At 32.5% G+C, this 288,358-nt stretch overlaps 1 protein-coding gene and 2 pseudogenes across 1 annotated transcript; 2 read left to right on the top strand and 1 right to left on the bottom strand.

The window, feature by feature from the left end:
• Positions 1–65,957: 65,957 nt before the first annotated feature.
• LOC118197102 (mediator of RNA polymerase II transcription subunit 13-like) lies at positions 65,958–255,786 on the bottom strand. Its single transcript, XM_085813454.1, has 27 exons — positions 255,602–255,786; positions 250,602–250,863; positions 245,700–245,784; positions 237,511–237,588; positions 237,274–237,419; positions 232,214–232,387; positions 216,857–217,259; positions 208,405–208,915; positions 203,212–203,465; positions 202,875–203,091; positions 181,270–181,512; positions 171,038–171,098; positions 170,398–170,549; positions 167,771–167,964; positions 163,979–164,754; positions 155,497–155,661; positions 151,581–151,678; positions 150,568–150,877; positions 148,240–148,389; positions 122,860–123,083; positions 118,676–118,861; positions 105,577–105,806; positions 99,848–100,271; positions 99,503–99,742; positions 99,258–99,416; positions 78,894–79,015; positions 65,958–77,274 (listed from the first exon to the last, which is right to left on the bottom strand). The coding sequence occupies exons 1-27, from the start codon at positions 255,668–255,670 to the stop codon at positions 77,142–77,144; spliced, it is 6,066 nt and encodes a 2,021-aa protein (XP_085669580.1). The 5' UTR covers positions 255,671–255,786; the 3' UTR covers positions 65,958–77,141.
• Positions 111,063–111,695, top strand: LOC146998128 (uncharacterized; annotated as a pseudogene).
• LOC146998127 (uncharacterized) lies at positions 192,575–193,265 on the top strand (annotated as a pseudogene).
• Positions 255,787–288,358: the final 32,572 nt, after the last annotated feature.

Genomic DNA, 288,358 nt, shown 5'->3' with positions numbered 1-288,358 from the left:
ACTTTAATCGTCGAGCTATACCTAAAGAATTCAAAGTAGGAGACAAAGTTTATTTGCTTATTCCCGATTCGTCCAATAAACTTTATGCAAGATGGACTGGTCCAGGGAAGATTATAAAATACTGTCCACCTCATTCATATAAAGTCAAACTTTCAGGTGGGAAAGTAAAACATGTTCACGTGAATAAAATCAGAAAGTATATAGCTAAAGTAAATGCTGTGGGGGTTATTTTCGAAAACGAAGAAGAATTTGGAGAGATTCATCCAACTCCGCAAGCTTCTTCTCAAGATATGGAAGTTGTTCTCCAAAAATTGCAACTTGAACATTTAACGGGTGACCAACAGCAACAAATTAAGCAACTCATAAGAAAGCACGAATCGGTATTTACAGGTAAAGTGAAAATTGCAAAGGTGGGTTTTCACAAAATAAAATTAGAAACCTATCAAGAAAGGAAAAAGCCACATATCTACCGGATTCCTGAAAATTTAAAATCCAAAGTTGATGAACAAATTGAAGAGCTGTTAGAACTTGATTTAATAGAAGAAAGCAGTGCAGAAATTGCATATCCTATAGTTTGTGTGAACAAGAAAGACGGTGGAATTCGACTATGTGTTGATTATCGTGCATTGAATTCTGTGACAATTACTGATGATTTTACTATGCAAAATGCTTCAGAACTTATACATTCAATAGGACAAGCTAATATAATATCAACACTGGATTTACTAATAGGTTATTGGGCTATTCCTATGGATCCTGAAAGTCGTGATTATACTTCGTTTAAAACCCATCGACAACAGTACAGATTTAAAGTTATGAGTTTTGGTCTGAAAAACGCTGCAGCAACATTTCAAAGGGAAATCAATAAAGCACTCCATGAATACAAAGACTTTGCCAGAGCATATATTGATGACATCGCAATATTTTCAAAGGACTGGAAATCTCATATGGTTCATTTGGATATGATACTCACTAAGTTGGAAGAGCTTCGCTTTACAGTCAATATCAGCAAATGTGATTTTGCTAAACCGCAAATCAAATATTTGGGTCATGTAATCGGATCTGGAAAACATCAAGCCGATCCTGAGAAGATAGAAGCAATTTCCAGATTATCAAAACCGAAGACCAAGAAGCAACTCAGAAGTTTATTAGGTCTATGTAATTATTATAGGGACTATATTCCAAAATATTCTGAATTAGTATATCCACTTACTGAACTTACAAAGAAGAAGATACCTGAAGAAATACCATGGAAAGAAGAGCACGACATTGCTTTCGAAGAACTCAAAAATGCTCTGATTAAAGCTCCATCATTATATACACCAGTTTTGGGGCAATCATTCATTATACATTGTGATGCCTCACAAATAGGAGTTGCAGCATGTTTGTCACAAAATTTCAATGAACGCAATTATCCCATAGCCTATGCAAGTCAGAAGTTAACTCGAGCTCAGCAATCGTGGTCTACTATAGAAAGAGAAGCATATGCTATTGTGTTTAGTTTGAAAAAAATTGAAACCTGGATTTTTGGATCCAAAGTTGAACTTTACACCGACCATAATCCTTTACCTTACCTGACAAAATGTGCACCGCAATCATCTAGATTACAACGTTGGGCTTTTGCTTTACAAAAATACGAAATAGACATGAAGCATCTACCAGGAGTAAAAAGGGGTAATGCAGATGCTTTATCCAGACTGATAGAAGGATGAATATCCTTTTCTTTATTTATGTCTTTTTATGGACCAAAAACATTTATGGACAATTCATAAAGACTTTAATTTTGGTCTTTAGATTAATTTTTAATTTCCTTATTTTCTTTAAAACTTATTATAAGATATATCTTTACTAAGTAATATTTGTAAAGTTATTGAAATTAGTTACTTACAGCAATGAGATGATTTAAGTGTAGCATTCTCAACCATTTAGAAGCGTTTCTTTAAAATGTATACTTGTAAGAGTTAACTCTTTTGTTATGCAAATGTTGTAATATTTTATATTTTAGTTGATTAGTATTTATAATGTTGAATTGTGAGCACCAGGCTTTGTTATCAGAATGTGTTTGGACATCCTGCCCAACCACAATCTTAGGGGGAAGGTGTAGTTCCTGGTCCTCCGAAACTGTAACCCTGAAAATAGGTAGCGCCCTCTAGGCGGGAAAACGGTAAGTTGGAGACTGGCTTTCGGTGAGAGAGGCCGATTGCTCAGTATGCTCAGTGTGGTAACTTTATAAATTTAACAATCCTACCTTTTTATATATTTCTATTTGTACAAAGTGTATATAGTTTACGTTGATGGTGTGAATAAATTAAAAGATGAATCTGAGTCTATTAATTACGCCACCGGACACGGCTGGATCTTACAATATTCTTCAGTAACCTGAAGTAACAATTACGGGTACTTTACCGTTTTGCCGGCGCAAACGATAAAGTCACCAATAATGGTACAACTGATGCCGAACGGAATATCTTCGCTGGTAACCTTTTACGCTTCATTTTCAAAACAAGTCGCACCCATTTCTTATCAGATTGATTGTTTCAATACTGGCATACAATTAGATAGAATTTTTACAAGAAGATAGTTAAATGTTATGCCCTAAGACCATTCGCGGTAATTAAGTCAATTAGAATGCAATCACACCTCTCACCGGAAGGCGAAAATATAGAAAAGGCAAAATCAAGGGTTAAATTCATACATTCTAATGAGAATGCACTAGCGAAGTAAAGCACTGCGGTTTTAGATAATTTCTGAGTGAGCTATTGGTACGAATTGAAATAGTTCTTGCATTTAAACTTGTATTCCAAATTAAGATTTAACTTGAAATTAATGCAGATAATTACTGAGAGAATTAGATTTTTGTAGCCTAGTTTACGTGAGATGAGATCACTTGGGGTCACGTGATAAGAACCGGCGATATAGGATGTTGAACCATGAAAGCATAATAAATTCTTAAATTAATGTCTTTTTACAAATTTATTGTCTTTATTTACTGGCTGTTTACAAAATTTTAAACCATATTAAAATGTTTATGCCTTCAAAATAAAAAATTCTTAAAACTAACATTTGTTAACATTTTTTATGTGTATACTGTATGCTGTCGCCAACAAAGTCTGCTCGGCGAGATTTGCGCCGGCGAAACGCAAAAGTACCCAATTTTGTCCATGTAGTATTACCCTGATAAGAATTTAACTTACATTTTAGCCTAGTTATAATTGTTTGATTAACTAGTTAACTTTATTATTAGTTTGAGGGCTGTTAGCAGTAGTTAAGGCTGGCCCTTGCCACACTTGCGTTTCTGAAGTTGCCTAGGTCCACAAACTCTTGACAAAATGTCTGCTGGATTCTGGTCAGTTGAAATATGGAACCAATCTTCCGAAATTGTCAATTTTCTAATTTCACTTATTCTGTTTGTAAGGAATACCGACCACTGTTCTCGACGAGTTATCCACACAAGAACTGTGGAAGAATCTGTCCAAAAGTAAGTCTTGATGTTGGGAAGTTTTAGAGCTTGTTTCACAGAATTAAACAGCCTAGCACCTATGGTAGCAGCCATTAATTCAAGACGTGGTATAGTAATAGTCTTCGTTGGAGTTATTCGTGATTTGGCTTGAAGTAACTGAACAGTCTTTGAACCCATACTGGATTCACTTCTTAAGAAAATGCATGCCGCATAAGCTGTCTTGCTGGCATCGACAAAAGTATGGATACTTAAATTGGATTCCTTCATCACACCTAACCATCTTGGAATTTTTATATTTTTGAGGTATTTCAGTTGTTTTCCCCATTTTAAAAAATTCTTCTTTATTTCATCATTCACTTCATCATCCCATGATTCTTTGCTCTTCCAAGCGGCCTGCAGCAAAATCTTAGGCTGAATCATAACAGGTGCAAGGAAACCTATGGGATCAAATTCTCGACTAACTAGTGAAAGTATTTTCCTTTTAGTTACCTTTTCTCTTTCATCAAATTTCAAAAATTCGGTGTCTATTTCTAAGGTATCTAAATCTTTGTCCCAAACCAGTCTTAATACCGGTGATGTTTTACTTTCTGAAAATGCAGGAATGCCAGAACTTTCCCATTCTCTGAGATCAAACATTCCTTCTTTCATTACATTAGTTGCAGATTCGATAAATATTTCTAGTTCGGCATTATTTTGTACACTAGTTACGCAATTATCGACATAAAAACTATCTTGTAATTTTTTAAGAAATTCTTCAGAATATTTTTTTCCACATTTCTTTGGATAAATGATGGCCAATAACCGCCATCAGCAAAAATGGACTACAAGTAATGCCAAATATCACACGGGTGTGACGAAATGTCTTCACTCTACCATCATCACCATACCAAAGAAAGCGTAAAAAATCTCGATCTCTTTCATTTAGAGATATCTGTAAAAAAGCTCTTCTGATGTCTGAAATCACACCAATTTCCTGTAAGCGAAATCGTATTAGAATAGAAGGAATAGTTTCAATCAAATTAATTCCAGTCTCTAAGCAATCATTTAGAGATGGCTGATTAGGAAGCTTTTCCGAAGCATCAAAAACGAGTCTAATTTTCATGGAAGATAGTGAGGACGTTTCCTTAATGACCGGACGATGTGAGAGGTAATAAACAACGGGTAAAGACAATTCCTTTTGGGGAACTTCTTCAATCACTCCTTCCTGCAGCCATTCATTAAAGACTTCATGATACTTTTCACGATATCCGATTTTTTCCAACTTCTTCGTAGTATACTCGAGTCTTTTCAAAGATAGGTCATAATTTCAGGTAAGACTGCATGCTCCATCTTCCAAGGCATATCAACCTCGTATCTACCATTTTCTAATTGACGAACTGTTTCTTGGAAATGAACCATAACAGCTCTTCTCGACTCTTCTTTAGTTTTTTGTTCAACAGGATCTCGGATACCCAATAATTCTAAGTCCCACAACGATGAAATAGGCAGGTCTTCTTGAGATAACATAGAAACTATAGTCATATTTACATTGTGCTGATGTTCGGATTGAGGTACTTTACCCATCAAAGTCCAACCCAATTTTGTTTCTATAGCCACTAAACCTTAGTTCTTCTCGTTTACCAGTAAATAACTTCCTTGCAACGTCTGCCCCTAACAGTACTTCAATAGGGCCTGGATTCCCTTGGGTATCAATTAAACGTATTCCTTTATTTCCTAATTTGCCATACTGCGAAAGGTGGTTCTAATTCTAACAATCGGAAGTTCCATTTTAGTAGATACATCTTTAGTTATGAAAGATCTCATTGAGCCATTATCAAAAAGAATTCTGACATTTTCAGATTTATCATTATTTCGGATCAATGCAGAAGCCGTTTGTAATAATATTTTATTAGATCTATTTTCATCGGAATTATATGACGTAACAGCGGAAATAACGCTCGAATCCGACGTTTTCTTTTCAGGTTTTTCATTATCTTTTTTCTGATGGAATGAATAACAAATGGCTTTCGAGTGTTTATTAAAGCAGAAGGCACAGTTTATTTTTTGTTTACAATTTTGAATCCGGTGAAACCGACCCAAACATAAAAAACACCGCGATTCACATTTTAAGATCTCTTTTTTCTTTTCTACACTTAAAATTTCGCAATCCGCAGATTTATGATTTGTGTTCCCGCAGAACAGACACTGCGGTTCGGATGACGCCGCTAATAACTCAACTGTAGACGGCTTGCTCGTTATGGCTGGAGAATGTTTATGTTTGAAGGGCAAATGATTTTCCAATCGCGAATATTTTTCTCTAGAATTATAATTAACAGAAGCCGCGCGTTCTCTACTGAATACTTCGTTCCTCAAAAAGGCTAACAAACCTTTTAAATCCCAATTTTCGTCTTTAATTTTTCGGCTATAATCAAGAACGAATTCATTAGGAAGTAATTTCAAAATTAAAGGCGTTAAGAGATTTCCGTAGGTATCAGAGTCTATTTTTAATGCTTCAAGATTTCTTATCTGTACTTCGGCGTGATCTAAAAGTTTTCTTAATCCGTTTATATCATTAGGATTTCTAACAGGGGAAGTACTTAAGAGTTGTCCTAAATGCGAAATAATTAAGATGTTCTTTTGACCAAATCTGGAACGTAACAGTTCAAGAGCAGCTTCGTAATTATTTTCGATGAGAGCGAAACCAGAAATAGCTTTGGCGGCTTAGCCACCAAGAAAGCTTTTTAAGTAAATTAATTTTTCTATTTTTGATAAATTCGGATTTTTATCAATCGCATTTTCGAACTGACCTATGAATTCTAACCAATCCGAAGAATCACCATAAAATTTAGAGATCGTTAATTTTGGAAGACGAGTGAATTTGTTACTTTCGTTTTGGGATTCTGTAACGGTTTCATTAGAAATGTCTCTATTTGCATTGTCCGAATTTTCTAACTTATTCAACTCTTTCAACTTTTTCTTTCCTCTAAACTGCCACACTTGAATTTTCTCTTCATATTCCAAAGCGGATGAGATTTCAAGTTCAAATTCGTCTTCTTCGACTTTTAATTCTCGTTCTATTTCAGCGTCTAAATTGCTCAAGGATTTTGATTTTTCGTTTAACTGGTCTAAAATTTCTTCTAATACATTTACATTTATACTACTATCATCTTTATTCAGTTCGGTTTCAATTTTCTTTAATATCTTGGACACTCCGGTCCTCAATACCTTTCGTTTCGATTTCAGTTTAGCAATGATCTTCCATATTATATAAAAATAGAAAATACAGGCTTACCTTGGCTGTCTTCGCACAAAATGATATCCAAAATTAAAAAACACAAACTTCTAAATTGGCCAAAGGTTCCCGGCCGATGCACCATATTGCGAAAGGTGGTTCTAATTCTAAATGAAGTGAAATACTTCAACAATCTACAAAAATAATCATTTTATTTACAAAGCAACTTGGATTGCATCGAAGGTTCACTGCTAACTGACTACGTCGCAAACTAAAAACTAACATTCTTTTTCAGAAGCGAAGCGCCCTCTAACGGCGATACATAAATCATTTGGGGGATTTTTCCACAACAGTACTTCAATAGGGCCTGGATTCCCTTGGGTATCAGTTAAACGTATTCCTTTATTTCCTAATTTGCGAATCCAAGAACCGTATCTTATGCTTGAAATATCATTACAAATAACATCATGGTCTACAGCATCTAATTTACACGAATAATTACCATCAACGCTACTCAAATAAATCTTGTAACATTTATGCTTATAAATTTCCGTTTTCGTTCCACCAAATAAAGAGTGACTAAATTCTTCCTCTCATTGCAAGTCAAAACCTATTTCTTCTGCGGTAGACTTTAAAACATAACTTTTTGAACTTCCCGTATCAATCATTAATCTAACTTTATGTCTTTTATTCTTACCCTCTATGTTTACAACCAAGGTCTGAAGGAAAACTTCATTCGTAGCACGCGAATGCAAAGAATCGATTGTTTTCTTTTTTTTCTCATCATTTTCCTGGTTATGCATTTCACTAGACTTATTACATTCAAGACTAGGACAAAAAAAAAAAAATTAAAATGTCTTTTTGAACAGATCTGACACTTAACATTTGATCGACATTGGTTACTGAGGTGACCTTTAACCAAGCATATTCTGCATAAACCTTTCTTTTTTACCACAGACATTTTTTCATCTAACGGAATATAAAACGCCTTTTTACAATTACGCGTTTCATGATCTTTTAAACAAAACGAACAAGAAGTTATTTCTTCACGATTCATCAAATCCGACGCGGAAGGAATATTTTGGCTAGTTACCAAGTGCTTACGATCAGACTTAGAAAAAATATCCGCTCTGCTTAATTTTATTTTTTCTTCTGACTGAACTTCGCTTTTCAGAAATTCAATTATTGCATCAAGACTCGAAATGTTTCGTTCAGATTCAGTAATTTTTCGTTGTCTTTCAAATGATCGCAATACATGAACAGGAATAGCACTTTCTACAAGAGGGTATTAAAATTGTTCCACACTGATCAGTTGTCACACCGAGATTGCTCAGGGCTCTAAGTTGTGTTGAAAGTTTGTTATACAAACTACTCAAAGAATCCTGCTTCTTTTTCGCTGCGTTATCCAAAACAAGTTTTATTAACTCTCGAACATAAAAATCAATTAAAAGTTCTTTACGGCCATATCTCTCAGTAAGGCCTTCTATAGCCAAAGGATAATTTTCGTTCGTCACCGGAAAAGATTCTACAATATCTCTAGCTTCTGATTTAATTTTTGTTGACTGTATCAAATAATGGAATTTGTCTGCATTCGTTAAGTTATTATTTTCATGTATGTTTTTAAACTGATTCCAAAACGTAAGCCAATTTTTTAAATCACCTGCAAACTTATAAAGTTCTATTTTCGGTAGGCGTTGGCACAGTTTTACATGTATTTTCATCAGTAACTAATTTCTGACTACTCTCTGACGATGTATTTTGGATTTCGTTTAATTTACTCTTAATATTGTCGAGAAATCGTTCCGATTTTAACTGTATCCTAACAGCCTTTTCTCGATAGTCCTCTGTTATTTCAAATTCTGTTTCGAATTCTTTATCATCAGTTAGAGTATCTAAATAAGCGCTGTGCGTCAATTCTAATGTTTCTGCCTTTTTCTTGAACAAATAAAAATACATTTCTGCTTCTTCATAATCAACATTATCATCATCTAAAAGATCATCTAGTCTTTTATATGCTTTAGTAAAAGCTGAACGTTGAGCAATTTTGTTTCTTTTCATCACTTCCATTTTGTCTTAAGTTTAAAATATTCAGATAAAAATTAGGCAAGAATAGTATTTTAAACTTCAGTAAAACAATAATCAATAGCTTCAAAATGGAAGTATAAGGTAATCAACTTACCCTATCTATTCTTTCATCCGACATGTTTCCAACAAACACGCCCACCCGGGGGCGCCAGAAATGTCGTGAACATTGTGAGTTTAAGAGAAAATAATGAGCGGTTTGTTAAAGTTTAGATCACATGAAAGATCCTTTAATATATAGCATTTTAATACTTAGCACAGTGTAATAGGTTCATTTTACAATACGCAACATCCACAAAAATGATCTTTACAACGCAGTTCGATCATCGATCTTTAGAACAACAATCTCTCTCGTTGCCATTCCGTAACAGAGAAACTTACCTCTCATGCAGTTTGATCGTGGCACGACAAGCACTCTTCACAATGACTTAAAAATTAAACCCACGGATTCTGAAATTCTAAAAGCTTCTCATAACTTTTTTATGAAATGTGACAATCATCCTAAGAATATCATCAAAAAACTAGGAAATTATGATTTCACAATTGAAAAACGCCACAAGAAGCCCCGCACTATTCACCAGAATAGTCGGTGGTAATATATATGTAAGATAAAAATATATGAATCAGAATTATAATATAACTATAAACATTAATTCTTCCTCTCTATTCTAAAACCGTAATAACTTATCTGCATTGCGTCATTCAAATTAATCATGCGATCTTACGCAACCGTTAATACCAGATGCCTCTTGACGACCAATCACTGAATTGTAAACCAAAACTTTTCTCTTCTCGTGCTTCCATCTTTCATAACTACGTACTTCAGTTTTTGCTCTCTACTTTGCTAAGATGTAATTTTCGCTGGCTTGCTTTCTATCCCAACAATATCAAAAATGTAAATCTTCTGTGGAAAGGCACGACTAGAGTGCCAAGTGATTGTGGCCACAAATATCAGTTGCAAATAAAAATGGAATTAAAATCGCTTCTACTGCCAAGTTTTATTTACGAAGTCAACACATTAGCTTACGACGCAATCAGATTACTTCCTCTTCAATATAGGATAATTACGCATCTACAGTGTTCCGTCTTTTTCCTGTGCTTTTATTATAACAATTAGCCGGTAAGGATAGTTTCCTGCAGCCTGAAACCTCAATGGAAAATTTAATTCAGCTCTTTAAATCATCGTTTTGTGATAAATCCAAGATAATGTGAAAGAAGTTAAATCATCAAGTTTGTTTTTTCAGTGTTTGAAAAAGAACAGGTTATTCTTTGTTTTTTCAGTGTTTAAAAAATAACAGATTATTCTTCTGCTGTGGTGTTTTGAAAGTGCTTCAAAAGAATAATCACGCGTAGTGTTTACAGATTGAAAGTAATCTCTCGATAAATTGAGAAGTTCGAATGCCTAGTGAAAAGGAAATCATCAGTGAATTACCGTTTAGGAATTAAGCATTACAGCGGGTTCAAGATCGATCTGAGTTAGGGTTTGCAAGTATGTGCGACAGAAAATTATTTGCACTTCTGCTTTTTCAACAGCTCAAAAATTATTACATTCGTATGAACCTAGCTCAGGAACTAAATTATTTAATGTGCTGCGAATTCTATAGTTTTCATTTCAACATTGGTTAAAATTTCTGCAATTTGTTTTGAGAAAATCTGAAATTCTTGTTCATTAATTTTTCTAATTTTTCATAATTATGTGTGAGCAAATTAAGTAATTAATTTTAAGCTATTTAAATTATTCATAGGGAAGGATATTAAGATAAGTTTTTATGTTTTTGAAATTTTGTTGAGAATTTTGAATACGAATTTTATAATTATTCTAAAAATGAAGTAGGTGTAAAAAATAAATGAAATTAGTACAGATAATTAATATGAAATTATGGTAAATGCATGTTAAAATTTATGGGTTATTGTGTGTTAAGTATAGTATGATGAGGGTGTACTGGTTCCTTCAACAGAGGCCTGTAATTACCTCTGTACAGTTGTTCCTTTTACCCTCTTCATGCAAGATAATGTTGGAGGTTCTCATTTTATAAATGCATGTAAATTTTTTATATTATTATTATTATTATTATTATTATTATTATTATTATTATTATATTTTTTTATTATGGAATGTATTAGTGCAGTTCTCAAAGGCCAGTTACCTTAATGCAAGGAACGGAGGCCTTTTCAAGTAACTGTCTAGGCACCCTGGGCCACTAGTGCAGAGAACACACTGGTTAGCTCAAGAGGACAGCCCTATTGATGGATATGTTTGTTTAGTATTCCGAGGCTTCCAGTTTGGTAAAATCAGGAATTGTAAATGAAAGATGATAACGGTGAAACCATAAATTCTGAAAATCTTAATCTTATTATTTATGATGTTAAATTATAATTTATCAGTATGGAAATAAGTATCATAAATATTTATGTGCATTACATTTAATTATAAGAAATGATTATGTAAAAGTTTTTGTGATATTCTGTAATAACAAGAACCTTCCCTGATGAATTATGATTATGTGAACTCTCAAACAAAAAGACTTTTGGACTGAAATGTTGAAAAATTCAATAGGACTCTAAAAATTAAGAATCTATTTAAAAAAAAATTGATATTTATAAATAATACTTTACAGGATCAAAATTTTATTATTTATTTATATTTTTTAAATTTGCTAGTGCTTTAACTCTCTCTCTTTAAAAAGGCTTCTCTGTCGCTACGCCTTTTTCTTTTTGAAGGGGGGAATATGTAAGATAAAAATATATGAATCAGAATTATAACTATAAACATTAATTCTTCCTCTCTATTCTAAAACCGTAATAACTTATCTGCATTGCGTCATTCAAATTAATCATGCGATCTTACGTAACCGTTAATACCAGATGCCTCTTGACGACCAATCACTGAATTGTAAACCAAAACTTTTCTCTTCGCGTGCTTCCATCTTTCATAACTACGCACTTCAGCTTTTGCTCTCTACTTTGCTAAGATGTAATTTTCGCTGGCTTGCTTTCTATCCCAACAATATCAAAAATGTAAATCTTCTGTGGAAAGGCACGACTAGAGTGCCAAGTGATTGTGGCCACAAATATCAATTGGAAATAAAAATGGAATTAAAACTGCCTCGACTGCCAAGTTCTTTAAATACTACGCAATCAAAATTCGTCTTCAATATGGATCTAATCACGCATCTACAGTGTTCTGCTCCTGTCTTTTCCTTTCCTTGTGCTTTTAATATTACATATATATATATATTCGTTTTCTTCTTATTTAGCCAAGATTTTACTTCATTTTCTTTACTTATAGATTTACTTATCAAATTACAAAGCGTTATGGACTTGTTATGGTTCTTGCCAAAGCAGGTAGGCTTTGTGTGTAAATAGTTTTTACGCTTGTGAAACGTTTCAATGTACTGCAAATTGTGTTTTTCATCATTTTACTTACCAAGTATTGCTTATCAGAAGAATAATTTTTATGAAATTTTAAAAATGCCTTTCAATACATCCTGCAAAAGATGGCGCAACCAGAGCTCCAGTCAACTAAAATGCTTTTGATCCCTACTAATAGATGGAGAATTGTTCAAAGTTTACTTATTCTACGGACGGCGGCACAGGAGCCTCCGTCGCTAGTAATCTCTGAGTTCTAGCACAACATGTGTACAAGTACTTCCATATTATTGGATACAACTTACTCGACTCTTCAAGCATTTAAATGTCAAGTATCACATATTGGTAAAGGCCGTTAATGGTCGATTGCCTCTTACTAAGTGATAAGACATAGACATAGACATCCACCGCAAGCACGAAGTACGAACGTTTATGTTCAGAGTTTTGACGAATAAATAAAGGGTTTATTTGACCTTTATTCTGTGCTTGTATTACTCATGCCTGTGCAAGAACAAGCCAGGTTTCCTCATTCCTCATAAGATCACATTAACTTAAGCTAGCAAGGAAAGACACAATAACACGCCAAACAAATACTAATTTAGAAGTCAAACAACAAAAATCAGCGTTATATTTTCGAAATTTTCACAGGACTAGTTTCGATGGTTTTACCGAACCACCATCCTCAGACCATCGAAACTAGTCTTGTGAAAATTTCGAAAATATAACCCTGACTTTTGTTGTTTGATATCTGAACTAGCAAAAAAAGTTGGATTTCACAAATTTCAAGTGAAAAATCTCCAGAAAGAGATTTTTTAAACCAATTCTGAAATATGCGCTCTGTTAAGCAATCAACACCATAAACTTAACACATGTTTTTGTGAGCTTCAGTCGGTTTATTGCCTTGATGAAAATAAAAAAGTAAACTATGTCGGTCGAAAATAATTTCTATAGCAACCTAAAAGTGTCATCTGCCAAATCTCAAAAGAAAAAAAATTATATGATTGAAAGAAGAAGAATAACACGAACATAACGCTATCTATTTGTGCAAACCGAAATTACTTTCCCGCCAACCCAATACATTCTTTAAACTATAAACCCAATTTGTTACACGCTCAGTGAGATGTTTATTTATTATTATTATTTATTTATTTATTCTTATATGTTGGTAAATTTTCGATTTTATTCTTTAAAAGTGATTGCATTAGGTTTTTTTTATATTCCAGTGAAGGATTTATGAATTTATTTAATCTGCATGGAATGATTGCAGAATTATCAACAATTTAAAAGCTGCTTATGTACGACTAAGATTATCAAAGCAGCCATATTTGTTTACATTTGAGACTTAGCAGAATAGTGAATTCAATTCTTTCCAGTGAAGGATTTATGAATTTATTTAATCTGCATGGAATGATTGCAGAATTATCAACAATTTAAAAGCTGCTTATGTACGACTAAGATTATCAAAGCAGCCATATTTGTTTACATTTGAGACTTAGCAGAATAGTGAATTCAATTCTTGCACTTTCAGTGTTTTTTTGCCAAGTAGGGCGAAAAGTAAACTTTCCGTTTTGTGCACCGAAAAATGTGCCTTCTTTCCCGCTGGCAGGATTGCTCGTTTTTGCGTAGAAACTCCAATTTTAACTGTAAAAAAAATTTTAACTGTATTTGATGTTTTATGTTTTTCTATAATTTCCAATTTTTAATGAAGAAGTTTTGAGTTTTTAGGTACTTTTGCCTTGCCACGAAGTGAGAACTGATTTGATTGAATAAGAAATATACCTCTAACTAAGAACGTATAGTGAATTTGAGTTTCAGAAAATAGTGAATAAACATATAGTGAATGTAATATAATATGAAAACATATATTGAACTTGAGTTTCAGAAAGCAGCGCCTCCTTTTACTCTGTATCACGTAAAGAACGTCGGTAAAACAAAAAGATGAAAGTAAAAGTCAGGTGGCCGCCATCAGTCGACGAAAATGGTGAGTTTCTGGTCGAAGGTCCAAATCAGTGAACTGGAGAACGTAAAAAATGTTAAGGATGGACAATGTCAGATGGATATTTGTGCTTTTCTCTGAGAAATGGAGAACATCTAGAGAGTTGGTGCAGTTGTTAGGTTGAGTTAGAACAGAATAGAAGACATTTCTAGCAAGTTTTTGAATATAATCTTGAATTGTATCTACTTTGAGATCACGGTGGATATAACAAATTTTGAATGAACCATGACGCGTTGATAATCTCTCAGAGTGCTTTGTTTTGAAGAACTTGGATGTGTTGAAGGTGAGTTTTGGCAGCGTGGCCCCAGACAGGACTAGCATAAAGTAATGTTGGTCGAAGTATAGATTTATATAAGAGGAGTTTATTAGAAGTGGGTGTATGACTTCTGCCATGAAATGGGCGCATAGTTGCAAGCGTGATATTAATATTTTTCAGTTTCCCTGAGATGTTTCTGAAAAGTCCATTTTTTTTTAAATCAAGAATGACTCCTAGATACTTAACTTCGTCAGTCCAGTCAATTTCTTCATCAAACAAAAGAGGTCTAGGTGGAGGGAAATTTGTTTGGCCTTTGTGAAAAATTTTTTCTTTTGATTATTCGGTATCAACTGCAATCTTCCAAAGAATAAAATATACCTCTAATGAAATTCGAGGAAATAAGCTTAAATGAAATGCAGCAAAAAGTGTATGTAATTTAATTGGCCGTACAAAGAAGGCATATGGCGTCCACATCAGATTTTTAAGAAAGTAATGTGGCTTACAAGATTCCAAGGTAATTTCTTTTCAATTAAGATTTCATAGATATGTGCTTTTTCTGCTTGCATGCATAATTTCTCTGAACTGGCTTAATAAAATTTCAATAAATTTAGTTTTATTTTGTTAACTTTGTACCTTTACAAAATTTTCAATTATTGTGCATTTGCCATAACTTTTAGAATTGCGATTAAATTTGAAATTGAATTAAAATTCCGACTACTCCTTTTTATGTTGCGATTAAAATTTCGAAGATTATGTATGCAGTTGTATTGTTTAAATATATGATTATTCGTACTTAACTTAAAACTATACGTATTTAACTTATATTTATAGGTTATTTTTGTATTTCTGCATTAGTATAAAGAAATTATTTGCATTTATAGTGTCTGAAAGTAATTAATTATATATTTAGATTAAAGTTTTTCAGAACTATAATTTTCTTCCTTGTGCGTCTGATTTCTCTGAAACTACTGATCAGAATTTCTAGAAATTTTAACAAATTGTATAAATTCTATGTGAGTCTCAGATCATAAACTACTTTATTTTTTTGCATAAACATTTTGCAAACTACTTTTAATTTTATGTTTACAAATTATCTATTTGGAGACCTTCAAAAACGAAAAATATTATTTTTAGGAAAATATAACTGACTGAGAGTCACAGAATTTTAAATACACTGTAGGGTTTCCCTTAGTTCAGTTAACCAATTATTCAAGTTTTTGTTATCTTTTCTGAACTCTTCAACTTCCCCCTCGCATTTCCTTGCCAGGATGCAAATTTAAAGTTCAATGAAGTGAATATTTGAACGGGTGAATCTTGGAGTTTATTCAGAGCGTTTTTCGCAAGCCAGCGTACGTTACGTGTCTACTCTTGCTGTCACGCGGAATTGCTGATACTCCGTTTTTGGCCATTTAAATAATTATCACGTCAGGTAGGTTGTCGAGTCAACCTAGTTAGCCTTAATTTTAGCACTACTCTTTAGCTTTGAAATGATTATGTAACAATTCTTAAGTTCCACCGCAAGTTGCCGGCGTTATTGTAAGCACAAAGTACTTGCCTTTCCTGTACAGACTTTGATGAATAAAGGGTTATTTTTACCCTTCTTCTGTGCTTGTATTCTTTACGCCTGTGCCAGGTTCCTTAATAGTATCTAGTAGAGTTTATGTTAAAGAGGACAATCCTCCAATACCTAGTCCTTTACCCGAACATGTGCACCCCGAACCCCGAACCTTGAATTTCTAATTTGTTTTTATTTCAGACTTTGTACAAATTTAATGGATTTTTGGTTAACAAACTCAACTATTTAAAAGTGAGCGGTGGAAACAGTACTCGAAATAAAATATGTTCATCTCTGGATTCCTAGACTTGCCATTCCGTAAAATGTCAGACAGTTATATTTCATTTTTAATAAACAAATTCGCTACTTAAAAGCAGCGTGTTGCCACTGCCTAAAATAAAATATTTTTATCTTCCAAACGACAGCGTATTGCCATTCGAAGATGCGTAAGATATTTTACTTTTAAATTTAATCCGTCTGCTACTGATTAACAAACCAAGCGATTTAGAAGCAATAAAAGCAATTCTTAATAATATTGCTCCATGCGTACAGTATCACGAAGTATAATCAGTCTTTAAACTTCAAACAACTAAGAACGTTAAACACAACGCAATGCAAAGCACATCTGAAGAGAAAGCTAACCCGGAAATATCGCCGATCGCACGCTGAACTAACAACTCGCAACTACGAGTATAACAACAATAATACTGAGAACAGATGTTTTCTCAGGCCTTATATAGTTTTCAACCGGTCGCCGAGATATTTCTAGTGCTTTCTGTTTCTCGAAATTACTAGAAAATAATATGAGGGTCGAATTACGGTTGCAGCAGATCAGTTACATTTATTCAATTACAACTATTACGGTGGTACAGGTACCGGACCCAAATGTCGTCAAATGATCGGTAAGTTTGGTGACACTATCGCCAAATTTTGCGACAAAATAAGTCGCTAAAACCGTTTTCAGCTTGGCGAGATATCGCCAAATACCGTGTTGCCCCTGTATTCTTACTTTTTCGGCATAGCTTGTCTATTTTTGATTTTTCTCATGTTACATTATGCAGAAAAATACAGCAATTTCACATATAATTACACTAAAATCATTTATCTATGTACAAAATTCGTAACAATGTTTTTTTTTTCGAAGTTTTAATTTAGTTTAATTCATGAGATGCTTAATTAAAAGTCTATAAAATCATATTTTTTTTGTCTTTTATAATTATTGTTTTAGACTGCTCAAGCGGCTAGGTAGATTACAAAATTTTTTGATCTATTCCGTGATTCTAGAATTGTATCATTAAAATGTGGTTGAAAGCAGTAGCATAAAATATCTGAAATTACGTTATAACGATTAGCGTTATAAACAGCGAACACTGCATAGTACATTGTTCAGTTTTCAGACTGAAGTAACTGTACTTAAAAATGTGTTAAATTAAAAAAAAATAATAAAATAATAAAGAAAATCTGAAAGGTTTCAGATTTTAAATTACATCCAAAGGGGCGTTTTTTTTAACATTTTGTGTGTTACCTTTATTTATTAAATATCATGTTCTTAGCACTTAAACCATAAAATTCAGTTCAAGAGCAATATCGCAAAATAATTTTAAAATGAGCATATCTTTAGAATTTCCGATACATAGTTTCAGGCGTTGGAGATAAAAATGTTTTTTCTGTACAGCGCTGCCATTGCTCGCTTAGAAATCCTTGAATTTTTTAATCATAAATTCGTTAAAGTTTTACAAAGTACATCATAAAACGAATTCCAAATTTCAAATTTAGGCTTCTTAGATGCCCATATTCGCAGTAGGAATACGTCATTCAAAATTGGATGGCCGTAGGTACCGTTGTTTTATCCCAATGCGAGAAACATACATACATTTATGCAGATTCTTCATTATTTAATTCTTCAAATATAATAAAGGGTGATAATATTTGGTGGCAACAGTTTAAAAAGTGATAGAGTCTTTTAAAGATTTCGATGCAAAGTACCAAAACGAAAACAATCAAGAACAAAACCCCTTTGGACTAATAAAAACTACTTAAATGAATTTTAAACATATTTAATTAAAGAGCATTTGTTTTAATGTGAACAATTTCACTTCAGATGAAATCTTTCCCAAAAATGTAAATGTCAGTAATGGACATTTCTACTTACTAAGTTACAGGTTTGAATGTTATTAAACATCAGATAAACACACAACTCATCATCTTGAAATATAATTTGAATTTATAGTAAATAATTTGTATTCTGAAGAAATATTTACTATACAAATGGCAAAATTTACCGTTCCCAATAATGATTTCTCTCGTTGGAGATAATAAAAATTTACATTTTACACGCCAAAGCAGTTCAAACAGTAGGTAATGTCGAACTTTCCGAGTAATCTTAAACTGTAGACAAACATGACCATACGGAATTATTCTGCTTATTCTCAGAAGGTTCAACTGATACTATTTTTACAACCATTACACAGAATTCACTCCAGAGCGTATTGTTTCAGCAATCAGCAAACGGCAAAAACATTAGATTCGGAATTTGTTGAAACAAAGTTGAAAAATTATTTTTGAAGTTCAGCGGATCATAGATATTATTTGTTGTGTGATGAATTCTAGAATCTCTATTAAAGTATTGTACATTTGGTAAATCAATCAAATCATTCTAATCGATTATTAAATGATGAAGAATTTGTATGTATATATGTACGTATATTTCTCGCGTTGTGGGGAAATAGTGGAGTATCACCTAGAAACACCAAATTCTTCCTCCCCAGGAACATGTGCACCTTGAAGACTGAATTTTGAATTTCGAATTTGCTAATTATTAGCCCAAAAGGGATGTTAGTCCCGAATGGGATATTAGTCTCGAAAAGGCATTTTGCGTTGAATCACTATAAACGACGTATAGCTTATCAAATAGTTGCCATCTAATATTATCATCCTGTATTATAGTTAAAGAAATTTTAAAATGAAGAATTTGCATAAATATATGCATGTTTCCTGCATTGTGAAAAGCAGCGGTACTTGAGCCATCAAATTTTAAATAACGTAGTCCTCCGCCCCGAAAATGATCACCTGCAAGCCAGAGATTTGAAGTTGTTTTATTAGCTATTTCATATTTTGTAAAACTTTAACGAATTTTTTATGAACAAACTGAACGATTTCAAAGCGAGCAGTGGCAACATTGCGCTGAAAAAATCATTTTTTTTTATCTCTAACGCGCAAGACTGTCTATCGGAAATTCTACAGATATGCTTTTTTTAAATATTTTGTGATTTTGTTGTTGAATCGAATCTTATATGGCGTAACCCCAAGAACGTGATATTTAATAAATAAAGTAAACACCCAAAACGTTAACAATAAAAGACAAAAAAAAAAAAAAAATTATAAATCCATCTTACTAAGTAGTTGAACATTGATTAGATGAACTGAGAAAAGCCTGGGAAAAAAAATAAAATAAAAAAATAAAAATAAAAACAGAAAAATGTTATGCCCACATTTTAACGCCGCATTGGGAATTCTAAACGTATACTGTTATACTGCTTCAAAAATATTTGCAATTTTGCTGTTGAATTGTATATGGTGTAAGTGCGAAGAAAATGATGTTTAATAATAAAGCTAAAAAAAAAAAAAAAAAAAGTTACTAGGAATGAGTGTGTGTGTAACAGAAGACTAGTAGACTGCGATCTCAGCGAAAGCGTTAAAAGAGTTAACAAACCATTTTGGGCGACCGTTAAATCTGGTATTCTTTCCTATCTTTTTATTTTTACTTTTTATTTTATTTTTATTTATTTATTGTTTTGTGACAGTTTAATAAAATTTTGGTTAACAAACACAGCGATTAGAAAGTAGTATGTTACTACTCGGCAAAGACTAATATATTGATGTTTCAAATTTAATCAGAAAACTGCGAATTAAAAGAAATACATTAAAAACAATGTTGCCGCTTCCCGAAGCAAAATGTCTTTATATTTCGTATGCATTGCCTTTGACAAACCCTAAGATATTTTATTCTTTTTTCAAATTTAATTTGTTGGTTATTGATTAACAAAGATATGAGGCAATTCTCCCGCCTTCTTAGCGAGCCTTCGTGGTGTGATGGTCTGCACGCTGGGTGCGTATTCCAGAGTTCCGTGGTTCGATTCCCGGCAAAGGCGTTGCTAATTTTTCACTGTCTCCTGCTTCCAAATAACCTAATGTCTCTACAAAGTAAGCAATTTAAAAGTACAAAAACGCAGCTTTTTAACTATATTAACATAAATTATTAGCTGCACCTCTGAAAATTCCTTTAGCTAGACTTATTAAAATCTTACGTAATTATTATTTATGTAATCATATTGTAGGCATTTTCAAAATAAAAATATAGTGTGCTCTCGATTATCCCGTCTCATACTGGAGAATCAGGTCACGGATAAACCAAATTATCAATTTTCGTGCATAATGTATGTGTTTATTTCTTAAAAAATCAGTAAATATACATTACAGAACGTTTAAATTTTTGCCGAATTTCATTGCGCGTTTTTCGAAGTACGATTTTATCATTGTATTCGAACTGACTTTAGTCGACGAAGTCCTGTGGTGTTTCCACAGAAGTTATTGATATATCGAAACTAGTCTAACTGTCAGTATATTCGTCTCTGTGTTTTTAGTATTAGTTTCTGTTTCTTCATTTTTTGGACATTTGAAACGATATCCACATCACCCAAACATTGATGTTAAAACTATTTTTTTGCGCTTGTGTTTAATACTTGTACTTGTAGATACTTAATACTTAGTGTTCTTTAATTATATTTTACTTCTCTAAAATTTTAAATTAGTTTATAAAGTATATCTCCCGCCTTTTTAGCATAACTTCCTAATGTAGTGGTAAGCAGGCTCAACGCGTATTCGAGAGGTCCGTGGTTTGATTCCCGGAGAAGGCATTGCTCATTTTTCATGTGTCTTGCTTCGAAATATCCTAATGTCTCTACAGTGGCGCCTGAACTAAAAGTGTAGTGGATGATGATTCTCCACCCCCAGGATTTAGCGATTGGGTCCCCAGTCGCCGCTTAAAAGGGGGAGTATATGAGGTACTTCTTCCGCCTTCTTAGCATGCCTTCGCAGTGTAGTGGTCAACACGCTCGGTGCGTATTCGAGAGGTCCGTGGTTCGAGTCCCGGCGAAGGCGTTGCTCATTTTTCTTCTCTCCTGCTTCCGAAATAACCTAATGTCTGTACAAGTTTTTAAATGAAGAAAATGTGCACAAAAATACGTGCGAAAAAAATTCCCGATGATCAACCAGAACAATGCCCTCTACTATGCTCGGACTTGCGCGTGTCTGCGTATTACACATTCTCGAGCATAGCGTTCAGTATGGCTGCATGGGCTCCACAGCTCACCGATAATATACAGTACATATATGTATGTGTGTGTGTGAGGTACATGTAAAATATAAATTATGAAACAAAATTATTAAACCTAATTGGAAACAGTGGGCAATAATTAGACATCCCCGCTTTAAGGGTATGCTTTGCACCATTCCGCTTCAGTCTGCCACATGGTACGTCACTCTTTCCTTGCAGTCTCTCTGCAGTGCGACATCTTTAATATAGTGGCTGCTCTCAGGATTAATACAATGAATTTCCGACTGTAAATACAACCCCAGTCAATATGATGGACTAGAAGCACTACCTATATCTTCAGCCCAGTCGCTGCTCTCAGGATTAACACAATGACTTTCCAACTATAAATACAACCCCGGTCAGTATGATGGACTAGGACCATAGTCTTACTATACTATTTACATAATGTACGCTATGGACTATTGCGTATCCGTATTATGGACCACCTACAATGCACAGTAAGGGGCTAACCTGTCGTAATGAATAACTTTAGGCTTAGAATTTCATGACTTACTAAAACGATCCGAACTAGCGTCGTCTAGCCTATTTAGAACTGTTCTAGGATGACTATAGAAGAAAGTTCTCTCTTCGAACCAGATTCCATAATCACACTTTGTCACCTTCTTTGAAACGATGTCCTATAACACTCGTGTGGTATCGGGTTTACATCTTCTCCGTAGCCAAGTTAACTCGCTCTTGAGCAAAATGGCGCATCACTTCAAACTGAGCCTGGAAGATCTTGAATGTGCTCCTCAGGCGATGATGGTGCATCCAGAGGACTACTAAACGACAAATCGCAAGGCAGACGAAAGTCCCGACAGAAGAGTATCTCGGATGGGGAATAGCCGCTAGTCTTGTAGACAAGTAAAAAAGTAAGGCTAGTAAGAACAGATATAACTTCTGATCCTAGTCATGTTGCTTTCTGGGAACCGTCAGCGAGAGGTTATTAAGGACGTTTCGATTAAACCTGTTTACCACACCGTCTGACTACGGATGTAAGGGTGTCATATGGATTTTCTCTACGGCAAGTACTTTAGAGAGTTTAGTTACAGCTGATATAAAATTTCTTCCCTCATCGGAATGTAACTGGACTAACTAATCCAAGCCTGGAAATCCAATGCTATATGATCCCCTCTGCTACCGTGATAAGGAACAGAATACACTTCAGAGCAGTTTGTAAAGTAATCAATGATGTATTTGTTGCCATCAGCAGTTCGTGGCAGAGGTTCCAGGATTTCGAACGGGATGCGTTCAAAAGGCGCTGCTGCATTATAACGTTGCAGATTCCCTCGGCTGCGTTTCTCCTGTCTTTTCCGCCCCACACAAGTATCGCAAGATTGGCACCACATCTGAACGTCATCCTTTACATTACTCCAGTATAATAGCTCTCGAATTCTATACAAAGTCTTTACTATTCTGAAGTGGTCTCCTGTTGGACTGCTATGTGGTTCTTTAAGGATGTCTGTGATCCGGGATCTTTGAAGCATCAGCTACCATCGGAATGCCTTTCCATCATTCGATTTGAACTTCTGGTAAAAAATTTCATTTCGAATATGGAGTGAGTACGAGAGAGCCTAATATTATTTTCTTGTAGGATTATAGATCAAAATATTCTGCCAGGTAATTTCCTGTTTGAAGACTTCATTAATTCAATTATGGATTTAATGTCGACGTCTTCCAGCTTGTCTTTACTGACTTCAGATGATGTTGAATTTGAAACTTGATTTGTGCGATCGAATTAACCAGCTCTTATTTCGCTTCAACCGGAGAATATTATCGGCATCTTTCTGAGCTGGGTTGTTCAACCAGCGAATAGTAAACGTAAAATCTAGCTGAGCCATCTTTCTTTCTGACCAGGATGATAGGAGAGGCCCAAAGACTTGCTAAAGGCTGGATAACGTTTACAATAGTAAACTGTAAAATAAATCATTACCTAGATCTAATGTGTGCATTCTGGGGCAATCCCTGAGTTTGTTGTCTCTCTCGATACTCAAGCAAATAATTATAAAAAGTCAAAATGACGTATAAGGAAATAAAATAAAAATCTGTGTTTATTTTTTAAGTCGAGCATTTTAAAATTATACTATTATTTTTCTTTCGCAAAACCATCGATGACGTCGTCTACTTGATTGCTGCAATTTTATGATATATAGACTGTAAGGTATTTATTTATTTAAATCAACCAGTTATTTTAAGTTCAAAATCTATACTGTCACTCCTCCCTTTCCGTCTTGCTGCCAGAATACAATTATTTTCTCACGCATATTTAAATGAGGTGGAAAGATATAGTATTTAAAGGGAGGTTTTAGATTGATTTGTCAGAACGTATTTCGCTAGCTGAAGGCCACGTTGCTAGTTGAAATTCTACGATAGCCCGTCTGCGTTGTTTTAATCTTGCCAATAGCCGGTATAGGTTGGAGCCAAATCGCGTGGTAATTTCTGGGTAATCTTTGACTAACTAAGATTTATCAAAACCGTAAAAAACAACCTTATATTTAGCGTAGGTATAATGAAACACTCAATCGATTTCGAGGGCAGCTAAAGGTCCCTCCTCATCAGGAGAAAGAAATACATAGAAAGAAGAAAATAGGAATCACAGAAACACGTGGTGCTTATCAGCACTGCACGTGGTTATAACTAGATTTTTAATCAGAGTTGCACTGGCCGCCTACTTTTACTGAGACAGGCTGTCTGATCAAGCATAAAGAAATATTAGCGAAGTTAAAATAGGGAGCGAGGGGCAAATGCACATTACGCTCAAAATCTGAACTTCAAATAATGGAAAGCAACCACTGAACGGATTTTTATACCCTCTGGTAGTACCAAGTGCGAGGAGGTAACGCCATCTATCGGCAAAAATAATTGAATTAAGACAGTAGAATTTTAAAGGCATTAGGAAGGACTGGATTGGACTTCAAATCATTAACTAAACTTTCTAAATCTTTGTGAATGTGAAAAGCCTCAAGAAAATCCAATTCGCCTATGGAAGAAGCCTTTTGGATGATTTTTGCAGACCCAAAATCAAAATTATGGTTAAAAGTCCAGCTATGATACGCTATTGAAGACTTGTTAATTTCCCCTTTTTTGACATAAGATTCATGTTCCTTGATACGAAACTTCAACGCTCTTTTTGTTTGGCCAATATATCTTAAACCACACTGACATGATATACTATAAATTCCCCAAGAATTCAAGACAGAAACGCAATCTTTTAGAATCGAAGGGTGAATTTTATTAATAGGGGAGAAACCGACTTGAAAATTGAATTTCTGGAGAATCCGTGCAATTTTATAGCTAACAGAAGGATAAAATGGAAGCACGACAAGGTCATTGATATTATTTCTAACAGTGGAATGTCTTCTTTGATGGGAATCTGAAAATTTTTTGACGGCTTTATCAATAATCACGGGAGAAAATCCACGGTCAATCGCAACTGCTCTCAAATAATTAAGTTCATTGGTAAGCAAAGATTCAGAGGAACAAACTTTTAGCGCGCGGAAAACATAATAGTTAAAAACGCTAAAAGTTTGTTCCTCTGAATCTTTGCTTACCAATGAACTTAATTATTTGAGAGCAGTTGCGATTGACCGTGGATTTTCTCCCGTGATTATTGATAAAGCCGTCAAAAAATTTTCAGATTCCCATCAAAGAAGACATTCCACTGTTAGAAATAATATCAATGACCTTGTCGTGCTTCCATTTTATCCTTCTGTTAGCTATAAAATTGCACGGATTCTCCAGAAATTCAATTTTCTAGTCGGTTTCTCCCCTATTAATAAAATTCACCCTTCGATTCTAAAAGATTGCGTTTCTGTCTTGAATTGGGGAATTTATAGTATATCATGTCAGTGTGGTTTAAGATATATTGGCCAAACAAAAAGAGCGTTGAAGTTTCGTATCAAGGAACATGAATCTTATGTCAAAAAAGGGGAAATTAACAAGTCTTCAATAGCGTATCATAGCTGGACTTTTAACCATAATTTTGATTTTGGGTCTGCAAAAATCGTCCAAAAGGCTTCTTCCATAGGCGAATTGGATTTTCTTGAGGCTTTTCACATTCACAAAGATTTAGAAAGTTTAGTTAATGATTTGAAGTCCAATCCAGTCCTTCCTAATGCCTTTAAAATTCTACTGTCTTAATTCAATTATTTTTGCCGATAGATGGCGTTACCTCCTCGCACTTGGTACTACCAGAGGGTATAAAAATCCGTTCAGTGGTTGCTTTCCATTATTTGAAGTTCAGATTTTGAGCGTAATGTGCATTTGCCCCTCGCTCCCTATTTTAACTTCGCTAATATTTCTTTATGCTTGATCAGACAGCCTGTCTCAGTAAAAGTAGGCGGCCAGTGCAACTCTGATTAAAAATCTAGTTATAACCACGTGCAGTGCTGATAAGCACCACGTGTTTCTGTGATTCCTATTTTCTTCTTTCTATGTATTTCTTTCTCCTGATGAGGAGGGACCTTTAGCTGCCCTCGAAATCGATTTAGTGTTTCATTATACCTACGCTAAATATAAGGTTGTTTTTTACGGTTTTGATTGTCACATTAGCGTGTTTCTCTTCTAGTCTAACTAAGATTTAGTTTAAATTTCAATACTTACATTTGAGTTTACGCCATAAATGCTGGCTGGTTTTGAAAGCACCGAGAGTTCAGTTATTTGAATTCTAAATAAAAGCGTATTTTACATTCTTCTGACATTTTTGTTTGTATTATAAACATAGCGATAATTCGCTTAGTTCTAAGTGAATTCTTAGTGTACGTTACTAAAAAAGTGAGACTCTAAAAGACAATATAGAAAGATTTCTTAAATTAAAAATATACATTTGTAGCTATTAGATTCTTCTTCAATTACTTTTTTTTGTAGCTAATTACGTAACTGCTAGCTGTTCTCACAACTAGCAGTTTTTTTACAGCAAGGATTGTCAACCTTTTTCGTTTTTCATCGCCCCTTTCTCTTTATAGGACCCTTTACATTATTCTAGGTAATACACAGTTTCTTACATTTTTCGCTATAATATACAGTATACAACATGATTATAAGAAAAATTATTGCATGCAAATAACTTTAATTTAACAATTCGATTAAGAAAATGAATAAGAGTTTTGAGGAAAATAATTTTCTGAATTTGCGTTTAATTATCCTTTGCATTGTTATCATTTTTATAACAAGCACATAGTTTGTAACATTATTATATGTTTGATTATTATAAGAAAGTTTTCAGAAACAAAATCACAGATTCTAATTGTACAAAAAATTCGATTTTAAATAATGTGATGGCTGCGCTTGATGCATGGATGCATTTTTTTAAATATCAGCCACATTGAGCTAAGAATTAAATTGCTTAATTTAATTTTTAAGTCACCTCATTCAAAAATACTCAACCTGTTTCTGGTATTCCATTCTAGTTTTGCGTTGTTCGTATTTATCTGATTATTTTTTTACGTTTTACTTTTTTATATTGCCCTTATACCTTAAAAAATTCATATATTTAAGAAAAAAATTATTGATTTGTGAAGTATATTAAATAATTTTTGGATAGTTTCCCTTTATATTTATTTTATGATTTATTCCTTACTACATAATACAGCTTTATATCAAAAAATATTAATTATCAATTTTGTAATCACTGAGATCTTAATTATGCCGATCAATAGCCGGTGCTTATTTGGCTATCGACTCCCACCCCCCAGTTGACCTCATGATAATCATTGACGCTTTTTAAGATTTCATCAATCCCGTTGGGAACTTTTAAGTTATGGCAGCTTCGGGAAACGTTTTCTGTAATATTACAATATTTAAGACTTTATGCTTGAGACTGTAATTTAGAACAAACTGCAAAAGCTCAAAAAGACCGCTTTTCCACATCCCTGTTTCATTTCTGTAGCCGTAACGTAAATAAAACTCTGAAATATCTTTGTCTTAATGAGGAATTACCATATTTGCCGGCATATAAGACGCACTTTTTTTCTTTGAAAATAGGTCTGAAAACGGGGTGCGTCTTATACACCGATACTCAGTTTTGCATTACATTTATTTTTGGAAACTTCCTCTATTCGGAGTTTTCCTTGTGGAGTGTGGGAATATTACAGTTACGTAGATTTCAATGAATGCGCATGCGCTGTCATAGACTATCACTGCTGAGTTCGTTTAAACTTTCCAATTTTTATGAACGACTTTTAAGTGTGTGAAATTTCTACTGTTCAATTTTCTTAAATTTGTTGGCAAGTAATGGCTTAGAAACAACGTCGGCATTGCTATAACATAGCATACAAGCTAAGCGTGATTGCTAAAAAACAGGGAAACAGGGCTGCAGAGAGGCATTTCGGCCACCCCCAACTGAGAAAATAAAAAGAACTTTGTGGCATCAGAAAGAGGATCTAAAAAAAAATCATAGGTTGGGTATTTGCAGAAAGTATTACTTTGTATTTGCATTACTTTATATTTAAAATACTGTAAATTCATTATAATGATCAGTAATAAAATTTTATCCTTCAAAAATGTTTATAAAAAAGGGGATGCGTCTTATACGCCGGCAAATACGGTAATCCTTATTAATGTCACTGTGGTCATAATTTATATGCTACTCTTATTTTACTTTCAAAAACTTCGACGGAGTAAAAACAGTATAATAGGAGTATCTATCTGTTGAAATCTCGTATACTGATTTCTTTGAATGCTATATAAACTAAAACTAAACTAAGGGCGCATACAGCCCTTAGAGAGCCATGGCCAGCAGTGCCCTGATAACTGCTTTCTAGACCGTGGGCTCCGGGGTGCTTGTGAATCTTAGCCTGGACAAGTGGTCAGCTTACCGCAGGCCCCCTGGTGTTTAGTCCCCAAGCGAACTTTGAATGCTATATGTAATATAATTGTTTTTCTTCAATTTAACTCCACATGGCAATTTAAAGTCTCATTATTCTTCTCATGTGTTGACGATCCACATGACTAAACCCAATAAAATAATGTTTTCATATGGAAAATACAGCCTGCCCTCTAGCTACGCCATTGTTCCGGACATATAGTTAAATTTATTATTTTTTTAAATATTTCTCGGGTTATTTTTTTCTATCTGTCAAAACCTATAAAATATTTTCCTGTTCATTTAAAGATAAAGATCAATGTATAAACGGAATCATAGGACTTAACCTTGCATTCGCCAAGAATCAATGGAATTAAAGTAATACGGAATACAGAAATATTTAGAAGTAAAATAATATTGACAAAGTTTCGATATCTCGAATTCGAAGATCGAAAAGTAATCAAAAGATAAATTCATAAAATGTGCAGTTTAGGCTATTAAAATTTAATGATTTGTATTTTTAAAATTTCATATTATGTACCGATCTTCCTTTTATAAAATTTAAATTATGAGTTTTTCAGTTCCCTCTTTCCATTTGGAGCTTATTTACGGTGTAACCCAAATCATAAACTCTCAAAATACACGAACCTGAGACACCCCTATTATATACTGCGGGAAGTAATTGATACAAAGCCACACACAGTGAGGAGCAGCTAAAGAGCTTTAAATGCTAGTTTCCCAAAGAATTCGAATCACGTTTTTGCTAAATACCCTGCTGAAAACTTGAGAAAGAATTTCCACCTGTAGGAAGAACACCTGCCATTTTTTAGGAGATTCTAAAAACTGGAATATGGTTAAAAAGATTTGAGTCACAGGGAAGATATTTGGGCTGCTCTTTAACTCACTTTTCCCATTGTCCTGCCACACACGATGTTTTGCTACATTCGCATTTCGCTTTATTTCAAAGGTATTTTTAATCTCATTTTCATATCCCGGAAGGGCGTATTTACGTAATATGGCGTCTGTGATAAGAATTAAAATTGCGCTCCTTTTAAAAATATTTAAAACTACGTTTTTCTTTTTTTGATTTGGTTTCAGAGACGTAGTTTTTTTTTTTAATACCCACTAATATACATATGTCATATGTCAAAATACATATGTCAAAAATTAATAATTAATATACATATGTCAAAATTAATAGAAAATTTTCAACTCTGAAATTTTATTAAATGAACCAAATCAATCAAACAATGCAAACTAGAAAACCGCTATGTAAAGAATTATAGAATATAAGATTCTAAATTAAATATGCGCCTGTATGTTAAAAATTACATTACCGTTAGGGAAATGACACAGTTAAAAAATAAGTTATCAGTACATATTTATATTTAAATATTACATATTTAAAAACTTTTTGTAATTACAGTAACAGTATTTTCAGATGATTATTAGAACGGTACCTTCCTCATTGAGAGAATTCATCAATAATAAAATTAGTATTTTCAGTTTCTTCTCTTTCAACATACAGTAGAATTAAGACCGCATAATCGATCTTGACACATGGAGGCTTTCAAATAATTCAAGATTGATTTCAATTTACTAAAAGTTCTCTCAAACCTGGCAATGGCAAGCGCGATAGTTAACATTATTCCGCTTGCAAAACGAAGATTAGGAAAAACTCTCTCAACTCCATATTGCACAATAAATTGAAGAGCTTCTTCAGATCTTGGCACACTCTGCTCCCCCACCCCTGCCTAAAAAAACAGTTCTATATTTTCGGTTCTACGGGAGCGATTGATGAAATTTAATTTGCATTTTTCATGTCTCGAAAGCACGACTTTAAATATATATTGGTTTTATATATAGCAGTACTCTAACATAGGTATTTTGACAAAACATTTGACATTTCTGAAATGACATACCGATTACTTTTTTTCTAAATTTCGATTCTATGACTCAAATTATGGGCAAATATAAAATTTTGTAAATTTTGGTGAGAAACAGACCGAGAAATTTAAAAATTTATTTTGGTGAATTTTTTTCAGTTTGCGCCAATCATTGACAGGTGTAGTTTTCACAACTCCTGTAATCAAGCGAAGAGCTTAGTTTTGCATCACTTCACATTTATTTACCACCGATTGTATGGCTGTGATGAGAGCTTCACAACAATATGTCATTAAAGGCAGGATATAAATATTAAATGTAATGTTAAGAGTGGACCGAACGCACCCCCAAATACATCCTACTAAGTTGCCAGTGTTGGTAATCAATGTATCTTGGTACATTAACTCTGGGAGAAAAATTTCATGGGTTAAAGAAAAAGACTGTGAAAAAGACTATCTTTTCCGAATTTACAGTCATATTATGTTCTTCACACCAATTCGAAAGCATCTACAGGGCCTTATTTAATCGGCTTTCAATAAGGTTTTTTGCACCATGTTCTAGAGCCTCAGTTCAAATTACCAAATCATGAGCAAATAGTAGATAATTAATACCAGATGTTGATTTAAGAGAAGAAACTTGATCGTTGAATATATAAATTATACAAGGTGCAGCTAATAGCTATGCCTTACAAACAAACAATTTACAAACTATACTCCCTGAGGGAGCATAGTTTGTAAATTAAAACATTTGGAAAAGGAATCTTCAGACTTTATTTTGCATGTTCTCTGGCCTGTCAAAAACCTAATCCAATTAAATAATTTTGATGAAATACCAATACTCAGGAGCTTCTGGTAGAGCTTTTTCCTCCAGCCAGAATCATAAGCCCCCTTACAGTCAACATAAACAGCTGTCAAAATGTTTTTGTCATCCAGAGCATCCTTAATAAACTGGTTGAATTTTGTCACCTGGTCACACGTTGACCTATTACTTTGGAAACCAGCCTGTTCTACAGCTAAAATACTATCTTCTTCAAGATACCAGTTCAAAAGGTTTACCGCAAGTTTTTCCATAGTTTTCGCGAGAATACTCGTAAGCGAAATGAGCTTACATCTATTCAGCTGGCTGGGCTTCTTATTTTTCTTTAGGACTGAAATAATAATAGATCTTCTCCAATGTGCCTGAATCTTACCTGACTCCCATATTTGATTAAATACTGCTTTTCTTGCTTCAATACTGCTTTTCTTGCTTCACTGTCCGAATAGGAAAAAAAAGTCTGTATGGATATAATTTACACAGAGTTTCTTTTTCATTTTTCTTGCAATATCTAAGAACATATTTGACAATTCACAAAGTTTAATGGCCAGCAATGCAATACCATTTCATAAGATTGCGATAAATGCTATTCAACATTTTATCGCAATCTAAAATTTGAATCATAAAAGTAAGTTCTATTTTGAAACTTACATATCTATTAGTTATTCCTGGGAAATTGTTCACTTTCTTTCATATTTTTATTAATGATGTAGCACTCCAGCATCATGAATGACATTTTGTAATTTTCTAATATAAATCAGTGTGGCCACATTATTAACAAAACTTCATTTCTTGCATATAAACGTTTTTTCATTATTATGAACTATGAACTTGCAGCGTCATTCAATATAATGTTAAAAAAATTGAAGAAGAAAAAAGAGAAATAAAATTAATGCAGCAGTTTAAACAGCAGTAAAAAGCAGTTTTTAAGTTAAGGTATTTCTCCCGCCTTCGTAGTGCGGTGGTCTGCATGCTGGGCGCGTAGACCAGAGGTCAGTGGTTCGATTCCCGGCGAAGGCGTTGCTTATTTTTCATCTCTCCTGCTATTAAAAAATCTGGTGTGTGCACCACATGACTTCCTTGTACGGAATATTAAATTATACGCATTTTTTCTTGCATTTCATTTAAACTTATTGGATTGAATTAAATATACTTCGTCGATAACGCATAAACCACAATTGAATAAATGCACTCTTTAAAATTCACTATATTTGTTTACCATAGTGACACTCTAGCCCTAGGTTCACTTAACAGCGCTACATTTCAATCATTTTTTAACTCAGAATGCACAAAATTTATATCATCTTAATTATCTAATCGTTGCCACATGTTCTATTCAAATACTATAATAAATCTAAAACGATGTATAAAAGAAATTAAGCAAAGAACAACAACGACAAAAGAAACAGTTTTTCATAGACGATTCGGTATTTCTCATTCAATTAATTCAGTTCTCACTTCGCGACAAGGCAAAAATACATAAAAACTCAAAATGTCTGTATTGAAAATTATGAACTAAATCTTAAACACTTATTTCCTCGAATAAATTCCAGAATGGATTAAGCATGATTTAATTCGCAATAATAAAAGAAGGCGTTATCTTTGTAATTGCGAAGCTTGCTCTCTCTAGATTGACAACAAATCTACTCTTCTGTTGTTTCAAATGTAAACAAGCAATGGCCGACATGGCAAAAATTATTAGGCTTAGCGGCATTTAAACAACTTTTAAATTGTTGATAATTCTAAAAATATTGCATACAGATTTACTAAAGACATAAAAATGTTAATCGGAAGACAAGAACAGCATAATTCAATCATTTTTAAAGCAAAAAATACACAATTTACAAACATATAAGAATAAAGAAACTGAGATCACTGAGCCGAGTAACAGAGTGGATATAGGTATACATATATTTATATACTTTTGGTGCGGCCGATTATAAACAAAATACGAGGTGCACATCTACATGTTATAGCAGTCCTATATACAAAATTTCAACGTTGTGATGCTACTCGTTTTTGAATTATGCGAGATACTCGTACATACGTATGTACGTACGTACGCACAGACGCCACGAAAAATTCTCTTCAGAATTTATTTTAAATTATTTTTACAACTTTTGTGGGGGAAAAGAGTCCTTTATTCTGTCCTTACGTACAGATGTTAAGCAAAAACATCGTTAAATTGCATTCGATAGCGGGGAAAATGGATATTTGCGTTGAAATATGATGCCTGAAACTTTTCGTATTACAATACTTCGTTTTTACTTCGTACAAGGAAGTAAAATTACCTAATGTTTCTACAAATCAAAAGTAACTCGAGAAATGGAATACAGAAATTAAACGCTAAAACATTTAAAAAATCTGAGAGATTTGAAAGACTTTCGCCCAAAAGGGCGTTTTTAAAACTTATATGGTTTATCCGTAGATATTTTCGAGAGAGGTGGCTGTAATAACGAAACCTTACATAGGATTCTATATTAATATACATTTAGACTAACATGGGAACGTTATGTAACTTGTGTATATTTGAAAAGTGAAAAAATATATAACGTCATTCTATAAACGTATTTAATGTTTTCAGTTAGCTAATCGTGAATCAAATGCATTTTTATTTAATTGAATTACATTCAAAAGTAAAATAATAATAATAATAAATTTGAAAAGTTTCAGATTTTAACGGTAACCCAAAAGGTTTTGTTAACGTTTTCTACGCTCTCTCTGAGCTCGCAGTCTACCAGATTCCTGTTGCATTCACTATTACTAACCCTTCCTCCACATTTTTTGGGGGTATTTTTAGCTTCATTATTAAGTACAATTTTCTTTCCACTTAACATCATATACAATTCGACAGAAAAATTTAAAAATTTTTTGAAGCAACTATAATGTTCCTCAGTACTTTGCCTATGTTAAAATGTAGTGAACTAAGTAGCGACTTATCGCTGAGTTCGAGTATTTAATAACAGAGTAGAAAGGTTAAAATACCCTTTTATTCACCCAATAATAATAGATGGCTCCTTCTCGGGCTTACAGGAAAGCCTCCACTCGAGCTTTTAATTCAAGATAAGAAAATAAAAAACTAATCTAATACTAAACTAAATAGACTTAGCGGAAGCTAGACACAAATACCTTATGTAGTTGGCCTTTAATTTAACTTGCCTCTCTCGAAGCAAGTTAAACCTCCCTTATATACTCCTTCTAACTTATTTGCACGAAACACGACACTAAAACCACATTCTGGTAGGGAATAAATAGTAGATGGGAAACGAGAACGGACAGTAAAGCATGTTTAAACTTAAAATAACCTTTACACAATATAGCAGTATACGTTTAGAATTCCTGATGCAGCGTCAAGTATTGGCATACATTTTCCCCTTTGTTTCAGTCTTTTCTCAGTTCATCGTATCAATGTTGAGTTTTCTTACTAAGATGGCTTTGCAAAACTTTTTGTTCTTCTTTTATTATTCACGTTTTAGTGTGTTTACTTTATTTATTAAATATCACGTTTTTGACGCTAACGCCACATAAAATTCCATTCAACAAGAAAATCAAAAAATATTTAAAACCAGCATATCTCCAAAATTTTCGGATAGACGGTCTCGATCACTGGATTTTAGTGATTCAACACAAAATGCCGTGTTAGCATTTAATAAGTTCCTTTATTAAAAACACATTCCGTCAAACATTAATTGTTAAATACTTGCTTTATTCAGAAACATTACCGTCAACATTACTGCTCAAAAACTTACAGTTCAAAAAATATTATCGTTCTGTAAAAAACTGTAGTTGGCAATCGGGAAAATACATTTTAAATAAAATTAATACGTTGCGTTTACATTCGGGCATCCTGACTTAGTTACGACCTCGGAACATTAAGAACTTATATTTAAAAAATTAAATCTGTAATATTAATGTTTATAGTTCGAAAGTCTTTAGCTGTCATATAGATTCACCGTCGTTTTCTATTCTTTTTCCGTGTCCTAGTTTTAGTAATATGCGGCGTGTTGTTATCGTTATCCTCAGTAACACTAATGTCATCACCATCATCATCGTCTTCTTCTGATTCAGCTTGACACTGCCATGACTTTAATTGGCTCACATGAGCTGTCGTACTAAAGAAATGTCCTTTCACCTTCTCTTCTAATTGAGTCACTCTATAGGTATCACTTGGTAAAATTTCTGTAACTACCAAAGGTCCTCGATACTTTTGTTGTGTTTTGGTTGATTCTCCAGTTGATTTAGGTACTCTTCTCATAACTACAATTTCTCCTCGTTCGAATGTTAAAGAATTACTTTTCTTCTTGTCATAATTTGCTTTCATTTTCATCTGCATATCTTCAATTCTCTTTCTAGCTTCATTCTGTAAGATTACTGGATTCTCCCATTCATCTGCGTCTTCATCTGTAATCATCCTCATCAATCCGTCGTTAAATTTTGGTGAATAACCGTGAAGCATTTCGAAAGGAGTTTTATTTGTAGTCTTATTTATCATATTGTTTAAATTTCTTTCGCATTCCTTAATCTTTTTGTCCCAGTCTCTCTGATTCGGATTTTCCATACTCGTTTTAATCGTAGCCAAAATTGTTCGATTTGCTCTTTCCACCATTCCATTACCACTTGGATGTTGAGTTGAATTGAGTGTATGACTGATTCCATTATTTTGACAGTACTCTCGAAATTCCTTCGCTGTGAAACATGTTTCTCTATCGCTGATAATTTTTTCTGGTAACCCAAAATCATCTACAAAACTCTTCAGTGCAACTAACACATACTTAGTTGCAGTACTTTTCATAGGATATAAGCGTGTAAATCTCGTAAAATTATCAATTATTACAAATAATTCTGTATTTCCTCTTGAACTTTTTACGAATGGTCCTAAATGATCTATATGTATAATTGCAAAAGGTCTTCTACCAGGTCTAATTGGATGCAGTACTCCTTGTTTCTTACCACTAGGCATTTTATTTACTAGGCATTCGAAACACATCGAAATGTGACGCATAACATATCGTTTCATTCCTTTAAACCAGTACGATTCCTTGATTTTGGCAACAGTTCTGTCTGCTGAAAAATGTCCCAAAAGATCGTGAAATTTTACTACAATACCTTTTCTCATCGATTTAGGTATGACATATTAACAATTTCTCCTTTTCCTGATCTTTCACTTTACGAAACAATCGATTATTCTTCAAGACGTAATTTTCAGTTACATATTTCTCTGCATTCGTTCTATCATTTATCTTTTTCTTTAAAATGTCTATTAATTTGCGTAATTCTGTATCTGAATGCTGAATGATAAGAATTTGTACATCTATCGTTAGCGTTAAACAAACTTCCAAGTTGCTTTCAATTATAGAGTCTAAAGTTTCTTCTGGCTGATCAACTGGCGATCTGCTCAATGCATCTATGTGACTCATTTTTTTACCTTGTCTGTGCTTTATTTCAAGATTGTATTCCTGGATCAGATTACTCCACCTTTCTATCTGAGGATTTGAAGTTTTCTTCGCGTTTAAATATACTAAAGCTTGGCAGTCTGTAATTACCGTAAATCGGATTCCAATTAAAAATTGTCGAAGTCGTGTCAAAGTCCAAACTATAGCCATTAATTCTAATTTGCTTGAATGATAATTCTTTTCTGTTGTCCCTTTACTTACACAATAAACTAAATGCCACTTTCTATCTTCACCTTTTTGCAACAGCATTCCTGCCAGTCCTTTGTTGCTCGCGTCTGTGTGCACTTCAGTCTCTGTTTCGGGATTATATAATGCTAGTATTGGTTCATTAGTTAAATGATCCTTTAAAGTACTGAATGCTTCTTTCTGATCTTCGTTCCAACGAAATGTTTCATCCTTCCTCGTCAGTCTCGTTAGCGGCTCAGCTTTCTCTGCGTATTTCGGTACAAACCTTCTAAAGAAACTTGTAAGACCTAAAAATTGTTTAACTTCATGTTCATTGGTTGGTTTAGGAAAGTTTAATGTGGCTCGTACTTTTCTTGGTCCAGGTTGCATACCATTTGATGTTATTAGAAATCCCAAATACTCAACTTCATCTTTTCCAAATTCGCATTTTGTCAGTTTCAATGTCAGCATTGCTTCTCTCAATCTATCAAACATTTTCCTAAGTTTTTCCATCATTTCTTCCCAAGATTTAGCCGGAATTAATATGTCGTCCAAATAGCACAATACTCCTTTATTAAGCAATGGACCTAAAACTTGATTCATAAGTCTCTGAAATTCTGCAGGTGCATTAGCTAACCCAAAGATCATACGTTCAAATTGACCAGTATCATCTGGAGTGATGAAAGCTGTTTTCAGTTTCGCTTCTTCAGTTAAAGGAATCTGAAAATATCCATGAGCTAAGTCCAATGTAGTGAAAACTTTACACTCACTAAGACATTCAAGAAGATCATCTATCCTAGGGAGTGAAAATTTATCTTTAACAGTTTGCGAATTCAACTTTATCTATCACTAATCGTCTATCTATAATCTATCACTAATCGTAATTCACCTGTATTTCTTTACGAGTAAAACTGGACTAGCATACGGAGATCTTGTTTCAGTAACAATTCCATATTTCTTCCATTCATTTATTATCTTCTTTATAGAAGCACGCTCTTCGGCATTGGTTTTATACGACTTCATGCAAATAGGCTTACTCCCTTCAATTTCTTTAATATCCATTTTTGTTAAGTTTGTACACCCTAATTCCTCCATATTTAATGCAAAACAATCTCGATACTCATTTATCAAATGTAAAACTTCCTGTTTTCTTTCTGGCGTAGTATTATTATTAACTTTAATTTCTTCTAAAGTAATCGGTCTCCTAAACTTCTTAATTTCATTTATTATCAGTATTTCCTTTTGACTTGAATTTTCAGTTTTCTGATCTGAACTTGGTTCAACTAATTCTGCTACTTCCGCTCTACCGATACATTGATTCTCTTTCAAAATTAGTTTTCGATCGCTGTAGTTAGTGACTGGTATCACTGTTTCTCCCTGTATTACTTCCAATAATGAGCCCAACTCATCTTCCGATCCACTTATTAAAACATAACCGTTATTTATTTCATCAGTTTTAACTTTCACGAAATTAACCGTATTACTTTCGATTTGAGTTTCTTGGGAAGCCTTCAGTTTAATTCGCGGAGTGTTGCTATCATTTTGCAACTGTGAAAATGGGCAGTCATTAGCATAGCGTATGTGCAAGGTATTACCTATCTTGGCGTATGCAATATGCGGTAAATCAATCCATGTTCGACCAACTAATAAGTCGCATGGTTGCGTTTCATCTCCTACAATTAGAACTGTAATGTCCTTTCCTTCCACATTATCAATCTCTAAGTTAACAGTTACTTTTCCCAATGTTCTAGCGGCTGGTTTATTCTGGTTCCCAAAGCCAAACAATTCCTCCACATCAGGTTTTACAATAAGATTCAGTCTCTTAGCCGCAGACTGTTTCAATAAACACGAACTAGAACCCGTATCTATGATTGCAGTAATTTCTTCTCCATTATTGATGCGAGCATACTTTAAATATACAGCTGGTGAAACACCTGAATTCTGGTCCACGGATAAATAATTTTTAACATTTGTCAAGTCTGGATTCTTAGACGTACACTTTTTAAAAATATGACCCTTTTCATTACATTTCCTGCAAATAATTTCTTTTTTTGGCTGAGGACAATCCGTCGCTATATGTCCATACTCATTACAATTGAAGCATTTCGGCTCACCCTTTTCATTGCGGATGCCAGGATTATATTCCCTTTTCCTTTCGTCTGTTTTATAAAATTTATCTCTCAGATTGTATTTATTATCAAAACTGTTTTTAAAATCCACTTTGAAATTACCATCTGTCTGCATGGAATCTTTAACATTTCTTTGTCTTGAATACTGATTATAGGATCCTTCATAAAATTTAGAACCAGATTTGGGCTTAGAATTATGCCTAAAAGTTTTATTTTCTACTTGAAGTACTTTTATCCCTGCCCGAATATTTTCATATTCATCTAGTTTTTCAGCCAACTCTTCAGGATTAATGAATTTAGACCAATCATCAATGAAATGGTCTCGGATAGCAGCGGGGACCCTCTTCTTTAATTGATCAGTAATAATAAGTTGTTTTAAAGAGTCAAAATCTTTTACATTTAATCCAGCAAACCACTCTTCAAAATAATTTTTTAATTCAAACGTGAAGTCCTTCCACGTATTACGCAACGTTTTAATATGATCAACGAACTTTTGCCGAAAGTGTTCAGGGCTTAACTTAAATTTTCTCAGTAGCAGTTGTTTAACGTGCTTATAGTCGTTAGCTTTCTCTTCTGATTCACGGGCAATTAATTGAGTTATTTCATAAGGCAATAGACCCAACAGCTGAGAAACCCAGTTTTGTTCTTTTAACCCAATACGTCGTGCCTGTCTCTCAAATAAAACTAAATAAAAACTTATATCACCTTCATTCAAATCATACTTATGCATTAATTTACTCATATCACAAATATTACTTCTACTAACATTAGAAGAAGCAGAATCATTTGCATTACTACTTCTGATTTCCGCTTCTATTTTCAATTTTTCAAGTTCAAAAGTTCTTTGCTTATCTCTTTCTATAATTTCCATTTCAAATGCTCTTTGCTTATCTTTTTCTAAAATTTCTAACTTTTCCCTGTCTAAACGATCATTTATAATTCTATCTAGCATTTGTTTAGTAAAGTCTTCGTTATAATTCTTACTATTCAAAATCATATCTCTTAAGCCTACAATTTTAATATCAGAAGGGACATCTACATCAAGTTCCAAAGCAAGTTCTTTTAACTCACATTTTTTGCCTCTTGCCAAATAAGCCATCTTAGACTTCAATTTTCAAATACTAATACAATAATTATACTTAAGTTCTTTCCGTTTAATACTTAGACATAACATAAACAGTTTATAAATTCACGTACCTTTCTACTTTCAGTTTTGGCGAGTTTCCACATTCAGTTTAGGCTTAGCGTACGTTAAGGCAATACGTTGTTAAATTTAGATAATAATTCTAGTTTATCCCACTTCTGAAATGTTAGCATTTAATTAGTTCCTTTATTAAAAACACATTCCGTCAAACATTAATTGTTAAATACTTGCTTTATTCAGAAACATTACCGTCAACATTACTGCTCAAAAACTTACAGTTCAAAAAATATTATCGTTCTGTAAAAAACTGTTGTTGCCAATCGGGAAAATACATTTTAAATAAAATTAATACGTTGCGCTTACAGCCGTTTCAAAACTAATCTCCAATTCGAGACTAACGTACCTTTTAGGCTAATAATAATGTTCTTAAGAATTGCATCTGTTACTTTTAAATTGCTTAGTTTGTTCATCAATAGGAGATAGATTAATTCTTACATTTTTCCGCATGGCGACAGACTTAAATGAAAGGTGACAAAGCAAAATCGAGTTTCGAAACTAATAGGAGTGGCAGGCAACACTCACGCAATTTAATAAAATTTATTACTAAAATGCTAATTTTATAATAATAATAATTATTATTATTAACAGAACTTCTGAGAAGCCTTTTAGTAATGTTTACTCTTTAATCCCTCAACTAAGCATGTGATATTTGCACTGCAAAACTAAGAAAAACTTTAAACCCGTTTGTCTCAAGAATTAAGTTTTTGAGTTGCGCCAGTATTGCATTCCATGAACAATATAATACCATAAGCGATAGATCTTTTTATTTAATAATAATTATCGCATTTTTAGGCGGCTGGCTGCACAAACAGCTAGTCTTCCAAATAAAGTGTATATAACATTAATGTATTATTTTCAGCCCACCAGCGGACGAGCGGTAAAATCATTGAACAATGGTATTTCGGTCCGAGTTTCGAAGCATGCGAATGGGCTGTCTGCTTGGGTATTTTCGTGGTTTTCCCCCATGCGTAACGTGTATACGAGCCAGTTTAACTTGAAAAGTCTGTCGAGACATAAGGTAATTTGCAAGCAGGAAAGATGAAAAATGAGCCACCGCCTTCGCTGGGAATCGAACCACGGACCTCTGGAATACGCACCCAGCGTGCAGACAACTACACCACGAAGGCATGCCAAGAAGACGGGAGAAATACCTATGTACCCCCTTTTAAAGGGCGATTGTAGTTTTTAGGAGACCCAATCGCCAAATCCTGGGTGAAGAGAATCGTCTTCTAACACCCTTTTAGTTCGGGCGCCACTGTAGAGATATTAGGATTTTTTGGAAGCAGAAAAGATGAAAAATGAGCAACCGCCTTCGCCGGGAATCGAAGCACGGTCCTCTGGAATGCGCGCCCAGCGTGCAGACCATCGCATCACGAAGGCATAAGAAATACCTTATAAGTCTTCCACGAAGACATCCCTCCCCTTAGACAGATACCCTTCAAGGCTTTGTCGTAATTAAAATAAACAAAACCAATGTATTATTTTCAATGATTTTTTTAACCTTTTCTTTTCTCAAGATGGCAAAGAATCTCCTCCTCCCTCCTCCTCTCGGAAAAAAAAAGAAGAAAACGACAGTTTTATGGTTCTCTAAAACGATAAAATTTGAAGAGTAGTCTTTTGAAAGGTATGAGGTAATTTAAATGTTTAAAGAATAGAAATGCATTTCAATGTTCTGAAATAAATATCAGTCTCTTTCGCACATGAAAATATATATAGGAGTTCAGAAAATTCTTTTTGTCTGCTAAAGCCATTTATTTCTTTCACCCCCTCCCGTTTATTTAACGGATTTCCTTCCTCTCAAGAATTCCCGAGTTGCGACAAAAACGCTGAGGAGGACCCGATTACAAGTCTTCGAAGATACTGTTGGCTGGATGACGAGCGACATCGAAGAGGGATAAAACTTTACGAGTTGCTGCTATGTTCCCGGCATTAAAAGGGAAACAAAACCAATTTCCGGCACATGCGGTCATCGCTTCCGGCTGCCGACCACTATGAAAATTCCCGGGATTTCTGGAGGAAGCAGCTGACGATGTTTCCTCCAATCATCGACCCTGGTAACCGATATGTATCTGTAATACATGTCGCGACACGAAGCGTTGCCGCATTTTTGTTTTCGAATATTGTTTACTTCGGTATCAAAGGGAAAACAATTTACGAAGACTTTCTTCCCCCCCCAATCCACAGAGGATCTATTGATATGCTTGCAGGTGTTGTTTTAATGTAAAAAGAAAACACTGAGACGTTTTCAGGTCTACAGGAACAGTAGACAAATCTGTTATGGGGTCCATCTCTTTCAACAAGTCTGAAATAATCGTTATTGAACTTTAACTGGTATTTCTATATCTTTATTATTAAATAATGAAGAATATGTATGTATGTATATTCATTCTTCGCACTGCAGAAAAAAAAAAAAAAAAGGCAGCACATAAAGCCACTGAACTTTGAACGCACATAGTCTTTCATCCGAACATGTGCATTAACAAATCCGAATTTTAAATTTCTAATTTTTTTAAAAATGTATATCGTCTACTGTGCGAATTTAAAGAAATTTTGTTTAAAAACTCCGCGATATAAAAGCCTTGTGTTTGCGTCTCCACAAAACGCCATATACTTATCTTAAATAGCTCATCAAATAAATCCTCAACTAAGCATGTTATCAATATATATATATATTATCATAAATATAATCAGAAATATAATCAGAAAGCAGAATATAATCAGAAAGCTCCACTGTTCGAAAGAAATGTGTTGCCACTGCCCGAATTAAAATATTTTTATCTTCCACACGGCAGTGCTTTGTCGTTCAGCACACCTTGAGGTAGTTAATTTTTCTTTCAGATATATTCTGTTATTAATTAACCAACTAAGCTATTTATAAGTGCAAATTCATTTCAATTATTAATTACTTATTACTCAAATTTTAAGAATTTAAAAAGCAAACTCAATATAAAAAATCATCTCCCTTGCACCAGTATAGGAAAAGTTGCGTAAGTTTAAACTTTTGCGTAAGTCCAAATGGCTTCCCCATTTACACACAAATACACGTTTCGAGAATATTTGGGCTATTGCCTCTTTGGGCTAAAAATATTTACAAACAATATATTTTTAGAATTTCTGAGACAGTCTCGCTTGCTGAAGATAAAAATGATTTTTTTTCCATACAGTGTTGCCGTTGCTCACTTTGAAATCGTTGAGTTTATTAATCAAACATTCGTTTTGTTAATCAAACAAGTTTTACGAAATGTGAAATAGACAATAATGCAAATTCTAGATTCCAAAGTCGGGTTTCCGGATGCCCAGATTCGGGAGGAGCACTATCTAATTCAAAATATGATGGCTCTAGGTATCGCTGTTTTCTCACAATGCAAGAAATATACGTAAATTCATGCAGATTCTTCATTATTTATTTTCTTTAAACAGGGCGTTATTATATTTGGTGGCAACAATTTGAAAAGTGAAACGGACATTTATAGTGAACCGACGCAAAATGCCGTTTCGAGACTAATAGCCCTTTTGGGCTAATAATAACAGATTAAGCACAAGCAGAAATGGAATATAATATGGAAATATAAATGACTGCATGCAGTAATTAATGATATATTAAAAAATTATAAATTCAAGAATATTACGGAAAATAAAGTATCTTAAAAACTTATTACTAAGCATAAAAAGATAAATTTAGAAACGTAAACAATTGCAAATATTTACAACAGAAAAAGAAAATAAAAATAATAATAAAAATTTTCCACATAAAAACTCCAGTTTAAAGGTTAGGTTAATTTATTTCAATATGGCGAAGTACACGAGGGCTATCTGCCTAAAAGAAGGGATGCCTTCGTGGAAGATGTTTCAAGAAAACTAGTTCCTATTCACGTTATACAAGGAAAAAATCACAAAAACTTTAGCCAAACCAATCCAGTTCTTTGTATTTTAAACTGGACCGAACTGACCAGTATTCAACGATTTTATTAATTATTTTAGACTTTTTAAAACATAAAGGCCTAGCCCATGGCTAGCCGGAAAAGACTAAGGTTTTTATCATTGGAAAAGGAAAGCTTGAAAGAAACACTGTCTATATGTCACAACTCCTCCCTTTTCGGGATCCATGGCTCAAGTACCATGGATCAAAATGAAAAATTTATGTTGATACCAGTGTAAAAAAGAAAAGAAGTCTGAAAGCTTTCAGATTTTAAATTACGTCCAAAGGGGCATTTTTTTAACGTTTTGTGTCTTACCTTCATTTATTAAATATCATGTTCTACGTACTTAAACCATAAAATTCAGTTCAACAGCAGTATCGCAAAATAATTTTAAAATGAGCATATCTTTAGAATTTTCGATACACTGTCTCGTGCGTTGGAGATAAAATTTTTTTTTCTGTACAAAAAATCTGCATAAATGTATGTATTGCTCGCTTTGAAATCCTTGAGTTTGTTAATCAAAAATTCGTTCAAGTTTTACAAAATATGAAATCGATCATAAAACAAATTCCCAAATTTCAAATTTGGGCTTCCACATGCCCATATTCTTTGGAAGATTACGTTATTCAAATTTTGATGGCTCTATAGATACCGTTGTTTTATCACAATGCGAGAAACATACATACATTTATGCAGATTCTTCATTATTTAATTTCTTTAACCATAATGCAGGGAGATAATACTTGGGGGTAACAATTTGAAAAGTGATTCACCGTTTATAGTTTTCAACGAAAAATCACAAAACGAAATTAATAGTCCTTCAGGGCAAAAAAAGTAATTATAACACGAAACTTTTAGCAGTTAACAAACATAGCATTTTTAGCCAATTTAGCAATTTTAACAAGCCAAACCAATTAGCAAATTAGTAACTCGAAGTGTCTAGCTACTAATTTGCTAATTTGTTCTCTCTGCATTTAAACCCACTGCACTCTCTCTGCACGCACGGTATGTTAGAATAGATTATTTTCTATTTATTAGCTCAAAAGGAATGTTAATCCCGAAAGGGCGTTTTCTGTTGAATCGCTAAAAACGGCGTATCACTTTTCAAATTGTTGCCACCAAATATTATTGCCCTGTATTATTTTTCGAATTGTGAAAAAAGATCGGAACATAGAGCCATCCAATTTTGAATAACGTAGTCCTCCACCCGAAAGTGGGCACCTGGAAGCCAGAATTTTGAATTTCGAATTTGTTTTATCATCTATGTCATATTTTGTAACACTTGAATTTTTGATTAACACACTCGACGATTTTAATTTTTTTTTTTCCGTGCGAGCAATGGCAGCACTGTACGGGAAAAAAAAAAAAAAAAAAAAAAAAAAAAAAAAAAAAAAAAACTTTTTATTTCCAGCCCGCGAGACTGTGTATTCTAAAGATATGCTCATTTTAAAACTATTTTGGGATATTGCTGTTGAATTGAATTTTATGGTGTAAGTGCAAGAAATATATTTACTAAATAAAGGTAACACACAAAACCTTAAAAACGTCTCTTTGGGCGTAATTGTAAAATCTGAAAGCTTTCAGTTTTTTTTTTTTTTTTTTGTTTGTTTTGTTGTTGTTGTTGTTTTGCTTTTTAGATAAATTATTTCACATACCAAAAAAATGTAAAATTACGCTGTATTATTCTTAAACATGAAAACTCCGAAATGATGTCATAAAAAATATTTCCTTTACCCCCAGTGGAATGCCATGTTTTGCGTTGAAGGTAATTCATGCTGGTCTACCAACTGCCCTTCAAAATGAGCTGCGCTAAGATACAGATACAAGTAATCCCAAAGAAAGTAGCTTTCTCTAATTATTTACCTCTAGTCAAGCCGCACTTCAACCGAGCGTCCATGACAAGCTTTGCGAGAAAAGGCAATTAGATCTGTCAAAAATATTGGCTCCCTATTTGGTCCTCTCATAATCCGATGGCTGTTCTGTACGCGTCATGGACATAAGACCACATCTTCTGGAAAGGTTACTTCTCTTATGTTGTTTCAGCCTTTGCAGTAATTATTTAGAAGAAAAATATTATTCTTAAAACAAATTCTTAAAAATGCGAACTGAATATGATGTAAATGTGTTTTCGTTGTAGTTAATACTGAATTAACCAGGAATTAATTTCGAAGACTCAGAGATATATATACCGGTGGGGAAAAAAGTGCGGACTTACGTTTAAATTAACGGTTTTAAATGTTATAGTAAAGTAATTCTTAGTTTGATTTAAATTTGCGGAATTAAAAAGTACCGTTTGCCTTTTGAAATGACCTGTCTTTGACGGCAGTGATAAAAGCCTTTTTCTTTATCAATAATTGATATATAATGTTAATTTATTGGTAATCTATCTATCTATATCTATATATATATATATAAGCAAAATACCACTGACTCATCACGAGATCTCCGAAACTATACACCCGATTGACTTGAAATTTTGCATAGTTACTCATTCCACGATGTAGACGCGCACTAAGAACGGATTTTACGTAAATCATGTCCAAATTAGATTTTTTGTTGTACAATAGGAGTTTCTCATACATTTGATTTTCAAATCCAAGTTCAGAATTTTCTTTTATTGTTGCCAAAACTAGATATGAAATACAATGTTGCTAATGAATGCATTTTCCTCTAAAATTATTAAATTGGGAAATAACTTGGATCTAGCCAATGAATACAAACAACGTTTAAATGATAAAGTTAATAATAGCATTTATATTTAACTGTCATAAGATTCATGAAAATAAATGTTATTATTAAGAGAAATAAATTATTGTGATGAAAAATAAAAATGTTGTTGTTATTTATAAAAACTGTCATACATAAAAGGGTGCTACTTTGGTAGATGGTTGCACGGATTTTGGCGAGTTTTTGGCAATTTTTCTTTTGGCGAGTAATACGACTTATGGTAAACCCATTGCTGGATAAGTTATTTATGGTAACCGATACTTTGTTGACATTTTATTTAAAAAATAATGCGTTTTATTATGCATAAATTCCGTGTTTTAAATATTATTTATGGCTTCTAAATATTAAAAATCAATTTAATTTTGCATTTTTATTTAAAATAAAAATTTTATTCTTTATCATATTTTATGAAATTTTATGCTGTGGATGATGTAATCAGTGACGTCACCTTACATTAAAAGTAATTGGTTTTAATATCTATAAATTTAATCTAATGTTTTAAACATTATTTATGGCTGTTAAATATTAAAATACAATTTAATTTTGCATTTCTTTTTAAAATGATTTTATTATGTATGATTATTTAAATAATTTTAATTCTAGGCGTGATGTAATCAGCTCTCTGATTGGTTATAGAATATTTGTGCATTAATGAGCTGTAATCAGCTCCCTGATAGGTTGCTGAAAATTTGTGCATTACCGCGCCATTTTAAAATTTAATTCATATCTTCGAATTCCTTCAAAAATGTCTCCTTCAAAGATGAATGTTGTTTTTGATAAGTACCAAGAATTTTTGGTTTCGGAATCAAAAAATTGTCCTTTGAGACCTTATTTTCGCCAGCCTGGCTTTCCTAATCAAAGATTTATTTATAAATTCTTACAAGGGTCAGAGGAAATTTATTTTAAATTTTTGGAGGAAACGTCGCTAATTGTTTCTTCAATGAAGTGCGAAAATGTAGATCACAGATGAAGACCGTTAGAAGAGCCGATTCTGAGACGGCCGTATATGATATTGTGGTCATGTTGGAAGAAATAACCGCTGTAACGGTAAGAAAATTATTAGACATTCCTCCTTTTTTACCGACAATAAACTAATTGCTGTCATTTTAGCTCTAGTGTACGAAGCGTTCTTATTTACTTATTTTAAAGTATTTAATTTAAGTAATATTTTAATTCTTTTAAACGTTGGTATGATGGTTTTTAATTCGATATTCAATTTACGTAATATTTTAATCCAATTAAACGTTGGCGCAATGTTTTTATAGTGGTATTTTTATTCTATTTCTATGCCATATGAAAGTAATAATTTAACCTTTCTTTAGTATTTTATACTCGTAGTAAATGTATTTATTCTATATAATATATATATATATTATATTCTATATAACGTATTTTAAAGTATTTAAATTTAATAATATTCAATTCTTTTAAATGTTGGATGATGTTTTTTATTTCGATATTCAATTTCAGTAATATTTTAATCTAATTAAACGTTGGCACAATGTTTTTATAGCGGTGTTTTTGTTCTCTTCTTTGCTATATGAAAGTAATAATAACCTTACTTTAGTATTTTATACTCATAGTAAATGTATTTATTTACACTTGCCTGCCATCTTAGAAAACGACATTTTCAACAAAAAATTTATCCATTATTTCTAACGATATTTTTTTTTTTTAAGTTTCGAATACTTTACTATGCGTAAAAACAGCGTTTTTCAAGATGGCTGACGTTTGTAGAAATCGCGCCAACAATTGCGCCAACGTAAATCGCCAAAAATCCGTGCAACCGTCTACCAAAGTAGCACCCATAAAAGATCAAGGGCAAATAATTATAATTGATTAAAAAATTTGATAACAAACATAATTAGTGCTACTTTGGTAGACGGTTGCACGGATTTTTGGCGATTTACGTTGTCCGAATTGTTGGCGCGATTTTTACAAACGTCAGCCATCTTGAAAAACGCTGTTTTTACGCATAGTAAAGTATTCGAAACTTAAAAAAAAAATAAATAAATAAATATCGTTAAAAGTAATGGATTAATTTTTTGTTGAAAATGTCGTTTTTTAAGATGGCAGGCAAGTGTAAATAAATACATTTACTATGAGTATAAAATACTAAAGTAAGGTTATTATTACTTTCATATAGCAAAGAAGAGAATAAAAACACCGCTATAAAAACATTGGGCCAACGTTTAATTAGATTAAAATATTACTGAAATTGAATATCGAATTAAAATCCATCATACCAACATTTAAAAGAATTAGAATATTATTAAATTCAAATACTTTAAAATACGTTATATTGAATATAATTAACATTAAAACATATGGACAATAATTATCTCAGCAATTTCTGAAAATAGTGTATTAATTTTTTTAACAAAAATTGAAGTATACAATTATAAAATAAAAGAAAAATATGTACTTACATTTTTTTGAGTGTTTAACCTGTTGTTTACTGATAAGTACCACAATAAAAAATCAGAATCATAATTTAGATAACATCTTTGAAGACATCTTTGAAGGAATTCGAAGATATAAATTAAATTTTAAAACGGCGCGGAAATGCACAAATTGTCAGTAACCAATCAGGGAGCTGATTACAGCTCGTTAATGCACAAATATTCTATAACCAATCAGAGAGCTTATTACATCACGGCTAGAATTAAAATTATTTAAAAATTCATACATAATAAAATCATTATCTAAAAAAATGCAAAATTAAATTGTATTTTAATATTTAAGAGCCATAAATAATGTTTAAAACATTAGATTAAATTTATACATATTAAAACGAATTACTTTTAAAGTAAGGTGACGTCATTGATTACATCATCCACAACATAAAATTTCATAAAATATGATAAACAATAAAATTTTTATTTCAAATAAAAATGCAAAATTAAATTGATTTTTAATATTTAAAAGCCATAAATAATATTTTAAACACGGAATTTATGCACAATAAAACGCATTATTTTTTAAATAAAATGACAACAAAGTATCGGTTACCATAAATAACTTATCCAGCAATGGGTTTACCATAAGTTGTATTACTCGCCAAAGGAAATATCGCCAAAAAATCGCCAAAATCCGTGCAACCGTCTACCAAAGTAGCACCATATTAATTTTCCTGAAACTTATAAAACAGTTATATATATATAATCCTTAGTTTTTATGTTAGCAATTTTTCGTGGTGTAGGCCTACTGGGAATCTCCCCACTTTAAATAACGGGGACGCATTCCAATATACAGTACCTCATGGGTGATGTGGAAATCTGTGTATGACAGATTCACTGACTGGCATTATATTTCCCGACTTTAAATTTAAAAAAAAATACGTTAATTATCAATTCGAAATTAGACATTTCGTCCATATAAAAGTCTAGCCTCACATTCAAGTAAATAGTGTGCCCAGCAAAGCGTGCGGTACCAGCTAGTTTCTGTATAAAACAGAGATCATTTAATGTTCTTGGAACGCACTTAGCTTATGATCAAATTCGCACGCTGTTTTTCGTTACATGTAAGCTCACCGGTGGACGATCGGTTAAAGCGCTGAACACTGTTAGTCGCCCTTGGGATACGAAACCTGGTGAACGGGCTGGCTGCACAGCAGAGACGTAGTTAAGGTTTTCAGCGCCCGGGGACAACTGAAGAATTTCAGACCCTTTCTGTGTGCCAAGAACGGAAAACATTTCATTTTAAAATTTCGTAACATCAATTTTGTGCTCCTTGGATGCTGCCCCCGGGGGATAGATGTACCCCCTTGCCCCACCGTAGCTACGCCACTGTTGCACAGGCGTTTTGGTGCCTTTCCCAATGTGTAACGTGTGTACGAATCAGTTCCCCTCAGAAAGGCCTTCACGAAGGCATTTTGCCCTTCAGGCAGATAGCACTCGAGTGCTTTGCCACAATGAAATAAACCAAACTTTCTTTGCACACAAGATTTTCGAAAGAAATCTTATTGTTTAAATTCTTTAAATTTCAACTGATATGGATACCTCGAAAAGGAATTAATTGTTTTTTCAGCAAGTCAATTTTGTGTCATGCAAAATAAAAGTATTGCCACTCAAACGAAATATTCGTTCCAAACCTTGCGCGAGAGCTATTCAATAAAATAAATGCACAGCTGCGTCTTGAACAATTCTTCCTTTCTTTATCAGATAAATACACGTCTCCACGGGGAGTTAATATGCGATGAAATAATAACTTAGCAATTTTTCCCCCTATCATTTGGGTTCGACTTTTGAACAGCTCGTTTTAAATAAAAGATTTTATGTTCTGTAGCTTTAATTTCTTTGGAGGAGAGATTCTTTAACTAGTAGACTTGTCGTAATTGCTTAGTTAAAAAGTGCTTCAGGTATTAAACTGTAATCTACATACCAAAATCAGATCGCAGTTTGCTTACAATCTTATGATTTTTATATTTTTAATTTTGTAAATAAATGTTTAACATTTCGAAATTTTAATATAAAAGTTGGTAATTATGTACTTTCCCGTTAGCGATAAAAATTGGTGGCGATCTCGCCCCAAGTATTCGACGGAAGTTTGGAGGAAAAACTCGCTTTTTTTTTTCAGTTTGGTTATAAGATATTTCTCCCGCCTTTCTAGCACGTCTTCGTGATGTGGTGGTCTGCACCCTGGGCGCGTATTCCAGAGGTCCGTGGTTCGATTTTCGGCGAAGGCGTTGCTAATTTTTTCGTCTTCTGCTTCCAAAAAATACCTAACGTCTCTACAAGGTAAGAAACACATCCGAATATAGCATAATACGAAAAAACATAAATTATTGTGAGCTAAATTGGGTCTGTCAGTCTGGTACAAGTTTGTATCAAGCATATCGCTTTTTATTTTTCTAAATAATCAACACTTGAATTAGCTTATTCAAGATTAAGATAGGTTATATAAAACTGTGGCGAAGTTCTTGTTCTTGTTTTGTGACGTCACACTTATCCGCTATATCACACTATTTGGAGACAAATTTTGTTTTTCGAAAATGGTGGGCGAAAAATATGTAAGTACCTTAAATTTTTCAGGGGGGGGGTGTTACACTGCAGTTTAAACTTTCCCAGATTTTTCCCTTCTTTGTTTGCTTGATGGTTACCATGTATATCTTTATTATTTTCAAAGAAAATGTTGAAAATATTTCTTTTTCTTACAATAAAATTATTCATCGCTATTATGAATAACTAATTGATTACCCATTTGAAAAGTTCTCTCAAAAAACATACTGAGATACTTTCCGATCCTCAGAGATCCCATGACTTATTTATAGCTAAAGCAAACAAACAAGGTAGCTGACTTCAGACATCACTTGACTTATATATAGCTAATGAAATAAACAAGGGCATTCTTCTTTTGCGGAAAGTATCTCATTACATTTTTCTGATCCTTAAAATCCAATTATGTTAGTGATGCAAAATTTGTATCATATTGTTATGAATTTCGTACATAGATGGATGATTTTAAAGCAACTATATGTGAAACTGTTGTATTTTTCTGTGTAATGTAACGTGAAAAAATCTAAAGAGAGAAGCTATGCCGGAAAAGTAAGAGTACAGAGCAAGTCCACTTAACATTGAGTAAATGGTTATCTAGGTAATTTGGCGAAATATCGTGTAGCTTCAACGGTTATAGCCACTTATTTTGTCGCCAAATTTGACGATAAATCAACAAAAATTGCCAGATTTGCGACCACTTGTAAACAAAGTTAAGTTGGTCACATAGAAAAAATAAGTTTCACTAGGAAACAAAATTAAATTAAGTTTCCTATATCACCGTAATATGTATGTTGAAATTATTTCTTTTTCTCTCCGATAGAGTCAACTTTTCTTTTACGAGGTCACGACCGAGTCGACTAGGTCACGTGACCGGCGGCAGAGAACGAATGTAATAACTCTTTTAGTTTACTTTTGAGTATGACGCTTGAAATGATCTGTTCTTGGCCGCATAGCGGTAATCAACAATTATAATAATTTTTCTTGATAAAACTAATCTTGGCCCTATGATGGAGAAATTTATATTATACGTAAATTTCGTGTTTTGAATAATGTACATAGGCTCTTCATTAAATATTTCTTTGTTTCAACTGGAAGTTCTCATTTTCGAGTTGAGTCTTTACATGAAAATGATATATTGACTCTTGATATACTCGTATATTCTCGATTAAATTGATTCTCTCCCAACTCGTGAATAAATGAGAATCGTGAACATAACGTTCAAGTTTATATAATGCATTAAAAGTGAATAAATGTAATTGACCACAATGTTAGCTGTAACCGTTATTCGACCCTCATATTGCTTTCCAATATTTCGAAAAGTAGAAAGTACTAGAAATATCTCGACAAACCATTTATTCTTAACACGGATGCAAACAATGAGAGCGTCGGTGCTGTTCTGTACCAAGATATAAAAGAAATATATATAGAAACAAACGAACAAGAACGTGTCACGGCCTGCTGGAACAAGTACCTATCTAAAACAGAAAGGAATTACTACGTTACCAGGAAGGAGTTGATCACCATAATTAAAGCCATAGAACAGTAAATAGAAAAGAAAAAGAAATTTCTATAGAATAGAAATTTCTGTAATTATCTGTACGGCAGAAAACTCCTACTCCGTACAGATGACTTGGCTCTTAAATTTCAAGAATCCCAAAAGTCAAATAGCCAGATGGATACAGAGACTCAAGGAATATGAGATAACTATCCGTCAAAGAAGAAATCATCACTCGAAACGCCGACGCCCTCTCTAGAAAACCCTGTGCAGAAAGCTGCCTATTGTTCGAAGTGAAATACCAGCTGCTTAATCCGATTGTAGGTCAAGTTACAAATTCAACATCGTCTAACCCGGACCTATAAAATGACGAAGTCACGAAAGACCAGTTGGAAGACAGAGAAATTAAATCCATAATTGAACTAATGGAGTCTTCAAAGAGAAAACCTACCTGGCAGGACATTTCCATCTTAGTCCTATGACAAAACAATATTTAGCTCTCCGGGACTCGCTGCATATTAGAAACGGCTTCTTGTACCGGAAGTTCAAATCGGATGATGGAAAGGCATTCCGATGGTAGCTGATACTTCCAAGATCCCGCACGTCCTTAAAGAACTAAATAGCAGCCCTACAAGGGACCATTTCGGAATAACGAAGACTGCACAGAGAACGCTTCTACTGGAATAATGCAAGGGCTGACGTACTGAAGTGGTGCCAATCATACCATCCTTGTGAGCGTCGAAAAGACCGACGAAGCGCAACTGAGGGAAGCTACAACGTTACAATGTAGGAGCTCTTTTTGAGCATATCGCCTTTGACATCCTGGGACCTCTGCCACGAACTGCTGATGGCAACATATACATCCTCGTTGTCCTTGATTACTTCACCAAGGGGCCTGAAGCATATCCTATTTCTATTAGAGGTTGTCACGGAAGCAGAGGTAATGATATAGTATTGCGTTTCCATGTTCGGGCGTACTTCTTTAGTTACATTCCGATCAAGGAAGAAATTTTATCTCAGCTGAAAGAAAGAACTTGGCAAGCTACTCAGTATCGACAAAACTCAAAATACACCTTTACATTCCCAGTCAGACGGCATGGTAGAAAGGTTTAATCGAACCATCCTTAGTAACCTCTCGCTGGTAGTTTCCAGAAACCAAAAGGACTGGGACAAGAAGTTACCACTGCTCTTACTGGCCTATCGCAGTGCTGTCCACGAGACTACCGGTTATTCAATATTGCAGATGTTCTTCGGTCCTGATCTTCGTCTGCTTTGAGTTCTCTTATTTGGTCGCCTTCCGAATGCGTCTTCTTCATCGCCTGAGGCCTGAGGAGTACATCCAAGATATCCAGGTACGGTTGAAAGTGTTGCACAAGAGGCGAGTCAGCTTGAGGACTGAGAAGATGAAGGCTTGCTACGAAACGACTGCTACGAGACATCGATTCAATGAAAATGACAATGTGTAGTTGTGGAATTCGATTTGACGGAAATTACTCTCTCCTAAACTACAGTCACATTGGAATGATTCTTACACAGTCCTGAACGACGTCGTAGTTCGTATCTGTAAGTTAAACCGAAGCCTAAAGTCGTTCTTTACGACAGGCTAGCCCCTTACTGTGGCCATATTGCATAGTGCCCATACTGTATATAATGTAAATAGTATACTAAGACCATGGTCCTGTTTGTATATGAATTTGTAAATTTAAGCATTGGTTTAGCATTTGATTTGTTTTATGTCATTTACTGAATTATTGTTTTGCATTCATTTGCGTTAGTTGTAAGTATGGCTTCCTGTCCAGAGATTGTATTGCCCGGGATGTGCAGTCTTTGGGAGGGGGACAATGTTACGAATTTTGTACATAGAAATAGATGATTTTAGAGCAATTACATGTGCGACTGTTGTATCTTTCTGTGTAATGTAACATGAAAATCTAAAGAGACGAGGTATGCTGGAAAAGTAAGAATATAAAGGCAATTCTATTTAATATTCAGTAAATGGGTATCTCGATAAGTTGGCGATATATCGCCAAGCTGGCAACGGTTTTGGCGATATTTTAGTGCTGCCCTGAAATTACCATAATATGTATTCTAATTGAATACATATGATTGACCACTATATTAGCTGTAACCGTACCTTCCGTAATTTCGAGAAGCAGAAAGTGCTAGAAATATCTTGGCGGCCGGGTGAAAACTATGTAAGGCCGGAGAGAGAATCTGTTGTCAGTTGTTACCTCAGCGTGAGTTCCGAGAACTATCTCCGGTTTAGCTTCGCTCTGCACTGCGTTGTGTTTTATGTTCTTAGTAGTTTGAAGGGTCACTACTGATTTTACTCTGTGAAGATTTTAAGGAGTATTTTTGTGGAAAGTTCCAGAACTCTGAAATGTTTCTTTAATAAAATAAATTTTTATCAACTTATCATTGGACCTGAAAATTCATATTATAAATCACAACTCCTCAATAACTCGAAAACACTTATAAAGTTTAGGACTGTAGCTTTATTTCACATCTCTGTAATTACTTTCGTCACAAAGGCGGGATCACTCACTTCTCCAAAGCGAGAACACACTCTCTGGGTTTTCCCCTTTTTGCACAGCCCTCTGGAGGCATTTTCTACATTTTGCAGTTCATATATCAGGAGGTAAGACTGAACATCCTCCCACCTATTGAAATTGCGAATTTCAATATGAGAATATCAAAGCAAATTATGCAACTTGAATAACAATAATATATAATAACAACTTAAATAAAAACACAACGTAAATGAAAATAATTATAACATAATGAATACAACACAATAGCAATAATACCATATAGTCTAACTATTGGTTTGGCAAAATACATATGTGACGACTACTTCTTTTAAGAAATTTTCCATCTGGTAACCGTAAATTGAAAACTCTTACCTTTCCGTCCTTACCTGGAAATATCTCAGCAATTCTAGCAACCAACCATTTGGTTGGAAGATTCTCATCTTTTGTAAGTACAACAGTTCCAACTTTAACATTATTTTTATCAAACTGCCACTTTGATCTTTGATGTAAATTACTACGATAATCTTGACGCGACAAATTTTTTTAACATAATTAGTTACTTTTTGTCACTTGGAAAGTCTGTTTTCAGTGATATCTGTTAAATTAGGCTCCGGTATAGAAATGATTTCTCTGCCGATCAAAAAGTGTCCGGGGGACAAAACTCTATAATCATTAGGATCGGAAGACACAGGAGAAAGACGGCGTGAATTCAAAAACTCTTCGATTTGTATTACAATTGTTAATAACTCCTCTATAGTTGAAGTTCATCAGGAGAATTCACCATACTAAACAATCTCTTTAAATACTCATCCTCTGTGACACTAAGTTCTGAAGAATCGTGAATAATTTCTTTTAAGAAGGAAGGTCCAGTCCACCAAGTTGAATTATTTAGAAGAGAATCACTACTTGCACCACGAGTAAGTAAACTGGCTGGATTAGCCTTGCCTGGACAATGATGCCACGTAGCCTCAGTTGTCAAGCTTTGTATCTCTTTCACACAGTTTGATACAAATTGTTTCCACTTTTTACTTGGACTTTGAATAAAGTATAAGGAGACCTACAAATAAATCCAAAAAAACTTTTTGATATTCGTTTTTTTGTCAATAATTGGTTTCAGTTTACTAGCTAATCATCCAAGTAAAGCACCCATAAGCTCAAATCTTGGCAATGACTGTATATATGTAACTGTAACTGTATCTATTATTATCTTTAATCATAACTGTAATATAGAATAGTAGATGAGTAATGTAGAATAAACGATGTTTGTGTACATCTTGTAATCATCACTGAGCACGTACCCAACACATATAAAATACAACACATGGCGCAGCCCGTCGTTGATTAAAAAAGAAAATCTTTTTTGAAGAACCATGCAGCGTCGATAAAGATATTCTAAACAAAAACATGATGGGAAGTTGTTTACTGTGAAATCGAAACTTATATCTCTGGTAAGTGCGTTGTTTATTTTTATTGGAAGTGGCTAAAAATAGGTATATATAAACTATTTAAAGTCCTAAATTAAATATGGATGGATTAAAGCCACCAAGTAATCTAAATTTCGAAGGAAATTTAAGCAAAAATTGGAAGAAATGGAAAAAAAATTCCATATTTATATGTTAGCGTCTGGTGGTATTACTAAATCACCTGAAATTAAAGTAGCTATTTTATTGCATATTATTGGTGAAGAAGCACTTGAAAAGTTTAATACTTTTAATTTAAGTGAAGAAGATAAGAAGGATGTTGACAAAGTAATTGAAGCTTTCGAAAATTTTTGCATACCGAAAGCAAATGAAAGTGTTGATAGACATATATTTTCTGTCGAACACAACATGTAAGTGAATCGTTTGATGATTTTTTAACCGATTTAAAGAAATTAAGTAGCAACTGTGGATTTGCAGAATTAAAATATAGTTTAATAAGGGATAGAATAGTAAGTGGAATTCTAAATAAAAATCTCAAAGATAGATTATTAAGGGAAGATCAGTTAACATTGGAGAAATGTATTAAAATGTGTAAAGCTTCTGAATTAGCAGAACTTCAGCTGAAAACTTTAAGTGAAGAAAATAAAATAGAAACTATCAAACGTAATAAATTTCGACCTTCAGAGGAAAAAAGTCAGCCTTGTAAGAAAGACTATCATGTAAAACAAAAGCAACAAAGTACTAAATCTTCTTCAAACTATCAAGGAAATAAGTACAATAATCCAAAACCATGTAGAAAATGTGGAACTTTTCATAAGTTATACAACTGTCCTGCTTATAATAAAATTTGCTTGTACTGTAAAAAGAAAAATCACTTTTCTAAAATGTGCACTTATAAAAATGTTAATGTTGTACAGAATAATTTAGAGCATGAGTTACATAATAATGGTAATGAATATATTTTAGGGTCAGTAGAAGATACAAATCCATTTTCTAAAAATAAAACTGAATGGTTTGAAAAACTAAAAGTAAACATATCTAAATACTTATTTGTTAAGTTGGATACTGGAGCTCAGTGTAATGTGTTACCATTGTCTAAATTTAAACAATTAAATTTAAGAGATAAATGTTTGGCTAAATCAAAAGTCACTTTAAATAATTACAATGGTACTACAATTGATGTAGTTGGAAAATGTAAATTATTATGTGAAACATCGAAAGAGCACAAGGATGAAGTAGAATTTCAAGTCGTAGCATGTGATAAAACTGTTCCAGCTATTTTAGGTTTACCTACATTGCAAAAATTAAACCTAATACAAAGGATCTGAACAGTAAATCCTGATTCCAATGAAAAGTTACCAGAATCTTTAAAAGGATATCAAGATTTGTTTAAAGGAACTGGGAATTTAACTGGATATACATATCATATTAAATTAAAACCAGGAGCTGTCGGTAAAATAGAACCCTGTAGGAAAATTCCACTTAGCTTATTAAATCCATTAAAAAAGGAATTAGCAAGAATGGAAAAAGATGGTATTATAAAGAAAGTTAACCAACCAACAGAATTCGTGAATTTATTAGTGGTAGTAAGGAAAAAGATTGGTAATTTAAGAGTGTGTTTAGATCCTCAGCACCTTAACCAAAATATACTGAGAGAACATTATCACATACCAACCTTTGAAGAAATTTCTTCTCAAATGACAAATGCAAAGGTCTTTAGTATTTTAGATGCAAACAAAGCATTTTGGCAAATTAAACTGTCAGATTCAAGTTGTGAATTTACTACATTTAACACTCCATTTGGTAGATATTGTTTTTTGAGGTTGCCATATGGACTGAGTTCATCACCAGAAGTTTTCCACAGAAGTTTTTCTGAAATTTTTAGTGATTTAGAAGGAGTTCAAATATATATAGATGACTTATTAGTTTGGGGTAAAGATAAAAAAGAACATGATTCAAGATTAAAGAAGTTGTTGGACAGGGCCAGAGAAAAGAATGTTTAATTTAATTTAAATAAATGTAAATTTGGGCTGAATGAAGTGAAATATATGGGACATATAGTTTCTAAAGATGGTATAAAACCAGATGAAGACAAAACTAAGGCTATTCTAGGTATAAAACCACCAAAAAATGTAAAAATTAGAAACTTTCTTAGGAATGATTACATATGTTTCTAGATTTATACCTAATGTATCAGAATTGAGATCATGTTTAAGAGATTTGTTGAAAAAACAAGTTATCTGGAACTGGAATGCAACACATGAAAAAGCATTTAGAAGACTAAAAGATGTCTTAGTAAATAAACCAGTTTTACAGTACAGTCAAAAGTCTTTAATCCGGACTCGTCGGGACTTCGGTGATTCCGAATTATCGATTTTTCCGGATTATAGATCATCAGTTTAAATCTGGTAAGATGGCATGCAGAAATTATAAAATTAAAAATATGAAACCGTAATTTATAAAATAATGAGCAATTATGATCTATAGGGTATCAAAATTTACAAAAAAAAAAAAAAAAAAAAAAAGCTTAATATTTATTTGTTTACTTTATTAAACATTTCTTTCAACGCGCGCATGCGTAAAGTATACATTATGCATAGCCGAAATTAGAAAATTGCAACCAGAAAACCATTTGATTTGTATTCGTGATATTTATAATGACAAGGAATATGATTTAAATCATATCAAAGACGAAGTACATTGAGATGAAATACTACATTTAATAAGGAATTATAAGCCGAATAAAATAAAAACATCTGCCCTGAAGATAACGATAGTGTTGACAGATCAACTTCCAGTTCATTGCGCGCCGCCAAGTTCCCCTTCCCCCCCGCGCGCGTGAAATTGATAAACAGATTTCCGAACGGTTAGATAAACAAAGGATATGCCTTTATCCATTTTTTGGAGCAATTCCACTTTTTGTTTGATGGACATCGAAACATACTTTCGTTTTCGTAGATCCTTTGGGAGCTCCAGCATCGGAAATTCTATTTGACATAATCGAAAGTTCAAGTTTACTTTTATAAAATTGCTCTTACAATCAGCAAAAAATAATAAGCCGGATCCAATTCGAAGATTAAAAGGAACAACGCAATCATCAACATTAACTGAAATAGACAATTAGATAATTTTAGCTTATACCGTCCATTATACATTAAACGCGCAGCGAAAACGTATTTTGCGCTTGTGCACACGCAAATGCGCAGTCGTGAAGGTCTTACGCGCACGCTTAAACGCCTGTGCGCATGCGTCAACGCGGCGCATGCGCAGAAAGTTTTTAGCTTTGAGGTCCGGATTATGGGTGTCCGAATTAACGACTTTTGACTGTATTCCAAATTTGAGTTAAAATAACACACAGGATAATGATTGTTGGCGGAGTTACAGCAACAAGAATCATCAAAACGTTCATAAATTTGATTTAGAAAATTTTAAATGTAGTACTTTCTTCTTCAGGTGCAGAAGTTTCCAGAAAAAAAAGAAAAAATAATAATAATAATAATGATTATAATAATAATAATAATAATATGATATAAAGATGCCAGTAGTTTTATCTGTAGATGCATCTCAAGAAGGACTAGAAGCAGTCTTACTGCAGAATAATTCACCAGTGGCATATGCATCTAAAGCATTAACAGATACACACAAAAAAAAATGCTCAAATTGAAAAGGAAACTTTAGCTATTGTATTTGCGTGTGAGAAATTTCACCAGTATATATTTGGAAAAAATATTACTGTGGAAAGTGATCATAAGCCACTGGAATCAATTTTCAAAAAGCCATTAAATAAATGCCTTGTAAGACTACAAAGAATGCGTTATAAGATTACAGCCATATCAGTTTGAGATAAAATATAAACCAGGAAAAGTTTTTATAGCGGATGCATTATCAAGATCATTCACTGATGAAGGATCTGATTTCTTTGAAGGAGATATAGAAGCTCATGTTGGATTGGTTGTAGAATGTATACCAATGTCTAATGGTCAAAATGGAAGTTTTTCAACTGGAAACAGAAAAAGATGAAGAACTACAAGTTTTAAGAAAATTGATTAAAACTGGATGGCCAGATGAAAAATGTATAGTTCCAGAACTGGAAAAACCATATTTTAACTTTAGAGAAGAACTATCAGAAGCAAATGGATTAATATTTAAAAATTCCTGTGTTGTTGTACCAAGAAGTTTACGAAAAGATATGTTAAGCAGAATTCATTATGGTTATTTAGGAGTAGTAAAATGCAAGATCAAAGCAAGAGAAATATTATATTGGCTAGGAATGTCGAAAGAAATTGAAGATTTGGTACTGAATTGTCAAACATGTTTAAGTTTACAAAAAGCTAATACTAAAGAACCAATGATATCTAAAGAAATACCTAATGGTCCATGGGAAATATTGGGAACAGATCTCTTTTACTTTCAAGGAAGGGATTATCTAATAGTAATAGATTATTTTAGCAAATATGTTGAAATTGGACATTTGGAAGATTTGTCAAGTGTGGCAGTGATAAAGCAATTGAAATCAATTTTTGCAAGACATGGTATTCCGAAAATAGTATATTCAGATAATGGTCCACAATATAATTGCAGGAAATATAACGATTTTGCAAGAAGATGGAATTTTGAAACCAGAACTTCAAGTCCAAAATACCCACAGTCTAATGGAATGGTTGAAAGACATATTCAAACTGTCAAGCGAATGTTAGAAAAAGCTGTAGTTGACAACAAGGATCCATATTTAGTTTTACTGGAATATCGTAACTCTCCTATTTCAGATGAAGCTAAGTCACCTTCAGAATTGATGTTTGGAAGAAAAGTAAATGGATTGATGCCTATAAAAGAGAATTTTGTCCAAGCTAAACGATATGAAGACCATAAACAACATTTACTGAAGAGACAAACCTTACAAAAAAGTTATTATGATAGCAATGCAAGACCATTAAAACCACTGAAAACAGGAGATCATGTTTACATAAAAGAGAAAGGGAGAAAACTAAATGAAAGAGCGAAAATTATAGAAGAAGCAGAAAGACCACGTTCATATAGGATTATAAGAACAGATGGAAGAATTGTAGAAAGGAGCAGAAGAGACCTTCTTAAAGGAGCTAATCAGGAAGAGTTTGCAATACAAAACAACTATGAGAATGAAGTTATAGATGAACCCGAGATACATGAAAATAGTAGGAGCACTACAAATTTAAATGTGCCTTAAGTCCTTCAAAATCTAACAGAAGTGTTGTGTCACCAAATAGCGAAAGAGGTATAGTATCATAAGATTTTTCAAATGGACGTAACTACGTCATTCGATCTGGTAGGACTGTTAAGAAACCTTATTATTTAAAAAGAATATGTTTAATTTTACTACTATTATTATTTTTTTATAAAAAAGATGTTATATATGTAACTGTATCTATTATTATCTTTAATCATAACTGTAATATAGAATAGTAGATGAGTAATGTAGAATAAACGATGTTTGTATACATCTTGTAATCATCACTGAGCACGTACCCAACACAATGACAGCTTCTTTAATGGAGCCACTCTGGGTTTTGAAGCTACAAGATTAATTAAGATTTTATTCTCAACCTTATCAGGAGGTAAAGCTTCATCCCAAGAAAGTTTTCTTTGCCAGATCTTCTGGATCAGGCACTTGAAACGGATAGTAAAAGGAGTCCCAAGACCCAATGGGTCGAAGATTCTTCCAGCAGGCATTATTATAAACCGCTTGGTGTTCCTTTCCTGTTGGAGAAATTCTAGCAAACTATTAATTTCTAAGGATAGGTAATCACTACATGGATCCCATAAGAGACCAAGAACTCTGTGTAATTTATCCTTTAAATCTTCTGGGCGTAACTGCTTAAATCCTACAGCTTTCCACTCCTTTATTAACCTTTCAGAATTTCAAATCCACTTCCTTAAGGGCATCCCAGCATCTCTCATTAATTTTTCGGCACCTTTAGAAATTTCAAAGGCAGATGGAATGTCATTACCTGTAATAAGGTCATCTACATGAAAACAGGTATCAAGTGTTTGTACTGTAGCAGGAGCGAAAATTATAGAAGAAGTCCTTTCTGTATGGTTTTTAATAGTTACTGCCAATAAAAAGGGACTAGCATTTACTCAAAAATTATCCTTTTGAATTTATATACACATACATTATTCATATGGTCAATGAAAAGAAATCTCACTGCGTCTCTGACTCTTTCACGTAAAGAAATTTGCAAGAAAGCCTTCTCTATATCTGCCAAGAAGGCGATCTTGTTCAAGCAAAAAATGTCTATAAATGAAATATATTTGGGTTTAAATTAACTCCTTGATATAAACAATAATTTAGAGATAATTGTCCTGGTTCATGCAAACTTCCATCAAAAACAATCCTTACTTTAGTAGTTAAGCTTGTTTTACAACTGCATGGTGGAGTATGTAATATAGATGTTTATTCACTTCCTTAAACTGGGCTCAGCACTTTCTCAATAATTCCCTCACTCAAATAATTATTCAAGATATCACAGTACTCTAAATACAGGGAATTATCACGTTTTATTCTCTTAACAAGGTTTGCAAGTCGATTTTTTGCAATATCATAATTGTCTTTATGTTCCTCCCAATTTCTCTTCCAAGGTAACCCAAGCTCATATCGTCAGTCTTTAAAACATACTTGCTTTAGTGAACATCTTTAGGGCCTTACCTTCCTCATTTCTCAATTCGGTACCTTTTATACCAAGAGATTCTAACTCCCAGAAGTTCGCTAACTGATTATCTAAATCTTCGAAATTGTTTACTAATCCGCAATGATAACTCTTCTGTTTACTTAAATTCATAGACCCACTTACTACCCAACCAAACACTGTCTCTTGCAATACGATAGATTCCTCTTGTAATTTTATTTGATTTGGTTTGAGGCAGCAGATAAAATATATCTCCTCCCAGAAGAGCATCAATCATCGTTGGTCTATAAAAATTTGGGTCAGCATAACAAATATTTATTGGAAAACAAATTTTCTTAACATCCAATTGTTTCGAAAGAGTAAGATCAGTAATATTACCTACAATTAAAAATTCAACATTTCTTTTAAAGTCTCCATTCGAAATTTTCCACCGATGTTACTAGCTTCTTTTAACAGTTAGAATCGAATTATTCAGGCCAGATATAGGAGCATTTATTGCTTGTTTTTTTATTGTAACATATCCGCAATTTCCTTTCGAATTAGGCTGATTTTGACTGCCTGCGTCAAGAATTGCTAAAATGTTTATTATTTCTTCGTTTCCCATTCGAAACTAAATCACAGCAGTAGACAAAAACACGTAAGTTTTCCGACCTTGGGGAAGGAAACCTTGCTCTGGCGCCGAGAAGGATTTATGTTCACATTCATAACTGGTTCTGACAAATGACTGTTTTATGGAGGGAGTCGCATTTTTGGTTTTGAAACTAATCGCGTTCGGATTTAATTCGCTTGAATTATTTATTTCACTAACATTATTTGGGGCGAAAGATGCTTTTTGAGAATGTGCACCATGGGATGAATTCTTTCTGTCTTTTCTCAAAGTGAATCGGGGTGTTATGTTTTTTTTACCGCACTTAAGCACACGAAAATTTTGAAGAACATTGCTTTACTCTATGGTTTAAAAAGCAGTTAAAACACAATTCTTGATTTTTTAGAAATTCAACCCTATCATTCACTGATATATCTTGAAATTTAGGACATTTATGTATAATATGATTATTCAAACAGAAACTACACTTAGATGATTTAACATTAGTTAACAATACAATACCTTTAGAAGAATGCTTTTGGTTCGTTAATTAGAAACTCTAGACGCTTCTAAGGTTCTTGCATGATTTTTTAAAATTCAATTAAGTCATTCAATTTGGGAACATTATTTTTCTTACCAAAATTCGCGTTCAAACCATAATTTTGTTGAAGCGTCTAATTTTTGTAACAAAACATACACAAACATTGTATCAGCAAACCCATCAATTTTGTGTTCTAAAATTGCTAACGCTCTAGTACATTCAAAGGTAATATCAACTAAATTTAGTAATGCACTAGCAGATTCATTGTGTATAGAAGAAATTGACATAAATCGCTTAATTTGGATCTTCAAATTTTATTACTTGAGAATCATAAAAAATCACTAAACTAGAAATATTTCTCATTTTTAATTTAAGCAAATAATGTTATGAGTTGGCTATGTGACAATACTGAAGATTGCTAGTGTTTTCTGAAACACAAAATAAGATTCTGTGAATATATGCATTTTGAAAAAAAATATTGGATCAATTCTTTTATGACAATCTGCATAAAAAAGCTAATCAGAAACCTTTTCTAAACTGACATTTCATTACTTTAAGTAAAATGTACACATGTAAATGTTCACAGCCCCTGAATATAATCTCCAACTTTAAAATGAAATAGTTTGATTGGGGGGGATGGGAATCGCATCTTTTTGCCTTTTAAATTTTACAGTCCATACAAAATTTTTTTAAATATTACTACAGAATAGAGGAAGCATATAAAAGTTACATAATTTTTATAAAATATTTTAAAATACCAAAACATGGAAATTTGCATATTTTTGTAAATGGAAAAACAAGGCCGGTTACCGACTTTTTGTGGGCATGGTGTGTACAAAGTTTTGTACTGTGCTTTAAAAAATGCCAGTTAGTTTGACTATAAGCCAATTATATAAAAATTATATTACATTTTTTTCTGGAGCTTATTTTAATGCAAAACTCATCACTAATCCTAGAAAAAATAAGGAATAACTAATAATATATATGGTACTTTGGTAATATTAATGATAGAGGCCTCAAAATTATTTTACTGAATGTGTGAATGTTGTGCATTTTATCACATAAAAATAAAAATAACAAAATACTATTATAATATATACGAACTGAGGAAATAACAAAAACAAATTTTATAGTCCCCCACCATAAGAGTTTAAAAACTAATTTATGAAAAGCTGTGGCCATTCCTTTTAAAATGATATCACATCAACATTAAGAAGATAATTTCTTTTCTTTTAACTTTTTGATTCTGTAAGCTTTTGTTTGTCTCCTAAGTTAGTTGATAAAATTAATAAATATGACACATTTCTCAATTACAACAATCACATAATCAGATAATAATTTTTAATGTCACTAGTCATAGTAATTATCATTTAACACAATTACATTGATAAAAATTTACAAAGGTATTAATATACATTTTAAACTTAATAACTTTTTATACATTATATACATATTCAAAATACTGGACACACAGTGTTACAATACCTTAAACTCTCCTAAATTCTCTCAAAATGTCTTCAAATAAAGTTGTGCCCTCAGATATAACTAGAACACACTGATGCACTTTTTTTAGAAACAACTGTTATATAATATGAAAATATTTACAAAAATAAAATAAATAACATTAAAAAAAAAAAAGACTAATTTATTTACTTGGCATACATATACCCCATAGATGTTACTTTGAGCATAATTGTGGAATTAACATTAACTGTAATTTTTATAGTCATAAAAACAGTTAACTCATAATATTGGTTCCAATACTCATCTTCAACAGATCTGTACATACAAGAATAATAGAAAGCATACATATTCTAGTAACCAGAGAGCTGATGTAGAAACTACTTTCTGAAAAAGTTTAATTCACTACAAATAACATTCTTTATTATTGACTTTTTTTCATACAATATGAATTTCTATAATATATATTCTTTTCCTTACATTTCAGACAGATTCAAAATTCACATAAAATATAACTCATATAATAGTTAAAATAACTTTTTATAATCTATAAATGTCAAAAGACAAATCAAAATAAATTTAAGGGAAATTATTATATAAACTTTAAATTAAATTACCTTGTTTATGCTTTGTTAAGATACTTAGAGGAAGAAACAGCAGAACAAAAATGAATATCTTAACAATCATAGAATGACAAATTTCTTACATTTAAAAATTTTGGACTTTAAAATTAGATGTTTAAAAACAAATAGGAAATCAATGTAAATAATTTATGAAAATGCCGTTAAAGAGTTCTAAAAATTAAAGAATGAGTATTTTCTTAAGCATAAGAAGCCTATCTTACAGTTATCACTTTATGATAAATCCTTAAATTTTCTGATTATTATGCCAATGCAGCTGAAATAAACGCAGGAGGTGAGATGGGTTGCCATAATTTTACTTGGTTTTCCCATGGAGCTAGGAAGTAAGATGTAGTGGTCCTAACCGGTTTTCCCCATACACTGCTTTGAAGAACTGGCAATCCCTTTGTGGTGACCAAAACACTAGGTCGTTTTTCCATTAAGTTCAATGGGTTTTGATACGATCGGATGTAAATATTTTGTAATTATGTCACAAATATACATATAAATGCATATTATCTTTTTCTACAATATTTCAGAGTCCTAAGTATATGAAAAGAATACATTTTTAAACAACATCTCAATCTGAATGGAATTAAATGCTATACTTTTCACAGAACAGTTTGCTCAGAATGGTTTAATTTGAATGAAATATTTTCACAAGTTTTCCTTAATTAAACTAGAAAAAAATGTTAAAGTATTAGAATGGTTTAATTTGAATGAAATATTTTCACAAGTTTTCCTTAATTAAATTAGAAAAAAAATTTAAGGTAATTCGATTTTATTTGGTTAAAGATTAGATTACAACAATTGAGATCAAAGTTTATTGTATTATTAATATTAAAATTATGCATTATTTCCTTTCTATTTATAGAGCTTCTTCCTAAAATACTTTCTCAAATATGACATGATTTTTTAGCTTCTGAGGCATCTTTTAAATAAAAAAATTTAAGTCAATTTATAATTAATGCTCTAATTGGTCCATTTCAAATTACAGCACCTTTTATTTTAATAGCGAAATGCGTTAAATAGTATTTAACTTTCTCTGAACATTTCTGAATGGAAAGAAAAAATAATTTTTAAAAAATATTATTTAGAACTTGTAACTGAGTTCTTATAAAATGTATGGGGAATAATTCTTTTAATTATACTTATCAGATTTTTTTTACCCTTAATTTCAACAATATATATTCTAGAACTCTTCTTTATTACTTTCTTAAGTACGCATCTCATAGAATTCCCTTTACAATATCTTTTAACAGATTGCTTTCCAGTATGAACAATTCTTGCTTAAATAGTTTTATAACATATTTATCAACACGATTTCAATTTATGTTTTAATTCAATGTTAAAGTTACAGGATACACAAATATTTTCACCTCCGTCCAATTACCCTATTTTCAAATTTTTAATATGCTGTCTTGATGATGTGGCATGTTCACATCATCTTGACTGCACATTGTACTTCCGCCGAATTCACAAATGTATCCGTCTTCTGTTTCATATATTTGTGTAAAACTTCACATAATTTTACACAAATGGGTGGTTATAAATTAAAAAAAAGCTTACTTATTGGCATATCTGCATGTATATTTATTAATTTTGATGAGGATTGTGGCATTTGGTGGTAATTTTATTTTTTAATTAATGCAAATAAGTAAAACATGTAAATCCAAAGTGATTATCTTTAAGTTATATAAAAATAAAATGATAAGTTTAAAATGAGCAACTATAAAGCCTCTCTCCTCTACAAATTTTTAAAAAGTACGTCACAATATTATGTGGATGACAAAAAATTATTTTATTTAAAACATTTTGGCATTTGGAAAACTAAAAGTAACGAATACTTTATAAAGGGTATCGAAAGACGTATACAATTTTAAAGGTTCCATAAAGTATTTTTCATTCTTTAAGCATAAGATTTTTGCTAAAATCTATATTTCTGTAGTTCAACAGCTTAGAATTTTATAAAACAAATTAATAATCAAAATTGTTGCTGTTAGTTCTCAAAAAATAACCAAGATGTAATTTTTGTGTAACTGTCACCAAACGTAAATTGCTATTATCTATCACACAATAAATGTTTCTTTCATGCGGAAATGTCCATTTTTCGATTTGTATGGAACTATAGTGTGTCGAAATACTATCAAAGCACTGTCAAGTAAGCTTCTGAATGTAAATAAAAAACACCCCATCTAGAGACTGAAGCTTCGAAGCAGTGCTTCACTCTTACTGCCGAGCTGGCCACTCCTTCCTTTCTTATCTCCATGGGTTTTCCAAAAAACTAGATAATCAGACAAGCAAAGAAACTGCCTTCATACACTAATACCAGAAGCTTATAAATGTCGATACAAGTCACAAACATGTGACCAATGCCTAGCTTAGATGTGGCAACAACACAAAATTTACTTTTGCTTGTCAAGTTTTTTAACTAAGGTTGCATGAATAAAGGCCCTAAAAAGATTCAGTAATTAATCCAGGAACTAAGCATTACTAAAAAGTTCAAGTACTATGGAAAAAAAATTAATCTAAAAATAGAAAGACTGATACAGAAATTAACACGAAAATTTAAATGGATTAAAATTAATATGCTGACTACATGGATATTTTATTGAAAAAAAGGAATATAAAAACTATAATCAAGTAATAACTGATGTAATAATATTTAACTTATGTAAATAATTAAATAATAACCACTACCTGCCTTGAACACTCAACCATGATTCATAAAATAGACTTAAAATTTCAAATGATTTCTTTCTTTAATGTTATTATAAAGTGGAAAAAATTTAAGAATTATTATCAATTTGTACATGCATAAGATATTTAAAACTGAACTACTCAACTAATCAAATTTTAAATTAAAAAATGCATTTTTAAATTAAATTGATTTAACTCAAGACAGCTGATTAAGCTTGCAGAATAACATTCAGATATACAAATTAAAATGTTCATTATGATATATCTGAAGATTGTGACGAAAAGGTTAAAATTAACAGATACCTTAAACTAGATGTCAAATGCCTTCAATCTAAAAACGATTATGTGTCACCAGTTTATCTTACTATTCAGGTTTACATCTGGAAAGCTTCATTTGGGTGAGGCTAAATTCTTATATCTATGTAATTACATCAATTAATTTAAAGGGTGAATTTAGAAAATATCTCAAAACTTCGTTATTGTTATTGTAATGCAGTTCTTTTCAAATGGCATCATATTATTTTTAAACCAGAAATGATAGCAAAGATTAAATAGAATAAGCTTATAGCACTTTCATAGTAATATCCACACATAAACTTTCTCTTTCATGAGTTATTTATCTAAAGGTAAAATACAGTTGAATGGTAAACATTACAGCCTTGCTATAGCTCTTAGTAGGGCAATGCCTTTTATTTTCACTAAAGATACTGCTTTAAAGAAATTTTTGAAATATTAGAAGCCTCTTTTTTCCCCGAAAACCTACATTTAATGATATTTCATTCAGTTGAAAAGGCATAAAAATGAAGATTGTAAAATAAATAAATGGGAAAAAATTGATAAGGCTATTTAAGAAATGTTAAACGTGAATTAATTTTACAATTTTTGGAATGACATTCAACAATCATGTTATCATAACAAGTACGTTACACTAAAATTATATAAAATCTGCAGGTAAGTTTCTCTGAAAAGTATAACAGGTAATGCTCTTTTAAAACAAGCTAACATTAAAAAGATAACACTGAAGAAATTGTATCACTTACAAACTAGAAAATTATTTCCCACAATTATACTTACAAAACAAAACAATATGGGATTTTAATATTTAATAGAAAAATTCACAGAAAAAATAATCTAGATAAAAACAATTACTTTATCAAAACTGCAATAATCTCGAAACAATATAATGCAACATACAGTGTCATGTCTAAAGCAAATCTTGATAGTGAATACTTATATAAGACTAATTGAGTACAATCAGTACAGAAACTTACATATAGATAAACTGAGCAAAGAATACAAGTACTACTAGCTGAAACCAACTGCAGAAATTCAGAAATTATTCCTATCATAGACATAATTCAGTGGGAAAAAGATCCTATTTTAGTTCAAAAATTCGTTTGAATAATCCCATAAAATCTAAAATAATTCCATACTAAACAGTATTTACTTTATCACTTAAAACTAACAATGGAAATTTTTTAGTTAATTATTCGGAACTTTAAGATTTTGAAGATATTTAATTTATTTGCATATGGTATAAGACTTCAGTGTTATACAACAATTCACATTTCAAAATGTTGAATGCAACATAAAAATTTTTAATTAATAAAAGCTACATAATTTATTTACAATATAAATATTGTGAGGGTAAAATATTTTCACTTTCATTCTTCAGTGAAACCAACATCATGTAAAAATTTAGGCAAAATGCAAAAAAAAATTTAGTAAGAATTTCAGAAAATAATACAGCTACATGTGTTAGATACTATAAATTATATTTAAAATTGTATAATTTAAAAACTGAAGAGGAACTTCTGAAGCATAAGTGTACTTTAAATTAAACTGTAGTATTAAAAATTTACTATCAGAGTGGTAACTATATTCATCAGAAACTATGCTTTCTAAATTAAATCATATTAATAAAATGTTGCAAAATTTAAAACTACTAATTGATACAGTTGCTAATTACACAACAATGTTAAAATATAAATTTTTCATATAATTTGTTCCAAATCTTTTATGGCTAATCAAGTAAAGTTATATATAAATCATCTTAGGCGCATTCTTCTTCAACATAACAGAAAGGAGTTAATTGTAAAGATATTTTTTATAATGAATTATTGGCATCATATATACCTATTGACTGCTTTAATTATGCAATAGTTATAGGCATCATAATGCTGCTAGATATAATGACACTGGTAATTACTGTACATAATTTTCACAAATGAAACATGCACATTTAAACATCTATATACAGTGGGAACAAAGATCCTAAACAATTCTGTTCATGGGGGAAAACCTCAGATGACGAACACTGACTTGCGTTCAAAACCAAAAGTTAGAAACTAACAATTTTCAAATGCATTTTGAGATAACTTGTGCCACAGAATTAACCCTTGGTAGGTCTGGAAACATTTTAATAATTTCTGTCGCTTCACAAAGCCTAACAGCAAGTGACTAACAGGACCATGAATTCGCCTGCAGGAAATTATGCTAAACTCTGTTGCAAACAGAGATATTGAGGGCTTGGAGGATGTTTTATTTTCTTATCTATAGCTATGGCATGCCTAAGCAACCTATGAGCTTACAAGTTGATAATGAAGATGTAGAGGAATTATTAGAGGACCATATAAATGAGCTCAGTAAGAAAGAATCATGGCAACTTCAGAAACAATAACAAACAGAAGGCAGTCATGGAGGTAAGACCTTCAAAGAAAGAAGGAAGGGAAAATGAATCTATTTCTTTGATCCACAAATTTTTTATAAAAGCGGAAAAGGTTCAAAGTTTCACGTAATGATAGCAGCAAGCTACAGCACAAGAATTTTTTATGATAATGCCATATCTTACCTAAATATTTTTAAACATAAACAACAACAAATCATGTTGTCCAAATTTTCACAGAAATGGGGGTTAAGCACAGTTAAATTATGCTAAGCGACAAAGAAAGGATAAAAGATGAAGCCTCAGAAAGACATGTACCTAATTGTTTTTATGCTATCCTTTCTTCTTTGTACAGATACAGTCAAATTAAAGTAAAAATCAAAGTAAGTACAAGTCAAATTAAAGTAAGTGCTAAATAATAAAATAATATTTGTTTAGCACTGAATTTGTCTTTCTCAACTTAGATTTAATGATTTATATTCATTTTATGTTATGACCTTGTGCACAAAGTACTGTTGAAAATTCTGAATAAGCAGGTCTAGGAACAGATTAACTCATTTTATAGTAATTCCTATGGAAACATAGTTCTGATTTACAAACACTTTGGATCACAGAGAGCCTTCAGGAACAATTTAAATTTATGAACAAAGTTTAATTGAATAAATAATTAATTAAATTTAATAATAATTAATGATTTTTTATCATCATTTTAAACCATATATTTTTATATAATGATAAAACAATTTATAACTATATATATTACACTCAGTCATAAGTTATATGTTCCAGACCAGTGGTATATAAACTATGGGTCATGACTATGTTTGGGGTTGCAAGATGGATAAAAATCTGAGTTTTATATATATATATATATATATATATATATATATATATAATAAAAATCCTAAAAATCTGAGTTATTTATATATATATATATATAACAAGCAATAAGTTGTAGAATATAAGTAATGGTCAATGCTCTGATAGCAGTCGCAAAATCGTTTTTGACTGTTTGCATTTTTGTGGGTGTCACACTGCCATAATGTTTGAATACCACTGATCTTGATTATTACAATTATTTTTACCTTTAATAAGATGCCATAGTTTTCTCTTCTCATCTTTCAGACGCAGCTAAAATATTAATCTTAACCTGCTTATCGAAGCAAAGCACTGCTCATGTTTTTTAATTTCTTAAAAAGAAATTCTTAATAAAATATGTTAAGTTAATAAACTAATCATAGATGCTTTAATAACAGATTCTACAGATGTGCATATAATGAAAACAATTCAACGGATAACCTTTTGTGCTAATGGAAAATTTATAACATGAGCAAGAAGTTATATGAAATATATCAAGATGATAATGTAAATATCAGCAAACAGATTTTGCAGTGAAGCTGCATAATAGTTACATAACTGCAGTTAAGTACAGAAAAGAAATGCTACAATAGAAATAGTAGTAATTAATATTTTAAGAATTACCATGAGAAAAGAAAAATACCCACATACAAGTACACATACACAGATATAAAATTTAAAGAGACAATGTTTTAAAACTCTCATATTTTAAAATGTATTTCATTAAAAAGCTAATATGTTTTCTCTAAATAAATTTTATAACAGATACTGCTGAATCACAATTATCAACTAATAAATCTTCAGTCGTAAGCATCCAAATGTGACTCAAGCTTATTAACACACTAGCAAATTTAAATATGCTTGGATTATATGAACACAATCTAAAAACTGACCTTTGCTTTTCATAATAGTCCATAAGAATGTACATACAATATAGTATATCAGTAATTATATTTTTATTTCTTTTCATTAATTTTTATACATTTTCATATCATATAAATTTCAAATTAATGTTTTTACACAACAATGAATTAAAAGTGCAAGATGAAAACTATAAGATTTTAATATTTAAAAAAAGGGGGGGAATAAAATATCAAATGAAGCTTGCACTCCACTTCATTCCTTACATCCAAATTTCTAAGACACTGGTCTTCTACCCAACGTCAAACAAAATAATTATATATATATATATATATATATATATAACAAACATTAAAATGAATAGAAATATTAATGATTGTAATATTAGGCATATAGAATCTTCATTTTGGATGTCTAAGGTAACTCAAAATTATTAACAATAAATAATTGCATGTCACTCAGAAAACATAAAACAATGTACTATCCAGCTATCTAATTGTACTTACTGACAGAGATAGAGTGTGACAACATAATTATTAAAGTTGAAAACAAGCACCTAATCAGCTGAAAAGGAATTATACATATAATTAATAAAACAGATGGTTACGGTATACTTAAATTACTCCCGACTATCATGTTTAATGTCACTGTTACAATGTTACTAACAACATAATTACATGTATCTTTTCTTTAATATTACGGAGATTATTACAACTTTTATTACAGCATTATACAACCATTATATCACAATAAAGCTTGACTACATTACTCATGTTCATCCATTAAAACAGACATGCAGAGATTCTGCATAACTTATTTACCATATGAACAATCCAAAATGACCCTATTTCGTAAAATAATGATACTTCCACACAGTTTTTTCATTTTGTCCACAAAATTGGAAACAGATATATATTGTTCTAGCAGACATCATGCATTACGTGAGTAACGACAAGCTTCTCAATAACATTTTTTTAGTTATATCAAATAGTTTTATTAATTTCAAATTCCATAAGTAGAAAGTTTTGGCACTTGGAATTTGTTCATTAAAAATGTAATATCCAAAATCTCAGTTTTATTTCTAAATCTAAAATATTATTTTGTTTGGGATACTTGGAAAAAAATATTAATAAAAGTCCCATGATTTTAAAATGATAGGGTTTATAATTTTAAAAATATTTATCTAAAAAAAAAAAAAAAAAAAAAGTGAGGGTAAAAATACAATGCTTAAGAGATTCTCAGCATCAACAACTTCAGCTGCGAGATCCACCCAATGTGTTTAGTCATCTAATTGAAATGAGACTAATAAAATAATAAACCTAATACACACTTAAGAAAAATTTTCTTTTTAAAACTTGAGGAATTTGTCTTAGCCCATTTTCAGAATACATTTAATGAAACTTTTGAACTTTTCTTTTCTATTCTGTAACATTATGTTCTAAATCTAAAACCATGAAAATTATAATTTTACAAACTTTGTATATTTATGTTAGGAAAAAACTTTACACATAAAATAATACTACAGAAAGGATACTTTTTTCAGTTATTTGTTCTCTGTGTTCATCAAGAGACAAATGGGATGACAGTTAATTTCTTTTTGCCCATTTCTCTAGAAGTATTTATTTCAGTTCATTTCATCATTATATAGAAATTGAATATATATTATTGACTTAAAACTTTCTTTTTTCCCCCTTAATTGCTAATGACAGAATTAACATAGCCAACCTTAGTTATTTAATGATCTTTCATTACAATCTATTTCTTAATTTCCCAACTGATCCATATCACATTCCCATTCCTGTTGATTCTTTACCTTATATATATATGAAGTACCTAATAATTGAAAACTTAAACAGAAATAATAATATAAAAAGAAATACTATACAATTTTTACAATTATACAAATACTATATTCTTTAGTATTGAAAACTACCTTTATATGTAAAGGTGGTCTTCAATATTATTTTTGTTAAATAATTTTTGAATTTTATAAAATACTTAAATCACTAGAATATTTTAATACATGCATTTAATATAATCAAATCTTTTGAATTTAAACATTACATGTTGTTGACTTAACATAAAAATTATAAAAAAGTAGTAAACAGAATTAATACCATATACTTAAATATGACAATCCGTAAGGCAGAACCTTTATTGCTAAGGACAGTGCAGCTTCCAATAAAAGAAGTTTAATTTTCTGTCTACACCATCACGGGAATCAAAGATGATATTTTTAAAAGTGATGAGTCTGCTGAATACAATACAAACTAAAGTATTAAAAATTGTCAACAATTTTCATATCTTTACATTATTTTCTACTTATTCAGCAAACTAATAAACAATATGATAAAGATAGATATGTAGGAAATTATTATACTTCTGACTCAATGAGATTCAATTAATTTCATTTGAAATTGGTCTTATTATTTTTTAATTAAATTCAAAATTAAGCTAATGCAACTTAAGTTTATGGATAAATTAAATATATTGCTTTCAGTGCTCACTGCTAAAGATTAATTTTCTAAGACTTCATACATAAAATGATTTTCTTCTATTTAATAATTAAGGTTGGCTGTATTTTTAAAATATATATTTACACTTTATTAACATAATATACAGAAATATATATTAACTTAATATTAAACATTTTAACAATTACATAATTTATCATTTAATAAAGGTAAAGAAGAAAATTATTTGATTCAGTTTTATTACTATTCACTGGCACATTTTTGTCATTTGTAACAACCTTAAATTATTTCAAATACACAGTTTCTTTCAATGAGAAATATAAAATAAAATCGAGTTAATGGCAAAAGCTAACTAACAAAATAACAATACATTTAACAGCAAAACAAATCAATACAGATAACAATAAATCAGCAACAAGTTTTACAAATAAATGTTTGAAAATATAACTTCAGTTATATACATTTTATTTAACATTCGAAAAATATATTTTCTAAACTCTAATAGCAACTCTGAGTAATTTATGGTAATTTTATTAAGAATTGAATATCATATACCTATAAGCAGCAACATATTTCTCAAACCAATTTTTGAAATGGATATACCCTGAGAGTAATAATCAATTTTACCTCACTGACTTAGCATCTACACTTTTAAAAAGTTATTTAAAAGCAATTTAAACAGCCAAATAAATAATAATTTTTTAAAAATAGATTATATAATTTTCAAATATATTACATAATATCAGCCATAAATATACAGCATATCTGTTTCATAAAAACATCTCTTTTTAAAATATTTGCCACTAAAAAACTTGAGAAACCGCTGTACACATTTCAAAATACCATATTACAGAACCTACTGATTAATATCACAAAATTGCTTCCACAATGTTATACAGCTGCATTAAAATTTGTATATGAAGAGGTAAACATGAACGTCTATCATGATATTTAGGATCCGGAACAAGCCAAGATAATGCATTGTATCCTTCTAATACAAACCTAAAATAAATAATGAGAATTAAGCATATGGAAAAATTTAAATAATTAGAAAATATAAAATATTTTCAGAAAACATCTGTCAAAAATTCATAAAAATTCCTTGTTTTATATAACTGAAATTAAATAAATATTTAATACTTTTAATGCATTACATGAAGAAAAAAAAATTAATTAATGATTTTGCATTTGTTATTTCTTTATTTCAAGGAGGAAAACTTTTTTATATTAAAGTATGAAAAAATTATCTTTAGATTTTCAGTTTAGTTGTTTAAACTATATATACTATACATCAGTTAAAACTATATATGCAACATCAGTTAAAAATTTTAGGACAATGTATTTTCCAAGAAATGGAAACATATACACTAAAAAACTTTCTTGGTACTATATTAGCAACATCAGTGTGATTTTTAACAGCTGGTCAAGAACTTTTCATGCAACTTATAATGTTACTCATTATCAAAAATTTGACACACAGTGAAAAAAAAACTGTGTAGATTATGGTAACAGATTTTCCACCATTCTTTTTTAAATACCTAAGATGTTATGTACAAAGAATTTGTGCATAATTATTGTATATTTGATATATGTTGTCTATTTTAACAATATAACAGAAGAATCTATAGAATATTATAAAATATTTTGTGACATTTATTCCACACATTCCATGCTACTTCCATACTGTTTCACATGAATGGTATGGAAAATTCATATCATATGTGTGAAATCTGCAATAATCGAATTTGGCTGTTAGAAGGCATAACTGTACCTTCTATAGAAGAAATGTATGTAGCATGATTTTAGACAATATAGTTTATGCAGAACTGAAGCATGTTTCCATTAATCAGTACACTATCCCATTTTGAAACGTGGCCACTTGACAAAGAGAGGAGTTTTTAGATTAGTTTCTCATATTATTCCTATATTTCTGACCCGACTGTTCTGTCTAAATAAGATGACACTATCCAACATTATAAAGCCCACTTGTTTATATAACAACTATATAATAATAACAGCTAGAAAATCATGTGAATGTTCCCCAAGAAGCAAAGGAACAAATGTGTCGGTTCCATAGATGTTACTTCGAAGATGATTACGTAAAGATTGTTTATATTACAATAAAAAATGTCCTAATTTGTTTTCAGAAAACTGTGAAGATATGAGTAGAATCAAATAACTTACAATTCTAGTTTTATGACAATTTATATTTTAATTGATTAGTAAAACATTTAAAAGCTACCTGCCTGACAGAAGGAATGCCTTCACAGAGGACTTTCTAGAGAACACACATACTATATAATTAAAATGATAAATCATACTCCATACGGAAATTAAAATTATAAAACAATTTACACATGGGTTAAAACAGGAACACCTAGACAGACCATTTGCTGAGAATTAAACAGTTAGCATTTTGTGTCTTCAGTCATTCGGCTTCTCAAAAGTCCAGTTTATTTAAAAAAATACATTTTTGTATAATAGATTATTAGTAAAAAAAGCTTTGAAAATACATAACCAATAATGAAAAAAAAAAAAAAAATCAAGAACTTATGAAAAGCAAATCTAGACTAAATAAAATTTCCTAGCAAAATTGTCAAAAGTTAAATTTAAAAATATACCTTAAAACATCACTAGTATAGTTTGAGTCCAGAGGATGACATGTTGATTGCTGCTGGGAATTATGATGAAGTAAATCATCAGAATTTTGTTGAACAAATGGCAAATGGATGAGCAATGCAGACTAAAATGTAAAGTTCAATATTATTCATTAATATCAGTAATTATGGAAATAAATAACAAAATAATCAGTTACATAATGCAAGTGTTTGCAAACTTGGAAAATAATCTTAAATAGTTCAAATACAATATATAATCAGAACATCAAGTTGCAACTACTGACATCATTACAATAATGAAATTAAAGCAAAGCTGCCATGATCTACTCTTAAAACAATTACTAATTTAACTACTTTTGATTCACAGTTTATTACACTTTTTTTGCTAACATAGTAAAATTAAAATTTTTATTGCTTTAGATATACCACATGAAATGAAAATTTAATATTCCAACAATTAAAAAATTAATCATTATATTTACACCATTAAAATCACTAAAAAGTTTAATTTTAAAAGTAATTTAAAATTATGATTATTCCCTTCACATTAGTAACATTCTACCATAAGAATTTAAAAGTTATGAAACAAGTTTAAATCCAGTTCCCCCCAGGTCTGCTACCCATTTTAAATTTATCATAAAAATAAAATTAAAACATCTTTTGAAAGAGGAAAGTCTTACTAGCATGATGCAATAAGAAATTAAATAGAATATCCTAAAGAAACTATATTTTATGTCATCCTGATATATGGATATTATACCATGTTTTAATATAGTTATATGCTTCATATTTTTATTCCATAACAAACTATGTTTTGCCTGCATCCTAAACATGAGAAAAATGTTTTAAATAATAAATTTTTAAATAAACATGTATCAAAATGACTATTCAGATTAAATAAATGTTCTTGAATTATAAATTTCAATGTTACATTTATTAACCTTTTGAGGCCGGAGCTTTAGTAGCAGTAAAAGCTACCAAAGGAAGGGGAATCTTTAACCAAATGCTTTCCCCCCCCTTTAAAAAATCACCTCCTATTTGCAACAAAGATTCTTGTGTGTAGTTTAATGGATTCTCAGAGGAGTGCATCTATGTCGCAAAAGGAAGACCTTTGAAAGAGATAAGTGGTTAAAACCCTAGGGACGTCAAATTTGACATTTTTCCCAACTTTTCAGCCTGGAAAATGGGAGGAAAAGACATGGCCACTAAAGTGGACAACCCCGTCTTTTCAAAGAGAGGCCACTATAATGGCCATCCCGTCTTCAAAAAGTTAAAAAATATGGAAGAAGCGGTGCAGGTAAGAAATATAATCTATTTTAAAAGTAACACAAGACATGCTCAAGCATAATTTATGCTGAAATTTATACTAGTTATACTTTTTTTTTCAAACTTATTTAATTTTGTACAATTTATTTGAGTTTGTTACACAAACATAATACTGAAAGCATTTCTAGAGGGATGGCTGATAGGATAAATGATGAAACATCATTAGACAGAGATAGAGAAGTATGTTTAGAGCAATTAATTGCAAGGACAAAATGATCATATAAAATTTAATGCTATTAGATAAGTTTATAAAATTTTTTTAAATAAAACTGGTATCAAAATGAGGGAAAATTACCTTTCTTAAAATATTACATATTTATTTTTCAGTATAGTCATTATTTATTGCTGCACATTTTTCAAAGCCTGAAATTCATTTTTCTCATTTTCTTTCTTAGCTGTTAACACTTTACTATTTCAAATTTAAGCTTCACATAACAAAAAAAGTTCACTTTTCAACATTTTTTTTAATGTTGGGAACAACCAAAAATTGGATGGTTATGCTTAACACAAAATTCAAAGATAGTATTCAAAACAAAAAATAGAGGTTTAACAGAAAAAAGAAACTATATTCATTTGCATATGACAGTTGAAGCTGCTAAAAGCAGGTGCAGGCCATCTCCTACATGAATCACTAGCAATAACATATGAAAAGATACCTTACTTGGCAATCAACTTATACATTTTATTATAACTTATTCAAATTTTATTCATAAATACCAACAATTTTCAAAGAAAATTTATTATATATAGCATATAAATACATATAAACCTATAGATGTACTTATTTCTATATTTGTATATTTAAAATTTCTATTTTAATTTCTATATTTAAAAATTTCCGATGGTAAAATTCCATTAAAGAATAGTGCATACATCTTACGAAAATACTTCAAAGAGTATTTTCACAATTTGTATATTTGCCAATTTGTTATTGCAATGTTGACTAAATTCTCATTATTAATTAATTCAACAATCTTATCAAACCAACTTTTTTCAGCAGGAATTAAGAACAAATAACAACCCAGTTTATAATAAAAGTATAGCATTTTTTAAATGAACACATGAACTGATGTACTAAAATCTAAGATTTCAAATGAATTTTGTGACATACATACTGATCGCATATGATTATAATGATCATACTGATCACATATGATTATAATGATCATACTGATCACATATGATTATAATGATCATACTGATCACATATGATTATAATAATAAAACGACACTTATTAACAAGTGTGAAATAGGATTGTTTGAACTCCTTTTTACAAGGTTCATGCACATTTCTGTACATGAAAATTAAGTATTTTTAAGGACTATTAATAAAAAAAAATCATGAACTTATCAGACAATGGAAATTGAATAAATTAAAGCAATTTATTTATATAATCAACTTCACTTTTGTAATTTCATTAAAAGAATAAAATAAAAGTGTATGTAGCATATTTTTTATTATTAAAAAGAATCAAATATTTAACATAAAACTAGTTTGAGAATGAAACCAACTCTGTAAAAGTACCAAGTAACTAACACTAAATCATAAAATTTTTATAAATATTTACATTTTAAACTTACAATAGCCACACACATATTTTAAAAGACTTAAATTTTCATTATTAAAAATTCTTATTTAAAAATTCATTAAAAAGTATTCTATTAAAATTACAATCTGAAATTTTACAATTTAATAGATAAGGAAAAATATACATTATAAAACTACAAAGCATATATAATACCAAAAAATAATTTTTTTTTTAACTTGAAGTTTTTCTGGCCACTTAAGATTTATACCCATTTCTTCTTCTTTAATTTTTTTCTAAGTTTATTTCCTTTAATAAACAAATCATTATTTCTATTAGTCTTTGCTTCATGAGCTAAACAATACATATGAAATCATATAATCAATTTTTTCCTCAGGAAGTTTCCTCTTCATATCTGAATGTTCAGTTTAGTTAAACATTTTTGATGTTCTAAAAAATTTGCATGTATTTAAGAGATGTACCCCCCCCAAAAAAAAACCGATTTTATTTCTTTAATAATATCAATACCGAAACTAACTTTGCATGTATTTAAGATGTACCCCCCAAAAAAGAGCCAATTTTATTTCTTTAATAATATCAATACCGAAACTAACTCCATGAATCTTTATGAAATGATATGTGGAGTACAAAGATACATAGGTACATATGATGAATCCTTCAAACTGCTATTTTCCAGTATCTCAATTAACAGACATATTTCTTTTTACAGCCTACGTGGCAAGATTAGAATCATTTTTGAAGTTTTATGTGTTTGTAAACAGTAACAAAAACAAGCACACACACAAAACCTGTTGATTAGAACAAACTTGAAAGGCCTGATGTAGGCACAGTTGGCAAGTGTTGAAAGTTAGTCAGGTTCTGTTTGATGCAGTTAGTGTCGTAGCTTCGAGTACAGTTCCAGGGGTTGTAACCCAGTTAACATACTTTAAGGTTCCAATAAGCCATTAAAGCACTAGAGGTGATAAAGTTGTTTTGCTTTAAGTCTCAGTAGATACAAAGAGTAAGTTTTACTTGAATTTTTACATTTTTATATTTTATCTTGTGACCACAGTGAGTATTAATGAAAGGCAATAACTCACTTTAATATGTAGAGATAATTTTTAAGGGTAGGCAGCTAGTTATAAATAATTAAATTAGGTAGTTTGATAACCTTAGTCATAATGGATTTACATGATCATTATTAAATTTCATTTTTTAACAATATTTGCTAATAAAGCCCTATTAAAATCAAAATCTAATAAAATTTCACAGTTTAAAATACATGTAATTTATGACACAGATTCTTAAACGATATTATAATTATTACACATTAAAAGCTATAAAACATTTATGTTTTGTAGCTTTTAATATATATCTAAAATATTTATTCGTCACTTTAATTTGTAGCCTTTCCAGACACTTTGGCTAGTTTATATCAATTTCTTTCTCTTTAAGCATCTTTTCTAAAAGTTAGAGATTTGTCTCAATATGGAAATCAATGCACTCGCTAGTTTCTGCATGCTTTATCTCCTAATTTCTCAACCTCTCCAGAAATGTACCTATGAGGGTTTACAGGGTTCATAGCCACATTTTAGTTAAAAAAATAAGCACCTATAAGCACTTTTCAAGCACATTTTAAGAAAAAAAAATAAGCACCTGTCTATTTACATCACACACAACTGCATAACCTTAAAAATTAGACTTGTAATTTAAAATATGAGAAATGAAGTACTTATTAAGAGAGAATAAGCATTACCTGAACCATGGAAAATAATAATTATTATTTTTTAAATTTTAAATAATAGTTCAATTTACAGAAATAGTTTACAATGAGAGGGGGGAAAAAAAACTCTGAAGAAATAAACTATATTACAAGATTTAATGATGAAATTTCAGTTCAAAATAGAGAAAATAAATAATAATAAGGCATATTTATTGTAGTCGCTTGGAACCTAATAATAAATACAATTTATTTTTCTACTAACATTGATATTTAAATAATTTAAATCTAAATTCTGAACATTTTCTAAATTTTCATTGTATATCAGTTTTCTCTTAACAGATATTGCAAGCAAAGTAATTTAAGTAAAAAAGAGGAACATTTCTGAAATCAGAAGACAGAAATTTGCTTCATGCAGTCATCTTTAACAGTAAAAGCTTAACTAACCCGCATACTTGGAAACTGGCGAATATTCGGACAGTCGAGCGTAACTTGAAGGAGCGGAGGTGGGGGTAGACTGTAGCCGCTCTTTAGATTTTTCCGCTAAATAAATGCTTTTGACATTTTAATATGTGCATCATATAAAAATAAACCAACGGAACTAAAAAATATTCTGCTTAGCAAGCACAGTAAAACTCTTTTAAGTGTTCATAAACAAATCTCGGACTGAAGATCAAAATTAATTATCTCTGCAAAATATCGCAAACGTTATTGCGCAATACACGCACCGTAATTCTTCCCTACGTGATATTACGCAAGCGGAATCAACAACTGCCGGTATTGGGAGAATACAGAACTAAATAACTGGTGTTTTTCATTCTAATTTTCAACAGACGGCGTTAAATTTCCGGAATAGAATCATTCTTCGCTTGGGTTGGTAGACTGCAGAACTTTTAGTCCTATTCAATCCAGATTGGAAAGTGACCCCCCCCCCCAAAAAAGGGGGTCCATTGCTTGTTTTGCAGCAAACTGTAACAGTTTCAATATTCAAGATTTTGCGGAGAAAGGGAGACCTCCCAACCTTCATACTGTATATTGTATTGGCCAAAAAAATGAAATTAATTCCTACCTCCATGAGTATTTGGGTGGGAGGAAAAGAATGTCGAATGTAGCGGAAATTTTCTACTGCTTTCGGAATTCTTTGACCAATAGAACGACAGGCAACTGTCTGTACTCTTCGTGCACACCAAAGGTTATGTTAATGCAGAGAAAGGGGGAAAAGCTATTTCCGGGAGTATGACTCACCACCTGACATTCCATATTAGGAAGAAAAGTTGTTTACTTAGTTTCGGCTTTGGTACGGGGAAAAAAGTGCGTTCATTAAAAATAATAATAATAATAATAATAATAATAATAATAAATAAATAAAAAAAATCTGAAATGTTTCAGATTTTAAATTACATCCAAAGGGGCGTTTTTTAACATTTTGTGTGTTACCTTTCTTTATTAAATATCATGTTCCTCGCACTTAAACCATAAGATCCAGTGCAACAGCAATATCGCAAAATAGTTTTAAAATGAGCATATCTTTAGAATTTCCGATACAGAGACTCACGTGCTGGAGATAAAAATGTTTTTTCTGCACAAAGTTGCCATTGCTCGCTTTGAAATCCTTGAGTTTGTTAATCAAAAATTCGTCAAAGTTTTAAAAAATAGGAAATCGATCATAAAACAAATTTCAAATTTGGTCTTCCACATGCTCATATTCGTTGGAGGATTACGTTATTCAAAATTCAATGACTCTATGTACCGTTATTTTATGACAACGTGAGAAATATACATACATTTACACAGATTTTCATTATTTAATTTCTTCAAATATAATGCAGGACTCTAACATTTTATGGCAACAGTTTGAAAAGTGAACCGACATTTATCCGTCCGATGCAAAATGCCAAAACGAAAGTAATAGTCCTTCGGGACTCAAGTCCCTGTGGACTAATAATAATAAATAAGGGCTTTAAAGCAAAAGTAAGCACCTATAAGGGCCTTTATATTTTATTTTCAAATATAAGGACTTATAAGCACTTATAAGGAGCACTAGGAACCCTGGTTTAATTGATCTGGTAAAAGGTAAATAGTCCCAAACAGACAAAGGTTTAAATAAGCCTCTTATTTAAACCTTCGTAATAAGCCTTTTCTTTAAAAAGAAATTAGAACATAAAGGCATGTTCTGATGCTAACAAAATCAATTACAGCTCACGGTGACGTAATTAAACAAGAACAGTCAAATTCAAACTAATAATGTGGACTAGTGGTCAAAGATTATACAGTTTAATTTTAATTTAATCTGGCTCAATAACTATCATATGAGGTAATATAAACGGGAAATTATAGTAAAAGCTGAAATCATAAACAATTGGGTAATTTACATAATAATAACTGAACGTATCTTTGAAGAATAATTTTCTTTACGCATTCAGTTTCATTCTTCAACACATTTCCTTTTCATTTTAGAATTTTTGGATTTAATTAAGGATTTCTGTTATTCTAAACAACACTAACTGCATTTAGAATGCACAGAAAAAGCAGCTAATTTTATTTCTTTAGTAATATGGAACATTCAGAAGAAACATGAAATACCCACAGTTTATGAATCTGTTCTAAATCACAGGCCATACTGACTCTTTAACGAAACTTCGAGGGCCAAACTACAGTTAATTCATCATACCACGCCAATACAATTATCATGAACAGCATACATGTTTTTAAAAGAGGCAATAAGATTTCTGTAACTGGATCTTTTAGCTATGATCTTAAACTGTTGTTTTTTAAACTCTCATGCAGCTTCACCTAAATTTCTAAAGCTGTTTTTAAACATTTGCAGAAATATACTTTTATTCCAGAATACTGGAGATTTCTTCAGTTTAGTATGTACTTTACTTTTCAGTGGATTTACCTCTACGTTGTCACACCATATTGGTGCATTTTGTTTACATTTTGATTAGGTGCAAACTTTCGCTCACATGTATTTAATATTTAGGCAAGTTTTGCGTGAAAAACCACACCTCAAAATTAAAATAAATTACAACATATACAGAACAGTATAGTAAAGGCTGGTTACAGAGCTGATGTGGCAGAATTTATAGAATTCAGTGACACACCGAACAACAAAATCTAGAAATGGCAAAACTTTTAGAATTTAGAGCAAGCATTGGAAGCAGAATTTAGAAAGGCACTAGGCAGCAGAATTTAGGATCCACAGAGATTGCATCAGGTGCGAAAATGCCTAGTGCAGCTATGTGCATTAAGAAATATTAGATGAATCTTTTAAATTGTAGGTTTTCAATTTCTTTATTAATAAAAAATCCCTTTCTATAATGCCTGCCCATGTGATGAGATTAGAAGCATTTTTGATATTTTCCGTGTTTGTGTCTAGTAAAAAGTAGAGAAAATAAAAGGAAGATAAACATGTTAAGATTCTAGTATCAGAAGTAAAACATTAAAATATTATGTTTTCATTTTTCTTCCAGACGTTCTCCAAAAAGTAAGAAATTCATTGCAAACTTTCTGTAAAATACATCCATTATGTGTTGATACCATGTAGACATTTTTCATTTTGTCACATATTTCTCGAATCTTCTAGAATCGTGAGTCTATAAATCTTGCCTTCAAATCCTTCTAAACCTTCCAAGTTGCAATGTCTAAAATCCTAATGAGAAATTATCCCTACCAATTCTGTAACGGCAAAAAGCCAGAAATATTTTGGAAAAAAAAAACGAGGCAAAAAGTGTAAAATTGATTTTATAGAGAAAATTGATACATATTCTGAGAATTTTGAATATTCTAAGACAATTACATGGGAAAAACTCTTAATGAGTTAAATGACTTAATCATTGATGACAGTGGAACAATCGTAATGTTACCCTCATCTTACATAGGAAGTCTGAGATGCATGTCCGAGTACACTCAAGATGCCTTGACCTACATAAGAAAATATGGACAACTTGACCTTTTCATAACATTCACATGCAACTCATTATAGCCAGAAATCAAAGAACAAACTAAGGTATGGACAAGCACCCGTGGATCGACGACATAATAGCCCAAGTTTTCCGACAAAAACAAATGAGATTTATTAAAATCAACACAAAATACCACATCTTTGGAACTGTTAGATGCTCGATGTACACAATCGAATGGCAAAAATGAGGACTGCCTCACTTACACAATCTCATATGGCTACAAGACAGAATTCATCCCACAGGATATCGACAAAATCATCCAAGCTGAATTTCCCAATCCAGCAAAAGATCCTGAACTGTACAACACAGTTGTGAAAAAATATGATTCACAGACCATGCGGGTTATTAAACCCAAAATTTGCCATGTTTGAGTAATGGAAAATGTACAAATACATACCCAAAACAATACTTGGATGACACACAACCCGAAAATGATGGTTATCGCAAATACAAACCCAACAGCGGTGGCTTCATAGCAAAAATACAAATATGAGTCAGAGACGAACATGGAATAGATAATCAATGGATAGTACCATACAACACACTATTTTCCAAAACGTTTCAAGCACACGTAAATGTCGAATACTGCATGTCATGCACATACTCGGTAAGGGGAAGCTATCGACACAGCCCTGCCAAAAGAATGATTAAGCTAATGACCTCTATCTGAAAGTAGAGAGGGGAAAACTAGTAACAGAGAGGAAAAAAGCGTGGTTGATGGGAGAAGGACGGCACGCTCGTGTGAAAGAACTTTGGCTTCTTTTCTTTTTTTTTTTTTTTTATAACTGGAAGGTAAAATGTATTAGTTGTGCATTCAATGTAATTTTAAAAGAAATACTTAGTGAAGAGATAATTTGTATTTTAAGAATGAAAATATAGCTTATTTTGTTATTGTTAAACATGCATGAGTGTACCATTTTTATCTCTCTGTGACATTCATATGTGGATGGAAACAAACCGACAAAGTAGAATTGATCAAGACTTAGGAATGATTGAAAGGTCTAGGATCATGACACTGCAGTTCAGTGAAATCCATTAAATATGTCTTAAGTATGTGAACAAAGGCAGTGACATGTCAGTATTTCAAATAGCCAAAGTGCCAAACGAATCCATTCACGAAAGCATTACTGTATGTTGACGTCTCTACCCATTATACATGGAACACAACAAGAAAAATCTTTCAATGATGAAAAAAATGAATTTCAGTAGAGAATCATCTAAGAATCATGAAAATTAACATGCGAGGCCGAGTATACACCGTACATCCGAACAATGCCGAAAGTTTCTACCTCTGGATGTTGCTACACGAAATACGGGGACCAACAAGTTTCACTGAAATCGAGACTATAAGTTACCTATGCCAGATGTACAAAGAAGCATGCCAACACTTATGACTACTGGGAAACTACAACCACTGGAAATAAACATTACAGGAAGCCTCACTCACAGCTTCATCTGAACCAACCAGAGACTTATTTGCCATAATTCTAAAAGCATGTAACCCATCAAACCCAAAACACCTACAGGACTCCTTCAAAAAGAGTATGAGGTGATGACATACTGTACCAAATCAGACAAGCTTATCCAGAACTGGCCATCGAATTCAACGACGACCTCTTAAATGAAACACTCATTTGCCTAGAAGATAAATGTTTAGCAATAAAAAATCAGTCCTTAGTACAACTTGGGATGCCAGCATCACAAGATGCTTTCAGTGTGCTAAACTTCGCAATTACAAAGGGAAAAAGTACAACATCAACGAACTACTTCAATACATTGCTCACAACAAACCACTCCTCAATGACAATCAAAAACAATTTACACCGTTATTTTGGGCCGGATCTACAACAACACTGGTGGAATCATTTACTTGGCATCAGACAGCATGGGAAAACATTTCTAATAAATCTATTGCTGGCAAAAATACATGCTAAACAACACATCGCACTTTCACTAGCATTCCGGCATTGCCATAACACTTATGGAAAGGAGGACGAACTGCCCATTCTGCCCTACAACTAGCATTGAATATAGCTAAAGAACAATTCCCAGTATGTAAAATCTCAAGAGCATCTGAATGGGGTTAACTTCTAAAACAAGCTAAAATTATCTTCTGGGACAAATGCACGATGACACATAAAAAATCACTTGAAGCCATGGACAGAACATTATAAGACTTGCGAGGAAACTCTGAAATGATGGGAGAAGCTCTACTCACACTCTCAGGAGATTTTTTATCCGTAAGTCAACATCAGCAGATGAAATCAATATATGCTTAAAAAAGTAACATCTCTGGCCAGACATACAAATACCGTGACTAACAAAAAATGTGAGAGTTGAACTATCGAAAGATGAAATAACAGCACATTTTGCTCAAAAACTTTTACAAACAGGCGAAGGCACATATCCTACTGACAGGACGACCGGCCTCATTGAACACATCAGTGATTTCTGCAACATAGCCACTACTGAAAACGAACTCATCGATCAAATTTATCCAAACATTGTTCACAACTATACCAATCTGGAGTGGCTATTTCAAAGAGAGTGGCAACTAAAAATAATATTGTCATCGACATCAACTTTAATATTCAAAAGAAAATTTCCGGTAAAGAGAGAATATCAAAATTGATTGACATGATGGTTAAACATTGAAAAAATGTTTAACTTCCCTACAGAATTTTTAAACTCTTTGCAAGTACCAGTAATGCTATTACACTGCCTTCGATTGAAAATTGGATCTCCCATACTACTCAGATATGTCAACTCACAAAACTATGTAATGTAAAACGAAGATGGTCGTCAAACAGCTATCAAATAACGTCATGGAAGCCAAAATAATGATTGGAAAGGACACACACTATTTATCTCCAGAACACCACTGATATATATACTGAACTGCCATTCCAATTCGGAAGATTGCAATTTCCAATCAAATTAGCCTATAGTTTTACAATTAACAAAGCACAAAGACAAACTTTAAAACATTGTGGCATCAACTTCAAAGACTCCTGCTTTTCTCCCAATCAGCTATACGTAGCTTGCTTTTGAGTAGGAAATTTGAAAACTTTGTACACATACAGTTAAAAGTCGTTAATCCAGACTCATTGGGACTTCGGCCATTCCGGATTATCGATTTTTCCGGATTATAGATCATCAGTTTAAATCTGGTAAGATGGCATGCAGAAATTATAAAATTAAAAATATGAAACCATAATTTATGAAATAAAAAACAATTATGATCTAAAGGGTATCAATATTTACAAAAAGAAAAAGCTTAATATTTATTTGTTTACTTTATTAAACATTTCTTTCAATGTAAGTTGTTTAAGTTGCTTCGTTTCACGTGATAATATTTTCTCTTTAATTCTATTAAACAGACATAATTTCTTGTTCAGTTACAAAGTTCTGCTGTTCAAGTCCTATAATTGCTGTGTTGAGAATACCGACTAATTTGTCAATCGAAATTTTTTTGTTTTCAATAACCTCTCTGTCACTTTCTTCACTATCGGAAGCGAATTATAATGACGAGGAACTTGATTTAAAACATATCAAAGACGGAGTACATCGAGATGAAATACTACATTTAGTAAGAAATTATATGGCAAATAAAATAAAAACATCTGCCCTGAAGATAAGGATAGTGCTGACAGATCAACTTCCAATTCATTGCGCGCCGCGTCGTTTCCCTCCCCCTGCAGAGCAGCGTGAAATTGATAAACACATTTCGGAATGATTAGATAATCAAAGGATATGAATTTATCCATTTTTTGCAGCAATTCCACTTTCTGTTTAATGGACTTCGAAACATACTTTCACTTTGTAGATCCTTTACATGTTAGTAAATAAATATCGGAAATTCTATTTTACATAATCGAAAGTTCAAGCTTACTTTTATAAAATTGCTCTAACAGTCTGCAAAAAATAATAAGCCGGATCCAATTCAAAGATTAAGGAACAACGCAATCTGCAACATTAACTGAATTAGATAATTTTAGCTTAGCTTAATTAAACGCGCATGCATAAACATATTATGCGCATATGCATATTTGCAGCCATAAAGGTCTTACGCGCACGCGTAAATGCCAATGCACATGCGTCAACGCGACGCATGCGCAGAAAGTTTGTAGCTTTGAGGTCCGGATTATAGATCATTCCGGATTACAGGTGTCTGAATTAACAACTTTTGACTGTATATCCCAGATAACAAAATGAAAAATGTTGTTTATAACCAAGTATTGTAAATAGTGAGAATTTCTTTTCAATAAGAAAATTTTACCTCTTATATTTTAAAGTACTGTACTGATAAATACTGTGTGTACTTTTATTCCAACTACCACACAATCTCATATCAACTCCCTAAGCGAAGCCAGGTACCCCAGCTAGTTATTAATAAAAGCAGAATTATTATTAAAGGTATTAAAAGAAAGCTTTTCAAGATTAAAAGAAGTAAAATAATTTAGATTCAGCGCTTCTTTAAAAAAAATCTCCAAAAATAAGAGGAATTCATCACAATCTTTTTGTAAAACAAGTATACGTTCATAAACATTTACACACTATTAATTTTGTTACATAATTTTAGCTATTAATCACAGATGTCTAAATCTTGCTAGAGCATTTCATGATATTCAGTCTAAAATCTGATAGCAAAACAGACAGATAACCCTTTGTCATACTTGCCAACTTTGGAAAAGTCAGAAAACTTAAATATAAATAAATACATAAAAATAAACACAACAAAAAAAAGCATATATTTTATGGAAAAAAGTAATGTGCAAATGAATATTTTGAAAAATGTACATGAGGAAAAATTATTACCATAAAAATGTATAAAAGTACACATATGTTACACAGGAAAATTTAATATTACCATGTATCCTTCCGTGGGTAATTATTTCACAAGACACATTCTTTTACTCTACATGCTACTTTATTATATCTACAAAATATATCATCACTCGCATACACACTCATATCTACAGCTACTCGCATTCCAGTCATTTTCTTATTACTGCGCGTGCTTTGATGCCTGGCGCTGCGCCATCTTTTAAGTCCGATTATGATATACCACATCCCTCCCCCTTTATGATAACTGCAGTCTATCTGGGGGACGTGAACTTTACTGGAACGGCACAAAGGTTGTGGCACTGCTGGTTTCTTTGGTAACCTGGTTGTATCAGCAGCAGGTCCGGTGGATAGAACATCTCGTACAACATTGGGCTCGGAGGACGACACAGATTCATCTGCCTGGTGGCTATTATCTTTGGATGGTTCTGGAATTCCACTCGTATCATGCTCTTTGGAAATCACGAGAGCTGGAGGTGGACGTATGAACCATTCAACTGTTACAGTTACTTCATCACACATATGATCGACACATCGTCGCCATAGCTGACCATCTACATTTATGGCGTAATGAAGCTGCCCATCCTTGGATTGGGCGGTTCCAAATCTTCATCGTCTATCACCTTGGTGATAATTTCTTACTGCCACTCTATCTCCTACTCTAAATCGTCGGTCTGCAAACTCGTCGGTTCCTTTTCGAATTCTGTCTTCCACCCTCCTTTTGAGATCTGGTCTCAATAAATCTATTCTTGTTCGAATTTCCCTTTTCAGCATTAGCATTGCAGGGCTCTGCAAAGTAGTTAAATTCAGAGCTTTCCTATATTGCATCAAAAATGTACTGAGTTTTTGTCTTAAAGTTCCTGGATAAATACCGTTCAGCCTGCCCATTACTAGATGGTTTAAATGGTGTAGTTTTGTGTTTGATTCCGTTACTCTGCAGAAATATCTTAAATCATGTGAAGTGAACTGTGGCCTGTTATCACTCACTAACAATATTGGTAATCTGAATCATGCAAAAAAATTCCATAAACATTTTATCGTTTTGAAAGTCGAGCGTGACTTCATTGGATAGGCTTCTAGCCATTTTGAGTAAGCATCAACGATTATCAAAAACATATGCTTAAAAATATGTCCTTCATAATCAACGTGAATACATTCCATTGGAGCGCTCGGGCACTTCCAATGATGAACTTTTACCTTAGGATCTATTTTATGTTTTGCATATTCAGAACAGTTTTGGGAAGTATTTTCAATATCTTTATCTATACCATTCCAAAATACGTAAGATCTAGCAATTGCTTTCATCTTTACAGTCCCTAAGTGTCCATGGTGCAACTCTTTCAAAACATTATCACATTATCATTTTGGAATATAAATGTGTTGGCCATACATTATACAGCCATTTTGGAGACTGTACTCCATCTCCCTTCTTTTCAATTCACCGTTGCTTTGAAGTATTTGTAGCAGAGGAACGAGTTCAGCATCTATTTCAGTTTCTTTAGCTAAATCGTTGGCAGTGATTGGAAGAGTTTCAATCTGTTGTAATTGAAAAATAGTTACATCATCCTGAACAAACAGTTGCTCTGAGTTTGTCAGCAATCGCGACAGAAAGTCAGCATTACCATGCTCGTTTGTTTTACGGTAAATAATTTCGAATTGGAATGACTGTAAAGCCAAAGTGTAATATAAGGGTCTTGTTGCTGCCAAAATTGGCATGTCTTTCTTTGAGCTGAAAATTGCAACAAGAGGTTTATGATCTGTAATTAATGTAAATTTCCTGCCTTTTAAGTATAGAATTTTTTTCTTTTTTAATTTCCCAAATGATTGACAAAGCTTCTTTATCGATTTGATAATAATTTTTCTCCATTTCAGTCAGTGTTCATGAAGCATATGCAATTGGCCTTTCTGTTCCATCAGGAAGTTTGTGAGAAAATACCGCACCCACTGGTGATGCATCAGTTGCCAATGTTAAGGGCAATTCTGGATCATAATGCATCAAAACTTTTTGTGAACACAATTCTTTTTTAATGTTTAGAAAAGCCTCCTGACAATCATTCGTCCAAACCCATTTTGAGTTTTTCTTAGTTAATTGATATAAGGCATTTGCGATTGTCGCTAATTTAGGGCAAAATTTTCGATAAAAATTAACTTATCCCAAAAAGCTTTGAATTTCCTGGACATTTCTGGGTCTTGGGGCTTTTGCAATTGCTGATATTTTTTCATCAGTTTTATGTCTACCATTAGCATTAATTTGATGACCTAAAAATTTTATCTCATTCTGAAAAAATTTACTTTTCTCTAAAATTTAATTTCAGTCCATGAGTTTTACATTTCTCAAAGAAATTTTTTAAAGTACTTAAATGTACCTCATCATCCTCCCCTGTTATTCACGCATCATCCATGAAGACTTTACACCCTTCCATTCCGTGGAATAGTCTACGTAACATTGGTAGATTGCCGGCACTGCATTTAGCCCGAACACTATTCTCTTATATAATCCCTTCTGTGTGTTTATTGTTAGCAATTTGTGAGTCAAAGGGTGTACTTTCATTTGTAAATAAGCATGTTTAAAATCAATTTTTGAAAAATGCTTCCCCCACTCAAACATGAAAATATTTAGTCAGTGGTCGGCAAAGGGTGTTGAAGTGTAACAATATTTGGGTTTACTGTCACCGAGTAGTCAGTCGTATAGAACCATCCAGCTTAATTGCTGGTACTACCAGGTTGCCCATTCCGACGTTTCAACCTTTTCGATTATACCCTCTTTTCCAAGCGATCAATTTCTTCATCTATCCGGCCTTTTAACGTAAATGCTACTTGCCCAGCTCTACAAAATTTTGGTGAAACATTTGGCTTCAATTCAAATTGAACCTCATAATTTTTTATCTCTCCTAATTTTCCGTCAAAAATTTTTCCAATAATTTATTTAAACTACTCTTTTGTGAAACAGAAATTGACTTCATTGAGGACCAATCTAAATTTATCTTTGAAAACCTTCTCAACCAAATATTGTATCAAGGTTTTCTTTAACAATGTAAAGATTTAAGTTTTTATTCTACCTTAACTGTAGTAAATCCTATAGGTATCAGTTTTTCTCCATTATATGTTTTAAATACCAGACTTGTATTTTTAATTTTCGTTTTTGAAATTTGCCAGAAATTTTTTTAACTCATTACCGATACTGCACCCCCCTGTATCCAGTTCCACAGCTACCGGTTTTCCTTTTATGTTCACTTGGACCATTATGGGCGGTTTCCTATTTTTCACCTCATTGGAACGTATGCTGTTTATAGGAACTGTGTTTTCATTTCCTATATTTAATTGTTTTTGTTTCGCTTTCATTTTTTTAGCGTTGTAGCATGCTCTTTCAATGCGCCCTATTTTCTTACAAAAATTTAAATTTACAAGAATTTCTATCAGTCCCTGTACATCCCGAACACAATTAGCCTTTAGCACTCTTACTGCAAAGTTTTGTTTTTCAAACTTTTGTTTTGGAGTGACTGAGATTTACTTTTATTCCTGGCACTAAATTCTTTAATTTCCACTGGATTCCCAATTATTTCATTTGCACCTTTTAATGCTTTTTCCATCGCCAAAGCTATTTTTAAAGTGTGATTTAAGCTGATATTATCCAGCTCAAAAATTCTATCCAGAATAGCTCTATCTCTAAGTCCACTAACAAATACATTCCGCAACATTATATTTAACATATTCTGATCATAAGCAAACAGTATGGCAAGTTACCTTAACTCTGCTATATACATACTAATTGTTTCCCCCTCATGCTGCTTTCGATTTAAAAATACATATCTGCCAGGAATTATAAGTGGCTTAGGATTTAAATTATTTCTCAATGTTGTTTTTAACACATCATAACCTTTATCGAAAAGACTATCAGGAGCCAGCAAGTTTTTTAAGAGACTATATATTTTTCTGGACAAACTGGAAATCAATACTTTCCCATGCTTATCCTGTGAAACATTTTGTATATCTAAATAACTTTCGAATCTCTCTAGAAATGAACCAAACTATTCTTTATGTTCATTATATTTTTTAAACTGAACCAAAAGTTTCGAATTGTTCATTTATGGAGTAATGACTGAAGTAAGTCTCTCCTAAGAGCTCTATTCTTCGCTATTAACTCAGTTACACGCTGCTCCATGATCTTCTGAAAGAAAAATGATTATAAAAGCTTTACCTCGAGCAGTCTTTGGGGAATCCAATAATCCTTGTTGAGATTGCATTAGGCACATTTTTTTTAAATCATACATTCATCATCGCCAGCTATTATGGATCATTCACATACACACTTATATCTACAGCTACTCGCATTCCAGTCATTTTCTTACTGTGCGCGCTTCAATGCCTGGCACTGTGCCAGCTTTAAGTCCAATTATGATATAACACATCAATAGTTCTCAATATACCACATATAATAGCATTAAACTGGTAAATATTTAAGTCTAACTGACAAGTGCAGACAATTTAAAAATCAAAACCTCGGGACTGGTAATTATTATTAAAAATTCCCAGTGTTACGTTGCAAAATTAAACATACGGAAAAATTTGGCTGTGACGAGATTTCTTTGGATAGAATAGAGATCAAAAGTCTCACTTTTGAAGGCAATTTTGCCTTCACTTACACAAGTCAAAAACTTTGCCACCATATCCTCACCAGATGCAGCATGGATGGCTGCAAGAAATCCTCAATTTCAATTAGTCAAAATCGCACAAAATCAACACAACCTGATGCTATCTTTACAAAACTCCACAGACATCTTAGTAAAATGCTCCAAACTTACTACTGGTTTATTTAGAAAGTTAAAATCTACTCTAACCAACCATTTATTATTTTAAGCCCCCTAAACCAACTAGAGCCCAGCAACAATTTGTCAAAAATTCCGGAAAAAGAATATCCCAAAGAAAAACATCTTTTGTTTGGTTAGCCCTGAACCTTTTCTCTGCTTCACAGAAGAGGGAGGAAAAGCCAACTTCCCACTTTTTAACCAACTGGGGGGAAGACCCTCTTCAAGATTTACAGTTCAGCCAAGTTCCATATGACTGCCTCTTTGCAAAAGTCACACCTTGCATCAGCTTTTTTTTCTTCGTTAAAGCAAGCTATTCTAAACTTTGGATTAAAAAAAAATAGAAGATTTTAATGAATTCATTTCAGATTTATATTCTTTAATAATTACTACACATTAATTACATTTTTTTTTCAATTACAATTCGTACATGACACAAAGCTATCGTAGTTTAAAAAAAAAAAAAAAAAAAAAAAAAAAAACTACGGTAGCTTTTTCACTTTTGCTAAAAAATAATTTGAAAACTGTGCTTTATAACATTTATTATCTTGTTTATTTTTCAGAATCAAAACACTGATAAATTGCCCAAGATGAAAGGAGAAAATTAAAATAGCAATATTTTTTTAAAGTTACATTAAAATAAACATTATCATTATTTTAATGGTATCTTATCAAAGTTATTATGTAAAAAAAAGATTATAAAATTTGTGAACTCCCTAATACAAAAACTTTTTAGGCAAATTAAATCTTAAAATCCCTAAAAATAATATTTTGCTATGCATGTAATTATTTTGTTATGCATCACCAAATTTAGTAATGCATAACAAAATTTTCATATTACAGAAAGGGGAAAGTTATTTCTCAAGTGTTAGAAAAGAATAAATTTAAATGATACCTGAATGTCTACCAAGAGTATGCAAATCAAACACATACTTGGCAGTAAACTGCCAAACTGGCAGTTTTCGATACCTTTACAAAAACTAAAAACTTACTTTTACCTTCATGATTGTAAAACTGGAAGAGTTTTCATAAATTCATAAAAATTAGTACATATGAATTTTATTTAGTCACCCTATAGCTAAGGTAGTTAAAATTCTCCATGTAAATATGTGACCCTTGCCATATTTAGATTTTCCTAATACTGACAAATGTTAAAATATCATCCTCCTTTTTAAATCTTTTGTTACACCTTTGAAAAAGTTTAAATATACTGATAACAGTAAGTAAAAATTAGATCTTTATGAAGTTCACATTTTAACCTTCATGAAGGTCATGCTTTTGTCACAGTATGACCTTCAATAATATCAAATTTTTCATCAGATCATGCTTCTAAGCATGGCCGTATGGTCAAGATTGAAATAAAAAAAAAAAAAAAAAAAGTATTTTCAGTGCAGACAGTTACCATGTTTAGAATATCTGTTTTGAAAACATCAGATGAATAACCAATCAGGCATCCAGAAACTTTCATTCTAGGATAGCCGACGCTTCTTTGTCATTTACAACATTAATTTGCGATACTTCTGTTATGAGCTGTGCAAGTGATTCAGTATTTATCCAAAATGTTAACGTATACTCAGAACAATAGTCATTTAAAAAAGGGGAGTGAGTTAGATGAGCAAAATTAAGGACTTTCTGCTAATTTTGGCTGAAATTAAGGATATTTAAAGAACAAAATCATTTTTGAAAAAACCTAAGGACTCTTTCAAGGACTGCATAAAGCTCGTTTCTATTGCAGTCAGAATGCAATGATGCCCATTGAGAGATTTGATAGTTATGATGTATAAATATTTCAACCAATATTCTAATTGATGTCAGAAATTCCTCACTAGAAGATCATCTTCTGAGAAGCAGGTCACTTGTTGCAAGAATGTCTTTCAAATAATACTATTAAATTTAATACTAATAAAATAAACTTCCATAGCAGCTTATACACATAATTCTATTTTATGTAAACTTATTCTCTGTTAACCTATAAGGTATTTTCTCTCTCCTTTCTACATGCCTTCATGGTGTAACTGGAAGCATACCCAACGTGCATTTGAGAGGGCCAGGGTCCAAGTCCCGGCAAGGGCACTGCACATTTTTCATGTCTCCTCCTTCAAAATAACATAATGTGTCTAAAACAAAGGGGGAAAATTATTTTTTAAACGAACTGTTTACAATGAAATGTATATCTATACCTTCAGAAAGACAGGTGATTTATCCTCTAAATGAGGACAAGATGACCAGAACCATTTGGGTAAGAGTCCAGTCTTTGCAGTTGAAACAAAATAGCCCAAAGCCAGAGGCTGCTGTAGGAGTTGCAATGGTTCATCTGTATTTTCAGACATACTATCACACTAAAAATAAATTTTATATTAGGTTTGAAAGCTAATTTAGGCATTTCAGAATAGAATATCAATAAAGTATTTTTATAATAGCATACCCTATTTGGACCACCATGATTAGATGAACTTAACCTGAATGAAGTATTAGGACTAGCTGGTTGAGAATTGCTATCTCGATGTGGTGAACCCTCTGGACTTTGAGGACTCTCTGTCCACTTAAAAATATCATTTATGTCAGGCCCAGTTATGTCATTATCATTTAAGCCCTCAAAAAGACCTTCATCCAGTCCTCCAGGTAAAGGATCAATATCTTCTGATGGAAAAGTTGCTTGAGATGACTAAAAAGTATAATGATGTTATTAAAATTAGGTAAAGTGACCTGATCGTACTGAAAATGCATAACTGCATAAAAAATCATAAACAAACAAATATATACTACGCACCTGTGTAGTTGCAGATGTTGGAAATACAAGAATATGAGTGTATGTTGAATTATCCGGGCTGGTTCGACTGTACATCTGCTGTCGGATATTATTAAAATGATCATCTAATGTAAACTGGTCAGACATTAATCTAAGGCTAGAATCTGGTTCAAGCGATACGAGACAAACAGAAAGGATAGATGGAGTATCCCCAATACCAGAAATTGCACATTCACCACACAGTTCTTTTAGATGCCTTGCATATGATTGTAAAGATTTTCTGCTCAGAAGTGACGCCCAAGCTTTCAGTTCTCCATGACCAAGTCTTCCAAAACGAGCAATGATTAAACGCCAGGGATGTGAAGAGGCAGATATTACTTCTAGGATGAAATCTAGTAATTTGCGAAGACCAAACTTTCGTACAGATGTTTGTTTTCTCTTATTTCTAAAAATAAAAATCACACTTACACATAATTGATCATATGACACTCAGTTCATAATTTCTATAGTATAATCTAATTTATATTTTAGAGTCTCATAATAACATAATTATTACAGCACTTTTATAAAACATTTTAAAAACTAAATAAAAATGCTTTAAATGAATGCCATTAAAAAATTCTTCACATTAAAAACATTTTTAATATTTAAAAAATTCACAATAATTTACTCATTAACTTCATAACAAATTATAAACTAAAATGAATTTGTAATATACAGTTTTATTGTGACAGAAAATTTTACACTAATTAAATCATTTATAGACCTAAAATTACCTCTTAAGGAGTATGAATTGAAATTTTAAACCCCGCTCACTTGAAAACATAAATAAAAAAAATTCTGATGTGGTTAACCCATGAACTTGTACCAGCATATGTATTATTATATTATTATGTAAATATGTAATATTATTCATACAGGAAAATAAAATGTAAAAAAAGACTGTTTAGTAAAAACAATTAAATTTAGGCTAATAATTTTTAAAATATTAAACAATATATTTCAGAAACCCATTTTAACATTTAAACACCTAGCAAATTAAATATTTTTGGCAAAACATTTTAAGTATCGCCCTCCTTTCAGCATGCCTTTGTGGTGTAATGGTAGTACACTCAGTATGTATTCGAGAGGTTCGAGTTCGAGTCCTGGCAAAGGCATTGCAATTTTTCAAATCTTCCGCTTTCAAAAAAAAAAAAAAAAAAAAAAAAGACTGTTTAAAGTTAATATCAAATAAAAGAGTAACATGTGACAAATACCACATTTTGGGAATCTTTCCACACAAAATAATGTTACTCTCTAAGCTTTTTTAAAAAAATCGTGATTATTGTTATTACATAAATGCCAGCCTTGAAATATAAAAAAAGAGCAGTTTCCAGGCTGCCTGGCAGCATCATTTCAAAAGAAAAAGACTTAAATTCATCAGATTATTCAATTAATTATAATGTTCTGATGAAAACTTTATTGAAATTTAATTAGATATTCAAAATTTTATAGTCTTTGGCTAATTTCATAGTGTAATTTTCTTACCTTTTTATGCTGAGAAAACCCAAAATATTAATTTATCAAGACTTTTAAAGATGAGCAAAATAAACTTAATAATTAATGTATGGAAAGTTAAAAAAAGTTGGAGGAGACAGTTGGCAAAATTCAGCTTGAAATTTTCATGTCTCAAAAAGCAGCTTATAATACATATTAGATTTATATATAGCAGTGATCGCCAAAGTGTTGATCACTAGCTATTAGCAGATCACAGGGACATTTTCGGTAGATTGTGTTAAAGCTCTGGTTAGTTAACCTTGATTCCTCCACTGAGCTCACATCAGGGGCACTGACAACAAATGTTTGTTCTCCCACACAAATGCCACCGACAGTCTCTTCTCATAGTTGATTGTATACACACGAGGTTATGCACATTATGTTTTTCATGTACATATTAGACATTTGCTTAACTTGGATAGTTTGATTTATGCAATGGTACTAAGTTAGGTCTATTCTAATGATGGCTTATTCAAGCAAAAAGCTTATCACTTTCATTCTTGGAATGGAAAACCTATTACTTCTTTAGCCAGGTAAAGGACAAATGTTTGTGTTTACTGTACTATGCAAGTGTATTAGTTGGGAAGAAAGGGATTGAATGTCACTTCGAAATTGCTCACACAGGGAATGTAAAGGATTTCCCACTGAAGTCTGCTTGCTCTAAGGAAAGAAAAGGTAAGGCAGCTAAAATCTAAACTTAATGTTAAACAATAAACTTTTTTAAAACCATTAAACAAGAGCAAAGCAGCAATTAGGTGTCATTCTGAGATTCAAATATTAATGCACAGAATAAGAAACCATACAAAGACTGTGAAATAATCAAAACTGCATTTTTAGAAGCTGCACACGCATTATTTGGTAGTTTCAAAATAAAACTGAGATAATGACTGCTATTAAATCTGCACAGCTTTCTGCAAATACAGTAAGGATAAGGGTTATGAGTTTAGATGTTACCTCACAAACTTAAAACTGACTTTGTTCACTGCATCTATTTCTACCTGCAACTTGATGAATCAACTGATATAGTTAACACGTCCCCTGCCGCGTGGGGCGTATGCACCCCACGCTAAACTTTCCGTTCAAGCCATTTGGTATTATCATTGTAAAATGAAGAATTTTTAAAAAATTCATTATGCAGTCAATTATGGGCATCTTAATACTACTGCTGATGACCTCATTTAAAACTGATATACGTTCGATAAAAAAAAATTATATGTGAGGATGCAACTTGCTTGGCATAGTAATGTTCAGCCAGGTATTTGTTAAACTAATTCCTAGAAAAATAAATTTATTGGTTTGTTATGTTATGCATGTAAACTATACAACCTTTCCTTGATAATTACGATTTTTGTGCTATTTTAATTATTGTATGGCATACGCCAGAAACAAAATAATACAAATGTAAAGCGTGGAGAGCGCGTCCCACATGGCCTGAACGGGAAGTCTTCAAAAAACGGTCTGGCAGGGAACGTGATAATACAGCTCAGTTGGCTGTTTTCGATAATTTTGAAATAAGAAGCTGGTAAAGATTATATCATTAATGGGACAGGACATATTTTTAGCAGTTAAAAATCTTATCAACTCTAAAAAAATTCTTTATGGTTGATTCGCCCTCCCCTTAAATGTCATTCACTGATATTGTTTTGTGATTTATTTACTAAGACTTTAATTTATAATTTTGTTATATTTATAGTATGCCAAAAGAATATTCACCTCATAATTTATTAATTTTCAAAATATAAAATTACACTATCAATATTCTGATGACCATTTATTACTTTCAAATCACAATCCAATAATCATACAAAAAAGTATTAAACTACAAATTTCTCTCATCTTTAATGATTGTAAATAATATTTTGAGTTGGCTGTGTGAAAATATTGAAGCCTGTCAGTTAATCAATACTTTTCACTATAACCTGTAAAAAATGTTAGCCACTTCTCTTAACACAAAAAACCTTTTTCTAAACCGATACATTATTTTTAGTTATGTTACACATGCAAATATGTTGCTCTTTGTGTATGGCCCTTAAATAGAAACTTTGATACCAAATATCTTGGTCAAATAATACCATACAAGAGTTTTATATATATATATATATATATATATTTTCTTTTCAACAAATACAATATTTTCGTAAATATAAGTGTAAGGACCAAAGGAATATATAAAAAAAATTAGACTCCATAATTTTTACAAAATTGATTTCTTTAAATTTTAAAATACTAAAGCATGAACATCTGTCTCATTTAAAATATTTTTGTAACTTGAAATTTAAGACCAAGAGTTTCAAAAATAAAAGCAAGGTAAGGATTTTGTGAACACAGAGGCAAACATATATTTTTGAAATCCCACAACATCCTACTATTCAATTAGCCCTTTTTATTGATGACAGTTATTCTGACACAGGCCAAAACACGTGAAAAATATTCAGTTAATTTCAGCATTATCTTGATTTCATAAGGATCAGTTACTCAATTTACTATCTACTCCTACGTTATCTGAAGTGTGACACTGGAAACAAGAATTCAGACCCCTAGATATGATGCTTGACAATAAACTTGGTTTTAGACTTCATTTTGACAAACTGAGATATAAATTTAACATTTCCATAGCTAACTTAAGACCTCTAAGAAAATATAGCAGTCTTCATAATAAAATCTTATATAAAACAATAATTCATCTAGAATTACTCTATGCCTTCTCCATACGGGAGAATACTGCCAAAACAAATCTCTACAGAATTCAAATTCTGCAAAGTAAGGCCTTTACAGAAATAGCCTGTGCTCTTTGGTTTGTAAGGAATAGCACAATATATACCAATTTAAAAATCAAGACAATCAAAACATACATTTCCTAAACTGCTCACAGTTTTTACTACAGTATTAAACATCATCACAGCTCTACAATTTCAATTCAAAACAATGAACTATAACCACTGTAACCACAAGAAAAGCATCTGTAAGCAACTAATATTCTTTTCATAACTATTAGCATCACTTTCAGGTGGCGTCATGGCATCTCCACAGAAAGAAAATTATAAATGTTTTCGCCAAACATCTCACTGCTAATTATTACACCTTACTCTTGTTATCTGCAATGGAAGATACTTCAACATACTATATATTCTTGTTTGAGATGTCAAATCTATAAGAACCTTGTATTCCATTGAATTTAAGTTGAATATTTTTTTTGTTTTCCCTGAACACATTCAGTACTCTCCCCTCCTTTTTTTAGCTATCAAAGAAATAAAGTTCAAACAAGTGATTCAAAGCTTTGTTATGCACCTGAATGTTTTTATTGAATCTTGATCTTAGCTTCTTTTTACAATCGAGGAAGAAATAATCATCATTTTTTTTCACACTCTTCAATCAATGCATTTAATGTTTTCATTAACCTTTTAACTGCCATGCCCGAAATAACCTCGGGCACAGCACTGGTATTCCAAAATGTCAAGCCCGAACATTACTTGGGGTAAATTCTTTTGAGTGTATCATATTGTTATACCCAAATATATATCGTTCGAAGTTTATCTCGGCTTCAATTCAACAGATGGCAGTACTTTACTGAAGGTTTCAAAGGATAAAGTTCAAAGTGCACAGTTTTTTTACTATTATTATTTTTATTTATTATTTATTTTTTTATTGTGAGGCAAACTTTCCTTTTTGGAATAAAAAAAATTGACAATTTATGCACCCAAATCATCAAAATAACTTAACAGTTAAAAGGTTAAAAACTGTAGTATTTTCTTCTATCGGTAATAAACTCGCTTCAGGATTAAAAAATATAAAAGTTTATTGTAACAAATTAAGACTGTAAAATCATATGCGAAGCATATCTAAATGTAGAAAATACTAAAAATATATACCACATGATGTTAAATAAAAAAGAATGAAAAAGCTCATGCCAATTTTTGCATTTTCTCATTCTTTTTTTTTTAATTAGTAGCATTAATTGTTACATTTCATAAATGAGCCTATCCTACCTAGTGTCTGATCTTGTAAACAAAAATATGTACTGACACAGCACTGAGTATTAAACATTATAAACAAATTATGAATCAGCACAAAGGATTTGGGTGCTTAAATGTTAATATAAAACTCAATATTTTAACAGCATTGAAATTTGTATTTTATTTAAAATATCAGTTGCTAATAAAAATATTTTAAGGCATAATAAACCTCCTAAACAGTAAGGAGAGGAGTTCACCTACCTGTTTGGAATATTAACATTAATAACATTAGTTTCTGTAAATTCTCCTTTATCATTGGTGCAACATGCTAATATGAATCTCTTGTCTTTTGTTAAACAATATGAACAATACAGTACACCCGAATTTTCCCGTCTGTCACCAAACATTTCTCCCAATTCAGCTTGTTTATCTTTAACAGATGCTAGGATAAATGGCCGATTATACATTTTCATTGGCTGCTCCATTTTGTCCTGAAGATAAAAGGGGGAAAACAATTATTTTAAAATGCATATATAAGACTTGCACATCAATAGCTATATATACATATATATGTAAGATATAATAAAATACCATGGCTATGCTAAGAAATAATTGGCAACCTCAAAACTGACTATTCTAAATTTTAGGTTTTTCCCCTAACTTCATTTTTTCTCCCAAATTCGAGATCTTTCCAAAACCATATGACACTTACATAACACTGCTTGTAAAGAGATCACAGCTTATCTGTACATAAGCACCGGCCTAGTATAAATACTGCTTCGCGAGCAATTACATCACATTTTCTTATTTTCTCCTGCCTTGCAAAACATCTCTGCACTTTTTAAAATTTTATTTTACTGCAAAATGACAAATAAGGCATTCAAGAAAGAAGAATAGATTAAAAGATTTTATCTATACAAGAACGGGAGAAATTTACTTTCGTTCAACATGCCCTGCACATGCGCATGTGAATCTCTGGATTCTCAAGGTTATTGAAAGCCAAAGATGCTGGAAGCTTGCTTTGTCTTTCTAAAAGACAATCTGACTGGCGCTGCAAAAATTGGTTCTACACCAATTGCCCAAATGACACTCACGCGATATGTTGTTCTTCACCAAGAAAGTGATCGCTTCCACTTTCTTGGTGAAAGGTTATTGGTGCGATAATTGCTTTTTGGAGGATCACCATATGAAATTCCCTGACTTTTCCAGATTTTGACTAAATTTAAATCCCCTGACTTTTCCTGGTTTTATGGGTTTTCCAGGAAGCGTGGCAAACCTGTTTATAACATATTTTGACTGAAGAATTTATTTTATTAAGCTAGTTATTTAGTTTTTTTTTTTTTTTTTTTTTTTTTTTTTTAAGTTGTTGCAGAAGAATCCATATTTTGAAGTACCTATTCTGTTTCTTTTTAATATTAATTTTAAAGTCATTAACATGTGTCAAAAATTTATTTGCCCACAAATTTCCAGATATTTCATTCCGAATTACATGCACCTTGTAACTGATTGGCGTATTCTGTATAAGAAACAGGCAAGTTTACTTCAGCAACAAATAGAGATAGATTCTTAAAAAAAGCAAAGTTTTTTTTTTTTTTTTTGACATTAAAAAATATGAAAATGAAAAGAAAAAGAAAAAAGATATAATGAGAAACAGACTTAAAAACTTCTTTAACTTTTTTATAAAGAGAAAGGGACTTGAGAACAGAAACATTTTCTTTTACTGAATTTGAAGTAATCACCTTTTATGATTTTCAAATTTAATAAAAAAAATACACTAAAATAATGTTTCAGCATTATTTTAGCGTCATTAATTCACCTGTACATGCAAAGAACATTAAGGCAGAATTAGTGTAGGGATTCAGTTTAAGGGAAACCTTACTACTGGAGTTTTTGTAAACATATTATTTTATTTATTTACTTTTCACATTTAAAAAATTACTTCAAAAGTAATTACTGAGATACAATTTTTTCCAGAAAATTTTTTTAATAATAAAATATAATTCAACTGAAAATAGTTGCTTTATTTTCCCTAAAATTCCCTTATTTTATTTCCCCATTGCGTTTTTCTCTTAAACTTATCATAATTTTCTTTATATATAATTATATTAAAAAATACTATAGACTCATATTCAATAATCTTCATTAAATGATTCTTAAGTGCTATTTTTAGCTGGTTATTTAAACGCAAACTATCCAAATTTATTGCATAAATTTGAAAGGGGAAATGTAAATGACACCTAGAAGGACATGACCTATTAATTATGAAATTCAATTATTATTGAAGTGGTACTGAGATAAGTGAATTTTATTGTACGCAGAAAAATTTAAAAACAAAGAAATCTGATACGAGTTCTCTTCAGATTAAACATATTAAATTTTCTGTATCTCGGAATAATTGCATAATTTTGAAAGATTCTTCAATCAGTTTTAAACTTTACTAGGTAAACAATACACATTACTAATTATGAGACAGGATTTTAATATTTTTTATGCACCCAAATCATACAAGTTTAAAGCTCAACATGGCCTGAGCTAAATAATTTTTAATCCCCTAATTATCTCATTAATTAAATCGCACTAAAAGGCTTTCTGTATGCATAAAAATACAGTTAAAGCATAACTATCTGGAAGGCTTAGAAAGTGCTGGATAAGTGAAAATGTTCAATAGATGAATGCATAAAAAATACAAGTATAAATGGTAAAAATGCCAAAAAAAGGTAACAAGAAACTAAATTTCTGGTCTAAAATTATAAAAAAGGGAATCACATTTGTTATCAACTTCAATACCAAAAACCTATGTTAAACATTTTATATACAATTACAAAATTCTATTGACGATTAAATCTGGCAGAGATCCCGCAAAACTACACCAATTATACTGGTAGAAATTTAAAAGAACTGATCACTCTTAATTTAGTTAGATAAACAAGAGATACAAGTTAAGGATATATGTTACATCCATAATGTACATGTAACATATATAAAACTTAAATCCACTTGTCATAATTTTACACACTCCATTTGCCACTGTTTATCCATTTTTCAAATAAAGTCACATATTACGCCCATTAAAACATATATATTTTTTTTTTATCCTGTAATTTTGAAAATACCTAGCACTGTAAGCCCCAAATTTTATTCATTTATTTACTTTTAAATACAGAGAGAAAAGAGATGAATAATAGTTGACTTACATCCTTTATCACAGAAACCAAACTACTAATATCAAGATATAATTTGGTTTATATAAAGTGAACATGAAAAATCTTATGGTTATACTGATGTCATGCTTATCTGTCATTGGTGCTAAATCACACTGTTTGGCAACTTCCCCCCCCCGTCTCGAGTCATAGTTTAATACATGTTCTATGATGGTATTTCAAATATGTTCTATGATGTACATGTTCTATGATGGTATTTATACATATATATGTTCTATGATGGTATTTCTATGATGGTATTTCAAATACAGAGAGAAAAGAGATGAATAATAGTTGACTTACATCCTTTACCACAGAAACCAAACTACTAATATCAAGATATAATTTGGTTTATATAAAGTGAACATGAAAAATCTTATGGTTATACTGATGTCATGCTTATCTGTCATTGGTGCTAAATCACACTGTTTGGCAACTTCCCCCCCCGTCTCAAGTCATAGTTTAATACATGTTCTATGATGGTATTTCAAGTCTCATTTGTTGTTTAATATTTCGTTTACAAAAATTCCAAAATTAAAAAAACATTTTAGTATTTGAGCTTTCTAATTAAATGAATGCTGGATATTCAGGCTTTTACTGTAAAAAAAAAAGGGGAGGGGGCACACTATATAAATAGTTTAGTTATACTTTCACATAAGGATAATCTTTTTCTTAAATATGAATTTGACATTTGGGCTGAATATCAAAATTTACCAAACAATTCTTTATTTTGCCAAATTAATTGTTTTCTAGACAGCATTTACAATTTAAAATTTGCATACAGCATGCATTTTCTATCCCTTATATAGCAAAATATGATATCTTCCACATATTTATAAAAATTCTGTAAAAGTTTCAGCAAACTCTGATAACTGCAATAATTTTTGATTATTCAATACAAACAATACTTCAAGAATACATACTTACATAATACAAAAGTATTATAAAATGAATAAATAAACAAATATTAGCATTAACACTTATTATTTTAATGAGACTTATTAATGAATAATCATAATGAAAAAAACGGTATACTAATATCAGAATTGTATAAACTGGCCGATTTTAGAATAAACTGATTGGTAATTCAAAATCCCTGTCTCAGAATTCTCACTTATACTTTGAACAATGTAACATAAAACTCATTATATTGCATACTTCCTGCTTATAGAAGAATGACATTGCTTAAAACACAAATGCAATAAAAATTCAATGTTAGAAACTTAGCCATCTGCATATGACTCCTACTAATTTAGGTCTAACAGAAAAAAGCATAACAGTTATAAAAAATCCAGAAAATAATTTTACATTTTTACTTAACTTGATTAATGTTAAGACACAATAACACGCCGAATAAATACTAATTCAGAAGTCAAACAACAAAAATCAGCGTTAATTTACAAAATTTTCACAGGACTAGTTTCGATGGTTTTACCGAACCATCATCTTCAGCTGCAAAACCGCAAATGAACAAGATACTGTCTGTCTACGGTAAGAAAACCTCCCGCCACGGTGTCTGGCGGATGGCGGTCGCTATAGCAACAGGGCTAGTATATTTCAAATAGGGACGAACCAAGGGTTGCTTTATTGTTATTTTATTTTTGGCGACTGTTGGCTGAAGGGAAAAGAGTTTATCATTCGTCTTCTTGGTTTCATTCCAGCTGCACGCATCTTTTCTTAAGCCTTATATTATTATTATTAGCTATTTTTATTTTCGTTGTTATATCTTTTGTACTGGTATTTGTTCAAATTTGCTTCTATTTAGCTTGATTTTCATAGTGCTTTGTTAATCGCCAAATTTTTTAAAATGCCCTTCCAGTTTAAGAAAGGTCAACCTTTAAAGTCTCAGGCACGTCAAATCGTGTACAATGTCGCAGAATTTTGTGCTTCTGAAGCTTCGGCGAACTCTTTAGTAGTTCCTCTTCCTCAAGTTTTGAAGAGAACGTCGCAAGCTACTGGAGTATCGGAGTATACAATTAAAAAATTAAGCGCGAAGTATCAACAATGGGGGAAGATCAACTTCTAAATACGCCTGGAAAGAAACGTAAAAGCCCTGCTAATCATAAGTGCGAAATTGACGATTTTGACAAATGCGTTATACGGCAGACTATACAAGACTTTTACATCAAAGAAAAGAAAGTGCCATCTGTGCGGAAATTATTGCCTGTCTTGAGGCAAAAAATAGACTTCCCGTGGCAAAAAGACTCATTGTGCAAAGTTTTGCGTTCGATGAATTTTCGCTGGAAGAAATGTGTTAACAAAAGAAAAATTCTTATCGAAAGACCTCACATTGTATTTTGGAGGAACAATTATTTACGCGAAATGAGGAAACTCAGAGCAAGTGGACGCCACATCGTTTACATCGATGAAACATGGATTGACAGCAATTTAACTTTTAAGAAATGTTGGCAGGTTTTGGGCGCACAGATAAATGTCAGTTCCAAAAATAGACTGATTGTTGTCCATGCTGGCTCTTCCGCAGGATTTATTCCAGGTGCCCAACTTATTTATAAAGCATCAGCTCAAAGCGGGGATTACCATGGGCAAATGAACTATGGAAATTTTGAAAAATGGGTGTTGGAAAAGCTTCTTCCAAATTTACGACCTCAAAGTGTGGTATGCATGGATAATGCCCCGTATCACACAAAAATTGAAGATCCGACACCCACGAAATATGCTACAAAGCAAACAATGGTAAATTGGCTGATGAAGAAGACGATATGCTGCGATCCCAAAATGTGAAAAGCGGAACTGTTCAGCTTAATAGAATGCAATCGTCCTAAAAAAGTAATATATAAAATTGACAACATCATAAAGGAAAATGGGCATCATGTTGTGCGTCTCCCTCCTTACCACTGTGATCTAAACGCAATTGAATACGTTTGGTCATCAGTTAAAAGACTGATCAGGGAAAGGAATGTGACTGGGGACTTAAGCTTGGAAAATTTGAAAAATTTAACACAAAAAGCTTTCGATGAAGTCACTTCTCAAGAATGGCAGGCGCACTGCAACCACGTAGAAAAACTTGAAAATTATTATTGGGACAAGGATGAACTTTTAGAAGAGATAGTGGATGGATTAATAATTCAAACTGGCAGCAGCGATTCTGATTCTGATTCAGAAGAAACGGAATCTTGCGACAGTGACTCGGATGACTTTTCAGATTTTATACCTCTATAAAAGTCCTCCACGAAGGCATCCCTCTTCTTCATCTGATAGCTTTGTCAAGTTGTGAGGATATTTCTAGGTTCAATATTTTCTTTGCCACTATGTAAATGAAAGATTACCAAAAGTGGGCAACAATGAGCCTTCGGCAGAGGCGAAACCCCCCCCCTGTGGATAATAAAGAACACTGAATGGTTGCTTCATTTCCCATTACTGTGTTCTTGGGGACCCACAAGCCATGGTATAATTTGCTTAAAAAATAATTTTTAATCTTTAATTGAAATTAAATAAGTTTTGTTTTATTATGAAAATATTAATACAAAATTATATTAATGCAACAATGCTCACTGCAGTTATAAAAGCCAAATTTTGTATAATTATATAAATTTCGTATAATTTTAAATATAAAATAGGTAACTGAATAATTTAAGAAACCTAATATAATTTTGTTCTGATTTTAACATATAATTTTGTTCTGATTTTAACATTTTATTATGTTACAAGCTATTACAGTGTCTATAAAAAGCAGCATGATGCATAAATGGGCGCTGGTAATTAAGAGGCCCAGCAGCGGCCGATCGGTAAAGTCACTGAACACTTGTAGTTCGGTCTCAGGTTTGAATCCCGTGAACGGGCTGGCTGCATGGGTGTTTTCCCCATGTGTAACGTGTATACGAGGCAGTTTTCCTTAGCAAGCCCTCCACGAAGGCATCCCTCCTCTTAGGCATTTAACCCTGGAGGCTTTCTGTAATCATATAAACCAACCCAAACCACTGGTAATTAAGTAAAAAACAGTTTTGATTTTAATTTACCTTCGCTTCCTTTCGTCATTAAATTGACCACCTTTTGGTTTAGTTCGAAGGTATGGGAAAAGAAGAAATGTTCGCAAAAAGTATTTATTGAGAGCATTTTTCTTCAAAAATAAGCACGGATTTTTAAATGCATTTCCCTACAAGTTATTTTGATATATTTTTACTCATTGTACATCTAGAAGGATGGCAAATTCAGCGACTTGTACCTCACACGGCAAAATCAAAGACCGTTCCTTAACTGCAAAAACTTTATTTACGCCATCAATTTTCATTTTCGGAAATTGAATGTCGGGGTCGACGCAAAGGGTCAACGAGCATTTTACTTGAAACTAAAACAAAATGTGAATATCGCCAAATCATCTTTAAATATGACAAGGTGGCAAACTGAGAAATAAATCTTCAAGACACCCCTACGAAAAATGGGTCACGGCTCGTTTCTACGGCAACAGACAGCCGCAGACAAACTGGCGAGAGCTGTTCTTACTGTAGACAGACAGTAGGAAATAATGTTTAGATAAGATAAGAAAGCCTGGACAAGAATAAGCAAATGGCGCCATCTGTTGGCGAAACCAAAACTAAAACATAATTTCTCTAAAAGCCGAAGGCAAATTTGGATTGGAATTAGGATCGTTAACTAGAACAGAAAGATTTTTATGAATGTGAAATGCCTCTAGAAAATCCAGTTCTCCAATGGAAGATGTTTTTTGAATAATTTTGGCAGCAGAAAAATTGAAAGTGTGATTTTCGGACCAACAATGTTGAGCGACAGAAGACTTCTGTGTTTCCTTTTTTCTAACATATGCCTCATGTTCTTTGACGCGAAATTTTAAGGCTCTCTGAGTTTGGCCAATGTAAATTAAACCGCACTGGCAAGGAATCCTATAAATACCCCAGGAATTCATATCCGGAATGGGGTCCTTGAGTATAGAAGTTGGAATTTTATCGATGGGAGAGTAAACAACCCGAAAGTTAAATTTCTGCAAAATATGTGCAACTTTATAGCTAATTGATGGAAAGAAGGGAATGACAACAGAATTTTTATAATCTCCTAAAATAAGAGTGTGGCTTTTAGTGTGTTGAGATGAGAATTTTTTAACTGCTTGATTAATAATGTTGGGTGAAAAGCCCCTGTCAATAGCTATTGCTTTTAAATAATTTAGTTCTTCATCAAGGGCTAGTTTGGAGGAGCAAACTTGAAGAGCACGGAAAACATAGGAATAAAATGAAGCTAACTTTTGTTTAGTCGGATGACATGATTTAAAGTGTGGTGGAAGGCAAACCGATGAAGGTTTACGGTAAACTGTAGTACTGAAGTTGGATGTGTTACGTGTGACCAGAATGTCGAGAAACGGAAGAGAATTGCAAGTGTCAAGTTCAAAAGTGAACTGAATAGCAGGATCAATAGAATTCATTGTTGAAAGAACTCTATTTAAATCATCTTTATTACCTTCAAACAGGGTAAAAGTATCGTCTACGTAGCGGAACCATGCCGGGAAGTTTAAAGTTTCAAACAATTTTGATTCATAATAATGCATGTAGATATCAGCCAGGATGGGACTGAGGGGGCTTCCCATGGCTAATCCCTCAGTTTGCTTGTAATATTTATTTTGGAAAACAAAATGTGTTTGTTTCAAACAGAGTTGAGTGAGAGAAATTAGCTCATCAATTTCGATGCAAGAGAAATGAAACTCGCGAAGTCTGGTTTCTAGACATCTTAATGCACCCTCCACTGGGACATTGGTGAATAATGATTTTACATCAAAAGAAACCATGAGTAAATTACGAGGAGAAATGTTTTTAACCTTTTTTACAAACTCTATTGAATTTTTTATGGTGTAAATGTTATTGTCTAATAGAGTGGAAAATCTAGAAACTAAATATTTAGCTAATGGATACGAGGCAGTACCTAAATTTGATACAATAGGGCGGAAAGGAATACCACTTTTATGAATTTTGGGAAGAGCATATAATCTGGCACAATTTGCAACAGATGGGATAAGCGAATGTTTTAAGTTGCTTGAAATGATTTGCGAAGATTTGATCGCAGTTTTTATTTTGGATAAGTCCGAAGGTGAAGGATCTTTAGGGATCGGATTATATGGTCCTTCGTTTAAGAGTTTAGTGACACCATCGATGTAAGTGTTCTTATCCATGACGACTATCTGGCCACCTTTGTCGGCCTTTGAAATGACAATATCCGGGTTAGAATGAATCTCACGCATTGTAGCTCTTTCTCTCGCAGTTAGATTTGGTTTCAAAGGTTTATTATTGAATTTCACATTATGAGCGATAAGATGCCTAATCATTTCTTTCTGTGAATCTGAAACTTTACTGAACTTGAAAGCTTTTTCGATAGGAGCCAAAATCTTTGGAATCGAGGGTTTACAGGTTTGTAAGAAGTTAAAATTATATTTTAGAATTCTCTCTTGCTCTTCTGAAAGACTAACATTAGAAATATTAACTATTAGCTTGATGTTTACAATGGGAAGATTTTTTGAACTACTTGAACTGGAAGACTGTAAAAGAAGTTTTTCGAATTTAACTGCAAGGGTGTTTTTATGACGGTTAACTGCATTCTCCGTTCTAGACCAAGACTTTTGTTCAAGGGCAGTGAATTTTGGATATGTTTTAGCGAGTTCCAGATGAAGCTTATAGAGTTCATGTTCAATTTTGGACAATTGTTGACGTGTATCCCTTATCACGGACCGAAGTAAGGCAAGTTTGCAATTTAACAGAATTCTTGAAACGCGACTCGAAGGTTTTTGATTAGATTTGATTTGAATAAAATTGGGGATCAATTTTTTACATTTACATTTAAGTAAAAAGTCAAGATGATTCAGGAATTTTTGCCGTTTCAGGCGTAATTTAGTGAAACGATTAACGGATGCAGGCATGATAAACAATGCAGAAAATCAAACTAAATTAACTGAGCAATAATAAAGTACACATGAAATAGCAGAAAAATCCCTCACTGAAATGAATAGAAAACAAAATGTTTGTAAGCAAAATGCATGAAATCAGACAAGCAAAGCACAATATCCAAATGTACAAAACAAACATAACTTGAAAATTGCAAAAATGTACTCACCGAAACTCCTACAATCACAAAATGGTGGCCACACCACGTGCAAAAAATTTACATTTACTTTCTTTTTTCTTTCTTGCAAATACATTTTGCTTTCTTTATGGCACGTGGTGTGGCCGCCATTTTGTGATCGTAGGAGTTTCGGTGAGTACATTTTTGCAATTTTTAAGTTATGTTTATGTTTTGTACATTTGGATATTGTGCTTTGCTTGTCTGATTTCATGCATTTTGCTTACAAACATTTTGTTTTCTATTCATTTCAGTGAGGGATTTTTCTGCTATTTCGTGTGTACTTTATTATTGCTCAGTTAATTTAGTTTGATTTTCTGCATTGTTTATCATGCCTTCATCCGTTAATCGTTTCACTAAATTACGCCTGAAACGGCAAAAATTCCTGAATCATCTTGACTTTTTACTTAAATGTAAATGTAAAAAATTGATCCCCAATTTTATTCAAATCAAATCTAATCAAAAACCTTCGAGTCGCGTTTCAAGAATTCTGTTAAATTGCAAACTTGCCTTACTTCGGTCCGTGATAAGGGATACACGTCAACAATTGTCCAAAATTGAACATGAACTCTATAAGCTTCATCTGGAACTCGCTAAAACATATCCAAAATTCACTGCCCTTGAACAAAAGTCTTGGTCTAGAACGGAGAATGCAGTTAACCGTCATAAAAACACCCTTGCAGTTAAATTCGAAAAACTTCTTTTACAGTCTTCCAGTTCAAGTAGTTCAAAAAATCTTCCCATTGTAAACATCAAGCTAATAGTTAATATTTCTAATGTTAGTCTTTCAGAAGAACAAGAGAGAATCCTAAAATATAATTTTAACTTCTTACAAACCTGTAAACCCTCGATTCCAAAGATTTTGGCTCCTATCGAAAAAGCTTTCAAGTTCAGTAAAGTTTCAGATTCACAGAAAGAAATGATTAGGCATCTTATCGCTCATAATGTGAAATTCAATAATAAACCTTTGAAACCAAATCTAACTGCGAGAGAAAGAGCTACAATGCGTGAGATTCATTCTAACCCGGATATTGTCATTTCAAAGGCCGACAAAGGTGGCCAGATAGTCGTCATGGATAAGAACACTTACATCGATGGTGTCACTAAACTCTTAAACGAAGGACCATATAATCCGATCCCTAAAGATCCTTCACCTTCGGACTTATCCAAAATAAAAACTGCGATCAAATCTTCGCAAATCATTTCAAGCAACTTAAAACATTCGCTTATCCCATCTGTTGCAAATTGTGCCAGATTATATGCTCTTCCCAAAATTCATAAAAGTGGTATTCCTTTCCGCCCTATTGTATCAAATTTAGGTACTGCCTCGTATCCATTAGCTAAATATTTAGTTTCTAGATTTTCCACTCTATTAGACAATAACATTTACACCATAAAAAATTCAATAGAGTTTGTAAAAAAGGTTAAAAACATTTCTCCTCGTAATTTACTCATGGTTTCTTTTGATGTAAAATCATTATTCACCAATGTCCCAGTGGAGGGTGCATTAAGATGTCTAGAAACCAGACTTCGCGAGTTTCATTTCTCTTGCATCGAAATTGATGAGCTAATTTCTCTCACTCAACTCTGTTTGAAACAAACACATTTTGTTTTCCAAAATAAATATTACAAGCAAACTGAGGGATTAGCCATGGGAATCTCCCTCAGTCCCATCCTGGCTGATATCTACATGCATTATTATGAATCAAAATTGTTTGAAACTTTAAACTTCCCGGCATGGTTCCGCTACGTAGACGATACTTTTACCCTGTTTGAAGGTAATAAAGATGATTTAAATAGAGTTCTTTCAACAATGAATTCTATTGATCCTGCTATTCAGTTCACTTTTGAACTTGACACTTGCAATTCTCTTCCGTTTCTCGACATTCTGGTCACACGTAACACATCCAACTTCAGTACTACAGTTTACCGTAAACCTTCATCGGTTTGCCTTCCACCACACTTTAAATCATGTCATCCGACTAAACAAAAGTTAGCTTCATTTTATTCCTATGTTTTCCGTGCTCTTCAAGTTTGCTCCTCCAAACTAGCCCTTGATGAAGAATTAAATTATTTAAAAGCAATAGCTATTGACAGGGGCTTTTCACCCAACATTATTAATCAAGCAGTTAAAAAATTCTCATCTCAACACACTAAAAGCCACACTCTTATTTTAGGAGATTATAAAAATTCTGTTGTCATTCCCTTCTTTCCATCAATTAGCTATAAAGTTGCACATATTTTGCAGAAATTTAACTTTCGGGTTGTTTACTCTCCCATCGATAAAATTCCAACTTCTATACTCAAGGACCCCATTCCGGATATGAATTCCTGGGGTATTTATAGGATTCCTTGCCAGTGCGGTTTAATTTACATTGGCCAAACTCAGAGAGCCTTAAAATTTCGCGTCAAAGAACATGAGGCATATGTTAGAAAAAAGGAAACACAGAAGTCTTCTGTCGCTCAACATTGTTGGTCCGAAAATCACACTTTCAATTTTTCTGCTGCCAAAATTATTCAAAAAACATCTTCCATTGGAGAACTGGATTTTCTAGAGGCATTTCACATTCATAAAAATCTTTCTGTTCTAGTTAACGATCCTAATTCCAATCCAAATTTGCCTTCGGCTTTTAGAGAAATTATGTTTTAGTTTTGGTTTCACCAACAGATGGCACCACTTGCTTATTCTTGTCCAGGCTTTCTTATCTTATCTAAACATTATTTCCTATCTTGTTCATTTGCGGTTTTGCAGCTGAAGATGATGGTTCGGTAAAACCATCGAAACTAGTCCTGTGAAAATTTTGTAAATTAACGCTGATTTTTGTTGTTTGACTTCTGAATTTGATTAATACTATTCAACGTTAAAATATAAGAAAAAAAATCACTATGTAACTATTGTTCACATCCTCAACCATTATATTTGGAAAGAAAAGATACGTTGGAAACATTACTAAAGGGAAAAAAACTTTAAAAAACTAGAAAGCAAAATGTTTATTGGAATGTTAACAAATTTTAATGCATAAGTTTATTTCTTTAATCACAGTTTTAAATGAAACAAAAATTTCTAAAGAAATAAAGCAAAGACTTACTTTTTTACTATTTATAAAAGCCTTTTCAGCTGCTGCAGGACCAAAACCTGTCAAAGATTTCACAGATGACTGATGTGTAACTAAATGATGCGACTGTGAAAAAACTGATAATGCCAAAGTTTTGATTTCATCTTTACGTTGTCCAGAAGAGCTTCCAAAGCACATTATGGCATCAAGGCTTAAAAGCTTAAAAATATAAATATATAAAATAAAATACAAATAAAATACAAATAAGAAATATAAATAAAAATTTCAAATATTTTTGGTTGACGGTAAAATACCAATAAGGAAATTATCTTCAGTAACAACTGACAGGGTGCAAGCCATAACAGGGAAGAATATTGGATTCACTGCTTTATATCAACAAGAATCTTTTTATCCAAAATTTATTGCCTATCACCAGCAATCACTGTGTACAAAAATCATTAAATTCCAAAATGTAATTGCTGTTATTACAAAAATAATCAATTCAATAATGAAGACAAATGATATGCAACATAGACTACTTAAAGTGGTTTTGGAAAAAGATCAAGATACATAATTTACCGATCTTTTGCACATTGAGGTTTGTTGGCTGAGCAAAGGAAACACTCTTTAGCAATTTATCAATTTATTATTACAAATGAAAGAGTTTTTAACATTCTGAGAAAAAACTACAAACAGCTGGAAGACAAAAACTGGTTAACAAATTTGGCTTTTTTGATAGATTTAAACATTGCACTTAATAAGCTAAATTTGAAATAACAGAGCAGGAATAATCACATTACTGATATGATCAGTGCTATCAATAGCTTCAAGTCAATGTTAGAATTATACAGGTCTCAGCTCTTAAGAAAATCGTTAATGCATTTTCTCCAACACTGGGGGGGAAAAAAAAAAAAAAAAAAAAAAGCTGAAAGGTTTCAGATTTTAAATAATGTCCAAAGGGGCTTTTTTTTTAATGTTTTGTGTGTTACCTTTATTTATTAAATATCATGTTCTTTGCATTTAAACCATAAAATTCAATTCAACAGGAATATCGCAAAATAATTTTAAAATGAGCATATCTTTAGAATTTCCGATACACAGTTCCGTGGGCTGGACATAAAAAGGTCTCTCCCCCCCTCCCGGTAGAGTGTTGCCATTGCTCGCTTTTAAATTGTTGAGTTTTTTAATAAAAATTCGTTAAGTTTTTCAAAATACAAAACAGATAATAAAACAAATTTCAAATTGGGGCTTCCAGATGCCCATATTCAGGTGGAAATATATATTATTCAAAACTGGATGGCTCTAGGCACTGTTGTTTTATCACAATGCGAGAAACATACATACATTTATGCAGATTCTTCATTATTTAATTTCTTTAAATAAAACAATAATATGTGGTTACAGCAATCTGAAAAGTGAATCACACATTTATAGTGAACCAGCGCAAAATGTCAAAACAAAACAACAACAACAAGAAAAAAAGAAAAAAAAAAAAAAATAGTCAAGGCAAATTGCCCCTCCGGACTAAAAAAAAATGCGGCAGAAAGTCTGAAACAGCATATTAATAGACTCATATCTGCAAATCATGCTTGAATTTCAAACTAAATTTGATTCTAGATTTGTTGACTTCGCGAATTTAGAGCCTATTTTAAAATCCTTCCCTTTAATATTATTGATGGAGAAAATACAGCTACAGCAACCTTTCTCTATTTTCATCTAAACAATGTTGAAAATTTAGAAATAGTAAACTTGCAAAATGATGATGTTTTAAAGTCTTATGAAACTAATAATATATTTTGTACCTTAGTAAAGAGAACGAGTATCCTATTTTAAAGTCACGTTCGGTAAAGATTAATTCTAATTGCTCAAGTACCTACAATTGTGAAACATTTTCGAATATGACTTATTTCAAGTTAAAGTATTGTTCAAAACACTGGCATAAAAAAAAAAAAAAAATAAATAAATAAATAAATAAATATTTGAAGAGTATAAATTAAAAATTTTTGTTATTTAGTTCAGTAAATGTATACCTTTTAAACAACACTTGTTTACAATGAGAGAATTGATTATGAAATTTGAATGGGTGGTGTCCACTAAGAATTTAAAATTTTTTTTGTGCCCTTGATGGCCAAAAGGTTCCCCACCCCTGATGCCAATATGCAAGGATCTTGATGTCTACCACCATGGCACAACCAGGCTCGAGTACAACCACAATGGTTTCATAGGCAGAATTGAGATTCATCTGAAGAGGCACCTGTGATCTACCATAAACATGTATACAAGATGCCTTTCCTCTCATTTGATGGTGATAAAGCTGGTACAATTGTCCCCGACAGTCAGTCTATCTCTCCTACAGCCACAGTGGTTTCATAGGCAGAATTGAGATTCATATGAAGAGACACCTGTGATCCACCATTAACCCCTTCGTGCCAACTGTCACGTATACGTGCCAGCAACGAACGCATTTATCTACCGGCCGACACACAGGCGTGCCAGAGCATTGTTGTGTTTTCTACCGAATGTCACGTATTTGTGCCAGTACCTTGGAACGTTTTTCAAACTATAATTTCTGCCACAAGATGGCACTGTATGCCCATATGGTTTCAGATACATGTACATTAGACTTTCTACTCGAAATGAGAGAAGCATGACTCACATACACGTGTTTTTGATTATATAAACAAACGGGGAACTAAATGTTTCCGAATGGCGTGATTTATGACATCTCTTTAAATTGCACTTTATTCGCACGTGGTAGTTGTTTATTGTAAGTAGAAGTTTTATATGCACTAAAGCGTTGAGTATTTCAGTTTACAGTTCAGTTTTTAGAAAATAATTAGATCTTGTTAGACGTGAATTCTTTCTGTTTTTACCGTTTCAATGTCGAAGCGTCAAAAATGTTTAACAGAGCATGAAATAGCAGAAATGATGCAAATATTTCAGATATTGATTCTGAAATTCTGATATTGATTCTGAAAGATTAACTGAAAGACATTTTCCAAAACTTTGTTCAGAAGAGACTGATAAGAAAATGAGACGACGATGCTTCGTTTGTTCACATTCCCGGAAAAATCCTCCAAAACGGCAAATGAGTTATTACGAGTTCAAGGAATGTAACGTAGGACTGTATGTAGATCCCTGTTTTAAAATTTTTCATACGAAAAGAGAATTTTAAGTAATATATTTAGTTTTCAGATGTATAATGTTAAAAGTCATAAAATGGTGAGTAACTAAAATAAAATGTGTAAAATATGCATTTAGACAAGAAATAAGGTAATTAAAGTATATATATAAAAAAATATCTATAAAGCACAAGCAGTTTAAATAATCTATAGAGCATTATTAAACAATGCGTTGATACTTCGGAAGTTTCATGGATTTAGGCTTAGTAGCAAAAAAGCCCCTGGCCCTGGAGAGACGCTCGCGGAAGACACTGCCGGCCTCCGCGACAAGCGCGCTTTTTCACTACCCGGCTCGAAGGGGTTAACATATATACAAGATGCCTTTCCTCTCATTTGATGGTTATAAAGCTGTCACAATTATTCCCAATAGTCAGTCTATCTCTCCTACACACACCAATTCTATATTTGCATCACTGTGGCTTGATTTTGTCTCATACAAATCAGTTTCTCAAAAGGATAATTCACAATTTCTATAGAGCACAGTTCTTCTTTCAAACTCAGAAACTTGCTCAAATGAATGACACTTCTTTTGATGCAAAATAAAGCTTCCCATTCAAAGGGAATATACACAATTCCTGAACTTAAAACAGCTTAATCTTCTTTTTTACAGTGCTTCTGTAGACGTCATGACAAGTACACACAGGTTGTATGTGTACTGCAATGCTTATTATTTGCACGTGCCTTTGAGATCTGTCTGAGCATGGTGCAAATTTTAAGCCTACTGAAGATCTTCTTCATGGTATTACATTTTGGATGGCCAGTAACTAAGATTGAGTACTCACTGAATCAATTTTAACTACAATTGCTGATACAAGCAAGGAAACATTACATTCCCTGTACTTCAGAGCAGCAATCATATACATCTACATAACATAATTTAATAGTTAAAAAATTAAATACTTCTTAATTTTTATACTATTTACTTTAAATATTTAAATCTTTAGTTTACAAAATTACTGAAATGGAGAAAATTGACTTCCAATTTATGTATGCATTGCAATAACAAGTATATTTAATGCATTATGAATACTATACCTGCAAATGCATGGAGTTTCTAGTTGCCTCAGGTAAATCAGGAAGCATGTCAGCATAAGAATGTAAAAGACCCAATGTCACTAAACGATACAAGTTTGAGTCATATTGTGCAAATGTAAAAGGTTCTACTATGTAAATAACCAATGCTGGTAAATGCCTGTAATCATCATCTGCAGAATCTTGAAAACGAGTAGAGCTTTCAACATGTAATTCACCATTTGTGTCTAAAAATAAAATATACAAAATTGACGTAAAATATATCCGTAAATTTCATAATTTATTCATATAATAAAAATAAGCAGTTAATAGTTTTTCGACTAAACAAATAATTTTGACAGGAATATTTAATGTTGAGATATTCTTGCAAAAGATACAGTGAAATATGACAGAGCATATAAATAAGCATGGAAAAGGTTACATTTTATAGAACTAAATTCTCTGAAATTGAGGTGCAAGAGTTTTTTAATACAGTACAAAGTCCAAAATCCGGGTGTCCATTATCCAGAATAATCTAAAATCTGGACCTCAAAACCACAAAGTTTTATTTTCTTTTTGTATGCTTTACACATGCGTATTTGATTTTTCTTTCCATAATAAAACATGTGGAGATTTTCACTTAAAAATTCCGATTCTTAATTTCACTTAGGCACTAAATAAAACACCTCGTTATGAAAAAACAATCATGTAAGCATAAATTTGTGAGATTAATAATTTGGCTCCATAGCTGAGTTATCTGCTTGACATACATCTGAAACCAAAACATTCACCTATTTTATATCCCTGACGCCGACCTGGCAAGTCATTATTGATTATACCTTGCTTTCATCACCGCATGTTTATCAATACATGACAGCTTCAATAATAACTCATGCAGTGATGTCTAAACTTTTTTTTTTTAATATTAGCAACTGAATAACAAGAGTATGGCAACCCTTTATGCTAATATTATGCTTGGCGATGATTACAGATTTTAAATGCTCTTAAGAAATGTTGAAGAGGATAAATTCAATAAAAATTTCTTTTCATGCGCTAAAAATAGATTTTGTTAATGAATCTCATAGGCCAAAAGATTACATTTAGTGTTATTTTAATTAAGAATAACTGATATGTTATTCCCCACAAACCCAGAAGAATATGGCCGCAACCGGACGGCAGAATTTAGGGAAGACAAAATTTTTGGTATTTGAGGAAGCATCGAGGGACAAAATTAAGGAATGAGAAGTTTTTTATAATTTAGGGAAAGCACTGGGAAAGTTTAGGCGCAGTGAAAATTTAGGAAGGCGCTTTGTAGCAGAATTTAGGACCCACAGAAACTGCACCGGGCGGTATCTAGTGCCGGCCCTACATAAGGCCTTAAGTATATGTGGAAGTTTATTTATTCATGACTCAGATTAGTTTTAAGCATGCATGCTCAAGAAATAAACATAGGTATAGTAAATAACTAATACAATTCGGGCTTAATTCAGTACGCAACAGGAGCAAGATAAAATTCAGCTGAACAACTTGGCTTTCATCACCAATCTTGCAATATACAGGCAATAATGTGTAACGAACGCTATTAAGTCATGGCTTTTGGATAAGTTAGGCTAAAATTTACTGATTCTAAAGCATTTCACTTAATACAGCAAACTGCGCTGCTCCTTAATCTTCTAATTTGATCCAGCTTATTATTTTTTGCAGACTGTTATTATTAGAGCAATTTTATGAAAATTAAGGTTGATTATGTTGAAAATAGTTTCCAATTCTGGAGCTGCCAAAGGATCTACAAAGCGAAAGCATGTTTCGATGTCCACTAAACAAAAAGTGGAATTGCTGCAAAAAAATAGATAAAGGCATATCCGTCTCAAAATTATGCAAGGAGTATGGCCCTGAAAGTCAACTTTAATGAGATAAGAAAAAAGAAAAATGAACTTTTTGAATTTTTTGTGGATTCCGACACTTCACTCGCAATGAATAACAGAAAAAGTGTTCGTCGCAGCGAAAGCACGCCATTGACAGGTCCAATGCTAATGGCTCAAGCCAAAATATTTCATGAAGAAATGAACTTAAACACTGAGTGCACATATTCATTCGACAGCTTGGTTAACCAAATTTAAAAATCGTCATGGTATAAGACAATTAAAAATTTCAGGTGAAAAGCTTCAGGTGTTACTAAAGCTGCTGAACAATTTGCAGATGAATTCATTGAACTCATTACTAGTGAACAATTATCTCTACAACAAATTTAAAACGCTGATGAAATTGGTCTTTTCTGGCAATATGTATCGCGAAATGCCTTGGCAACCTCTACAGAAAAGGCTCCAACTGGTGTCAAAGATTCCAAAGCGAGACTATCAATTTTAGTGTGTGCAAGTGTTGCAAGAACGCACAAGTGCAAGCTTTTCGTAATCGGAAAACAAGCACAACCTCGAGCATTTAAAGGAGTAACGATTTTCCCCGTTATATATTTCACAAATAAAAGAGCATGGATGACACATTAATAAAAGAATGGTTTGAAAATCATTTTATACCCGAGGCTTGGCAACATTTGAATTCAGTTGGTTTACCTGATGACTCAAAAATACAGAGGCTGTTCACACATTTTTTAGACGATTTTGGTAAGTGGTAATAAAAAATTGTTTGCTGCAAAAGAAGTAATTGCAATTGTACTATGTTTTTAAAAGTCAAAATTATCGTCTGTGGCTTGAAAGTTATTGTTTTGTTTTTATTCAAAATGGCGAATTTAACACAGCAGCGGTTCAAAGGCTACATTTACTCTCTTTCTGAAGAGAAATATGCATATTCCGTTATCCAAAAACGATGTGAGAGTCATGGTTTTGTGATATCTAAAGCGTCGATAGGTAATATCATCAACAAGATAGGAAAAAACGTCAAATTGGAGCCTCAAGTGGGACAAAAATTCCAAACAAGTATCCAAGGAAAAAACGAACATCTTCGACTATTGCAAAGGTACGTTGTTTAAAGTTAAAAGAAAATCGACCTAGTCAAAGGACAGTTGCAAAATCATTAAAATGCTCGGTGTCTACTGTAAACAAAAAGATAAATGTTGATTTAAATCTTAAGAAAGCGAAAAAACGCAATGTGCAACGTCTTCTTCCAAAGCATATCGCTCAACGCAGGACACGCTGCAGAATTCTATATGAGAAACACTTATTCAAAGAAAAATAGAAAACAATTGTCACAATAGATGAATTTATGGGTCTATTTAAATGATTGTAACAAAAAAAAAAGAGCCATTTATTATGATAAAAGGGGAGAAAAAAAAATTAAGTAAATGGTTCAAAGAATCGAAAGAAAGTTTTTCTAAGAGATTCATGATTGTTGCTGGTTTTTCTTATAATGGCAAGTTAAAAATAAAGAGAGTGCAAAAAAAATGTCAAGATTAACTCCAAATACTATCAGGAACATATTTTATCACCAATTTTTTTTAATGAAATACCATCGCTTTACCCACAGTGCCATCCATCTGTGAGACTCCATCAGGACAAAGCTAGCAGTCACACATCAAAATCCACTGTAAATTTCCTAAAAGAAATGGAACAAAAAACTGGTATCAAAGCCATACCCTTCACTGATATCCCTACTAAATCTCCCAATGTGTCACCTATGGATTTTTGTGCTTTTGGACTTTTAAAAACTGCATTATCCAGACGTTGCCCCCAAACCCTAACAGGATTCTGGAAAGCTGTTCGGGAGGAATGGGATAGAATACCTCTTCTGCCACTTCAAAAGGCTATCCTGGAAATTGCGGTGTCGAAAGATAGTTCAGAATAAGGGATGTCAAATAGAACATTTAAAACACAAGAATTTTATGTAATTTAGTTTTGTGAATGCAATATACATCGTCTAAAAAATGTGTGAACAGCCTCTGTAGTCCTCATTGTAGACAACTGTTCGGCTTATACTTCACTTAAAAGTTTTAGCAAAAGATAATGTATCCATATTATTCTTCCCTGCAAATTGTACGTCTGTCATTCAGCCTATAGATATCGGAATAGCGCGTGCACTGAAACGCAAATATAAAGTAGCATTTTCAAAATCTATGTTAAATTTCTTGAACAATAGTGAGACCATTCAAGAATTTTTTAAATATTTCAACATAAAATCTGCTGTGTGGAGCATCGCAAGATCGTGGGAGGATGTCTCTCCAGATATGTTAAAAAATGCTTGGCATAGTTTACGGCCAGCTACCTTATTTCATGGTGAGGACGATGAAGATGATAGCCACAAATTTGAAGGTTATCGGACATCAAAAACTAAAGATGAAATTTTCCAGTTATTGGATTTTGTAAAGAAATGTGGAGAAGCGGCAATAAATGAAGATGATATAACAGAAGTTTTTCATTGCGATGACAATGCCCCAAACATCAATCAATCAACGGACGGCAAAATCTGTAGTATGGTTCTAGATCCAGAAAATACCGCTACTGATAGTGAAGAAAGTGACAGAGAGGTTACTGAAAACGAAAAGTTTCAATTGATAAGTTAGTCGGTATTCTCGACACAACAATTACAGGACTTGAACAATGAAATAAAGTACTGATTTCAGACTTTGTACTGTATATAGTATACTTTTTCTTTTTGTTATTTTGAGAAACTTATGAACAATAAGTGGCCCTAATGTAGCTGGAGGAGATATGCTATCTATGAGCATGTTATATAGAGTATAAATTTCTAAAATCAGCTAAGAGATATTTTTCAGATAGTTTTCCCTTTAACTCTGTATCTCCTTCAAAGAATTATTTGGAGGATTTCTGCTTTTACATCTAACAGTTGAATAGTAAGGTAAGTTTGACTGAGTCCATTATGACAAGAATCTACTTCTATGAAATGCCAGTAGTTGATTTAAAGGATGATATTAGTGAGTAGCAGGGGAGGGAAAGGATTAAAAACTTATATTTAAGATTTAAAGTTGAATTAGAAATAATCCAAATTCAAGGCAGATTGAAAATTGAAAATCCAACAGAAAGCACGATTAGTCTAAAGAATCCTAAATAGTATATACTTTTTCTTGTTAATGTATCAAAATAATAAGCATGGATAAAGTTTGCAGTTATTATTTACTTCAACACACAAAAAAAAATTGCAAGGCGAAAAAGGCTTCTCAACATTACTGTTTACATAATAAATAATAAACCAAATGATTAAGAAAAATTTAAAGAACCTCTACTTGGGAAAGCACACTACATAAAGGAATCTTATGTGCAGTTTGCTTCCAGATTAATTATCAATTTCAGATATTAAGAAAAATGTCAGATTATGAAATTTTAGAACCACTTACAGTATGAAACAAACTATTTCAACTATTATGTAAAGTTACTTATGTCAGGTGTCAAAAGATTTAAACAAGCTTTTGTGTTGTTTAATTTGCTGAAGAAATTATTATACTTTTTATACCTCCTGAAAAATCTTTCACGGAAAACGGTAACAATTCGAAAAATACTGAGGAAGTCTTAAAACTACATACACAAAGAATGCTTCAAAAGCATCTCTGTTTGATGTAAATTTTTTTTTAAATTTATTTTGTGTAAAATTGAAACTCAGCTTTATACACATATTTTACTTGTAATTCAAAATTATCTTGCACTGATTGTAGAGATATTATTAAACCTGCTTTGCTCTGTGTTCCGTACTCATAGTGACAATTCAAACAGAATTATTTCTGTATCAGAGTAATGGACGGCAAATTTTTAAAAAAGTAAAATGGGGGGGGGAAGAAACAGAAAGGGGATGAAAAAGAAAAAGGGGGTAATTCACCATACTCAACAAAACAGAGAATTACCTATGTAACCCATTTGACAGTTTCTGGTTGTTTTGGCCTCCTCGGTGATTGCGGTGATTTGTGCCCAGAGGGCGCACCGCACAAAAGGTTAGTTGCGTTACAGAACGTAAGGGAAGCGGACACGCCAAAATGTCGGGCGTATTACCGCTAATTGAGGTAATTGCATCGTATCTGTCAGGTGGCAGAAAACTAGTATGATGTATCAATTCACATGCCAGGTGGCAGAATATGTCTATCATGTACATGCCAGGAGGCATAACGCTTGTAAATATGGCAGGTGGCATACGACTTGTAAATAAATTGTAAATAAATGTACAGTAAAATATCTTGGTGCAATAGATCAAGGAACACGCATCAACAACCTTCTGATCATTTGGATACGTACATTTTTTTCTGGTGACACCGGACTTGATTTGTGGAGATGAAGAATGGACGAAGAAAATTAGTGAGTTCATGACTGAAAAGCCAGGATTTAACGCGAAGAAATTTGAGGTAGGCCCTTTTTCATTTTTCCAGTTTTGAATAGAATTGTTGAATAAAAGTCTTAATGATTATTATAGTTGATAGAATCTAATGGTAAAATGGAGGCTATGAATAAGGCAAAGAAGTTGCGTACGGTGACACGTAACTTAACTACCAAGTTGATGAGTAAAATAGATTCTGCATTGTTAGAAGAGGGTGAAACCGCGGATGAGAAATTAAAAGAATTACTCGAAATGTTACTTGAAAAATCGCAGTTGTTGAAACAATACGATTCTGAGATTGAAAAACTTATAATTACGGAACAGGAGTTGGAAACAGAAGTAATTTCCGCGCAGGAATATCAGGAAAGAATTATAAGTTTTAAATGTAAAATTCAGGAAAAATTAAGAAAAAACGCGTGTAAAGTTGAATCTAGAAATTCCAGTGAGGAAACTATATCTCCGAAGTTGAAAACTTGTGAAGTTAATACTTTAAAATTGCCAAAATTAACGATTACAAAATATTACGGTGATCCTTGTTCTTGGCTTGAATTCTGGAATCAGTTTAGTAATTCCATTCACGAAAACGAAAGTCTCAGTTCGGTTGACAAGTTTTGTTATTTAAAATCACTTTTGGGAGGTTTAGCTTTAAATGCTATTAGTGGATTAACATTTACTAGTGAAAACTATACGGTGATTGTTGATATACTAAAAAAACCGTTTCGGCAGAGATGACCTGCTAATTAATGCGCATATGAATAAATTGTTGAGTTTAGAACCTGTAAAATATTCCGGAAATACGGCTTCTTTGAGGAAGCTTTATGACGATATAGAAATACAAATAAGGAATTTAAATTCTTTAAATGTTACTAGTGGTTCTTATGGACATTTATTATCCCCTATTTTGTTAAAGTTAATACCCGAGAATTTAATTCTAGAATTCACTAGGAAAAGAAGTGATAAACAAAATTTCGATGTTAATGAACTACTAACGTTCTTGAAAACTGAAGTGGAATGTAGGGAAACATCAATGATGTTAGCGCGTTCTAAGAATTTTGATGTAAATGAAACATCAATACGAAACAAAAGTTCCCATCAAGGTTATCAAAATAAATCTATCATGCATTCTAAAAGAAATGATTACAGTACGAATAAGCAAGGTGCTTCGATATTAACTAGTCAAAGCAAAACTCCCTCTAAATACTTTCAAAAATCACATTTTAATCCAAATCGAAAGTTCTCTACCCCGCCTAAGAAAGAGAATCAAAATGTCTGCATATTTTGTTTATCTGCTTGTCATATGAATCATGATTGCGCACTTGATTTAAAGGCTCGCCGAAAGGCATTAATGGATCGAGGTTTATGTTTTATTTGCTTTTCGAAAGGGCATCCAAGGCGTTTCTGTGCTCATAAAGATGAAAAATGCAGACTGTGTAATGTCCAAGGTTTACATAATTCGTTAATATGTGACGCCGCATCGAAAGATTTAGAGACGGATACTTCCAATCAGACAAAACAAACGCCAATCCTTGAACCTTCTCTTTCGCTCTTATGTAATGAAAATAATAACAAAATTAAACCACCGACTTCCGTTCTTTTACAGACGTTTTCGGCAGCAGTTAGGTGTAAAGGGGGGAACGAAAAGGTATTACGTTATATGCTAGATAAAGTCATTCATCTTACGAGAAGTGGTTGATTCACTGGGGTTGAAAATTATTAATAAAGAAGCGCTTATTATTTTCACATTTGGATGCAAAGATGCAAAAGAGCGCTTGTATGATATCGTAGAAATCATATTGCAAAATGTAAGCCATCCCAGTAAAAAGATAAAAATTAACGCAATAGTCATTGATTCTATAACACTAGGGCAAGTAAAAGTTCCTTCTCGGTGGATACGAAAAATAGCATTTGAGAAGGGAATAGAATTAGCAGATGCTGGTACGAGTGACGAAATTCAAGTATTAACAGGTTCGGATTATATTTGGGAAATTTTAGGAGAATGAAACGTGAAGATTTGCAAAAAATTAGTCGCAACAGAAAGCACTTTCGGTTTTGTGATTCAAGGCAAGGACGAAGGATCAAAGTGTAAGGACACAAGAGTTAATCATATAACCGTTGTAAATGAGGACTTAGATTATGAAAGAGTTAAAAAATTATGGGAATTAGAAGCAATTGGGATAAGTTCGGATAAAGAAATATCTCTATCAGATAAAGAAATTTTAGAGTCATTTGAACGAAATACAACTTACAAGAATAAAAGGTATGAAACTTGATTATTGTGGAAAGAGGGTGTTGAAGGTTTAAATAACAATTATGAAATCGCGAAACAGCGTTTACAATTTTTAAATAATAAGTTTCAAAAAAATAGCGAGCTATATTTAAAACATAATGAGATAATTAATGAACACTTGAGAGATGGTATAGTGGAACGGGTAGATACGTATTTAAATAGTAGTTTGAAAACGGGGTATTACATGCTTCATCACGCGGTAGTGCATGAGCAGAAGGATTCTACAAAGGTTCGAATAGTTTTTGACGCTTCTTCTAAAAGTAAGGGAAATTTATCACTTAATGATTGTTTGGAAAGCGGACCTAATTTAAATCCTGATTTGCTAAAGATTATCATTAAATTCAGGGTACATTCAATCGCGTTTTGTGCCGACATTCAGTGTGCATTTTTAGAGGTAGGCTTAGCTAAAGAAGATAGGGATTTTTTAAAGTTTTTGTGGATAAATGAAGAAGGGTCAAATCTCGATCACAGTAATTCCAACTTACAAGTTCTTCAACACAATCGAGTTCCTTTCGGGGTCAAGTGCTCACCTTATTTATTAACAGCTAGAGTAAGACTGCATTTAAAAAAGGATGAAGATGCCTACGAAGAGGTATGCAGTATGTCAAAAGAGCTTTACGTAGATGATTTAATTTCTGGGACAGTTAATGTAGCAAAGGCCTTACATTTAAGCAAGGACATGATTTTCATTCTTAGCGAGGCCAGTATGAATTTACGTAGATGGGTTTCAAACTCACCTGAGCTGAATGAACTATGGAAACTTAATGGAATTGACTCTCGTAAAACATCTGAAGACTCTTTGGTACCGTTGGTACCGTTGAAAGTTTTAGGTCTTATCTGGGACAATGTCAATGATAATTTGAAAATAGATGTATCTCAGTTTGAGAAGTTACAAAATCTCAAAGTAACTAAACGCATCATTTTAGCAGCATGTGTTATGCTGTTTGATCCCTTAGGAATTAATCCATTTACTGTTCGAATTAAACTCTTAATGCAAACTATGTGGGAAAAGGGTATTCAATGGGACGAAAGTGTTCCCCTTGATACAGAATTCATATTTCAGAAATGGTTAAAAGAAGTTGAAAAAAGAAAGTTTTTCGAAATTTCCAGACAGTACTTCAGTGATATGTGTTGGAAGTTTATAGAAGTTCACATATTTTCTGATGCCAGTCCCAAGTGTTATGGTGCCGTAGCATATTTTAGATTTAAGAAGAAAAATAAATGTAAAACAAGTTTCATAATGTCGAAATCCCGTTTAGCTCCATTAAAAAGAGTAACACTCCCTAGGCTTGAACTTTTGGGAACATTAATTTCTGCAAGATTAGGTTCGTATTTGCAATCGATATTTCCGCAGTTGGATAAGGGAAATATATTTTACTGGACTGATTCCCAAATTTGCATTCACTGGATCAAGGGATCTGCCAACGAGTGGAAACAATTTGTTAGAAATCGTGTGGTAGAAATCAAGGAGAAAACAATTTTAAACAACTGCTACTTTTGCAGTGGGAAGACAAACCCTGCTGATAAACTTACGAGGGGGATGGATGCTGAAGCTCTAATTAATGATAGTGATTGGTTTTCTGGGCCACCCTGGCTTTCAGAAGTAGATATTCGACATCACATAAGCGAAATGAGTACCGAAGATGACTTGCAAAACGTTAGTGAAGAACGTAAATGTGTTACTTTGAAAACACTTGTGGAATCTACAGAACCGTTACTAAATCTTGAACTGTACGGAAATTTAACCAAAGTACTGGGAATAATGGCTTATGTTCTGTGCTTCGTGAACAACTGTAAATCCGCTCGTGAAAAGCAATCTGGTGTGCTTACCGCCTATGAGTTACGGAAGGCTTCAGAATTTATTATAAGAAATGTTCAACTTAATGAATTTTCAGAAGAAATTAAGGCTTTAAAGACAGAACAACCGATTAAAACTAAAAGCAAAATCATTTCACTTAATCCATTTCTAGATGAAAACGAAATTTTAAGAGTAGGAGGTAGATTAAGAAACGCAGAAATTACCAGAGAAAGTAAACATCCCATTATATTGCCAAATAATAATCACTTCACAAAATTAATGATACAGCATTATCACGAAAAACATTTAATGTTATCCGCAATAAGACAGAAATACTGGATAATAAGTGCAAAGAATGAAATTAAAAAATGCATTTGGAAATGCATAAAATGTTGCAGAGTACGAGCAGTAACATCTATTCAATTAATGGGAGAACTACCTGCAAGTAGAGTGATCCCAAGTAGAACCTTTTCAAAGGTTGGCGTTGATTATGCCGGCCCATTTTCTTTGAAAATGAAAAGGGGAAGAGGTATAAGACCAATTAAATGTTATATCTGTATTTTTGTTTGTTTAGCTACAAAGGCTATCCATTTAGAGATTGCTAGCGACTTATCAAGTGAAGCATTCCTAGCTGCTCTAAAACGATTTGCTTCGAGGAGAGGAAAACCTCAAGAAATAAGAAGTGATTGTGGGACTAATTTTATAGGTTCAAATAAAATCCTCAAGGAAACAGTTTCATCTGTCCAGTCAACCTCAGAATTTCAAAGGTGGTTAGCAAATGAAAACATAAGGTGGATATTCAACCCGCCAGCTGCTCCACATCATGGTGGTATATGGGAGGCAGCTGTTAGATCTATGAAGCTGCATCTAAAGAAATGTTTTGGAACTCAAATTTTGACTTATGAAGAGTTTTTAACTCTAATTCCACAAATTGAAGCATACTTAAATTCGAGGCCAATAACACCAGTCTCCAGTGATCCCAATGATTTGACAGCTTTGACTCCTGGACACTTTATTATAGGGACTTCTTTAACAGCTGTTACGGAACAAGATTTAACCGAAGTACGAGTGTCTCCATTGCAAAGATGGCAACTAACACAGCAGATGTTCCAAGGGTTTTGGAAGCGGTGGTCTAAAGAGTACCTGTGCCAACTACAGCAGCGTAGCAAATGGAGACAGCCTAGCAGAAATATTCGCCTAAATGACTTGGTTCTCATTAAAGAAGATTATATGCCTTCATTACGTTGGAAACTCGGGCGAGTAATAGAAGTGTTTCCTGGAAGAGACAATAATGTCCGAGTGGTTAGACTAAAAACTGTGCACGGGGACATTAAACATCCTATTACCAAACTGTGTCTTTTACCAGTTGAAGAACATTAACTTAAGTGTTTGGTTTATATTGAATATGTTTTATTATTTTTTTTTCATTTCTCATTGTACTAATAATTTTATTTGTTTGTTCTAGTTTAACCCTCATAGTTAACGTTTCAATATAGTAAGATATAAGATGTTTTGCTAGAAGATTGGTAAGTGTAATATGTAATTTTATACTTTTTGAAGGTTCTTGTATGTTTTAAGTTTTTATATTTTTCATTTACTTGTTTGCATATATTGAAGATTGTATTCAGATGAATGTAATTCATCGGGGGGAGGATGTTTTGGCCTCCTCGGTGATTGCGGTGATTTGTGCCCAGAGAGCGCACCGCACAAAAGGTCAGTTGCGTTACAGAACGTAAGGGAAGCGGACACGCCAAAATGTCGGGTGTATTACCGCTAATTGAGGTAATTGCATCGTATCTGTCAGGTGGCAGAAAACTAGTATGATGTATCAATTCACATGCCAGGTGGCAGAATATGTCTATCATGTACATGCCAGGAGGCATAACGCTTGTAAATATGCCAGGTGGCATACGACTTGTAAATAAATTGTAAATAAATGTACAGTAAAATATCTTGGTGCAATAGATCAAGGAACACGCATCAACAACCTTCTGATCGTTTGGATACGTACACTGGTATTTATAATAGGTTTAAACAATGGCCTGTTTGTGTTTTGAAGCTTCTCATATTTTATTTTAAAAAAATTAATAAATTATTTACAGTCCCTTGGTACATCTGTCCCTTCATAATTGCCACACTATACATTCCTTATTCGCTCCAAATACAAATGATATTTAATATTACTCAAAAATTAGTAATTTTGATTTTAAATTTTAAAAACAAAATCACTAAAATTATTTCTAGTAAAAAAAGGCAAATGAAAAAGGCTTTTTTATTAAGCCCACTGATGAAATATATTACTATACCACATCAAAAATACAAAACTGTGTAACAAACAAATAACTGATTACTAAATGAGCATAAAAGCATTAAATTTCTTTCTTTCTCCCCGCCCCCCATTTTAGCACATTTAAGTATTTATATGCAAATTTCATAATTAAAATATTTGCAATTTTTATTAAAAAATTAATTATTATAATTGAAAACTGATGAATTATCAGTATTTTCCTATGTATATATATGTATCATGTAATATGGTATCGTAAAAAAATTATAAAATATTCTGAGAAGATCAGTTTCTTGTATGTAAATATCAGCATAAATAATCATCAATGATTAAAAAAAATTCTAAAAATCCTTTACTCTCACGTAACATTTTCCAGCAAACCACAATCAAACAAACTTATCACTTATATTTTTGAAGTTCAATGAAATACCTAAATCATATAATTCCATTAATTTTATGTAAGATTATTGTGTGAATTAAAGTCATTTAAAATATGCTAGAGAGTAAAATTGCCAGAGCAAATACTTATATCAAAGAAAGAAAAGCAAGACAGAAATATTTTCTTCCTATTAAACTTCCTTTCTCTATCAAAGTATGTTATAAAATTTTGGATAAAATATTATTTTTTACTTTCAGTTAATATTTGATAATTATCACAAGTAATATTTTCACCTCCTTTCTTTAATAAATTTTATATATGTGTATGTGTGTAAAAAATATGAAACTTAATTAGAACTGTTCAACTATAGATCTTTAAATTCATAGGGTTTTTAAATAAACACATACACCTCTTCAAGGATACCCTTTGCACCATTCTGCAGCATGTTATGTCACTCTTTCCCTGCAATTTGTCTGTGTGAAATCTTTTCCCACCTGCTGCTCAGGATTAAAACAGACTTTCCAAGCCTATAAATACTACTGCAGTGAATATGCATCACCTTTGCCTGCTTGCTCTACCTGGGAAAGTCAGGTCTCTTTTCTAAGCTTCCTTTTGCATTATCTAAGTGTAAACTGCATATATAGAAATTGTGGATTGCATTTAGCATCCAAACCAATTTAAGCACCAATTTAAGCAAAAATGCACCAATTTAAGCAATTTATTGCACCAATTTAAGCAAAAATGTTTCCCTGAAGAATTTTTCCTGTTCAAAACAAAAATGATGTTTTAATGATAAGCCAGTTATGATTTTGGCTCAAATCAGATCTATGCAACAGTCCTTCTCAGCCATGTCTAAAACGTTATTGGTTTTGTCTTCTCTAGTCAGGTCTCTGCTAAATTGTATCAACGTAACACAACTGCAAACCTCTAAAATATCATATTTACACATACGTAGGTAAGTTGAAAAATAAGTTTCCCCTTTCGACTGTGGTCAGAGTTGTGTATGAAAGTCAAAAAATAGAATGAGACATTAAAGATATGACATACCTTTATTTTTCCACATAGGTACCAAGTATATTGAGACATTTGTCATATCACTTGATAAGCTTCAAAAAGCCTTCCAGGGAAAAATCAGGGCTTTGCATATGGAAGAAGCGTTGAACGGCTTGTTTCACTTCAGTATTGCTTCTAAAGCGCCTTTCCCCGAGATTTTTCTTCAAAGCTGGAAACAGATGGAAGTCGCTTGGTGCGAGATCAGGACTGTATGGGGGATGGTGTAGGCGCTCCCAACCAAGAGTTGCAATATGGTTTTGCGTTGCCGTCGCCGAATGTGGCCTGGCATTGTCATCCAACAGCAGAACGCCAGATGTGAGAAGGCCAGGCCGCTTTTTCCAAATCGCCTATTTCAATTTCAACAGGGTGTCACAGTAGCGTGTAGCATTGATGGTTCCAACCTCCAAAAAGTCCAGCAACAAAACTCCTTCCTGCGTAGAAAACTGTGAGGAGCACTTTACCTGCAGAGGGAGTTGTCTTGAACTTCTTTCGGACAGGTGATGACGGATGTTTCCACTCCATAGATGCGGCCTTTGATTCTGGCGTGAAATGGTGGATCCACGTTTCATCCCGTCACAATCCGAAACAGAAAGTCATTGCCATCTTCATGGTAACGCACGAGATGTTCCAGGCTGACCCCCATGCGTTGTTCCTTGTGTGTCGAGGTCAATTGTCGGGGCACCAATTGTGCTGACACTTTTCTGTATCGAAGAATGTCGTGGATGATGTTTTGAACTCGCTCATGTGAGATTCCAAGTTCTTCCGCTACTTCATCGATGGTGATACGCCGGTTCGCTCTAATCATGTCATTCACCTTCCTGACATTTGCATCTGTAGTGGCCGTGCGTGTCCATCCAGCTCTCGGTATTTCCTCCACTTGCTGACGTCCATCACTGAATGTGCGACACCATTTCTGCACCATTTGTTTCGATATCACACCTGGCCCATAGACTTCCACGAGGCGGTTATGAATTTCTGTTCCTGATACTCCACGTGCCCATTCATAGCGGATAACCGCTCTCACTTCCTCCTTTGACCACGAATTCAAAACGCACCATACCTACGGGGGCTCAAATGAGAGGCTGGTCTCCGCTTTGTGCAGGCACTGCAACAGCGCCATCTGCTTGATTTGGAGCGACCTCTACCCAATGGTGTATCGGTGACTTGCGCATTTTCCTGCTGTGTCGCCTTTCGCCCATAGCCGTTCAACGCTTCTTCCATATGCAAAGCCCTGATTTTTTCCTGGAAGGCTTTTTGAAGCTTATCAAGCGATATGACAAATGTCTCAATGTACTTGGTACCTAGGTGGAAAAATAAAGGTATGTCATATCTTTAATGTCTCATTCCATTTTTTGACTTTCATACACAACTCTGACCACAGTCGACAGAGGAAACTTATTTTTCAACTTACCCTCGTACATATATGTCATAATAAAAGCACAAGGAAAAGACAGAACACTGTAGATGGGTGATTAGACCCATATTGAAGAAGATTTTGATTGCATAGTATGCTAGTAATGCTAACTTGGTAATATCTAAAGAACTTGGCAGTCGAGGCAGTTTTAATTCCATTTTTATTTGACACTGATATTTGTGGCCACAATCACTTGGTTAGTCGTGTCTTTGCACAGAAGATTTACATTTTTGATATTGTTAAGATAAAAAGCAAGCCAGCGAAATTACATCTTAGCACAGTAGAGGGAAAAAGCTGAAGTGCATAGTTATGAAAGATGGAAGCACGGCGAAGAGAAAAGTTTTGGTTTACAACACCAGTTTCAGTTCCCAATTATTACGTCATCAGAGCTGTGCAGGCCATAGAGTGATCTAGAAATGACGCAATGCAGAGAAGTTATTACGATTTTAGAATAGAGAGGAAGAATTAATGTTTATAGTTATATTATAATTTTGATTCATATAATTTTATCTTATATATATGTAACAATAAAATTCCATAGTCAAAAATACACTTAAAACTCTAACTGTAGTATGTTTTTTTCATTTTTAATGGTGACGGTCTCTTATTTGAAAGTACGTGGAATTAAATCCACAGCTCCGTAGTCAAGTTGTTTTTCCCGCTTTTTCTACACGTACAGTTATAGAATTTTCTGGAGATATTTAAAGCGAACTGGAATGGCTGACGAGGTTGACGTCATTTCTTGGAAACTCCGCCTTTCCAGAGGCTATAAAAGGACTTGCAAAGGAATATCGGGGTCTTTTCTTTAATGTAGAATGCAGTAAACTTCATACAAAAAGTTATTAGTAATTCTTTTTATTTACTCCGGAGACTTGATTTTTGTAACTACTATTTCTCCTGAATAATAATAAATGGATCCTGTTTTTTAAACTTATCATCTGATACTTTTGAGCTTTGACTACATCTATGATTCTTCACCAATCTATTTATTCCGGACAAAAGTTGGTACATCACAAGGAGTCGGTAGGACGTGTGTACCCAAAGAGGAAAGTAATTCCAATAGAAGTGAAAGAACTTTTTAAGTGCAAGTTGTGTCTGTTTTTTATTTTTACAATTGAAGAATTGTGAACTGTGATACAGCTTTGTCTTCGCATTTTGAGCATAGTTTAGAACCGCACGATTTGGATATCGTCTGCTGGAAAGAAGCTGAAGAATTTCAATCATTTATGCCGAGTTTTTTTTTAACAGCACACAAACGAGCAGGATTAAATAGTGTACTCAACATCCAAGTACGAACAGATTTTAAGAAATTACTTTTTTCTCAGTGTGTGAACTAAGATGCTACGACAATAGTTTGGTTTAAATATATTATGTTAAAGTAACTACGAGTTTATTTAAATTTCTAGTCTTATTCTAATAATAGTCTTATTCTAATTAATAGTATTCTAGTAAGATTTGATATTATCCTGAAATGTGTAGTGATAATCATAAAATCTGAGAATACAAAATTTTATTTAAGTCTATTATTCTATGAAGTGTTGAAAATACTCTGAAGAGTTTTTGTTTAGAAAAAACTCTGATGTGTACACCACATGACTTCCTTGTATGGAATATTAAATTATACGCATTTTTTCTTGCATTTCATTTACACTTATTGCATTGAATTAAATCTACTTCCCCGACAGCGCATAAACCACAAATAGAATAAATGCATTCTTCAAAATTCACTCTAGTATTTGTTTACCATAGCGACATTGTGGCGCTAGATTCACTTAACAGTATTGATAATTATATAACAGTTAACTTATATATTTCGTTCATATTATAACTCATAATGCACAAAATTTATATCATTTAAAGAATAGAATTATCTAATCGTTGCCACATGTTCTATTCAAATACTATAATAAAGCTAGAATGATGTATAAAAGAAATTAAGCAAACAAAACAAAAAAGAAACAGTTTTTCACAGACGATTCAGTATTTCTCATTTAATTAATTCAGTTCTCACTTCGCGAGAAGGCAAAAATGCATCAAAACTCAAAATATCTATATTAAAAATTACGAAGTAAATCTTAAACACTTATTTCCTCGAAAAAATTCCAGAAAGAATTAAGCATGATTTAATTGGCAATAATAAATGAATGCGTTATCTTTGTTATTGCGAAACTAAGTTTCTCTAGATTGGCAACAAATCCACTAGTCTCTGTTTCAAATGTAAACATCAATGGCCGCCATATAAAAAAGGCTTAGCGGCACTTAGACAACTTTAAAATTGTTGAACTGTTCTCAAAATATTGCATACAGATTTACTAAAGGCATAAAAACCTTAACCAGAAGATAAAAACAACATAATACAATCATTTTTAAAGGAGGACAGAGTGGATATATATATATAAATATATTTATATACGTTTGGTGCGGCCGATTGCAACAAAGATACGAGGTGCACATTTACATGTTATAACAGTCCTACATACAAAATTTCAACGCTCTGAGGCTACTCGTTTTTGAGTAATGCGAGGTACGTATGTACGCACAGAAGCCACAAAAAATTCTCTTCAGAATTCATTTTAAAGCAGTTTTATAATTTTTTTGGAGGAAAAGAGTATTTTATTCTGTCCTTACCTACAGATATCACGCAAAAACATTGTTAAATTGCATTCGATAGCGGTCAAAATGGATATTTTCGTTGAAATATGCTGCCTGAAACTTTTCACAATTACAATACTTCCTTTTTACTTCATACAAGGAAGTAAAAAAATTTAACTACTGTAAAAATATTTTGAGAAAAGTGCACATTTTTATTCTCAAGAAAATTTTAATGTTTCAGTTACAATGTCGACAAATCAGGAACCCATTAATCTTGTCGATTCACTGAATGTGAATCAAGATACAATAGATTTAAATATTATTCCATTTGAAGATTCTGAGAACAGTGACATAATTTCTTGGTTAGGTTATTTTAACAAAGTCTGCCAAAATAAGGACAAAAATTGGAAACTTCAAAATATTTCTCGTTACATTAAGGGAAAAAGCCTCTGGCTCTATATTGAAAATTGCCATGAGCTAAAAACTTACTCAGAATTTGAACAAATATTAAAAGAAAACTTTATTGATCCCACCTTAACTACTTTTGGCGACTTCGCTAATTTAAAATATAACACCAGAGAAGACATCACAAATTACTTTCAAAAGAAAATGGAAGTGGGTAAGTGGCTTAATTTGAATAAATCAATGATTTTAGAAGGTTTGACAGATGGTTTGCCAACAAACTTAAAGTTTTAAACTTAAAGTGATTGTTCAAAGTCCCACTGATCCGATAACTTGGCTAGAACAAGCTCACAAACTTCGACAAATTCATGAATTTAAAGATGAAAATTCACAAAATTATAACAGAGATAGGAATAGTAAACAATTCAGACAAGCTAATTTCTGAAATAATAATTGTCAGTTTGTTGATAATCGACTCAATGCATCTGATTGCAAACCTCATAGTTTTCAACAAATTGGAAATAAATCTAACAGCAATATCAACAATGGAAAGAAAGTTGTAAGTCACTATACTAATAGTAATTTTGACGGTATAGCCCCATCACTTCGTAGAATATGTACCAAAAAAAAAGGGGATACCGAATTGTTATCACTAGGCTCAAATCTGCCCCTTCCGAAATGAGAACAACGGAACTGAAACTAATTCTAATGTGGAAAACAAAAATTCGGGGCCTGATTCTTCGGGAATTTGACAATTAAGAATTAAGGGGTTTTTATCCCATGGCAGATCAGTCGACTGTGTCGTGGACACTGGCGCGACATTGTCTTTCATCTCAGAAAAATCTGCAAACAATTTACAGTTAAAAATTCAAAAGGTAAAAGGTATTAAAATTAGGCGAACTAAAGGAATTTTTCTATTGATAAAATATGTAGATTACAAACGAAAATTGGAAATATTATTAAACTACACTGAAGTGACAAAGGTCATTGGATACCTCTTAATATTTTCTCGGTCCTCCTTTTGCCCGGCGAAGTGCAGCAACTCGATGTGGCATGGACTCAACAAGTCGTTGGAAGTCCCCTGCAGGAATATTGAGCCATGCTGCCTCTACAGACGTCCATAATTGTGAAAGTGTTGAAAGTGCAGAGTTTTGGGCACGAACTGACCTCTCGATGATGTCCCATAAGTGTTCGATGGGATTCATGTCGGGAGATCTAGGTGGCCAGATCATTCGCTGGAATTGTCCAGAATGTCTAACCAATCGCCAACCCTTCTAACCAATCTCGAACAATTGTGACCAGGTGACAAGGCACATTGTCATCCATAAAAATCCCATCGTTGTTTGAGTACGTGAAGTCCATGAATGGCTGTAAGTGATCTCCAAGTAGCTGAAGGTATCCATTTCCAGTTAATGATCGGTTCAGTTACGCCAGAGGACCGAGTCCATGCCATGTAAAAACAGCCCAGACCATTATGGAACCACCACCAGCTTGAACAGTGCCTTGTTGACGACTTGGGTCCATGGCTTCGTGGGGTCTGTGCCACACTCGAACTTTACCATCAGCTCTTACCAACTGAAATCGTGACTCATCTGACCAAGCCACGGTTTTCCATTCGTTTAGGGACCAACCGATATGCTCACGAGCTCACGAGAGTCGCTGCAGGTGATGTCATGCTGTCAGTAAAGGCACTCGAGTCAGTCTTCTGCTGGCATAGCCCAAGGAAGACAAATTTCGCCGCACTGTCCTATCGGACACGTCCCTCGTACGTCTCACATTGATTTCTGCGGTTATTTGACGCAGTGTTGCTTGTCTGTGTACATTGACAACTCTACGCAGCAGACGTCGCTGGTCTCAGTCGTTAAGTGCAGGTGGCCGGCCACTGCGCTGTCCATGCTGGGATGTTATGCCTGAAATTAGATACTCTCGGCACACTCTTGACACTGTGGATCTTGGAATGTTGAATTTCCTAACGCTATCCGAAATGGAATGACCCATGCGTCTAGCTCCAACTGCCATTCCGCGTTCAAAGTCAGTTAATTCTCGCCGTGCAGCTATAATCACGTCAAAGCCTCTTCACATGAATAACTTGAACACAAATGAAAGCCCTGCCAAAGCACTTCACATTTATACATTTTCTACGCGATACTACTGCCATCTGTATGTTTGCATATTGCTGTCCCATGACTTTTTTGTCACTTCAGTGTAATTAACTTGTTAGTGTTAGATACTAATTTAGACTATGTTCTTTTGGGTTACAATTCAAATAATTTACATTCATTTAAATGAATGTAAATTATTTGAATTAAAAATTAATTGTAGTAATTTAGTGGTAACTCAAAGAAATGAAAACATTTCAAATTCTGTAAATGTAAATAACAGAGTTTCTTTGCATGTACAACTTGATCAAGTGCTTGAAAAAAACAGTAATGTAATGCCATCAGTTAAGACAAAACCTAGATGTAATATCTCTGAGGTAATAAATGTTGATGAAAATAATATAGCTAATGAAAATAATGTGTCTAAAGGTATAATAGTTAATGAAGGTAATAAGTCTAATATTATGAAGTTTAATGATGATAAGATGTCTAAGGTAACAAGAGTTAATGTAAATAATGAAAGTAATGTAAAACTAAAAATTCAAAAAAGTGATGTGAAAAAACAAAGTAGTGAAATAACAATAGATTCAGAGAGTATGGAGGAAGAAAACCCTGAATTAATTAAATTGTTAAACAAATATGAGAATGTGTTTTCCAAAAATAAATATGATGTAGGTAAAATTAACATTGAACCACAACGAATTAACTTGACTTCTGATTTGCCTGTCACTTTAAGACCTCATCGAACTTCCCCTAAGGAAGAAGAAATTAGACGACAAATTGATCAATTATTAAAAAATTGAATTATTAAAGAAAGTAGTAGTCCTTATGCATCCCCAGTAACTTTAGTATTAAAACGCGATGAAGGCAAAAAAACCAGAATGTGTATTGATTATCGTAAGCTGAATGCTTTAGCAATGATGCTCATCCCCTGCCCCGGATAGACTTTTTATTAGACAAATTAAGTAATGCAAATGTTTTTTCTACAATAGATCTAAGATCAGGGTTTTGGCACATTCCTATTCACCTGATGACACAGAAAAATTGGCTTTTATTACAAATTTCGTACTGTATGAATGGCTAAGACTCCCTTTTGGCTTCAAAAATGCACCGGCTATTTTTAACAGAGTTATTAAACGCATCCTCACTAAAAATAAAATCCAATTTGCTTGTAGTTATTTTGATGACATAATTGTTTACTCTTCTTCCAAAGAACAACATCTAAAACATTTGAGTGAATTATTTTAAATATTTATTCAAGAAGGTATTAAATTGAACCAGAGTAAATGTGTCTTTGCCAAAGATAAAATCAATTTTCTAGGTTATGAAATTAGAAAGGGTAAAGTTACCCCAGATAACCAAAATATTGAAAGTATTAAAAATTTGAAATATCCAAGCAATGTAAAAGAACTACAAAGAGTGTTAGGTAGTGTAAATGTTTATCATAGATTCATACCTAATTATGCTAAATTAAGATCTCCTCTAAATAAATTATTGAAAAAAGATGAATGGCATTGCTATGATCAATATCAAACTGCTTTTGACGAACTGAAAAATATTCTTATTTCAAAACCAGTGTTACAATTGTATGATACAAATAAACCTTGTCATGTTTTTGTTGATGCATCACACAGATTGCTGTGGGAGCTGTTTTGAAGCAGCCAGATGAAAGTAATGTATTACACCCAGTTTCCTACCATTCTAGAGCTTTAAAAGATTACAAAAGAAATTATGCAATTACAGAACTTGAATGTTTAGCTATTGTTGATGCATTAGATAAATTTTATTACAAGCTTCCCAGTCAAAAATTTACAATCCATACCGATCACGCAGCCCTTGTTTGGCTTAAAAATGTTAAGAATTTAAGATGCAGATTATTTCGTTGGTCACTCCGACTTAGTATGTTTGATTACGAAGTTAAATATCAAAAAGGCTCTACAAACGTTGAAGTGAAGCTGATAGGCTTTCTAGACAACCTGTTTCTCACCAGCTCCAACATTCTGTGTATTTACTTAATCGTGATGAAATTATACAACAGCAAAAAAGTGACAATGTGTGTGATAAAAAATATGTAGAACTAAATGATTTGACGGTAATTAAGAAGAAAAAAGGTTATAAAATTGTGGTACCAAAATCCTTAAGATTAAAATTATTAACTGAAACTCATGAAAAATTTGGACACCCAGGTATTCATGCTATGTTAAATTTAATCACCCCACAATATGATTGGCCCTACGTTAGTAAAGAGATTGGAAATTTCGTGAAACATTGCCATGTTTGTCAAATTAATAAAAAGCAAAAAAACCAAAAAAATTTGGACTTATGCAAGAAGTACCCCCAACTGATAAATTCTTTTGAATGTCTGTCTATTGATACAGTCGGTGGTTTTAATTATTATAATTCTACAATAAAATATTTACATCTTGTGATCGATCATGCCACAAGATATGTCTGGGCTTTTCCATCTAAAAGTGCAACTACAGAAACTTATGCTTATATTTTGAAACAAATTTTCCAAATTCAAGTCCCCAAAAAAATCCTTAGTGACCGCAATGCCGCATTCACCTGCAATAGATTCAAAAAATTTCTTAGAAATTATAATGTAAAACAACTTCTAACTACTGCTCATCACCCCCAGACAAATGGTAAAATAGAGCATGTGAACCAAACCCTAGCAACCCGTTTAAGATGTAAAGTAAATTCTACGTCATCAAAAATTCCATGGACGAAAATTTTGGATCAAGTTATTAGTGAATATAATAATTCCCCTCATTGGGTAACTAAATTCACCCCTGCATATCTTTTACCCGGAAAGCTTCCTTTCGATTCTCCCCTAGAGCAAAATACTTACCCTCCGGTTGACATAGCGAGAAAATAAGCTAATGAGAGAACTACTGAATATCATAAAAGGAATAAAAGTCACTATGACACAAAATTTGCAGATGTAGAATTTCAACCTGGTAATCTAGTTTTATTTGATGAATTTGAATTTCCGAATACACGTAAATTGACAGCTTCCTATTCTGGACCATACCAAATAGTCAAACAATTATCCGAGGTTAATTATGAAATTGATAAAAAGAATTACCACACAAAGAAACCTACTGATATTGTCCATGTTTCCAGACACTACCAAGACCCAGAAAATTTTAAATTAAATCACCAATAGGTAGACACACCTTCCTTTTGGTAAACACTCAACTGGGGTTGCTACTAAAGGTAATTAGAGCACCTCTAATTATTAAATGTCTAATTTTGTGTTGTAAATTTTTGGTGTGTTGTTTTGTATCTTTGTATTTATTTTGTATTTATGTGTCAATTTTTTGGCAACGACATTAATGGTAATTATAAAATACTATCGAAGTTGAAAGTTGTGTTGAACGACAATGCAGTATATGAAATAAATGTCATTGTCGATAGTAAAAGGTAAAATACAAGTAAAATTATTATCAAAATAAGTGTTTTATATGAATAAGTAGTCAAAATGAAATACTGTAAACAAACTAAAAGTCAAAAGGAAATGTTATGAAATTAGTCAAGTATTGCAATTGTTGAAGAAAATAATAGAGGAATACCTCACCTCAAATAAAAATTTTTAATATTAAAGCTACGGCGAACTGGAAATGAAAGATTGTAAAATACGAACTGCTCTAATGTTTTGCAGCAAAATCTAAAGACCTGAATCCAGAACTGAAACTGTTCTCGAGAAATGTTTTCCCAATACTGCATGCATAATGTTATTTTTCTTTATTTTCTATAAATGTCAATATATTAAGGTATATTATTTACAATTTTATACATTGATATTATTATTGACTGTGTTATAGTAAGAGTGTCTATTTAAGATTAATATTATTGCAACTTGAATTCTGGATGTGAATTCTTCAAACAAATTAAGCAATTATTTAAAATAATTTATTAGCTGTTGTCACACTTTCTCACTATCTGGAATGTCTTGTAGTCAAGGCACCCAGCTTCAAGCCTTTTCAGATAGGAGGAATATTTTGTAATAATAAAACTCCATAGTCAAAAATACACTTAAAATTTTAACTGTATGTTCTTTTAATTTTTAATGGTTACGGTCTCTTATTTGAAAGTACGTGGAATTAAATCCACAGCACGTTGTTTTTCCCGCCTTTTCTACATGTACAGTTATAGAATGTTCTGGAGATATTTAAAGCGAACTGGAATGGCTGACGAGGTTTACGTCATTTCTTGGAAGCTCTGCCTTTCCAGAGGCTATAAAAGGACTCGCAAAGGAATATCGGTGTCTTTTCTTTAATGTAACGATGCAGTAAACTTCATACAAAAAGTTATTAGTAGTTCTTTTTATTTACTCCAGAGATTTGATTTTTGTAACTGCTATTTCTCCTGAATAATAATAAATGGATCCTGTTTTTTAAACTTATCGTCTGATACTTTTGAGCTTTGACTACATCTATGATTCTTCACCAATCTATTTATTCCGGACAAAAGCTGGTATATCACATATATATATATACACATTTTACTCTTTCTTAATTGCTGAGCTGTTCCAGCCAATTTGGCAAGTGAAGCATACGCACCTACAGTTTTCTTTGTTGCTATATGCCTATCTAAACACAGGAAAACATATAGTGTGTATTCATAATGTTTAGAAATCCCCCCCTTTGCACACTTTATTAGATTTCTAAATAAACAACTCTCAAAATGCTTACTCAGATTAGATATTTGAAACGGTATAAAATAAATTGTATACTTATTTCAGTCTTTTAATATAAAGCTAGATGTATATGTTAAAAATAGTTAACAACAACAAAAAGTAGTTAATAATAACAACAAACCATTTTCAGATTGTTTTGGAGTGGCAGGTATTTCATTATCTCCACTTAATTGCACAGATGATAAATTTCCACTAGGTCTTTCAGAAGATTTAGAACTTGCTGTAGACTCAAAAATACTCCTGTCCAATGATAATGTGCTCAGATGAGGCGCTGAAATTTAAAAAAAAATAATAATAATTAAAAGACATATACAGACTCCCAAAAGGAAATAAAAATCAGATATGAATAAAACATTTTGTGTAATAACATATTTAAACAGAAGTACATTGTACAATCATCTAAATACGAAGCAGTAGCGAATATGAGATGGCTCTGCTCAGAACTTTTAAGTTGAATAAATTATAAGGGCAGCTTATAATAACCTCCTCATCAATAAAAATGCAACAACATGAAGGTTTGGTTTATTTAATTATGGCAAAGCACACTAGGGCTATCTGCCTAAGGGGGCGGATGCCTTTGTGGAGGACTTTCTAAGGGAAACTGTCTCCAACAACAGGAAGAATGAGAGCAACTAACTTCTTTGTCTCAAGGATGAAACAATTCCAAAGGCTGTTAAAGGATTTCAGATATATTCAGTATTCTGTGTAGCCACATGGCAGCAACTTTTATAGAAATGTATGAAGAAAAACAGAAGGAAAAGGAATAAGAACATAAACAGATTTCTTTTGAAACAAAAAATACCAAAAAATCAGCTATGCTTTCACTGGAATTCAAACCAGAGATATTCCAGTATTAGCTAGAGGTGCCATCTCTTATGTCATGAATGCAATAATTCTTTACATTTTTTGCTGCTTAAAGAGTGATGAAGAATAGGCACAAGACCCAGGTAACCAAATCCAGGTGGTGATGAATAAGCATAAACTACACTTTAGTTCAGGTGCTACTGTAGAGAAAGGACACCACATGAGAACGAAAGAGAGAAATGTGATAATTCCTATATATACTAGTTATGGTTACATGACCTAGCATAGGCAGAATAAAATACTAGATTATGATATCCATACAAATTCAATTATCATCAAAGTTCATTTGTAATAAATGTGTTAGCCATTATGTAATCATGTATAACATATATTCAAACAATGACAAACACATACAACCAGCAGAGATTATTGCTCATAATTTTCTCAGTTACACTTTTTCCAATGTTGTATATAATTTTTAAAAACTTCAAATGAAGATCATGCTGAAAAATTTCAGCTATATGGCACTAAACACATTCTGAATTTCACCTAATTCTCCCAACTGGAAAAACAGAACTACATTTTCTTAGAGATTAGCTATTAAGCTAAAAAAAAATATAACACAGTTTCTATTTTCCTTGCAGTCAATTTTAAAAAGCTGCTAGAAGTCATTGTTGTACATTCCAGAGAAACTCTGGGGGTGTAAAGAGAGGCTGAACCTTCAACTTAATTTACCCTTCATATTAAACGCACAATATTTTGGGATTCGAATGTGTACAGATTAAAGAATCTGACAGAGTTCCATTGCTATGCACTTCGCTTTCCTCTTTAAATATAAAATGAAGATTTTAAAACAAATTTGACAACCATATCCCTACTTCTGATTAGTGTTGTTTGTGAAGACCAGTTGAATTTTTATGACAATTGTGGTATTTTTGAAGAACAGATATAACAGCACTATTTGATGCTTTTACTGTTGTTAATTGTAAGCAAAATTTTAGAAACAAAGAAATAGGAAAACAGTAATGAAGATTTAAAAAAAAAAAAAAATTCTAGTTCTGCAACAATTTCATTTTAGAGATGCATTTGCCACTTTGAAAATTGCAAGATCATGCATACATAGGAAAAATATGAATGAGAACAAAAAAATTATATTCTTAACAACAAATAATGAAATTTTTCTGATGTATTCCAAAAAATCACAATAAATAAATAAAGCATTCAAGATAAATGTAGAAACCTGTATGTAAAAAAAGTGTAATTCTAATCTCAGATTACTGATTGATATGATTGATTGATTAACTTATTACTGATATACAACTTAATATCTAGAATCATAAAATGTTTTTTTCAAGTTTTGGCTGGCTGTATTAGTAATCCTACAGTTCCTTAATTTTTAGAAACTGATGTATACATGTAATTTTAATCAAAATACTTGATTATATTTTGATTAACAGTCAAAATATCTCAAAACGAAAAGTTCTTGTTACATAGAGCCAGTCATTTTCTTATTTGTACTTTTAATTTTATGATTAACTAATTATAAAACATATTTTAACACTTATACATCCAAATATATTTTTATAATTTATTACTTTAACATACAAAATATAAAACAAGCATATTTTCAATAAATATTACTTACCTAATCTATGCTTGCAAACACGAGCATAAAGTTTTAATTTATTAGCTATGGGACTGTCTCCAATAGAATTAAACCATTCACTAAGAGGCTCATCAGCAACTTTGGATGCAGCTGTTTTGCCAACTCTCATAATTCCATCCCGTAAAACTTTAGTTATTGGACAATGTTTTCCCAAATTGTGTAATTCGTATGTGCTACTCAATTCTCGGAAAAACGTTTTTATATGTGAAAGTACAACATCATTTTCAGGAGCAACAACAATATAAGCTACATCTCTAGGTAATGCATATGGCTCAAGAAGAAGTTTATCCTAAAATGTGAATATATATATATATTAATATCAACACAGTGAAGTAGCATTGCTTCTTTTAGTTTTGCATTTAAAACAACTGATAATCAATGTAAGAATGGAAAATGCAATTCAATGTTATTGTTATTAAAATTTCACTAGCAAAACAAAAGTGTAAAACTTCATTCCAATTCTACACTTCTCTACCAAAGAAATTCTATTTTTAATTAGCATTCATATTTAACAAAAACAAAATTCATTACAAAAACATATTTCATATCACATAAAATGTTATTTAATAATTCACTATTAAACTGAATTTTAAATATGAATTAATATACCATGACATCTCTGAGACAAGCTAAAAATTTGTTTAAATTTAATTTTACATACAGTAACTGATTCTAGACTAGCTAAATAAAAACAACAATTAAAGCAAAGTTAAATATAATTTATTTGAAGTGACAGACTGATACAAAATAGCTACTTTGCATCTTTAAATAAATAGATTTTAGCACCTAAAACATAATTACTTATAACTGCTTACAATAAATTAATACTCAACAGAAAAAGTAACAAATTCAATATAATTTTTAAATGCCAAAAAAATATTAATGTATGATAATGTAACTTCAGATTTTTTTATTAAAAAGAAGATTAATAAATTAAATGCCTTTAAAAGAAAAGTAAATGCACATATAACTCTAAAACAATTTACACGTACCCAATATCGTAAAGCAAATGGAGAAAGGGTTATATAATCTGAGTCATGACCCATAAGTACTGAAGGTATAGGCAGAGGTTCACATTGATCTTCTGAGCCTGTCATAAAAAATGTAAAGAATTCAGTATAAAGAATACCAATAAACAAAACTGCTAAAACAAAATATTTAAAGCAAAATATCTTACAAGCCTGTATAAATGAATATGCAAAGTTGGGGGGGGTAAATTTGTATATTTTTTGTAATAAACTTTTTCATTAAGAAAGAAGGATTTAATGTAGAAATTGAATATTTATAAGAAACTATTATTTGGTTTTTATCTATGGACGTACATAAGGTAAGACAAAATAATAACTACTATTAAAATTAGAAATTAATTATTTATTTATTAGAAATAAAGCACTAAATACTTAGTGACATACTTTTGTTTTAGGTAACATAAGTCTGTACTTCAAGATAAAATATTAATAACATAAAAGCATTCCCTTAAAATCAGAAAATGGCAAAATTTCCAAATTTTAAGGACATCAGATCACTGATATACGAGCAAAAAGTTTGCTTTCCATTTTAAAATTATCTCTTTCAAGTTATGACAATATACAAGATAAAAAAAATTACATTATCTATGACGAATAGCAGCTGAAAGTTAAAATTCAGTGCAGTAAATAGATTTTTGAACTAAGAACTTTATGTAAAAACAAATACATATACATTAACAAAATTGCTTTCAAAATATTTCAAAAAGATGGAGAAAACTTAATGCACTGCCTACCAAAGTACCTCAAAAGTAATGATTTTCTTAAATTCAATTTCTCTACAAACTCTGCCATTAATATTCTATGTATATCTCTTTGGATTAATAACACAAAATGCATTAAAGTTTGACTGCAATGTTTGAAAAACTGTGAGAAAATAAATCAATGGTACATGTCACACAATTTTAAAACTAAGCAGTAAAATTCAAAAGTGGACTAAAATTTAAAAAAAAGAGAGAGAGAGAATATATATTCAAAAATAAGGATTTTTTTCAAAGAAAAACATTTGCAAAGATGCAGAATCTATGTTTATAACATAAACAGAATGCTGCCATGAGTACAGAAAATGTTAAGTAATTTGCTTCTTCAATCCAAATATATTGTAAACAGAAGTTTTTTTTTTTTTTTTTGTTGTTGTTGTTGTTAAAGAGCTTGTTTTTATGCAAGAAAAAATTACCAACTGATATGCTGTCTGAAGTTTTTGAAAATCAAAATTTTATTTAACACTCAAAACTGAACATACATTACAAGTACTTGCAGAATATTGAAATTTGATTGCACTATACTTTTACAGCACGTTTAAAAATATTAACATACAATGACAGAAATTATGAGGTTACAGGTGCATAACTAATTTTACATTTTATGGTTCATTCACAAAATGTGTGGTTTAACATATTTGCTGTGGGAAAACATCTGCAATAATTAATTTGTTATACTTTAGCTTGCAAGAAGCATTTGGCATACTATAGATATTCTTTTTAGATTATTCTGCCTTTTTTTAAAAGCAGTATAGACAATTATAATTACCTTAATCCATACAGATTTAAATGCAAACATTTTATACCCATCAGTTATGTTTATCTACCTACCACATATTTCTGAATATAAGACGATCCATGTATAAGCTGAAAGTGTGTTGTTTCTTCAAAAATTTAAGCGAAATCCAAAACCCATAAATAAGGTGAAATGAAAAGAAAAATCCTGTAACGTTAAAACATGTCACCGTCATTGCCAAGATGTTGCCAAGCAGTTGGTAAAACAAGTGGAATATTTTCCTGTAATAATTCACTGTAAAGGGAAACTCCAGATAGTTTTAGCTCTGGTAATCCTATCTGAAGCTAGGACATTTTCTCCAAAACAAGTTTGAAAATCAAAATCTCATTTTATAAAACAAATAACTCTTTTCATTTAATATTAATTTTAAACTTAAAAAATAAAAACATGGCATATTTAATATTTATGTAACAGAAATGTATCTATGTTTTTGTCATATTAGCAGATCCATATATAAATCAATCCTGTAATTTAGCTTTAGAAAACGTTCCAAAAATCCTTGCCTTGCACACAGATATGCAATAACTTTTTTCTTTCTCTTCATATGTAAGATAAAAATACATAAAGGAAACTTCTAATTTTAATAAGCAACAGTCCGTTTAATTCTTCATTTTAATTTGGGTACTTCCCTTTTTGGTCCTAAAAAGATTAACTATTTATAGCATATCAATCTAAACTGGGTCATCTCAAAATTAATTCAAATCATAGGATGTTCATATTGCTGCAGTGCAGCTCCAATTTTCAAGCAGTACAATTAATAAGAAAAGAAGGAAGAGTACATGAGTAAATATGGTATGTATAATCGAAACTTAAAGGCCTAAGTGGACTTTGAAAGTGAAATATTTAGCACGATTGCTGCTAAGACTAAAAATGCAAATTTAATTATGAATTTTCTATTTACAATTATCTCTTGGGAAAAAGAAATGCAAAACTATTGCAAATTGAAACTAGGAAATATTAATACTTAAGAGAACTGTGTTAAAACTATTAAATACATTATAATAAACTTAAAAGAAGTTTAAAATTTGTAATGGTATGCATAAAAATCATACATATTTAAAAAAGAACAGTAGGTACATAAAAATAAGGTAGAACAGAACATACATAAAAAGATTAAGTAAACTATTGCTTACTCGGAAGAGGTTTGACTTATTATAAGTAATAGAGATTACGCAAATCCAACCTGACAAAATTAAGTTAAAATAAAAATATTTTTTTAAATCATATTGAATACAAAATGCAACAACACATGTATTAAAAAAAATATGTGCACTGAAATTAAAAAATAAACTAATCTTCCCTAGCAGCCCTGGACCATACTAGATTTACACATATATATAAATAATGAAAAAGCAATTTCACTTTGCATGTATATAAGTACAAAGACCATTTTAAAGATCTCAGATCAACTTGCATACTTAAAATGGGTAGGACTAGCAATTTATTAAAGTGCAGCGTATGTGAGCAACAGCAGCAACAACAACAACAAAAAAAAAAAAAAAAAAAAAAAGTTGGGAAGGATCATTTCGCTAAGAACATTCAATGAAAAATTGAAATGCTGATTCTTTGCAATGGTATAGATATTTTGCTATGGATCAGGTTTGGTGATATTTTTAAGAAGCTCATCTCAAAACTGCATCGGCTAGAAGCTAGTGGGTTGTATTTCAAGCATGATGTTGCCAATATGAAATTTCAAATACCAGCAGCTAATGTTGCATTCATCAGTCGTAACTGGGCTACATGCAACATTGATGTTTTACAAAACATTCCAATTTCAATTTATAGAGTAGATGATACACAATTGTGCATTCTCAAGGGTTCAGCAGCAAGGTCCTATTCAATAGCCTTGCACTTACTGACCGTCTTAGTCCTGTAGTCTGTTGCTCTGACTTATAAAGATGTTGCAACATAGCACACAATTTCAGTGAAAAAAGGTTTGCAGCCTGAAAGCTATGTTTCCATTTTATTTGCACCAACCCAAAATTTCTGTCCTGCATCATCATTTATTAACTAAAATGTGTTTTAACATATTTCTGTGTTTATTACACCATGCATAAAGCTTAAAAATTTTCCAAAAATTACGTTTGGTTTATTGCAGATCTGCAACAGCCTATATTAAGTATTGCTAGAATTTGATCCTATGGAGCTTCTACTTTTATTTCGGCCCATCAGTGGCTAAGCAGTACGATCACTGAGCATTGATAATTCGATTTACCAGTTTCAAAGCTTAGCAAATGGTGTGGCGACATTAAGCATATTTATAAAATCAAAATAATAGCATCCATGTAGACAATATACAAAATATAGATCTTAAATTAATAGTCACCTCTGGCAGCTAATCTATGAAATTCTCGCCATGTAAGTGGACCAGTAACTACATATGTAATATCCCAAAGACGCTGAGGATTTTTCCTATGTATAGCAACCTGCAACAAAGGCTTTAAGGAGTCTAAATGCAACATAAGATCTTGATTTGTAGATGGCAATGGACCTAGAGGGGAAAATGAAAGAAAAAGCATTCGATAATTACATAATTAAAAAAAGTTTATTGATTAAGTATTTTTTTTTAATTTTAAGCTGAAAATAGTTTTAAATTTCTTTAAAAATAAATCTACCATTAAATTTTACTTTCTAACAAGACTCTAATCATTTTAACATAAATAAATAAATAAATAAATAAATAAAATTAAAAAAAAATAAATAATAAATAAATAAATAAATAAATAAAAAACCACAGGAGAAATAATACGCTGATTTATACTGGAGTTCAAAATTATTTTTCAAGCATAAAAACAATATTTCATGCAGTAAGAAAATAAAAAATAAGGAAATACCTGAATTTTGTTCTTATTTTAAAGACTTATTATTTTCCAACAGTTTAATATATGATTCTACACCATCAAATTTTAACCTTTCTTTGTAATCTACAGGTTTTTGTTTGTCCAAAAAGTCAAAACTTTAAATATCAAATGCTTTTGCATCTTTCTTTATAAAACCATTCCTGTACTTTCTAAAGCAATATAAACACTGCTTACTTTTCTATGAAAAATTTCCAATTCAGATTAGATTGATACTTTTTCAAATTAAAATCTAATTTATTATCAAAATTAATTAAGGTGAATAAATGTGCTAATAAAGAATAACCTACTCAAAACCTGAAAAGGCTTCCAATATATCAATTCTTTTTGTAATTACGTAGGTCATATTTAACTATTTCAGTCAGTTATCAAAAAAAATTATTTTGCAGACCTTTCCAACCTTTCTCTATTTGTGATCATAACATGGGTTGTCATCACTGCACAGCACTTAATTTCTGCATCTCATACGAAATTTAGTTAAGTCACCCATTATTAATTTTTTGCTTTTCACACAGCAAAATGCGTTAAACAGAAATGAAGAAGGAAACAAGTACTTAGGGGACTCAAAAATCCAGCACAGTTGTTACCATGACAATGAGGCATATCAGGCAGGGTAAAATGACCTTAAAGTGCCAAATCTAAGTAGATTATAAGTATAGTATTGCATTATTATATATTAAAATTACAACTGGTACATTCAGATGCCTTTAAATTGTTTTGTTTTTCATTAAAAACATATAATAACAGTACTTTTCAGATATATACATTTAGATTCTTTTCAATGAAGATCACAAGGAAATATATGCAAGGCCAATGTCAGTTATCATCACATAATATAAATCTAAATTAATATTACATTCACCAAGTTCTAATAATCTTGAACTATAATACTGTCTCCAAATCCTCCTCTTTTAAACCTTTCATGCACTGTGGTCATGACCTGAAACCATCAATTTTCTAACTTTTTTCCTTGTCTTTCCGAAATTTTTGAGTTAAAATCGATTTATTACTGATCTTTTACCTCTAAATAACACAAAATGACTGCAGAATCATACATGTTTCAGGTCTTAGTACTTCAAATCGGATGCCTTTTAAAATTCGTTCAATGAGACAAAATAACTTCCTTTTATTAATATAAAAAACTTTAAATTTCAAAAGTTATTCATCGCACATCATGATTTCTATCATAAACAATAAAAAATAGCAATAATTAAACTGCATATATAAAAAAAATCCTCTATGTGTATGGCATTTGCTTTGTGGTTTCAAGGCGCGACCACTGCCCCACTAGAGCATTGTGTCACAATGCTGTAGAGGCTCGGTGGTCACACCTTGAAACCGCTCTTCCCAACCGCATTTGCTTGCTTCTCAAATAGGAATGTTTATTTTTACCCGGATATAGATAAGGGGTTTTGAAACCACAGAGTTATTTTATTACTAAACAATACATGCACCTGCCCAGTAAAAAGGTCTTTCTTTTCCAGATACTTTTCTCTGATCTCAACACACTTGCTCCCCAAGCTAGTATTGTGATTTTATAAATTATTTCCTGTGGTTTAAATTTAATGTAAATACACTTTGCTATAATTAAAAATAAAAATTGCTTAAAGTTTTATTTAAATTAAAACTATTTTCTGAATATTTGGGATGAAATACGAATAAATTAAGTGTGAATGGGAAACGAATGATCCGTAGCAAAGCCAAAAAGACCAAGCCCCCCCCCCATTAACATAAAAACCCACAAATTTCATGTGCCAGATGAAAAGAAACTAAATAACGCTGGACATATACCAGTGAAATTTAGATCTAGGCAGTGTGCATTTTGTAGCACAAGGAAGAAACCTCATAGAAGATACATGTGCGAAACGTGCAGTGGTTTTTTGGGTAAACTATGCATTTAACCCAAAAAGACAAAACATGCCCTTGAACAGTGTCACAAAAAAAAAAAAAAAAAAAAAAAAAAAAATGTTCTTTGAAATTTAAAGAAAACAAAAAACCACTGTCCTTTTTTTATCCATTTAGCCAAACATCCTTACTATGTAGGTACAGTAGAAGTTCAGAAATCCGCAAAACTTGGGACCAGAGGTTGTGCGGCTTTTAGGATTTCAAGACAGAAAAGATAAATCATAATATTCAGACTAAAAGTTCAACATAAATAAGGTGTATTAGATACATTTAATTAAATTATCATATATATTATTGCAATCACTTATTATATGCATTGAATTATTATTACATATATAAATTGATTATAATATTCATTGTATTACATATACACAGCATCGAGGTTTTCCAGCAAAGGTTTCTGGTTTCGGATTCCGGTGTCAGAATCACTGTTGCTGTAAAATTTCAACAGCGTTTCTTTATTTTTCCATATATCATAAACAATCGTATCGCAACTCCATGCGATTCTGCTATAAAATGCACCTGTCTCCACCTTTTGCAGAATTCAGACAAAACAAAAAATTCTAGCACTTTTTGCATTACCGTCAATGCAATGTATTTACATTTTTCAATGTTGCAAGCAGTAAAATCATGAATGCTTTTCTTATCTGTTATTGTATTAAAAAGGGCTGAAATTAAAAATATTCTTAATTTATCCACAAAATATCTGGATAAAAAAAAAGGCAGCACTAAATAATCTCATGAAATAACAAAGCTCAGAAAATACAACAACGTGAATCGTGAACTTGAAAGAAGAGTTGAGTAAATCGTCTGCTTTCTTACCTTGATGCAAATTAGAGGGGAAAAAACTTTTATCATGATGGCAATAATTTGGTATTTCCATAATGACTCACTATTATTTGGTAATTATGACATCATTATTTGGTAAGTATTTTTTCTTCAATATTTCATACTCAACGTTGCGGTTTCTGGAACCTATAAACTGAATGTTTATATTTTGAGAGGCAACGCGAATTTCAGGAGTTGGCGGATTTCAGGACGGTGGATTTTCAGTATTTGACTGTACTTATATTTTCACTGCTACAGAAAATTACATAAATGTTTATTTTTTAATTTTTTCTAGCAATTTACTTTGTAAAATAATGTAAAAAATATATATATAATGCAATTCTCACATACACTTTTTAAAAATTCGTAAATCTCATCATTTATTGGAAACATGCACGGAGAAAAATAAGTTTTTCCCCCTACTACCTCAGTAAGTTTCAAAGTCCTAGACATGCGGTGGTTTCACAGTGTGACCACCACCCACAGAACAATGGGCAAGAGTAGATTTTTTAAATTCATATATTTTTTGTCTCTACGATTATAATATTCAATTTCTACAGTTTTTAGTTAAAAAATTATAAAAATAATAATTCACGCGTCAAAGTGTTAAGCCTTACATTTTATTTTATCTGTTTTCAAAAGAAAACAAGTTCTAATTCATATACTTGATCCATTGCCACTTGCTGCAAAGATGGTATTTAATCCTCACACATTGGGAATGAATCTAATTTTCATATCAAATCAGCTCTTCAATTAATTAATTATGGATAATCATTATTGCACTGCAGATTTTATAAATTTTACTTGCTCTTCCTATCCACCTTTAGGAATAAGATTTCAACAAGACACAGACTGCCTGCAGAAAAATGCATGTACTATAGGAGTAGGCAGAAAGATACAATTCAGAAAATTTGCATCTCAATGATTAGGTTTTGTTTCTCAATAAAGTCTGAAATCCATATAGCAATATCTACAATGATCTAATATCCAGACCTCTGGACCATCAGCAAAAGTAAATAAATAAACAAAATGAAATAAAATAATGAAAAATCCCCCTACTAATTCTAGGAATGAAGAAGGCAGGTGTGCCCTAAATATGACTGGTTATTTCTGCATGTCACTTTTAAACACCAGCTGGATAGGGAGTTGCACCATACTAATAACAGTGCATTGATTAATGTTGTACTGATGTTAGTCAGGTTCACATATTCACCCTTGTGGTTTTGAAGCGGCCAGGGTGGGTGTGCAATCTCTGCATGCTAGTGTCCTAAATTCTAAATACAGTCAAAAGTCTTTAATCCGGACTCGTCGGGACTTCGACGATTCCGGATTATCGATTTTTCCGGATTATAGATAATAAGTTTAAATCTGGTAAGATAGCATGCAGAAATTATAAAATTAAAAATATGAAACTGTAATTTATAAAATAATGAGCAATTATGATCTAAAGGGTATCAAAATTTACAAAAAAAGAAGCTTAATATTTATTTGTTTACTTTATTAAACATTTCTTTCTACGCGCGCATTCGTAAAGCATACCCTACGCATAGCCGGAATTAGAAAATTGCAACCAGAAAACTATTTGATTTGTATTCGTGATATTTATAATGACGAGAAATTTGATTTAAATCATATCAAAGACGGAGTACATTGAGATTAAATACTACATTTAATAAGGAATTATAAGCCGAATAAAATAAAAACATCTGCCCTAAAGATAACGATAGTGCTGACAGATCAACTTCCAGTTCATAGCGCGCCGCGAAGTCTCTCCCCCCCCCCGCGCAGAGCTGCGTGAAATTGATAAACAGATGTCGGAAGGTTTAGATAAACAAAGTATATGCCTTTAACCATTTTTTATAGCAATTCGTTTTTTTTTTTTTTTTTTTTTTTTTTTATATATGGACATTGAAGCATACTTTCGTTTTCTAGATCCTTTGGGAGCTCCAGCATCCTAAATTCTATTTGACATCATCGAAAGTTTAAGCTTACTTTTATAAAATTGCTCTTACAGTCTGCAAAAAATAATAAGCCGGATCCAATTCGAAGGTTAAGGAACAACGCAATCATCAACATTAACTGAAATAGATAATTAGATAATTTTAGCTTATACCGTTCGTTTTACATTAAACGCGCACGCGAAAACGTATTCTGCGCTTGCGCAGACACATATGCGCAGTTGTAAATGTCTTGCGCGCCCGCGTAAAACGCCTATGCGCATGCGTCAACGCGGCGCATGCGCAGAAAGATTTTAGCTTTGAGGTCCGGATTATAGATCATTCCGGATTATGGGTGTCCGAATTAACGACTTTTGACTGTATTTTTACTGCTCCTAAATTCTAACAATTCAGCCATCCCTAATTTTTGCTGCTTAGTACTCTTCTAAATTCTAGCATTTTCTTTACCCCTAAATTCTGACACACAGTTGTTACAGCACTAGCTGCTTTGGCACTGTGGATAGGAAGGTTAGCATCTTTCTATCTGCTTTTATAAGCAAAGTCTCAGAGCAGCCACATCTAAGTGCGATATTACTAGATTTAAAATGATGAAGAATGCTGCGTTGTCTAATTATTTTAAAGTGGATTATTAGTTACTAAATAAACACATAAACTTTTATTTCTATTTTTATTTATTCTATCATTTAGTTCGAGTTTGACAATTATCAGAAAATTCAGATGTGACACCAACCTTCTTTACATGTATCTATATACATACACTACACAAAAAGCATGTACAGCAAACTTCTAATTTTAATTGGCAATGGTCCCTTTTAGTCCTTTTAAGCAGGGTACTTCAACTTTCTGCCCCAAAATTAGTAACTATTTATAACATATCAATCTATTTTAAAATTAATTTGCATCTTAAGATCTCACATAGTGCTGCAATGTAGACATCCTTATCCAATCACTGAATAAGGTTTCTATTGAAACCAAAACTTTTTATACATTTTTCAGCTTCCTTGCTTCAAACCAACATATCGCCCCATTTCTCTGCATCATCCATTGTCTTAAAATGTCCTAAGCTTCCAGAATTGTGGGGTGCATAATGTGCCCATGATGATGCGTGAATTAGAATATGTATCGCAAGAATTAGTTGTCTAGCAACAAATTATGCAGTATCTGTTAGAAATGAATGCTGTTATATCGTTTTGTATTTACTTTTTTGGAATGGCAACAGAAATTATATTATTTACTTAGAATATTCTATTTGGCAGTTGAGTTTAAAAATGTCAATAAAGATGCGAGTCTGTTCTAATTACGTTTTCGTATTCATTGCGTAAAAATAAACACTGTAGTATTTTAAACCCGGCGAAGTGGATTTGGCTAATCTTTGGAATATGGTAACAGGTAGTTTGGCGACATTTTGTAAGGCGATAAAGGTTACTAGCTAGGACTTTAGCAGTGTACATGGATAAAGTCAAGAGTGTGCACGCCATTTTTGTGCACTTCTGGGATGTTTTTTTAAGTGAAAATAGGTCGATGTGTACATGGATGATACCGTGTATGTGCAATTCTTAAAAACGTGCCAAGCAGTGTGCGATTCTGCACTTTCTCCCAATTTCGCACCTAATCTTCATCATGATTAAGCACTTTTGTTCCATAAAAGTTCTAACATAAGCGTAATTCGACTAGCAGATTGTTGGAAAAAAAAATGCCTTTACTTCGTGGAAACGAAATAGCATCCAAAAACAAACTAGCAGGTTGCTGTAGCAGGGTTGGTGGCCAAATTTTTGCCAAAAAATCGCCATGTTACCATAATCCGAAGATTAACCGTGGATTTTTATTTTCTGAGGCCATTTTGCCACAGTATCCACAGCTTCCTTTGCTTCTAAGTTTCATCATTCTGTCTACACAATTAATCTCTCCAGTATATTATACATGGAATTTTTTCCCCTAAATTTTCAGTCACAGATAAAATGACAGTTACTAAATATGAACAACTGCAGGTTAACCACACGTACAATGTTACTGATCCTGATACAAGATGCTATATGCAAAAATGGCGAAATAAACATTAGTGTACTACAGGTCAGCGACACCTAGATTTCTACTTCACAGAATTCACATGGCAGTGATTGCATAAAAAGAAAAAAGAAAATGTTTGTTAAAGGTGTTAAAGTTTTATGCTACCTGTATAATCAGAAATTGATCTGGCAAAATCTATTTTGTACTTTTCTATCTGTTTTTACTTTTTTCATTCATTCTGTGTTTAAAAAAAAAAAAAAAAAGAGTCATAGTTAGGGCTTCCGTCATCTAGTTAGATTTCATATCAATGTTTATGTTATTACTCTTCTGTTATCGGGCCTGGATTCAGAAATGTAATATATATAGTATATGCATTAAATATGGATGTATGTGTACTTGCATACATATATGTACATACATCTGTATATGCGTGTATATACTGTATATGTGTGTACACATATATATGCACATGCATACAAACAAACATGCATACTTACATACACTTCTGAATCTGGTCCTGATAACAGAAGACTACCTATGTTTGGTGCTACGTAGTGCTCCCTTAACAGAGAAATAACTAATTTTTAGAAATCTAGAAGTTATGCATTTGTTGGTTTGACATTCATCAGATGGAATGAAAATCATATCCAATCACAGTTTAACTGTCTTGTAAATAACAGCATTTACCAAAATCCAGCACAAGAAGCAACCAATATCTTATCAGCAGAAAAGAGCCCCCCCCCAAAAAAAATTAAACTTAAATGGAGTCAGATTTACAACTTCAGTTCTGGATAATCAGTCAGTGACACTCTTTATGTTAAAATTCTTAAAATAGCAAAGTTATACAGATATATTTTAGCTGAGTATTTGGCTTAAAATATCAGTCAATACACTTTTCAGCTTTCATCTAACCTGTTTTTAGATAAGATTCACTAAAAAAAAAAACTGGGCAAAGGATGATTGGGTTAAAAATTAAGTTTGTGCTAAAAACTTGATTTTACTATAAAAAAAAAAAAAAAAAAAAAAAAAAAAAAAAAAAAAAAAAAAAAAACTTATAAATTTCTTGAAAAGTTAAAAATGATTGATTAATAAGGAAATATCATACATTACATTTTCCTAATTTATGTTAATCATAGCTTTATAAATCTAAGATAATATGGATAACCAATAACGGTTTTAAAATCACAAGATACTAAAAAATTATATATTTATAAAATGAAGTGAATAAAATCACACAATAATTCTTACTTACTAGATATATAAGGCCACTTGTGAAGGCATGTGAATTTCAGACTTTCATCTAATTTAGTAGGCATTGAATTATCAGTAATATTTCTTGCTTGTTCCAAGGCTATGAAGCACACTTCACATCCATCAAATATTTCTATCTCATTTACAGTGGATTCCGATTCTCCTGTGCATAATATGCCTGATTTGTAAAATAAACTAAATGCAGAACTGATATTTTTACACTGAATTTTTAACATATCAAGAAGAAAAGCGGGTATATGGTCAGAATTGAGTAATGGCCCCTTGTCAGAATCATTTGTCTGTCTTTTGATTATGAGCTCTCCTGTTGGCTGGCTTAAATTAGCAGAATTATCACAGTTATACCCTGAAATTTCAAATTCATCTTCATAAAAAAGGCCTGCTTTAAAACTTCGATGGCGGTGCACTACCGCACTAAAACCACAAGTACATTTATATTGAGGTTCATCATTTCCTGTTGGAATCAAAGTGTTAGGAAGAATTACATTAGCATCTGCACCTTTAATGTTCATATTGCACACACATATACAGCAGCAAGCAAAATTGTGATCTTTGAAAAGATTGAGCATTGAATCAGAAAGCAGAAGATTTACAATTAATGAGTCAACTTCTAAAGAAAGTTCAGAAACACTGGCATCAAAACTGAAACTGTTTGGATATGAAGGATGACTTGAAGCAGGTGACACAGCTTCACAACTAGCAGGATAAAAATTATGGCACAACTGTTCATCATCAAAAATGGCATATTGTGATGACTGGCTGTATGAAAATAAAAATAATTCAGTTATTTAATAAATAAAAAACATGTACAGTCAAAAGTCTTTAATTCGGACTTGTCGGGACTTCGGAGATTCCGGATTATAGATCATCAGTTTAAATCTGGTAAGATGGCATGCAGAAATTATAAAATTAAACATATGAAACCGTAATATTTATGAAATAAAGAGCAATTATGATCTAAAGGGTATCTAAATTTACAAAAAAAAAAAAAAAAAAAAAAAAAAAGCTTAATATTTATTTCTTTATTTTATTAAACATTTCTTTCAACACGCGCATGCGTAAAGCATACATTACGTATAGTCGAAATTAGAAAATTGCAACCAGAAAACTATTTGATGTGTATTCATAATATTTACAATGACGAGGAATTTGATTTAAATCATATCGGAGTACATCGAGATGAAACACAACATTTAGTAAGGAATTATAAGCCGAATAAAATAAAAACATCTGCCCTGAAGATAAGGATAGTGCTGACAGATCAGCTTCCAACTCATTGCGCGCTGTGACGTTTCCCACCTCCCCACAGAGCAGTGTGAAATTGATAAACAGATTTCGGAATGGTTAGAAAAACAAAGTATATGCCTTCATACATTTTTTGCAGCAATTCCACTTTTTGTTTGATGGACATCGAAACATGCTTTCGCTTTGTAGATCCTTCGGCAGCTCCAGAATCTTCTTTTTGACATAATTGAAAGTTCAAGCTCACTTTTTTAAAATTGCTCTAACAGTCTGCAAAAAATAATAAGCCGGATCCAATTAGAAGATTAAGGAACAACGCAATCTGCAACATTAACTAAACTAGCTAATTAGATAATTTTAGCTTAGCTTATACCGTCCGTTATACAATAAACATGCATGCGTAAACATATTATGCGTATGCATAAAGGGATTCAGCGCATGCGTTAACGCATTATGCGTTGACGCATGCACAGAAAGTTTGTAGCTTTGAAGTCTGGATTATAGATCATTCCGGATAATGGACGTCCGGATTAAAGACTTTTGACTGTATTAATATTCCTTGTTGTTAATACAAGAAATTCATACACAGGCATATATACAAAACAATTAAGTATAGAATTAAAAATTTAGAAATATTTACAACAAAATATCACCTACTATGCAAATCCACACAATAAATTTCCTCTAAACAAATGCATATAAATTCAGTTATATCATGAAGAATAAATACAATTTTCATACAACCAAAGAACATGGCTGAATAAAATATAAATGTTTGGTACTTTTTGGTTATCCACACCCTTACTAAAATCATGAACTTGATTGCGACTTTGAAGAGCATTCACAAACTGCCAACTCTGAAAAGGATTGGATTGGATTAATTCAATTATGGCAAAGCATACGAGGGCTATCTGCCTAAAGGGAGAGATGCCTAAAAGGGAGGACTTTCTAAGCGAAACTGGCTCGTATACACGTCACACATGGGGAAAAGCACGCAAACGGCCATGCAGGCAACCCGTTCGCAGAATTTGAACTTTGGACCGAACTACCAGTGTTCAGCGACTTTACCGCTCGGCTGCTGATGGGCCCCAACTCTGCAAAGAAATATTTCTTTGGGTACATTTACGTCTGTTTGAACAATGCACCCAGTATTGTCCATATTTTAAAATTTTTCTTTTACTACGCAAGATACACACACTTCGTGTCTTTTTCACTTAAAAAAATCAGAGAATTACACAGGCTTAGAATTGCACACAACACCAAAAAGTCTAAAATGAGAAGAAAAAAAAGAATTCTTTGCATGCAGAAAGTCAAAGATTTCACTAGATGATGGAAACTGCAGCATGTAGCTTATCACTATCCTACATTGGCTAAGTTCCCATAGGCGGGATCATAACCTGCAGAAATGTTCAGTAAAGTGGGAAAGCTGTCTGGGAGCTTACATACATACCTAGGTTCATATATATATGCTCTTTGGGTTTCTACATAAATACATATTGGCAAGTAATTAATACTTTTTCTGTGTGTTTTTAGGGAGGCTATGGATAATCAGAAAGTATCTAATATTCTTATAAAAATTAAGAAAAAAATGTTTCACAATATTAATAACAACACAGTTTTGATTACTCTGTTATTGGGCATTAGTAAAACGTTGCATGCCATAGCATCACAAAATTTCATATTTCTTAACTAATTGAAACATTATATTCTTAGCAGCTACCTCTTTTTTTCATATTATTAGTGATGAATTACTAAAAAATTAATTTTGACATTTTCAGCCAGATAGTTTTTCAGCTAAAACAATCCTTATTAAAATAAATTTAAAAATATGCACAGCATATCTAAATACATTTTATAAATGATAATTAGTAACACCAGAGTTCTTAAAAAAAGGACATTTAAATTAATATTTACATTAATTAAATAAAGTACACAAATACAACAAAATTTCAATTAATGAAAAGTTTTGAAATAGCTGCTGGAAACGTGGGCAAATTCGGTAAGGAAGTAAGGAGTAATCCTTATGCAGGACAGTCCACAAAGATGTCACCAAAATGACAATTAAAAGAGAATCTGTTTCATATGCTTCACAAGTTATTATTGGAAGTGAAATCTCGTTAACACATATATTTTTTAAATTACCAACATGCTTTCATTTTTTTAATTCACTGTCTCTTAATATCATGCCCTGCAACTTTGGCTATAGAAGATGACAAAGGACCCCCCCCCCCATGTTTATACTGTTAAACCAAAAGAGCTATTTACAAAACTTTTTCAGTGAATTATCAACATGATTATATTCATCCATGTCATAAAGATATCATTCAATGAGTGCAAAAGTGTATCGAAAACATGTTAGGGAGATAGAAGCTATTTGCTAATTCAACTGAACTGCATCTGTATGGTACACTTTATATCACTGTCATATTTACTTACACATTTACATACTTATATACTGCAGTCCATCAAAAGAAATGAAATTTGAAACAGACAAAATATAAGACAGTGTTAACAGTCTGCACACCAAACTAACCTGAAGATTTGTTTTTCATACAGTACAGGATCTTCACATATCTTATGATTTATCCTACTGCTTGAAACTGAAGATGACTGATATATTAATTCTAATGATGAGGTGCAATTGCGAAATGAAAGCTTGTTTAAAGGAGCATATTTGGGTGATTCTACAAACATACTTATAGTGGGAGGTTTCCACACACAAACATCCTACAAGAAAAAATAAAACAGTTAAATTCCATATACAAACTTTTACTTAAAATACAAATCACAATCAGATATACGAAATAAGAGATCTCCCCTTTCTTTTCAAATAAATGTTTTGACTGAAATTTAGGTATTTACATTTTTTCCCATTACCCATTAATGGTTGTGGAGATCTCACCAAACTTGAGCTGATACCAGGAGAAGTTTGAAAAAGCAGACTGCTCTTTATTTAGTTAGTTGATCAACAGATACACAAGCTACAAATATAGCATATAAAATAAGCATGAATCTGAACAATCATTTCAGTGGAAATAACATGTACTGCCATTATTTATGTGTTTTTAAATAAAATCCCTTATTATGCCATTAACTTACATTTTTGATGCTAGAATTCTGTAGATTTGATAATACTTCACTGCATACTGCCCAACAGAAGGCAGGTTCCAAATTGTAATTATTTTTTTGACAAATCAAAAGGAAAACTATGAAATAACAATGAATTTGTGAGCCTTCTTTGTAAACACTGAACTGGATTAATTGGAATTACATAAGGCCAAGCCAAAGGTATTATGAATATAGTGTGACATCATGCTTATTCCATTACTGGTGTCAAAAACATTCGAAAGTAAAGTCTGCAAGTACCGAAAATTATATATGTAATTTGTATAGAACATGTTAAAATACAAGCAATTTAATAAGAGTATAAATATGACTAAAATAATAATATACATTTTCAAAAGAAAGTAAATTTAAAACTACTTTAGAATAACTAAATGAAATGTTTTTTGATAAAATATATTTTGTCAATCTAGCTCAGAATAATGCTACAACTTCTGGTTTTGTCTCTAAAAGAAATGTTTGATCTTTTCCCTGTTTGTAAGATAAATGCTTTACTATTTTTAGTAGTGTTTTGCAGTCATATCATAACTGGTACAACAAAAGTTTTAAACTACTAAAAATAAAATACCTAATACTAAAAATATTTCATCTAATTATGCTTTTCTTCCTCTCTTCTCCCCTCAAATCTATCCCCTTTTAACTTCTGTACGTTTAATAGTTTAAATTTATATTTCCAACATAATAAGTTAGGCATTCTCTTTCTAAAAATTTTTACTCAGAGATGTATAACACTGAAATTCTGGATCCAAATGATTCCCAATAACATTTTCTTCGAATGCAAAAAAAATTGATCATTTTAATCAAAATTTCAAGGCTAGCTTGAAAATTAAGTTTCCTAGAACCTATTATATTATAGGTTTAAAAATTTTTTAGTAAAAGTTAAGAATCTGTATAAAAAATATTAAATTAACACTTAAAAAAATCAATAATAATACTAATGTAAAGAGCCACACAGATGATAATAAAATACTTTTGAAATGTTCAGCCACAGCTAGTTCAGAGAATAAATATTGCCACACTCTTCGAGAAGAAATACACTCACATTTCAGGTTTCATTACCTTCATTTCTCACTGGAAGTTTCTTTAAAAGAATCTTTAAATTGCAGAAAGACTATAAAGTTAATAAAGAACTTGACTTAACATGCCCCTTATTATCATGTCAAATTTAATAAAGAATAATAACTAAGAGTATTTCATGCATAGGAAAGGAAAAAAAGAACTGAAGGAGGAAGCAGCAAGATGTGTAAATGATAAATGGGAAAATTGTACAGTTTTCATGATTTTAAAGAATATAATATTATTTATTTATTTTCATAATATACCTAGCATTATCTATTTTATAACATAAAATATGCTATATTTATATTGTTAAAAATTACATTAGTAGTAGAAACATATAATTAGCAGAGAAAATAAATAAACAAACGAAATAGATTCAATATATTTATAATGAGGAAAACAAAGGAATTCGTACAAAATTATGAAAATAAATAAATAATTAAAACCTGTTTTATAAAAATAAATCCAAATTTTATCACTGGATCTAATAATACTAAAAAAAATTAAGCTATGAAAATATCCATAATGAATTAATAACAACGTCCTAATATTTTGAGGTACTTACATGGTCCAAAATACAGACAGATTTAATACATGGATTTTTATGTCAAGTTTGCTTGTCTTATTAACAAAGCTATTCTAATAGAATGGATAATATGGGACTTTCTAACATAAATTACAGAATAATAGTGTTAAAAATGTTTACTACTTTAAAAATGAGAATAACTGAATACTCATTATCTTCACATTCCATCAGTCCAAACTTCTTATTAAGTAATTAAAATAACACACATATATATAAACTCAAAACTATTCTTTATACATTTTGTAACTAACAGAAAGTTATATAAATATTCAATACACCATGTAATGCAGAAAGGAAAATTTAATGAAACAGATTTAAAATCTCCCTAAACTTGACAAATGGGGGGAAAAAAACTGCATTATATGCAAATAAAAATATGTAATGAAACAAACCTCCTTTAGAAAGCTTAAATTATTTACAGGTTCGTTCTCTTTTACAACATCATTCTCTACAGAAGTATTATCTGCTCCAGTGAATATGCCAAATGGTGAAGGCACTGCATTTTGCTCTAATGACGGAGGAGTAGGATACATTCTAGAAAGTTCTAAAAATAAAAAATAATAATAATAAATAAATAAATAAAATATCTAAAATTACGGAAACAGAAATGAGATTTGTATTTCATCATCAAGCTTGATTAACACATTAAGACGAACTCTATGCAAGCTCAGTTATTCACATATTTTGATTTTCTTAAACATGTATGACTCAAACCATTTAATTTTTCACATAAAACTGCATATGGTTAACTTTTTAAATAGAAAGGGTTTTAATTCCTCAAAAATGCATATTCTTACAGAAAATAAATTTATCCCTAAAAAGTAGATGCACTACACTAAATTATTTTATAACAGGGGGGGGGATTGTCAATAGCTATGCTATAATGGATCGGTTAGCATTTAAAACACATTAACTTCAGTCTGTACAGATTCATTTTTCACAAAAACAAATGCATTTTTTACTCAAAAACTTCACTGCACTTGCATTTCACAACACTTCTTAAAATATAAGAAAACAAAAATGCTTTATTACCTAGTTTTCCTGACAACTCATCAATGGTTGAAAGTTTTGATGTTGTGACAGGGATTTCCACCTAAGAAATATCACAATAGTTTGAAACTTAATTGTCACAATTCTATATTGTAATGAACTTTTCATTTATATAAATAATTTTTATTGAAATTATATGCAAAACTGTAGTATGCTTCACATAATGTAACATAAAAGTCTGAAGTGTCAAAGCTCTGTCAGAAAAATAAGATTGCATGGACAAATTTAACATTGAGGTAAATGGCTATTTCACTAAATTGACAAGATATTGCCAAGTTGGCAATACTTTTGACAACTAATTTTTGTCGCCGAATTGGGCAAGAAATTACAAAACTTGACAAAATTTCGATAACTATTATGGTAACCAGAAGTGAGGTTTCATCGGCAAAATTTTTTTTTAAAATTGTCGTTAATCAAAGGGGCACCCAATTCTACACTAGAGCCAAGTGTTTTTGTGGAAAGTTCCAAAGTGGTTTTTTTTTTTTTTTTTTTTTTTTTTTTTTTTGAGGGGGGAATAAATTTTATAAAGCTATCATCTGTTCTGTCTGTATTCAGTCCATTAAGTATCTGTATGCACACACCAATACATATATACATAAGGTAAATGAAAATGAGTACATTTAATTAAAAAATTCCTGCGGTTCAGCAACTAAAACAATTTTTAAAAGGATTATCTAATCTTAGGAAACATTATGCAGGGCATTAATATCATTTCATGTTAGCCGGTAGTGAAAAGGTAAAGCTGGAGAAAAAAAATTTTCCTATTAGCATACCTGCCAACCTCTAAAGATAAAAATTCAGAAGAACACGAAGAATTAATATCATGCTTTGATATTTAAAAAATAACAATTTATACAAATAGAAAAAAGAAAATTGTACTTACATTAGTAAATCTCAATTAAGTAGTAACTAAAAAATTTATTAGGAAACATAAAACAAGAACTTAATGTTACACAAAAAAATTATTGCAATGAATTTAGAGTGCATTTTTTGACTTTAGCCAAAAATTCTTTGGAAAATTTCCTGTCATAACAATTAGTTTCCTCATAACATTTAGCAATTAAAATGTTTTCTAGTTTCTAGTCTTTAACAAAGTTGACCTTTGAGGAGTCTTCTAAGCATTTTCTTTTTAAAGGGTTTGATTCTGTGTGTTGGCTTTTCCCTTTTAAAGCATTTTGATTAGAAGCAAAGTTGGTTTTCGGAAACTTATATGCCGACAAATTTGATGGGATCTGTGGTTTCGTTTTGGTCTCTTCGTGGAAATATTTTAGCAATGCATCCCACTCTTCAATAAACTTTCCTAGCGCTCTGCCTAAGGATAACCATCTCGTGCATACATGTTTCAGAATTTTTCTCGTTTCACCAGAGCACAGTTCTTGGAAATTCTTTAGGTCTTCTTCCCTTTTTACACTTTTTCCAGATAGAAAAACACATCAATCAGAAGCTGGTCAATATTTAATGCTAAAGCAGCTGCAGCTTTTTCTGCTGCCAAATTAATTGAGTGACATGGGCCTCCAATAACAATTAATTCATTTTGTTCTTTTTTGAGGAAAGAAGCTACACCCTTTTTGTCACCCACCATGGCATGAGCATTATCTGCACCAAATGAAATGCAGTTTGATATTGGGATGCTAAGTTGTTTCAACTCATTAATTACCAAGGAGGCAATATTTTCCCCCGTAGCGTCTGCATTTAACAATGGAAAACGCAAAAGATGAGTTTTCATTTCATTAGAAACATCACAGAAATATGTGACAACGATGGGGTAAAGCTTCCAATCGCTGTCGTTGCTGCCATCGATTGACACCGAAAATGCTGAATTCTGGAGTGCAGCTAGCGTTTTACTTTGTGCATCGCAAGCAATTTCGTTCACAATAGAAGATGTTTTCATGCGAGCACAAGCATATTTCTGAGCAATCTTGGAGTTGGGAAACATCCGTCTGAAAAGTTGACCAGCATGATCGGCAGCGCCTAGCGGCACGTTGTGTTCGATGAGGAATGCAGTAAACAAACACTCTGCCAAAATGACATCGGCATCCGAATTCGAAAAAAAATCATCCACTTTCTTTGACATTGTCGAAGCCAAAGCATTAACTTCATGCTTCACAATGTCGCTTCTTCCACCGTGACTTATTATGAAGTCACACACGCACACGTTGCAAAATGCATAGCTATTTCCTTTGAAGGATTCTTTAATTGTTGGAAATTCGGCTTTGTAGGCAGGCCGAAAATATTGAGAGTACGGTTTTTTTTAACTCATTTCGTAACAATGACGTATTAAGAAAATTCCTAGCACGTGCAAACAAACAAACAAAAAAACAGAATGCGACAATCCATGCTCGCTGAGTAATTCCCTTGCTGCTGAAGCGAACGCGAAAAAAATAATCTGGCGCCCACACAGAAAAGAGTGGGAGAAATAAGTTCAGCGCATTGGATTGGCTGATTAAGCGGCGAGTTGGGAGAAACCGCAGGTTTCTGGATTCGATGTAGTCGGCAGTTGGTGGTAAAACACGATGCAATTGGCGAAAAATTCTAAAATTTCGACAAAAATCACTAAAAGCACTTGAAAAAGAAAAAAAAATCATAAAAAATGGATTACGATCGTAAAATCGTAAAGACAAATGCATTTTCGTAAAAATTACGATAAATTCGTAAAAGTTGGCAGGTATGCTATTAGACAATTAAGGTTAGAAAAAATGCATTAATTAGACAATGACATAAAAATTATTAAGTTTCTTTATTAAGTAAGTTATTATTAAGTATTAGTCATTTGTGCTACCTGGAGTTCCAATTGAGTAGCAGATTCACTTAGCTCAGTGGTCACAACAACTGTATTCACATAACAATGAGATGCAAGCTCAGTAATCTTATCAGCAACCATAATTTACTCAAATCACCTTCACCAAAACCAGCTAAAATAGATTGTGTACTTTTAAGAAGCCACAAAGATTTTAGCAAGGGTTCACCTACGATATCACCCGCCACAATGCGCCAATAATTGACCACAGTCAATAATTGAGAAGGACATTGGTCGCCAAGCTCTAACCCTTACAACAGGTACAAATTTCCAATGTTTTATTCTTGGGATGCACAGAAATCAATCTTTGTTTTAGGACATTTCCCAGTAGTGGGAGGTCTTAAAATAATATTGCCTACAGAATTAAGTATATAGAGTCTACAGCAGCAACAACATTTTAAAATTTTGTTTAGTTAGTTGGAGTTATGTTGGAAAGGGAAAACTGTAATTCTGAACTAACAAACCATAAGGCAGGGCTTGTTTTAAAAAAATGTGGTAATTTTACCAAAACATGCAACAAGTGTGTAGTCTCTGCACTTTCAGCTACAATGTCATCAGCAGAATTTTCATTACACAACATAACCAACTTCCTACAATTAAGTATTACGAATTTTAATACCAAAACATAACGTAAAACGATAGAAATCCTATCATACACCCATATTTATTAGGAATACACACTGGATTAAAATGCATAAACAAAAATATAAAATATTCACAACATAAAAGAATACAATACACATCAATATGGAAGAAAATCAACTCCCATGAACCAGACTACCTGCACTCTCAAACACATAATAACCTGGGAAAAAATTATCCAATATCAGCATTGACACACTAAATAATAAATACTTTCACTGAAATATTCCTGATTTGTAGCTCCACAACAGAATCATTTGCACAGATACAACTGCCATGGAATCTCAATATTCAGCTTCTTTGAGCACTCACTCCTATAACTGCAGCATTCTTTTTTGCTCACCAAACGTGGCGATAGTTTACACCACAATACTCCAAACTTGTGAGAACGTTCATTAACCCTCTGAGCGGCCAGGGTTTTCGCTAAGAAAGCACAAATTTCCCAAAACTGCTATGAGAACAAATTATTTTTTTTTTGATTTTAATGTAAAAACTCTCCTGGTATTTCATATTTGGAATTGTTTTCTTTTGATATATTTCCTTAATTTCTTTGACATATATGCACGTATATATACGTTCTTACAGATATCACAAAAAATATTCTAAGCTGTATATATATGGCCTTGCCGCTTAGAGGGTTAAAAGGAAAGCCGAAGATTAACCATAAAATTTATTTAAAATTAAAATATGAAATTAAATATATGATGATAAGCCGACATCAAATGTCGTCCATGAACAAGCAGGAAACAGTGAAGTACAAGTGAGTCTCTCGGGGAAAAGTTCAAGTCTTTATACTTGTGCTATACCGAGTATGCACGGGTGCAGTGCAGCAAACATGGATACTGTATTAAAATGCTAGAATGCAAATACTATGCCACAACACTATTGAGGAGGAAAATCGTATACAATGGAGTTCCACAAAAGTCAATATTAGGAGCCACACTTTTTAATATATACATCAGTGATATGCCAGAACCTCTCAACAGAAAGATTGCAAAATATGTTGATGATACAGTATTTGTCATCAAATCGATCAAGCCAAATACCACTGTAGAAAATTTAAAACTACGTCTAAATATAATTTCATACTGATGCAATTTATGAAAATTTTAATTAAATGCAAGTAAATGTAGTTATTATATTATTCAGAAGATGCAAGAAAAACTACCCATCAATTTAAATTTACGAATTTGAAATCAAATGCTCCTTGTCATAAAGTTTACAAAGTATCTGGGTGTAATCCTAAATGATCAGCTAAAATTCAAGAAGCAAGTCTTACAGCTCCCAAATCTTACTGTCAGGAATTATGTTTTCTAAAATAAACTTCTAAGAATGATTATGAATGCACCGTGGTTTATCTGAAATCACAATTTACATCATGATCTAGACATACTTCCTGCTCATGATTATATCCTTGCATGCGCACATAATTTCTTTGAGAAACTTGCAAAGTCTAATTATGACCATGTACCAGTTTAATGGACTATGATCACACTACTGAGCATCCTTTCAAACATCCTTGCACAATTCATCATAATGCTATGGATTTATTTGCTGTACATAATTTCAAGTCACCATTGCTATGTATATTTTATTTACAACTGTGTATATTACTTGTAGCTGTGTGTTTATTTTAAGTTGTTGCAAATTTTACTTAGCATACTGTGTCTTACTAAATACCCCTGCTGCTGCATGGCTTTGCCATCCCATGAACATTGCCACTTGATGACAACACTCATTTTAATTCCAGTTCTGCTTGACGAGACTATTACTAGCTCAAACAGCACATATTCATATTTGCCATTCAATGGCGGCATTCTGCGCTTATTTCTTTACACCCACCAAAGGCCTTGTGCATAAACCAACGTGGTTGCATGGCTCTCCCATCATCAAGTAACGGGAATGGTTATAAGATTAATTATATTACAAGATTAATACTACAGCATAAATTTGCATAATGACTATCAAACATTCATATCTCATTTTAAAAATAAACACACAGTGCTGAGCTGTGATCAGCAGAAAATAAGGAATGCAAACCATTACACATTAAAATATTTGACTATTCTTATGATGAAATACTGAGGAACTGAAGTACTAAAATAAATCAAATATTAAAGTAGTAGTAGTAATAATAACAATAATAATGTGCACATTCTAAAAGGGTAAATAGTAATCACAATACAGTGAACTTTCTCCAAGATGACAGCCTATTATTTGAGATAATTTGATCTTTATATTCTCTGTATAGAAATCTTCCATTCATACCAACACAAAGATAGCATATATTTTAGCAATTACTAATTTATGTAATTGATTTACCATAATCTTGCAGTCTATTAAAGAAAAATATTGAGTACGATGTAATGCATAATAATAATTAAAATCTGAATTAAAAAAATATCTGAAAGGTTCAGATTTTAACAGTCACCCAAATGGCTCTTTTGGGTGGTATGTTCAATATGGTTTATCAGTAGAGATTAGCGATAGAGAATATTCAGGTGGAATAGTAAAACATTTTAAAGGATATTAGATAAATATGCATTTAGATTAACTTGGGAATGTTATATACATTTTGCATAATAGTGAAAAATATGTAATGTAATTCTACAAAATATTTAAATTAATATTTTTAATTAATTAATTAAATTAATATATCATTAAAAACATCCTTTTTCAACTTTCAGTAGTATTACCCATTTTTGGTGCATTTTTCAGTACACATATAACAATAAATAACCTACATCTATACCCACAACATTCATGTTTGAGTACAGAAGGATTTACATGCTTTATATTTAATGGTCATTTCTCTAAACAATATCTACTTGGCAGTAAAAATGTAAACATGTTTTTCATTAACTGTCCAACCCTGAGAAGAATCACCTGGCAATGCACAATGTTGCCAGAATTGGCAACCCAGAACTTCATGAAAATATGTTTATCTGGCAACCCATTAAGGTTGCACATACATTACACAAGCACAATTCAACTTCTGAAATTTGATGTCATTTTCACAGCTGCTATTTATTAGCTGTTCTTAGATGATTGTGATAATAACGATTTTTTGAATTTATGCAGTTCTTTCTCTTCTTCCCCTCCCTAAAGTGATAATAGCTTTTTACAACTTAAGCAATTCTTTTTTTTTTTTTTTTTTTTTTTTTTTTTAGTTAAAACAGATCAATGCATACATGGGAGAAGTGCAGGGAGAAAAAGGGTTAGTGTTTTATTATGGAAGCTTCTTTCATTTTTAAATTAGACTTTTGTTGCTGTTTTATGTAATTGCTAGTTTTATTATAGATGTTTGCTTATTCAGATTTACATTATGGATATTCCTTTTAACTTTAATTTTGTTAATTTTTGTAGTGTTATGTAATTTTCAGCATGTTGCCTTTTTTTAAAAAAACAGTTACTCTTTTCCACAACTAAGTTGACAAAAATTTAGTTGCCAACAACTGGAAATTTTGTAGGAGAGTTAGGAAGTTAATCAGAGAGTACCGAATTAAATGCTTATTATACAGATTTTTTCATTCATATTTTTTTTTCCTTATAAAATGCTTCTTTTATTATTATTTATGAATAGAACGCTGCCTATGAGCCGTAAAGATAGCCAAACATGTTTTTTGCCAATTTACAAGTGTGCCATAAAATTGGCAATTTTTTGTAGAGGTGTGGATAATTAGAAAGTACCATGATTTAATTATTTAAGATGTAGCTATGTACCCATTCATTGGATTACTCACAGATGAGGTTTTTAAAAATTCCTTTGAAGTTAAAAAAAAAAAAAAAAAAAACTTTTCCATTAAAAACATAGCATGCATTTCCGGCACCATGTTGGAGAATTCTGGCATGATAAGAACTTTGACACGATAGAACAATCAAGAGAAGCGCCAAGGAAACATTCTTTAATTTTATAACAAAATCCTCCCCCTTTTTTTTTTCGAGAAGAACATTACCTATCTCCTCCATAAAAGAGCTTTCATCAATTTCTACAATTCTGTAGCATACACTAATTATAATGTAAGAATGAGATATCAGAAATTGGTATACATCGCTCATCTGTAATTATTCCAATTACCCTATGTGTTGTCATTCATTTGAAATAAGCTTTAATTTTCAAAACTCAATGGACATTAACTGTTGATGTCATAAGTAAATTAATTGAGAGCAACAAAAGAAATGCATGAACAGACAAACTACGTTCATGTTTGGATATCATTTTATTCCTGTCACAGATGAAGACAGCTTAGACATTTCGGCTTTGAATCACAATTAAATTTGATTATGTAATTATTCAAACATAATCTTTCTTTGGGAAGAATATCTCTTTCTCGAAGAAAACGGTAGCTATAGCAGCTTGTTGAACTTTTGGAAAATCACAAGTCATTAAATCCATTTCAGTTAAAGAAGAAAAAAAAAATATTAGATGAGAAGTGTTGCTAAGCTAATGAGTGTTATGAAGACAATTGTAATTATCCCCACAAAAGAAGCAAAAACTAAATTGGCAAGACCTGACACTAATAAAATATGCAACCCACCCCCAAAAAAACACCATCAAGTGGTATAGCTTTAATGGAAAAGTAATTACTTAACTGTCACAGAATTCATAGCCACATTTTAGTTAAAAAAAAAAAAAAAAAAAAAAAAAGCACCTGTCTAATTACATTATACACAACTGCATAACCTTAAAAATTAGACTCGTAATTTAAAATATGAGAAATGCAGTATTTATTAAGAGAGAATAAGCATTACCTCAACCATGAAAAATAATTACTTTTTTAAAATTTTAAATAACAGTTCAATTTACAGAACTAGTTTACAATGAGAGTAAAAAAAAACTATGCTGAACTAAACTACATTACAAGATTTAATGATGAAATTTCAGTTCAAAATAGAGGAAATAAATAATAAGGCATATTTATTCTATTCGCTTGGAACTTAATAATAAATACAATTTATTTTTCCACTCATATTGATATTTAACTAATTTAAATCTAAATTCTGAACATTTTCTAATCGTATATCAGTTTTCCCTTAACAGATATTGCAAGCAAAGTAATTTAAGTAAAAAAGAGGAACATTTCTGAAATCAGAAGACAGAAATTTGTTTCATGCAGTTATCCTTCAACAGTAAAAGCTTAACTACCCGCATACTTGAAAATTGGCGAATATTCGGACAGTCGAACGTAACTTGAAAAAGAGAAGCGGAGGGGGGATAGACTGTAGCCGTTCTTTAGATTTTTCCGCTAAATAAATGCTTTTGACATTTCGATATGTGAATCATATAAAAACAAACCAACGGAACAGAAATATATTCTGCTTTGCAAGCACAGTAAAACTCTCTTAAGTGTTCATAAACAAAAATCTCGGACCGAAAATCAAAATTAATTATCTCTGCAAAATATGGCAAACGTTATTGTGCAGTACGTGCACCGTAATTCTTCCCCATGATATTACGCAATCGGATTCAACAGCTGCCGGTATTGGGAGAATAAAGAACTAAAGGAAAAGAAAGAGACTTATCAATCTGGGGTGTTTTTCACTCTAATTTTCAACAGACTGTGTTAAATTTCCGGAATAGAATCATTCTTTGCTTGGGTTGGTAGACCACAGAACTTTTAGTCCTATTCAATCCAGATTGGAAAGTGACCAAAAAAAAAAAGTCCGTAGCTTGTTTTGCAGCGAACTGTAACAGTTTCAATATTCGAGATTTTGCGGAGAAAGGTGAGAACTTCCCAACCTTCGTACTGCATAATGTATTGGCCAAAAAAATGAAATTATTTTGACTATTCGATTACTTTCCCTTTATTTAAGCCATTCCGAATATTATTCCTTAGAAAGCCAATCTGTGTTAAAATACAACCATTTTTAGAAGTTTACTATACTTCAGCAGTTACTGCAACTATGTTATTATAAACATTCATGCATATGCTCATAATATAAGCATAACGATCATAATAAACAAGAATATGAACTGACCAAGCGGAACGAGAATGCAAATTATTAAGATCTTGATAGAAATTCAAACGTGTGTAGTATTTGGGTGGGAGGAAAAGAATGCCGAATGTACCGTAATTTTCTACTGCTTTCGCAATTCTTTGACCAACAGAACGACGGGCACCTGTCTGTACTCTCCGCGCACACCAAAGGTTATGTTAATGCGGAGAAAGAGGGAAAAGCTATTTCCGGGAGTATGATTCACCATCTGACATTCCATATTGGGAAGAAAAGTTGTTTATTTAGTTTTGGCTTTGGTACGGGAAAAAATTGCGCGTTCATTAAAAAAAAAAAAAAAAACACTAAAAGCAAAAAATAAGCACTAAAAACAAAAAAAATAAGGGCTTTAAAGAAAAGGTAAGCACCTATAAGGGCCTTTATATTTTATTTTCAAATATAAGGACTTATAAGCACTTATAAGGACCGCTACGAACCCTGTATCAGACATATTTTTAATAATGACGTTAATTATAAGAAACAGATTATATGTGTAAAGCACTCTCCTTCCACCACTAAAATTATATAACGCATTTTATTTAGTAATTTTCAAAACAGTCACTGTTTATCAAACTAATCATTCAATTTATTCCAGTTATTTGATTTTCTTGTTTCAGTTAAGTATCAATACTTATCTATGGTCTCAGAAATACTGGCCACTTTCAGAAACTTATTTTTAGAGAAGCAGTTCTCACTATTCAGATTAGAGAATATTCTCTGTTTACAAATATATATACACACATATAATTCTCACCATTTACAATTTAACAATTTTACTTACATTATCTTCTTCCTCAGATGAAGTATCAAAAATATTATCTAAATCATGAAAAGACACTGCAAGATCCTCTTCACGAATAAACTTTGAACAGAATATTTTATTTCCTGGCGGTGATGGTGTTTTAGCATGTTCATCATTTTGTGAAATTAAGGCTTCTTGAGGTTGAGCAGGAGCCACTGATACAGTGGGAGATGGCACATTTAATGGGGAAGGCATATGAGATGTTAGATGCTTGTCATCCTCCTATTGAAATAATCAAAACAAAACAGTCAATATTGATCCAGAATCTCATTGCTTAGATAGTGATTAGCTTTTTAGAAAACTTCTCCAAAGAAGAAAAGCGTAGAGCAAATATATTTACTATATTTGCTACAATTTGTCATTATCTACAAAATTATACTTCATTGAGCATCCAACAACTACGGCTGTAGAGTCAGAGTCATGGAGTCGGAATCAGGCAGATTTTGGAGTAAAAGGAGTCGGAGCTGGAGTTGCTAAAAACAGGTTGACTCTTGACTCCAGTTTTTGTTGGACAGTTTGAATTTGAAATGAAATTAAGATGAATTGAAAAAAATTAATGACAAGCTGAATTATTATTTTTATTTATGGACTATATACATTAATAAATAGTTATTTTCTATTTTATTGAAATAGTAATAAATAAATATAAGGGAGGAGGATGGATGTGATATTTGCCATTAGTGATTAAACTAATTCATTTAGTTACAAATCTCACTGGCAAATTTAGGCAAGCAGCAACAGCAGCAAGAACTCCCAAAATTGATATCATTCTTAGGAAGCGAGCAGTAAAAGGAGCAATTATTGATCAAGCAACATGATAAGGAAGTACACATTTCATGATAAAGAGGTTTTTAGAATAAGAGCTTTTTTAGAAGATGTAGATAACCCTAATGTTTCACTAACAGAAAGACTGTGGAGTCACCTTGCAGAATTGGAAACTATTCTTTCTACACTGTATATATCCACACAAAAAGCTGCAATCTGAAGAATTAACAGGAGGCAAGAATGGAAGAATGGGATGTTTGTCCTTTCTGAAATGGAGGGGTTATTGCAGATGGAATCATTTCCTCAATGAAGAAAAGAGAAACTAGTTTGCTAGACAATGAGATCTTGCTGGGTTCAATATATGTAGATACAAAACACCGAATTTTCTTGGATGATGAACAAATTAAAAAGGCAAAGAAAGCCACCTATAAACATTCACTAAGAATGAAATTATTCTCAGAACAATTGAAGAATTCAAAACAGGAAAGTCACACTGTAGACATTGCAACCGGAGGTCTATAATCCTCTTCCAGTGATGAATTAGTTTTTGAGAAATATTTTTGGATAATATTGAAAAGGCTAAGGCAAACTGAATGAAAATAAAGAACCAAGAGCCTTCAGATATAAAAATGAAAAAACGCAAACAAGATTTCTACACAGCCTTTGAAGAAATAAAGAAATATGATTGCGCTTCCAAGACACCCTTTTTAAGAACTTATGAAAAATCTATCCTGAAAAGTTAAAAGAATTAGCTCTAAAAGTAACAGCCTTCTTCCTACTCAAGTTAGTGTGGGAAAACTCTTCTCAGCTATGAAGTTTATCAAATCGGATCTATGACCCTCCAACAAAGAAGATCTTGCCAAAGCTATACTGTTTCTTAGAAATAACTAATGCCAGTTTTTCCATTTCATAATAATTTGCTATGCCACCAATTTTTTTTCTGTAGTATTTATTACTTCTTTTATATTAAAAAATAAGCTGTAACCCATGTGTATATGTTTACATATATACATGAGGGAGTCGGAGTCTTTAAAATTCCAGGAGTTGGTCATTTTAATTACAGACTCCACAGCCCTGCCAACAACGAATAATTTTTTCACTGAACGTTAAGTACTTCAATCTGAAAACATACATTGCAAATGCAGTACGTAATACTAAATTACAAAGTTCTACAGATTACAAAACTGTAATTATTTAAATACGAAAAGCAGCTTTAAATACTATAAATATTACTTTAGCAATTCAAAGACTTCACATTTTTATTCAAATTATTACCTTATGGGCAAATTTCAGGTTTCAATTTTTTTTTCCTTCAAAAATCTTAATTGTATTTAATTAGCCCCCTTTTTACTTTTATTATATCGCTCATTTGAACTTATTTGAAATACAGGAATGTAAAAGTTTCAAATCTTTAACATGCAGACATAATGCTAAACTAACCCACCTGCTGACAAAAAACAGTATTTACTCTATTACTTGTAAACAAATGTAGTATGGTTTATACAAGACAGACTACAAAAAATCGTAATTTAAAAGTTAAAAATTTCAGATCTCAAATTTTAAAAATTCACTCTCTTCATCTCAACCTTCACGAGTCACAGGAGAAATAGAACATTTTAAAATTCAGAGTTTTAATGATATTTCAATTAATATACGAGGTATTCAATGAAAAACTATTACAGCAACTACAGGAAGCAAAAAGAACATTATAAAAGCTGCCATAAATCTCCTAAATTTCAGCTCCCGATCTTAAGATTTATTTAATTCTGCAGATTTAACTAAAAATCTTGTTAAATTACACCTTTATCAATCAGTCAACTATCACAACTTCAACATTACTTCAAGGATACTTTCCACGGCTTTTCAATTAATAAAGACCTAGTATCAGATTTTATTAAATTTATTAAATTTAAAATTATAGTATCCTTTTCCTGCAATTGATTGAAAGACTTAAGTCTATTTCCAGTACAATAAAACACTTAGTAACTCGCTTTCCAACATCATGAGCTGGACTTGGAAGCAACTTGATATCGTAATGATATAGTATTTGCTCCCTTTTTGGGTTCTCATCATAAGCACATTCTTACTGGAAATCTTGAATATAGTTGATCCAGTTGAACTTCCTTAAGACAGTTTATAAGAAACAGAGTATTAAATTTATGCCAGTTAGTTCTGTTAACATTAAAAGTGCTAAAGATAGCATTGATGATTTCATTTTTAAGACCAGTTATAAACTCTGCCATCTTACTCAAATTTTCATGGAATGGAAAAGTACAACTCTGAACAATGTCTAACTAGCACTCACAGTTTTAAGGGTTTTATTCTTTGCCAAAAGCTCAAAAAGAAAATTTCTGATCTTAAGGCTATATTTACTAACAGACATAGCCAGTAATTTCAGCATCACCTGTAAGAAATTCTACAGCTCTTACTGAATCCTTACTATACAACCAGTTTTATCTCTTGCATTACAAAAAGTAACAAAAGAACGATAGGCAGTAAACTTCCTGCGTTTCACAAGAAGCTTAAATTACCACTAAATTCGGAGTTCAATCAATTTTCTGATATACACTGTCTAAGTTTCACAAGGGCCTAGTCAAGTTCAGATTTATTGCTAAAGACACCAGGAACCACAAAAAAAGATATGAATTTTTTTTTTCCCCTCTTAAACAAATTTGTCAACTTATTTTTGAAAGTGCACGTAAAGAAAACCACTTCAACTGGATCTTTTATAATAACCTTCCTTACACTATTAAATTATTGACCTCTTTAATAGCTTAAAACTGTTAAAGAGGTCAATATACTTAATATCAATTTCTATGACTCTGAGAATCTTTATATACCACTGACGCTGATATAAATTTACAGCAATTTTATGTAGTATAATTACCTGCATTATTTTCAAAAATGTTTAAAATTTTAGACACTATTAGCTGGAATCAATATCTCAACTGCTCCCTTTATCACAATCATATTAAATTTCAAGACACTATTTTTCTACAAATTAATGATATCCCTATGGGAATAAATTATTCTACTCAAATATGTAACCTTTACTTATTTACTAAAGAGTATAGATTTCTACATTCATTTTCTTTTAACAATTTTTTTTTACCTACAAATACATTGATGACATCATAACTTTCAACAATTTTAATCTTATCGAATCTAGCAACCCCTTCATGTCACCTGACTGTTGATCAGAGCTTACCATTTTTAATTCCATGAAGTAGAACTCTTTACAAAAAAAGAAGATATCGATTTTCAAACAATTAAGCTAATTAATCAAACATTAACATTTTTAAAAATGTTATAGAAAATATTTATAATCAATTAGTTTACATAAAAAATATCTGCACAGAAGTCAAGTAACTGCATCAAGAAATTTTACTACTTCCTCAGACCTTGACTAATAATCAAGTTCTGAAATATTATATAAAACAACTTAAAAAAACTGACATCATCTACAAACTATGAATATTTTTTTACATAATGAAGGCCATTTTTAAACTGCGAGGGGAAATGAGGTAAATAGGTGAGAAAACATTATTAGTGTGTAAAATATGTAATACAGTCAAAAGTCGTTAATTCGGAGACCCATAATCCGGAATGATCTATAATCCGGACCTCAAAGCTACGAACTTTCTGCACATGCGTTGCATTGACGCATGCGCATAGGCGTTTACGCATGCACGTAAAACCTTTACGGCTGCTTGATGCTAAAGCAAAGTTTAAAGTTTATAAAATTAAACATTTTTAGCAATAGTAGCAATAAAAGCTCCCTGAGATAATATGTTGTGCAGACATTGAAGACAAAAAAGAAGTTTCCAACTTAACCATTTTATTAACAATATAATAAAGAATAAAAACACAGAAAATAAATTTAAACAATATCGGAGTCTTAGGAAAAATATAACTATCATTCATCAAATAATATTTTTACCTGGTCTCCAAAAACACTGGCATTCAATACAAACAAAAATGTCCTAAACAGTAATTATGCGGCCTCAAAATGAAGTTGGCTACACATTCAAAAAGTCCATGATCAATGGTCGAGAAAACACCTGAAATTTAAATCAAGTTCTTGAAAGCACTCAAAACCGGCCTAACTGCGTTTGCATTAGTTGAACACGAGGAATCGCCGCTCACGTATTTTAAATGTCACCTTCATGAAAAACATGGATGCCGCCCACGGCAGTCACTCACATGGTAGCCTCTGGAACCAAGGAAATCATTCTGGAACAATCATCTTGTTGATATGAACCAAGAAACTCATTCTGGAACAACCATCTTGTACACAGGAACCAAGGAACTTTATTCAGGATCAGTCATCTTGTGAACAGGAACCAAGGAACTTTATTCAGGAACAGTCATCTTGTGAACAGGAACCAAGGAACTTTATTCACCGGACTGCATGCATCCTTCTGAAGGGGCTGGAAACGGCACACTCAAGTGCCAGGAAAGCAGGAACTAGAAGAAGGTTGAGCCAGAGCGATGCGAGATACTTATAGCAGAAGTAGGCATGACGTCAGCTCACGGCAACCAATCAGCTATCGGCACGAATCGGCTTTTCAGATGACGTAACATCATGTTTCGTTTTTGCATCTCCATTAGGTTGAAACAGTCCGTTCTCAATGCAAACAGTGGTAATAAGAAAAAGAAGTAGAAGTAACTAATATATTACTTTAAAATAAGAACTAAACTAAATAAACATTTCAAGGAGGAGAGGTGATGCAGTAAAAGGTTTACAATAAGTTATATTTTCCAACACGGCTCATATGCGTGTGCGCATGCGCGTTTAATGTATAGCGAACGGTATACGCTAAAATTATCTAATTATCTATTTCAGTTAATGTTCCAGATTGCGTTGTTCCTTAATCTTCGAATTGGATCCGGCTTATTATTTTCTGCAGACTGTTAGAGCAATTTTATAAAAGTAAGCTTGAACTTTCGATTATATCAAATAGAATTTCCGATTCTGGAGCTCTCAAAGGATCTACAAAGCGAAAGTATGTTTCGATGTTCATCAAACAAAAAGTGGAATTGCTGCAAAAAATGGATAAAGGCATATCCTTTCTCTAACCATTCCGAAATCTTTTAATCAATTTCACGCTGCTCTGCGGCGTGGGGGGGGGACGCTGCAGCGCGCAATGAATTGGAAGTTGATCTGTCAGCACTATCATTATCTTCAGGGCAGATGTTTTTATTTTATATGGCTTATAATTCCTTAATAAATGTAGTATTTCATCTCGATGTACTCCGTCTTTGATATGATTTAAATCAAATTCCTCGTCATTATAATTCGCTTCCGATAGTGAAGAAAGTGACACAGAGGTTATTGAAAATGAAAAAATTTTGATTGACAAATTAGTCGGTATTCTCGACATAGCAATTATATTACTTGAACAACGGAATTTTGTAACTGAACAAGAAATTATGATTGTTTATAGAATTAAAGAGAAAGTATTATCACATAAAACGAAGCAACTTATACAACTTACATTGAAAGAAATGTTTAATAAAGTAAACAAATAAATATTAAGCTTTTTTTTTTTTTTTTTTTTGAAAATTTTGATACCCTTTAGATCATAATTGTTCTTTATTTCATAAATTACGGTTTCATATTTTTAATTTTATAATTTCTGCATGCCATCTTACCAGATTTAAACTGATGATCTATAATCCGGAAAAATCGATAACCCGGAATCGCCGAAGTCCCGACGAGTCCGGATTAACGACTTTTAACTGTATACTGTAAATACACAGTTTTAATTTCCTTCCTCTCTGGCTCTGACTAATATAGCCATCTTATTCTTCACCATCTTAATCTAATCTCTCAAGTTGATACTAGAGCCGAAACGGAGTGAAAAAAATGTTACACTGTTCTATTTCTTTTTTATTTCTTTTTCTGTAATTTTTTGACAGAATTTAAAATATATTATTTATCAGCTTTTGTTTAAGTGTCAGAAATTCTTTTCAGCAATATTACTTGCTCAAATTAAAAAACACCAGTAGTGACCTTGCTTTACATTCCTTCTGACAACCACTTCTCCTCTCGTACTTTTCTTAATGGTCATTTTGAAGAAACTACTTATAAAGTAAGTTATAATTTGATTACTGTATATGCTCACGTAATATTTACACTTCTAAAGTTATCAAATAGCTACCTAAAATTTACAAACTCACTTTTTCCCATCCACATACATAATAAAAATTACTCCATTTACATTAACAATACTCGGTGCAAATTTGCACAGGAGCACAATATCTTCTTCTTCAATGGCCAGACAATCCAGGATGGGCCCTTGCCTTCCTCTGAATCGAATTCCAAGCTCTTTTATCACTGGCCATAGACATCCAATTGACAATTTTTAAAATTCTTAAGTCTGTTTCCAAACAGTTGGGCCACCTAAGTTTAGGTCTCCCTCTTTTTCGGGTGCCGAATGGTCTGGCCGAGAAATCTTTTCAGTTACTCGATTTTCATCCATTCAGGTGTCCTGCCCATTTAATTCTCTGAATCCTTATATATTTTACTATATCTAGTTTTTAAAAAGATTTATACAGATTTAGTTCTTCTTCTCCAGATATTGTTACATTTTATGCCACCAAAAATAATTCTCAAAATTTTTCTTTCAAAGACAGAAAGGATATTTTTAGCTTTTTCTGTCATTGCCCAGGTCTCAGCAGAGCATGTAAGAATGAGTCTGATTAAGCTTTTGTAAATTAAAATCTTAGTCTTTCTGCTAGTGAAGTTTGACTTCAAGTATTTTTTTAGACCGAAAAAACATCGGTTAGCATCTGTGACTCTACTACGGATCTCAGCAATTAAATCATTGAGAGTATTAACTTCTGATCCTAAATATTTAAATTTGCTAACAGTTTCACATTTGTAATTCCCAATTTCAAAATAGGGGCTGCTGTTATTACCACATGGCATGTATTTAGTTTTATTTTGGTTGATTGTTAGATGCACTTTGCTGGATGCAGCCTCTAAAGATGGAGCACAATATACAGGCACAAATTAACCAATACTTGCAATTTTAATATTTACGTATTGGTACAGATCTTGCACCCCATTTGTTTTGTATTAGCTGAGAAATGCTTGGCGCCAGAGCGGAATGTTGGCTAATGGCGCATGCGCCGCTGGAATTGGCGTTGAAATGTATTCTGAAAAACTTGGATTTTGAGGTATATTCTGAAAGTTGTGATTTATATGTTACGCTGTAAGATAAACCTAGCGCCTGAGTGTCGCTATGGAAAATAAATGTATTTAAACTGTGTAATGTGTGTGGAGTTATTTTATTATTATGATATACAGCTATCGACAGGAAATAGAATAAGTCATTTCAAGTTTGTGGCCGATCAGAGCCGGAGCAGCTAATGAAGTTTTAAGACTGTCATATTACTTTCGGTTTCTGAAATAAGAATTATATAGGATACTTCCAGATTGAAGTTCTGTAGAAACAAAAAGGTAAGTAACCTCCTCCTTTTTGAAGCTCTTTATTTGTTTACTGACTTTTGCTAATTAAAATGTCACTAAAGGAGGTATTAGCGAAAAAACGTACATTGAAAACGCAGTTAACAAAGTTAAAACAAAAAATTGCGGACAAAAATGTCCAAGGAAGTGACTTAGAAGTACTAAAGAATAAATTTAAAGTGTTTGAGACAGAAATAAATTCTAATTTCGATTCTTCGTTCGGGTTATGTACGGAAGAAAGTACTGATGCTTATGTAAAAGAGAAAGAAGAGATTGACGATATTCTGTCGAATTAAATTGTAAATTAGCTAAACTTTCCAAAGAAATTAAATGAGCTTTCGGTTTGCACGAATACTGAAAACAACATTAAATTACTGAAAATTACTTTGCCAACGTTTTCGGGTAACTTACACGAGTGGCTTTCATTTAAAGATATATTTTTAGCCAGTGTTGATTCAAATCCTAATTTAACAGATGCAGTCAAATTACAGTACTTAAAAACTGCGCTAAGAGGAGATGCTTATCGTATTGTGCAGTCAATATCCATAGTTGACTCAATTTATAAATTAGCCTTTTCATTACTAGAAGAAAGGTTCTCTAATCACCGCGAACAAGTGTATGCTCATCTGAAACGATTTATGAATATGCATCCTATGCAAAATGAGTCTGCGTCAGCAATATTAAACTTAATTGAGATTACAAATGATCGTGATTACGTGAGATCATTAGAAGTTTTAAATCAGAGTGTTAACGGTTTTTCTTCCAATGTATTTGCATACATTTTAGGGCAAAAATTAGATCCTAACACCAAAATATGGTGGGAAAGAAAATTAGAGAAAGAGAATTTGCCTAATTTAACAGATCTTATAGAATTTCTTAAAGATCATGCAAGAACTCTCAACGCTTAAATTAGTGTGACTAACACAAAAAAAGTTACACATAGAGTTACCGCTGTTGTTTCTAATGCAAATGAAAAACATATGCAGAATTTATGTAGGTTATGTAATTTGAGCAATCACAAGCTTTTTAATTGTCCTAAATTTCAGAAATTAAGTGTAAAAGAAAGGGCAGAATTTGTGAAAAAACAGAATTTATGTTTTTGTTGTTTTAATTTGCCCAGTGTTAGAAATTGCCGTTCTAATTACTTGTGCAAGAAGTGTAAACATAGCATTCTCTTGTGTTATCAAAATGAAACTAATTCCGTTGGCACCACAGTCGAAAGAGCAGATACTTCAGATCAGGAGTTAGGTGATCAAAACAGCAATGCGTTAAATGTATATGCACCTGCATTTCAGGCTAAAACTCAAAACGAAACCTTTACAGCCGCTACGGGTACTAATAGTGGGGAAAACGTGATTTTATCTACTGCCTTTGTATTCATTGAGACTAATGATGGAACTTTAATTAAGGTGAAAGCGTTATGTGATAGTGGAAGTGTTTCTTGTTTTTGTACCACTGAATTAGCGGATATACTTAATTTAAAAAGGGAAATGACAAATATTTTGGTTTGCAGTATATCAGGTGTTTCAACTACGATAAAAAGAAAAGCAGTTGCCCTTATCTGTAATCAGGAACAAACGTATAAAAGGAAACTAGAGGTTTTGGTAATTCCAAAAATAGCAGGTTTAACTCCCGCAAAGTTTATCGATGTTAGTAACCTTGTGATTCTTGAGAAGGTAAATTTAGCGGATCCGGAATTTTATAAACCAGAGAAAGTAAACCTGTTGCTTGGTGCAGAAGTTTTTCATGATATGTTACGAGCTGGTAAAATCTATGTTCCTAACACAGGCTTGATATTACAAAATGGTGTGTTTGGATATATAGTTAGTGGAAATGTAAATGACTCACGGAGAAATAATTTATCGTATTGTGGGTTAATAAATGATAATTCAGAGAGTGAATTGAAAATGTTTTTCGAACTAGAATCATTAGGAATTAAAGATGATCCTTCTTGTCATGAGGAAGACAAAGCATTGGAAATATTTAATAAGACAGTTTGTTTTAAAGCTGGTCGCTACGAGGTTACTGTCTGTCTACGGTAAGAACACCTCCCGCCACGGTGTCTGGCGGGTGGCGGTCGCTATAGCAACAGGGCTAGTATATTTCAAATAGGGACGAACCAAGGGTTGCTTTATTGTTATTTTGTTTTTGGCGACTGTTGGCTGAAGGGAAAAGAGTTTATCATTTGTCTTCTCGGTTTCATTCCAGCTGCACGCATCTTTTCTTAAGCCTTATATTATTACTATTAGCTATTTTTATTCTCGTTGTTATATCTTTTGTACTGGTATTTGTTCAAATTTGCTTCTATTTAGCTTGATTTTCGTAGTGCTTTGTTAATCGCCAATTTTTTAAAATGCCCTTCCAGTTTAAGAAAGGTCAACCTTTAAAGTCTCAGGCACGTCAAATCGTGTACAATGTCGCAGAATTTTGCGCTTCTGAAGCTTCGGCGAACTCTTTAGTAGTTCCTCTTCCTCAAGTTTTGAAGAGAACATCGTAAGCTACTGGAGTATCGGAGTATACAATTAAAAAAATTAAGCGCGAAGTATCAACAATGGATGAAGATCAACTTCTAAATACGCCTGGAAAGAAACGTAAAAGCCCTGCTAATCATAAGTGCGAAACTGATGATTTTGACAAATGCGTTATATGGCAGACTATACAAGATTTTTACATCAAAGAAAAGAAAGTGCCATCTGTGCGGAAATTATTGCCTGTCTTGAGGCAAAAAATAGACTTCCCGTGGCAAAAAGACTCTTTGTGCAAAGTTTTGCGTTCGATGAATTTTCGCTGGAAGAAATGTGTTAACAAAAGAAAAATTCTTATCAAAAGACCTCACATTGTATTTTGGAGGAACAATTATTTACGCGAAATGAGGAAACTCAAAGCAAGTGGACACCACATCGTTTATGTTGATGAAACATGGATTGACAGCAATTTAACTTTTAAGAAATGTTGGCAGCATGATACGGTTTTGGGAGCACAGATAAATATCAGTTCCGAAAATAGACTGATTGTTGTCCATGCTGGCTCTTCCGCAGGATTTATTCCAGGTGCCCAACTTATATATAAAGCATCAGCTCAAAGTGGGGATTACCATGGGCAAATGAACTATGGAAATTTTGAAAAATGGGTGTTGGAAAAGCTTCTTCCAAATTTACGACCTCAAAGTGTGGTATGCATGGATAATGCCCCGTATCACACAAAAATTGAAGATCCGACACCCACGAAATATGCTACAAAGCAAACAATGGTAAATTGGCTGATGAAGAAGACGATATGCTGCGATCCCAAAATGTGAAAAGCGGAACTGTTCAGCTTAATAGAATGCAATCGTCCTAAAAAAGTAATATATAAAATTGACAACATCATAAAGGAAAATGGGCATCATGTTGTGCGTCTCCCTCCTTACCACTGTGATCTAAACGCAATTGAATACGTTTGGTCATCAGTTAAAAGACTGATCAGGGAAAGGAATGTGACTGGGGACTTAAGCTTGGAAAATTTGAAAAATTTAACACAAAAAGCTTTGGATGAAGTCATTTCTCAAGAATGGCAGGCGCACTGCTACCATGTAGAAAAACTTGAAAATTATTATTGGGACAAGGACGAACTTTTAGAAGAGATAGTGGATGGATTAATAATTCAAACTGGCAGCAGCGATTCTGATTCTGATTCAGAAGAAACGGAATCTTGCGACAGTGATTCAGACGACTTTTCAGATGTTATACCTCTATAAAAGTCCTCCACGAAGGCATCCTTCTTCTTCATCTGATAGCTTTGTCAAGTTGTGAGGATATTTCTAGGTTCAGTATTTTCTTTGCCACTATGTAAATGAAAGATTACCAAAAGTGGGCAACAATGAGCCTTCGGCAGAGGCGAAACCCCCGCTGTGGATAATAAAGAACACTGAATGGTTGCTTCATTTCCCATTGTTGTGTTCTTGGGGACCCACAAGCCATGGTATAATTTGCTTAAAAATAATTTTTAATCTTTAATTGAAATTAAATAAGTTTCGTTTTATTATGAAAATATTAATACAAAATTATGTTAATGCAACAATGCTCAATGCAGTTATAAAAGCCAAATTTTGTATAATTATATAAATTTCGTATAATTTTAAATATAAAATAGGTAACTGAATAATTGAAGAGACCTTAATTTTGTTCTGATTTTAACATTTTATTATGCTACAAGCTATTACAGTGTCTATAAAAAGCAGCATGATGCATAAATGGGCACTGGTAATTAAGAGGCCAAGCAGCAGCCGATCGGTAAAGTCACTGAACACTTGTAGTTTGGTCCGAGGTTTGAATCCCGTGAACGGGCTGGCTGCATGGGCGTTTTCCCCATGTGTAACGTGTATACGAGGCAGTTTTCCTTAGCAAGCCCTCCATGAAGGCATCCCTCCTCTTAAGCATTTAACCCTGGAGGCTTTCCGTAATCATATAAACCAACCCAAACCACTGGTAATTAAGTAAAAAGCAGTTTTGATTTTAATTTACCTTCGCTTCCTTTCGCCACTAAATTGACCAGCTTTTGGTTTAGTTTGAAGGTATGGGAAAAGAAGAAATGTTCGCAAAAAGTATTTATTGAGAGAATTTTTCTTCAAAAATAAGCACGGATTTTTAAATGCATTTCCCTACAAGTTATTTTGATATATTTTTACTCATTGTACATCTAGAAGGATGGCAAATTCAGCGACTTGTACCTGACACGGCAAAATCAAAGACCGTTCCTTGACTGCAAAAACTTTATCTACGCCATCAATTTTCATTTTCGGAAATTGAATGTCGGGGTCGACGCAAAGGGTCAACGAGTATTTTACTTAAAACTAAAACAAAATGTGAATATCACCAAATCATCTTTAAATGTGCCAAGGTGGCAAACTGAGAAGTAAATCTTCAAGACACCCCTACGAAAAATGGGTCACGGCTCGTTTCTACCGCAACAGACAGCCGCAGACAAACTGGCGAGAGCTGTTCTTACCGTAGACAGACAGTACTTTACCTTGGAAAAGGGACTGGAGGGAATTAGCTGATAATTACCAAGTAGCAGAAAATAGATTAAAAACTTTTGCAAAGCGAATGAATTATGACAAAACACTGTTTTCTACATATAGTGAAATATTAGATGATTATCTCAAGCAAGGTATCATTGAAAGCGTGTCAGATGGAAATATACCTATCGGTAAACCAGCATTTTACCTACCACACATACCGGTATTTAAAGAAACCAGTACTTCAACAAAGACTAGAATAGTGTTTGATGGCAGCTCACATGAGTTCGGGCAGCTATCACTGAACGATTGTCTATGGACGGGGACAAATTTAAATTCTAATATGTTCCATCTGCTAATTAATTTCCGATTAAATAAAGTTGCAATTTCAGCAGATGTAGAAAAAGCGTTTTTGCAGATTGCTTTGGCAGAAAAGGGTCAAGACGCAGTGCGATTCCTGTTTGTGGAAAACACACAATTAAATTACCTAAAACTAGCGACATATAGATTCAAGCGCGTAAATTTTGGGATTAAGTCAAGTCTGTTTTTGTTGGCTGCAACAATTAAAGAACACATTAGAAAATATCGAGATGAGCAGCCAGATGTATTTGAATTATTGAATTCTTGTGTTTATGTTGATGATTTTATTATTGGACAGGACAGTATAGATGAGGCTCTAAGCTTATCGCGTAAAGCTAAACAAATTATGAGTGCAGCAAATATGAACTTGCGTAAATGGGTATCCAATGAACCTGAGCTGATGAGAAAATGGGAAAAAGAAGATTTCGAGATCCATCCACATAGAATCAATGACTCAAACGAGACACTTAAGAGCTTGGGAATATCTTGGGATATTAATGAAGACAGTCTGAGTATAGACATAGACAGTTTGATGGAATTCCCTAAGAATAAGCGTAATACGAAACGATTCATCTTGAAAACTGCCGGGAAGATTTTTGATCCCTTTGGGTTAATAACTCCATTTACTGTTAGACTTAAATTCTTGCTACAAGAACTTTGGGTTCGAAAATTGACATGGGATGATGAACTACCTACAGATATCTGTCAAGAGTGAGCAAAGTGGTCCTGTGAGTGTCATCATTTAAGTAAAATTGCAGTTCCAAGATTCATTTTGAATCCCGAAGCCGATTCCATAGAGATCCATCGCTTTTCAGATGCCAGTCAGAGGGCGTACGGTACTGTTGTCTACGTAAAACTGCGTAAGGAAGAAGAAATTTCTGTGAGTTTCGTCACATCAAAATGTCGTGTTGCACCTGTGATAGGAATTACATTACCTCGTCTTGAATTACTTGGTGCATTACTAGCAGAGCGTTTAGGTTCTGGAGTGAAAAAATTGCTCGATCAAAAGAAATCCTCAAGAATATTTTATTGGACTGATGCCAAAATAGTGCTATGCTGGATTAAAGGTACCAGTACCAAATGGAAATCTTTCATCGCCAACAGAGTTAACGAGATTAGGAAGTTAACACAGCCGACAGAGTGGTTCTATTGTTCAACAAAAGGGAACCCAGCAGATGTTATGACGTGTGGTGTTCAAATTGACTTTCTTGTGAACTGTTCCAAATGGTGGTCATGCTGTGACTTTTTAACACGCTCAGAGATTCCTCGTCAGGACTTATCATTTCAGGTAGTTGAAGAAGTGTGTCCAAATGAACTTAAAAAGGACAATGAACTGCATAACGATTCTAACTTAGTTTTAATTGCATGTAATGAACCAAGCCTCTTTAATGATATTCTTAATTTGTCTTCTAATTATACTAAACTTATTCGTATTGTAAGTTTCATTCTCAGGTTTATCCATAATCTTAAGAACCCTCAGGCAAAGAGGTACGGAGTATTTACTTTAGAAGAGATAAAGGATGCTGAGGTGAATATTTTGTTAGAGGCCCAAAAAAGTAAGTTTCGAGAAGAAATAAATCAATTAAAAAGAGGTAAGTGTGTAAACCTCAAAAGTGCTAGTGTAGAACTTAAAAAATTGCTTGAGTGTTCAGATGAGAATTTAGCGAGTTTTTATACCACTGAAGGTATAGAGTGGAAATTTATTCCTCCAAAGCCACCAAATTTCGGTGGAATTTGGGAGGCCGGGGTTAAATCATTTAAGAGTCATTTGAAGAGAGTTATTGGTAATCAGTGTTTAACTTTAGAAGAATTTTTAACTGTTTTAACTGAAATTGAAGAAGTATTGAACTCAAGACCTCTTACTCCAATTTCAGCTGATTACAATAATTTTGAAACTTTGACCCCAGGTCACTTTTTGGTTAGTAGACCTATCAGAACTCTAGCTGAGCCAGATTTATCCAACATAAATGAAAACAGACTTTCTAAATGGCAAAGAATCACTAAGTATACACAAAAAATTTGGAAATTATGGAAACATGATTATCTTAATAATTTACAAGAACGTCACAAGTGGAAATTTTTAAAGGATGACGTTCAGTTGGGAGCTCTTGTATTAATAAAAGATGAAAATTTGCCTTCAACCAAATGGTTAGTGGGGAGAATAGCTGAGGTTTTTCATGGTAGGGATAACAAAATAAGAGTAGTAACTGTAAGATTGCCTAATCAGCATTTGCTGAAACGAAATGTTCGATATATATGTATACTTCCTGTAGAATGATGGTTTATTTCTATTATAAACTGGTATTTGTTGTAATAGTTTGAATGTATATTTTTCAATATTGTAATTTGTTATTGTGAAGTAATTTATTGTAGTGCCTTTATATATATACATTTATTGAAATAATAGTTTTGAAATTGTTAATTTCAACGCCGGGAGTGTTTTGTATTAGCTGAGAAATGCTTGGCGGCAGAGCGGAATGTTGGCTAATGGCGCATGCGCCGCCGGAATTGACGTTGAAATGTATTCTGAAAAACTTGATTTTGTGGTATATTCGAAGTTGCGATTTATATGTTATGCTGTAAGGTGGAACCTAGTGCCTGAGTGTCGCTATGGAAAATAAATGTATTTAAACTGTGTAATGTGTGTGGAGTTATTTTATTATGATATACAGCTATCGACAGGAAATAGAATAAGTCATTTCACCATTCATTTATGGTGTAATTGTCTGAAGCAACAAAATAAACTGGCGTCTGATCGGCATTTGCAATTTGTGAAACTAAATAATGATTTGCTTTGCGCTCCACAATATTGAAGGAATGAAAGGACATCAGCTTATCTTCATAATCACTGGGAGTTTTTTGACATATTGTTATATGTCGGCAAAACAAAAGTCCATTTCGTTTCATCATTCGCTGCAACCAACCTCCACTCACCTTGAATTGTGATGTAGGAATGTCTTCTTCTTGTGCCACAGCAAGCCTTCTTATTTGCCACATTTCCCAGTTACTGCATACCCTTGATCACGCATACCACGAATATACGCAACTACTTTTTTTTTTCTATGTTCGGAAACTTACATTTCAAACCACGAAATGTACATCTTGTTTTGTTCGTTGTGGCCAGTTGATCACGTTGTTTGCTCCAATCGCACGCACACACTTTTCGTCCACCTTTTACACTCTTGCTGCTCTTTTTCCATTTTCTTGCACAAATTCTACGACTTTTAGTTTAAAAGCTGCCGTATTTTCCCATTTCAAGCACACTACTTGCTCTTGCTAACTATCATGAATTCCAAATGATACTTTGAATGAAAAGAGAAAGCTTGAAATATGTGAATGCTCCAAAATGGAAGGAGGTGAACATAATTTCATTACAAAACAGTATATCCTGTATGCCAGTGTGGTGGAAACCTGTAAACCTGTTTGGACTGCCTTCATTTATTACCGCGTCTGCCAAGTGGATCACTGGCGCCGATGTTATGACTGAATAACAACTGCACCAGAATGCAAGTCTCTGCTTAACATCCTGGCACCAACCAAAGACAAAACAAATGCATATTCTTTCTTTAAAGATGTTTATTGACTGAAGGGAAAAAGGGGATGTTAAAAAAATATCTCTTAAAGTAAGAAATTCTTTTGTTTTGGGGGTGTGGACATTGCACAGGGTTACTTTTTTTTTTTTTACATAAATTTTATCTGTAAATTTGGGGTGTGAAACATTACACAAGCATATATGGTAGCCACTGTTTCCAGTTTACTCAAGTTTTGTTCTAGGCCTTTTGTCTTTTTTTTTTTTTTTTTTAACCCACTGGAAAATTTTTCTGATAAATTTAATTTCAACTTGAATTTTGATTTCCCTTTTGTATTCACATTAGATTTGACAGACTAGATGTGTATCTTTAAATTTTCAGGAGTACAAATAATTTGAAAATAATAAATTTAGACACTTTAGTAATTTGGAATAAACAGAAACATAGCTACTGAGCGACATATACTTGTGTTATCAATGATGGATCTTCCACTTCCTGAAGAAGTCTGAATCTGGCAATAATAAAACCACTATATCAATCTTTTTATGTATTTACTTGATTTTAATTTAAAGTAAAACTTTTATTCAGATGTCAATCTCAGCTAAAAGCTATTGACTATTATTTTATACATATACCATACCTGCCAACCTCTAAAGATAAAAATTCAGAAGATTTCTCCAAAATAAGAACACGACGAATTAATATCATGCTTTGATATTAAAAAAATAACAATTTATACAAATAAAAAAAGAAAATTGTACTTACATTAGTAAATCTTAATTAAGTAGTAACTAAAAAATTTATTAGGAAACATAAAACAAGAACTTAATGTTACACAAAAAAAAAATTATTGCAATGAATTTAGAGTGCATTTTTTGGCTTTAGCCAAAAATTCTTTGGAAAATTTCCTGTCATAACAATTAGTTTCCTCATAACATTTAGCAATTAAAATGTTTTCTAGAGTTTTTGGTGAAACTGAAGAACGAAACATAGTTTTGTTTTTCTTCATAACACTGAAGACTCTCTTGCACTCAGCATTACTGTGTGGAATTACAGCTGCAGCTTTTTCTGCTGCCAAATTAATTAAGTGGCATGGGCATCCAATAGCAATTAATTCATTTTGTTCTTTTTTGAGGAAAGAGGCTACACCCTTTTTGTCACCCACCATGACATGAGCATTATCTGCACCAAATGAAATGCAGTTTGATATTGGGATGTTAAATTGTTTCAACTCATTAATTACCAAGGAGGCAATATTTTTCTCCGTAGCGCCTCCATTTAACAATGGAAGACGCAAAAGATGAGTTTTCATTTTATTAGAAACATCACAGAAATATGTGACAACGATGGGGTAAAGCTTCCAATTGCTGTCGCTGCTGCCATCGATTGACACTGAAAATGCTGAATTCTGGAGTGCAGCTATCGTTTTACTTTGTGCATTGCAAGCAATTTCGTTCACAATAGAAGATGTTTTCGTGCCAGCACAAGCATATTTCTGAGCAATCTTGGAGTTGGGAAACATCCGTCTGAACAGTTGACAGGCATGATCGGCAGTGCCTAGCGGCACGTTGTGTTCGATGAGGAATACAGTAAACAAACACTCTGCCAAAATGACATCGGCATCCGAATTCGAAAAAAAATCATCCACTTTCTTTGACGTTGTTGAAGCCGAAGAATTAACTTCATGCTTTTAGACTTAACATGCTTCACAATGTCGCTTCTTCCACCGTGACTTATTATGAAGTCACACACGCACACGTTGCAAAATGCATAGTTATTTCCTTTGAAGGATTCTTTAATTGTTGGAAATTCGGCTTTGTAGGCAGGCCGAAAATATTGAGAGTACGGTTTTTTTGAACTCATTTCGTAACAACGACGTATTAAGAAAATTCGTAGCACGTGCAAACAAAAAAAAAAAAAAAAAAAAACAGAATGCGACAATCCACGCTTGCTGAGTCCGAGCTGAGTAATTCCCTTGCTGCTGAAGCGAACTCGAAAAAAATAATCTGGCGCCCACAAAGAAAAGAGTGGGAGAAACAAGTTCAGCGCATTGGATTGGCTGATTAAGCAGCGAGTTGAGAGAAACCGCAGGTTACTGGATTCGAAGTAGTCGGTAGTTGGCGGTAAAACACGATGCAATTGGCGAAAAATTCTAAAATTTCGACAAAAATCCCTAAAAACACTTGAAAAAGGAAAAAAATCTTAAAAAATGGATTACGATCGCAAAATCGTAAAAACAAACGCATTTTCGTAAAAATTATGAAAAATTCGCAAAAGTTGGCAGATATGATATACTAAATTTACATCTACAGTAAAAAGTAGTTAATCCGGACTTGTCAGGACTTCGGCCATTCCGGATTATCGATTTTTCCGGATTATAGATCATCAGTTTAAATCTCGTAAGATGGTATGCAAAAATTCTAAAATTAAAAATATGAAACCATAATTTATGAAATAAAGAACAATTATGATCTAAAGGGTATCAAAATTTACAAAAAAAAAAAAAAAAAAAAAAAAAAAAAGCTTAATATTTATTTGTTTACTTTATTAAACATTTCTTTCGATGTAAGTTGTTTAAGTTGCTTCGTTTTATGTGATAATACTTTCTCCTTAATTCTATAAGACATAATTTCTTGTTCAGTTACAAAGTTCCGCTGTTCAAGTCCCGTAATTGCTGTGCCGAGAATACTGACTAACTTGTCAATCGAAATTTTTTCGTTTTCACTAACCTCTCTGTCACCTTCTTCATGTCTTTATCCCTTTTTTGCAGCAATTCCACTTTTTGTTTAACGGACATCGAAACATCCTTTCGTTTTGTGGATCCTTTGGGAGCTCCAGCAACGGAAATTCTATTTGACAAAATCGAAAGTTCAAGTTTACTTTTATAAAATTGCTCTTACAGTCTGCAAAAAATAATAAGCCGGATCCAATTCGAAGATTAACGAACAACACAATCATCAACATTAAGTGAAATAGATAATTACATAATTTTAGCTTATACCGTCCGTTATACATTAAACGCGCACGTGAAAACGTATTCTGCGTTTGCACACACGCATATGCGCAGTCGTAAAGGTCTTACGCACATGCGTAAACAAACGCCTATGCGCATGTGTCAACGCGCCGCATGTGCAGAAAGTTTTTAGCTTTGAGGTCCGGATTATGGGTGTCTGAATTAACGACTTTTGACTGTATTTCAATGTTTTTACAAAACATTTTGCTTTTGTTTTCAATTTATAAATTCATTAAATTGCCTGTTTTGTTATAATTATATATAGAGACAAAAAGTAAGAAATTTAGAACCAAATTTACACAAAGACCTAAAAGTAGTGAAATTCAATACCAATAAATTTCAAAATATTATATAAATATGTAAAATAGGAATTAAAAGAAATGTGAAACTAAAACCTAAAAATTAAACAAACCTGAAAAAAATACCAAAAGCTGAAAAAATATAAAAGACAAAGGATTTCAATCAAATTTGATATAACAATATAACATTATCAAGGAAGATACACCAGACTCAATTACAATACCCCTTCCACTTGAAAACACTGTGTTTTGGTATCCAAAATTAGCTGATGAATTACTGTAAATTGTAAAAATTATAACAGTTCATCTGAAAGTCCTCCCTCAGACAAGGTAAAAATTCCAATGTCAAATCAAGCAAAAAAATTGAATTACACATTTTTTACTGAATTAAAAATTGAAATAAAGTAGAAATACAAAAATTCAAAATAAAAATACAAAAAAACGAATTGGAAACATGAATTTAAAACTTACTTAGAGGACAAAGAGGTGAAAAATATTAAACACATACAAATGAAAAATATTCCAAATTTGAATAAAATAAATAAGTATATTTTTTCACATTATGTAAGATTAAAACTGAAAGAAAAAAATTGTAATTAACATTCAGACTGCTTTCTACATTTTAATTTCAATTTTGTTAAATTGTGCAAAAATATTTGAAATAATTATTTTTTAAATATAAAAACATTTTGTGATTCTATATGTGTGTGTGTGCATAAAATAACACACATATAAAGTAATTATTATTTTCAAGCATGCATTTCTTTTCTATGAATACTAGCAATAAGAGCTGATTATTTGCATTCAGACAAAATACAATTTTGGGAATTCCTAAAATATTTAAAGTTTATATTAACATATGAGAAAAATGTCACATAAAATTCTACAAATGGGTGAATTCAACCAGTATACGATAGAAAGGTTAAGACATCAACTACATGAGAAACCCCATATGTTTCAGTAAAAAACTCTTTAGAAAGCATATAAAACTGGATTAGATTAGATATATTTGAAATTTCCTTTCTTAAAATTTCATTACTAATTTGAAAACCAATTAGAATTTGACCAAATATTTCATCAATATAAGTGACATTTATCTAATTAAAAAATAACTGAATTTGATCAACTTTTTGATATTATGTTTCACCTTCGGGAACAATTCCTTTTGTCGAAACGCTCTTTCAGATGGAACAGCTTCATCAAACTCAGTGAACTCATATGGATCTTTAGGCACAGAAGGCACTTTATGGGTAAGTTCATAAGTATTTCTAGCAAATTCCGAACCAGAATCATCAGATCCTTCATCATAAACATCAGGTGTAAATGATGCAGGACTGCAATATTTCTTATAGGGAGGAGGATCCCTACAAAAAAGCAAACAATCATAAAACTATCAAAGTATTCTGCTACATTCACTAATAAATGGACAAAACTAGAGGAATAGACAATATAGAAAATTAAAAGTTAAATTTAAAATATGATACCAGAGAGTTGAACTAAAATGTCTGTAATCATACAGTAGGCCAGACATAGCTAACTGGACATTATCATCTTCACGGCTTTGCTTTGGGAGCTGAGGTTTTTCAAAAGCTTTAATATCAGGCACACTAGTATCACATATCATACTGTCTACATTTCCAGCAAGGTCACTTTCAGAATTCAATGATACAGATGTCTTTTTGACACTTTTAGCATTTTCAAACGTATTTAATAGAGATTTATGAAACGGCGATAAAATCTGGAAAATAAACATTCATTAATGGAAGCACTTTACATCAATTAATCTGTTAACATCAATTAACAGTTAATACATAAATCTTTTTTAAAAAATTTTAAAAATTCATGAAAATATAATTCCAGTAAACACATTTAAATTCTTAACAAATACGTATTAAAGTAATAAAGTAAAAAAGCAAATTTAAATTCTAAAAAAAAGCCAAAATAATTTAAAATAATTTTTAAATATGCAAACATGTAAAAGATTTAATTCTCAAACTAATCTACAATATCATTTAAATTCAGAAGCATAAGCAAATCATGTGCAAAATCTATCCATGAAAATAAATCTACTAATTTAATAAATTAAAATTAAATTAAAACAATTTTTTTAAAAAATGCATATGTGAATGATCGTAGAGTAGGCAGGAGACAGACTTATCAAGGGTTGCCTCCAAACCTAACTCTCCAATCATTCAATTCGTGTTTCGTCATTCATGCAGGCAAGTGTAAAAGTCAAAACTAAAAGTAATTCCAATAAAGTGGTATGGTACCCTTAGAAATTAACATTTAAGTATTAACATTTAAGAATTAAAGTTCAAAAAGGAAAATACTAACTAAGTCTTTTGAGAAACAAGCAAGTAAAGTCAAGAATTAAACTTTTTCTTAAAAAATTAAATTTTTTAAAATAATAAAAAAATTTAGAAACCAATGTATTTTAGAAATCCTTGTCTACAGAAACTTCCCCTACACGAATATGCATATCAATAAAAAGAAACTATAAAAGAACTATACATAATCCATATAAACGAATAAGAAATAAAAAACAAAAAGAACTAATTCACAATTTAAAAATAAATATATATTTAAATATAATTTCATATTAGAAAATACTTAGATACTACATAAAAAATTTTTTAAAAAAATACTTAAAGCAAGTAAATAGTAAGTTTTAATTCTAACTTACCTACTATATGAGTGTTGTGGTCTGCAAAAGTGTTGTGAAAGAGAAGTAAGTGTGTTCTTCAAATTATATAGATGGCGCTTATGTAGGTAAAGTTGAGTGTCAGGTTGCTATCTTTGTTATAGTAAAAATTTTTTTGTAAATATTAATATTAATTAATTAAATTAATTATTACTATATAATTTGAAGAACACACTTACTTCTCTTTCACAACACTTTTGCAGACCACAACACCCATATAGTAGGTAAGTTAGAATTAAAACTTACTATTTACTTGCTTTAAGTATTTTTTTAAAAAAATTTTTATGTAGTATCTAAGTATTTTCTAATATGAAATTATATTTAAATATATATTTATTTTAAAATTGTGAATTAGTTCTTTTTGTTTTTTATTTCTTATTGGTTTATATGGATTATGTATAGTTCTTTTATAGTTTCTTTTTATTGATATGCATATTCGTGTAGGGGAAGTTTCTGTAGACATGGATTTCTAAAATACATTGGTTTCTAAATTTTTTTATTATTTTAAAAAATTTAATTTTTTAAGAAAAAGTTTAATTCTTGACTTTACTTGCTTGTTTCTCAAAAGACTTAGTTAGTATTTTCCTTTTTGAACTTTAATTCTTAAATGTTAATACTTAAATGTTAATTTCTAAGGGTACCATACCACTTTATTGGAATTACTTTTAGTTTTGACTTTTATCCTTGCCTGCATGAATGACGAAACACGAATTGAATGAATGGAGAGTTAGGTTTGGAGGCAACTTCCCCTTGATAAGTCTGTCTCCTGCCTACTCTACGATCATTCACATATGCATTTTTAAAAAAAAAATTGTTTAATTTAATTTTAATTTATTAAATTAGTAGATTTATTTTCATGGATAGATTTTGCACATGATTTGCTTATGCTTCTGAATTTAAATGATATTGTAGATTAGTTCGAGAATTAAATCTTTTACATGTTTGCATATTTTTAAATTATTTTAAATTATTTTGGATTTTTTTAGAATTTAAATTTGCTTTTTTACTTTTATACGTATTTGTTAAGAATTTAAATTTGTTTAAATTTAAATTTCATTCCTTGCAGCAATGGCACAAATAATATTTAATTAAATATGTATTTAAATTTAATTTTTTTAATTAAACTCAATTTATTCTTATGAAACAATTCCAGTAAACACTATTTAGCACTGTTATGTGTTAGGGTACATAAAGATCTAGATATACAGATAAAATGAACACGGAAACTTGAGCCTTGATTGATGGTCAAAATGTTAATTTTTATAAATGCAGATTTCGGTTAAGCAAAAGTTCACCATGGAATGACATAATATTGTAAATCTTCCTGAACACATACCATCAATTCCTTCTAAAATACCTTCTAATAATAATTCTTCTGGATACTATCAATTCCTTTCTAAAAATGCAGGATAAATTCAATAATTCACAATTTCAATGCTAAAAACCACTATTATTATTCAAAAAGCTAATGTTAAAAATCACTATGAACATTAACATAGTAGCATATCAGTCTAAGCACATTAACTGTCCATTTATTCATGGCTTCTTGCAATTTTCTATTCATAGTACAGGCAAAGAATACAAAAGAAATTGGTTTCTAGTGGCCAAAATGATTTTTTTAGTGCATCGCTGGTAAACTTCCAAAATTTCAAAAAATTACCCAGCACTATCAAAAATTTTTCACTAAGATTGACAGACATGAGCATTCTAGAGTTCTAATTCAATTTTATAACTCTCACTACTCAGAATTATGAGGGCTATAAAAAATAAAGCAATTAAATGCATTCAAATATATAAAAAAATTAAATTAAAAAAAAATCTGCATTCTCTGCTATTCACCAAAACCTGATATTTCTGAAGAAATGCAATGTTTTCTTTTTCTAGCCAGCAGACAACTCCACAATCCTATTATGATGTCTCAATGAAAAAAAATATCCGAAAAACGAATTTGAAGGTGAAAATATGCACTCATCTGCTACATATTCATACATGGTTACAATGAAAATACATTTTGGTGACATCTTGATTTGCCTATCTTGGCAACATAATATGCTACCTTGAGATGCTGGGAGATGCTGATAATCAGAAAGAATCAAAATTAAATATACAAAATATTTAAATAAGAAAAAAATTTTTAATATTTTTTTAACTAATTATCCCATCAACCTCGAAACTCTTGCCAAGCAGCACGATTTAGTGCCAATTATGGATAAGAGTGAAGTCACAATCCAGTCATTAACCAATGGCATAGCTAGAAGAAGGCAGACTGACCCAAGCAACACATTTTTAGGAGCGGCATTTTTTGCAAGACACATCATTTTATAAAGGTCAATGAGATATATCATCAAGACAGGTGAAGAATAATTAGATTCTAAACTGGCATACATAATTAAATTGAGAAGAAAAAGAGTTTTTGAAGGGCAATCCTTTTGAATTTTTGCAGTTTATTCTAAAATACAATCTCCATAACAAAGTTCCAAATACCATAATACTAGCAGGAATTTTTCTCTTGACTGCTTAAGTGTTGCTAGTTGTGAAAAGTGTTTTCTAAATTAAAATCATTTAAGAAGTATTAAGAACTACAAAGGAGCATTCTGCATTTAAGAAATCTTTCTCTGTTGTGTACGTAAAAGTAAAAGCAATCAAATAAGACCTCCACAATGTCACTCATCATTTTGAGAAAAAAGAAAAAAAATCAAAATAATATAATTTTAAAATGTTGGAAATAAAGTTTTTCTTCAAAAATAAATGGGGAATTTTAATTTATGTTCCCACACGTCATTTTGACATATTTTGTTGTATAGAGCAAGAGAGACAGCAACTTCAGACACTGTCTCAGGTGATAAAAGTTCTAGCTACACCATAGCTCAACATCTGCACTTTCGTACGATATAACTCCGAATGATTCTCGAAAAGCCACCTTCCATTTCTATGAATAAGGACATAAATTAACTGTTATTGCTGTATTTTTCATTGCATTTTGAGGATTACAGAATCACATTTGTGACTGCATGCAGGTTCATTTACATTTAATCAAGAGAATTAATATATGCTGAATGGGGAAAACAGCAGCTGGATATGGCTGAGAACAGCAATAGATTAGAACAATCACCTGCGAGAAGTTTGTACTCATAATGTTCTAAGCACAGCTTTTGGTAAAATAAGAAGGCCTAATAAAATAGTAGAAATAAACAAAAGCTTTTTTATGAAGCAGGTCAAATACTTCCACATCAGTGTTTATTTGGTGAACTATGTAGAAAGACTAACAAATGTTTTATTGTAAAGGCACAACAGATTCAAAATTCTGCAGAAACAGCAGTTAAGTACAACTCTAAACGATTAGTGCAACTCTGGCAGGATCTCCATCAACTTCTTGGTTCGATGGGAACCAACTTTCACAATCAGCAGGATAATACGTAAGTACCCAATATGCTATCAAAATTTATGACTGAGAATAAAAATGCGAGTCACTATAAAGAAATATGCATGCATGATTATAAAATAAAGTAAAACAAAATAAGAGCAACTAGGTATACAACTCAAAGTACAAAATTTTCATGTAAATAAAATTTTATCACTTATGGCTGATTTAATTCATTTTTGGTTAACTAATATTACTGTAAGCTGAACAAAATGATGGTAAGGATTAAAAAATAAATAAAAGAAATAAATGGTAACAAAAAAATCCATCTTGGAAATCAGTTTTGTATTTTAGCAAATTTTATGTGTGGATATAGCTCTCCCACAACTGTTTTAAATTGTGTTGCTGATTTTCCAGCATCATTAGCAAAATTATAAATGAATATGCATGGTGTATTTTAAAGTATAAATTCCTTTCTCTTCCCTTTTACTTTTTTTAACATACTGTATGAGTATACATGGTAATAATTGCTATAAAGTGACATAAAAAATTCTTAGACAATAATGATTAAAATTCTCAGTGGGGAAAATAATGCTTTCAAACTGCTACACATACCTCATCACATAATTTGCCTTTCAGTGTAACACAATGAGGTGAATTTACCACTGGACTAGAAACATTCATCTGACAATGTGTGTCCAAAGAATGACCTTCCTCTTTTACTACAGGAGGTTGTGGTGATAAAGTTGGCATTGCAGGATCAAAAGAGGATAACTGAGAATACTGCATCTCCATAAAAGCTACTTGCTGAGATTCACTTTTGCACTGAAGCTGGGGTATCATCGTCATATTAGAATCAGAAGAGCAAGATTTGAAATCTTTAATAACTGATTTTACAGAAGCATTTTTAAGAATCGAATTGCATTCACTTTGAAAATTATCTTCAGTATATTGTGATAAGTCCTTCTGCCTATGAAAAGGAACACCATAAAAACTAGAATGTGCTTTATCACGCTTTAAGTTCTTTATGTTTGTACTGCTAGCAAGACCATGATGTGAAGATTCTGAAGCATCCGCTTCATCCATTCTTGAAGAATCTCGAAATTTTTTTCTTTTAAAATGTTTCCTAGAAGAAAAGCAAAAGCAAATTTTTGAAATATTTACACTATTGAAGTGTATCTAATTTAATTTATGATTTGAAAGATTTTATAATAAATAATCCAAGAAAGCAAAATAAAACATTTGCACACACATTTAATATGAAGTTAAAAACACGATGAAATATCATAGGGCAAGACTTAGAAAGCACTATGTTTAAACACCAATAAAATAAAAGTACATGGGATTTCATAGATGATCTGTCAGCTTAATTAGCAGGAGCTGGAATAACTGGCTTAATCGTGCTTGTTTACTTTTATTGGTTTCTGCAAGGTTGCTATATTCAAAAACTGCAGTCCAAATTGAAAGGAAAGTCTTTGTTGCAAATAACGACTTCAATCGCTTCTCTAATTCTGAGGATATTTTTTTGCTGGGATTTGGAAATGAATTTAGCATTATCCTGTTCAATTACTGTGAACATCCGGTAAAGTATTCAATGAAAGTTGTCCTATTTTTGTTGATGAATTGGTCAACAGAGGAATTGGAGATATTTACCTTATGTTCAGCAATTCTTATCGATAGCTTTTCGGATGTTGAGCCAATGTAGTTTGTGTGCTTGTACCTTCATTACAAATTGTTTAAATCATATAATGAAATATAGAATGAATTATTTAGTATACTTCCAGTTCCAGTCAGTGACTACATGATCCATATGAATATACCACATTGAGAATGAAAAATACAAGAATGTACTACACTGAGAATGAGAATTCACGAGAACATATTCCATTGACATTATGAGAACTGAAAGTTCTAATTTTAGATATTAATGCAACTAGCCTTTACATACATTAATTTATTACACAAAACCAATATTTACTTCTACACCAAATCAAAAAATCAAGATAAAGAAATTTTACTTCTATGACAATACATCATAATTTAAAGAGCAGGTTCTACATTCAATCTTGTAACCTCCAAATGCAAACTGCATAAATATGATGATTAAAAAAATATATAAAACAACTGCTTCTTCTAATAAAAAATGTTGCTTTGCATATAAACATAGTAAAATTTAAAGGATGAAAAATGTATTTTACTCAAAACTGATTTAAAATTATATGAAATACTACTTGAAATAAATGGCAGTATTTGTTCCTTGTTACAACTTGCTAACTTAAATAATACCAAGACTATAAATTGTCAATATATGCCATAAATAACTGCCAAACAATGGCAGTTCTTAGCATCTTTCTCACTCCTTAGGAAATCAAAAATTGTTAACAATTTTATTAACTATTAGTGACTATTATGGAAACAAAATTTTCATATTTAAGTCTTTCTAGACATTTTTGTGAAAACAGGGATGTGTTGTTATCAATACTTTTTGAATTATTTAATTTTATTTTTTAATTTTTGGGTCACCTGGTCAGTGTGTGTGTATGTATGTGTATTTGCTGTTTTGTTTAACAAGATTCTTAGCTTAAATGGACTAGTCCTATGGATTGAGTATTAATTTTGACTTATGGTTTGAATCTAGCAAATAATTTGATGCTTACTCGGAAGTAAGATGAAACACTCTCTTAATTTAGTTGCTGTTAATTGATGGTAGATTGGTTTACCTCCTTGATAAGTCGATTAATCTGCGGTCAATGACAACAACTACTTTTTCAATATTCAGAATTTACTTTTGGTTTTGGCATTTTTGTGATTTAGATTTGTCTACTAAAATTTTTAAACAGGAAGTTGAAATTACTATTTAAAATACTAATTTAAATTCTGACCAAAAAAAAAAAAATTTCATTCATGCTTTTAAATTGAATTTCTGTTCCTTGAAGATGGTATATGGAAAGTTTTCTTATTATAAATTATTATATATATATATATATATATTTATTTATTTATATTCTAAAATACATATAAAACCATAAAACATTGCTGAAACAGGCACAGCAAAGGCTCAACTATCCAGAAAGCTTGGGAGATGCTGAATTCTGGACATATGAAAATTCTGGATAATTCAGCATAAAAATATCCAGTTAAAGTAGAAAAGCCAAATTAATGAAAGAAAAATTTTGCAGCTTAAAATAGACTATATAAATATACTATATATATAGTCAATTTGTTATTAGCTTAAATATCAAACACCTACATTTAAATTATGTGAGATTTTGAAGAAAAAAAATGGGGGGGGGGGCATTTCAGACACAAAAGTAAAACATTATAGTCCATGATAAAATTCCGTCAACCATGAAAACATGGATATCTTGTCAAACTTGTGCCATTTGTTCGTACAAAAGTTTGAAGGAACAAACTCTTTATTTAATGGATAATCAAGAAATAAAAGTTACGGATACAACATATAAAAAAAACTTAAATCACTTGTCATAATTTTTCATCTTGCACAGCAACGTTTATTCCTTTTTTTCTAATAAGTCATACTTTTGATGTTAGGAATTTTAAAAATATTCTACTACATGATATTCCATTGAAGACAAGTTCCAAATTTTAATTACTTTTTAATGCAATTGAAACAGAGATAAATAGGAGTTAATTAATATTGCTTTCAACAAAAATCAAACTGAGTCATTGAAAATTATTCAGGTTTACATAAAAACAAAGCATTACATTACATATATCCCATTATCGGCACTAAATTGTACCATTTTGTGACAACTTTTGACTTGAAATATAGTCCTATTTGTGGAGCAATTCATAATGGAGGCAATGAGGCTGCACAACTCCGACGTTAGTTTCTCCCTCACCCCCGCTAACTGTGATTGGGCTTGATCCAAAAAAAAAAAGGAGAAACATTCTCTCCTTGTATGACTCACTTCTCGCGTTATGCAATGGACAGTAAACAACGCTTGTAATCATCGCTATATTTTTTTTCTTCATATACCTAATAAATATGTTATTTTGTGTTTGCTAATACAATGATCGTGTTCCTTACCTCCACAGCTTGGATTACACTTTATTAAGGTAAGAACTTTAATTCTGCTTTATTCATCTGCTCGTCTCGATTTAGCGAAGTTGTAACAGTAAACAAAAATGAACCACGAATACCTTCAACAAAAGATTACGAGACCGAAAATATGTTTACTTCAACTAAATGCATAAAATATATCGAGATAAGCCATTAAGAATAAAAAACATAAAAGATACTTTACCATAAATTATCGCTGGATAATCCGAAAAAGGAATAGCCAAGCCTGTCTTCAAAAGCGAAACAAAACTGCATAGTTGCGTACTGTGCGTTCGAAATACAGAAGCAGAAATGACTACTAGCTGCGAAAATAAATATTCAATCATGAAACTAAACAATAACAACTATCAAGTATGGAAATACAAACATGAAATGATCCTGAAAAAGGAAAATTTATGGGATTTAATAGCAGATGATACACCAAAAGAAATAAACGTCGAATGGAGAAAACGAGATGAACAAGCACAAGCTACCATTAGTTTACTCGTAGAAGACAACCAAATCGTACACATAAGAAATAAAACGACAGCCAAAGAAATATGGAATGAATTAAAGAAAATACATGAAAGAATCTTTCCAGCAAACTTTACCTTCTGAGAAAGCTGTATACGTTAAAAGCAGAAAACGAATACAAACTCAAAGAACACGTCAACAAAATGCTCGAAATCGTAGACGAACTGCGAGGAATCTGTGAAGAAATAAAGGACAGTCACATTGCAGCGCTCTTACTAAGCGGCTTACCAAAGAGCTACGAAAATCTCATTAGAGCTTTAGAAGCACGCCCAGAAGAAGAACTAACGCTGGAATACGTAAAAATGAAACTCATCAACGAATGCCTGAGAAGAAAAGAAGTCACGCGAGCAGAAGAAACGACTGCCTTCAAAACGAATTTTAACACAAAATTCAAGCATTTAAATCAACGAAGATGCAATTTTTGCAAAAAAATAGGACACTTAGAAAAAGAGTGCAGATTCTTAAATAACCACAAAGAAAAAGATAAAAACGAAAGTAACTCATTTTTCAAGAATGAAAAGCAAACGAATAAAGGAAATTATGGAAATAAACAGAAAACAAAAGTTGCTGTAAACGAGGATACACATGAAGATGAAAACAAAAATAAGAATCATGAGAAGACTGAGAATTACACGTTCGAAGTCACCAGAGAAAGAAAATCTCAAAACTCAAACTGGTCAGTTGACTCAGGTGCTACTTGTCATATGACCGATAACATAAACTTTTTCACCAAATTGGATAGAAGCAAAACTGAGCAGATAACAATTGCTAACGGCACGCAGATGAAGTCTGAAGGTATAGGAGAAGGATACTTAAACTGTACAGACAATGAAGATAACGAAATAGAAGTGAGACTCGTAGATGTTCTGTACGTTCCTGACCTAGAGGGAGGATTGATATCCGTACGAAAAATTACAAAGAAAGGATTCACAGTTGAATTTGAAGAAGATATTTGCAGAATAAAGAAGAAAAATAAAACCATAGGAACTGCTAAAGCAGAAGGAAATTTATATACCATAGTTGAATTGCAAAGAAAAATAGCCAAAATTGCAGCTGCAGAAAGAAGAGAAAATAGAATAGATCTTTGGCATAGAAGGCTAGGACATAGAAATTATGAAGCAATCAAGAGGCTAAAGAATGATGACCTGGCAACTGGAATAAGAATTGACGGAGAAGCCAAAAAGGAAAAAGAATGCGAATGCTGTATCAGAAGCAAAATGACTGAATTGCCGTGCCCCAAGCTAAACAACTATAGAGAAAAATGAGTTCTAGACTCGATACATTCAGATATTTGTGGACCAATCGGTACGACATCACTAGGAGGAAAGAAATACTTCATAACATTCATCGACGATCATTCGAGATACACAACGATCTATCTGCTAGCTACAAAAGATGAAGCTATCTCCAAGTTAAAACAACTTGTAACCATGACGAAGAACAAATTTGGAAAGAAGCCTAAAGTCTTAAGAACAGACAATGGAGGAGAATATACAAGCAAAGAGATTGAAGACTATCTAAAGGAAGAGGGAATTGAACATCAAACCTCCGTAGCATATTCACCGCAACAGAACGGTAGAGCAGGAAGAAAAAATCGATACTTAATGGAAATGACAAGATGCTGCTGCTCGATTCAGAACTGAAAAGAGAATTTTGGGGTGAAGCCGTAATGACAGCCACCTATCTACAAAACAGGCTACCATCAAGATCAGTTGAAAAAACACCGTATGAACTATGGAATAATAAGAAGTCGAATCTAAGCCATATCAGAGTTTTCGGCAGCACAGCTTATTGTCGAGTTCCAAAGCAGAAAAGAAGCAAACTAGACGAAAGAGCAGAAAAAGGAATTCTTGTTGGATATAGTGACCGTACTAAAGGATATAGAATTTACATGCCATATGCAAACAACGTCGTGATCAGAAGAAGCGTAATATTCGATGAAAACAAAACAAAACAAAACAAAAAAAAAAAAAAAGAAAGAAATGCCTCATCAATTAAATGATCAGCACAAGGAAATAGAATGGCCTTTTAAAGAAAATAAATTGACAGAACCACGTCCAAATGATATTACAGAGGAAGTAATTGAAACAGAAGAAATTCCCCCATTACCGAGAAGATCTCACAGAACGACTAAAGGAATCCCACCAAACAGATTCTCATACATGGCTAAGAATGAAGAAATCAAAGTTCCTAAAGACTGGGAAGAACTTCAAACTTTTCCTACCAAAGAAAAGGAACTGTGGTTAAAATCTACGACAGAAGAAATGGAAGCACTGAAGAGAAACAAAACATGGGAACTAGTTGATCTTCCAAAAGGAAAGAAAGCAATTGGAAACAAATGGACATTTAAAACAAAATCCAACGCTTCAGGAAATATTATCAGATATAAAGCTCGTTTAGTAGCTAAAGGATATTGCCAAAAACTTGGCCACGACTACGACGAAACATTCACACCAGTCATAAAGTATACAACAATAAGGACTATTTTGGCAATAGCAGCTCAAAAGAAAATGCACGTAAATCACTTCGATGTAAAAACAGCGTTTCTATATGGAGATCTGAAAGAAGATATATATATATGAAGCAACCGGAAGGCTACATCTCTGCTTCATAAGCAAATAAAGTCTGTAAACTGAATAAAAGTATCTAAGGAATCACAAGATAGCTGAAATCCTGCACAAACAAGGATATGTTCAAGGAAAGGCTGATCCCCGTTCCTTCACACTAATCGAGAAAAATGCAAGAACTTACATAATCGTTTACATTGATGACATAACATTAGTCGCGAGCGACAAGTGTGAATCAATTCAAGAAGTTGAACGAATTCTCAAAGAATATTTCGACATTCGAAATCTTGGAGAAGTGTCTACGTATCTAGGAATTGAAATCGAAAGAGAAAAAGACGGAAGCTTTAAACTTCATCAAGCTAACAAGATTAATAGTATGATCGAAAAATTCGACGGAGAGTCACCAAAGAAACTAAGCTATACACCCATGACTACGAATTTTACGAAAAACCAAAACAACCAGGATGACGTTTTCCCCGATAATCAGAAGTATAGGGAAGCAGTGGGAGCACTTTTATATTTAGCAACAGTATCAAGACCTGACATAGCAAATTCTGTTGGAATACTTAGTAGAAAAGTAGAAAATCCATCAACATCGGACTGGAACGGTATCATTAAAATCATACGATATTTGAGAGCGACAATTAATTACAAATTACATCTAAAATCCAATGGTGCACCAGTCATCAAAGCTTACAGTGACGCTGATTGGGCAGGAGATACCTCCGACAGAAAATCCACATCCGGATATATATTTCAAATAGGAAACAGTGCGATATCATGGGGAAGCAAGAAACAAAATTGTGTCGCCCTATCTTCGACAGAAGCCGAATACATCGCTCTAGCCTTAACATTGCAGGAGCTAGAGTGGATTAGACAACTGATGGGAGATTTAGGTTTCGCTCAACAGGAAGCTAACATCGTATTCGAGGACAATATATCATGCATAAATCTTTCCCGAAAAGAGAAAGGAAGCAGTTACACCAAACACATCAATGTGAAATATCACTATGTATGTGATCTACAAAATCAAGGGATTGGATTGTTAAATTAATACACTGCAACAGTAAAATGATGTATGCAGACATGTTCATGAAACCTTTGCCGAGACAACAGCTGGAATTTTTATTAAAAGGAATCGGCTTTACTTCGGACATAACAGCTCATCGAGTGGGAGATCGTGGAGCAATTCATAACGGAGGCGATGAGGCTGTACAACTCCGACATTAGTTTCCCCCTCACCCCCGCTAACTGTGATTGGACTTGATCCAAAAAAAAAAAAAAAAGAAGGAGAAACATTCTCTCCTTGTATGACTCACTTCTCGCGTTATGTAATGGACAGTAAACAACGTTTGTAATTATCGCTATATTTTTTTTCTTCATATACCTAATAAATATGTTATTTTGTGTTTGCTAATACAATGATCGCTTGTATTACACTTTATCAAGGTAAGAACTTTAATTCTGCTTTATTCATCTGCTCGTCTCGATTTAGCGAAGTTGTAACAGTAAACAAAAATGAACCACGAATACCTTCAACACTATTAATGCTTTCAAATAGAGTTAAAAATATCTTATTTGCTAAAATTTATGTAAAAGATTTTTCAACAATATTTCAGTTGAGCTTGGTATGTAGTTTAATGCACAATACTTGGGCTTTTATTGTATTTACAGCAGAAAGAGCTCAAAGGGAGAACTTTTAGAAATCCATATTAAAACAAGACAAAAAAGTATTACGGTATTTTGCTTGAAGTTCCAGGCTACAGTTATCATATTGAAATAGTATGGCATGCAAGTTATCTTGTTCTTTAGAAATCAAAAATTCACTTTCATTAAATTTATGCTCTTCTCACAATATACCGTAAAATTTATTTAATAAACAACTACAGTTCTTAAAGCTTACCTTGAACACATACACTTAGCAGCAATAAACTGATCATGAAAATCCCACAGAACAGAATTTTCTTCAGCTTTTTCAGTAACAATAGGCAGGTAACATTCTTGACAAATTGAATGTTTTATGCATTCAGGTGTATTATACGCATGTTTCCGCTTCATTTTTTCTTCATTTTCAGTATTGGCTATACTGTCTAGGATGTCTTTGCTGAGTTTAGAATTTTCATTAAAAGAAAGATTTTCACTGGGAGACATTGGAGGAGTCAGTAAACCAGTTGCAGGTATGTGGTTTAGTTTTAATGGCTGCACTCTTGTTGATACAGTAGGTCCAGCTGAGTTCTGAATGGTTTCAGAATGATCTTCATCTGTGACAAACACATAAGCAGTAGGATATTTCATGCGAGTGCCAGCTGAGTAAAAAAAGAAGTAAATAAAAATGTTAAAATAAGTAAAAGTTTCATATTTTTTCCTTAAATGTTCTATTAAAAACAGCAAGTAAGAAAAATACTTACTTTATATATATGTCTAATAACCCAAACAACTTTAATGGTTTTCATTACATTTGGTTAATTTGCATTAATTTCAATTTAAATTTATGTAATCACTGAACAATTAATATTAAGTCATTGCCAGTTTGTGAGATCTAGTTAGTCCAGTTAAGTCATATTTGGAGTAAAAAAGAGTCATGACAAATATACAATAAATACTACGTAACATAATCATGTTTGTCCATGACTACTTTGATAACATTAAGCAATGAGAAAAAGTATTTTTTGAAAGATCAATTTAATTTAATTAAAAATAAATATAAACTAGAAACTTATACATACATACTTTCACCTCATTTTAATTAAGTTAATAACAGCTGACTGTCTGGAGTTCTTATGCAACAGTTAATTTTTTTTAACTGTATATAATACTTACAGAAATTATTTCATCAATGCTCTACCCTCAATCTTAATAATCATACATGGCAATTCTCATCTCAGCATTTGTAAAAAATTCTCAGATTCCATCATCTTTTTGTTGTTCTTTATCACATGGTATGATCGGATTTACTTCAGAAAATGAAAGGCAAATATCTTCCACTATCAGTGACTTTGCAGCATGAGGTTCTTCCTCAATAACCATCGAAGCATTAAATTTCTTTCAATTAATATTACTCAGAGACTTTCAATTCTTCATCTTCTCTTAATTTATTATGTATTAAAAGTTTAACGTGCTAGAAACAGTTCTTTAATGTCTTCTCTGAGATGTGATTCCAAGGTAGGTAAAATTCTGTTATCAGGAGCATAAGAAAGCGCAACAAAAGTATATGTACAAAAGCGCAAAATTTAGCAAATGCACCCATTTAATCGTAAACTGCACACAAATTTAGATAGTTCTAGATTTTGAAGTCACTACTGAAACACAGGTTTGAGTATTTAAATTTTGATAACTCTATGGACTTAACAATTTAGAAATCACCTAAGGGTGCAATAGAACTTTTTTTCAAAGAAAAGGTATCATTTATGATACAGAAGAACGACGAGATGAAACTGGGTTTTATTAGCAACTCAACAGCGAAACAGCGCTGCCGAAAAGAATCCTGTAATAAGACGGAAGGATTATGAACATAAAATTGGTTTTGAACCCATCAAAAATCTCCCAGTTTATGACACATTTTATATCATTAGCTGGAATCATATCTTAAGCCAAAAAGATTAAAATGAAAGTTTAAAATTTACCTCTTTATTTCTAACTCTTCCCCCCCCCACTAATAATTTTGTTTCAGAGCTTGCATCATTGTAACATGAATTACAATCTCATATTTGCCACTATTGCTTTCTTTTCATGTTTAACTCATGTATGCGAAAAGTACAATCATGAGAAGACGTGCTGGGTATTTCATACCCGAAATCAATTAACACGTTTTAAATTTCATTAATGACATAAATACGAGTAAAAATGAGGATTAACGTAAAAAACAATGAACTTTAGAATATTTTAAATAATATAATAAATGAAGTACTTAGCTTACAACAGCTTAAAGCGATAGATGCAGCTTAAAGCGATACACTGATTTTGCACATTTCTGGCAGATTGAACAAATGTGCTCCATACAAATACTGATATTACATTTCTCGCACAGAAAGTGTCTTTCTGTCCTTGTTTTTAGGGCACTCAGCGCATCTTCTGTAAATGTTTTTCATCTTTTTAGATGGTGGTTCCATATTGCAATCTCTTGAAAGTATTTTTTCTTTTAGTTTCAAAAGGAGCATGATTTGCTGCCGTCGTTGATTTGAGTAATCTTCCACTAACTTCAGTTCTAATGACTTGAGAAAAGAACGTCTGTTTCTAAACTGAGTTGGTGGTTCTTTTGTAGAAAGTAAGATTATAGCAAGCCATTTTTACAACATAATTTTCATCATTTGATTGATTTTTCTGATTCACTATCTAATTCACCGCCTGTATCACTGTCTGTTGATAAATTATGATTGCCGTTGTATTCTTCATCTATTAATTCTTCCTCCTCTTCACTAAGATTCTTCATCCGTTGAAATGGTTTCTAGCATACTTCTCAACCTTTCCATTTCTTTATCATAGCTTAGATGCCTCGCCATGCTGACTACCTAAAAAAGTGAGGGTGAAAATCTGAGAGATGCGAGAAGGCGCGCGGGTGTCACACACCCAAACGGTACAATTCCTAAAAAATATTCAAAGAATCACTCCATGGTCATCTCAGCTTCAAGAATGTGACCTTGAATTCAGCTACAAAAGGTTTCGCCCATTTCCAGGAAAGGGGTTTGGAGATAAGGGACAAATAATATGCCTCCGGCTATGAGATACTTGTGCTCGAGGGTTAATCTAGATTCACCATGAATACAGCTAATTTTCCGGTCACAAAATTTCAAATATTTGCAAGCTAAAGAAAATTTTTACATTAACAAATATTTAAAACAATATAGTTTTACCAGAACAAACATAACTGGTGTTCTGTAAAAACACTTACGATAGCCCACAAAGGCAATTAATTATATGCTGCAGGATGAAGAAATCACATGAGAGTTTGCTGTTATCTGGCAAGAAGGAATTTACTACCAAAGAAGGGAAAGTCCCCATGGTCGTCAGTTGTCTTTTGCGCCTTTATATCATATTCACAAAAATAAACACGATATTTCCCATTGATGTGCAAAGCTGGAAACAAAATGACAATTTTTTTCCATAACATTTAATTTTATGTAAATAGTGCATATTTCAATGCTTACTTTTAAAAACAAGATCCAAAAAATAACGGAACTACATTTTTTAGCAGAACTATTTTTCTGTATTTCAAAAAAAAAAAAAAAATATCAACAGGTATCTACCCCATATCAGCGAAGCCTTCCCTAATCGCAGTTAATTTAATGTGATGTTTGCCAATATTGTGATCTTTTATGCAAGAATTATTTTCATTATCCCCCCCAAATAAATTTGGTTCTCCCTCCCACTTCAACCATATATAATACTATATATAGATTTTAGCCCCCCGAAAACAAAAAATATAATAATTATTTATTATTTATGTCATACAGAAATGAATGACACAAGTGTTGCCACAGAGTGGAACACAATTTATTAACAAAAAACTGATAGTACATCAGAAATAATCCCCACTCATGTCAATACACTTCTGCCATCTGGCTGGGAGATCCCGAAGGACTTTGGTAAACCAGTCTGTGGGGTGTTGGTGCACCACCTATGGACAATGCAATTCTGCAGAAGATTCAACCTGATGGCCCTTGACTGCGTCCTTCATGTTGTCAAGCAAGACATAGTTTGAGGTCTTGGCTCGAGGTCCACCCACTTTGCACACACATTTATATAATCTCCAATTCACCATTCACAATTGCCTGCAATGTTCCTTGCGCAAGCCCTGCCTCTTGATGCATCTTGTTGAACGTTATGCACCTGTTCGCCATGACCAAATCTGATACGGCTGCCACATTTGCTGCTGTATGCGATGTTGCTGGTCATCCTGCGCTAACATCTTTGGCTGCAGTCTCCACTCCACTGCCGAACTTCGCCAACCAATGAGATATGGTACGCCTTGAGAATGCTTTGCTCCTGCACACCGATACCATGCGATGATGGATCTCACTACCCTGTATCCCTTCCTTCCATGGCAACACTGCTGTCCAATGCTGACCGGGATAATCATCTTCCATCATTGCTGTCCACGCTCTCAATGACGATGGCAAAAAGGATGCGCACTGACGTATACCGTTCGCTTGTGGCCAGCTCCAACTATGCATTCTGAATCGCTCACGTCCCCTTGTGTCTATTTCACTTGTTTTCCCTTCGCATAGTGTAACAGCCACTATGTCAATTGTGACAATTACTATAGTCATTATAAGAGTCACTATGTCAATCATTTCCTTACAACCCATATATAATTAACTAAATAACTACAATAATTTATTATCATATAATTATTATAACTAATTATTAAGAAATTTTTTTTTCAGTGCATATTAAAGTCTTTAATCCGGAATGATCTATAATCTGGACCTCAAAGCTACAAACTTTCTGCGCATGCATAAACTTATTACATGCACATATGCATTTACACATGCACATAATACCTTTACGCATGCCCATTTAATGTATAACAGATGATATAAGCTAAGCTAAAATTATCTAATTATCTATTTCAGTTAATGTTGCAGATTGCGTTGTTCCTTGATCTTCTAACAGGATCCAGCTTATTATTTTTTGCAGACTGTTAGAGCAATTTTATAAAAGTAAGCTTGAACTTTCGATTATGTCAAAAAGAATTTCCAATTCTGGAGCTGCCAAAGGATCTACAAAGCAAAAGCATGTTTCGATGTCCATCAAACAAAAAGTTTAATTGCTGCAAAAAATGGATAAACCATATCCTTTGTTTCTCTAACCATTCCGAAATCTGTTTATCAATTTCACGCTGCTCTGCGGGGGGAAATTGCGGCGCGCAATGAACTGGAAGCTGATCTGTCAGCACTATCCTTACCTTCAGGGCAGATGTTTTAATTTTATTCCACTTATAATTCCTTACTAAATGTAGTATTTCATCTCGATGTACTCCGTCTTTGATATGATTTAAATCAAATTCCTCGTCATTATAAATATAACGAATACACATCAAATAGTTTTCCTGGTGCAATTTTCTAATTTTGACTATGCGTAATTGTTGGAAAATATGACCTATTGTAACCCTTTTTCTGAATCATCTCTCCTCCTTGAAATATTTCTAACTTTTACATAAGGTTTATTTCTTATTTTAAAGGGATATAGTGGTTATTTCTAATTCGTTTTTCACTGCCACTGTTTGTATTAAGAACGGACTGTTCCATCCTAATTAAGATGCAAAAACGAAGCTTGATGTTACGTCATCTAGAAAGCTGAGGCGTGCCGATAGCTGATTGATTGCAGTGAGATGACGTCATGTCTACTTCAGGTATAAGTATCCCGCGTCGCTCTGGCTTATTCCTCCTGGTTCCTGTTTTATTGCTCCGTGACGTGCCGTTTCCAGCCCCCATTGGAAGACAATATTGCGATGCGTGCAGTCCAGTGATAAGTGCTGTGGTTCCAGTCTGAAAGATGACTTTTTCTGGAGCCTGAAAAGCGGCAACAATGTGAGCGACTGCCGCGGGCGGCATCCTGTTTTCATGAAGGCGGCATCTTCAACACAAGTGTTTTTGCAGAATTAGTGACGATGTTTTTCCAAGCTGTGTTTTCTTGTGTGTAACTACAGTGAGCGGCTTTTTGCCGGTTTAAGTGCTCTCAAGGATTTAGTTTATTTTTTCAGGTGCCTTCTTGACCACAAAGCATGCACTTATTGATAGTGAAGCAAATTTCATTATAACCGCGTAGTTTCTGTTTAGTGATTTTTTTTCGCGTATTGAATGCCAGTATTTAGAGATCAGGTAAAATATTTACTGTGTCTTTAATAGTGTAACATTTTTAGAGGAAAAACCCGTGGGGTAATGGATGATCAATTAAGTGTAATTTTTTTGATAATGATTATGTTATACTCTTTAAGTTTATGATATTGATTAAATTTATTCATTGTGTTTTTACTTTTATATATTGTTAATAAATTTGTTAAGGTTAAAACTTGTGTTCAATGTCTGCACAGTATATAACCTTAGGGAGCTTCTATTGTTACTTCTGCTAAATGTTTTTTTTTTACAACTTTAAACTTTGCTTTTGCATCATTTTGGTTATGGGCCAAGCCCGAGTTATCTTTGGTGTAGACTTTTGAAGTTTAAAAATTAATTTAGGACTTAAGAGACTGGGGGGGCGGTTTTTGTTGAAATTCAAATATGGCTACTGTTAATGTTATGCATAGTATTGCTAAACTTGATGCATATAACTACTTTACATGGTCTAAAGACATAAAGTTTGTCTTAAATGAGAAAAATGCATGGCTTTGGGTTAAAGGTATTGAAAAATGTTTTGATTTAAATGATGTTAAGGGTATTACAAAAGAAATTGTTGCCGACTATCAAAATAAAAGTCGTTTGGCATTATCATTGATTTATATGAATGTAAGCCCTGAATATAGGGCTTACATTCATATAAATCAAAAATTCAAATAATATGTGAAATAGATGATCCGGTAGTTGCATGGAATACACTTGCCAAATTTTTTCAGCCAGATTATCGATCTACACATGTCCTTGTTTTCAGAGTTCTTAAATTGTAAAATTAAGCCAAATGAAAGTATTAGTTTCTTTTCTTCTAGATTAAAACGGATAACTGAACAATTGGCTGATATTAATCAGGCTGTAAGAGATGTATATACATGTTTTCAGTTTCTTAGGTTTCTTCCAGAAAAATATGATCAGGTAGTTCAGAACGTTTTGAGGTGGCCAGATGAAAAGTTCATATTTAAAAATGTTGAACTCGAAATACTAGCAGAGGAAACACGTCTTAATTTAAGAGAGGTAGATAGGGAAAATTCCAATAAGACTATAGAAGTTCAAAGTGTTAAACAGATTAAAGGCTTCAAGTGTTATAAATGTGGCCATCCAGGTCATATTCAAAAGTACTGTAGAATGAAAGGTAATTTTTCCAGATCACCATTGCCTGCTTCTTCTGTTTCCTCACCTATATCTAGTAGTAATAAAACATCCCCTAAGTGTAAGAATAAACCCAAGTTGTGTAAAGGTAAAAATAATTCCCATGCTCAGTCCCTTTTCATAGCTCAAGCTAATGTTACCAACTTGGAAGAAAATGATGAAAGTTGGATTTTTGATACTGCTGCAGCTCATCATTTTTGTAAAAATCGTGAATTGTATGATACTTTTTCTCCTGTGAAGAATGAGAATATGCTAGTAGCTGTTGATGGGACAACTTTTCCAATTCATGGGAAAGGTACTGTTAAAATGAAATTTGGGGATAGAATTATTTTATTTAAAGATGTTTTATACTCTTCTGAACTGAGACGAAATTTAATATCTGGACCTAAGGTGGATATCAATGGAGCAAGATTTTATGGTAAAAATGGGCAAATTAAAATTACGAATGATGAAAATGAAACTATTTTCAAGGATAAGTTGATAGGAAGTAACTATCATGTATTCCCGAAAATAGTGAAAAAGGGGGGCAAATCTGTGAAGTTTGAGGCATCCATAGTTTAGCATAACAATAGTGAATTATGGCATGGTCGGTTTGGTCATATAAATTATGGTGCTATTGTCAGGACTAGTAAGAGACATTCAGTTCGAGGTCTTCCTGTGTTAAAGAACTCACCTAATTTGTTTTGTGAACACTGCCAAATCAATAACCAAAGACGAATCTCCTACAGACCTTTAGAAGGTATTCAAGTGAAGAGATCGCTTGAAAGGGTGTTTTTTTTTTTTTTTTTTTTTTTTTTTTTTCTGATGTATGAGGACCTATTAACATTCCAGGTAGGAATAGTGAACGTTATTTCGTTTCCTTTATTGACGAATATTCTCGTTATGTGGTAGTGTACCCCATTGTAGAGAAAAGTCAGGTGTTTGAAGTGTTTGCAAGGCATATAGCACGTGCTGAAAGATCTCCAAACCTTAAGTTGAAATACTTTAGAACTGACAATGGACGAGAATATGGCAATGAACAATTCAGGTCATATTGTAATAAAAATGGAGTAACACTTTAATTTACAGATATATATATGCCAGAACAAAATGGAGTTTGTGAGAGTTTCAATCAGACAGCTCTCAACAATGTACGTGCAATTTTACATGATAGTGGAATGAGTCCTGAATTTTGGTCAGATGCAGTGATGTATTTTGCATATTCATTTAATAGAATTTGTCATGAGGGCCAAGATAGAACCCCATTCGAATTGTATACTAAGCAGAAACCATCAGTGCGTCACTTTAAGGCATTTGGAACGATTGCCTACGTAAGAATTCCAAAGGCTAAAGAAATTCTAAGCTTGATCCAAAGGCAACAAAGGGCCGATTTATTGGATACAATGTACGAACAAAAGGATACAAGATTTGGTTGGAAAATGAACAAAAGGTAGTAGAAACTCTAAATGCTACTTTTAAAGAGTGAATTGGAATGCAGAGAAGTGGCAGTGGAGATGCACTGGGCACCCTTCCTGATTTGGAATCTGAAGAGAGGGTCGAGTTCCAATCTACTGATACTCCAGTTGGCTATTTTCCTAAAATAGAGGAAAGAATTGATACCAGTGTACCCTCTTCTATACCTGGCACTGACACTCAATCTACATTGAGACAGGTAACTTGGCTTTGTACACCTGTTCCAAGGCCAGACGGCACTCGTACGGATGTGTACTATTTTGAGAAGGGGTCTAATCAAAGACTACAATCACCAAATGAAAACCAAAAAGTATTGCACTGAGCATAATATTCAATATAATCTTACCTTGTTTGATAACAAGGGAAGCAAAACTTAAAGTGGTGAAATCATACCTGCCAACCTCTAAAGATAAAAATTCAGAAGATTTCTCCAAAATAAGAACACGACGAATTAATATCATGCTTTGATATTAAAAAAATAACAATTTATACAAATAGAAAAAAGAAAATTGTACTTACATTAGTAAATCTCAATTAAGTAGTAACTAAAAAATTTATTAGGAAACATAAAACAAGAACTTAATGTTACACAAAAAAATTATTGCAATGAATTTAGAGTGCATTTTTTGGCTTTAGCCAAAAATTCTTTGGAAAATTTCCTGTCATAACAATTAGTTTCCTCATAACATTTAGCAATTAAAATGTTTTCTAGAGTTTTTGGTGAAATTGAAGAACGAAACATAGTTTTGTTTTTCTTCACAACACTGAAGACTCTCTCGCACTCAGCATTACTGTGTGGAATTACGAGAATAGCACATAAAACTCTTGCTAGTCTATCATATTTTGGCGTTCCATCAGCTCTTTTATTCTTTTCAGGGTACCAACGAGGACATCAAGTCTATCTTCTACAGAACTGGCAAAGTCTTCAAACTGTGCAGCAGAAACTTGGTTCTGTAGTTCATCTAAAGCATCATTATGGCACCAAATGAAATGCAGTTTGATATTGGGATGTTAAGTTGTTTCAACTCATTAATTACCACGGAGGCAATATTTTCCCCCGTAGCGTTTCCATTTAACAATGGAAGACGCAAAAGATGAGTTTTCATTTCATTAGAAACATCACAGAAATATGTGACAACGATGGGGTAAAGCTTCCAATCGCTGTCATTGCTGAAGTGCAGCTATCGTTTTACTTTGTGCATCGCAAGCAATTTCGTTCACAATAGAAGATGTTTTCATGCGAGCACAAGCATATTTCTGAGCAATCTTGGAGTCAGAAACAGAATGCGACAATCCACGCTCGCTGAGTCCGAGCTGAGTAATTCCCTTGCTGCTCAAGCGAACGCGAAAAAAATAATCTGGCGTTCACAAAGAAAATAGTCGGAGAAACAAGTTCAGCGCATTGGATTGGCTGGTTAAGCGGTAAGTTGGGAGAAACCGCAGGTTACTGGATTCGAAGTAGTCGGTAGTTGGCGGTAAAACACGATGCAAAAAATTCTAGAATTTTGACAAAAATCACTAAAAACACTTGAAAAAAGAAAAAAATCGTTAAAAATGGATTACGATCGTAAAATCGTAAAGACAAACGCATTTTCGTAAAAATTACGAAAAATTCGTAAAAGTTGGCAGGTATGTGAAATTGACCCAACTGGCACTCCTTCAACGCCATATACCCAAGATAGCTGACTAGAGATTTCAATGCCAAACACTTATAACCAGGCAATGAAATCCACAGAAAAGCATAAATGGATAGAGGCGATGAAAGAAGAAATGGCCAACATGCGAAAGCATAAGGTATGGCATCGTGTTCCACTTCCTAAAGACAAGACTCCACTAGGTTGCAGGTGGATTTTCAACATTAAACGTGACAAATTTGGAAACATTGTTCGTTTTAAAGCTCGTTTAGTGGCTCAGGGTTATCGGAAAATTAAATACGATACCTATGATGAAACCTACTCACCTGTAGTCAACTTTTCAGTAATAAGGCTCTTTTTCTCTCTCTTAGTTGCACACCTTGGATGGGCAAATATACAATGCGACGTAAAAAGTGCCTACCTCTACGCTCCTTTATCTGAGGAAATTTACATGTCCCAACCTCAGGGTTTTGTACAGCGAGATAAAGAAACTTTTGTGTGTCGTTTAGATAGAGCCTTGTATGGTCTGCATCAGAGTGGGTGATTATGGTACTACGAGTTGGATAGAACACTATGTAACCTAGGGTTTACCAAGTTTGAGTGGTGTAATTGTGTCTATCGATTCAAAAATTTCGGCATTCTGTTGGTTTATGTTGATGATATTGTTGTGTTTGGAAAAAGTTCAGGCTAAAAGGATATTAAAAGTCCTGAATTCACATTTTGATTTGAAAATTTTGGGTGAAACAAAAAAGCTTTTGGATGTGGAATTTGAATATGAGAACAATAGTGTTCTGACTCACCAGCAATTATATATAGAAGACATAGTTGATCGATTCAAGTCTTTTAAAATACAAATTACTTCCCTTCCAATAGTTAAAGGTGTGAAATACTCAAAGTCTCAAAGTCCCAGTACACAAGAAGAAACGACTGAGATGATGAATTATCCTTATAGAAATGTTTTAGGATGCCTCTCGTTTCTTTGCAATCATACTCGTCTGGATATAGCCTATGCTGTTAATATATTTTCTCAGTTTCAAAGCAATCCTGGTAAGTTGCACTGGGAAGGATTACTCAAACTTTTAGGATATGTTTCTAATACCAGACATCACAAACTTAAACTGGTATGAAAGGAACTGAAGCTCAATATATATTCAGATTCGGATTTTGCTTCAAGCAGGGATGATATGGTGTCTATTGGTGGACAAATAGCTTTGTTGGGAGAATCACCTGTATCTTGGCGTACATTTAAAGAAAGGAGAGTGAGTTTGTCTACTATGGAGGCTGAATTTATCTCCATGACTGAATTAGTAAAAGAATTAGTTTAGTTTAAAAACATTTTGGATGAATGCATTCAGTTTAAGATTGCAAATAACTATGTTTCAAAACCTATATTGTTTGCGGATAACATGGCTGCTACATGTTTTACAAAATCACCCATTGAAAACTCAAGGACAAAACATATAGATGTAAAACTATTCTTCATTTGTCATTTATTGAACAGGGAAATTTTTTATCTAAAATATGTTCCAAGTATAGATAATCTGGCTGATCCCATGACAAAACCACTGACTAAACATAACTTGATAAGATTTTGTGGAGCAATTTTCTTGTGAAACTTGTTTTTGTGTGTATTTAACTTTAAATTAAGTGTTTTGTTTAGACGCTTTAATTTTTGACTGTATCATTGAAAATAATATGTTGTAAGTCATATTATGATGAGTATTAGATAATGTAAAATTGTATAGTGTAGAATGTTGTGTGAATAATCAGGGCCCTGGGTAAATGTATTGAATGTAGGATCATACATATGTCTTTGTATTGTTTTGTAACATGTTGGATTCTTGTTATGGTAAAATTTTGAAAAATGGGATAAGATGTCCCCAAAGGAAAATTTTCTTAAAACTTTCTGAATTGAATGGAGTTGTGTATTGTTATATTTATTTATTTTTGTTTTGAATTTTATATAAAAAAAAAAAAAATACTGGCGTTCAGTTTTTATTTCAGGTTGGAGATGATGATGTGGGGGGCATTTGTTGGAAAATATGACCTATTGTAACCCTTTTTCTGCATCATCTCTCCTCCTTGAAATATTTCTAACTTTTACATAAGGTTTAGTTCTTATTTTAAAGGAATATAGTAGTTATTTCTAATTTGTTTTTCACTGCCACTGTTTGTATTAAGAACGGACTGTTCCAGCCTAATTGAGATGCAAAAACGAAGCTTGATGTTACGTCATCTAGAAAGCTGAGGCGTGCCGATAGCTGATTGATTGCAGTGAGATGACGTCATGTCTACTTCAGGTATAAGTATCTCGCGTCGCTCTGGCTTATTCCTTCTGGTTCCTGTTTTATTGCTCTGTGGTGTGTCGTTTCCAGCCCCCATTGGAAGACAATATTGCGATGTGTGCAGTCCAGTGATAAGTGCCGTGGTTCCAGTCCGAAAGATGACTTTTTCTGGAGCTTGAAAAGCGGCAACAATGTGAGCAACTGCCGTGGGTGGCATAGGCAGCATCTTCAATACAAGTGTTTTTCAAGAATTAGCGCAAAGTTTTTCCAAGCTGTGTTTTCTTGTGTGTAATTACAGTGAGCGGCTTTTTGCCGGTTTAAGTTCTCTCAAGGATTTAGTTTAATTTTTCAGGTGCCTTCTTGACCACAAAGCATGCATTTATTGATAGTGAAGCGAATTTCATTATAACCGCGTAGTTTCTGTTTAGTGATATTTTTTTCGCATATTGAATGGCAGTATTTAGAGATCAGGTAAAATATTTACTGTGTCTTTAATAGTGTAACATTCTTTAAAGGAAAAACCAGTGGGGTTAATGGTAATCAATTAAGTCTAATTTTTTTATAGTGATTATGTTATACTCTTTAAGTTTATGATATTGATTAAATTTATTCATTGTGTTTTTATTTTTATATATTGTTAATAAATTGGTTAAGTTTAAAACTTTTGTCTTCGATGTCTGCACAGTATATAACCTTATGGAGCTTCTATTGCTACTTCTGCTAAATAATTTTTTTTTACAACTTTAAACTTTACTTTTGCATCAGTAATATATGCTTTACGCATGCGCGCATTGAAAGAAATGTTTAATAAAGTAAACAGATAAACATTAAGGGTTTTTTTTGTAAATTTTGATACCCTTTAGATCATAATTGCTTTTTATTTCATAAATTATGGTTTCATATTTTTAATTTTATAATTTCTGCATGCTATCTTACCAGATTTAAACTGATGATCTATAATCTGGAAAAACCGATAATCTGGAATCGCCGAAGTCCCGACAAGTCTGGATTAAAGACTTTTGACTGTATATAATAATTATTAATTATAGTACTATTATAATAATTATTATTGTGAAATACTATAATAAATTATAATAGTTATTACACACTGGTTTTCAAAAATTAAGGAAAAATAACAAAAGCAGAAATAACTCATTCAAAAATAAGCCAATCCATATAAAATTCGAGTATGTTGTCAGATATAAGTTTCAGAGTAAAACTGCAGTATGCAAACAGAATACATCACCTGCAAGGAATATAAAATTGCATCTCTGAGAGCAAGCCTACAAATTTTGCTGTAATAGTGAGATAAGAAATTTGGGATAACCAATTTGTAATAATGACCTCCAGGCATGATTTGGCCGAAGAACTGCAACGGAGAGCTATTGGGAGACTAGAGGCAAGGCAGAAGTATTGACAGAAGTGGCCAGGTGACTAAATATGAGGCAAAGTCAACCGTGCATACAAAGCTTTACAAAGCTAACCTGCAAGTGAGGTGACCAGCCATTTGCATGCTGCTTACATCACATCATAGAAGGGAACATTTGATATGGGCAAGTCAATGTGACCACTAGACGGCTGATCAATGGAGGGCTTTACGGATGAGTTTAGGTTCAGCCCCCAAAGATATAGTAGGTGTTATTTGATTTGGATAGAACATGGAATCCATTATCATCCATCAAACATCCGTAAAAGAGGTGTAGACGGAGGATCTGTATTTGGGGCGGTATCTCTTTGGGTGGACACACAGACTTCCATGTCTTTCCACGTGGAACCAAGTTTGCTCATACCTATAAGGATGACATCTTTGATGCTTATATGCACCCTTAACTTGGGCAAAGGGTGATGATTTCCTGCTACAGGACAACAATGCTAGACCACACAAGGCCTACATCATGGATTATTATCTTCAGCAGCAAAAAATGCAGCACAGAGTGGCCAGCTTGATCACCAGCATGAATCCTATCTAGCATGTTTGAGATGCTCTAGGAAAACATATAGCTGGTCTCAATCCTGCTCTTCAGACCCTTGCCACTTCTGCTTGCAAATGCTTTGCAAGAGCAATGGCTCTCACTTCATGCAGAACTGATAGACAGCATCGCACATTGCTATATATCCTGTATTGCTTCTAGGGAAGATCATACTCCATATTGAAGGTAATTTTCCTATACAAAACTGGCACATCCGATTTTTTCATTTTATACTTATGCTAATTTCTACAGCACAATTATCACCTGATAATTTCTTTTCAAGTTATTTTATGCCCTACTCTGTGTTGTATACCATAGGTCAGCTTCATTAAATTCTATAAGTAACTTTTTGAATAATTGCCATTTTTGTGATTTTCCTTAATTAATGATAACAAGTGTATTAGAATTCATAGTAATGAAAATTATACAATAAAATATAATTAAATAGTTATAAAAAATTATTATACAACATCATTTATTACACTGTAAAATTATACAATAAAATATAATTAAATAATTATAAAAAATTATTATATGTCATTTATTACACTGTCATAAAATTATGTATATTCAGCAAAATTAAGCTTTGAAAACACTCATACTGATACTAAAATAAATAAATGCACAAAACTAAATGGAATCAAATTGTTAATTACAAATGATAATTAATATATTATTTTAGAACACTTAAAAGTAATTTTCTGCCTTCTCATATCAATGCTCTTGGATATGCAATGAAAATGAACAGTGAAAAAAAATCTCTACTACATAATTTATGTCACATCCACCCTATTTTGTCAATAAATTGGTCTAAATGACGCATGTGTATTTGTGCTCATGGTCAGGTTGGTGCATGTCAAAAAAATTCCAAAATAAAAGGTTCTAAAGATGGGAAGAAAATATATATTAACTGTATTTACAAAATAGCTGAAAAAAATTACCAGTTATAACTTCCACTACATTGGGAAGATCATTATCCATCTTCATTTTATCTTTTCTAACTGGATAAGGATAAAACTGATGCCAACTATTAAGAAGATTCGTCATGTTTGTATCACTGTACTTGTAACCAACACCAGTCAGTTTACCTTCCATACCATACGGACTTAAAATTACTGAAAAGACAAATTTATTGAATAAATATTAATATAAAATGGAGAAAATATTTTTACTATGTTAAGCATGTACTAAGACAATTTTTAGGAAAATACTTTATTCAAAAAATGAACAGCAAAGGAATATCTACGAAAAATAACAAAAGTGATAGAAATGAGCTGAAACAATAATACTTAAAGCAAAATATACATGCACACTAACATCACAACAAATAACAATAAAACATTAATAAAAGAAAATAATTTTCAGCTTAAAAATAGGTTTAGAAAGGCTTTATTTAAAAACAGCTAACAAAATTTTGATACTTTTGATGAAAAAAAGGTAAGCTAAAATTTATTTCATAGTAGTATGATTATGATGCTTAGCAATAAACATGCGTTTCCAGTAATTTATAATAATAGAAATAATCTTAGCTGCTTAACAATGAACAAAGTAATACAATATTGTATCCATGTACAGAGTCCCAGATCTGGAACACAGCCTGGACTTCGGCAATTCTGGATTTATATATCAGTTTAAATCTAGTAAAATAACATGTAGACATGGCAACACTGAGCTTCACTGACTGTTTAGGTCAGATAGCCCACCACAACAACTCAAGGGTCAAAAGTATGATTGCAGTCATGGTAGATAATCATCATCAATACAACATCAATAACCATACTTTCACCAGCCATGGTGTGATCACCTAACCAACATGTGTTTGAAAGGACATGTAGGATTCTCACTTAGTCCAAAGTCACATTTATGGCATGCCAGTTTAATTTGAGTATTATAGTCTCCACTCCTTGATTTTGTAATGGGGGAAGGGGAATTTGTGTGCGGAGGGGTGAGTTAGGATAGGAGAATTTCCAAATTTCAAACTTTGTAGCGTATCAATCTGAGGCTTCCTCCCCCCCCCCGAAAAAAAAAAGCTACAATCACAATTCTACAGCAAACATGGTTTACAATCAAACCTCTCTGAATACAGTAAAATGTCTGATTAATTTTCTTCCAAATATTATATTAGTTTATGCTTTTATAGTAAGCCTTCAAACATATGAAGAATATATTTGATGATGAATTGTATCCATGTAATGATATAATATATAAATTTAAAATAAAGTAATTAAAAGTAAGCCTAAAATTTTTTTCATTCACTGTTTTTAAATTGAATTTGTGTTCCTTGGAGATGGTATATGGAAAGTTTTCTTATTATAAATTATTATGAATTATATATACATACCTGCCAACCTCTAAAGATAAAAATTCAGAAGATTTCTCCAAAATAAGAACACGACGAATTAATATCCTGCTTTGATATTAAAAAAATAACAATTTATACAAATAGAAAAAAGAAAATTGTACTTACATTAGTAAATCTCAATTAAGTAGTAACTAAAAAATTTATTAGGAAACAAAAAACAAGAACTTAATGTTACACAAAAAAATTATTGCAATGAATTTAGAGTGCATTTTTTGGCTTTAGCCAAAAATTCTTTGGAAAATTTCCTGTCATAACAATTAGTTTCCTCATAACATTTAACAAAGTTGGTTTTCGGAATCTTATATGCCGACAAATTTGATGGGATCTGTGGTTTTGTTTTGGTCTCTTCGTGGAAATATTTTAGCAATGCATCCCACTGCTCAATAAACCTTCCTAGTGCTCTGCCTAAGGATAACCATCTCGTGCATACATGTTTCAGAATTTTTCTTGTTTCACTAGAGCACAGTTCTTGGAAATTCTTTAGGTTTTCTTTCCTTTTTACACTTTTTTCCAGATAGAAAAACACATCAATCAGAAGCTGGTCAATATTTAATGGTAAAGCAGCTGCAGCTTTTTCTGCTGCCAAATTAATTAAGTGGCATGGGCATCCAATAAAAATTAATTCATTTTGTTATTTTTTGAGGAAAGAGGTTACACCCTTTTTGTCACCCACCATGACATGAGCATTATCTGCACCAAATGAAATGCAGTTTGATATTGGGATGTTAAGTTGTTTTAACTCATTAATTACCAAGGAGGCAATATTTTTCCCCGTAGCAAATATGTGACAACGATGGGGTAAAGCTTCTAATCGCTGTCGTTGCTGATTGACACCGAAAATGCTGAATTCTGGAGTGCAGCTATCGTTTTAATTTGTGCATCGCAAGCAATTTCGTTCATAATAGAAGATGTTTTCGTGCAAGCACAAGCATATTTCTGAGCAACCTTGGAGTCGGGAAACATCCATCTGAAAAGTTGACAGGCGTGATCGGCAGCGCTTAACGGCACGTTGTGTTCGATGAGGAATGCAGTAAACAAACACTCTGCCAAAATGACATTGGCATCCGAATTCATAGCTGAATTTGAAAAAAAAATCATCCACTTTCTTAGACGTTGTCGAAGCCAAAGCATTGACTTCATGCTTTTTAGACTTAACATGCTTCACAATGTCGCTTCTTCCATCGTGTCTTATTATGAAGTGACACACGCACACGTTGCAAAATGCATAGTTATTTCCTTTGAAGGATTCTTTAATTGTTGGAAATTCGGCTTTGTAGGCAGACCGAAAATATTGAGAATACGGTTTTTTTTAACTCATTTCGTAACAACGACGTATTAAGAAAATTCGTAGCACGTGCAAACAAAAAAAAAAAAAAAAAAAGCAGAATGCGACAATCCACGCTCGCTGAGTAATTCCCTTGCTGCTGAAACGAACTCGAAAAAAATAATCTGGCGCCCACAAAAAAAAAAGAGTGGGAGAAACAAGTTCAGCGCATTGGATTGGCTGGTTAAGCGGCGAGTTGGGAGAAACCGCAGGTTACTGGATTCGAAGTAGTCGGTAGTTGGCAGTAAAAAACGATGCAATTGGCAAAAATCGCTGAATTGGCTAAAATTTCGACAAAAATCACTAAAAACACTTGAAAAAGGAAAAAAATCATAAAAAATGGATTACGATCGTAAAATCGTAAAGACAAATGCATTTTCGTAAAAATTACGAAAATTCGGAAAAGTTGGCAGGTATGTATATATATATTTCATAATTACAAAATAATTTTTTCAAAAACAAAATATAATCATGCCTAATATTTTTGTGCATTAAGCTGCTGAAAAATTATCAGTAAAGACAAAGTAAGAAATTTAGATAAATGCACAAAACTAAATGGAATCAAATAGTTAATTGTTTATAACTAATTAATTTAATTTTTCACAAAGACCAAAAATTGAATTCATAAGTAATAAATTTCAAATAATCCTATAAATGCAAAAAAGAATTTAAAAAATGTTAAAATGAAAACTCTTTAAACAAGCAATACCCCAATTCAAAAAATCAGTGAAATTTAAAGAAAAACGAACATAATAGAAGAGGAATTCAAACAACTTTAATGCCACTTCATCAGGAGGAGGAACAATGAAATCAATTGAAATCTCTATTCCAGAAAAATCCTTGCTTTTCTGTATCCAGAATTAGTATATAAACCATTTCAATGCATTTTAATCATAATAGTTCATCCGAACATTCTGGCCCCTCCCCAAAGAAAGGAAAAAACTAATTAAATCTTGTATCTTAAATAAAGAGAATTCTATTTAAAGAATTGAAAATGTAAGTGAAATAATAAAATACTAAAATATTTCAGTGATAAGGTCAAATCAAAATTTTACCTTTAAACAAATAGCACATAATCCAAAGAATTTTAAAAATGAAATTATACAATTTTAGTGAAAAGACATAATTAAAACTCACAAGAAGTAATTAACAACTTAAGCACTTTCTTTAGAACACAATCGAAACTATGAATGAGATCGTTACAGTAGTGACGTATAGGTTTGCCATTTTTGACTTCAGTGGCGAAACTAAAATACCTTAGAAAGTATTCACTCAAAAGGCTAAAAATTGGAACAAAAGATGGAGTTTTGAAACCAAAATAAAAACTTTTTGATACTTCTATGAAAATTTTTATTAATTTTAACAAACAAAAAGATTACTTTACTAGTTAAATGAAATTTAAGTAAATTCTGACTCTTTTAAAACAAAAACGGCAATAATGAAGATCATTCACTGTAAAACTTTAAATCAGTTTTAAAATCAATTATTCTTTAAAAATAGTCGACTCCAAAAGGTGCCCACAGAGTTTTTAATGATTATTTTGCAGATATCAGTAGAAGAATCCATAAAGTTAAATTTTAGATTTTTAAATTTGTTTATTTAAAATTACAGAAAAAGGTAAAAGAAAGCTTGAAAAAGGAAGTAAAGGAACATTGTTAAAAAAGCAAAAAGTCTTCACGTCATGGGCTTATCATGACGACCTTGAATATAGAAGGCCCTTATTTAATAACAGAATAGTAATTAAGAGAAAAAAATAAAATCATATAAACCCTTTAAAACATCCTTCTTTATCCTTCTCTTTTGGAGCTTTCAGATAAAAAAATTCATACTTTTAAAAAGCATTATAGGGTGTAGACTACTCCAGATTTCTTTAAAGGACTATTAATGAATTTTAAAGGAATTTCATTTTCTTTTGAAATTTTGGTGAGAATTAGAATTTTTTTATTTGTGTTTCAATTTCAGGGCAAACTTTTTTAATTCTGCTAATTTGGTTATTAATAGTATTTGCAATAACTTTTTTAGATATGTTGGAGTTCCAATTTATAAGTTTTATTAGTAGAAAAATTAAAATCTTTTCTTTTATCAAAAAGTTTAATTTCTGTTAGATTATGAATACTTAGATCAACATTAACTATTTTTGTTTGGTTTTTATTTGGTAGTTTAAAGTCAAAACAGCAATGCTAAAGTAAATAGATTTGCTTCAAAAATTTTAATTCTACTGTTAATTAGTTAATAGCAGATGTTAAACTCTCAAATAAATTACAATGTTTATTAAAACTTCTTATTTAGATAAAAGTTTCAGATAAATATTTTACCTTTAACACCTTTATGCTGTGTCTGTGCTGCAGTTATATGGCACTTACTCAAGGAATAAATGGATGATGTCAATCTTGCATCAATACTAGCACAAACAGTACTTTCCCCATGCAAGAAGAAATGAAAACCAAAAGCTATTTGATTTCTATAAAAAATTAGTCAAAGATTATATTAAATAACAAGGCTTTTAAATACTGATTTTTACAAAGATTAGTTTTTTTAAAAAAAATCCTTACTTTTTTTTGCTGCAAATAAGATTTTGAGGTTCAATGAAAAATTTTCCTAATCGTGTATATCCCTGGGAAAGTAAACACCTAAAATGAAAAGAGAGAGAAAATTTAAATACAGTTACAAAGAATAATAATATATATTTACAAATTAAAATACCATAAGTGAAATGCTTGCACTCGGATGAAACAGAAAATATAAAATTAATAGCTCAGATAGAGAATTTAATTTCCTAATTACACAAAAAAGCATAAAAAATATTATATCAATTAAAATCCATCACAACAAATAATTAGATATTTTTCATAAAATTTAATACATAAAAAATAACGTGATGATCTTACTTCTCTCATAAAGAAACAAATTATTAATTACTTACACTCAAGCCTGAAATTAAGAAATATATACAGTCAAAAGTCGTTAATTCGGACACCCATAATTCGGACCTCAAAGCTACAAACTTTCTGCGCATGCGTAATACCTTTATGCAAGCGTTTATGCACGCGAGTTTAATGTATAATGGAAAGTATAAGCTAAGCTAAAATTCTAATTATATATTTCAGTTATTGTTGCAGACTGCATTGTTCCTTAGTCTTCGAATTGAAACCGGCTTATTATTTTTTGCAGACTGTTACAGCAATTTTATAAAAGTAAGTTGAACTTTCGATTATATCAAAAAGAACTTCCGATTCTGGAGCTGCCAAAGGATCTACAAAGCGAAAGCATGTTTCGATGACCATCAAACAAAAAGTGGAATTGCTGCAAAAAATGGAGGCATATCCTTTGATTCTCTAATCATTCCGAAATATGTTTATCAATTTCACGCTGCTCTGCGGGGGGGAGGATGACGCAGCACGCAATGAACAGGAAGTTGATCTGTCAGCACTATCCTTATCTTCAGGGCAGATGTTTTTATTTTATCCCACTGATAATTCCTTACTAAGTGTAGTATTTCATATCGATGTACTCTGTTTTTGATATGATTTAAATCGAATTCCTCCTCATTATAAATATCATGAATACACAAATAGTTTTCTGGTTGCAATTTTCTAATTTCGACTGCTTTATGCATGCGCGCATTGAAAGAAAGCAGTTTGCTTTTCTGCTAATGTAGAAGGTTTTTCAGAGACTTTTATAGGTGTCTCATCTGAAATACATGTTTTTAAGTCCTCTTGATATGTTTTCCAACTTCTGTTCATATTCAGTAAGAGATCTTTGTGAATTGGATCAGTCATTGGATTTTTTTAGCCATATTTTTCACATGAGGTTTCTTTAGAAGCCATTAAATCATATTTAATAGTCTGCACTGCATCTAGGGAATCAATCTTAAGAGAGGTTCTATAGTCAGTGACAAGTGTATCCATTAAGTTGAATGCACTTTCCACTAATGAGCCATGGAAGCAGCTAAGGCAGGCTTTGACCAATTTAGCCAATGTAGGATACTTATAATCATTTGTGAAATCATCTTTTAAATTAAAAACTTTAGACCAATATTTATCAATTGTACACTTGACTTGATTTCCACTTTCATCAGATGTGTAGAGCATTTCTTTGGTGATATCAATATCACTCTGGTATAACCTTATTCCAGCTTCTACTTTTGACTTTTCATTATCACTAAAAATATGGGACATAAAAGATGATAATTTTTCAAAAGCTAATATTGTACTGGTTTTACCTCTTAGCTCTGGATCTAATGCTGTAAAACTAATTAGATATGAATTTCTAAGGGGTAATTTCTGTTTCATATGCTGTGCTGTATTACTATAAGCTTTCATCAGAGAAATTTGGAATTCTTTTGCTTTTGGATGATTTTTTGATAATTTCTTCAGGAGAGTGGAAGCTTCTGCACCAGTAAATATTACTTTGCTAGGTAGATGGAATTCTGGATTTGTGATATCAACCTTTAATAAATCATTATAAGATGTGCACTCTATATTTTCTGGCTTCATAAAAAAAGAGAAAAATTTTGCCATCAATTTATAAATACTGGAATGTATTAAATGAAGCATTGCTTTTTTTTGTTGTTTCAAATAATTTAATACATGTGTTGAACTCTGGTAATACTGCTGAATATAATGCCATGTGCAATAAAGTTTTGTTTTGTATAACAAATAACCCATTTAGTATTCTTTTTTTCCGAGCTAAAGCATCCTTTGTCAGTTGTTGGGAATGCAAGCAAGAATACACCCCTTCAACAATTTTTTTCTGAGCTGCAGAAATATTTCTTTTATTGTATACAGTTTCAACATAAGAAAAATAATCCCCTTTATCAGTTTTATCCAAGTAGTGAAAATAAAATGCAATAAGAGCATCCCACAGATCTTTGATTTTTTCTAAAACACATAAAATGTACACCCACCTATGGTCTGGTCTCTTCAAGGGCTTAAGTTTTTTAATGGCAAGGGATTCACAGATTTTGAAAAAAATTTCTCTTTTACTGCAGCTTTTCGTATCAAAATAGATGTCATCAAACAAATCTTCTAAGTATCTATCAAAACATGAAGCAAATTTTTTTGTACAGTTATTAGCTGTGTGACATGTGTCACCATCAATATCTAATAAGTGTGGTGCTTTGTTTGATCATAGTCTGGTTTCAACACCCTTTTTTTTTCCACGCATGGTGTTACACGACTCCATTAATACACTAATTAAGTTTGCCCATGGAATATTATTTTCTTCAATAGTATTAACAACTGCTTTAAAAACAGCTTCTAAATTGCAAGATTCCATCTTTAGAGATGCAAAATGATGAACTACAACTTCATTTTGATTGTTGTCATAAAACTGCACCAATATTGCCAGTATACTTTCTTGAGCATTGCTAGTACTTTCATCCAAATTTAGAGAAAATGCAGTCTCCTTTAAAGTTTTAATGATATTTTCCTTAATAGTTTTTGCGAGCCCATATTTCATCTCATAACATGCAGTAGTCCTGGACATTTCCAATGAGTTTAGTGCCGTCTGATCGCGGCTCAACTGTTTGCAGAGTTCAATTAAATTGGGAGCTACATTGAAAGAAAGAGAATTCTCGGCGATAAACGAAGTTATTAATACCTCTTGGCGTGCTTTTCTTGTCACTATATCCAATGGCCGAGCATCAGTCTCCAGTAAGTCATCAGTATTTTTTGAATTAGGATAATTACTTAAAGTCATTGAATGTCTAAATGCACTTTGAATATTTTATGTGCGTCACAGTTTTAGAATGATTTGTGAAAGCCTTGAATCCTTCCCCACCATACGTCAGCAGTGAGTTACAAAAAACACAATATGCTTGTCCAGCAACATTTATTTTCTTGCACCATGTGCCGATGATATCCCCATTACCATCTCTCCGTTCAATCCAATTCCACCTAAATGCATTCCGGACACCTTCTTCTAATTGTATAATATCACTATTTATATCGAGAAATTTCATAGTGAAATTCTCTTGCGTACATAAATAAAAAAATATTTCAATAAACGAAACGAAAAATTTACATGTGCATCAATAAATGAAATGAAAATTTTACACAGCGGAGAAAAAAAAGTTGAGAAGCGATCAATGACAAATAGCTAATACCGCAAAAAATTCCCCTTCTCTACTTATTGGCGCCACGCCAGGAGAGATAAGACCTTTGAACCCAGAGTCACGTGATCGCACATCGAAGGTCGAACGAAGTCTCTCCCTTTTTTTTCTGCCGCACCTACTTGCCGAAAAGAATCCAGAAGAGAATGTCCGAGAACCGGGGGAATGAGTCATAACTCGCAATAAGGAAAGAACAAAAAAGAAGTTTTTTCCCCCTTTTCACGCATTATCACTGCCTTTGGAGAAAGAAAGGAAAAGTTTTCATCACACACACTGACCCTGCGTTTTCTGCTTTCAAAGCAAACAAAATTACCCAGATCAAAATAAATAATTAATTATTATTCCTACTTCCTTTTGAACGACGATCCGGGGATCGAAGTTCAAAATCCCCGGAGCACAAACACCCCTGTATTAGGAAAGTGTACGTTGGCGCCAAATTATTTTGGAATTCAAAATTTGACGAATTTTTTAATGGCAATGAAAGCACTAAGATGTGATTTTTAAACATAAATAGAAAGGCAACTTTTAAGTTTTGCAGTAGTGAAATGCCGTTATTTTGTGTAAAAAGAATAGTAAAATGAGATAACAGTTTTGCAAGTAAAAACACACTCCTATCTATGTAATTCATCATAAAATAGTAGAATCAACAATTCTTGTAAATAATTATTGAGTAAATAAATATATACACTTATCAGATCGGCGCAGAGCGAAGTGAGTTTTAAATGTAAACAAAATAGCAAATTTTTGCTTACAGTGGTAAACAGCGATTATTATGTGTAAACAGAATAGTAAATGAAATTGATTAAATGATAAATAAACGTTGTAGAATTCAACACGCTAAACTACTTTCGTTCAAAACTTTAATTATTCCATATCTTTCGACTACCACATGCAAGAAACAAAGCTAAAAAATAATAATAATTAACTAAATAAAATAAAATAAAAACATTCATAACTTCACGTCATCTGAAATCTAACATTCTCCCACCAACAATAACATAACCTTCTGCAAAAATTTATATAAATATAATAACAAATGCAGTATTTCAAAATTAATTTTTTTCCTTTTTTTTTTTTTAAATCTTCTGGCTACACTAAATTTGCACTCTTACAATTACCGAAATAAAGCTGTAGATTTGCCACAAGAAAACATACAGTCGGAAACCACAACCAAATAAAAATCGCGCCAAATAAAAAGCTCTCGCCAAGTTTGGTGCTCACCCCAATTATGGAATATTAACCGATAAAACTATAAATAGTTCTTGTTAAAACATTAAAATGTCAATAAAAATGTTGGAATTTTTTATGCATTTTTAAAAATTGCAAAATACAGAGTGTTTATAAAGTCCCGGACCCATTTTGATGTTTAATAACCCATAAAATAATGATGATATAAACAAACGGTACTCTTCTGTTTCGAGGGCCGTAAAAAATCGCCAAACTATTGTTGATGCCAAGGCTGCCAGAAATAACTGCGGCAAGAAAGGAAGTACAGTCAAAAGTCGTTAATCTGGACTAGTCGGGACTTCGGCGATTCCGGATTATCGATTTTTCCGGATTATAGATCATCAGTTTAAATCTGGTAAGATGGCATGCAGAAATTACAAAATTAAAAATATGAAATAAAGAACAATTATGATCTAAAGGGTATCAAAATTTACAAAAAGAAAAAGCTTAATATTTATTTGTTTACTTTATTAAACATTTCTTTCAATGTAAGTTGTTTAAGTTGCTTCGTTTCATGTGATAATACTTTCTCTTTAATTCTATTAAACAGACATAATTTCTTGTTTAGTTACAAAGTTCCGCTGTTCAAGTCCTATAATTGCTGTGTCGAGAATACCGACTAATTTGTCAATCGAAATTTTTTCGTTTTCAATAACCTCTGTGTCACGTTCTTCACTATCGGAAGCGAATTATAATGACGAGGAACTTGATTTAAATCATGTGAAAGACGGAGCACATCGAGATGAAATACTACATTTAGTAAGGAATTATACGACAAATAAAATAAAAACATCTACCCTGAAGATAAGGATAGTGCTGACAGATCAACTTCCAATTCATTGAGGGCCGCGATATGGGTTTATGGTTGGGGATATGGATTTTTGGATAATGGATGCATATGGCGATCTGAAAACCCCATGAAGACCGTGACGCCCAAAGGGATTCCCCAAAGGTTAATGCTGGTGTGGACTAATGCTCTACCGAGTCATTGGGCCTTTCTTTTTTACAGAAAAAAATGGTCTCATCAGTCGTATACTTACACGTGTTGGAAAACTTCATATTTCCGCAACTAGGATACCATCATTCGTAGTTCTTTAAATGACCATTTTACAGGAAGATGGATTGGGTGAGGAGGTCCAATTCCTTGGCCACCCAGATCACCTGATATAACGCCGCTGGACTTTTTCCTTTGGGGATTTGTAAAGGACAACATTTACAGGAGGAAAGTGTCGAACATTGATGACCTAAAAGCCAGAATTAAAAGAGCAATAGCCTCTGTGGATGCCAACATGATTGTCAGTACCTGGAGTGAAATTGAATATCGACTTGATATTCTCCGTGTGACAAAGGGGACACACATGGAAGTTCATTTACAAGGGTCATGATACTTTTTGAGTCTATCTAACCATTTACGTTATTAATTTTAATCTATCTTTATTATTTTATGAGTTATTAAACATCAAAATGGGTCCAGAACTTTATAAACACCCTGTATTTCAAAACTACATACTACAGTAAAAAGTCCTTAAACCAGACGTCCATAATCCGGAATGATCTATAATCCAGACCTCAAAGCGACAAACTTTCTGCGCATGCGTTTACGCATGTGCGTTTAATGTATAACAGACGGTATAAGGTAAGCTAAAATTATCTAAATATCTATTTCACTTAATGTTACAGATTTCATTGTTCCTTAATCTTCTAATTGGATCCAGCTTATTATTTTTTGCAGACTGCTAGAGCAATTTTATAAAAGTATGCCTGAACTTTCGATTATGTCAAAAAGAATTTCCAATTCTGGAGCTGCCGAAGGATCTACAAAGCGAAAGCATGTTTCGATGTCCATCAAACAAAAAGTGGAATTGCTGCAAAAAAAATGGATAAAGCATATCCTTTTTTTCTCTAACCATTCTGAAATCTGTTTATCAATTTCATGCTGCTCTGCGGGGGGACATCTCGTTGCACAATGAACTGGACGTTTATCTGTACAGCACTATCCTTATCTTCAGGGCAGATGTTTTTATTTCACTCAGCTTATAATTCCTTACTAAATGTAGTATTTTATCTAATGTAGTAAATCAAATTCCTCATCATTATAAATATCACGAATACAAATCAAATAGTTTTCTGGTTGCAATTTTCTAATTTCGACTATGAATTCCTCGTCATTATAAATATCACGAATACAAATCAAATAGTTTTCTGGTTGCAATTTTCTAATTTTGACTATGCATAATGTATGCTTTACGCATGTGCGCATTGAAAGAAATGCTTAATAAAGTAAACAAATAAATATTAAGTCTTTTTTTTTTTTTTTTTTTTTTTTTTTTTATAAATTTTGATACCCTTTAGATCATAATTGCTCTTTATTTCATAAATTACGGTTTCATATTTTTAATTTTATAATTTCTGCATGTCATCTTACCAGATTTAAATTGACGATCGATAATCCGGAATCACCGAAGACCCGACGAGTCCGGATTAAAGACTTTCGACTGTATATCTATATTATAACTCATTAATACCTAATACTCAAATATTATATTTAATTATATCATACGTAAACTTAGCACAGCTACCTACATCAAAGAGCCATCTATAACAATATGCTTGTACAGAAACAAAACCACTACACGAACATCATCAAGAGAAGGAAAAGATACATATAATTCAAATATTTATTCGAGTATTAAAATATGTGAAAAACATATAATTGAAATAGTACTTGCATATTACCTTATCGATTAGAAAAGTAGAGTACCATTTAGTCATGAAAGTGGACAGAAATCCCACCAAAAATACACCAATCATTCCTGAGAAATTCTGAAAGAACTGACACCTCTTTATTTAAATAATCAGTATTTCATCTGCTTATTTTTTGCTTTCTGTAAAAAGGCTTTCATTGATTTCTACTGTTTTGTTAAGCCCCACTATTTTACCAGAGGCTCTGTTTAGAACACTACCCACATAAACTTCTCACAGGTGATTGTTCTAATTTATTTCTATTTTGTAACCCATATTTAGCTGTCCATATGGTGTCCATTAATATACAATTATTTTGATGACCCAATATCCTTATTTTGATTATCGCATATCTTTGAAAATAATCTGCTGCTTGCTGTTCTGTAGAAAGCAGTCCTTAATTATAAGAACTTTTTCAGAATTCAAGAAAAGCACAATAATAACAATTACTTCATACTTTTGTTTAAAAAAATGGCTTATCCAGAATCAATCAGAGTTACAACAAACAAAAGTGCAGATGTTATGTGTGCATTGCTACGTCATGCTTGTCCATAACTGGCTAAATCATGCTGCTTAGTAACAATTTTACAGTCGATGGGATAATATGTATCATTCAAATATTTATTTGACTATTACAATACAAGAAAAACATATATTTACCTTTCAATCAGATTGTGCAGAGCCTTGAAAAGCAATGTACGACATTCGTAAGACAAACCACTTTCCCATGATCCTTGTTCAATTTCTAGTTGAAAATAATAATAAAAAAATATCAAAGAAATTGCAATAAAAAATAAAAAATTATGCAATTTAGATTTTTGATTTTAGCTCAACCTAATGTTAAGTCCAAAATTATATTTGGCTTGATACTCTTTTTTACTGAATTACTTCCCATTAATTTTGCACTTAAGCAATTTATTTGATAATGGTCCTTTATTTTGTAGTTGCAAAGACAAATGTCCATTGTTGGTCAATTATTTGCCCCTTCTCATATCAAAACGATTCAATTTTAAACTTAATATATTAAAGGATAGTAAAATAAAAATAATAAATTTTACGATACAGCATATTTATTCATCTAATTTTCCATATTGAAAATTTTGTGCATTAAAATGAAATTTATTGTTAATAATAAATACTATTCTTTGCTACACAATGGTTTTTAGAATAATTATTATTAGGGGCATAGCTAGAGTTTCCAGCGCCCTGGGACAACTGAAGAATTTACACCCCTTTCTGTGTGCCAAGAATGGAAATCATTTCATTAAAAAATTTCGTAGCATCAATTTGGCGTCCCTGGTATGCTACGCTCGGGAACAGATGTCCCCCCTTGCCCCACCCTAGCTACGCCACCTCTGACATTTAGGCAAAATAAGCTCAATCACTAGCTACAGATAGCTGTTATCATCCTTCATTTGTTTAATGGGAAAAAGAAACATTTTTTCTGATATGTGATGGTGTTAAAAAAAAATATGATCATTTAAAACATATATTTTCTGCTTTGAGAAAATCTTGTTCACTTACAGTTTCATTATCATTTCATTTATATCTTCTTACTGAAAACTAAGCTTTCAAGAGCCCAGGTCAGACATTACTATTATTCATATCTTGATTTCAAATTTTAACCTTATTAGACTTCGCATTATTCAATGTTGTTCCCTATTATTAATATGGGCCAAAAAATGAAAATAGGACTGCTCTCTTACTCAACAGTTTGTAGGTTTTAATTTTCTAATAGTTATTTTGTTAATTATAGTTATTCTAATAGTTATTTTGTTAGTCTAATAGTTACTAATTCAGAAGTCAAACAACAAAAATCAGCGTTATATTTACAAAATTTTCACAGGACTAGTTTCGATGCATTTTTGCAAAATGCATTTTTCATTTGCGGTTTTGCAGTTGAAGATGGTGGTTCAGTAAAACCATCGAAACTAGTCCTATGAAAATTTTGTAAATATAACGCTGATTTTTGTTGTTCGACTTCTGAATTAGTATTTATTCGGTGTGTCATTGTGTCTTAATTAGTCTAATAGTTATTTGGAACAAGCCTTTCCTACACATTCTAAATTTCCACCTAGGTTTCTCGGCCAGAATGACTTTTCAGGATTATGATTTATGCAAATGAAGTAGAAACGAGTATTTAAGCTGAAGACTGGGTCACCTCAGCTGGAGAGCATGTTTTGCTTTTTGGCCACATTGTCGTTGTTAGTCTAAGTTTGCCGTTCTGCGGCCGTACTGCTGCGTGCCTGCTAGTATATTCCAGTGATTTCTAAATAGAGCCAACTCCATTAGTTGATTCTGTGTAACTTCGATGGTTACTTTTATTTAGTACAGATTAGTTTTATATTTTCTATCTTGAATTAAAGCCCAAGTGGAGGCTAATTGTATGCCCAAGATTAGGCCATCTGTTCATTTACTTTGAGTTGGAATGAATGATAATTTAACCCTTGTTTAGACTTGTTACTTACAACTCAGCAAGCAGTTGCTAGACAGTTCTTCAGTATTTTACCTTTCAAGGGACTCTAATTTAGCTACGATAGACTTTGCATTATTCAATGTTGTTCCCTATTATTAATATGGGCCAAAAAATGAAAATAGGACTGCTCTCTTACTCAACAGTTTGTAGGGTTTAATTTTCTAATAGTTATTTTGTTAATTATAGTTATTCTAATAGTTATTTGGAACAAGCCTTTCCTACACATTCTAAATTTCCACCTAGGTTTCTCGGCCAGAATGACTTTTCAGGATTATGATTTATGCAAATGAGGTAGAAACGAGTATTTAAGCTGAAGTCTGGGTCACCTCAGCTGGAGAGCATGTTTTGCTTTTTGGCCACATTGTTGTTGTTAGTCTAAGTTTGCCGTTCTGCGGCCATACTGCTACGTGCCTGCTAGTATATTCCAGTGATTTCTAAATAGAGCAAACTCCATTAGTTTATTCTGTGTAACTTCGATGGTTACTTTTATTTAGTACAGATTAGTTTTATATTTTCTATCTTGAATTAAAGCCCAAGTGGAGGCTAATTGTATGCCCAAGATTGGGCCATCTGTTCATTTACTTTGAGTTGGAATGAATGATAATTTAACCCTTCTTTAGACTTGTTACTTACAACTCAGCAAGCAGTCGCTAGACAGTTCTTCAGTATTTTACCTTTCAAGGGACTCTAATTTAGCTACGATATGACAAGTTGTGCCCTTGATATTACTTCTTGAAAATTCAAGGGGGATTGGATTATGCAGTATATATCATTTCCGAAGCCAAGAAAAGATTAAGTAAGAACATATTAGATTTAAAAGCACATAGAAATAGATGCACTAATATAATTAAATTCCATAAATTAAAAGAAATCAGTTGCAGCTACTTAAGCTCTTATTTTTACTTATAAACTGCACCTTAGTATTCATCCATACTTTTTAAGTTGCTACCAAAAATTAAAAGTTTCTAAATCATGCTAGAGGAAACAATCCATTAAGTAAAAATGAATAACAGCTGAATTATTTTTTACACTTAAGACTGATTTTGCAGAAAGCAACATGATCATGAAACTTTCCTAACATTAATAATGGGTACTTGAGAAAATGCATAAAAAATTAAAAGTACTCTAATTTTCAAAATTTAATACCACTCCTCTAAATTACTTTCTTTTTAAGTGAAGCTACAGACAGTCAGGCATTATGAAAAGCAAAAGTTGTACCATACAACCAAAAGGGCTCCTTAATTTTATGAAAGTTTAATGATGTAGAGTTAAACAACAGTCTACAGTTATATAATCAAGAAGTATTTTTACATTATTCTTTTATTAAAAAAATATGATGATTTTGTAGCATAAAATACATATATTTACCAAATATATTCTGTTAAAAACAAAATTATTTAAAATCACATTAAACAGACTTTTGGATACAAATGTATAAATTATGTGGCTATTGTAAACTAAAAGTTCATTTTCACGTTGGTGTAAAAAACAGTGGAAAGAGGAGTACATGACCATTACCTAACTTGTATCATGTAAATTCTGCATAAAACGACTGTGTGAAAAATGAATGTATGCTTCTCAAAAATGAAGAACAAAATAGAAATCCTACACAACATTTATTTTATTTAAATTTTTTTCTCATATAAGAAGCTTCATCAATGGGTGGCAAAAATTAAAGGCACAGTTTCAACAGGGTAGTAGACAGCAAGTTATTGCTATCTTTATATCAAATAAAGTTATCAGCAGCAGTTAACATGAAAGTATCAGTGTCTATTCTACATACCTGACTCAATAAATAATCAAAACTCAAACACCCTTCCCCGAATCTTATAAAAAGAAAACTGGCCCTTCCTCTACCAAAATACAGATATTTTTGGAGGCAAGCTGCAATTGCTATAGCAGTCACAAATACTAAAGACACTATCATCTGGCAAGCACTATTTTATTTATACAGTCAAAATTCTTTAATCCGGACATCCATAATCTGGAATGATCAATAATTCGGACCTCAAAGCTACAAACATCCTGTGCATGCGCATAATACGCTTACGCGTGCACGTTTAATATATAACAGACGGTATAAGCTAAGCTAACATTATCTAATTATCTATTTGAGTTAACGTTGCAGATTGCGTTGTTCCTTAATGTTCAAATTAGATCCGGCTTATAATTTTTTGCAGACCGTTAGAGCAATTTTATAAAAGTAAGCTTGAACTTTCGATTATGTCAAAAAGAATTTTCGATTCTGGAGCTGCCAAAGGATCTACAAAGCGAAAGCATGTTTCGATGTCCATCAAAAAGTGGAATTGCTGCAAAAAATGGATAAAGGCATATACTCTCTAACCATTCCGAAATCTGTTTATCAATTTCATGCTGCTCTGTGGGAAGGTGGCAAACGTCACGGCGCGCAATGAGTTGGAAGCTGATCTGTCAGCACTATCCTTATCTTCAGGGCAGATGTTTTTATTTTATTTGGCTTATAATTCCTTACTAAATGTTGTGTTTCATCTCGATGTACTCCATCTTTGATATGATTTAAATCAAATTCCTCGTCATTATAAATATCATGAATACACATCAAATAGTTTTCTGGTTGCAATTTTCTAATTTCGACTATGCATAATGTATGCTTTACGCATACGCGCGTTGAAAGAAATGTTTAATAAATTAAACAAATAAATACGTAATGTATGCTTTACGCATACGCGCGTTGAAAGAAATGTTTAATAAATCAAACAAATAAATATGTAATGTATGCTTTACGCATACGCGCGTTGAAAGAAATGTTTAATAAATTAAACAATTAAATATTAAGCTTTTTTTTTGTAAATTTCGATACCCTTTAGATCATAATTGCTATTTATTTTATAAATTATGGTTTCATATTTTTTATTTTATAATTTCTGCATGCCATCTTACCAGATTTAAACTGATGATCTATAATCTGGAAAAAACAATAATCTGGAATCACCGAAGTCTCGACGAGTCCGGATTAAAGACTTTTGACTGTATTATTTAGTGATAAATATTAATTCATATTTATTCTTTAATAATCAGATTTAAAATATACAAAATAAACTATTTACCTATTAAATTAGATGAAATAAGACCAGAAAGATCAGGTTCTTCTTCATACCAGAATACCCAAAGTTCTTTATTACAGCACAAGCTACTGATTTCTTGGGGTGTTTGATGAATAATATGTTTTTGTGCGATAATTCGCCTCCAGACTGCAAGTATGCCAGCTGCAACGCATTTGCTATATGACAGTAAAACAGGATCTTCCAATACATCAACAGAAACAATATCTGCAGAAAATTTTCTCCATTTGATACCATTAAGATCAGCCTAAAATAAAAGAACAACATAACCAATCTTGAAAATTTTTACAGCAGAGCCATTTCAGATTATACTAAGCTGGTTAGAACACTGCAAATGACGGACATACTGACAAGGCTTATTTTAACCATATCTTAATTGTTAACACTAACAATACAATGTTGCAGCTTTTCTAAAATTAATTATACACATAAAGTGCAGAAAAACATCACAACACTCTTATTTGCAGCTTTTTTAAAATTAATTATGCACATAAAATGAAGAAAAGCATCATAACACTCTTATTTCTTCTCACTCTCTTATCTGCATTCAGGATAAGATACAATTTTAAAGAGACATAAGTTAGTCCGCAAATTTTATAGCAATACAGTAATGTGGGACCAGTAATGGCTAAAGGGATTCCAGCTTTCGGAATCAAGGCTGGGTTCAAGCCTTGGACATTCAGTTCTAATCCACATCTCAAAGTCTAAAATAGTTGAAAATTAAATAATTTTTGCAAAATTGCATATTTTGATATAAACACAAATATCAACAATAACAAAAACTCAAATATGCAAAAATGAGCATAATCAAATATTACAGGTATTCATTTTATAATAGAATTTCAGTCACACAAATAACTTCATAACACAGATTACCGAGTTTTGGTCTCCCAGCTAGTCATAAATTAAATTTGCCATATAACAGCTAACAATTTACACTTGATCATCAAAACACATGATTTTGCTTATTTGATATTCAAAAATATGTTCTCAAGCAGGATGCTGAGATAATGCTGTTAAAAGGCTTGAAAGTACAGATCTGCTTTATTGGTCATTAAAGGGGAAACCATTTGGAATAAAGCACATCAGCTTGAAATTTATATGGTGATTGAAGCAAGGAAAAACATGAAAATGATTAATAATTCAGCACATAGCAAATCAGGTAACAACAGTACCACTATCTCAGAATGACAGAAGAGGACATACAAATTACAGCAAGGAAAATATAAATTGCCAATGTATATTGTATATAGCCAGTGTAATTTATTAGTTAGGAAAGTTTGACAGAATTTGATTAATAATGTTGGTTTTTTTTTGTACACTATGAAGTACTAACAGTCTCTTTTACATATAATTTGTAAATTCTTAACATCAGTTGTAAAATAAATAAATAAAATCTGAAATCAAGCACTAACCATTGCCCAAAAGGGTTTGTTAAGTTTTTTTTTACACTCTCGCTGAGCTTGAGGTACCCAGTCTGCTCTGGCACTCACTCCAGCTTTTTTTTTTTTTTTTTTCCCGTTTCAGCTTTATTATTAAGTGCTGTTTTCTTTGTACTTATAATACTACATACAACAACTACAAAATTTTTAAAAGCTGCATGGCAGCATATGTTTAGAATTCCTGATGCAGTGTTGTTGGCATACATTTTAATATTTTTTTTCAGTCCCAGTTCATTATAACAACATTTAGTTTTCTTAGTAACATGGCTAACAATTTTTTTTTTTTTTTTTGTCTTTTTACTATTAACTTTTAATGTGTTAACTTTATTAAAATCCAATTTTTTGCACTTACACCACATAAAATTCAATTCAACAGCAAAATCATAAAGTATTTAAATGAAAAATTCATAAATGGTATACAAATATCAGTAATGCACTACATTATTCAAGTATGTCAATAGTTTATTTTAATACTGGAATGTTCACTGATTACACCTACTTCTATTCTGACCCAAACAATACACAAACCAAAATAAATCATATAATAGACTGATGTATGAAAAATTTAATAATTTCTTTCATGTTAAGAAAGGACAGAAACATACAAAAGTAAAACTTAAAAATAAACAAAACAGCAAACTTGTGTTTGGCACAGATTTAAATTAAAATGCTATCAATTTTGAGGACAAAGCTTTTTTAGCAGAATTTTTTGCTCACACATTTGTCCTCCAATAAATTCATCCACTGATGAGAATTTTAATTTAAATCTAATCTACCTAATTATAAGTTCTTGCATGTTAGTCTAACACTACACATCCGTATGTAATCTGCAACTACAGGCACATAATTTGGAAATGCGACCCTAATGTGACAATTCAGTGATCAATTCAATAACCAGTTGATTAATACATCAGTTAATATGTTAACTATTATTAAATACTAAGCGTCTCTTTCTTCAGATGCTAAATAAATCAATTTAACAAAACTTTTTATCTAACAAGAACTCAGCACTCCAACATATTCAACTTGTTTAACAGGTTACAACATAAGCACTGTTAAAAACCAGAAATCATCCAAAAGTTATTCTAGTCTATTTTTAGCTTACTAAGCATAAATGAAAAAGTATAAATGTTATACTATGTTTAATGTATGAATGCATGTAGAAGCTCATTACATTCTTTTATATATATGTGTGTGTGAAAATATGGTAAAATTGACAAAACTAGCCTTTAAATTTAGAAAACATGATAAAAATAAGTATAAAATTATGGATAACGTATAAAGGTTCTGGTTATATCCAAAAAAATTGACAGTAAAAAAGTAAAATGCAAAAAGGCTATCCTTCCCCCTCCCCTGCCGATTTTTAAGTGTTAATCTACAATTACATAAATGTTGAAGAATTTTCCTCTGTATTGCTGGTAACAGTTTAACTTAAAATGTTTGGATGATCTTCAGAATATGATGCATTAGCAACTTCATAAAAAATATGATTCAAGTAGTTGGCTGTTCTTGATATATTACAAAGCTAATCACAGGTTCAAATCCCACTGGCTAAAGAAGGCACAAAATTTCCAGAAATAATTAATTTTTGCATTTCTTGCATTTTTCACCTTATTAAGTGGCACAAAAAAGTTATATCTACATGTTATTCTTTATTTAATGGCAATACCTTTAATGATGCAAAAACCTTAGGCTCTACTCTTATATGCACCCTAAGATCACCAAATGTGGCTATATGTGTTTTGCGCTGGTTTTGGGCGCGATTTCGTGCTGTGGGATGGTTTGGTGGACAATGCTGTTTGTATGGCAACTCTTTTGACGTTGAAACTTGGAGATGTGGTGGCAAGATTTCAGTCATGTATTTTAGATTGTGTGGAAAGTAAATTTAGTATTAAAAGGTACAATGTTGGAGTTGTTAACGAGTCTTTTGTTCAAGGGTGTGTTTATGCAGATAGAAATGCATTATAGGAATTTCTATGGGAGTCACGACTTTTAAAACGAAGTTTGGCGTGTCTGAAATGCGGAGCTGATATGAGAAGTCAGACGAAGAATGGTGTTTCTGATAGACTTGTGTGGGTTTGTGGTTTTCATGTAGTAAGTTAACTTTGGAGGAAATTTTTATCGTTACTTTTGAAATTTTGAATCGCAGAAAGGCATGTGATATAGCAAAATCGTGGCACTTTTGTTGACAGACATTGTGTAACTAGCGAAATTTTATTCACGTATGTATTATATGGCAAGTGCATTTTATTTTACTGTTTTTACTTTGTAGAATGTTATGGTCATTGTTTTTTTTACTATGAATTCCTGTTGTTTTTTTAATTGTTTGTAATTTTAGTTTAGTTTAATTTGTTGATTTGTGTGCAATGCCTAGATTGTGCAATTCATAGATATTTTTTTAAAGTTTAAACAGGATGCTGTGTACATAGTATTCTTTGAAATCTATTGTTGTTATGTTAATTTATTAATGCGAGGTGTGCGTAGTTCGTAGATTCTTTTGCTGCCTAGATTGTGCAAATCATAGATATTTTTTTTTAAGTTAGAACATATCGCTGTGTACATGGATTCTTGTCAAATATTTTTGGTTAGAAACTTTATGCTTTTTCTACATAAATTTTTTGTTTTTGTTTCGAATTTTTAGCTTAAATTACGTGTTCAAAACGTGGTTTTTGCATGTGCGAAAAAAGCATTTTTTGAGACATTTTAGGCTTAAAGTTCGAAATGTAGACAAAAAATTTAAATAGTAATATGGCACCGTGGAGTTTCTCACCATTTGGCGACCTGAGGGCTCATATGAGAGTAGTTCCAAACCTTAATTTGTTAAAAGCTTACAGAAGTCCCTAGATGAATATTCAAAATATTCCAACATAATATCCAGTTTTAGTTGTCAAACAAATATTTGCCAAAGTAAACATATCACCATGTTATTCACATGTAAATATCAATCTTATGTTACTATTTCAATAAAAAACAATTTAATGATAACTTACAAATTTTGATAATGCAAGAATGTTTGCAACTGTTGCATGCAACTACTTTTGAATGATTAAATACTTTTTACAATACAAACAATAAAATGAAAAGTACAAAAGAATAATTCCGTTAATTAACACTGTACCTTTGCATTACACACTGTATGGCGTAAGATCAAGTAAAATTAACAACATTTACACATTCATCTCATATTACTTAACTAAATTCTTGATCCTGTTAAATTATCTCATATTGCATCGTTCAATCTTCATTAATTAACATAGAAACTAAACAATTTTTTCATATTTATAACGACAGAAACTGTAATATGCGATACGAATCCTAGAACTATGAACAGCTGACACACGATCTGACTTTTGATGATATTAATTTGTTTCAATTTTTTACACATATTTGAGGCATAAAAGAAAGTATATATCACGCGATCAAACATAGATAAAAATTTTTTAAATCAGTTTAATACTTCTGATGCAGATGAAACATGCATTATTTTTTAAATTTCTAATTTCTACACACGGTTTGTAAAATTTAGAAATTAAAAGTTCTTACCAATGCAAAGAAATTAGTATGACAATTTTCAAGGCTCGCTCCATTTTTAAAATCAAAAGAAGTAGTCATTTTAACCCATAATGTAATTTATTCTAGAAAGTGTAGAAACCATACCGAAAATGTTAAGAAACTTTAGAACCAACTATAACGTAACACAACATGGCGAGAACTGATACTTAGACGGAGAAGGGTAGACGACAAACTTAGGAAGTAACCGCCAAAGGCCACTAATAAAACTTTCCGAATCGCGAAATAATAAAGAAATTTTCAAATCTCCTGGCATGATGAAATTTTAAAAAAATTATTCTAAATATATTTTGGGTTAAAATTACCTTTACATTTAATAAAATATTGAGTTATTATTTACATCTATTCTAAAGGCTGAAAAACCATATGTCACATGCATCCATATTCTTTTCTCAGAGATTTTATTCATAGACCGAAAGTGCTCAACATTGAGAAAAAGAACAATGTGATCTTACAAATGAATGAACGATTAAAATGAAGTTATTCTACATCAGTTTCTAATAGATCTCCAGGAATAAAAAAATTAAAATTAAATCTGCGTAATTTTCGTCTGATTATGTACAATAGGAAAAAAAAGCTCAAGAAAGGCATCTATGCAGGTCCGGTCATTATGCATCAGATACTGAGTCTTGGGGAATTTTATTCCATATAATTCAGTGGTTCTTATCCTCTTTGCTCCCTGCACCCCTTTCACCATTGCTAGAGGACCATCCACCCTTATTTTGACAAATTCAATAGGTGTGCATACATTTATTTAGATTTAGATTATTTTAAATGTGTTTTATAAGTTAAACCAGAAAAACTATAGAAAATGTTGATAAATACCAAAACTTGAATAAAAGTAGTATTTTATATTTATAATCTAAAGCTAAATATTTAACAGCTATATAAAAGATTGATCGCATTCCCATGTGAAACTATGAAATTCCTCCCGAGGGGAGAATTTCCTTTTAACTGAAAATCCTTGATATTGTCTATAATAAATTTCTGCATTAAAGAAGAAATTCCTGAATCAGATATTAGAAATATTTATTTCTACGTTTCTTTGCTTTCAGAAATCCTAAATACAATACCACCATTTAGTGCAGTAATGTGTTTTCGTATAAGGGCTACCATGCTGGAAGTGAATTACACAAAGCCCACGTCCGGCGCTAGGCTTTCGCCGCTCTATGCAAATCTATAATTTCTAAATTCTGCCTCCCCACTTCTTAAATTCTAAACGTTTTGCCGCCCCTAATTTTCTCCGCCCGGTTTGACTACACCGGTTACACCGTCTCTTTCGCTGGTGTGACAAACTCATACTAGATATCTGGTAATCTGATTTGGCTTTGGTTCAGATTCTTCGTAAATACTGAATTTTTTGTTTCCTCCTTCTTCTTTTACGAACATCATATGTCAGTCATATGTAGTACATTTCAGCATTTTATTGAACGGTATTAAGATTTTGCAATGGCCAATGGTTTCGATTATCCCCACTGAATGCTAAAGCGACATGTAGGAACTCGACCACCAATCTTCGAGCTGGTAGGACATGTGTTCTTCTCCTTCGAAAATCTTGCTTTACGATTGTCTAAGCGAGAAAGCGTTAAACCTATTCGCCCGCACGTATATGTGCCCAGTGACGCGACCGCCTGTTTTATACATTTTCGATTGTATGTGCTATAGCTATAAAGGTGCTTAGACCCTCGCTCAGAGTTCTGTAATTTTGCTTACCTTTCTTACGTTTTTGTAAATCTTCATGGTTTGCTCCATTTCTCAGAGAAAGTTAAAAAGCATACTAAGCACTTACTGCATCCCTACAATGCTTCAGATACCAGGGGTTCAGGCACACACAGTGCGGATGCAATCATGATCCAAATTGTTTAAGACAAAATCATTTCTCATGCCAATGTCCAAACAACGCTAAGGAACAACCCCCATTCTGCGCAGCCTGCTAATTCCCCTAATTAAGTCTTAGGGTTTGTGATAAATTTCTAAAACCCAAAACAGACAAGACAAAATTCTATTCTGATAGAGTTTTTGCAAATAGATCGTATGCGCAAGCTCCCACTACTATCCAGAGAATTACACCATACATGACTTAAAATCCATCTTGAGGATTTAAATTCCATAAAAACTCCGGCATTGGTGAAAGAGCACGAACTTTTCGGTCATCCTACAACATTTTGTTCCCTTAAATTTCAAATGGGGTGAAGCACAAAGACCCAATCGACAATATCCAGATGATAACGGGTTATTGTGGACCACACTTTAGTACGGACATCACAGTAGGGATTAAATAATTTCTTTTTTACTTTCTTGCACGAAGCAGAGAAAGTATTGTAATCGCGAAAAATTTCGGTTTTCAGATTTCAACGGAAATATGCATTTTGACAGATCCCAAAACCATTTGGATTTTTTTTTTTTTTTTTTTTTTTTTTTGCATGACATCTGTACGTACCAACAGAATACAGAATAAAGGACGTTTTACTCCAGAATGGATTGAAAATGGTCTTTTTTTCGTTACATATCTGTACGTATGTAAGTATCTCGCATGAATCAAAAACGATTAGCCGTTCAGCGTTTAAATTTTGTACACGATACTGCTGTAACGTCAAGTATCGCATCTTCCTTTTTTTATTGTAATCCAGTAGTACCAAAAGTGTATAGATATACTCACCCCCTTACCCGGTTTTTATTTCGTAATCGTTGATCGTAGTCGCACACTTCCACAAAAGTGATTTAAGTAACGAAAATATTCATGTTTTGGGCAATCTCAAATTTTTTAAAAATATTAATTTTGGGCAAATAACAAAATCTAACTTTTAATGCTGACTTCTCCTGTACTCACATTTGGAAAAGTTTTAATACGAAAAAATAAAAATACAAGAAGTTTGACTTTCGACGACAAAAACTGACCTGGATATTTAACTGTACAACTTTGCCATTTTTGACGCCATTTTCTACTGGCATTGGGGGATCGATTAATTAAGTTTGAATAATTCAAGGAAATGTGGTTAAATGAAGCACAACAAAAAATGTGTGCAATTTAATAGGCCGTACAAGGAAGTCATGTAGTGTACACATGATATTTATTTAAAGCAACTAGAAAGAGAAAATATCATAACTAGTATGTCATCGTTAAGATGAGTGATTAGAAGTGTCCAGTTTGGTATGCTGATTTTAAATCCGTGCTACTTCAGCAGTGCGTTTGTACACTTACACCGATTTCAAACGCTTTTTACTCAGAACTGACTTATTTTAATTTAGTATTAAAAATACCAATTATTTCCTTCTTACATTATGCCCCCCGGGGTCGACTCAAAGAACTCTGGGAGGCTACTGGCTAGGATCTGTACCTAGGCAGTCTCGGTCACGGGGGTATAAAATCATTCAGCTTGGTGGTTCCCGAGGCCTGTGTTCGCGGAAAAAACCGTCTCCGAATATTCGGTTGGCCCATACGGTAAAGTGTTGGAAGCTCCGTGTTGGACCCCGTGCACGGATTTCGGGCGTTCCGCGTAGTACTGGCAAATAACACTTTCAACAGTCAGTCAGATCTCCAGGCGTGCATGTTCCCTGCCACGGTGAAATCTGAGAACCGGGAGTAGTGACCCCGAGGGCCCAGGAGGTAGCCGTGGTTGTAGAGAAACTCTTAAAGTCTGCCTCTTCGGATTGGGAGCCCGGAGTGGTAGCATGATCAGCGTATATTCTAACCCTCTCGGGGAAATTCGACTGGTGACCCAACCACTTGCCTAATATGGGGGTTTCTCAGTACGAGTCCGTGTAATGTCGATATGACGGAGCACGTAAACAAAAAATTACAATTATTACATTATACAGGAAATATGTGACCGAAGAAGAAATGAAGTATTGAGTACGAAATTTCAAAAGTTTCTTGCTGCTGCAGAGGCCCAGTCCTAACGTGAAGGCAGCTACGATAGGATGCTACATGCAATTAACTGTATACTGCAATACAGTATGATGACTACATTGCACTTCTTCGCTGTCCAACAGTGTTATCTAAATGGATGTTACTAAGCGGTGCGTATGAATGCTTCAGAAGACTGGACTTATTATGTGCTATTAGACTACGAAATGACCAATTACTTACCAAAGCAATCCCGATCGTAAGGGTAAACACATGTGTTCTAGACAATGTATTCACCAAAGAGGTTGGATTGTGGTCCTCCATACTAGGGCGTCTTTTTATTACTTTATGTTCCTTTTTAGCATTTTTAGCTTAATAGTATCGGGTTGGCAAGAAAATAATTTTGGTTTTTTAATGGGAAATAAAACTCTATATTTTACCTATAAAAACGAACTTGATTGATTAAGTCAAATATCTTCTATCCCTGGTTGATTAAGTCAAATATTTTCCATTCTGGTTTGAATAAATCAAATATATTCCATTTTATGCAATAATCTTTTGCCATCTTTCTGGTAACTCCATGATTCCGTACTCATAGAGCTTCTTGTCTTTACCGGCAAAACATTAACCAAGTGCAATTTGAGATCATCGTTATTATTGTAATTTCTACCATTTAAGACATTTTGTAAACTTCGAAATAAATGATAATCCGAAGGTACAAGGTCGGAGCTATATGCGGGATACGACATCACTTCCCAAACAAGCTCGAAAAATTTCGTAGTTGTTGCTAAAAATGTGTGAGGCCTCGGATCATCGAGGTGGAACACGATTCCTTTGCGCTTTGTCTATTCTGGCCTTTTCCTTTGGCTGACTCCTCCAGTTTCATGAGTTGTTGGCAGTAATTATCCGAGTTTATCGTTTGAGTGCTTGGAAGCATCTCAAAATACACGGCGTCTTTGCAATCCCACCAAATTGACAGCATGATCTTTTTCGGAAGCAATTTAGCTTTCGGATATGATTTGTGCTGATTCATCACGTTTGGATCATGTCCTTTTTCGACTAATATTATTGTAGACGATCCATTTTTCAACATCACTGATAAATTCGTTTAAAAAAAAAAGTCGATTGCATTATGTTTGAAATGCGTATCTCAGATATTGATTCGTTGCATTAAGTGAATTTCTTTCAACTCACTTGGAAACAAAATACCAGATTCATAACGAGTTCAAGGCATTTTATGTGATTTTCAATCGTTGTGCGTGATAAATTTAACCTTTTTGCAATCTCTCGCACAGTTATATGACGATTCGCTTCAATTATGGCTTTAATTTTGTCATCATAAACTTTACAAGGTTAGCCAGAATGTTTGTCATCTTCAAGAAAAATATCTCCAGAATGAAATTTTTTAAACCAATTCTGATATATACGCTCTGTTAAGAAATCAACACCATAAACTTCGCACATTTCTTTGTGAGCTTGTAGGGTTTATATTTATTTTAACTAACATTTATTTTAAGTTTAAACTATCTTTCCTGTCAAGCCTTACTTTCCCCTGGAACTGCCAATGCCAGAGTATGTAAATTTTAGTAGAACGCGCAAGGATTCAAATTATCAGCGGAAGTATTCTGAGTTAATAGAATGGAAACGAGTTCGAGGTGTGCTGTTCTTACTTCACGAGCGCGGAGATAGTTAGCCAGAAATTGAAGAAACCCGCGTTTCGGCCTGTGTGCTTGCCTCGGAGAATTGTTAATCGTTCAACGTGATATTCAAAGTTTCCTGAATTAGCAGCGGTATTGTAAAACGCGGTGAGGTTAGTTACGTTTAGAGAGCCTCGTAGTTAGAGTCTTGTTATTATTTCTTTTCAGGTTCTTATTTTTATTTTACCGCCGGGTCGGCGTAGTTTGTGAGCGTCAAGAGCACGCAATTGTAATTTCTTAAGTTGAATAAAAAGGGACTTAAACCCTTAGCAAGACTCTGTATAAATTCCAGTTTCAACAGTCACCTCTTGGTTGCGTGCAGGTTGGAGGCGAGCAACTCTACATTGGCGCCCGAACACTTGTCGAACTGAAATGGCCGAAAATCGGATGGAAGCCGCGGGCAACACCAAGAAATGGCTAGCCAATTGGAAGGATTTGGATACCTGGTCCAGACGTTGAGAGCGTCAATCAAGCCAAACGTCAATTTCGACGGAAAAAATTCGGTGGCGATATTTCTAGAAGGCCTAGAAAATCACTTTCAACTCTACCCTGTGCCTGAAAGACAAAAATTGCCATCGCCACATCTGCACTAAGAGGACAGGCCGCGCTATGGTGGAAGAATATAGGCAAATTTTTATTAGGGGAATTTGGAAGCCAGGCATATACATTTGAAAATTTCAAAAAATCGTTAGTAAAGGCCTTCCCCATCGTGAAAGATCGAGCAAGGCTAGAAGCCGAACTATATAGTTTCTATCAACGGGATATAGAAGAGTTGACGGACTTTATTCTGCGAAAAATTAAGCTGACGGATATGCTGTATGGGAAGAAACCCGACGCGGAGACTATTGAAATAATCTTACCAAGATTGTTACCTGCTGTTCAAGACTACTTCGAAATTAGAAACCCAAGCACATTGCAGGAGCTGTTCGAATTGGCGGTGAAGTTTCAAAATCGCAGAATAGGGGAAAAAGCTAGAGGGGCATCGTATTCTCAAAGTACCCGAAGACAATCTTCAAATGAGCAAACCAGAAATGCAAACCGCTCTTATGGGGGAAAGAGCTATCAAGCTAACTCATCGAACCTCGTAGGTCAAGATCCAAAAAGGAAATTCGAAAACAATCATCCGCGTACCCAGAAGGCAGAAGTTGAAAGGAAAGCTTTAAACGAGTAGAGGGGCCTGTGAAAGCGAGGGTCCAGACCCCGGAAGTTTAAAAAAACCCTCAAAAAGACATTTAAATACGGTCATCGTAAAAAACTCACATCTACCAATTATACAAGTCCTGGTTGGCGATGTACCAGTAGAAGCCCTCATCGATGCAGGAGCAGAAGGTAATTTTATGAGCGAAACATTCTTCAAAAAGAATTTTTATAGGTTACGATTATTTAAAAACAAAAATACGGAAATTATAGCGGTGCAAGGAAAAACCTTTCACTGCATCGGGAAATTATCATTAAACATACAGGTAAAAGAGGAAAGCCTCAAAGTATTAATTTTTGTAGTGAAGAATCTGCAAAATCCTCTTATTTTAGGTATGGAGTTTTTAAGGGCCGCGAGGGCCAAGCTGAATTTTCAAGACAGTTCTGTGGTGCTGGAGATGGACCAGAGGGTGGTGGAACCTGTGGAACAACCGCAAGTGGACCTTAGCCATCTGAATGACCATGAAAGTCAAGCCATCCAGCAAGTGGTGAGTAATTTTTCTAACTTGTTTTCAGAAAAGCCTGGTAGTTGTCAAATAGTTACGCATCGGATACAATTAACTGCCGAAAAACCTTGTAGGACTAAACCATATCGTTATGACAAACAAAAAGACGTAATCATCGAAGAACATATTCAGGAGATGTTAAAGAATAAAATAATAACGCCCATAAATAGTGAGTACGCGAGTCCAGTCGTACTATGTCGGAAAAAGAACGAGTTTCCTCCTTCGGATAAAAGGGCTTGGAGGTTTGCTATCGATTACAGAAAACTAAATAGTATTACTAAATTCCCAGTTTACCCTTTGCCGGTTTTAGAGGAAATTATTAGAAAGATCAAATCTATAATATACATGTCTACTTTGGACTTAACGTCTGGCTACTATCAAATAGCTATTAGACCCGAAGACATACATAAAACCGCGTTTATAACAAAATCGAGCACTTATGCATTTTTACGCATGCCCTTTGGGTTGTGTGGGGCCCCATCAACATTCCAGAGAGCTATGGACATTGTTCTAAAGCCTGTCCTAGGAAAATCGACTTTAATCTATCTAGATGATATAATTATAACGAGTAGTACGTTGGAACAACATATTAAAGATCTAGAAGAAGTTTTTAAATTATTAAAAGAGGCCGGTCTTACAATTAACGCCTCAAAATGCAAGTTCGCAACTAAAGAACTTAAATATCTCGGTTATAAAATTTCGCAAAAGGGTATAGAAACGCAAGATTCAAAAATAAAAGCAATCAAGAATTTCCCACAACCCAACACCGCCAAGAAACTTTCTTCTTTCCTTGGGTTATGTTCTTACTATCGGGCTTTCATAAAAGATTTCGCTAACATTGTTGAACCACTGTTAGTAATTAAAAGAAAGAAAAATAAATTTACGTGGACAGCAGAAGCAAATACCGCATTTGAAAGATTAAAAGAAGCGCTCATCAATGCCCGTTTTGAAATTCCCGGAGGGGGATGAAAACCTGGAAATTGCAGCAGATGCGTCGGACTATGTGGTGGGTGCGGTTCTTATGCAAAATAGCCATCCTCTGGCATTTTTTAGTAAAACGTTGAATCAGATACAAAGGAATTATACAGCTACAGAGAGAGAAACATTAGCCGTATTAATGGCTGTACACAAATTTCGAGTTTATTTCGGCAAAGCGCTAGTAACAGTCTTTTCGGATCATGCGGCTATTGGTAGACTTTACTCGGGGAAAAACCTAACGCCCAGGTTAATAAGATGGGCTTTAAAACTCCAAGAATATAATCTAATAATAAAATATAAACCGGGTAAGGAAAACAATGTAGCTGACGCAATTTCTCGTATAAAACTGGACGATGAAGGAAATGAACTTAAATGCGCTGTGTTGACTTCAAAATTTTAGATTCTAGAGATACGATTATCACTGAACTGAAAGCTGATCCTGAATTTGGAAATATCTATGCATATTTGAAAGACCCCGAAAGCTTTGAGCACACAGATATCGATGCGATAAGAAATAGAGCAGAAAACTATGAAATAATAGATAATTTATTACTTTATACGAAAACAACAAACGAAAATCTCGAGTACAAACCAGTCATCCGAGCCTCGCTTCGATTAAGCATTTTGAAGGAATTACACGACGCGAAAACAGCGGGTCATTTAGGGGTCAGAAAGACTTTAAAAAGGGTACGCGAGGCGGTATATTTCCCGCAATTATACAAAATAGTAACTGCGTATGTCAGGTCCTGCAATCAATGTCAGTTAATAAATGATATTAATTACAGCCTGGCCGGGTACTTAAATAGCATTCGCGCTACATTTCCGAATGAAATTTTAGGCATAGATCTTCTTGGTCCCTTCCCCCAGAGCGAGTTAAATAAAAATCGTTTTCTTTTAGTAATTGTAGATCACTTTTCAAAATGGACAGAAATTGTTCCACTTAAACGCGCGTCAGCCAAAACAGTCGCAGATGCATTCTTACACAGATACATTTTAAAATACGGTGCACCGATAAAAGTCATTAGCGATAACGGAAAATAATTCATTAGTCAAATATTTGAAAACATATGCACTGGACTTGGCATACGCCATATCAAAATGGTTCCGTATATACCACAGGCAAACATAGCAGAAAGAGTGAATAAAACATTGTAAAAATAATTCGCAGTTACGTTAGCACACATCACAAGCCCTGGGATGGCTACATAAATGAATTAGCTTATGTTTTAAGAACGGTAAATCACGATACTACGGGAAAAACCCCAGCAGAATTATTTTTAGGCCGAAAGTTAATTACGTCTTTAGATAAATTATTCTTTGTGCAACAAAGAGAGCAAGAGTTTAAACAGAAAGATGTGAAAAAACTTATTGATCAGGCGGTTAAAAGCTCGGATACGGCAAGAAATAAGCAAAAAATATATTACGATAGAAAACGCCGTGAAGCAGATTTTAAAGTTGGGGATAAAGTATTGAAGCGGAAATTTTCTTTATCAAGTGCCCCAGACAATTTTACTGCAAAGTTAGCTCCAAAATTTGAAGGCCCCTACGTAATTCAGGAAATTAAAGGAGTCGTATTGTACCTTAAGAACGAGATAGGAGAAATCTGTAAAGCAAGTCCCGACCAGGTGAAAAAATACTATAATCAAAATGATTTTGAAATCCTTAAAATTTTCTTGCAGGACTCAAGCCTAAAAGAAGTAGAAGGTCCAGAAATAACGACAACCGTTCCACCACCCAAGAAGCAGAGAACTGAAGAGAGACCTAGCCCTTCTACAACCCAGGCGACGGTACCGAAAAGAAAAAACGAAAATTTTCAGACTCCAGCATTTAAGAAAAACAAGAATGCAAAGCCACCGCGTAAAGAAACCTTGGTAAAGAGGAAAACACCACCTACAACGTATCGCAGTAGAAATTATACATCAAGGAGAACGCTCCCAGGGCCAGAGAGTCAGGTGCAAACAAGGCCGCCTTTCCGGAAACTAAAAAGACAGCAGGAGGAACGAAAAGACCAGCAACAACAGAAGAAATTCAAGAAGGACTACAGACCGGAGGACGTCAAGACCAGCCCTCCAAGGGAGAAACGAAAAAGACAGCAACTCGACGACTACAACGCCAAGAGGACGGCATGCAGATGACGCAAAAGAAAAACTAATGTGGACGACACTCGGAAGTCAGTAAGGAGAAGATTGACGTCCATGAAACCTATAACGTGGGAACAGTTTTGCCAGAAAAGAATGACGGAGTTTCAATCATCGAAAACTCAAAGATAAGTTAAAATCTTCTATAAATTTTTTTCTTTTGTTCTAAAATGTTATGCGTAAATACGAAGTTCTACGTTTTGACGAAAGTCAATATGTCTCGGTTGAGACTTAGTTTTGTTTTACTTTATTTAGCTAAGGCAAAAGTATTATTTTCTTTAAGTACAAAATCTAAGAACAAGCATTTTCTGTTGGTCGAAAGACTAATTCTGTTATGTTAAAGCCAAAATTTGGCCGAAGATAAAAATAACTTCGTATTCTTGTATTAATAAGAATTTTAGTTTCAGGGCCGCCAGCTTGGCGAAGAATGAGTAAAGTAAAAATTTATTTTCTATTATTCATTTTATGGTAAATTGTAAAAATCATATGTATTAAAATTTTGTAAATATACGTAAATACTTGAAAGTTATGTAAAAGTAGAATTTAGTTTAGAAGCATAAAATTTTAGATGCTAAAAGTAAATGCTCAAAAGCAATGAATTCAAAATTTAAGTATTAAACTGTAGATAAAATCATGCTTTAGAGCGAAAGCCTGCATGTCTAAAGATGAATGAAGGGGAAGTTAGAATGAATGTGTTTTGTAAGGTTCTCCACCTACACTTGAATATTAAGAAGATTAAAGTAGCTCATGAGTTGTAGAATGTCGAGTAAGGTGTGTCTATTTGGTCGTTGAATTCCAACAAATCATGGTGGTTAGGGGAAGTGTTGTAATACTAAAACACGAATATTCCCGTTTGACACCACACATGGGGGAGAGCCAGGGTAAAGTTAAATTAATGTTTGAATAATTGAATGAATGTGAATTAAGCAGTAACTAAGGAAAACGAATCGTTTAAAAACAAAAATTTATTCAGTGTCAAGAAAGTGTAAATTATAATGTATTTAGAAAGATACTGATACTTATTCTTTCCAGATGCTGGAAGGAAAAGAACAAGATTGATTGCTGAAGGTCCAGGAAAAGTTGCTGTAAGAAGAGAAATTTATGTAAGTATCTACAGAAATTTAGTATACCTTTTGTTACATAAGATTTTTTTGTGTAAACGAGGCTCTTAAGAGTTAGTTCAGAATTGTAGAAACCTTACAACAGGTCGTTTGTAGGACCTGCTTCCAAGTTTTCCAAATTCTGGCAGCGGCAAATGTAGGGTTTATATTTATTTTAACTAACATTTATTTTAAGTTTAAACTATCTTTCCTGTCAAGCCTTACTTTCCCCTGGAACTGCCAATGCCAGAGTATGTAAATTTTAGTAGAACGCGCAAGGATTCAAATTATCAGCGGAAGTATTCTGAGTTAAATAGAATGGAAACGAGTTCGAGGTGTGCTGTTCTTACTTCACGAGCGCGGAGGTAGTTAGCCAGAAATTGAAGAACCCCGCGTTTCGGCCTGTGTGCTTGCCTCAGGGAATTGTTAATCGTTCAACGTGATATTCAAAGTTTGCTAAATTAGCAGCGGTATTGTAAAACGCGGTGAGGTTAGTTACGTTTAGAGAGCCTCGTAGTTAGAGTCTTGTTATTATTTCTTTTCAGGTTCTTATTTTTATTTTACCGCCGGGTCGGCGTAGTTTGTGAGCGTCAAGAGCACGCAATTGTAATTTCTTAAGTTGAATAAAAAGGGACTTAAACCCTTAGCAAGACTCTGTCTAAATTCCAGTTTCAACAGTCACCTCTTGGTTGCGTGCAGGTTGGAGGCGCGCAACTCTACAAGCTTCAGTCACTTTATTGCGTTTATGAAAATAAAAAAGTAAACTATGTCAAACGTGTTTATTTTTGCACCCCATGCTAAAATTGACCATAAATTAAGAGTTGTAAACAAATATACACGGAAATTGTTCCTATAGCAACCTAAAAATATCAGCTGCCAAATCGTAAAAAATAAATAAATAAATAAATGAAAAATAAAAAATATTAAAAAATTAACGTTATCTTTTTGGTGCAAACCGAAATTATTGTTTTGTGAACCCAATAAAAACGGTAAATATTCGAAAAGAATTTTTTAAAAGATGGCTGTAAGAGTATCACTAAACACTGCATTAAATCAAGTTGTAAAATTACATTTTTTATGTTCCAGAGATGAATTTGTATTATTTTTCTTGCTTGGAACTCTAAATAGATTCTGAATGTACCGCCAATTAGAGTTGCGCTAACCGAAGTCGAACAATACATGGGTTAACTTTGTCCAAGACTGAAAAATTAGTGGCTCGCTGAGATGTGAATCGTAATAAAATATGGAAGAGTTTGTTTCGTTTCTTCTATTTCAGAAAGCTATGCTTATTTTTAGCAACTGAACCGTTGTCAGCTGGTTGATCGCTCAGTTACTCCTAGCTACTATATTATATGCAAACGGCGATCCAAATTTTTACCAAATTATGATAAATGTGAAAATACTCACTTCACTTGCCTAGTAATTTCATCCATCAACAGGCTACAGATCTATAAATGTTAAGTATGTTTAGAAAACAATCACAGTAAATAAAACGAAAATACCAAGGTTCCATATTGTGAAACACGAAGTTGCTAACGAAAGGCCGGTTTCTGCTTTAGATATTCTCTTTACTCGAATACAATAACATATGAAAAATCTCTCACCAGATGAAGCTTGTCAAACCGTAAGTAGAAACTTTTTTCAGTTGAGCGTTACCCAAGGAAATGCTAAAATAGATAACCCTAAAAAAAGAAGAAAGAAAGAAAGAAAAGATAATGATAGTTTTCTGAGTTCCGAACAGTCTGCCAACAAATAAAATGTGCCTTTTCCCCTCAAGATAAAAAAATTTTATGAAATTTCCATACCATCTGTGGTATGGAAATTTCATAAAAGTAATATTTTGTAGAGATATTAAGTTTTTTTTTATGTTGGAGAAGTGGGAAATAAGCAGCACCCTCGACGGGACTCGAACCTAGACCTATCAAATACGTGCTGAGTGTGCTACCGTTACACCACAAAGCATGCAGAAAGGAGGGAGAAAATGCCTTATAATATTTTACATTTTATTAATTGTCGCATGGAAACTGACATAGAATCACAAGCTGTTTCCACTCATAGACGAAATTCTCAATTGAAATTCATCATCTTAGCATAATTAAATAGAAACAAAATTTCTTCAGTTCCTTTACTAAATAAAAAAATTACTGAAAAATTAACTTGAAAAAATTGGGAAGAAAATAAAAATCTGCGCAATAACAAATTAATTTATTTACTTATTAATATTAAAATTTGTAAGGCAAGCCTGTAACATCTCTTCAGCATATAACTGAAACTATATACACGCATATTTTATGCAAACATTCGTTGGTTACGTTAGGCACTTGAATATCCTGTCTCATTAAGCAACTAAGACTGAAAAAATAAAATTTTTATTTATTCTTTTTTGGAGTTACTGCAATATACTAGAGAGGCGATTCAGCGCAAAAGCAATAGTTATAAATTATTGAATTTCTTAATTTGCTGCTTCCAGTTTATCAAGTTTACACTTGCATTAGCAGAAATGCGAAAAGATTAGCCACTTAATATTCCAATTAATGTTTAATATTGTAAAGACTATTAGGTATTTTATTTCGTAGCAGAAGATGTAAAAAATGTGCGATGTCCTAGCTGGGATATTAACTCCGAAACTCCCGATGCCAGCCGGACGGGCTTTTCAAATGCACCACGAAGGCATGTGGTCAAGGGGAAGAAAGCTCCTTACAGGCTTCCCCACTTAGAGTTTTCCACTTGCAAAGACAATTTTCAAATTTTTCGAAGCCAGAAAAACAAAGAAGGCCGCAATGACCTCGCCAGGACATGAACTGCTGACCTTTCAATGGCTAGTCTATCGTGCTTCCCAGGTACATCACAAAGAGACGTGGTAAGAGGGAAAAATTACCTTATGTTCTCCCCCACTTGAAGGGCGATTGCGACAAAGAGGCCACTTTCTCCAAGTAATTGGTAGTGACAAATTATCATCCACCAGCCTTTAGTTCGAGCGCCGCTCAAGAGATGTTTAAAATTTTTCTGAAGCCGTTAAGCATGAGGAATTTGCATTTTTCCTCGCTGGATTCAAGTCTGGACCTCCCGGTGCTAGCCGTTCGTGCTTTCTAATACACGATGAAGACACACGGTAAGAAGTAAGAATTTTCTTTACGTCGTTAAAGTAGTTGCAAATCAATTTTGATTTTTGTTACTAAAATTGCCTTTAATTCTGGCGTTACGGAGCATTGAAAAATTTAACCGAGTGTGTACATGTGAAAAAAACCAGACTTTTAAATATTTTCAAAAAATAATTGTGTGCGATTTTTAAAAGCTTTCGGGGGGAAAAAGAAAAAAGAAAAGTTGACCTTATTTTATATAAAAAGGGAGAGATCTTGGGCGAGAAAAATCTCAGTGCTAAAGGGTGGGTGGGAACAGGTAAGAAAATTCATATTCAGCCCCGAATTGTAAACATCTTAAGGAAGTCCAACCAAGAAACTCTTCTTTTAAATTTTTTTCAGCTAGTTGGAATCTTCTTAGGCATATAATTTCTCTAAGGATAACCATCTGCAAAAGGCTAATTGTAATCTTCAACCAAACGCTTTGCAAATTTGTGAAATTTGGGTTATGCGATTTTGATCAGATTTCTGGTCTCTAAGACAGCTATCCCATCTAACACTGATATCCGTTCCATGGCTTTGCAACGCGTATCGGTTTCTGGTTGAAATCCATGCACTCTTAACATTCACCTTTTCAATTCCTTAAGTGCAAAATCAGAGGCTCATCTGCAGCTCTCTCTCGTGTATCATTTTCTTCTTCATGACAGTTCTTTTTACCACAGGAATGTAAATCTCTTCATATGTGCCCTTTGCAAATTGCAGTGCTTCTTCCAACAAGATAGTCACTGCTGTTTTTTCAGAAAGACTTTGAGACTTCTCATCTTGATAACACATATCTCGAAGCTGATTCCAAGAATCTGTAAATACTTTTGAACATGGTTTCTTCTTTTAAAGGCACTTTCACGAAAACAAAAATGAGAAATCACACCTTGTAAGCAACAGAGTTTGAATTGATTCTCAGGTTCGATAATTTCATTGATTAAGCATTAATAATAAAACATTTGGCAATTCTTAAATGTCGTCGATGATCTTAACACAGACTTAAAGGCTTTGTAGTAAGCACTCTGTCTTATTTCTGAAAAATTGTTTGTAACTCCAACATTTGCAATTTGGATCTTCTAAATCAGCATAGAAGTTGAGAAAAACACGTACAAACTTTCTTAGATTTCCACCTTAGAAAAAGTGAGCCAAGATAAATTTTTAAATTTCTCGATAAGTTTCTTGCCAAATTCTACAAAACTTAATATTTGGGCCTAATCTGAATCGTAAAATCGCAATATGGAAAAAAAAAAAAAAAAAAAAAAAAAGTCATTTCAGGAAAAGTCCGATTTTGTGCGAAAATACCTATGTTAGAACAAAGCTATATTTTGTAGGGACATTTGGATTCTTTTTCTTTCTTTCTTTAAAGCAGGCAAGATGAAAAATGAGCAACGGGAATCGAATCACGGATCTCTGGAATACGCGCCCAGCGTGCAGACCACTGCACCACGCAGGCATGCTAAGAAGAAGGGAGAAATACCTTACAATATAAATATAATATATATTCTAAAACGCGCTTTCCAGACATGTTATATTTTGTCATTCGACATCATAGAACGAGAGATATAGAACTTTTTTAAAATTTCATTTATTTATTTATTTATTTATTTATTATTTTTTTGTGCAGAGTGTACGTTGCATTCTAAATTTGTTCAAATCATTCAAATAATAATAAGGAAAAGAAAAAATGTTACTTCATATTTAAAAGTTCTAGATTAAAAAATTTAAATCTGCGTTTAAAGAAAAGTAAAATTTAAGAATGCAGTGTTTAGAAAATTGAAAAGATACAAATGAGTAAATGAGGTAGTAGTTAGACTGTTGAATATGGAGTTTCACTTTCTCAATGTAATTTAACAAACATATTTCAGTAACAGCTAAAATTTCATTTAAAAGGTCTCAATTCAACTATCATGACTAAATAGTTCAACTGGTAAAAACTGAATCCATGGAGCTACACATCGTATATAATACCATTTGACATGAATTCCTAGACGTATTTGAGACTAGTTAACGGTAGATTATCTAGGTCCAGAATTATTGAGATAATTTGAAAGTTATTTTTGTAAAACCCCAAGGCGCCGATCGCTTGAAAATTCAGGCAGATTTTGTTTGATGCTGAAATAGTAGGTCTTCAAATCAGTCACGAGATGATATTGGTGACCCAGATACCTCTAAATTATAACAATCGCATTCTTTTCACAATGAACACATCTGCTGGGCATCAATAAAATTAATCGTTCAAAGTTTTGAGTTAAAAGCTGAATGTTATGTTATAATTAAAAGCTTCGACTAATGAACAAGATTCGAGTCCTGAATTTCAGATTATTTGAAGATTCGCAGGATCTGCGGATACATTTATAACACGCTTAGAGAAAAATATAGTATATTTGTTACTACTGCTCCCGGCTAACGGACTATTTATTTGTGTCTAGGTTTGATTTCAATACAACGGCCAATCGCTTTAATTGCGTGATGAAATAATTTTTTTGTTTAATGCAAAGGTCTAGAAAAGTTGACAGTATTAATTGCCTAGAAAAATTGCAGAATATCTATTAAAAATAAAGAAAATCACTGGTTCCGTTTTTTAAATAATAGCTTATTTTCCATTTGAAATAGAAAGTTTCACATTAATATAACATTAAAGATTGCTACTTCTCTCATTTTCAGCTACATCTGTTAAATTCAGTCAACACTTATGAATGAACTGGGAGAGGAAGTGTTGATAAATGAGTGTTCAGTTGCAACATATCATGTCTTGAAATTTCTGTGTCGTACGAACACTTATTAATGAATATGAACTATTCATTTATATTTATATGCAATTGTATTATTATGAATTTCGTATTAAGCGAAATTATATTTAAAATAGTAGTATCTCTATTATAATGTAACATGAAAGGAATCAAAAATGAAGCTTTGCCAGAAAAATTAACATTATAGGGGCATGTCCATTTAGCTTTGAGATAAATGGCTATCTCGCCAAATTTGTATGATAGCGCCAAGCTGGAGATCTTTTGGGGGAAAAATTTTTGTTTCCACGTTTGGCTAGAAGTACCCAAAACTCGCCAAACTTGGCGATTATTAAGAGAGATTTTGGACCGGTCCTTGTATAACTGGAATTAGTACTGTAATTGATTCCTATATGTAACTATAACCCTATCCGGTCCTTATACGTAACTTTAACCGTGTATGTCTTCCAGTAATTTCGAGAAATGGAAGGTGCTGGAAATTTCTCTGTGGCCGGGGAAATCTATTGTTGCGTGCGTACGGGTTCGTAATGGACAAAAATCTGCGTAATTTTAGCTGAACTAAAGCCAGAAGAAACGATTAAGAGAAAAACAATGGCCAGATTAACAAATCTTCTTTAGCTTTACTAGATAACTAATGTATCAAATAGTACTTCTAGTGCAGTGTTTCTCAACCGCCGGTCCGCAGTCCTTGGAATAAATCCAGTTGAGAAACACTGTTCTAGTGGACACAAAGCTGAGGGAATGATACATTAATCACTTTGTGTACTTTATTTCTACTAAAAGCATTCAAAAGACTCTCGATTGGAGTAACAGATTGGCTTTCCGAGCAGCATGAGCGAATCAAGCCACAAGGTCGTTCCTAGGCGACCATCTCTGAGCCCCTTGTAATTGTTTCCGTCTATAAAGGCATGTCGAGTTAACCGAATCAAAGCGGCCATGCAGATATAATTGAACGACAAACGAAATAACTCACTGGCTTTATTTTGGAACTCCACAAATCTTCTAAATGGCAACTCTCTCAGTTGTTAGTCTCAGAGCATAGTTTTATTTCATTATATGATCTTTATACTCGATCGGCAAGAAATACTTGGTTGCAGGTTTAAATATAACTTTCAAACTGAAGTTGGAATTCGAGCTAAATTAAAAACATGTATAAAGGCAATTAATTACATTTTTATAAAATATCCTTTAATTTTTAATACGCATTTCACTCATGCGCTAAATTGTAAAAATTATATATGAAAACGTTTAAACTTTTTACTTTTGACAATATAAACAACTGGTTTAAAAATGAATTTAAATTCTAAGCTACCCATTGCGAAACATAAAATACTGCATTCAGTTATTTTGAATTGTAGAAAATAGGAACTGTGCTGAGAAAAGAATAAATTTTCTTTAACCTACAATAAGTTTCTTAACGCTAACTTTTATTTTAGGAGGTACAAATTAGCATCAATAAACTATTTAAATTAATATCATTAATGATCATAAATCTTCATAAAACCATGAAACCATTAAGTGGTAAGCATAATAACAGTCAATTATAAATTATTCTAAAAATAATAAGTACAATATCTCTTATAGGTTGAATAAAGTTCTGCATTAACGTTGTTATAATTTGACAGTATTTTTGCTAAATTTTATTCTGAAAGTAATTTTCATCACAAAACTTTTTAATTTTTTTTCCGTGTGTGTATGTGTGAGTGTGTGTGTGTGTGTGCATACGTCATATGCGTTGTTAAAATAAACTAGATAGCAATAACTGAGCTTTCGCTATGTGTATACACCCTATCACTCTTTTAGAATTGCATAAAAAAATAACTTGCCCCCCAAATAATATAAATAAAACAAGCGTAAAAGGGATAGTTAATAGGAAAAGGAGTATGTCAATATGTTTCTTTTACTTATGTCCTAAATTATGCAGTTTCCTGTCTCATTTTAGGCATTTAAAGGAAATATTGTTGGCAAACAGTGCAGAGTACCTTTGTTTTGTTTTCTGAAGAGGGACCCCTGTTAGCCTCCTTTGAAACGCATACATTTTTCTGTGAAACAAAGTCATTCTGAGTTTTAATTTTGTGTCAGATATTGCAATAATATTCTAACATGGCTATAATATGATAGTCATGTTATTTTAATAAAATTATTCCAGTTATATTTTTCGTTCTAATGTGAAACAATTTTTGTAATCACTAAATGATTTTAACAAAATATAAATCACATCAATTTGAATAATAAAAATTTCTTTATTTTTCGTTTTTTTATTTTTTTAATTTTTCGTTATTTTGATTACGTCGCCCAATCTCAGCCGAGCGGTAAGATCACTGTACATTGGTAGTTCGATTTGGGTTTGAGCAGGCTTTTGGGGAACACCTCATGAGTAAATGTAAATACGGATCCAGTTCTTAAAAATTCCTTCATGAATGCATCCCTTTCCTCAGGAAAATTATTCTTGTACGCTTCACGCTATCTATTAATCTAACTTATTATAGTACCCATCGTCTTCAAGGATTTTATTAGGAAAGTCTGACCTAGGACCTAGGCAGATCATTTTTATGGGTTCACAAATGCTCATGTTCCTTGCTTCCATGGAAGAAAAACAAAGTCATGAGGAGTTACAGGATGGTTTAAGTATCCTTTAAAACCTGGGGCTCCAGGTAACTAGCCTTGTCGATCTAGATTACGGCCGCCGTCACCCGGTGCAATCGATGTTATAGCACCGGACGTAAAAACTTTTAGAATTTAGGAGGACAGAGCTTAGAAGACATAAAGATTGCACTGAGCTAAAAAACGAATAGTGCCGGCCCTAACCTAGAAGTAAACAAGGCCTTGGCCATTAATAAAATATTAATGCCTATAATGGAAAAGATTTTAGTAGCAATAACATGTCTAATTTATCTTTTATATTAGTGAAGCCTACCATAGTTTATACCATAGTTTATAAGGTATTTTCCCCACCTCCTTAGCCTGCCTTCGTGGTGGTCTGCACGCTGGGCGCGTATTCCAGAGGTCCATGGTTCGATTCCCGGCGAAGGCGTTGCTCTTTTTTCACTTCTCCAGCTTCCCAAAAATACTTAATGTCTCTACAGTCGCGCCCGAATTAAAAGGGTGGTGGATGATGATTCTCCACCCCCAGGATTTAGCGATCGTGTCCCCTGAAACCCCAGTCGCTCTTTAAAAGGAAAGTATATAAGGTATTTTCCCCGCCTTCTTAGCGTGCCTTCATGATGTAATGGTCTGCACGCTGGGCGCATATTCCAGAGGTCCCTGGTTCGATTCCCGGCGAAGGCGTTGCTCATTATTCACTTCTCCTGCTTCCAAAAATACCTAATGTCTCTACAAGTTAATTAAAAATTTGATTTTTGTTTCAACTTTTACATCAGAGATTTAAGCTTTTTATTAAGCATTATATTTAAGACTAATATTACAAAGAATGCGATTGGAAGCATCAACTATTCAGAGATGACTTAACAGAAATGAATTTTAACATTATTCGACCCAATGGATAAATGTTATACGATTTTTCATCAGTTCGAAGAAATTAAATCTTACGAAAATGATAGTACGTAATTAGAGAAGGAATCTCGAATGTTAATAGACTCTTTTGAATTTTACATGTGAATTTTACAAAATCGTGTAAAGCATTCATACATGAGAAACTGTACTATTTCTTCTCAGTCTCTGAAATTCAGACCGAAAACGTAGCTTCCTTATTCGTCTATGCAAAGAGAACTTCGTCGTTTTAAATCCCATGCATACTGCAACTGATAACGTTATTCAAAACACACCTATTAAGCATTTTATGATCGCATATTCTTTCAGAAAAGTTACAACATTTTTCATCATGCAAACATAACGAGATTATCGCAATATATTCTTACTATAAAAAAGAGTTTATGCGCCGCGAACCCAACAAGTGAATTTTACTCTGAATGGAGCTGGGGCCCACCAGCGGCCGAGCGGTAAAGCCGCTAAACACTGGTAGTTCGGTCCGAGGTTCGAATCCGGTGAACGGGCTGGCTGCATGGGTGTTTTCGTGGTTTTCCCCATGTGTAACGTGTATACGAGCCAGTTTTCCTTAGAAAGTCCTCCACGAAGGCATTCCTTCCCTTAGGCAGATAGCCCTAGTGTGCTTATACTTATGGCAAAGCACACTAGGGCTATCATAAGTAAATACATCACATCACATCACATCTGAATGGAGCTGTCTCTGTTCAAATAGGAATCTGAATTTGTAATGCAAACTTATAATTCTACAGTAAAGTTTAAACAAGCGCATACTAGCTAACAGAATTACGATCATTTGTTACGTCAGGTCGGACATTCTACGCTTATTCAAATACTTTTCGCAAGAAAAGGGAAAATTCAGATATCCCTCAAAACCGTAGTTATTTTCGACGGACTACTAAATATTTCACTTATTTTGAATAACGAAAAACATTCACGATAGGATTCAGCTTGAGGTATCTGAAACGTATGCGTACAATAAAGAATCTTCCTCAAGAGATTACCCTAAGTCAGGGGTCGGCAACCTTTTGAGTCGGAAGAGTTAAAAATTACAATTTACAAAATTTCAAAGTTTTTAAAGAGCCATAAAATTTTTTCTTGCCTACAATAAATAGTACTCGCATAAAGTTTTCTGATATTAAAAAAAAAAAAAAAAAAAAAAAAAAAAAAAAAAAAAAAACTAATCTATTTATTCATAAGAAAAAAATATATATTTATTCATATATAAAGTGTTTTTCACAACAAATTAGATAATATATATATGACATTATTAGATAATTATTATTTGAGTAAAAAATTAAAACAATTAAAAATTTACTTACAACACTAATTTGTACTTCAATAACAAACAATTGAGAAAACAAATTCAGTGGAAGCGATGGCTTTGCATGGTTATTCGAGTAGAAAATTTAAACTAAACAATGTACCTTAAAATAAAAAAATAAAAAAATAAACAATAACATACACTTGAGGGGGGGAAACAATGGGAGCGTTGGCTTTAGAAAGTCTGGATAAATTTGGATCATAACTCGTTTTAAGTTTCAAACACGACTCTAAATTTTTATTTGTTAGTTGGCTTCTTATTTTACTTTTAATTATATTCATGCAAGAGAAAGCTTGCTCGCACGAATATGTCGATCCGAAGATAGTCAGCACTCCAAATGCCAATTTCTTCACTTCACTGTAGCAATCTGAAAGACTATTCCATGCGTCGAACATAAGTGCCTCAACTCGCTGCATTTCTTTTAAAGCTATCCACTTTTGTTGCGTTACGTACATATATTTCTGAACCTCCTACTCTTCCAACTTGCTTTTCAACCCTGTAAATTTTCTACTCCACAAAACTTTACTTTTTAAATCTATCAATTGTATTTCTAGAGATCCAGTATCGATTCCAAATGGCTCAATGTGGATTTCGTTACCATTTGTGTTGAGAGGATTTACTATGAATGCTAGAGTAGTTTTGTTGGTTTTGAATTGCTCAAATCTGTCAGCAAATTCATTTAAAATTTTTTTTATAACTGTGCTGAAGTAATTCGTGTCAATAGTTGCACTGGTTTTATCGCGATATTGCTTTAGAAATTGAAAATGAAGTAATTTATCGCTTTGAATATCTTCTGAAAAAAAAAAAAAATTAATTTTTCTTCAAAACAAACCAATTCTTCTACCAAAACATAGGCTGGGTTTCCCCTTCCTTGCAGTTTTAGATTCAGCTCATTTAGAGTCTCCATTTCGTTTAAGAACTCTTTAAATTGACGATGGTAGAGTGCTTTTGACAAGATGCTGTTAACAGTCTTGCTTACCAAATTCATGACATCAACTATTTCGGCTTGAAATGTTTGGGCACAAAGCGCTTCATGGTGTATTATGCAGTGAAACGTAAGAATTTCGTGATTTATTTTGCTCTGAAGAATCGTTGTTGCGCATTTATTTTTTCCTATCATACGTCTGGCTCCATCAGTTGCTATTGAAACGATTTTATTTAAATCGATCTCATTGTCTTCAAGGCATTTTTGCACCACATTCGCTATATCTTCCCCTCTAGTTTGTCCCAAGAGCAATCGGTGTACTATCCTAGAAGTAGAATCGGTGTACAATCCTAGAAGTTCTTCTTTTGGACCTTGGAAAGACACATACCTGACAAAAAGGACAACTTGTGCCGTGTCTTTTATGTCACTAGACTCATCTATAGCAAGTGATAAGGCAGAAGAAAGTTGAATATCTTCCACCTTCAAATATGTTACATTTGAAGACATTTTAGCTATTCTATCTTGTACTGTTTTAGCAGATAGTGGCAAGTCTTAAATTTTTTTAAAGATTTCTGGTTTGTTTTTGAAATCACAAAACATTTCTTCAGATGCACATATGAAACAATCTTTTACATACTCACATCTGTGAATGGTTTGCCTTTTTTTGCAATTTCTAGTGATACCGCGAAGCTTGCCAGATTAACATTACTTGTAGATTGCGTCCAGTTACTTGACATTGAACTTGATTGCTGTTTTTGTTTTTGGAGCTCGTCGACAGCTTTTTTTCGTTCTTCGCCGGCTGGATGTTTACTAGCAAACTGAACATGTTTTTTAGTGAAGTGTCTCTATAAATTTGATTTCGTATTGTGTGCGAGTTTTTCGTGGCAAACGAGACAAGTCGGAAGACCATCTGAGTTGCATATGTAAGCGAAGACTGGCTCGTATGCACGTTACACATAGGGAAAACCACGAAAACACCCATGCAACCAGCCCTTTCGCGGGATTCGAACCTCGGACCGCATTAGCAGTGTTCAGCGACTTTGGGTATGTAGTTGGTGGGTATGTAGTTAGGTATCCTATTTGGAAAAAAAATATAATATAAAAAAATATAATAATAATGGAAAAAATATATATATATTTAAAATATATAATGCTTATTATGTTACCTACCTTTACTTCGGGTTTTTTTATTATTATACATATATATACGTATACATACGTATATATACGTATATATATACGTATGTATATGTACATGCATAACTTTGAGACGATAATTCGCTTCTAATTCTTTTACTTGAAACAACAAACTATACGTCACAGCAAAGCACTGGTGAAGACGTCAAATTTTCTTGCGTCGAAAGCGAATTAAAACCTACATAGAAATATCCGACGACGGCATCATTCGAAAGCTTTCGACGGACTGATGACAGTGGCGACGCGTGTCACGGGGTAGGGGTGCGATGAAAAGCGAGTACTAAAAAAGTACAAGTGGCTGAGAGATAGAATCGGTGCCCAATCCTCGTTAATCGATTCAGAACGATTTTTTAATGTTTATATATATATATATTTGCGTCTGGAACTAAAGAACCGCAGCTTCATATCCAAAGAGCCGCAGGTTGTCGACCCCTGACATAAGTAAATGTCCCAACTGTTTATTTCCTGATTGATGAAAACTTGGTTTGAATCTGTGTGTGTTTTTTTTTTTTTTTTTTTTTTTTAAATTTTTTTCTACTTTAATGCGAGCCTTCTAAAAGAACTTGCCTCCCTTTTCTGATATGTTATACTTGAAATTAAAAGTTTATCATTGAAAAATGTTAATGCTCATATTTTACTTCCTTGTGCGAAGTAAAGAAAGTATTGTAATTACGAAAAATTTCTGATATTATTTTTCAACGAAAATATCCATTTTGTTTTCTCTCAAATCCATCTAAACGATGTTTTGGGGTAATATCTGTACAGATAGAATAAAGGACTCAAAAATAAAAAAAATAAAAAAAAAAAAGATTGTAAATGAATTTCACATGGATTCAGAAGAGATTACTTCGTGCCGTCTGTACGTATGTATGTATTTCGCATAACGAAAAAACGAGTAGCCTGAGAACATCGAAATTTTGTATTTGGGACAGCATAAATTGTGAATATTTTGCTTTCAAAGTGATTAAATTATATTGTTCTCATGTTCCGGTTAAAGATTTTATGCCTTTAGTTAATCTACATGCAGTATTTGGAGAATTATCAACAATTTATAAGTTGTTTAAATGATACTAAGCCTAACGAAGCCGCCATTTATTTACACTCGAAATTCTTAGTGGAATAGAGAATTAAGTTTATGCACCAACTTCAGCGTCTTTTTGCTGAGTGGGACCAAAAGTAACCTTTCGGTTTTGTGCACCGAAAAATCTGTCTTGTTTTTGCATAGAAACTCTGTAAAATATTTTTGACTATTTTTAATTGTATTTGATGTTTTATATTTTTCTGCAGCTTACAAATTTTAATGAAGATGATTTGAGTTTCTATGTATTTTTGCCTTGCAGCGAAGTAAGAACTGAATTAATTGAATGAAAAATATATTTGTAATAAAACTGAAGGAAATAAGTTTAAATGAAATGCGGCAAAAATTGTGTATAATTTAATAGGCCTTACAAGGAAATCATGGCCTCTACGCCGGATTTTTTATATAGATATAGTAAAACTTATAGATGAAGCACGTCAATCTCACCAAGCATATATTTTTGATTCCGAAATTGGTTTGTGGCACAGCTCTGAGAGGAGCAAAAAGTACTTTGATATCAGTTTAATCTATAGTTTATATTGCATTTAATAATCATTATTTTGTATTATTTATTGCACACGAAACAATGAAATTTGGTTTTTACTTTTCTTTAATTTTAAAGAAAACAGAATAACTTTCGATAAATAATTTATACGATCAAGAATTTCTTTAGGGATATATTGAAAATTTATTATAGTTATTAATAATATTTAACACCTTTCCCCACCATTCACTGTGTCAACTTATACGACCCAGTTTCCCTTAGAGAGTCCTCCACGAAACATTCCTTTCCTTAGGCAGATAGCCAACGAGGCTTTATCATAATCACATAAAATAAACCAAACCCTACCCTACCATTCAAAGTCAAATATTAAATATTGTGCTGGATATATTAAAATTTCAAATAGACGTGCACTTGTAAAATTAGTAAACTGGAATAGACAGTTACTATCTGATTATTTGAACCCCGATTTCAACATTCTGTAGAACTGCTCTGTTTTTGTGTAATTTTGAGTTTACACTATGGAATTAAGAAGTAAATTGTGTCTCAAAAAGAACGCCGGATTTAAAAAGCCCGTTATTTTTATTTGTTGTTGTTGGCAACATTGTTTTTGCATGTTTTGTTATCACTGATCGTTGAGGTTATGTTTTGATACTGTGCTTTTGTTTACCAGGTTAATGTTTGTGGTATACAGTCATGGAAAAATACAGTACGGAACAGCGATTGTTGATTGTGAAAACTCAATACAAAAATGGTGAAAGTTTCGTGGAAACCGTTCGAAAACTCCGTACGATTATGAGACACAACAATGCACCAAATGAATCCACTGTTCGTAGGTTGATCAAGAAATTTGAAAAAAACAAAACCGCTTCAACAGTAGATATCAAAAGCCCGAGAGGCCCTCGAAGTGGCCGGAGTGTGGCAAATGTTGCATATGGGGATCAGAGAATCCAAGAGTAATTCAGGAAAAAGACATGCATCCTCAGCGAGTTACGGTTTGGTGTGCAATTTGCAGTGTGGGTTTAATCCATCCTTATTTTTTTTAAGATGACCAAGGAAGAGCTGTCACGGTGAATGGAGTTCGTTATCGTACGAAGCTCACTAATTTTCTTTGGCCCGGGTTGATCAAATTAACATCGAAAATTTCTGGTTCCAACAAGACGGTGCAACTTGCCACACTTCAGGAGACACAATCGCTCTGCTGCATGAGAAGTTACCAGACAGGCTAATCTCGTTACGAGGAGACCAAACCTATCCACCTCGATATTGTGACATGACACCTTGTGACTTTTTCCTATGGGGAACACTAAGTCACGAGTTTGCAAAAACAAACTCCGTAATCTGTTGGAACTCAAACAGGAAATTTAACGGGTTCTCAACGAAGTTTACGGGGAAATGTGTGAGCGAATGATGGTTAATTTCATGGACAGAACGAATGCCTATAGGGCTAGCGAAGGGGGGAGGTCATATATCCGATATTGTGTTTCACGTATAATCTCGACATCTCCTGAAGAGAATGGTGTGTTTTGTTTGCTTCTTTCAAATAAATAAATTCGATTTATAGTAGATTCAAATCCGGCTATCTTTTTGAAACACCCTTTAGTATAGTTAATTTTCTTCTTCTATCCATAGTATATGAAGTCTATGAGTGACAACAGTCAGTATCGCTTGCGTGTACCATGCGTGTGTTTTAATACGTGTGTATGGTATGCACACGTCAATTTGCCCCCTTATTTTAACTAAACAGTATCCACCGGCTATAAAAATATAAAATTGGCCATTTAGATTTTTATTTTTTTCATATTTTTTCTCTCTCATAAACTGCTTTTTTTTATTGCTTATGAACATAATAAAATTTCTAAGATATAAAGCTAGTGAAACAAACCTTTCTCTCAAATTCAAAGTCACCAACGAGCCGGAAAAATTTCTTGGGAATAATCAGAAAGTACAATTATCTGAACTTTTCCATAGCTGGAATTTTGCTCAAAATTATTTTATGTTTTAACATACATGTATACTATAAGGAATAAGACGACAGGAACAGTTTAAATTTTCGGTACTTCTTTGTTACAGCGGTCTCCAATCATATATGTTGATTTTAGATTTGCGGCAAGATTTCAGCTATAATTTCACTAAATTTGTGAAGCGCGAATGTAAAAATAAACAACATCTAATAACAGCAATAACACTCACATGCCGTTTCCTAAGAATATTTTTTCGGTAAAATCCTAATATATGGTACGGCCTTGGCGCAATTTTGAAAATTGTCGCCAACATCAAAATGACTTGGTTATTACTCATCACAATGTCGCCAAATCCTGTGCTAGTACTGGGATTAAGCCAAGAATCCTTATCCTAATTATTATTGTTTTATCGCCATGTAATTATTCCAGTCAACTACAACACCTTCACACGTATTAAACAGTTTGTTACACTATTTCATGGACTTCAACTCCTCTGCCCAAGAATACATAAATGTAATAGCAGTGACGAACGATATTCTGGAATTCGTTGAACCAATTTCCAAATCGGAGGCCTTTCTTCTTTTTGCAATTTTTAACATTGCACGTCCAAATGCTTTCGTCATTTATATAAAGTTTTCAGTTGTGGCCATTTTCGCATACTCATTTATTTCAAGTCCTCTTTCTTAAAAAAATGATATGGCATACACCTCATTAGATGGTAAATTAAAGATTGTTAACGTCATATTCTCCTCCTCACACAAACACACACACACAAAAGAATATATTTTTAAATAAACAATGCGAATTAGAAAACCTCATCAAAAATGATTAATATAAGAACACACAGCAATAGCAAAAATGTAACACGGCGCTAATATACGATTACTTGGCGAGGTATAAGAACAGGTAGCCAGATTTTGGCGAGATATCTTGGATGATTGATGATTCAATCTCGAGGGTCGCTGTAACAAAGAAGTACCAAATTTTCTTATTCAGAATGTATCAATTGTTAATACTAAATATCTTTTTCCTGTTTCGAGAATCTGAACTATGTAGCACAGGAATCGGCCTTAAGAAAACGCTTACGGTGGCAATGATGCTCAGATTTGAAACAATAATGTATAGTCTGGATATAAAATTACACAATTACAATAATTATCATCATTATGTTTTTTGTCACTCTCATGGCTGTTATCAACTTTTTGGCTGGAATCAAGTTTTATTTCACAATGAGAGATTTATTATTTTTACAGAATCTATGATTTTTTTTAAAGTTTTATCTTTTAAGTCGTGACCATTCATCAAAATATATTAATTTATGTAATGCGTTAAATATTTTTTTTAATTCATGTTATTTTGATATACTAATTGTTAAGTAATATCTTAATAATATAATCCTGGTTGATCTTTACAATATGGTAACTGGTAGTTTGGCGACATTTTGGAGGCGATAAAGGTTTACTACCTGGGACTTTGGTAATAATGTGAGCAGTACTCAGTTCCGATTACGCATTATTTTGTGTGAGGGAAATGAGAGATCATGGGATATGTCATGTGATATTAATGGACGAATTACGGTTCTTTAATCGGAAAAGGGGGAAAATCGGGAAAAAATTTGGAAATTTTGTATTTGGCTTTATTCTGTGTTGTGTGAAACAGTGTTCGTGAATTTTTGGATCCCATGGCCGTAACTTTTTGTCAAGTGAGTTCGAAATGGGTATTTATGTATGTATTAATTTAATGTATGTGCTCATTTATATTTTAAGTAGTGTTTTTGAATTTAATTATATTTTAATTAAATGATAGTTATTTTGTGAATTTTATGTTTGTAGGAATTTGGTATACGTTTTAGTTGAAGTAAACGTGCATGGAGATAATTTAAATATCTGACACTAAGTATTTGTAATGGTTGCGGTATGAATTCGTTGGTGACGTGTATAATGTAATAGATGATTTAGAGGTAAAAGTTTTTGGATATTTTATTTATCTTATATGTGGAAATGTTCATATTTGGAAAGGGTAAATACTTTTTCGCGATCAGGTAATTTCATATATGTTCTTTTTACCGGGTTTAAAGATTGAGAAAATTGTCATGTATTTTCATGAAATTTTTCTAATTTATAAGAAAAAAGCAGTGTACATGGATATAGTGAAGAGTGTGCGCAATGCCATTTTTGTGCAATTCTGGGATATTTTTTTTAAGTAAAAATAAGTCGACGTGTACATGGTTTAGTGATATTTTAATTAAATGATAGTTATTTTGTGAATTTTATGTTTGTAGGAATTTGGTACACGTTTAAGTTGAAGTAAACGTGCATGGAAATAATTTAAATATTTGATACTAAGTATTTGTAATCCTTGCGGTATGAATTCGTTGGTGACGTGTATAATGTAATAGATGATTTAGAGGTAAAAGTTTTTGGATATTTTATTTATTTTATATGTGGAAATGTTCATATTTGGAAAGGGTAAATACTTTTTCGCGATCAGGTAATTTCATATATGTTCTTTTTACCGGGTTTAAAGATTGAGAAAATTATCATGTATTTTCGTGAAATTTTTCTAATTTATGAGAAAAAAGCAGTGTACATGGATATAGTGAAGAGTGTGCGCAATGCCATTTTTGTGCAATTCTGGGATTTTTTTTTAAGTAAAAATAAGTCGGCGTGTACATGGTTTATGTGTATGTGTTATTTTGAAAAACGCGTAAGGAGTATGGTATTGTGCACTTTTTCCCAATTTTGCAGTGAATATTTGTCATGATTAAGCAGTTTTGTTAGATAAAATTTCTAGCATAAGTGTAATTTGGCTAGTAGATTGTTGGAAGAAGTGTTCAGTAGATAAAAAGAAAAGAAACATGTCTTTACTTCGTGAAGACAAAATGGCGGCGGGAAAAAAAAAATATAGGGTTGCTGTAGGAGAGTTGGTCGCCAAATTTTCGCCAAAAAAACGCCAAGTTACCATAATGTAAAGATCAACCATAATCCTCTGCAAATTATGTAATTTCGTAACGTTTTTCATTCTTTAAAGCTCATCAATAGCAAGGCTTTCAAGCAATTTTCATAAATACAGCTGTAAGTATTGTTTTTAATTGGCACATTGTTGCTTATTATTGTAATTAATAAATAAATACGAAGGTGTTTCGTCTTTACTCGAACAATAAGGCTAAGCCAAACCGGCAATTCAAGTCAGGCCAAACATTTCCGTGAATAGAAGGGATTGTATAATAAAGAAATTGAATTTACTTAAATACCTTGTCTCAAATATTGATAAGCATAGTAAAAGTAGCAATGGGAGAAAAGGAAAAAGAAGGCATAAAAATCGTTAAAAAGATTTGTCAAGATGACAGAAACACAAGATTTGTTTCCAACTCTAGGTTTATTCCTGCAGCAACAAGTTAAAAAGAAAAATGCATCGCCATTACTTCAGAAATATCTTGGAGGTTGAGTTCAGTTATTCGCGTAAGGCAACATGCTCAAGGGCTATCTGACGAAGGGGAAGAATGCTTTCGTTGACAAAATTCTAAAAGACTCACGGGGGAAACGGTGTAGCAACAGGGTGCCTGGGTTAAGGACCCTACCCCTTGTAGAACAGATATGTTATTTCGAATACTGTCATGAGTAACTAGTATATATTTAGAATATATATATATATATATATATATATATATAATAATTTATTTACTAAATAATATTGATTAATTGATTATATTATCTCCTAAATTTAATTATAATAGGATTATCTTAAAAGAGTGAATCCATACTAGTAAGTTATATTTTGAAAGATGTTTTGAAGTAACTTGAAAGTTAATTGTTAAAAATATTTTAACGGGGACTGGAATTAAATCATGAATAACAAAATTTCAGTTGTAAAAGGAATAAATTAAAGGCAAGAATTAAATTAAATGCATTGTCATTGATCGGAAATTAGTTGACTTTTCAAGGGGAACAAACCAACTCCCGTTCAATGAACAATAATTAATAAATAAATACGAAGGTGTTTCGTCTTTACTCGAGCAATAAGGCTAAGCCAAACCGGCAATTCAAGTCAGGCCAAACATTTCCGTGAATAGAAGGGATTATGAACCAATGCTGATATTCAAAGAACTTATTCCTATTAAGCATTTCAGCCAATTCAATTTTGAGTGAAAAGCAATTTCTGCAGTAAAATTTCGATGATGCTCGAGTAACCGTCCCCCGACACCCTCATGTTTATGGATTTGAGTTCAATATTATTTGTAAAATTTAAACATTGGAAATTGTCAGTATGAAATATAATTCGAAGTAGTTGAAATAAACATTAGAAAATTACAAAATATAAGATAAATAATGCAAACTTTGTAAAAACAAATCAAAAATAAAATAAAAATAAAAAATATAATAAGAAAAGTGAATGTACATGAAGATATAAAGGCCAGAAAAAATGTTAATTAACTTACGTTCTTTCTAGTGATGAGTGGGCAAAGTGTTCTCTTCGCGTCTGACTCAGAAGTGTAGTGTTTCCGAAAATTCTTTAGCGGCAGCGGGGGCTTTGAATATCAGTCGGTAAGACTTGGGTGAAGTAATTTATGGTAGTGGGTGTGACTCGGAATTCTTGAGGGATGTATTCTGTGGAGTTCTTATTTTAGTGAAACCGTCTGTTAATTTTTTTTTTTTTTTTTTTTAAATACTGGAAATAATATTTGAAATTTGAATAAATAATATTTGAAAATACTGGAAATGGAATAATAAATGGAAATTAATTAATTTCTGGCTAATTGTCGTGTTGAAACGATTAAGAATTTAAGAAAGGAAAAAAGAAATTTTCACTGTCAAAGAGCTATTTGAAAAACTAAAGATTATGAAATAGGCCCATTTTCATAGTAACAGCATAAGTCTGAAGACAATTAATTAGCTTTTTACAAT

Source organism: Stegodyphus dumicola, chromosome 3 (assembly GCF_044657685.1).
Source record: "Stegodyphus dumicola isolate Sdum_Otavi_A_Nest chromosome 3, ASM4465768v1".
In the NCBI taxonomy this organism is placed as follows: domain Eukaryota; kingdom Metazoa; phylum Arthropoda; class Arachnida; order Araneae; family Eresidae; genus Stegodyphus; species Stegodyphus dumicola.
This window is presented reverse-complemented; position numbering and strand designations above follow the sequence as displayed.

Coding starts and splice junctions, on each gene's coding strand:
- LOC118197102 (XM_085813454.1), bottom strand. CDS start 255,670: ATGACTACTTCTTTTGATTTTAAAAATGGAGCGAGCCTTGAAAATTGT. Junction 237,420..237,510: donor CTTATTTGCAGCAAAAAAAA/GTAAGGATTTTT, acceptor AATTTTTTATAG/AAATCAAATAGCTTTTGGTT. Junction 208,916..216,856: donor GCTAAGTGTATGTGTTCAAG/GTAAGCTTTAAG, acceptor CTTTTCTTCTAG/GAAACATTTTAAAAGAAAAA.